A 257,289-nucleotide genomic window follows, 5' to 3' on the forward strand; every position below is an offset into this window, starting at 1 on the left:
GAGAGAATTAGAGAGTGCATACTTAAATTCACACAGGACACCGGATAAGACAGGATAAATACTTCAGATATAACAGACTGACCCTAGCCCCGACACATAAACTATTGCAGCATAAATACTGGAGGCTGAGACAGGAGGGGTCGGGAGACACTGTGGCCCCATCTGACGATACCCCTGGACAGGGCCAAACAGGCAGTATATAACCCCACCCACTTTGCCAAAGCACAGCCCCCACAACACTAGAGGGATATCTTCAACCACCAACTTACCATCCTGAGACAAGGCTGAGTATAGCCCACAAAGATCTCCGCCACGGCACAACCCAAGGGGGGGCGCCAACCCAGACAGGAAGATCATGTCAGTGACTCAACCCACTCAAGTGACGCACCCCTCCTAGGGACGGCATGGAAGAACACCAGTAAGCCAGTGACTCAGCCCCTGTAATAGGGTTAGAGGCAGAGAATTCCAGTGGCGAGAGGGGAACCGGCCAGGCAGAGAAAACAAGGGTGGTTCGTTGCTCCAGTGCCTTTTCGTTCACCTTCACACTCCTGGGCAAGACTACACTCAATCATAGGATCTACTGAAGAGATGAGTCTTCAATAAAGACTTAAATGTTGAGACCAAGTCTACGTCTCTCACATGGGTAGGCAGACCATTCCATAAAAATGGAGCTCTGTAGGAGAAAGCCCTGCCTCCAGCTGTTTGCTTAGAAATTCTAGGGACAGTAAGGAGGCCTGCGTCTTGTGACCGTAGCGTACGTGTTGGTATGTACAGCAGGACCAAATTGGAAAGATAGGTAGGAGCAAGCCCATGTAATGCTTTGTAGGTTATCAGTAAAACCTTGAAATCAGCCCTTGCCTTAACAGGAAGCCAGTGTAGGGAGGCTAGCACTGGAGTAATATGATCAAATTTTTGGTTCTAGTCAAGATTCTAGCAGCCGTGTTTAGCACTAACTGAAGTTTATTTAGTCCTTTATCCCGGTAGCCGGAAAGTAGAGCATTGCAGTTGTCTAACCTAGAAGTGACAAAAGCATGGATTCATTTTAATAACCCTATCCCAAACCTTAACCCTTACCTGAACCATTCATAACCCTATCCCAAACCTTAACCCTTATCTTAACTGTTCATAACCCTATCCCAAACCTTAACCCTTATCTTAACTGTTCATAACCCTATCCCAAACCTTAACAATTACCTTAACTGTTCATAACCCCATCCCAAACCTTCACCCTTACCTTAACCCTTTATAACCCTATCCCAAACCTTCACCCTTACCTGAACATTCATAAACCTATCCCAAACCTTTACACTTACCTTAAACCTTTATAACCCTATCCCAAACCTTAACCCTTACCTTAACCCTTTATAACCCTATCCCAAACCTTCACCCTTACCTGAACATTCATAAACCTATCCCAAACCTTCACCCTTACCTTAAACCTTTATAACCCTATCCCAAACCTTAACCCTTACCTGAACCATTCATAAACCTATCCCAAACCTTTACACTTACCTTAACCCTTTATAACCCTATCCCAAACCTTAACCCTTACCTGAACCATTCATAACCCTATCCCAAACCTTAACCCTTACCTTAACCATTCATAACCCTATCCCAAACTTTAACCCTTACCTGAACCATTCATAACCCTATCCCAAACTTTAACCCTTACCTTAACCGTTCATAACCCCATCCCAAACCTTCACCCTTACATTAACCATTCAGAGTTTAAAATGTTGAGTTAATCACTGAATTTTGTCCTAAATTGAAGAATTCAGAGTTAATGCCTAAAATTTACCTTAAACACTTCAACATCTGACATTTGGAACACTTTCAAAATGTGACGTTTGAGAAACATGGATGAACGTCTAATTCGGAGTTGAGACTGTGAGAGCTGGTAGGGGGCGGGAGACCTTTGGCCGTAATCATATGGGTAAGTAAGCCAGGGGTCCACACATACATACATACACACACACACACACACACACACACACACACACACACACACACACACACACACACACACACACACACACACACACACACACACACACACACACACACACACACACGGTCAATATTTATATTGGAGTCAATCTAAGATGAGACCTTGCTTCATTAAAAGTCCTCCTCTGGGAGAGCAACTCACTGAAATGCAAATACAAGTATATACACACGCAAGCACACACAGACACAAGCACACACACACACACACAAACACAGACACACCCACACATGCTACATATATGTAATTCTACCATAATACACAAAATCCTGCATATTCAGTAGGCAGAGACAACATTCTTCGACTGGAAGGTGGAATCATCTTTCCTGTCAATATTTTTAGCATTCAGTGCTTCACTAGCCATTGTGAGCTCAGTGATAGAGCAAGGACAATAGGCCACTTGTTAGTGTGTTGTGATGATGGTATAACAATGGAGTGGGCAGATGATGAGAAACCTGCTCCAGACACACCTGCTCCAGACACACCTGCTCCAGACACACCTGCTCCAGACACACCTGGTCCAGACACACCTGCTCCAGACACACCTGGTCCAGACACACCTGGTCCAGACACACCTGCTCCAGACACACCTGGTCCAGACACACCTGCTCCAGACAAACCTGCTCCAGACACACCTACTCCAGACAAACCTGCTCTAGACACACCTGGTCCAGACACACCTGCTCCAGACACACCTGCTCCAGACACACCTACTCCAGACACACCTGCTCCAGACACACCTGCTCCAGACACACCGACTCCAGACACACCTGCTCCAGACACACCTGCTCCAGACACACCTGGTCCAGACACACCTGCTCCAGACACACCTGCTCCAGACACACCTACTCCAGACACACCTGCTCCAGACACACCTGCTCCAGACACACCTGCTCCAGACATACCTGCTCCAGACACGCCTGCTCCAGACAAACCTGGTCCAGACACACCTGCTCAAGACACACCTGCTCCAGACACACCTGCTCCAGACACACCTGCTCCAGACACACCGGCTCCAGACAAACCTGGTCCAGACACACCTGCTCAAGACACACCTGGTCCAGACACACCTGCTCCAGACACACCTGCTCCAGACACACCTGGTCCAAACACACCTGGTCCAGACACACCTGGTCCAGACACACCTGCTCCAGACACACCTGCTCCAGACACACCTGCTCCAGACACACCTGGTCCAGACACACCTACTCCAGACACACCTGGTCCAGACACACCTGCTCCAGACACACCTGCTCCAGACACACCTGCTCCAGACACACCTGGTCCAGACACACCTGGTCCAGACACACCTGCTCCAGACACACCTGCTCCTAACACACCTGCTCCAGACACACCTGCTCCAGACACACCTGCTCCTGACACACCTGCTCCAGACAAACCTGCTCCTAATACACCTGCTCTAGACACACCTGGTCCAGACACACCTGCTCCAGACACACCTGCTCCAGACACACCTGGTCCAGACACACCTGGTCCAGACACACCTGCTCCATACAGACCTGCTCCTAACACACCTGCTCCAGACACACCTGCTCCAGACACACCTGCTCCAGACACACCTACTCCAGACACACCAACACCAGACACATTTGCTCCTAACTCACCTACTCCTAACACACCTGCTCCTAACACACCTGGTCCAGACACACCTGCTCCTGAGACACCTGCGCCAGACACACCTGCTCCTGACACACCTGCACCTGACACACCTGGTCCAGATACACCTGCTCCAGAAACACCTGCTCCAGACACACCTGCTCCTGACACACCTGCTCCAGACACACCTGCTCCAGACACACCTGCTCCAGACACACCTGGTGCAGACACACCTGCTCCAGACACACCTGCTCCAGACACACCTGCTCCTGACACACCTGCTCCAGACACACCTGCTCCAGACACACCTGCTCCATACACATCTGCTCCAGACACAACTGCTCCAGACACACCTGCTCCTGAGACACCTCCAGACACACCTGCTTCGAACAGACCTGCTCCAGACACACCTGCTCCTAACACACCTACTCCATACACACCTGCTCCAGACACACCTACTCCTGAGATACCTGCTCCAGACAAACCTGCTCCTGAGACACTTGCTCCAGACACACCTGCTCCTGAGACACAATGTCCAGACACACCAATTCCAGACACACCTGCTCCAGACACACCTGCTCCTGAGACACCTGCTCCAGACACACCTGCTCCATACACACCTGCTCCTGAGACACCTGCTCCAGACACACCTGGTCCTGAGACACCTGCTCCTAAGACACCTGCTCCAGACACACCTGGTCCTGAGACACCTGCTCCTAAGACACCTGCTCCAGACACACCTGCTCCAGATACACCTGCTCCAGACACACCTGGTCCTGAGACACCTGCTCCTAAGACACCTGCTCCAGACACACCTGGTCCTGAGACACCTGCTCCTAAGACACCTGCTCCAGACACACCTGCTCCAGACACACCTGCTCCTGCGACACCTGCTCCAGACACACCTGCTCCATACACACCTGCTCCTGAGACACCTGCTCCAGACACACCTGGTCCTGAGACACCTGCTCCTAAGACACCTGCTCCAGACACACCTGGTCCTGAGACACCTGCTCCTAAGACACCTGCTCCAGACACACCTGCTCCAGATACACCTGCTCCAGACACACCTGGTCCTGAGACACCTGCTCCTAAGACACCTGCTCCAGACACACCTGCTCCAGATACACCTGCTCCAGACACACCTGCTCCAGACACACTTACTCCAGTCACACCTGCTCCTAACACACCTGGTCCAGACACACCTGCTCCAGACACACCTGCTCCAGACACACCTATTCCAGACACACCTACACCAGACACACTTGCTCCTAACTCACCTGCTCCTAACACACCTGGTCCAGACACACCTGCTCCTGAGACACCTGCTCCTGAGACAAATGCTCCAGACACACCTGCTCCAGACACACCTGCTCCAGACACACCTGCTCCTGACACACCTGCTCCTGACACACCTGGTCCAACACACCTGCTCCAGACACACGTGCTCCTGACACACCTGCTCCTGACACACCTGGTCCAGACACACCTGCTCCAGACACACCTGCTCCAGACACACCTGGTGCAGACACACCTGCTCCTGAGACACCTACTCCTGAGACACCTACTCCAGACACACCTGGTCCAGACACACCTGCTACAGACACACCTGCTACAGACACACATGCTCCAGACACACCTGGTCCAGACACACCTGGTCCAGACACACCTGCTCCAGACACACCTGCTCCTGACACACCTGCTCCAGACACACCTACTCCAGACACACCTGCTCCATACACACCTGCTCCATACACACCTACTCCAGACACACCTACTCCAGACACACCTGCTCCATACACACCTGCTCCAGACTCACCTGCTCCAGACACACCTACTCCAGACACACCTGCTTCTAACAGACCTTCTCCAGACACACCTGCTCCAGACACACCTGCTCCAGAGACACCTGGTCCTGAGACACCTGCTCCTAAGACAACTGCTCCAGAAACACCTGCTCCAGATACACCTGCTCCAGACACACCTGCTCCAGACACACCTACTCCAGACACACCTGCTCCTAACACACCTGGTCCAGACACACCTGCTCCAGACACACCTGCTCCTGACACACCTGCTCCTGACACACCTGGTCCAACACACCTGCTCCAGACACACGTGCTCCTGACACACCTGCTCCTGACACACCTGGTCCAGACACACCTGCTCCAGACATACCTGCTCCAGACACACCTGGTGCAGACACACCTGCTCCTGAGACACCTACTCCTGAGACACCTACTCCAGACACACCTGGTCCAGACACACCTGCTACAGACACACCTGCTACAGACACACATGCTCCAGACACACCTGGTCCAGACACACCTGGTCCAGACACACCTGCTCCAGACACACCTGCTCCTAACACACCTGCTCCAGACACACCTACTCCAGACACACCTGCTCCATACACACCTGCTCCAGACACACCTACTCCAGACACACCTACTCCAGACACACCTGCTCCATACACACCTGCTCCAGACACACCTGCTCCAGACACACCTACTCCAGACACACCTGCTTCTAACAGACCTTCTCCAGACACACCTGCTCCAGACACACCTGCTCCAGAGACACCTGGTCCTGAGACACCTGCTCCTAAGACAACTGCTCCAGACACACCTGCTCCAGATACACCTGCTCCAGACACACCTGCTCCAGACACACCTACTCCAGACACACCTGCTCCTAACACACCTGGTCCAGACACACCTGCTCCAGACACACCTGCTCCTGACACACCTGCTCCTGACACACCTACACCAGACACACTTGCTCCTAACTCACCTGCTCCTAACACACCTGCTCCTAACACACCTGGTCCAGACACACCTGGTCCAGACACACCTGCTCCTGAGACACCTGCTCCAGACACACCTGCTCCAGACACACCTGCTCCTGACACACCTGGTCCAACACACCTGCTCCAGACACACCTGCTCCTGACAAACCTGCTCCTGACACACCTGGTCCAGACAAACCTCCTCCAGACACACCTGCTCCAGACACACCTGGTGCAGACACACCTGGTCCAGACACACCTGTTCCAGACACACCTGCTCCAGACACACCTGGTCCAGACACACCTGCTCCTGACACACCTGGTCCAGACACACCTGCTACAGACATACCTGCTCCAGACACACCTGGTCCAGACACACCTGCTCCATACACCACCTGCTCCAGACACACCTGCTCCTAACACACCTGCTCCTAACACACCTGCTCCAGACACACCTACTCCAGACACACCTGCTCCTGACACACCTGCTCCTGACACACCTGGTCCAACACACCTGCTCCAGACACACCTGCTCCTGACACACCTGCTCCTGACACACCTGGTCCAGACACACCTGCTCCAGACACACCTGCTCCAGACACACCTGGTGCAGACACATCTGCTCCAGGCACACCTGCTCCTGAGACACCTGCTCCTGAGACAAATGCTCCAGACACACCTGCTCCAGACACACCTGCTCCAGACACACCTGGTCCAGACACACCTGCTACAGACACACCTGCTACAGACACACATGCTCCAGACACACCTGGTCCAGACACACCTGGTCCAGACACACCTGCTCCTAACACACCTGCTCCAGACACACCTACTCCAGACACACCTGCTCCATACACACCTGCTCCAGACACACCTACTCCAGACACACCTACTCCAGACACACCTGCTCCATACACACCTGCTCCAGACACACCTGCTCCAGACACACCTACTCCAGACACACCTGCTTCTAACAGACCTGCTCCAGACACACCTGCTCCAGACACACCTGCTCCAGAGACACCTGGTCCTGAGACACCTGCTCCTAAGACAACTGCTCCAGACACACCTGCTCCAGATACACCTGCTCCAGACACACCTGCTCCAGACACACCTACTCCAGACACACCTGCTCCTAACACACCTGGTCCAGACACACCTGCTCCAGACACACCTGCTCCTGACACACCTACACCAGACACACTTGCTCCTAACTCACCTGCTCCTAACACACCTGCTCCTAACACACCTGGTCCAGACACACCTGGTCCAGACACACCTGCTCCTGAGACACCTGCTCCAGACACACCTGCTCCAGACACACCTGCTCCTGACACACCTGGTCCAACACACCTGCTCCAGACACACCTGCTCCTGACACACCTGCTCCTGACACACCTGGTCCAGACAAACCTCCTCCAGACACACCTGCTCCAGACACACCTGGTGCAGACACACCTGGTCCAGACACACCTGTTCCAGACACACCTGCTCCAGACACACCTGGTCCAGACACACCTTCTCCTGACACACCTGGTCCAGACACACCTGCTACAGACATACCTGCTCCAGACACACCTGGTCCAGACACACCTGCTCCATACACCACCTGCTCCAGACACACCTGCTCCTAACACACCTGCTCCTAACACACCTGCTCCAGACACACCTACTCCAGACACACCTGCTCCTGACACACCTGCTCCTGACACACCTGGTCCAACACACCTGCTCCAGACACACCTGCTCCTGACACACCTGCTCCTGACACACCTGGTCCAGACACACCTGCTCCAGACACACCTGCTCCAGACACACCTGGTGCAGACACACCTGCTCCAGACACACCTGCTCCTGAGACACCTACTCCTGAGACACCTACTCCAGACACACCTGGTCCAGACACACTTGCTACAGACACACCTGCTACAGACACACCTGCTCCAGACACACCTGGTCCAGACACACCTGCTCCAGACACACCTGGTCCAGACACACCTGCTCCTAACACACCTGCTCCAGACACACCTGCTCCAGACACACCTGCTCCAGACACACCTACTCCAGACACACCTACTCCAGACACACCTGCTCCATACACACCTGCTCCAGACTCACCTGCTCCAGACACACCTACTCCAGACACACCTGCTTCTAACAGACCTGCTCCAGACACACCTGCTCCAGACACACCTGCTCCAGACACACCTGGTCCTGAGACACCTGCTCCTAAGATAACTGCTCCAGACACACCTGCTCCAGATACACCTGCTCCAGTCACACCTGCTCCAGACACACCTACTCCAGACACACCTGCTCCTAACACACCTGGTCCAGACACACCTGCTCCAGACACACCTGCTCCTGACACACCTACACCAGACACACTTGCTCCTAACTCACCTGCTCCTAACACACCTGCTCCTAACACACCTGGTCCAGACACACCTGCTCCTGAGACACCTGCTCCAGACACACCTGCTCCAGACACACCTGCTCCTGACACACCTGGTCCAACACACCTGCTCCAGACACACCTGCTCCTTACACACCTGCTCCTGACACACCTGGTCCAGACACACCTTCTCCAGACACACCTGCTCCAGACACACCTGGTGCAGACACACCTGGTCCAGACACACCTGTTCCAGACACACCTGCTCCAGACACACCTGGTCCAGACACACCTGCTCCTGACACACCTGGTCCAGACACACCTGCTACAGACATACCTGCTCCAGACACACCTGGTCCAGACACACCTGCTCCATACACACCTGCTCCAGACACACCTGCTCCTAACACACCTGCTCCTAACACACCTGCTCCAGACACACCTACTCCAGACACACCTGCTCCTAACTCACCTGCTCCTAACACACCTTCTCCTAACACACCTGGTCCAGACACACCTGCTCCTGAGACACCTGCTCCTGAGCACCTGCTCCAGACACACCTGGTCCAGACACACCTGCTCCTGACACACCTGGTCCAGACACACCTGCTACAGACATACCTGCTCCAGACACACCTGGTCCAGACACACCTGCTCCAGACACACCTGCTCCAGACACACCTGCTCCTAACACACCTGCTCCTAACACACCTGCTCCAGACACTCCTGCTCCAGACACACCTGCTCCATACACACCTGCTCCAGACACACCTGCTCCTGACACACCTGGTCCAGACACACCTGCTCCTGAGACACCTGCTCCTAACAGACCTGCTCCAGACACACCTGGTCCAGACACACCTGCTCCTAACACACCTGCTCCAGACACACCTGCTCCAGACACACCTGCTCCAGACACACCTGGTGCAGACACACCTGGTCCAGACACACCTGGTCCAGACACACATGCTCCTAATACACCTGCTCCAGATAACCTGCTTCAGACACACCTGGTCCAGAATCATTATTATGGCTAGTGTATGTAGGGAGCGGCAGGTAGCATAGCAGTTAAGAGTGTTGGGTCAGTAATTGCAAAGTTGCTTGTTCGTATCCCCGAGCCAAGCAGGTGATACATCTGTCGATGTATCCTTGAGCAAGGCACTTAACCCTAATTGCTCCTGTAAGTCACTCTGGATAAGAGTGTAAAAAAATTTAGGGATGCATGCATGCTCGTGATGGGGGAAAAATCAATTCAGTTACATATCGGGATGGTCTTTTTGACAATATCTTCTTTTTAAATAGGGAGCCATTCTGTTTTCAGCACATTTATTTCCATGACTGATCAAAACTCGTTGTTTTCTCATGGCTCTGTCTGGTCCCTCTGCAGCAGACATATGGTGAGCAATGTGTTTGGAACATCGAATCGCAATAAAAATCACAGTATTGAATCACAATACATATAGAATACGGAGTATTGTGATAATCGTAAGTACCGACACACACACACACACAGCCAGGTCAAGGGGTCAGCAGAAAGCCCCATCCCACCACGATATGGGCTAGAGCGACCCCTCACCTTCCCCCTAATTCTCCCTCTCACCCCCTCATTCATCCATCCTCCCCTCCCTGCACTCCTCCTCTCAGCTGTCATCCCTCACTCCGTCTCTCTCTAAATGCCTATTGAGCGTGTTGACTCTTTTTCTGTCCCTCTCACAAATGTGCCTGTCAGTCATTCACCAATACTCTTTGTCTAGTATCTGACCCGGCTCTACCAGGCTCTCACCACATCTAATGCTGTTACACCACATGGACAGAAAGACCTATAGACCTATATATCTGTTAACCTCCTTATTATTAATCCAAGACCAATCCCATGTGTTCTCTTGTCTCATTGTTACTGATGTTCTAGACCATTCCATGTGTTCTCTTGTCTCATTGTTACTGATGTTCTAGACCATTCCGTGTGTTCTCTTGTCTCATTGTTACTGGTGTTCTAGACCATTCCGTGTGTTCTCTTGTCTCATTGTTACTGGTGTTCTAGACCATTCCGTGTGTTCTCTTGTCTCATTGTTACTGGTGTCATAGACCATTCCGTGTGTTCTCTTGTCTCATTGTTACTGGTGTTCTAGACCATTCCGTGTGTTCTCTTGTCTCATTGTTACTGGTGTTCTAGACCATTCCATGTGTTCTCTTGTCTCATTGTTACTGGTGCTCTAGACCATTCCATGTGTTCTCTTGTCTCATTGTTACTGGTGTTCTAGACCATTCCGTGTGTTCTCTTGTCTCATTGTTACTGGTGTTCTAGACCATTCCGTGTGTTCTCTTGTCTCATTGTTACTGGTGTTCTAGACCATTCTGTGTGTTCTCTTGTCTCATTGTTACTGGTGTTCTAGACCATTCCGTGTGTTCTCTTGTCTCATTGTTACTGGTGTTCTAGACCATTCCGTGTGTTCTCTTGTCTCATTGTTACTGGTGTTCTAGACCATTCCGTGTGTTCTCTTGTCTCATTGTTACTGGTGTTCTAGACCATTCCGTGTGTTCTCTTGTCTCATTGTTACTGGTGTTCTAGTCTTGCTTTGTCAAACTCATGGGACTATTTAACTGTGTGGTTAGAGATCTGGCTGAGTAAGAGACTTCTGATGTTCCATTCACTTGTCCAGTGATTTTTTTTGTCGACATTTAGAAAGTTTGCACAGAAAATAGATTTGAGAAAATGTCCTGCTATGGTGCGTTTCCAATTAATTGTCTTGTGTTGATAAAAACAGCTGGACGTAATGATGTCACACCTTTAACATTTTTTTTGTTTGTTGCAGAAACCTAGAATATCGAATAAGAATGTGGTTGAAGTGTTTATATTATCTTATTCGACAAATTGTGCATTAATAAATTGGCGACAGCCTGTATTCCCCTCCCACCTATCTGTTTTAATTGGTCGACAGCCTGTTTTCCCCTCCCACCTATCTGTTTTAATTGGTCGACAGCCTGTTTTCCCCTCCCACCTATCTGTTTTAATTGGTCGACAGCCTGTATTCCCCTCCCACCTATCTGTTTTAATTGGTCGACAGCCTGTTTTCCCCTCCCACCTATCTGTTTTAATTGGTCGACAGCCTGTTTTCCCCTCCCACCTATCTGTTTTAATTGGTCGACAGCTTGTATTCCCCTCCCACCTATCTGTTTTAATTGGTCGATAGCCTGTATTCCTCTCCCACCTATCTGTTTTAATTGGTCGACAGCCTGTATTCCACTCCCACCTATCTGTTTTAATTGGTCGTAGCCTGTATTCCCCTCCCATCTACCTGTTTTAATTGGTCGATAGCCTGTTTGCCCTACCACCTATCTGTTTTAATTGGCGACCGCCTGTATGCCCTCCCACCTATCTGTTTTAATTGGTCGATAGCCTGTATTCCCCTACCACCTATCTGTTTTAATTGGTCGACAGCCTGTTTGCCCTACCACCATCTGTTCCATGTCTCTGGTAGCCAGCGTAAGCCAGCACTGATAGAATTCAAGACTTGACTAATATTTGCCATATTCTAATCATTCTCATGTGCCTTCTTATTTCCATCCCACATGTCACAATGATAATTGTTTTCTGGCATGGCTTTTGTGGAATGAACCTGGATGAATGGGAACCTGCCTGGTGTTGCTGGACTTCTGACTGATTTGAACTCTGTTCACACCATAGAGATAGAGTTCAAACATACGTGGTATTTATTTTCAATAATCCCCCTTTCTGTGAGCTGTCTCTCCTACTCTTATCCCATTGCTTCTCTCCCTGTGTCCTTCTGGCTTCCCTTTTCGATTTTTCTCTCATAGTTATTCTCACAGCTCGTCCCCCTGAGGGAAGCTCCTGTATGCCTCTCGGCTCGGTAGACCTGAGTAGAGTAAAGATATTTCTCCCACTGTGACAATACATTGTTTTGTGTTTTTTATACCACTGTGAAAGTCGATTCTTGTTGTTTACTGAGTCTGTTACTGTGTCACAGAGCTAAAGTATTTGTGACTGTGTACCACAATGTACATTCCTCCGTATCACTAACCACACTAGATTTATGGACATTAGGGTTTATTTATGGTTTATTTGGTTGTTGATTCGGGTCGTAATTACGGTTTATCTCTCCCTGACCTACACCAGGACAAATACCCCTCTCTGTGATGTGAAGCAGAATGAGATGGCATAATAGCTTGTTAAATTGCCTGGTGGAATCAATGGTGAGGGATGAGGGGGTGAAAGGGTGGTATGTTCTGGCCTTGGCCTTTAATCTCTCTCTCTCTCTCTCTCTCTCTCTCTCTCTCTCTCTCATCATGACCATAAACCCACTGTTAGACCAGATGATGTACTCTCTTAGCCACCTCTGATTGGAATTACTGTCTAATTGCATGGAAAGTTTCTATACTGCCCCAAACAAATGGAGTTCTCTCTCCTCTTTATCCCTCTCTCTGGCCCCTTCTCTCTCTCCATCTTGCTCCCTTTCTCTCTCCCTCCACCTCATTACTCATGTGTAATTACACTGATAGATGATTGGCTGATCACAAAGCTGGAGCTGTGAGCTGCATCTGTGTATGGGCTCTGATTGGAATGTCTGGTGATTGGAATGTATCTCTTTATGGTGATTGGAATGTCTCTCTTTACGGTGATTGGAATGTCTCTCTTTATGGTGATTGGAATGTCTCTCTTTACGGTGATTGGAATGAGTCTTTAAGGTGATTGGAATGTCTCTCTTTACGGTGATTGGAATGTCTCTCTTTACGGTGATTGGAATGTCTCTCTTTACGGTGATTGGAATGTCTCTCTTTACGGTGATTGGAATGTCTCTCTTTAAGGTGATTGGAATGTCTCTCTTTATGGTGATTGGAATGTCTCTCTTTACGGTGATTGGAATGTCTCTCTTTACGGTGATTGGAATGTCTCTCTTTAAGGTGATTGGAATGTCTCTCTTTAAGGTGATTGGAATGAGTCTTTAAGGTGATTGGAATGCTCTCTTTACGGTGATTGGAATGTCTCTCTTTACGGTGATTGGAATGTATCTCTTTACGGTGATTGGAATGTCTCTCTTTATGGTGATTGGAATGTCTCTCTTTAAGGTGATTGGAATGTCTCTCTTTATGGTGATTGGAATGTCTCTCTTTAAGGTGATTGGAATGTCTCTCTTTAAGGTGATTGGAATGTCTATCTTTAAGGTGATTGGAATGTCTCTCTTTATGGTGATTGGAATGAGTCTTTAAGGTGATTGGAATGTCTCTCTTTATGGTGATTGGAATGTCGCTCTTTACGGTGATTGGAATGTCTCTCTTTATGGTGATTGGAATGACGCTCTTTAAGGTGATTGGAATGTCTCTCTTTATGGTGATTGGAATGTCTCTCTTTACGGTGATTGGAATGTCTCTCTTTATGGTGATTGGAATGTCTCTCTTTACGGTGATTGGAATGTCTCTCTTTAAGGTGATTGGAATGTCTCTCTTTGAGGAAAAGATCATGATCATTAGAAAGCAAATTAATGACTCCTCTTTAAATCTGCGTATTTCTCCAAAGCTCCGTTGTCCTGAGTCTTCACAACTCTGCCAGGACCTAGGATCAAGGGAGACACTAAAGTGTTTTAGTACTATATCGCTTGACACAATGATGAAAATAATCATGGCCTCTAAACCTTCAAGCTGCATACTGGACCCTATTCCAACTAAACTACTGAAAGAGCTGCTTCCTGTGCTTGGCCCTCCTATATTGAACATAATAAACAGCTCTCTATCCACCGGATGTGTACCAAACTCACTAAAAGTGGCAGTAATAAAGCCTCTCTTGAAAAAGCCAAATCTTGACCCAGAAAATATAAAAAACTATCGGCCTATATTGAATCTTCCATTCCTCTCAAAAATCTTAGAAAAAGCTGTTGCGCAGCAACTCACTGCCTTCCTAAAGACAAACAATGTATACGAAACGCTTCAGTCTGGTTTTAGACCCCATCATAGCACTGCGACTGCACTTGTGAAGGTGGTAAATTACCTTTTAATGGCATCAGACCGATGTCCTCGTGCTCCTAGATCTTAGTGCTGCTTTTGATACCATTGATCACCACATTCTTTTGGAGAGATTGGAAACCCAAATTCGTCTACACGGACAAGTTCTGGTCTGGTTTAGATCATAACTGTCGGAAAGATATCAGTTTGCCTCTGTGAATGGTTTATCCTCTGATAAATCAACTGTAAATGTCGGTGTTCCTCAAGGTTCCGTTTTAGGACCACTATTATTTTCACTATATATTTTACCTCTTGTGGATGTCATTCGAAAACATAATGTTAAATTGCACTGCTATGTGGATGACACACAGCTGTACATTTCAATGAAACATGGTGAAGCCCCAAAATTGCCAGTGCTAGAAGCCTGTGTTTCAGACATAAGGAAGTGGATGGCTGCAAACTTTCTACTTTTAAAATCGGACAAAACAGAGATGCTTGTTCTAGGTCCCAAGAAACAAAGAGATCTTCTGTTAAATCTGACAATTAATCTTGATGGTTGTACAGTAGTCTCAAATTAAACTGTGAAGGACCTCGGCGTTACTCTGGACCCTGATCTCTCTCTTGAAGAACATATCAAGACTGTTTCAAGGACAGCTTTTTTCCATCTACGTAACATTGCAAAAATCTGAAACTTTCTGTCAAAAAATGATGCAGAAAAATTAATCCATGCTTTTGTTACTTCTAGGTTGGACTACTGCAATGCTCTACTTTCCGGCTACCCGGATAAAGCACTAAATAAACTTCAGTTAGTGCTAAGTACGGCTGCTAGAATCCTGACTAGAACCAAAATATTTGATCATATTACTCCAGTGCTAGCCTCCCTACACTGGCTTCCTGTTAAGGCAAGGGCTGATTTCAAGGTTTTACTGCTAACCTACAAAGTATTACATGGGCTTGCTCCTACCTATCTTTCCAATTTGGTCCTGCCGTACATACCTACACGTATGCTACGGTCACAAGACACAGGCCTCCTAATTGTCCCTAGAATTTCTAAGCAAACAGCTGGAGGCAGGGCATTCTCCTATAGAGCTCCATTTTTATGGAATGGTCTGCCTACCCATGTGAGAGACGCAGACGCAGTCTCAACTTTTAAGTCTTTATTGAAGACTCATCTCTTCAGTAGGTCCTATGATTGAATGTAGTATTGCCCAGGAGTGTGAAGGTGAACGGAAAGGCTCTGGAGCAACGAACCGCCCTTGCTGTCTCTGCCTGGCTGGTTCCCCTCTCTCCACTGGGATTCTATGCCTCTAACCCTATTACAGGGGCTGAGTCACTGGCTTACTGGTGTTCTTCCATGCCGTCCCTAGGAGGGGTGCGTCACTTGAATGGGTTGAGTCACTGACATGGTCTTCCTGTCTGGGTTGGCGCCACCCCTTGGGTTGTGCCGTGGCGGAGATCTTTGTGGGCTATACTCAGCCTTGTCTCAGGATGGTAAGTTGGTGGTTGAAGTTATCCCTCTAGTGGTGTGGGGGCTGTGCTTGGCAAAGTGGGTGGGGTTATATCCTGCCTGTTTGGCCCTGTCCGGGGGTATCATCGGATGGGGCCACAGTGTCTCCTGACCCCTCCTGTCTCAGCCTCCAGTATTTATGCTGCAGTAGTTTATGTGTCGGGGGGCTAGGGTCAGTCTTATATCTGGAGTATTTCTCCTGTCTTATCCGGTGTCCTGTGTGAATTTAAGTATGCTCTCTCTAATTCTCTCTCTCTTTCTTTCTTTCTCTCTCTCGGAGGACCTGAGCCCTAGCACCATGCCATAGAACTACCTGGCATGATGACTCCTTGCTGTCCCCAGTCCACCTGGCCGTGCTGCTGCTCCAGTTTCAACTGTTCTGCCTGCGGCTATAGAACCCTGACCTGTTCACCGGACGTGCTACCTGTCCCAGACCTGCTGTTTTCAACTCTCTAGAGACAGCAGGAGTGGTAGAGATACTCTCAATGATTGGCTATGAAAAGCCAACTGACATTTACTCCTGAGGTGCTGACTTGTTGCACCCTCGACAACTACTGTGATTATTATTATTTGACCATGCTGGTCATTTATGAACATTTGAACATCTTGGCCATGTTATGTTCTGTTATAATCTCCACCCAGCACAGCCAGAAGAGGACTGGCCACCCCTCATAGCCTGGTTCCTCTCTAGGTTTCTTCCTTGGTTCTGGCCTTTCTAGCCACCGTGCTTCTACACCTGCATTACTTGCTGTTTGGGGTTTTAGGCTGGGTTTCTGTACAGCACTTTTAGATATCAGCTGATGTAAGAAGGGCTATATAAATACATTTGATTTGATATCTTTATGGTGACTGGAATGTCTCTCTTTATGGTGATTGGAATGTCTCTCTTTACGGTGATTGGAATGTCTCTCTTTACGGTGATTGGAATGTCTCTCTTTACGGTGATTGAATTGTCTCTCTTTATGTGATTGGAATGTATCATTATTGTTATTGGAATTTCTGGTGATTGGAATGTCTCTCTTTATGGTAATTAGAATGTATTAATGTTTTTGGAATGTCTGGTGATTGGAATGTCTCTCTTATTGGGGATTGGACTGTATCTTTATGGTGATTGGAATGTATCACTCCTCTCTATCCTCTAGTAGAGCTAGCCTAACTCCTCTCTATTCTCTAGTAGAGCTAGCCTAACTCCTCTCTATTCTCTAGTAGAGCTAGCCTAACTCCTCTCTATCCTCTAGTAGAGCTAGCCTAACTCCTCTCTATCCTCTAGTAGAGCTAGCCTAACTCCTCTCTATCCTCTAGTAGAGCTAGCCTAACTCCTCTCTATCCTCTAGTAGAGCTAGCCTAACTCCTCTCTATCCTCTAGTAGAGCTAGCCTAACTCCTCTCTATCCTCTAGTAGAGCTAGCCTAACTCCTCTCTATCCTCTAATAGAGCTAGCCTAACTCCTCTCTATCCTCTAGTAGAGCTAGCCTAACTCCTCTCTATCCTCTAGTAGAGCTAGCCTAACTCCTCTCTATTCTCTAGTAGAGCTAGCCTAACTCCTCTCTATCCTCTAGTAGAGCTAGCCTAACTCCTCTCTATCCTCTAGTAGAGCTAGCCTAACTCCTCTCTATCCTCTAGTAGAGCTAGCCTAACTCCTCTCTATCCTCTAGTAGAGCTAGCCTAACTCCTCTCTATCCTCTAGTAGAGCTAGCCTAACTCCTCTCTATCCTCTAGTAGAGCTAGCCTAACTCCTCTCTATCCTCTAGTAGAGCTAGCCTAACTCCTCTCTATCCTCTAATAGAGCTAGCCTAACTCCTCTCTATCCTCTAGTAGAGCTAGCCTAACTCCTCTCTATTCTCTAGTAGAGCTAGCCTAACTCCTCTCTATCCTCTAATAGAGCTAGCCTAACTCCTCTCTATCCTCTAGTAGAGCTAGCCTAACTCCTCTCTATTCTCTAGTAGAGCTAGCCTAACTCCTCTCTATTCTCTAGTAGAGGTAGCCTAACTCCTCTCTATCCTCTAGTAGAGCTAGCCTAACTCCTCTCTATCCTCTAGTAGAGCTAGCCTAACTCCTCTCTATCCTCTAGTAGAGCTAGCCTAACTCCTCTCTATCCTCTAATAGAGCTAGCCTAACTCCTCTCTATCCTCTAGTAGAGCTAGCCTAACTCCTCTCTATCCTCTAATAGAGCTAGCCTAACTCCTCTCTATCCTCTAGTAGAGCTAGCCTAACTCCTCTCTATTCTCTAGTAGAGCTAGCCTAACTCCTCTCTATCCTCTAGTAGAGCTAGCCTAACTCCTCTCTATTCTCTAGTAGAGATAGCCTACCTCCTCTCTATCCTCTAGTAGAGCTAGCCTACCTCCTCTCTATCCTCTAGTAGAGCTAGCCTACCTCCTCTCTATCCTCTAGTAGAGCTAGCCTAACTCCTCTCTATTCTCTAGTAGAGCTAGCCTAACTCCTCTCTATTCTCTAGTAGAGCTAGCCTAACTCCTCTCTATCCTCTAGTAGAGCTAGCCTAACTCCTCTCTATCCTCTAGTAGAGCTAGCCTAACTCCTCTCTATCCTCTAATAGAGCTAGCCTAACTCCTCTCTATCCTCTAGTAGAGCTAGCCTAACTCCTCTCTATTCTCTAGTAGAGCTAGCCTAACTCCTCTCTATCCTCTAATAGAGCTAGCCTAACTCCTCTCTATCCTCTAGTAGAGCTAGCCTAACTCCTCTCTATTCTCTAGTAGAGCTAGCCTAACTCCTCTCTATTCTCTAGTAGAGGTAGCCTAACTCCTCTCTATCCTCTAGTAGAGCTAGCCTAACTCCTCTCTATCCTCTAGTAGAGCTAGCCTAACTCCTCTCTATCCTCTAGTAGAGCTAGCCTAACTCCTCTCTATCCTCTAATAGAGCTAGCCTAACTCCTCTCTATCCTCTAGTAGAGCTAGCCTAACTCCTCTCTATCCTCTAATAGAGCTAGCCTAACTCCTCTCTATCCTCTAGTAGAGCTAGCCTAACTCCTCTCTATTCTCTAGTAGAGCTAGCCTAACTCCTCTCTATCCTCTAGTAGAGCTAGCCTAACTCCTCTCTATTCTCTAGTAGAGATAGCCTACCTCCTCTCTATCCTCTAGTAGAGCTAGCCTACCTCCTCTCTATCCTCTAGTAGAGCTAGCCTACCTCCTCTCTATCCTCTAGTAGAGCTAGCCTAACTCCTCTCTATTCTCTAGTAGAGCTAGCCTAACTCCTCTCTATTCTCTAGTAGAGCTAGCCTAACTCCTCTCTATTCTCTAGTAGAGCTAGCCTACCTCCTCTCTATCCTCTAGTAGAGCTAGCCTACCTCCTCTCTATCCTCTAGTAGAGCTAGCCTACCTCCTCTCTATCCTCTAGTAGAGCTAGCCTACCTCCTCTCTATCCTCTAGTAGAGCTAGCCTAACTCCTCTCCCTCCTCTAGTAGAGTTAGCCTACCTCCTCTCTATCCTCTAGTAGAGCTAGCCTAACTCCTCTCTATTCTCTAGTAGAGGTAGCCTACCTCCTCTCTATCCTCTAGTAGAGCTAGTCTAACTCCTCTCCCTCCTCTAGTAGAGCTAGCCTAACTCCTCTCTATTCTCTAGTAGAGCTAGCCTACCTCCTCTCTATTCTCTAGTAGAGCTAGCCTAACTCCTCTCTATTCTCTAGTAGAGCTAGCCTAACTCCTCTCTATCCTCTAGTAGAGATAGCCTAACTCCTCTCTATTCTCTAGTAGAGCTAGCCTACCTCCTCTCGCTCCTCTTGTGGACGGTGAACAGATCAGCAGCCTAACTCTTGCTAAGGACCCTGGGATGGAACACCTCCCTCTGCAACTTGATCCTGGACTTCCTGACGGGCCGCCCCGCAGGTGGTGAGGGTAGGCATCAACACATCTGCCACTTTGACCCTCAACACAGTGTCCCCTCAGGGTTGTGTGCTTTGTCCCCTCCTTTACTCCCTGTTCACCCACGACTGCATGGCCACTCAAGACTCTAACACCATCATTATACTGCTGTACCACTGAGAGCACCTTGACTGGCTGCATCACCTCTTCGTATGGCAACTGCTTGGCATCCGACCGCAAGACTCTACAGAGGGTAGTGCCTATGGCCCAGTACATCACTGGGGCCGAGCTCCCTGCCATCCAGGACCTCTATACCAGGCGGTGTCATCAGGAAGGCCCTAAAAATTAATCAACTGTTCTCTCTGCTACCGCACGGCAAGCAATACTGATGCACCAAGTCTGGAACCAACAGGACAATAAACAGCTTCTACCACCCAAGCCATGAGACTGATAAATAGTTAGTTAAATCGTTAACCAAATAGTTACCTGGACTGAATTTACCTTTTTTTGCAATAAAACTCAATCAAATGTATTTTTCTATTATTTGCATTGTTGGGAAGGGCCCTAAATTAGCATTTCACTGTTAGTCTACACCTGTTGTTTACCAAGCAGGTATAGATAGTATAGTGAGCAGCAGAACAGCCTGTCTGTGTTGGGGAATCATTAGCCGACGCTCCTTAACGACTTGCCTAATTAAACTATTTACTGGCTGTACTAATCTTTTCACAGTGACCTTGGTTCTCGTGTGTGTGTGTGTGTGTGTGTGTGTGTGTGTGTGTGTGTGTGTGTGTGTGTGTGTGTGTAATGTTTGTGGCAGGGCAGTGGAGTGTGTCTGTCTACCTATAACAGGAACAGAATGGAGTTTAGCCTCATGTTTGGCCATAAAATTCTGCAGTTCGTTAGTCTTGATTACCCTCTCTGGCTGTTGCACACTGATGAGATGAGACTGCAATGAGAGTAACACTACATTAGCCAATGAAGGTACAGAGAGAGAAAGAGAAATATACAGTGCCTTGCAAAAGTATTCATCCCCCTTGGCGTTTTTCCTATTTTGTTGCATTACAACCTTTCATTTAAATAGATTTTTATTTGGATTTCATGAAATGGACATACACAAAATAGTCCAATTTGGTGAAGTGAAATGAAAAAAATGATTTGTTTCAAAAAAGTCTAAAAAATTAAAAACTGAAAAGTGGTGCATGCATATGTATTCACCCCCTTTGCTATGAAGCCCCTAAATAAGATCTGGTGCAACCAATTACCTTCAGAGGTCACATAATTAGTTAAATAAAGTCCACCTGTGTGCAATCTAAGTGTCAAATGATCTCAGTATATATACACACCTGTTCTGAAAGGCCCCAGAGTCTGCAACACCACCAAGCAAGCGACACCATGAAGACCAAGGAGCTCTCCAAACAGGTCAGGGACAAAGTTGTGGAGAAGTACAGATCAGGGTTGGGTTATAAAAAATATTTGAAACTTTGAACATCCCACGGAGCACCATTAAATCCATTATTAAGAAATGGAAAGAATATGGCACCACAACAAACCTGCCAAGAGAGGGCCGCACACCAAAACTCACAGACCAGACAAGGATGGCATTAATCAGAGAGGCAACAAAGAGACCAAAGATAACCCTGAAGGAGCTGCAAAGCTCCACAGCGGAGATTGGAGTATCTGTGAATAGGACCACTTTAAGCCATACACTCCACAAAGCTGGGCTTTACGGAAGAGTGGTCAGAAAAAAAACATGCTTAAAGAAAAAAATAAGCGAACAGGTTGGGTGTTCGCCAAAAGGCATGTGGGAGACTCCCCAAACATATGGAAGAAGGTACTCTGGTCTGATGAGACTAAAATTGAGCTTTCTGGACATCAAGGAAAACGTTATGTCTGTCGCAAACCCAACACCTCTCATCCCCCCCGAGATCTCCATCCCCACAGTGAAGCATGGTGGTGGCAGCATCATGCTGTGGGGATGTTTTTCATTGGCAGGGACTGGGAAACTGGCCAGAATTGAAGGAATGATGGATGGCGCTAAATACAGGGAAATTCTTGAGGGAAACCTGTTTCGGTCTTCCAGAGATTTTAGACTGGGACGGAGGTTCACCTTCCAGCACAACAATGACCCTAAGTATAATGCTAAAGCAACACTCGAGTGGTTTAAGGGGAAATTTAAATAGCCCAGTCAAAGCCCACACCTCAATCCAATTGAGAATCTGTGATATGACTTAACTTAAAGATTGCTGTACACTAGCGGAACCCATTCAACTTGAAGGAGCTGGGCAAAAATCCCATTGGCTAGATGTGCCAAGCTTATAGAGACATACCCCAAGAGACATGCAGCTGTAATTGCTGAAAAGGTGGCTCTACAAAGTATTGACTTTGGGAGGATGAATAGTTATGCACGCTCAAGTTCTGTTTTTTGTCTTATTTCTTGTTTGTTTCACAATAAAAAAATATGTTGCATCTTCAAAGTGGTAGGCATGTTGTGTAAATCAAATTAAACAACCCCCCCAAAAATGTATTTTAAGTTCAGGTTGTAAGGCAAGAAAATAGGAAAAATGCCAAGGGGGTGAATATTTTCGCAAGCCACTGTATATAACATAGAGGATGAGAGGGAGGATGAGAGAGAGAGAGAGACAGACAGAGAGAGAGAGATATGAGAGCTGGAACCTCAACCCCTAATCTTTTCCTCTATCTCTCTCTCTCTCTCTCTCTCTCTCTCTCTCTCTCTCTCTCTCAATTCAATTAAATTCACTGTCTCTCCCTCTCCCTCCCTCTCTCTCTCTCTCTCTCTCTCTCTCTCGCTCTCTCTCTCAAATCAATTAAATTCTCTCTCCCTCCCTCTCTCTCTCTCTCCCTCCCTCTCTCTCTCTCTCTCTCTCACTCTCTCTCAATTCAATTACATTCTCTCTATTTCTCTCTCTCTCTCTCATCCTCCCTCTCTCTGTGTTCCAGGTCTCCTTATAGATCAGTCTAACCCCTGGCGGGTGGCAGCGGTGTGAGAGGTACTAAATCTGTGGCACTCATGCAGGACAAGTAGTGCAGGGCGGAGGAGAGGAGGGGAATTGACGGTGGAGGAGGGTGGGAGCGCTTGTTGGAGTGATGGATTAATCAGCCATGGCCTTGTGTGTGTCTGTGTGTGTGTGGGGAGGGGGGGGGGGGGGGGGGTGCATATCCTTCCTATATGCACTCCACTCCCCACCGCCCTTCCTTGCTATCTCGTAGCTCTTATCCCAGCTCCTTCAGTCTTCCTCTGAAGACGTCCTCACGCTTTCCATCCAACACAGTTCAGAACAGTTTGTGTATATATTATGATTATATTTTGTGACATTTTTGTTCGTTTTGGTCTTCGGCAAGGTTTTTTTCATCCGTTCGTGTTTACAGCATTTTTTCTTGAGGCAAGCCAAAGTCGGTAGCCAAAGATTTCACCTCTTCGTTGGTGATTGGTCAACAGTAGGAATTCTTCAATTGTGTGTTTGTTGTTATTCAATGAGAGACTAATCTTTTTCATGCAAATTTTTTCACATGAGAAATACTGAACTAAACATCTTAGTTAGATGTAAAATTGTGTGACAAAGATCTCCTCTGGAAAAATCGGCACATTTCTTGAATTATCTTTGATTTATTCTGATTATTTTGAGGAACTGTATACTGTCTATGGTGTCTCAAGATGGACAAACAGTACTATTGATGCTCTTTTCAAATTTTTCAAGCGAAGGTACACATATTTAGCAGATGTTATTGCGGGTGTAGCAAAATGCTTGTGTTCCTAGCTCCAAACAGTGCTGTAATTCACCTAGCCGAGTTTGGCTTATTATTATTATTATTAATATCATTATTATTATATTATCATTATTATTATGATGTCATTATTATTATTATGTTATAATTATTATATTATTATTATTGTTATATTATTATTATTATGTTATAGTTATTATATTATTATTATGTTATATCATTATTATTATTATTATTATGTTAGAATTATTATAATATTATTATTACTATATTATTATTATTATATTATCGGTATTATTATTATTATTATTAATATCATTGTTATTAAAGTATCATTATTATTATGATATCATTATTATTATTATTATATTATTATTATTGTTATATTATTATTATTAATAATATTATATTATTATTTCTATTATTGTATTATTATTATATTATTAATAGTATCATTATAATTATATTACTATTATGTTATCATTATTATTATATTATTATATTATATTATTATTTGTATTATTATATTATTATATCATTATTACTATTACTATTATGTTGTAATTGTTATTATATTATTATTATTATATTATTATAATATTGTTATATTATTATTATATTATTATTATTATATTATTAATATTATTATATTGTTATATTATTATTATATTATTATTATCATTATTATTATATTATTATTATATTTTTATTATTATTATTATTATTATATTATTATACTATTATATTTTTTATTATTATTATTATTATATTGCTATTATTATTGTTATTAATATTATTATATTATTGCCATAGATTTTCTGTTAATTATCAAAATCCCGGGAATATTCCGGTAACTTTAGGAAATTACCAGTAGCTTTGCAACCCTAGTCAAAGGCCAACCAGCATCTCAGCCGTGCATGTTTCACTGAACAGTGTGGTCTGAATCACCTCTATATGACTGCCATTTTCCGCTGACTGATATTATATAAATCTCAGGGTATTTATTAGCTAGAGAGACGAGCCAAGTCTTAGAGAACTGTTATCCTCTACGTTTCCTTCCTTCCTATTCAGGCCAAGGCAGAGCAGAGCAAAGCAGAGCTGGCAGCACACGGGTTCATTGAAGCCTCTGTATACAGAGAGTAAACCCAAGTCAACTACAAGGCTACTCCAGTGTCACTGTTACAACAACCCAACAGACACACTTCTACAACCAACTACTGCAGCTGAATCCTGACAAGGACAAAATTGCTTTCCAAACCCCTCAACTGGGGCTGAGGGGTTGGATCTGGGGCCCTGAACAACCTGAAGAAATTATACAACTATGAGAGTGAGATCGAGAGAGAGAGAGAGAGAGAGAGAGAGAGAGAGAAGAGAGAGAGAAGAGAGGGAGAAGAGAGAGAGCAAGAGAGAGAGCAAGAGAGAGAAGAGAGCCTAGAGGAACAGTGGGAGAGGGGTAGTGAAGCAGGCTGTGCATGGGTTTCTTCTGTTTTATGATCCAGACGCTGGGCAGCAGCATGGTTGGGGGAGCTGAGACGCTAGCAGGCAGCACAGCCTGGTGTGAGAGGAGACACACTGAATTATGAATCTGAGGAGGGTGGAGATGCTGGTGGGTGGCTGGTGGTGTTGAGGGGGGCTACTTTACACCCTCCATCTCTCCTCGACCCCTCCCTCTCCAACGCAACACCCCGTCCCCCTCCTCCCTCAATCAATGACAGATAGAGAAGGGGCACAGAGATGAAGTTTCACAGGAGGTCACCGCCACACCCACACACACACACCATACAGTCACCAGCTGTCAGGATTGATAGACGCTGTGGGGAGTGCCTCCTCTCTTCCCTGGTTTTTTTCGCACCATTTCACAGAATTGGGGGAAATGACGCTTGACACCCCTTCTCATCCGACAGGAGGGCGGGCGGGTAGGACAGGAGGGCGTGTGGGGGGTGCGGACGCAGAGCGTGTGGAGGGGGGCAGGATGGGTATGTCCAGGGCGTGAGCTCGTTGACACATTCATGACACATTTGGGACGGTGTAATTGGCTAGAGGTGGTGTGAGGCCCAATGCCTGCGTCCAAAATGACACCCTATTCCCTATATAGTGCACTACTTTAGACCAGAGCCCTATAGAACCCTATTCCCTATATAGTGCACTACTTTAGACCAGGGCTCTATAGAACCCTATTCCCTATATAGTGCACTACTTTAGACGAGTGCTCAAAAGAACCCAATCCCCTATATAGTGCACTATTTTTACCAGAGTCCTATAGAACCCTGTTCCCTATATATAGTTCACTACTTTTCACCAGAGTCCTATACAGGGAACAGGGTGCCATTTGGGACAAAGCCTATACTCTGCTCCATCCAGTCGATCGATCTCAGGGATGAGGACCATCTCCTACCTTACAGCCAATGAGCTCCAGGGTCATGGGGTCATGCTCTTAATGTCTTCATACCATCCCCCCCCCCAGAGAGGGAAGCCAAATGATGTTTGAATGAAGACAGAGGAGGGTAACCTTTGGGGGATATGGTTCTGAATGGTTAGAATAGCCTGCTTTTGTAATGTAAAGGTGTTGTATTTCACTCTGGTTCTTTTTTTCATTAGCTTGTACTGATTATGACCCTCCTCCTCCTCCCCCTCTCCTCCTCCCTCCTTCTCCTCATCACCCCCTCATTTCAACCTCCTGCTCTCTTATGATTATGGATGTTACCATCTTGTTGTTGTAATGTAGAGGTATGTCACTACTATCATCTCTCCTCCTCCTCCACCTCCCCCCTTCTCCTCATCCCCCTCTCTTATGATTATGGATGTTACCATCTTGTTGTTGTAATGTAGAGGTATGTCACTACTATCATCTCTCCTCCTCTCCCTTCTCCTTCTCCTCCTCCTCCTCCTCCTCCCCCTCCCTGTCTTCCTTCTCTGCCTCCCCCTCCCCCTCCCCCTCCTCCTCTTCCCCCCTCCTCCTCCTCCTCCTCATTGTATGGTTATGAATGTATATCCTTCTGTTGGTGTAGTAGCCTAGTGTATTTAACTATCTCTCTCTTTGTTTCAGTTTCATTAGTTCTGGCTAGCTGTTACTGTTTCCTCCTCCTCATTGTAACCTTGTGCTCCACCGTCTCTCAACAGCCTCTCTAGCAGGCTGTTAGTACTATTTCTGTCCAGTGCTGCAGGCCTGCAGGCTATACATTCTGCATATTGCAGCTGCAACACATGATATGAAGCAGACATATGAAACACGTGCTTGCTACTGGTAGGATACTGTGCAGCATCAATCCGCCATTTTAGATTTGGAGCTTCCACCATATTGCTTACATCTTACAGATCTGTAAACATTGAAGGGTTAAGGCCAAGGCGAAGGGGTGGGAAGTGAACCGGGACCGGCTTAAAGGCCTTGATGGATCCACCGGACTGTCATCCTATCCAAGGCCTTCCATATGATGATTCCTGGAGCATGAAGTAGTGGGCCCCTCCCTGTCCCTGCCTCTATCATTCTCCCTGTCCCCCCAACCCACCTCCCCTGTGATGGATGGCTAACAGAGGTAACCAGGCCAAGGCTGAGCAGAAATGCCTTTCACACAATATCCTCACCTAAACATGAAAACAGTACTTCAAGCTTCCAGTTGATCTTTATTTCTCTCGTTATTCTTACTCGCTGTAACCTGTGTGGTCTAGCTGTTAGTACCTCAGACCTGGACATACTAATGTCAGAGTCGGGTTGGAGTCTGACACAGTGCACTGTTGACTCGCACCTCTCTCCTTCATTTTATCAGTCTGTTCAATAAAACCAGAAAAAAGACAATCCTGCTCACCAGAACCTGTCATTTTCCCCTGTTCCCTACCATAGATGGATGGCTGCTTGTTTCCCCTGTTCCCTACTAAAGATGGATGGCTGCTTGTTTCCCCTGTCCCCTACTAAAGATGGATGGCTGCTTGTTTCCCCTGTCCCCTACTAAAGATGGATGGCTGCTTGTTTCCCATGTCCCCTACTACAGATGGATGGCTGCTTGTTTCCCCTGTCCCCTACTAAAGATGGATGGCTGCTTGTTTCCCCTGTCCCCTACTAAAGATGGATGGCTGCTTGTTTCCCCTGTCCCCTACTAAAGATGGATGGCTGCTTGTTTCCCCTGTCCCCTACTAAAGATGGATGGCTGCTTGTTTCCCCTGTCCCCTACTAAAGATGGATGGCTGCTTGTTTCCCCTGGCCCCTACTAAAGATGGATGGCTGCTTGTTTCCCCTGGCCCCTACTACAGATGGATGGCTGCTTGTTTCCCCTGTCCCCTACTAAAGATGGATGACTGCTTGTTTCCCCTGTCCCCTACTATAGATGGATGGCTGCTTGTTTCCCCTGTCCCCTACTACAGATGGATGGCTGCTTGTTTCCCCTATCCCCTACTAAAGATGGATGGCTGCTTGTTTCCCCTGTCCCCTACTAAAGATGGATGGCTGCTTGTTTCCCCTGTCCCCTACTACAGATGGATGGCTGCTTGTTTCCCCTGTCCCCTACAACAGATGGATGGCTGCGTGTTTCCCCTGGCCCCTACTACAGATGGATGGCTGCTTGTTTCCCCTGTCCCCTACTAAAGATGGATGGCTGCTTGTTTCCCCTGTCCCCTACTACAGATGGATGGCTGCTTGTTTCCCCTGTCCCCTACTAAAGATGGATGGCTGCTTGTTTCCCATGTCTCCTACTACAGATGGATGGCTGCTTGTTTCTCCTGTCCCCTACTAAAGATGGATGACTGCTTGTTTCCCCTGTCCCCTACTAAAGATGGATGGCTGCTTGTTTCCCCTGGACCCTACTACAGATGGATGCCTGCATGTTTCCCCTGTCCCCTACTAAAGATGGATGGCTGCTTGTTTCCCTTATCCCCTACAACAGATGGATGGCTGCTTGTTTCCCCTGTCCCCTACTATAGATGGATGGCTGCTTGTTTCCCCTGTCCCCTACTACAGATGGATGGCTGCTTGTTTCCCCTGTCCCCTACTATAGATGGATGGCTGCTTGTTTCCCCTGTCCCCTACTACAGATGGATGGCTGCTTGTTTCCCCTGTCCCCTACTACAGATGGATGGCTGCTTGTTTCCCCTGTCCCCTACTAAAGATGGATGGCTGCTTGTTTCCCCTGGCCCCTACTACAGATGGATGGCTGCTTGTTTCCCCTGTCCCCTACTATAGATGGATGGCTGCTTGTTTCCCCTGTCCCCTAGTAAAGATGGATGACTGCTTGTTTCCCCTGTCCCCTACTATAGATGGATGGCTGCTTGTTTCCCCTGGACCCTACTAAAGATGGATGACTGCTTGTTTCCCCTGGACCCTACTAAAGATGGATGGCTGCTTGTTTCCCCTGTCCCCTACTATAGATGGATGGCTGCTTGTTTCCCCTGGCCCCTACTAAAGATGGATGGCTGCATGTTTCCCCTGTCCCCTACTAAAGATGGATGGCTGCTTGTTTCCCCTTTCCCCTACAACAGATGGATGGCTGCTTGTTTCCCCTGGCCCCTACTAAAGATGGATGGCTGCTTGTTTCCCCTGGCCCCTACTACAGATGGATGCCTGCATGTTTCCCCTGTCCCCTACTACAGATGGATGGCTGCTTGTTTCCCCTGTCCCCTACTACAGATGGATGCCTGCATGTTTCCCCTGTCCCCTACTACAGATGGATGGCTGCTTGTTTCCCCTGTCCCCTACTATAGATGGATGGCTGCTTGTTTCCCCTGGACCCTACTATAGATGGATGGCTGCTTGTTTCCCCTGTCCCCTACTAAAGATGGATGGCTGCTTGTTTCCCCTGTCCCCTACTACAGATGGATGCCTGCATGTTTCCCCTGTCCCCTACTAAAGATGGATGGCTGCTTGTTTCTCCTGTCCCCTACTACAGATGGATGGCTGCTTGTTTCCCCTGTCCCCTACTACAGATGGATGCCTGCATGTTTCCCCTGTCCCCTACTATAGATGGATGGCTGCTTGTTTCCCCTGTCCCCTACTACAGATGGATGGCTGCTTGTTTCCCCTGGCCCCTACTACAGATGGATGCCTGCATGTTTCCCCTGTCCCCTACTACAGATGGATGGCTGCTTGTTTCCCCTGGCCCCTACTAGAGATGGATGCCTGCATGTTTCCCCTGTCCCCTACTAAAGATGGATGGCTGCTTGTTTCCCCTGGACCCTACTACAAATGGATGCCTGCATGTTTCCCCTGTCCCCTACTAAAGATGGATGGCTGCTTGTTTCCCTTATCCCCTACCATAGATAAATGGCTGCTTGAGTTATACAGGCCAAGGCTGACGAGGCTGAGAGAGCAAGGATGCTATAAAACAGAAAACGGCTCCACCGTTATAGTAGACAGCCTAATAATTACATTATAAAACTACGACAGGACCATATATTTTAAAACCTGGTCCTGAGTCAGTAAGAGCGTGCGACTAGAAACATCAAGGTTGTCTGTGATTTCAGAACATAAGACATATCAGACATGTACTTCCTTAGCCATTACAATATAACACCATGTATGTGGACGAGCTGATGTACCACACTACCCATTGGTTAATTTTATGATACTGTGGCAGACGGCAGGGAGACGTGAGGGGAGTGGTTATTGAGGGGAGATGTCTTGCAGCCCGCTGGCTCCACCCCCAAGCCTTATTTGGACTTCCTGCCCCAACAAGAACGGCTTGTGGACTGTGAGGTGATTGGTGAATTCACCCCTCTTCCCCAGTGTACCAAAATCCCTAATAAACTCCCCATCTGCATTCTATTTGTGCTACTGGTGCATGTTTTGTTATTGGACTTGGTGACGTGGAAACCCCACACCTTTGATCTTGCTACATATGGTGGAGAATGCGGGCAAACCAAACCAAGCTCAATAACTAAACAGACACAGAGCACAATGGAAGCATTGGTGAGACAGCTGGTGGAGGCGAAAATAGCCCAGCAGGCTATGCATCGATGATGGAGGAACAGCGTCAGCAGACTGCTGTCCTGCGAGCTGAACTCAGCCAGCTGACAGCCGCCCAGGCCGGCATAGCGGCAGGCGTAGCAGTCTCTCGTCCCAAACCTAGTAGGTTTATACTGAAGCTGACAGAGGCTGATGACATTGAGGCTTACCTACAAGCCTTCGAAAGGATGGCGGCTAGGGAGAAATGGCCCCATGAGCAATGGGCCAGCCGGCTAGCACCCTTCCTATCAGGTGTGGCACAGAAGACCAGTCAGAATCTAACGGCTGACCAGGCGACGCATTACAAGGTGCTGAAAAAGGAAATCCTGCGCCGGTATGACTACACCCTGATTAACAGGGCACAAAGATTCCATGATAGGGCGTATGATCTTACAGGATCCACCCGATCACAAACGCATGATCTAATTAGGCTGGCCAAAGAGCTGGCTAACTGCTGAACCCATGACGCTCACGACCATTGAGAAAGTGGTCATAGATACATTTACACGCTCTCTCCCGTTCGAAGCTAAAAAAGTTAGCCAGCCAAGTTAACCTGCAGAGTGCAGATCAGCTGGTGGAACTGGTGGAATGGACAACAGGTGGCTTTGGAGGTCATGCGCAGCGGACAACCACGAAAGGCGGAACCCTCCACTCGCCATAAAGAGCGAAAAAGGAAGGAGGACCACGCCGGGACCCCAGCCAAGGGTAGGGGGACACCAACATCCAGCTCCCTGAGATGACGCCCCTCCCTGAACCTGGACAACAGGAAGTGCTATGAGTGTGGGGGCCAGGACACATCGCCTGGAACTGTCCAGACCGCGATGTCCCGATGCCTTCGGCCTCAGCCAGTGAGGTAGCCACCGGCATCCCTGCGGCTTACAGATGGCATGATGAGCTGAGGAGAGTGGTACTTCCCCTGTCACCTCGGTAAGAGCCAACGGAAAGGACACCACGGCACTTTTGGACTCCGGGAGTATGAGGACCCTGATTCGACCTGACTTCGCCCAGTCCCAGAACCTGACTGACACCGTGGCCATCACGTGCATACACGGCGAAACCAAGGACTACCCTACCACACTCCTCCACCTACACATGGGAACAGTGGGAGTCATCCTAAACTTTCCTGTGCCGGTCCTTATCGGAAGGGATTTCCGATGTTCCGCCAACTGTGGACCAGTATGTCCAAAGATGTGGGAAAAGGTTAGGGAACCAGAAGGGAGGAGGTCGGAGAGGTGGGAGGGACACCAGAAGGAGGGATGCCTGGATGTGTGGATTCCAGAAAGTGGACCCCCAGGCATCAACCAATCCCCTCTCGGAGGGGGACTCTGAAGCCAGACCGGAAGGACAGGTGACGAGTCTAGAAGACTGGGTGTCCAGACTGGGGTTCTCAATGGACCATGAGGTGGCACCAGAGCCCGCCTCTCAACTGGAGGATTCCAACATGGCCAGCGCTCTCCAGCAGGTGACTGTAGTGGACGGAAAGCACGTGGAGGGGGTAAGTCAAATAACCTACCGCCATTTCAGTATAAAGAATAAGTTACTATATTAGGTCGTGAAGAAGAATGACAAATGTCTGGAGTTGTTGTTGGTGCCCGTCCCTTTTTACCATCTGTCCAGCAGTTGACGCACACCCACCTTCCTGGGGCTCAACCAGGGGTGGAAAAGACCTTAGACAGAATCAAGGCACGATTTTACTGGTCAGGGGTGAAGAAAGCAGTGGAAGAATACATCCGCAGTTGCCCGGAGTGGCAGCAGGTGGCTCCAAAACCCCATTTCTGCAGTCCTTTAATTCCCCCACCTATCATTTCAGTTCCTTTCAGCAGGATCGCAATGGACCTGGTACGACCTATACCCAAGAGCAACCGAGGGAACCAATACATTCTGGTGATTTTGGATTATGCCACCAGGTACCCGGAAGCCATTCCCCTGCGCACCATGGCCACCAAGGGAATCGCACGTGAGTTGGTTATGCTGTTCTCCTGAGTAGGCATTCCCGATGAGATATTGACCGACCAGGGCACCCCAATCATGTCACGAATCATGAAGGATCTATGCAAGCTAATGAGAATAACCCAGTTGTGCACCTCAGTGTATCATCCTCAGACTGATGGAATGGTGGAAAGATTCAATCAAATCCTGAAGCAGATCATAAAGAAGGTGATGGAGGCTAACGGAAAGAATTGGGACCAGCTACTACCCTACCTGATGTTCTCGAGCCGAGAAGTGCCCCAAGCTTCAACCGGATTCTCTCCCTTCGAACTCCTGTATGGGAGACGACCCCGAGGACTGCTGGACGTAGCTAAAGAAGCCTGGGAACAGCAACCGTCACCCCACCGAACCTTGGTGGAACACATGGGAGACATGAGAGATCAGATGGTAACCCTGTGGCCCCTGTTATGGGAACACATGCTGGAGGCCCAGAAGGCCCAAGCGAGGGTGTACAACAGAGGGGCACAACGAAGGGACTTTCAGCCTGGAGACAAAGTGTTGGTGTTGGTCCCCACCTCAGAATGTACGTTTTTGGCCCGATGGAATGGGTCATACGAAGTCATTGAGATGGTTGGTGAAGTTAGCTATAGAGTCAGACAGCCGGGACATAGGCATCTGACCCAGATTTACCATGTGAATCTGCTAAAGAAATGGAATGCACGTGATGTACTTTACTCTATTTTCCCGAAGAAGGCTACCACAGAGACCGAGCCGGCGGAGGTGACAATGGGGGAGCAGCTGAGCCAAGCCCAGAAGCAAGAGCTGAGGGAGTTGGTCGGCCAAACCCAGGATGTGTTCTCCAGTGAACCAGGACACACCTATTTGGTACATCACCGCATCATCACCAAACCCAGGAAAAAGCTGAAGTTGAGACCCTACCGCATACCGGAAGCAAGGAGAGAGGCTGTCAGGACCGAGGTAAAAATGATGTTGGAAGCTGATATAATTGAAGAGTCGAATAGTGAGTGGTGCAGCCCCATAGTGTTGGTGCCGAAACCAGATGGCACCATCCGATTCTGTAATGATTTTAGAAAAGTAAATGAAATCTCATAGTTCGAAGCCTAACCCATGCCCCGAATTGATGAATTAACCTCTATGGGACCGGCGGGTTGAATTCGTCCCACCTACGTAACAGCCAGTTGAATCCTGTGGCGCGATTTTCAAAACCTTTGAAATGCTATTACTTCAATTTCTCAAACATATGACTATTTTACAGCTATTTAAAGACAAGACTCTCGTTAATCTAACCACACTGTCCGATTTCAAAAAGGCTTTACAACGAAAGCAAAACATTAGATTATGTCAGCAGAGTACACAGCCAGAAATAATCAGACACCCATTTTTCAAGCTAGCATATAATGTCACAAAAACCCAGAAGACAGCTAAATGCAGCACTAACCTTTGATGATCTTCATCAGATGACACACCTAGGACATTATGTTATACAAAACATGCATTTTTTGTTCAATCAAGTTCATATTTATATAAAAAAACAGCTTTTTACATTAGCATGTGACGTTCAGAAAAAGCATACCCCCCGCAAACTTCCGGGGAATTTACTAACAATTTACTAAATTACTCACGATAAACGTTCACAAAAAGCATAACAATTATTTTAAGAATTATAGATACATTACTCCTCTATGCACTCGATATGTCCGATTTTAAAATAGCTTTTCGGATGAAGCACATTCTGCAATATTCTGAGTAGATAGCCCGGCATCACAGGGCTAGCTATTTAGACACCCGGCAAGTTTAGCCTTCACCAAAATCCCATTTACTATAACAAAAATGGTCTTACCTTTCCTGTTCTTCATCAGAATGCACTCCCAGGACTGCTACTTCAATAACAAATGTTGGTTTGGTCCAAAATAATCCATTGTTATATCCGAATAGCGGCGTTTTGTTCGTGCGTTCAAGACACTATCTGAAAGGGTAAATAAGGGTCGCGCGCATGGCGCAATTCGTGACAAAAAAAATCTAAATATTCCATTACCGTACTTCGAAGCATGTCAACCGCTGTTTAAAATCAATTTTTATGCCATTTTTCTCGTAAAAAAGCGATAATATTCCGACCGGGAATGTCCATTTAGCTAAACAGAGGAAAGTAAACAAAGCTTTCGGTCGACGCGGGCACGAGCCTGAGTCTCACAGTACTGTAACCAGCCACTACCCAAACGCGCTACTTTGTTTCAGCCAGAGCCTGCAAAGCCACGATTCAACTTTTTGCCGCCTTCTGAGACCCTATGGCAGCCGTAGGAAGTGTCACGGGACAGCTAAGATCCTCACTCCTCAATAAACAGAGACAAGAAGAACGAGACCTTGTCAGACAGGCCACTTCCTGCATGAAATCTTCTCAGGTTTTTGCCTGCCATATGAGTTCTGTTATACTCACAGACACCATTCAAACAGTTTTAGAAACTTTAGGGTGTTTTCTATCCAAAGCCAATAATTATATGCATATTCTAGTTACTGAGCAGGAGTAGTAACCAGATTAAATCGGGTACGTTTTTTATCCAGCCGTGTCAATACTGCCCCCTATCCCCAACAGGTTAATCGAACGGCTAGGGACCGCCCGATTTATCAGCACACTCGACCTGACAAAGAGTTATTGGCAGGAGCCCATAGCTACCGAAGCACGGGAGAAAACTGCTATTGCCACCCCGGACGGTCTGTTCCATTACAACAAGCTGCCCTTTGGACTGCACAGGGCCCCGGCTACCTTCCAGTGGTCGATGGACCGTGTTCTCCGACCCCTTCGGAAGTAAGCGGCGACATACATCGACGATATTGTGATCCATGGGAGTGAGTGGGAGACACATTTAACCAGGTGAGTGCGGTAGTGCAGGCCTTACGGGGAGGTGGGGCTAACAGAAAACCCAAAGAAATGTCGGCTCAGCCTGCGGGAGACTGAGTACCTGGGGTACAGAATCGGGAGGGGATGTGTCAAACCCCAGGTGAAGAAAGGGGAGGCGACTCGGGACTGGCTTCGCCCCCTCACCAAGAAGCAGGTTACCAAGTGCAGAAACATTTGTGGGGTTAACTAGCTACTACCAGAGATTTATTCCCCACTTTGCCTCCCTAGCCAGTCCCCTGACAAATCTGACCAGGATCTGTCTGCCCGCCCAGGTGACGTGGACCTCAGAGACGGAGAAAGCCTTCCAGGACCTAAAGGGAGCGCTATGTTCTGGACCCGTGCTGGTGACACCGGACTTCTCCAAACCACTGGTGGTACAGACCGTTGCGTCCAAAACAGGGGTGGATGCCGTCCTATCACAGCTACAAGGTGAGGAACACCCAGTCATGCACATTAGCCGGAAGCTGTTGCTGCGGGAAGAAAGATATTCCACGGTGGAGAAAGAATGTCTAGCGATCAAGTGGGCGCTGGAAACACTGAAGTATTACTTGGGTCGGCACTTTACCTTCGTAACGGACCATGCACCGCTGGTTTGGATGTCACGGAATAATGCCCGGGTCACCTGCTGGTTCCTATCCTTACAGTCCTTTGCTTTCTCTGTCGTCCACAGATCAGGTGCAGCCCATGGAAATGCCGATGCCCTCTCCAGGAGCTGGACCCTGGGGGGGGGGTATATGGCAGACGGCAGGGAGAGGTGAGGGGAGTGGTTATTGAGGGGAGGTATCTTGCAGTCTGCTGGCACCACCCCCAAGCCTTATATGGACTTCCTGCCCCAACAAGAACGGCTTGTGGACTGTGAGGTGATTGGTGAATTCCCCCCTTTTCCCCAGTGTACCAAAATCCCTAATAAACTCCCCATCTGCATTCTATTTGTGCTACTAGTGCATGTTTTGTTATTGGACTTGAAACCCCACACCCTTGAGCCTGCTACAATACGTATTGACTGGTAGTCCTCCTAACACATAGAAAAGTCTGAAAAAAATTAACTAACATATTGATACATTCATACATTAATTCATATTTCTTTCCCATTAGGGATCATGCTGTAGGTCGAAACGTAGGGTCTGCGGAGCACTTGACATTAAATCATAGCAGGTCAATCTGCAGATTCAAACAGCTAGGCCTCTAATGAAGGTGATGGATATATAATGAGGATAATCAGATGAGGGGAGTGGAGGGCTACCCAAAAAGGCTCATTTCAACTTTAGATTTCCCATAATATGATCTATTCATGTATTACCTACTACTATAATACCACAGAGGGGATATGAGCCTGGCTGCTCACATTTCAACAAACTATATTTCATTAAGCTTAATATGACAGTTGGAGAATACACTATATATACACAAAAGTATGTGGACACCCCTTCAAATGAGTGGATTCGACTATTTCAGCCACAAACATTGCTTACTGAAGAGCTCAGTGACTTTCAAAGTGACACCTTCATAGGATGCCACCTTCCCAATAAGTCAGCTAGAGCTGGCCCAGGTCAACTGTAAGTGCTGTTATTGTAAAGTGAAAACGTCTAGGAGCAACAACGACTCAGCCGCGAAGTTGTTGCCACACAAGCTCACAGAACGGGACCAACCGAAGCGCGTAGCCGGTTTAAAAAAATCAATAAAAAAAAAGCCTGCCTACCGAGTTCCAAACTGCTTCTGGAAGCAATGTCAGCAAAATAACTGTTCTTGGTTTGTCAGATGCCAGGATAACGCTACCTGCTCTAGTGCACACTTTAAAGTTCGGTGGACGAGGAATAATGGTCTGGGGCTGTTTTTCATGGTTCGGGCTAGGTCCCTTGTTCCAGTGAAGGGAAATCTTAAGTTTGGGGAAGACTTTTTCTTGTTTCAGCATGACAATGCCCCATGCACAAAGCGATCTCCATACAGAAATGGTTTGTCGAGATCGGTGCGGAAGAACTTGACTGGCCTACACAGAGCCCTGACCTCAACCCCATCGAACACCTTTGGGATGGATTGGAATGGAAACTAGGAGCCAGGCCTAAACGCCCAACATCAGTGCCTGACCTCACTAATGCTCTTGTGGCTGAATGGAAGCAAGTCCCCGCAGCAATGTTCCAACATCTAGTGGACAGCCGTCCCAGAAGAGTGGAGGCTGTTATAGCAGTAAAGGCGGGACCAACTCCATATGAATGCGCATGATTTTGGAATGAGACGTTCGACGAGCAGGTGTCCACATGTTCCACATATGCTACTATCCACTATACTGTACATACAATGTATTTGGGAAGTATCCAGAGCCCTTGACCTTTTCCACATTTTGTTACAGCCTTATTCTAAAATGGATTAAAATTGTTTTTTTTTCCTCATCAAACTCCACACAATACCCCATAATGACAAAGCAAAAACAGGTTTGTAGAAATGTTTGTAAATTTATTAAAACTAACAAACTGAAATATCACATTTACATAAGTATTCAGACACCTTTGGCAGCGATTACAGACTTGAGTCTTCTTGGCTATGACTACAAGCTTGACACACCTGTATTTGGGGAGTTTTTCCCATTCTTCTCTGCAGATCTTCTCAAACTCTGTCAGGTTAGATTCGGAGCATTGCTGCACAGCTATTTTCCGGTCTCTCCAGAGATGTTCGATCGGGTTCAAGTCCGGGCTTTGGCTCGGTCACTCAAAGACATTTTGAGACTTGTCCCGAAGCCACTCCTGCCTCGTCTTGGCTGTGTGCTTAGGGTCGTCCTGTTGGAAGGTGAACCTTCGCTCCCAGTCTAAGGTCCTGAGCACTCTGGAACAGATTTTCCTCAATGATCTCTCTGTACTTTGCTCCGTTAATCTTTCCCTCGATCCTGACTACTCTCCCTGCCACTGAAAATCATCCCCATAGCATGATGCTGCCACCTCCATGCTCCACCGTTTCCTCCAGACGTGACGCTTGGCATTCAGGCAAAAGAGTTCAATCTTGGTTTCATCAGACCAGAAAATCTTGTATCGCATGGTCTGTCATGTGCCTTTTACTGAGGAGTGACTTCCGTCTGACCACTCTACCATAAAGGCCTAATTGGTGGAGTGCTGCAGAGATGGTTGTCCTACTGGAAGGTTCTCACATCTCCACAGAGGACCTCTGGAGATCTGTCATAGTGACCATCAGGTTCTCAGTCACCTCCCTGACCAAGGCCCTTCTCCCCCGATAGCCCAGTTTCTAGGAAGAGTCTTGGTGGTTCCACATTTCTTCCATTTAAAGAATGATGGAGACCCCTGTGTTCTTGGGGACCTTCAACGCTGCAGAACGTTTTTGGTACCCTTCCCCAGATCTGTGACTTGACACAATCCTGTCTCGGAGTTCAATGGACAATTCCTTCAACGTCATGGCTTGGTTTTTGCTCTGACATGCACTGTCAACTGTGGGACCTTATATAGACCGCTATGTGCCTTTCCAAATCATGTCCAATCAATTTAATTTACCACAGGTGGACTCCAATCAAGTTGTAGAAACATCTCAAGGATGATCAATGGAAACAGGATGCACCTGAGCTCAATTTCGATTCTCATAGCAAAGGGTCTGAATACTTATGTAAATAAGGTATTTCTGTTTTTATTTTTAATACATTTGCAAAAAGTTCTAAAAACATGTTTTAATTTTGTCATTGTGGAGTATTGTAATGTCATTATGGAGTATTGTGATGTCATTATGGAGTATTGTGATGTCATTATGGAGTATTGTGATATCATTATGGGGTATTGTGATGTCATTATGGGGTATTGTGATGTCATTATGGGGTATTCTGGGTAGATTGATGAAGAAAACATTTTATTAGAATGTGAAATGTGTGAATAGAAATGTGGAAAAGGGGAAAGGGGACTGAACACTTTCCGAATGCATTGTATGTAACGTCTGTAAACAGACTTAACGACATTTCAATTATATGATATGAGGTTATCATAAATCTGTTGCGTAATTTTGAATCTTGTAAGGGAATAAATCAGTAGCTCTGACACATAGACACACACACACACACACACACACACACACACACACACACACACACACACACACACACACACACACACACACACACACACACACACACACACACACACACACACACCACCTGTTTGTCCTGTGCCGTGATTCAGTGTGCATAGCTCAGAGCAGGCCCTCATCATTATCCCCCAAGTATCCAGAGCTGTGTGAGAATCAGACAGAATACTGTATGTGGCAGGCAGATAGTAGCTAGCGTGTGTGTGTGTGTGTGTGTGTGTGTGTGTGTGTGTGTGTGTGTGTGTGTGTGTGTGTGTGTGTGTGTGTGTGTGTGTGTGTGTGTGTGTGTGTGTGTGTGTGTGTGTGTGTGTGTGTGTGTGCGTGTGTGTGTGTATTCCTGACAAGGCGAGGGTCGTCACCATTTCACACGACTGACCTTGTCCTTGACCTGACAGCTGTTTTTGAAGTTGCTGACAGGTTGTGGAACAGACACACACTGAGGGTGAGAAGGGGGAAGAGGAGGTACTGAGTTCTTACAGGTTCACCTGATGCATAGCAAACTAGTCAGGGGAGGAGACGATACACGTACGCCAGGAAAGTTCTGGAATTCAAATCATTCCAGGAGTTCAGTGAATATCATTAGCCACTTTCCTTCCCTGCTTCAGCAACAGATGAGACAGGCTGTGTCGTCTTCAATCCACATCTATGGATCAACCGGTCCTTCCTCGCTGTTCGCTCCCCGCTCCCTGCTCCCTCCCTGCTCACCCCCCCCCCCCCCCCCCATCCTCTCTCTCACTACCTTTTCTCTTTTCTTCAGTCACACTTTATTTCAAGGTGGTATACACCTAGGCATTCATAACATACAGCATGCATAAAACTTACCCTCATGCCTCTCCAGCCACACTTTCCTGCACCTCAACTTTCTCCCTCTCTTTCCCCCCCTTAACCCTTTCTCCTGCACCTCAACTCTCTCCCTCTCTCCCCCCTTAACCCTTTCTCCTGCACCTCAACTCTCTCCCTCTCCCCCCCCCCTTAACCCTTTCTCCTGCACCTCAACTCTCTCCCTCTCTCCCCCCCTTAACCCTTTCTCCTGCACCTCAACTCTCTCCCTCTCTCCCCCCTTAACCCTTTCTCCTGCACCTCAACTCTCTCCCTCTCTCCCTCTCTCCCCCCTCCAACCCTTTCTCGTGCACCTCAACTCTCTCCCTCTCTCCCCCCCCTTAACCCTTTCTCCTGCACCTCAACTCTCTCCCTCTCTCCCTCTCTCCCCCCCTCCAACCCTTTCTCGTGCACCTCAACTCTCTCCCTCTCTCCCCCCCCTTAACCCTTTCTCCTGCACCTCAACTCTCTCCCTCTCTCCCTCTCTCCCCCCTCCAACCCTTTCTCGTGCACCTCAACTCTCTCCCTCTCTCCCCCCCTCCAACCCTTTCTCCTGCACCTCAACTCTCTCCCTCTCTCCCCCCTCCAACCCTTTCTCCTGCACCTCAACTCTCTCCCTCTCTTCCCCCCCTTAACCCTTTCTCCTGCACCTCAACTCTCTCCCTCTCCCCCCCCCCTTAACCCTTTCTCCTGCACCTCAACTCTCTCCCTCTCTCCCTCTCTCCCCCCCTCCAACCCTTTCTCGTGCACCTCAACTCTCTCCCTCTCTCCCCCCCCTTAACCCTTTCTCCTGCACCTCAACTCTCTCCCTCTCTCCCTCTCTCCCCCCCTCCAACCCTTTCTCGTGCACCTCAACTCTCTCCCTCTCTCCCCCCCCTTAACCCTTTCTCCTGCACCTCAACTCTCTCCCTCTCTCCCTCTCTCCCCCCTCCAACCCTTTCTCCTGTACCTCAACTCTCTCCCTCTCTTCCCCCCTTAACCCTTTCTCCTGCACCTCAACTCTCTCCCTCTCTTCCCCCCCCCTTAACCTTTTCTCCTGCATGGGAGTTTTTCATCACTGATATTATGCTGCTCTACTTGTCACCTGTCTGTCCACTTCCACTCCACTCTCCTCTCTCTCCGTCTAATCTATCATCTTGTTCCTTTGTCTTCTATCTCTCCACCTCCCTTTCATCTCTGAGGTCAGGTTGTTTGGTTCTCTTTCTTCTTTCTCGTGACTCTTGAGTGTTGTACCCTTCGAAAGGTTTACCAGTTGGTTCAGCCACAGAATGACTGATGTTACATATTTGATGTGTGGTATTAAAAATTCAAACGATCTGTTCTCCTTCTTTATTGTCAAGGGGGGGGGAGAAGAAGTTTCAATAATGGATGAGAAAAAGATTTGCTAAGAAAAGACAGAAAAGAGAAGCCAGGGCGAGGAGATTGAGCTGAGGGAGAGAAGGAGGAGAGAAAAACAGAGAGGGTTGGGTTTTGAGGGATGGAGAGAGGAGAGCGGGAGAGACAGAGGTAGAGAGATGGATAAATGGAAAGAGAAGAGGGCAGGGAGAAAAAGGATAATGTATGGATGGACAAATTTAGAGAGAGAAGGGGCAGAGAGAGATATGTAGAGAGAGAAAGTTAGAGAGCATGGGAATAGAGAGAGAGAGAGGGGGGGGCAGAGAGAGATATGTAGAGAGAGAAAGTTAGAGAGCACGGGAATAGAGAGAGAGAGACAGAGCGAGAGAGAGAGAGAGAGGGGGGAAGAGAGAGATATGTAGAGAGAGAAAGTTAGAGAGCACGGGAATAGAGAGAGAGAGACAGAGCGAGAGAGAGAGAGAGAGGGGGGAAGAGAGAGATATGTAGAGAGAGAAAGTTAGAGAGCACGGGAATAGAGAGAGAGAGACAGAGCGAGAGAGAGAGAGAGAGGGGGGAAGAGAGAGATATGTAGAGAGAGAAAGTTAGAGAGTGAGGGAATAGAGAGAGGGAGACAGAGCGAGAGAGAGAGAGGCCTGTTTTGTCAGTCAGTGTGGTTCAGTGGGGTTGCTTGTTGGTGAAGGTGGTGGTGGTGGTGGAGGTGGTAGTGGTGGTAGTGGTGGTGAAGGTGGTGGTGGTGGGGGGGAGTGTGGGGGTGCTGGGTTTGACCTGGTGGTACAGTACAACTTGTCTTTGTCCCTGGGTAGAGGCTAGGTACACACAGCTGGCTGCTTATGATGCTCTGTTCTCATTCAGTCACGCACAGTAAGCTAACGCAGAGAATCAGCCTGGCCCATACAGTCGCAATGTCAGCCAACAACACACACACAACCATGACCACACTTCAACCTCTATCCAGCTTTGTGTCTGTGTATGTGTGTGTCTGTGTGAGTGTGTGTACTGATGTCACCAACTCACTTTAGCTCTGCACACACGCACACACACACACACACACACACACACACACACACACACACCACACACACACACACACACACACACACACACACACACACACACACACACACACACACACAACACCCTGTATCATTATCCCAATGACTGTTGAACCTTAAATAGTCTACATCAATCACTGTCATTTTACATTTGATAGGAAGGCTCTTCAACCATCTGTTTGGCTGGGTTTTGTCAATGGCAAGCCCAGCTTCACAATCACCGTCAGTGGAAAAAACAAGAGCACATTTACTCACTGTAGTGTAGTGTGGTGTAGTGTAGTGTAGTGTGGTGTGGTGTAGTGTGGTGTGGTGTGGTGTGGTGTGGTGTAATGTGGTGTGGTGTAGTGTGGTGTGGTGTGGTGTGGTGTAATGTGGTGTGGTGTAGTGTGGTGTAGTGTGGTGTGGTGTGGTGTGGTGTGGTGTGGTGTAGTGTGGTGTGGTGTGGTGTAGTGTGGTGTGGTGTGGTGTGGTGTAGTGTGGTGTAGTGTGGTGTAGTGTGGTGTGGTGTAGTGTGGTGTGATGTGGTGTGGTGTAGTGTGATGTGGTGTGGTGTAGTGTGGTGTAGTGTGGTGTGGTGTAGTGTGGTGTGGTGTGGTGTGGTGTAGTGTGGTGTTGTGTGGTGTGGTGTAGTGTGGTGTAGTGTGGTGTGGTGTGGTGTGGTGTGGTGTAGTGTGGTGTGGTGTAGTGTGGTGTGGTGTGGTGTAATGTGGTGTAGTGTGGTGTGGTGTGGTGTGGTGTAAGTGTGGTGTGGTGTGGTGTGGTGTAGTGTGTGGTGTAGTGTGGTGTGGTGTGGTGTAGTGTGGTGTGGTGTAGTGTGGTGTAGGTGTGGTGTGGTGTAGTGTGGTGTGGTGTAGTGTGGTGTGGTGTGGTGTAGTGTGGTGTGGTGTGGTGTGGTGTGGTGTGGAGTGGTGTGGTGTGGTGTAGTGTGATGCGGTGTGGTGTAGTATGGTGTAGTGTGGTGTGTTGTATTGTGGTGTAGTGTAGTGTGGTGTGATGTGGTGTGGTGTGGTGTGATGTGGTGTAGTGTGGTGTGGTGTGATGTGGTGTGGTGTGGTGTAGTGTGGTGTGGTGTAATGTGGTGTGGTGTAGTGTAATGAGGTGTGGTGTGGTGTAGTGTAATGTGGTGTGGTGTGGTGTGGTGTAGTGTAGTGTAGTGTAGTGTGGTGTGTTGTAGTGTGGTGTGGTGTGGTGTAATGTGGTGTGGTGTAGTGTGGTGTGTTGTAGTGTGGTGTGGTGTAGTGTAATGCGGTGTGGTGTAGTGTGGTGTAGTGTGGTGTGGTGTGGTGTGGTGTAGTGTAATGTAGTGTGATGTAGTGTGGTGTGGTGTGGTGTAGTGTAATGTGGTGTGGTGTTGTGTAATGTGGTGTGATGTAGTGTGGTGTGTTGTAGTGTGGTGTGGTGTAGTGTAATGTGGTGTGGTGTAGTGTGGTGTGGTGTGGTGTGGTGTAGTGTAATGTAGTGTGGTGTGGTGTGGTGTAGTGTAATGTGGTGTGGTGTGGTGTGGTGTGGTGTTGTGTGGTGTAGTGTAATGTGGTGTAGTGTAGTGTGGTGTGGTGTAGTGTAATGTGGTGTAATGTGGTGTAATGTGGTGTAGTGTAATGTGGTGTGATGTAGTGTGGTGTGGTGTGGTGTAGTGTGGTGTGGTGTAGTGTGGTGTGGTGTGGTGTGGTGTAGTGTGGTGTGGTGTAGTGTGGTGTGGTGTGGTGTAATGTGGTGTGGTGTGGTGTGGTGTGGTGTGGAGTGGTGTGGTGTGGTGTAGTGTGATGCGGTGTGGTGTAGTGTGGTGTAGTGTGGTGTGTTGTAGTGTGGTGTAGTGTAGTGTGGTGTGATGTGGTGTGGTGTGGTGTGATGTGGTGTAGTGTGGTGTGGTGTGATGTGGTGTGGTGTGGTGTAGTGTGGTGTGGTGTAATGTGGTGTGGTGTAGTGTAATGAGGTGTGGTGTGGTGTAGTGTAATGTGGTGTGGTGTGGTGTGGTGTAGTGTAGTGTAGTGTAGTGTGGTGTGTTGTAGTGTGGTGTGGTGTGGTGTAATGTGGTGTGGTGTAGTGTGGTGTGTTGTAGTGTGGTGTGGTGTAGTGTAATGCGGTGTGGTGTAGTGTGGTGTAGTGTGGTGTGGTGTGGTGTGGTGTAGTGTAATGTAGTGTGATGTAGTGTGGTGTGGTGTGGTGTAGTGTAATGTGGTGTGGTGTTGTGTAATGTGGTGTGATGTAGTGTGGTGTGTTGTAGTGTGGTGTGGTGTAGTGTAATGTGGTGTGGTGTAGTGTGGTGTGGTGTGGTGTGGTGTAGTGTAATGTAGTGTGGTGTGGTGTGGTGTAGTGTAGTGTGGTGTGGTGTGGTGTGGTGTGGTGTGGTGTGGTGTGGTGTAGTGTGGTGTGGTGTAGTGTGGTGTGGTGTAGTGTAGTGTGGTGTAGTGTGGTGTGGTGTGGTGTGGTGTGGTGTGGTGTGGTGTAGTGTGGTGTAGTGTGGTGTGGTGTGGTGTAGTGTGGTGTGGTGTAGTGTGGTGTGGTGTGGTGTGGTGTAGTGTGGTGTAGTGTGGTGTAGTGTGGTGTGGTGTGGTGTAGTGTGGTGTGTGTAGTGTGGTGTGGTGTGGTGTGGTGTAGTGTGGTGTGGTGTAGTGTGGTGTGGTGTAGTGTGGTGTGGTGTGGTGTGGTGTGGTGTGGTGTGGTGTGGTGTAGTGTGGTGTAGTGTGGTGTGGTGTGGTGTAGTGTGGTGTAGTGTGGTGTGGTGTGGTGTGGTGTGGTGTGGTGTGGTGTGGTGTGGTGTGGTGTAGTGTGGTGTGGTGTGGTGTGGTGTGGTGTAGTGTGGTGTGGTGTAGTGTGGTGTGGTGTGGTGTAGTGTGGTGTGGTGTGGTGTGGTGTGGTGTAGTGTGGTGTAGTGTGGTGTGGTGTAGTGTGGTGTGGTGTGGTGTGGTGTGGTGTGGTGTGGTGTGGTGTGGTGTGGTGTGGTGTGGTGTAGTGTGGTGTGGTGTAGTGTGGTGTAGTGTGGTGTGTGTAGTGTGGTGTGGTGTGGTGTGGTGTAGTGTGGTGTGGTGTGGTGTGGTGTGGTGTGGTGTGGTGTGGTGTGGTGTGGTGTGGTGTAGTGTGGTGTGGTGTAGTGTAGTGTGGTGTGGTGTGGTGTGGTGTAGTGTGGTGTGGTGTAGTGTGGTGTGGTGTAGTGTGGTGTGGTGTGGTGTGGTGTGGTGTGGTGTGGTGTGATGTGGTGTAGTGTGGTGTGGTGTGGTGTGGTGTAGTGTGGTGTAGTGTGGTGTGGTGTGGTGTGGTGTGGTAGTGTAATGTGGTGTGGTGTGGTGTGGTGTAATGTGGTGTGGTGTGGTGTGGTGTGGTGTGGTGTAGTGTGGTGTGGAGTGTGGTGTGGTGTGGTGTAGTGTGGTGTGGTGTAGTGTGGTGTGGTGTAGTGTGGTGTGGTGTAGTGTGGTGTGGTGTGGTGTAGTGTGGTGTAGTGTGGTGTGGTGTAGTGTGGTGTGGTGTGGTGTAGTGTGGTGTAGTGTAGTGTGGTGTGGTGTAGGTGTGGTGTGGTGTGATGTGGTGTGGTGTAGTGTGAGTGTGGTGTGGTGTGGTGTGGTGTAGTGTGATGTGGTGTGGTGTAGTGTGGTGTGGTGTGGTGTGGTGTAGTGTGGTGTGGTGTGGTGTGGTGTGGTGTAGTGTGGTGTTGTGTGGTGTGGTGTAGTGTGGTGTGGTGTAGTGTGGTGTGGTGTGGTGTGGTGTAATGTGGTGTAGTGTAGTGTGGTGTGGTGTGGTGTGGTGTGGTGTAATGTGGTGTAGTGTAGTGTGGTGTGGTGTGGTGTAGTGTGGTGTGGTGTGGTGTAGTGTGGTGTGGTGTGGTGTAATGTGGTGTGGTGTGGTGTGGTGTGGTGTAGTGGTGTAGTGTAGTGTAGTGTGGTGTGGTGTGGTGTGGTGTGGTGTGGTGTGGTGTGGATTGGTGTGGTGTGGTGTGGTGTTGTGTAGTGTAGTGTAGTGTGGTGTGGTGTGGTGTGGTGTGGTGTAATGTGGTGTGGTGTAGTGTGGTGTAGTGTGGTGTGGTGTGGTGTAGTGGTGTGGTGTAGTGTGGTGTAGTGTGGTGTGGTGTGGTGTGTGTAGTGTAGTGTGGTGTAGTGTGGTGTGGTGTGTGTGGTGTGTGTAGTGTGATGTGGTGTGGTGTAGTGTGGTGTAGTGTGGTGTGGTGTAGTGTGGTGTGGTGTGGTGTGGTGTGGTGTAGTGTGGTGTTGTGTGGTGTGGTGTGGTGTGGTGTGGTGTGGTGTAGTGTGGTGTGTGTAGTGTGGTGTAGTGGTGTGGTGTAGTGTGTGTGGTGTGGTGTAGTGTGGTGTAGTGTGGTGTGGTGTAGTGTGGTGTGGTGTGGTGTGGTGTGGTGTAGTGTGGTGTGTGTGGTGTGGTGTAGTGTGGTGTGGTGGTGTGGTGTGGTGTGGTGTAGTGTGGTGTGGTGTGGTGTGGTGTGGTGTATGTGGTGTAGTGTAGTGTGGTGTGGTGTGGTGTAGTGTGGTGTGGTGTAGTGTGGTGTGGTGTGGTGTAATGTGGTGTGGTGTGGTGTGGTGTGGTGTAATGTGGTGTAGTGTAGTGTAGTGTGGTGTGGTGTGGTGTGGTGTGGTGTGGTGTAATGTGGTGTAGTGTAGTGTAGTGTGGTGTGGTGTGGTGTGGTGTGGTGTGGTGTGGATTGGTGTGGTGTGGTGTGGTGTTGTGTAGTGTAGTGTAGTGTGGTGTGGTGTGGTGTGGTGTGGTGTAATGTGGTGTGGTGTAGTGTGGTGTAGTGTGGTGTGGTGTGGTGTAATGTGGTGTGGTGTAGTGTGGTGTAGTGTGGTGTGGTGTGGTGTAGTGTAGGGTAGTGTGGTGTAGTGTGGTGTGGTGTGATGTGGTGTGATGTAGTGTGATGTGGTGTGGTGTAGTGTGGTGTAGTGTGGTGTGGTGTAGTGTGGTGTGGTGTGGTGTGGTGTAGTGTGGTGTTGTGTGGTGTGGTGTAGTGTGGTGTGGTGTAGTGTGGTGTGGTGTGGTGTAATGTGGTGTAGTGTAGTGTGGTGTGGTGTGGTGTGGTGTGGTGTGGTGTAATGTGGTGTAGTGTAGAGTGGTGTGGTGTGGTGTGGTGTGGTGTAGTGTGGTGTGGTGTAGTGTGGTGTGGTGTGGTGTAATGTGGTGTGGTGTGGTGTGGTGTGGTGTAATGTGGTGTAGTGTAGTGTAGTGTAGTGTGGTGTGGTGTGGTGTGGTGTGGTGTGGTGTGGTGTGGAGTGGTGTGGTGTGGTGTAGTGTGATGCGGTGTGGTGTAGTGTGGTGTAGTGTGGTGTGTTGTAGTGTGTTGTAGTGTAGTGTGGTGTGATGTGGTGTGGTTTGGTGTGATGTGGTGTAGTGTGGTGTGGTGTGGTGTGGTGTGGTGTGGTGTAATGTGGTGTGGTGTAGTGTAATGAGGTGTGGTGTGGTGTAGTGTAATGTGGTGTGGTGTGGTGTGGTGTAGTGTAGTGTAGTGTAGTGTGGTGTGTTGTAGTGTAGTGTGGTGTGGTGTGGTGTAATGTGGTGTGGTGTAGTGTGGTGTGTTGTAGTGTGGTGTGGTGTAGTGTAATGTGGTGTGGTGTAGTGTGGTGTAGTGTGGTGTGGTGTGGTGTAGTGTAATGTAGTGTGATGTAGTGTGGTGTGGTGTGGTGTAGTGTAATGTGGTGGGGTGTGGTGTGGTGTAATGTGGTGTGATGTAGTGTGGTGTGTTGTAGTGTGGTGTGGTGTAGTGTAATGTGGTGTGGTGTAGTGTGGTGTAGTGTGGTGTGGTGTGGTGTGGTGTAGTGTAATGTAGTGTGGTGTGGTGTGGTGTAGTGTAATGTGGTGTGGTGTGGTGTTGTGTGGTGTAGTTTAATGTGGTGTAGTGTAGTGTGGTGTGGTGTGGTGTAGTGTGGTGTGGTGTGGTGTGGTGTGGTGTGGTGTGGTGTGGTGTAATGTGGTGTGGTGTAGTGTGGTGTAGTGTGGTGTGGTGTGGTGTAATGTGGTGTGGTGTAGTGTGTTGTAGTGTGGTGTGGTGTGGTCTAGTGTAGTGTAGTGTGGTGTAGTGTGGTGTGGTGTAGTGTGGTGTGAGTGTGGTGTGGTGTGGTGTAGTGTGATGTGGTGTGGTGTAGTGTGGTATAGTGTGGTGTGGTGTAGTGTGGTGTGGTGTGGTGTGGTGTAGTGTGGTGTTGTGTGGTGTGGTGTAGTGTGGTGTGGTGTAGTGTGGTGTGGTGTGGTGTGGTGTGGTGTAATGTGGTGTAGTGTAGTGTGGTGTGGTGTGGTGTGGTGTGGTGTAATGTGGTGTAGTGTAGAGTGGTGTGGTGTGGTGTGGTGTGGTGTAGTGTGGTGTGGTGTAGTGTGGTGTGGTGTGGTGTAATGTGGTGTGGTGTGGTGTGGTGTAATGTGGTGTAGTGTAGTGTAGTGTGGTGTGGTGTGGTGTGGTGTGGTGTGGTGTGGAGTGGTGTGGTGTGGTGTAGTTTGATGCGGTGTGGTGTAGTGTGGTGTAGTGTGGTGTGTTGTAGTGTGGTGTAGTGTAGTGTGGTGTGATGTGGTGTGGTGTGATGTGGTGTAGTGTGGTGTGGTGTGATGTGGTGTGGTGTGGTGTGGTGTGGTGTGGTGTAATGTGGTGTGGTGTAGTGTAATGAGGTGTGGTGTGGTGTAGTGTAATGTGGTGTGGTGTGGTGTGGTGTAGTGTAGTGTAGTGTAGTGTGGTGTGTTGTAGTGTGGTGTGGTGTGGTGTAATGTGGTGTGGTGTAGTGTGGTGTGTTGTAGTGTGGTGTGGTGTAGTGTATGTGGTGTGGTGTAGTGTGGTGTAGTGTGGTGTGGTGTGGTGTGGTGTAATGTGGTGTAGTGTAGTGTGGTGTGGTGTGGTGTGGTGTGGTGTAATGTGGTGTAGTGTAGTGTGGTGTGGTGTGGTGTAGTGTGGTGTGGTGTAGTGTGGTGTGGTGTGGTGTAATGTGGTGTGGTGTGGTGTGGTGTGGTGTAATGTGGTGTAGTGTAGTGTAGTGTGGTGTGGTGTGGTGTGGTGTGGTGTGGTGTAATGTGGTGTAGTGTAGTGTAGTGTGGTGTGGTGTGGTGTGGTGTGGTGTGGTGTGGTGTGGTTGGTGTGGTGTGGTGTGGTGTGTGTGTGTAGTGTAGTGTAGTGTGGTGTGGTGTGGTGTGGTGTGGTGTAATGTGGTGTGGTGTAGTGTGGTGTAGTGTGGTGTGGTGTGGTGTAATGTGGTGTGGTGTAGTGTGGTGTAGTGTGGTGTGGTGTGGTGTGGTGTAGTGTAGGGTAGTGTGGTGTAGTGTGGTGTGGTGTGATGTGGTGTGATGTAGTGTGATGTGGTGTGGTGTAGTGTGGTGTAGTGTGGTGTGGTGTAGTGTGGTGTGGTGTGGTGTGGTGTGGTGTAGTGTGGTGTTGTGTGGTGTGGTGTAGTGTGGTGTGGTGTAGTGTGGTGTGGTGTGGTGTAATGTGGTGTAGTGTAGTGTGGTGTGGTGTGGTGTGGTGTGGTGTGGTGTAATGTGGTGTAGTGTAGAGTGGTGTGGTGTGGTGTGGTGTGGTGTAGTGTGGTGTGGTGTAGTGTGGTGTGGTGTGGTGTAATGTGGTGTGGTGTGGTGTGGTGTGGTGTAATGTGGTGTAGTGTAGTGTAGTGTAGTGTGGTGTGGTGTGGTGTGGTGTGGTGTGGTGTGGTGTGGAGTGGTGTGGTGTGGTGTAGTGTGATGCGGTGTGGTGTAGTGTGGTGTAGTGTGGTGTGTTGTAGTGTGTTGTAGTGTAGTGTGGTGTGATGTGGTGTGGTTTGGTGTGATGTGGTGTAGTGTGGTGTGGTGTGGTGTGGTGTGGTGTAATGTGGTGTGGTGTAGTGTAATGAGGTGTGGTGTGGTGTAGTGTAATGTGGTGTGGTGTGGTGTGGTGTAGTGTAGTGTAGTGTAGTGTGGTGTGTTGTAGTGTAGTGTGGTGTGGTGTGGTGTAATGTGGTGTGGTGTAGTGTGGTGTGTTGTAGTGTGGTGTGGTGTAGTGTATTGTGGTGTGGTGTAGTGTGGTGTAGTGTGGTGTGGTGTGGTGTAGTGTAATGTAGTGTGATGTAGTGTGGTGTGGTGTGGTGTAGTGTAATGTGGTGGGGTGTGGTGTGGTGTAATGTGGTGTGATGTAGTGTGGTGTGGTGTAGTGTAATGTGGTGTGGTGTAGTGTGGTGTAGTGTGGTGTGGTGTGGTGTGGTGTAGTGTAATGTAGTGTGGTGTGGTGTGGTGTAGTGTAATGTGGTGTGGTGTGGTGTTGTGTGGTGTAGTTTAATGTGGTGTAGTGTAGTGTGGTGTGGTGTGGTGTAGTGTGGTGTGGTGTGGTGTGGTGTGGTGTGGTGTGGTGTAATGTGGTGTGGTGTAGTGTGGTGTAGTGTGGTGTGGTGTGGTGTAATGTGGTGTGGTGTAGTGTGTTGTAGTGTGGTGTGGTGTGGTCTAGTGTAGTGTAGTGTGGTGTAGTGTGGTGTGGTGTAGTGTGGTGTGATGTGGTGTGGTGTAGTGTGATGTGGTGTGGTGTAGTGTGGTATAGTGTGGTGTGGTGTAGTGTGGTGTGGTGTGGTGTGGTGTAGTGTGGTGTTATGTGGTGTGGTGTAGTGTGGTGTGGTGTAGTGTGGTGTGGTGTGGTGTGGTGTGGTGTAATGTGGTGTAGTGTAGTGTGGTGTGGTGTGGTGTGGTGTGGTGTAATGTGGTGTAGTGTAGAGTGGTGTGGTGTGGTGTGGTGTGGTGTAGTGTGGTGTGGTGTAGTGTGGTGTGGTGTGGTGTAATGTGGTGTGGTGTGGTGTGGTGTAATGTGGTGTAGTGTAGTGTAGTGTGGTGTGGTGTGGTGTGGTGTGGTGTGGTGTGGAGTGGTGTTGTGTGGTGTAGTTTGATGCGGTGTGGTGTAGTGTGGTGTAGTGTGGTGTGTTGTAGTGTGGTGTAGTGTAGTGTGGTGTGATGTGGTGTGGTGTGATGTGGTGTAGTGTGGTGTGGTGTGATGTGGTGTGGTGTGGTGTGGTGTGGTGTGGTGTAATGTGGTGTGGTGTAGTGTAATGAGGTGTGGTGTGGTGTAGTGTAATGTGGTGTGGTGTGGTGTGGTGTAGTGTAGTGTAGTGTAGTGTGGTGTGTTGTAGTGTGGTGTGGTGTGGTGTAATGTGGTGTGGTGTAGTGTGGTGTGTTGTAGTGTGGTGTGGTGTAGTGTAATGTGATGTGGTGTAGTGTGGTGTAGTGTGGTTTGGTGTGGTGTGGTGTGGTGTAGTGTAATGTAGTGTGATGTAGTGTGGTGTGGTGTGGTGTAGTGTAATGTGGTGTGGTGTGGTGTGGTGTAATGTGGTGTGATGTTATGTGGTGTGTTGTAGTTTGGTGTGGTGTAGTGTAATGTGGTGTAGTGTGGTGTAGTGTGGTGTGGTGTGGTGTAGTGTAATGTAGTGTGGTGTGGTGTGGTGTAGTGTAATGTGGTGTGTTGTGGTGTGGTGTGGTGTTGTGTGGTGTAGTGTAATGTGGTGTAGTGTAGTGTGGTTTTGTGTAATGTGGTGTAATGTGGTGTAGTGTAATGTGTTGTGATGTAGTGTGGTGTGGTGTGGTGTAGTGTGGTGTGGTGTGGTGTGGTGTAGTGTGGTGTGGTGTGGTGTGGTGTAATGTGGTGTGGTGTAGTGTGGTGTAGTGTGGTGTGGTGTAGTGTAATGTGTTGTAGTGTAATTTGGTGTAATGTGGTGTAGTGTAATGTAGTGTGGTGTAGTGTAGTGTGGTGTAGTGTGGTGTGGTGTAGTGTAGTGTGGTGTAATGTGGTGTGGTGTAATGTGGTGTAGTGTAGTGTGGTGTGGTGTAATGTGGTGTAGTGTAGTGTGGTGTGGTGTGGTGTAGTCTGTTGTGGTGTGGTGTAGTGTGGTGTGGTGTGTTGTGGTGTGGTGTAGTTTGGTGTAGTGTGGTGTGGTTTAATGTGGTGTAGTGTGGTGTAGTGTGATGTAGTGTGGTGTTGTGTGGTGTGGTGTAGTGTGGTGTGGTGTGGTGTAGTGTGGTGTAGTTTGGTGTAGTGTAGTGTGGTGTAGTGTGGTGTAGTTTGGTGTGGTTTAATGTGGTGTGGTGTGGTGTAGTGTGGTGTGGTGTAGTGTGGTGTGGTGTGGTGTAGTGTGGTGTGGTGTAGTGTTGTGTTGTGTAGTGTGGTGTGGTGTAGTGTGGTGTGCTGTAATGTGGTGTGGTGTAGTGTAATGTGGTGTGGTGTAGTGTGGTGTAGTGTAAGTGTGGTGTAGTGTGGCGTGGTGTAGTGTAATGTGGTGTGGTGTGGTGTAGTGTGTTGTAGTGTGGTGTGGTGTAGTGTAGTGTGGTGTGGTGTAGTGTGGTGTGGCGTGGTGTGGTGTAGTGTGGTGTAGTGTAATGTGGTGTAATGTGGTGTAGTGTGGTGTGGTGTAATGTGGTGTAGTGCAGTGTGGTGTGGTGTGGTGTAGTGTGGTGTGGTGTAATGTGGTGTAGTGTAGTGTGGTGTATTGTAGTGTAGTGTAGTGTAGTGTGGTGTAGTGTAGTGTGGTATAGTGTGGTGTAGTGTAGTGTGGTGTGGTGTGGTGTAGTGTGGTGTTGTGTGGTGTGGTGTAGTGTGGTGTAGTGTAGTGTGGTGTGGTGTGGTGTGGTGTAGTGTAGTGTGGTGTAGTGTGGTGTGGTGTGGTGTGGTGTAGTGTGGTGTAGTTTGGTGTAGTGTAATGTGGTGTAGTGTAGTGTGGTGTAGTTTGGTGTAGTGTCGTGTGGTTTAATGTGGTGTGGTGTGGTGTAGTGTGGTGTAGTGTGGTGTGGTGTGGTGTGGTGTGGTGTAGTGTAGTGTTGTGTGGTGTAGTGTGGTGTGGTGCAGTGTGGTGTGGTGCACTGTGGTGTAGTGTGGTGTAGTGTGGTGTGGTGTAGTGTGGTGTGGTGTAGTGTGGTGTGGTGTGGTGTGGTGTAATGTGGTGTAGTGTAGTGTGGTGTGGTGTGGTGTGGTGTGGTGTAATGTGGTGTAGTGTAGTGTGGTGTGGTGTGGTGTAGTGTGGTGTGGTGTAGTGTGGTGTGGTGTGGTGTAATGTGGTGTGGTGTGGTGTGGTGTGGTGTAATGTGGTGTAGTGTAGTGTAGTGTGGTGTGGTGTGGTGTGGTGTGGTGTGGTGTAATGTGGTGTAGTGTACTGTAGTGTGGTGTGGTGTGGTGTGGTGTTGTGTGGTGTGGATTGGTGTGGTGTGGTGTGGTGTTGTGTAGTGTAGTGTAGTGTGGTGTGGTGTGGTGTGGTGTGGTGTAATGTGGTGTGGTGTAGTGTGGTGTAGTGTGGTGTGGTGTGGTGTAATGTGGTGTGGTGTAGTGTGGTGTAGTGTGGTGTGGTGTGGTGTAGTGTAGTGTAGTGTGGTGTAGTGTGGTGTGGTGTGATGTGGTGTGATGTAGTGTGATGTGGTGTGGTGTAGTGTGGTGTAGTGTGGTGTGGTGTAGTGTGGTGTGGTGTGGTGTGGTGTGGTGTAGTGTGGTGTTGTGTGGTGTGAGTGTGGTGTGGTGTAGTGTGGTGTGGTGTGGTGTAATGTGGTGTAGTGTAGTGTGGTGTGGTGTGGTGTGGTGTGGTGTGGTGTAATGTGGTGTAGTGTAGAGTGGTGTGGTGTGGTGTGGTGTGGTGTAGTGTGGTGTGGTGTAGTGTGGTGTGGTGTGGTGTAATGTGGTGTGGTGTGGTGTGGTGTGGTGTAATGTGGTGTAGTGTAGTGTTGTGTAGTGTGGTGTGGTGTGGTGTGGTGTGGTGTGGTGTGGTGTGGAGTGGTGTGGTGTGGTGTAGTGTGATGCGGTGTGGTGTAGTGTGGTGTAGTGTGGTGTGTTGTAGTGTGTTGTAGTGTAGTGTGGTGTGATGTGGTGTGGTTTGGTGTGATGTGGTGTAGTGTGGTGTGGTGTGGTGTGGTGTGGTGTGGTGTAATGTGGTGTGGTGTAGTGTAATGAGGTGTGGTGTGGTGTAGTGTAATGTGGTGTGGTGTGGTGTGGTGTAGTGTAGTGTAGTGTAGTGTGGTGTGTTGTAGTGTAGTGTGGTGTGGTGTGGTGTAATGTGGTGTGGTGTAGTGTGGTGTGTTGTAGTGTGGTGTGGTGTAGTGTATTGTGGTGTGGTGTAGTGTGGTGTAGTGTGGTGTGGTGTGGTGTAGTGTAATGTAGTGTGATGTAGTGTGGTGTGGTGTGGTGTAGTGTAATGTGGTGGGGTGTGGTGTGGTGTAATGTGGTGTGATGTAGTGTGGTGTGGTGTAGTGTAATGTGGTGTGGTGTAGTGTGGTGTAGTGTGGTGTGGTGTGGTGTGGTGTAGTGTAATGTAGTGTGGTGTGGTGTGGTGTAGTGTAATGTGGTGTGGTGTGGTGTTGTGTGGTGTAGTTTAATGTGGTGTAGTGTAGTGTGGTGTGGTGTGGTGTAGTGTGGTGTGGTGTGGTGTGGTGTGGTGTGGTGTGGTGTAATGTGGTGTGGTGTAGTGTGGTGTAGTGTGGTGTGGTGTGGTGTAATGTGGTGTGGTGTAGTGTGTTGTAGTGTGGTGTGGTGTGGTCTAGTGTAGTGTAGTGTGGTGTAGTGTGGTGTGGTGTAGTGTGGTGTGATGTGGTGTGGTGTAGTGTGATGTGGTGTGGTGTAGTGTGGTATAGTGTGGTGTGGTGTAGTGTGGTGTGGTGTGGTGTGGTGTAGTGTGGTGTTATGTGGTGTGGTGTAGTGTGGTGTGGTGTAGTGTGGTGTGGTGTGGTGTGGTGTGGTGTAATGTGGTGTAGTGTAGTGTGGTGTGGTGTGGTGTGGTGTGGTGTAATGTGGTGTAGTGTAGAGTGGTGTGGTGTGGTGTGGTGTGGTGTAGTGTGGTGTGGTGTAGTGTGGTGTGGTGTGGTGTAATGTGGTGTGGTGTGGTGTGGTGTAATGTGGTGTAGTGTAGTGTAGTGTGGTGTGGTGTGGTGTGGTGTGGTGTGGTGTGGTGTGGAGTGGTGTTGTGTGGTGTAGTTTGATGCGGTGTGGTGTAGTGTGGTGTAGTGTGGTGTGTTGTAGTGTGGTGTAGTGTAGTGTGGTGTGATGTGGTGTGGTGTGATGTGGTGTAGTGTGGTGTGGTGTGATGTGGTGTGGTGTGGTGTGGTGTGGTGTGGTGTAATGTGGTGTGGTTTAGTGTAATGAGGTGTGGTGTGGTGTAGTGTAATGTGGTGTGGTGTGGTGTGGTGTAGTGTAGTGTAGTGTAGTGTGGTGTGTTGTAGTGTGGTGTGGTGTGGTGTAATGTGGTGTGGTGTAGTGTGGTGTGTTGTAGTGTGGTGTGGTGTAGTGTAATGTGGTGTGGTGTAGTGTGGTGTAGTGTGGTTTGGTGTGGTGTGGTGTGGTGTAGTGTAATGTAGTGTGATGTAGTGTGGTGTGGTGTGGTGTAGTGTAATGTGGTGTGGTGTGGTGTGGTGTAATGTGGTGTGATGTTATGTGGTGTGTTGTAGTTTGGTGTGGTGTAGTGTAATGTGGTGTAGTGTGGTGTAGTGTGGTGTGGTGTGGTGTAGTGTAATGTAGTGTGGTGTGGTGTGGTGTAGTGTAATGTGGTGTGTTGTGGTGTGGTGTGGTGTTGTGTGGTGTAGTGTAATGTGGTGTAGTGTAGTGTGGTGTGGTGTGGTGTGGTGTAGTGTGGTGTGGTGTGGTGTGGTGTAATGTGGTGTGGTGTAGTGTGGTGTAGTGTGGTGTGGTGTAGTGTAATGTGTTGTAGTGTAATGTGGTGTAATGTGGTGTAGTGTAGTGTAGTGTGGTGTGGTGTAGTGTGGTGTAGTGTGGTGTGGTGTAGTGTAGTGTGGTGTAATGTGGTGTGGTGTAATGTGGTGTAGTGTAGTGTGGTGTGGTGTAATGTGGTGTAGTGTAGTGTGGTGTGGTGTGGTGTAGTCTGTTGTGGTGTGGTGTAGTGTGGTGTGGTGTGTTGTGGTGTGGTGTAGTGTGGTGTAGTGTGGTGTGGTGTAGTGTGGTGTAGTGTGGTGTAGTGTGATGTAGTGTGGTGTTGTGTGGTGTGGTGTAGTGTGGTGTGGTGTGGTGTAGTGTGGTGTAGTTTGGTGTAGTGTAGTGTGGTGTAGTGTGGTGTAGTTTGGTGTGGTTTAATGTGGTGTGGTGTGGTGTAGTGTGGTGTGGTGTAGTGTGGTGTGGTGTGGTGTAGTGTGGTGTGGTGTAGTGTTGTGTTGTGTAGTGTGGTGTGGTGTAGTGTGGTGTGCTGTAATGTGGTGTGGTGTAGTGTAATGTGGTGTGGTGTAGTGTGGTGTAGTGTAATGTGGTGTAGTGTAGTGTGGCGTGGTGTAGTGTAATGTGGTGTGGTGTGGTGTAGTGTGTTGTAGTGTGGTGTGGTGTAGTGTAGTGTGGTGTGGTGTAGTGTGGTGTGGCGTGGTGTGGTGTAGTGTGGTGTAGTGTAATGTGGTGTAATGTGGTGTAGTGTGGTGTGGTGTAATGTGGTGTAGTGCAGTGTGGTGTGGTGTGGTGTAGTGTGGTGTGGTGTAATGTGGTGTAGTGTAGTGTGGTGTATTGTAGTGTAGTGTAGTGTAGTGTGGTGTAGTGTAGTGTGGTGTAGTGTGGTGTAGTGTAGTGTGGTGTGGTGTGGTGTAGTGTGGTGTTGTGTGGTGTGGTGTAGTGTGGTGTAGTGTAGTGTGGTGTGGTGTGGTGTGGTGTAGTGTAGTGTGGTGTAGTGTGGTGTGGTGTGGTGTGGTGTAGTGTGGTGTAGTTTGGTGTAGTGTAATGTGGTGTAGTGTAGTGTGGTGTAGTTTGGTGTAGTGTCGTGTGGTTTAATGTGGTGTGGTGTGGTGTAGTGTGGTGTAGTGTGGTGTGGTGTGGTGTGGTGTGGTGTAGTGTAGTGTTGTGTGGTGTAGTGTGGTGTGGTGCAGTGTGGTGTGGTGCACTGTGGTGTAGTGTGGTGTAGTGTGGTGTGGTGTAGTGTGGTGTAGTGTGGTGTGGTGTAGTGTGGTGTGGTGCACTGTGGTGTAGTGTGTTGTAGTGTGGTGAGGTGTGGTGGAGTGTACTGTATTGTGGTGTGGTGTAGTGTAGTGGTGTGGTGTGGTGTGGTGTGGTGTGGTGTGGTGTGGTGTAGTGTAGTGTATGTGTTGTAGTGTGGTGTAATGTGGTGTGGTGTGGTGTGGTGTGGTGTTGTGTGGTGTAGTGTAGTGTAGTGTAGTGTAATGTAGTGTGGTGTAGTGTATGTGGTGTATGTGTTGTAGTGTGGTGTAGTGTGGTGTAGTGTAGTGTGTTGTTGTGTAGTGTAGTGTGGTGCAATGTGGTGTAGTGTAGTGTAGTGTTGTGTAGTGTAGTGTTGTGTGGTGTAATGTGGTGTGGTGTAGTGTAGTGTAGTGTATGTGTTGTAGTGTGGTGTAATGTGGTGTGGTGTTGTGTGGTGTAGTGTAGTGTAGTGTAGTGTAATGTAGTGTGGTGTAGTGTATGTGGTGTATGTGTTGTGGTGTAGTGTGGTGTAGTGTGGTGTGGCGTGGTGTGGTGTAGTGTGGTGTAATGTGGTGTAGTGTAGTGTGGTGTGGTGTAGTGTTGTGTGGTGTAATGTGGTGTAGTGTAGTGTGGTGTATTGTAGTGTAGTGTAGTGTGGTGTAGTGTAGTGTAGTGTGGTGTAGTGTAGTGTGGTGTAGTGTGGTGTGGTTTAGTGTGGTGTGGTGTGGTGTGGTGTAGTGTGGTGTAGTGTAGTGTGGTGTGGTGTGGTGTGGTGTGGTGTGGTGTAGTGTGGTGTAGTGTGGTGTGGTGTGGTGTGGTGTGGTGTGGTGTAGTGTGGTGTAGTTTGGTACAGTGTGGTGTGGTTTAATGTGGTGTGGTGTGGTGTAGTGTGGTGTAGTGTGGTGTGGTGTGGTGTGGTGTAGTGTAGTGTTGTGTGGTGTAGTGTGGTGTAGTGTGGTGTGGTGTAGTGTGGTGTGGTGTACTGTGGTGTAGTCTGGTGTGGTGTGGTGTGGTGTAGTGTGGTGTGGTGTGGTGTGGTGTGGTGGAGTGTACTGTATGTGGTGTGGTGTGGTGTAATGTGGTGTGGTGTGGTGTAGTGTAGTGTATGTGTTGTAGTGTGGTGTAATGTGGTGTGGTGTGGTGTGGTGTGGTGTAGTGTAGTGTTGTGTGGTGTAATGTGGTGTAGTGTAGTGTGGTGTGGTGTGGTGTAGTGTAGTGTGGTGTAGTGTATGTGGTGTGGTGTAATGTGGTGTAGTGTAGTGTGGTGTAGTGTGGTGTATGTTGTGTGGTGTAATGTAGTGTGGTGTAGTGTATGTGGTGTGGTGTGGTGTAATGTGGTGTGGTGTGTTGTGGTGTGGTGTGGTGTGGTGTGGTGTAATGTGGTGTGGTGTAGTGTAGTGTGGTGTGGTGTAGTGTATGTGGTGTGGTGTAATGTGGTGTATGTGGTGTGGTGTAGTGTAATCTGGTGTGGTGTAATGTGGTGTGGTGTAATGTGGTGTGGTGTAGTGTGGTGTGGTGTGGTGTAGTGTATGTGGTGTGGTGTAGTGTATGTGGTGTAATGTGGTGTGGTGTAATGTATGTGGTGTGGTGTAGTGTTGTGGTGTGGTTTAGTGTAATGTGGTGTGGTGTAGTGTGGTGTGGTGTAATGTGGTGTGGTGTGGTGTAATGTGGTGTGGTGTAGTGTGGTGTAGTATGGTGTAGTGTAGTGTATGTGGTGTTGTGTAGTGTATGTGGTGTGGTGTAGTGTAGTGTGGTGTAGTTTGGTGTAGTGTAATGTGGTGTATTGTAGTGTGATGTGGTGTAATGTGGTATGGTGTAGTGTGGTGTAGTATGGTGTAGTGTGGTGTAGTGTAATGTGGTGTGGTGTAGTGTAGTGTATGTGGTGTGGTGTAGTGTGGTGTGGTGTAATGTGGTGTGGTGTAATGTGGTGTGGTGTAGTGTGGTGTAGTATGGTGTAGTGTAGTGTATGTGGTGTTGTGTAGTGTATGTGGTGTGGTGTAGTGTAGTGTGGTGTAGTTTGGTGTAGTGTAATGTGGTGTATTGTAGTGTGATGTGGTGTAATGTGGTGTGGTGTAGTGTGGTGTAGTATGGTGTAGTGTGGTGTAGTGTAATGTGGTGTGGTGTAGTGTAGTGTTGTGTAGTGTATGTGGTGTGGTGTAGTGTGGTGTGGTGTAATGTGGTGTAGTGTGGTGTAGTGTAGTGTAGTGTAATGTGGTGTATTGTGGTGTGATGTAGTGTGGTGTAATGTGGTGAAGTGTAGTGTGGTGTGGTGTAGTGTGGTGTGGTGTAGTGTAGTGTGGTGTAGTGTGGTGTAGTGTAATGTGGTGTATTGTAGTGTGATGTGGTGTTGTGTGGTGTAGTGTGGTGTAGTGGATGTGGTGTAGTGTATTGTTGTGTAAAGTGGTGTGGTGTGGTGAATTGTAATGTGGTGTAGTGGATGTGGTGTGGTGTGGTTTGGTGTAGTGTAATGTGGTGTAGTGTAGTGTGGTGTGGTGTAGTGTAATGTGGTGTGGTGTAGTGTGGTGTCGTGTGGTGTAGTGTGGTGTGGTTTGGTGTAGTGTAATGTGGTGTAGTGTAGTGTATTGTATTGTTGTGTGGTGTGGTGTATTGTAATGTTTTGTAGTGTAGTTTAGTGTGGTGTGGTGTAGTCTGGTGTGGTGTGGTGTAGTGTGGTGTAGTGTAATGTGATGTAGTTTAGTGTAGTGTGGTGTGGTGTTGTGTGGTGTAGTGTGGTGTGGTGTAGTGTGGTGTAGTGTGGTGTGGTGTGGTGTGGTGTAGTGTGGTGTAGTTTGGTGTAGTGTGGTGTGGTGTAGTTTGGTGTAGTGTGGTGTGGTTTAATGTGGTGTGGTGTGTTGTGTTGTAGTGTGGTGTGGTGTAGTGTGATGTAGTGTGGTGTGGTGTGGTGTAGTGTAGTGTAGTGTAATGTGGTGTAGTGTAGTGTGCTGTAGTGTGGTGTGGTGTAGTGTAGTTTGGTGTAGTGTGGTGTGGTGTGGTGTGGTGTAGTGTAGTGTTGTGTATTGTAGTGTGGTGTGGTGTAGTGTATGTGGTGTGGTGTGGTGTAATGTGGTGTGGTGTAATGTGGTGTGGTGTGGTGTAGTGTAGTGTAGTGTGGTGTAGTGTGGTGTGGTGTAGTGTGATGTGGTGTAGTGTTGTGTGGTGTGGTGTGGTGTAGTGTGGTGTGGTGTGGTGTGGTGTAGTGTTGTGTTGTGTAGTGTGGTGTGGTGTAGTGTGGTGTGCTGTAATGTGGTGTAGTGTAGTGTAATGTGGTGTGGTGTAGTGTGGTATAGTGTAATGTGGTGTAGTGTAGTGTGGAGTGGTGTAGTGTAATGTGGTGTGGTGTGGTGTAGTGTGTTGTAGTGTGGTGTGGTGTAGTGTAGTGTGGTTTGGTGTAGTGTGGTGTGGCGTGGTGTGGTGTAGTGTGGTGAGGTGTAATGTGGTGTAATGTGGTGTAGTGTGGTGTGGTGTAATGTGGTGTAGTGCAGTGTGGTGTGGTGTGGTGTAGTGTGGTGTGGTGTAATGTGGTGTAGTGTAGTGTGGTGTATTGTAGTGTAGTGTAGTGTGGTGTAGTGTAGTGTGGTGTAGTGTAGTGTAGTGTAGTGTGGTGTAGTGTAGTGTGGTGTAGTGTGGTGTGGTGTAGTGTGGTGTGGTGTAGTGTGGTATGGTGTAGTGTGGTGTTGTGTGGTGTGGTGTAGTGTGGTGTAGTGTAGTGTGGTGTGGTGTGGTGTGGTGTGGTGTGGTGTAGTGTAGTGTGGTGTAGTGTGGTGTGCTGTGGTGTGGTGTAGTGTGGTGTAGTTTGGTGTAGTGTAATGTGGTGTAGTGTAGTGTGGTGTAGTTTGGTGTAGTGAGGTGAAGTTTAATGTGGTGTGGTGTGGTGTAGTGTGGTGTAGTGTGGTGTGGTGTGGTGTAGTGTAGTGTTGTGTGGTGTAGTGTGGTGTAGTGTTGTGTGGTGCAGTGTGCTGTGGTGCACTGTGGTGTAGTGTGGTTTAGTGTGGTGTGGTGTAGTGTGGTGTGGTGCACTGTGGTGTAGTGTGGTGTAGTGTGCTGTGGTGTGGTGGAGTGTACTGTATTGTGGTGTGGTGTAGTGTATGTGGTGTATGTGTTGTAGTGTGGTGTAGTGTGGTGTAGTGTGGTGTGGCGTGGTGTGGTGTAGTGTGGTGTAATGTGGTGTATTTTGGTGTGGTGTAATGTGGTGTAGTGTAGTGTGGTGTAGTGTGGTGTGGTGTAATGTGGTGTAGTGTAGTGTGGTGTATTGTAGTGTAGTGTAGTGTGGTGTAGTGTAGTGTGGTGTAGTGTAGTGTGGTGTAGTGTGGTGTGGTGTAGTGTAGTGTGGTGTAGTGTGGTGTGGTGTAGTGTGGTGTAGTGTAGTGTGGTGTAGTGTGGTGTGGTGTAGTGTGGTGTGGTGTAGTGTGGTGTGGTTTAGTGTGGAGTTGTGTGGTGTGGTGTAGTGTGGTGTAGTGTAGTGTGGTGTGGTGTGGTGTAATGTGGTGTAGTGTAGTGTGGTGTATTGTAGTGTAGTGTAGTGTGGTGTAGTGTAGTGTGGTGTAGTGTAGTGTGGTGTAGTGTGGTGTGGTGTAGTGTGGTGTGGTGTAGTGTGGTGTGGTTTAGTGTGGTGTTGTGTGGTGTGGTGTAGTGTGGTGTAGTGTAGTGTGGTTTGTTGTGGTGTGGTGTAGTGTGGTGTAGTGTGGTGTGGTGTGGTGTGGTGTGGTGTGGTGTAGTGTGGTGTAGTTTGGTGTAGTGTAATGTGGTGTAGTATAGTGTGGTGTAGTTTGGTACAGTGTGGTGTGGTTTAATGTGGTGTGGTGTGGTGTAGTGTGGTGTGGTGTGGTGTGGTGTGGTGTGGTGTAGTGTAGTGTTGTGTGGTGTAGTGTTGTGTAGTGTGGTGTGGTGTAGTGTGGTGTGGTGTACTGTGGTGTAGTGGTGTGTAGTGTGGTGTGGTGTAGTGTGGTGTGGTGTGGTGGAGTGTACTGTATTTTGGTGTGGTGTAGTGTAATGTGGTGTGGTGTGGTGTGGTGTCGTGTACGGTGGTGTAGTGTAGTCTGGTGTAGTGTTATGTGGTGTGGTGTAGTGTGGTGTGGTGTAGTGTAGTGTGGTGTAATGTGGTGTGGTGTAGTGTAGTGTAGTGTGGTATAGTGTAGTGTTGTGTGGTGTAATGTGGTGTGGTGTAGTGTATGTGGTGTGGTGTGGTGTAGTGTATGTGGTGTGGTGTGGTGTGGTGTAATTTGGTGTGGTGTGGTGTAATGTGGTGTGGTGTGGTGTAGTGTAGTGTAGTGTATGTGTTGTAGTGTGGTGTAATGTGGTGTGGTGTGGTGTGGTGTGGTGTAGTGTAGTGTTGTGTGGTGTAATGTGGTGTAGTGTAGTGTGGTGTGGTGTGGTGTAGTGTAGTGTGGTGTAGTGTATGTGGTGTGGTGTAATGTGGTGTAGTGTGGTGTAGTGTGGTGTATGTGGTGTGGTGTAATGTAGTGTGGTGTAGTGTATGTGGTGTGGTGTGGTGTAATGTGGTGTGGTGTGTTGTGGTGTGGTGTGGTGTAATGTGGTGTGGTGTAGTGTAGTGTGGTGTGGTGTAGTGTATGTGGTGTGGTGTAATGTGGTGTATGTGGTGTGGTGTAGTGTAATCTGGTGTGGTGTAATGTGGTGTGGTGTAATGTGGTGTGGTGTAGTGTGGTGTGGTGTGGTGTAGTGTATGTGGTGTGGTGTAATGTGGTGTGGTGTAGTGTATGTGGTGTGGTGTAGTGTATGTGGTGTGGTGTAATGTGGTGTGGTGTAATGTATGTGGTGTGGTGTAGTGTATGTGGTGTGGTGTAGTGTAATGTGGTGTGGTGTAGTGTGGTGTGGTGTAATGTGGTGTGGTGTGGTGTAATGTGGTGTGGTGTGGTGTAATGTGGTGTGGTGTAGTGTGGTGTAGTATGGTGTTGTGTAGTGTATGTGGTGTTGTGTAGTGTATGTGGTGTGGTGTAGTGTAGTGTGGTGTAGTTTGGTGTAGTGTAATGTGGTGTATTGTAGTGTGATGTGGTGTAATGTGGTGTGGTGTAGTGTGGTGTAGTATGGTGTAGTGTGGTGTAGTGTAATGTGGTGTGGTGTAGTGTAGTGTTGTGTAGTGTATGTGGTGTGGTGTAGTGTGGTGTGGTGTAATGTGGTGTAGTGTGGTGTAGTGTAGTGTAGTGTAATGTGGTGTATTGTGGTGTGATGTAGTGTGGTGTAATGTGGTGAAGTGTAGTGTGGTGTGGTGTAGTGTGGTGTGGTATAGTGTAGTGTGGTGTAGTGTGGTGTAGTGTAATTTGGTGTATTGTAGTGTGATGTGGTGTGGTGTTGTGTGGTGTAGTGTGGTGTAGTGGATGTGGTGTAGTGTATTGTTGTGTAAAGTGGTGTGGTGTGGTGAATTGTAATGTGGTGTAGTGGATGTGGTGTGGTGTGGTTTGGTGTAGTGTAATGTGGTGTAGTGTAGTGTGGTGTGGTGTAGTGTAATGTGGTGTGGTGTAGTGTGGTGTCGTGTGGTGTAGTGTGGTGTGGTTTGGTGTAGTGTAATGTGGTGTAGTGTAGTGTATTGTATTGTTGTGTGGTGTGGTGTATTGTAATGTTTTGTAGTGTAGTTTAGTGTGGTGTGGTGTAGTCTGGTGTGGTGTGGTGTAGTGTGGTGTAGTGTAATGTGATGTAGTTTAGTGTAGTGTGGTGTGGTGTTGTGTGGTGTAGTGTGGTGTGGTGTAGTGTGGTGTAGTGTGGTGTGGTGTGGTGTGGTGTAGTGTGGTGTAGTTTGGTGTAGTGTGGTGTAGTTTGGTGTAGTGTGGTGTGGTTTAATGTGGTGTGGTGTGTTGTGTTGTAGTGTGGTGTGGTGTAGTGTGATGTAGTGTGGTGTGGTGTGGTGTAGTGTAGTGTAATGTGGTGTAGTGTAGTGTGGTGTAGTGTGGTGTGGTGTAGTGTAGTTTGGTGTAGTGTGGTGTGGTGTGGTGTGGTGTAGTGTAGTGTTGTGTATTGTAGTGTGGTGTGGTGTAGTGTATGTGGTGTGGTGTTGTGTAATGTGGTGTGGTGTGGTGTAGTGTAGTGTAGTGTGGTGTAGTCTGGTGTGGTGTAGTGTGGTGTAGTGTAGTGTGGTGTAGTTTGGTGTAGTGTAGTTTCGTGTAGTGTGGTGTGGTGTAGTGTAGTGTAGTGTAGTGTAGTGTAGTGTGGTCTGGTGTAGTGTATGTGGTGTGGTGTAATGTGGTGTGGTGTGGTGTGGTGTGGGGTAGTGTATGTGGTGTGGTGTAATGTGGTGTGGTGTGGTGTAGTGTAGTGTGGTGTGGTGTAGTGTATATGGTGTGGTGTGGTGTAGTGTATGTGGTGTGGTGTGGTGTAATGTTGTGTGGTGTGGTGTAGTGTTGTGTGGTGTGTAGTGTATGTGGTGTAGTGTAGTGTAGTGTAGTGTAGTGTGGTGTGGTGTAGTGTATGTGGTGTGGTGTGGTGTGGTGTGGTGTGGTGTAGTGTGGTGTGGTGTAATGTGGTGTGGTGTAGTGTGGTGTAGTATGGTGTAGTGTGGTGTAGTATGGTGTAGTGTAGTGTAGTGTAGTATAGTGTGGTGTGGTGTAGTGTATGTGGTGTAATGTGGTGTGGTGTAGTGTGGTGTGGTGTAGTGTAGTGTAATGTGGTGTAGTGTGGTGTAGTGTATGTGGTGTGGTGTGGTGTAATGTTGTGTGGTGTAGTGTGGTGTAGTGTGGTGTAGTGTAGTGTGTTGTAGTGTAGTGTATGTGGTGTGGTGTAGTGTATGTGGTGTGGTGTAGTTTAGTGTGGTGTAGTTTGGTGTAGTGTAATGTGGTGTAGTGTGGTGTAGTGTATGTGGTGTGGTGTGGTGTAATGTTGTGTGGTGTAGTGTGGTGTAGTGTGGTGTAGTGTAGTGTGTTGTAGTGTAGTGTATGTGGTGTGGTGTAGTGTATGTGGTGTGGTGTAGTTTAGTGTGGTGTAGTTTGGTGTAGTGTAATGTGGTGTATTGTAGTGTGATGTGGTGTAATGTGTTGTGGTGTAGTGTGGTGTAGTATGGTGTAGTGTGGTGTAGTGTAATGTGGTGTGGTGTAGTGTAGTGTTGTGTAGTGTATGTGGTGTAATGTGGTGTAGTGTAGTGTGGTGTGGTGTGGTGTAGTGTAGTGTGGTGTAGTGTATGTGGTGTGGTGTAATGTGGTTTAGTGTGGTGTAGTGTGGTGTATGTGGTGTGGTGTAATGTAGTGTGGTGTAGTGTATGTGGTGTGGTGTGGTGTATGTGGTGTGGTGTGTTGTGGTGTGGTGTGGTGTAATGTGGTGTGGTGTAGTGTAGTGTGGTGTGGTGTAGTGTATGTGGTGTGGTGTAATGTGGTGTATGTGGTGTGGTGTAGTGTAATCTGGTGTGGTGTAATGTGGTGTGGTGTAATGTGGTGTGGTGTAGTGTGGTGTGGTGTGGTGTAGTGTATGTGGTGTGGTGTAATGTGGTGTGGTGTAGTGTATGTGGTGTGGTGTAGTGTATGTGGTGTGGTGTAATGTGGTGTGGTGTAATGTATGTGGTGTGGTGTAGTGTATGTGGTGTGGTGTTGTGTAATGTGGTGTGGTGTAGTGTGGTGTGGTGTAATGTGGTGTGGTGTGGTGTAATGTGGTGTGGTGTAGTGTGGTGTAGTATGGTGTTGTGTAGTGTATGTGGTGTTGTGTAGTGTATGTGGTGTGGTGTAGTGTAGTGTGGTGTAGTTTGGTGTAGTGTAATGTGGTGTATTGTAGTGTGATGTGGTGTAATGTGGTGTGGTGTAGTGTGGTGTAGTATGGTGTAGTGTGGTGTAGTGTAATGTGGTGTGGTGTAGTGTAGTGTTGTGTAGTGTATGTGGTGTGGTGTAGTGTGGTGTGGTGTAATGTGGTGTAGTGTGGTGTAGTGTAGTGTAGTGTAATGTGGTGTATTGTGGTGTGATGTAGTGTGGTGTAATGTGGTGAAGTGTAGTGTGGTGTGGTGTAGTGTGGTGTGGTGTAGTGTAGTGTGGTGTAGTGTGGTGTAGTGTAATGTGGTGTATTGTAGTATGATGTGGTGTGGTGTTGTGTGGTGTAGTGTGGTGTAGTGGATGTGGTGTAGTGTATTGTTGTGTAAAGTGGTGTGGTGTGGTGAATTGTAATGTGGTGTAGTGGATGTGGTGTGGTGTGGTTTGGTGTAGTGTAATGTGGTGTAGTGTAGTGTGGTGTGGTGTAGTGTAATGTGGTGTGGTGTAGTGTGGTGTCGTGTGGTGTAGTGTGGTGTGGTTTGGTGTAGTGTAATGTGGTGTAGTGTAGTGTATTGTATTGTTGTGTGGTGTGGTGTATTGTAATGTTTTGTAGTGTAGTTTAGTGTGGTGTGGTGTAGTCTGGTGTGGTGTGGTGTAGTGTGGTGTAGTGTAATGTGATGTAGTTTAGTGTAGTGTGGTGTGGTGTTGTGTGGTGTAGTGTGGTGTGGTGTAGTGTGGTGTAGTGTGGTGTGGTGTGGTGTGGTGTAGTGTGGTGTAGTTTGGTGTAGTGTGGTGTAGTTTGGTGTAGTGTGGTGTGGTTTAATGTGGTGTGGTGTGTTGTGTTGTAGTGTGGTGTGGTGTAGTGTGATGTAGTGTGGTGTGGTGTGGTGTAGTGTAGTGTAATGTGGTGTAGTGTAGTGTGGTGTAGTGTGGTGTGGTGTAGTGTAGTTTGGTGTAGTGTGGTGTGGTGTGGTGTGGTGTAGTGTAGTGTTGTGTATTGTAGTGTGGTGTGGTGTAGTGTATGTGGTGTGGTGTTGTGTAATGTGGTGTGGTGTGGTGTGGTGTAGTGTAGTGTAGTGTGGTGTAGTGTGGTGTGGTGTAGTGTGGTGTAGTGTAGTGTGGTGTAGTTTGGTGTAGTGTAGTTTGGTGTAGTGTGGTGTGGTGTAGTGTAGTGTAGTGTAGTGTAGTGTAGTGTGGTCTGGTGTAGTGTATGTGGTGTGGTGTAATGTGGTGTGGTGTGGTGTGGTGTGGGGTAGTGTATGTGGTGTGGTGTAATGTGGTGTGGTGTGGTGTAGTGTAGTGTGGTGTGGTGTATTGTATATGGTGTGGTGTGGTGTGGTGTAGTGTATGTGGTGTGGTGTGGTGTAATGTTGTGTGGTGTGGTGTAGTGTTGTGTGGTGTGTAGTGTATGTGGTGTAGTGTAGTGTAGTGTAGTGTAGTGTGGTGTGGTGTAGTGTATGTGGTGTGGTGTGGTGTGGTGTGGTGTGGTGTAGTGTGGTGTGGTGTAATGTGGTGTGGTGTAGTGTGGTGTAGTATGGTGTAGTGTGGTGTAGTATGGTGTAGTGTAGTGTAGTGTAGTATAGTGTGGTGTGGTGTAGTGTATGTGGTGTAATGTGGTGTGGTGTAGTGTGGTGTAGTATGGTGTAGTGTGGTGTAGTGTGGTGTAGTGTGGTGTAGTGTATGTGGTGTGGTGTGGTGTAATGTTGTGTGGTGTAGTGTGGTGTAGTGTGGTGTAGTGTAGTGTGTTGTAGTGTAGTGTATGTGGTGTGGTGTAGTGTATGTGGTGTGGTGTAGTTTAGTGTGGTGTAGTTTGGTGTAGTGTAATGTGGTGTATTGTAGTGTGATGTGGTGTAATGTGTTGTGGTGTAGTGTGGTGTAGTATGGTGTAGTGTGGTGTAGTGTAATGTGGTGTGGTGTAGTGTAGTGTTGTGTAGTGTATGTGGTGTGGTGTAGTGTGGTGTGGTGTGGTGTGGTGTAGTATGGTGTAGTGTGGTGTAGTGTAATGTGGTGTAGTGTAGTGTAGTGTAGTGTAATGTGGTGTATTGTGGTGTGATGTAGTGTGGTGTAATGTGGTGAAGTGTATGTGGTGTGGTGTAGTGTGGTGTGGTGTAGTGTAGTGTAGTGTAATGTGGTGTGGTGTTGTGTGGTGTAGTGTATTGTTGTGTAATGTGGTGTTGTGTGGTGTAATGTGGTGTAGTGGATGTGGTGTGGTGTGGTTTGGTGTAGTGTAATGTGGTGTAGTGTAGTGTGGTGTGGTGTAGTGTAATGTGGTGTGGTGTAGTGTGGTGTCGTGTGGTGTAGTGTGGTGTGGTTTGGTGTAGTGTAATGTGGTGTAGTGTAGTGTAGTCTTTTGTTGTGTGGTGTGGTGTATTATAATGTGGTGTAGTGTAGTTTAGTGTGGTGTGGTGTAGTCTGGTGTGGTGTGGTGTGGTGTAGTGTAGTGTAGTGTAATGTGATGTAGTTTAGTGTAGTGTGGTGTGGTGTAGTGTGGTGTAGTGTGGTGTGGTGTAGTGTGGTGTTGTTTGGTGTGGTGTGGTGTAGTGTGGTGTAGTTTGGTGTAGTGTGGTGTAGTTTGGTGTAGTGTGGTGTGGTTTAATGTGTTGTGGTGTGGTGTAGTGTGGTGTGGTGTGGTGTAGTGTAGTGTTGTGTGGTGTAGTGTGGTGTGGTGTAGTGTGGTGTGGTGTAGTGTGGTGTGGTGTAGTGTGGTGTAGTGTAATGTGGTGTGGTGTAGTGTAGTGTGGTGTTATGTGGTGTGGTGTGGTGTGGTGTAATGTGGTGTATTGTATGTGGTGTGGTGTGGTGTGGTGTAGTGTGGTGTAATGTGCTGTGGTGTGGTGTAATTTGGTGTGGTGTTGTGTGGTGTGGTGTATTGTATGTGGTGTGGTGTGGTGTAGTGTGGTGTAATGTGGTGTGGTGTAATGTGGTGTGGTGTTGTGTGGTGTGGTGTGGTGTGGTGTAGTGTATGTGGTGTGGTGTGGTGTGGTGTAGTGTATGTGGTGTGGTGTGGTGTAATGTGGTGTGGTGTTCTGTGGTGTGGTGTGGTGTGGTGTGGTGTAGTGTATGTGGTGTGATGTGGTGTTGTGTGGTGTGGTGTAGTGTATGTGGTGTGGTGTTGTGTGTTGTTGTGTGGTGTGGTGTGGTGTAGTGTGGTGTAGTGTATGTGGTGTGGTGTAGTGTAGTGTGGTGTAGTGTGGTGTAGTGTATGTGGTGTGGTGTGGTGTAATGTGGTGTAGTGTGGTGTAGTGTGGTGTGGTGTAGTGTAGTGTGGTGTAGTGTATGTGGCGTGGTGTGATGTGGTGTGGTGTAGTGTGGTGTGGTGTAGTGTAGTGTGGTGTAGTGTGGTGTGGTGTGGTGGAGTGTGGTGTAGTGTAATGTGGTGTGGTGTAGCGTAGTGTGGTGTAGTGTGGTGTGGTGTAGTGTGGTGTGGTGTAGTGTAATGTGGTGTAGTGTAGTGTAGTGTATTGTTGTGTGGTGTGGTGTATTGTAATGTGGTGTAGTGTAGTTTAGTGTGGTGTAGTCTGGTGTGGTGTAGTGTGGTGTAGTGTAATGTGATGTAGTTTAGTGTAGTGTGGTGTGGTGTAGTGTGGTGTAGTGTAGTGTAGTGTAATGTGGTGTGGTGTGGTGTAGTGTGGTGTAGTGTAGTGTAATGTAATGTGGTGTGGTGTATTGTAATGTGGTGTAGTGTGGTGTAGTGTGGTGCGGTGCGGTATGGTGTGGTGTGGTGTAGTGTAGTGTGGTGTGGTGTAGTGTGGTGTAGTGTAGTGTGGTGTAGTGTGTTGTGGTGTAGTGTAGTGTGGTGTGGTGTAGTGTAGTGTAGTGTAGTGTAGTGTAGTGTAGTGTAGTGTGGTGTGGTGTAGTGTAGTGTGGTGTAGTGTGTTGTGGTGTAGTGTAGTGTGGTGTGGTGTAGTGTAGTGTGGTGTAGTGTGGTGTGGTGTAGTGTAGTGTGGTGTAGTGTGTTGTGGTGTAGTGTAGTGTAGTGTGGTGTAGTGTGGTGTAGTGTAGTGTGATGTGGTTTGGTGTAGTGTGATGTAGTGTGGTGTGGGTGTGGTGTAGTGTGGTGTGGTGTAGTGTGGTGTGGTGTAGTGTGATGTAGTGTGGTGTGGTGTGGTGTAGTGTGGTGGGGTGTGGTGGGGTGTAGTGTGATGTAGTGTGGTGTGGTGTGGTGTGATGTAGTGTAGTGTGGTGTGGTGTGGTGTAGTGTGGTGGGGTGTGGTGGGGTGTAGTGTGGTGTGGTGTAGTGTGGTGTAGTGTAGTGTAGTGTGGTGTGGTGTGGTGCGGTGTAGTGTAGTGTGGTGTGGTGTAGTGTGGTGTGGTGTGATGTAGTGTAGTGTGGTGTAGTGTGGTGTGGTGTGGTGTGGTGGGGTGTGGTGTAGTGTGGAGTAGTGTAGTGTAGTGTGGTGTGGTGTGGTGCGGTGTAGTGTGGTGTGGTGTAGTGTGATGTAGTGTGTTGTGGTGTGGTGTGGTGTGGTGGGGTGTGGTGTAGTGTGGTGTAGTGTAGTGTAGTGTGGTGTGGTGTGGTACGGTGTAGTGTGGTGTGGTGTAATGTAGAAACCAGAAATCAAGGCAAACCACCACATTACATATTCAGTCCATAATTCTCCCACTGAGCAATAAACAACAACGTTGAAGCAATGTTTTACAAATGTTGTATTTTCTCATTTTTCAATCTAACATTAGTACGGACAGCTTTGTGGTTCGTTTGGTTCGGTGGGATTATCAGTTTTTGTGCCTACATATATTTCATCATGAGACAGTAACACATGAATGTTTAATAGTACACATAATAATATAAACATGTAGATATTCTTCATACTTTCAGGAGCTTTTCCATTTTGACAGATAAGCACTGTCAGTGTCCGAACAAGAGTACTCTGCCATCTACTGGCACAAAATAAAACATTAACTCAATATTTATCTCAGGTTAACCCATCACTAAAGTCTTGCATAATTGTCCAGATGCTCGATTAAGTTCTGGGTCCATACATTATTACGAGATGAGATCAAGAGATGCCCGAACGAGGAGTGGAAACGGATCGAGGAGCTTCACCCTCTCTCCTTGGAAGTTACGAGCAAGTTTTATGGGCCAAGTGTCCCTTCTCCTTCCGAAATTCGAAAGATACTAACACCTGCAAAATGGTGATTTGTCCAGATAACCAGTAAAGGAAAAACCCAAGCAGTGGAACTATTTCTGCTCGTTATCAATCGGTACTCGTAGTATATTTACAGATCTACATTTGCATTTATGTTTACGTAGTCTGTCCACAAAGAGATGAAATCAGTACACATCGTACTCAATAGCTTTAAAACGCCAAAAATATCTCTTTTAAATGTATAAATATTTCCAAATGATATGAGGCGTTTATGATAATGGACTACATGGTTTTGTGAAGTTATAATACTGGAGAGAAAGAAGGAAAAAAAACAGCAAAAATATTGATGGGAAATAATATCAGGCCTCAAGCTAATATTGTCCTGGCTATTTCTTAGCTGGCAGAATAATCCCTCACTAACAACCTCCATAAAAGCCAAGGCATTAGGGGTAGAGACCATTGAGACTATGTCAGTGTGAGAGACAGGCAGGCGGGGGGGGGCGCTGAAACTAGAACAAGTCAGAAAGAGGTATGTCGAGTCCGCCGCTAATTCCAACCTCAGCCATTACATTCCCTGGTTTGCTCCAAGGCAAAACACATTGTACAGTGAGGGGGGAAAAGTATTTGATCCCCTGCTGATTTTGTACGTTTGCCCACTGACAAAGAAATTATCAGTCTATAATTTTAATGGTAGGTTTATTTGAACAGTGAGAGACAGAATAACAACAACAAAAATCCAGAAAAATGCATGTCAACAATGTTATAAAATGATTTGCATTTTAATGAGGGAAATAAGTATTTGACCCCCTCTCAATCAGAAAGATTTCTGGCTCCCAGGTGTCTTTTATACAGGTAACGAGCTGAGATTAGGAGCACACTCTTAAAGGGAGTGCTCCTAATCTCAGCTTGTTACCTGTATAAAAGACACCTGTCCACAGAAGCAATCAATCAATCAGATTCCAAACTCTCCACCATGGCCAAGACCAAAGAGCTCTCCAAGGATGTCAGGGACAAGATTGTACACCTACACAATGCTGGAATGGGCTACAAGACCATCGCCAAGCAGCTTGGTGAGAAGGTGACAGTTGGTGCGATTATTCGCAAATGAAAGAAACACAAAAGAACTGTCAATCTCCCTCGGCCTGGGGCTCCATGCAAGATCTCACCTCGTGGAGTTGCAATGATCATGAGAACGGTGAGGAATCAGCCCAGAACTACATGGGAGGATCTTGTCAATGATCTCAAGGCAGCTGGGACCATAGTCACCAAGAAAACAATTAGTAACACACTACGCCGTGAAGGACTGAAATCCTGCAGCGCCCGCAAGGTCCCCCTGCTCAAGTAAGCACATATACATGCCCGTCTGAAGTTTGCCAATGAACATCTGAATGATTCAGAGACAACTAGGTGAAAGTGTTGTGGTCAGATGAGACCAAAATGGAGCTCTTTGGCATCAACTCAACTCGCCGTGTTTGGAGGAGGAGGAATGCTGCCTATGACCCCAAGAATACCATCCCCACCGTCAAACATGGAGGTGGAAACATTATGCTTTGGGGGTGTTTTTCTGCTAAGGGGACAGGACAACTTCACCGCATCAAAGAGACGATGGACGGGGCCATGTACCGTCAAATCTTGGGTGAGAACCTCGTTCCCTCAGACAGGGCATTGAAAATGGGTCGTGGATGGGTATTCCAGCATGACGATGACCCAAAACACACGGCCAAGGCAACAAAGGAGTGGCTCAAGAAGAAGCACATTAAGGTCCTGGAGTGGCCTAGCCAGTCTCCAGACCTTAATCCCATAGAAATTCTGTGGAGGGAGCTGAAGGTTCGAGTTGACAAACATCAGCCTCGAAACCTTAATGACTTGGAGAACATCTGCAAAGAGGAGTGGGACAAAATCCCTCCTGAGATGTGTGCAAACCTGGTGGCCAACTACAAGAAACGTCTGACCTCTGTGATTGCCAACAAGGGTTTTGCCACCAAGTACTAAGTCATGTTTTGCGGAGGAGTCAAATACTTATTTCCCTCATTAAAATGCTAATCATTTTATAACATTTTTGACATGCGTTTTATTATTTATTCTGTCTCTCACTGTTCAAATAAACCTACCATTCAAATCTTAGACTGATCATTTCTTTGTAAGTGGGCAAATGTACAAAATCAGCAGGGGATCAAATACTTTTTTCCCTCACTGTACAAACAAAGAGTGAGACACACACACACACACACACACACAAACAAACATACACTATGCAAGACAACTAATTAGCACACCACTATGTATTCTCAGTCTAATGAGGGACATACAGTAGTAAACATAAGACAGTCTGAGATAACTAGAGAGGGTCAGAGGGTCTGGAGAGGAGACCGAGACAGTAACACTTCCCAACAGGGAAGAGACACAGGCCTGGAGAGAACAGACAGACAGACAGACAGACAGACAGGCCGAGACAGACAGACAGACAGACAGACAGACAGACAGACAGACAGACAGACAGACAGACAGACAGACAGACAGACAGACAGACAGACAGACAGACAGACAGACAGACAGACAGACAGACAGACAGACAGACAGACAGACAGACAGACAGACAGTAGGCTAGAAACAGGCCTGGAGAGAAACAGACAGACAGACAGGCCGAGAGAGAGCGAGAGAGAGACGAGAGAGAGCAGACAGACAGACAGACAGACAGACAGACAGACAGACAGACAGACAGACAGACAGACAGACAGACACTCTCTGGAACGCAATACTGTATCAGAGTTAGTGATGGGAACACGATACTGTATCAGGGTTAGTGATGGGAACACGATACTGTATCAGGGTTAGCGATGGGAACACGATACTGTATCAGGGTTAGTGATGGGAACACGATACTGTATCAGAGTTAGTGATGGGAACACGATACTGTATCAGGGTTAGCGATGGGAACACGATACTGTATCAGGGTTAGTGATGGGAACACGATACTGTATCAGAGTTAGTGATGGGAACACGATACTGTATCAGGGTTAGCGATGGGAACACGATACTGTATCAGAGTTAGTGGTGGGAACACGATACTGTATCAGGGTTAGCGATGGGAACACGATACTGTATCAGGGTTAGTGATGGGAACACGATACTGTATCAGAGTTAGTGATGGGAACACGATACTGTATCAGGGTTAGGGATGGGCCTTGACATGCTCCCTCCATAACTACTGTTGGCCATAACGAGGTTCCTCTTACATATCCAAATTACTGTAAGTTCTGTCATTTAAACATAGTGTCATTTGAGGTCTCAGTTGCAACATCATAAAGCTGACTTACAGTAAATGTATGACAGTGTATCAGATGGTTCTGATAGACCTTTGACATGCTAACTCCCTCCACAACTTACTAGGGGTGTCATGACGTGACTGGTACTTTACTTACCCAAAATCACTGTCAATTCTGTAATAGATTGGGCTTTTCAGTTGCAACTTCTAAAACTGACTTACCTTTAAACATTGACTATTTGACATCTCACAGCATCGTTTAACCAAACAAAGCAGATAGTTCCACGAGGGCAGGCCCAAACCCCCATATCCACGAAGGCAGGCCCAAACCCCCATATCCACGAAGGTAGGCCCAAACCCCCACAACCACAAAGGCAGGCCCAAACCCCCATAACCACGAAGGCAGGCCCAAACCCCCATAGCCACGAAGGTAGGCCCAAACCCCCACAACCACAAAGGCAGGCCCAAATCCCCATAACCACGAAGGCAGGCCCAAACCCCCACAACCACAAAGGCAGGCCCAAACCCCCATAACCACGAAGGCCCAAACCCCCATAACCACGAAGGCAGGCCCCAAACCCCCATAACCACGAAGGCAGGCCCCAAACCCCCATAACCACGAAGGCAGGCCCAAACCCCCACAACCACAAAGGCAGGCCCCAAACCCCCATAACCACGAAGGCAGGCCCAAACCCCCACAACCACAAAGGCAGGCCCGAAACCCCCATAACCACGAAGGCAGGCCCAAAGCTCGATAACTAGCCCACATAGTTCTTCACTAACGATGAGAAAGACTCAAGATTCACACACTCTAGTCCTTTAAGATAATCAAGAAGCACAGCAGCACACACACACACCACACACACACACACACACACACACACACTCCAACAGTCAGCACAGCATCCATCCTACAGACCTTTCATTGTGTTGACTTTACCCTTCTCCTGTTTCTATTTATCTTTTGTTTACTGCTGGGTTTATTCTCCTCGGCTCGGGAGTCGGGAGAGTATCGCAACCGCACACACACATCACACACACCACACACAAACACACACACACAAACACACGCACACCAAACTTTTGGCAGCCTCTCTGTATGATCTTCCAGTCACAGATGAAAGGAGCCGGTGGGGGGGATGCCAAAACGACAGGGTTTTAGGATATAATGAACACACTAGCTAGCCTAGCGCTAATTTCAATGAAAATACATAACGATGAGAGAGAATGACAGTTACAGTGAGGGAAAGTGCCAGAGCCAGTATTGTGATGATAAACAGGAGTGTGAGAGAGGGGTTCTGGGTAACAGTAGGGGTCACCTCTACTATAGAACAGAATGTTTTCATAAACAACGCACTAATACACACACACACACACACACACACACACACACACACACACACACACACACACACACACACACACACACACACACACACACACACACACACACACACACACTCTAGGGGTCCCCCTACAATAGACCAGTTTGTTTTCAACATCAAGGCTGGAAAGTCACTCTCGACAAACAAGAAAACTATCACTTGAAAAACCTTCTGCCTTCTAGGCTTCGTTCTCTGAGTCGTTGTTTTTATATCTAACAATTGAGAAGATCAACGTTACGAGTGATCCTCTTATACAGTGCATTTGGAAAATATTCAGACCCCTTGACTTTTTCCCAAAATAATTTACGTTACAGCCTTATTCTAAAATGCAATTAAATTACATTTTTTTTCCTCATCATTCTACACACAATACCCCATAATGACATCACAATACCCCATAATGACATCATAATACCCCATAATGACATCACAATACCCCATAATGACATCATAATATCCCATAATGACATCATAATACCCCATAATGACATCACAATACCCCATAATGACAAAGCAACAACAGGTTTTTAGACATTTTTGCACGTTTATTATAAAAAAAACTCAGAAAGAACAAGAACACAGTGGCCTACATCATTCTTAAATAGAAGAAGTTTGGAACCACCAAGATTCTTCCTAGTGCTGGCCACCCAGCCAAACTGAGTAATCAGGGGAGAAGGGCCTTGGTCAGGGAGGTGACCAAAAACCAGATGGTCACTCTGACAGAGCTCTAGAGTTCTCTGTGGAGATGGGAGAAACTTCCAGAAGGACAACCATCTCTGCAGCACTCCACCAATCAGGCCTTTATGGTAGAGTGGACAGACGGATGCCACTCCTCAGTAAAAGGCACATGACAGCCCGCTTGGAGTTTGCCAAAAGGCAGTAGAGCACAATAGGGTTTAGTTCAGTAGAGTGCAGTACAGTAAAGTTTATTTCAGTAGAGTACAGTACAGTAGAGTTTATATCAGTAGAGTTCAGTACAGTACAGTAGAGTTTAGTTCAGTGAGTACAGTACAGTAGAGTTTATTTCAGTACAGTAAAGTACAGTACAGTTTAGTTCGGTACAGTACAATAGAGTGTATTTCAGTAAAGTACAGTACAGTGCAGTAGAGTTTATTTCAGTAGAGTACATTAGAGTATGGTGTGGTGCAATTCAGCACATTATGCTACTGTGCTGTGCTGTGCTGTACTGTACTGTGCTGTGCTGTGCTGTGCTGTACTGTACTGTGCTGTGCTGTGCTGTGCTGTGCTGTGCTGTGCTGTACTGTACTGTGCTGTGCTGTGCTGTGCTGTGCTGTCCAAACTTGTGAAATATAGACGTCTATGTACATTTACATGTTAGTAATTTAGCAGACGACCTTATCCGGAGTGACTTAGTGCATTCATCTGTTTGGGCCAAAAGTAGGCGGGTCTGGACTGGACATCTGTGGATGTTGAAATCAAGGCCGATCTGGACCCGGACCAAATCTGACCAAAAATCTACGTCCGTGGACGCTGATATCAAGGCAGGTTCAGATTGCACCGAAATAAATGTTTTAAAAAAAGACGGCCGGTCCGGACAAGACCCAAAAATGTGCTTGGTGGGCAAAATGTTAATCAAATCAAATCAAATGTATTTGTCAAATACACATGGTTAGCAGGTGTTAATGCGAGTGTAGCGAAATGCTTGTGCTTCTAGTTCCGACCATGCAGTAATATCTAACAAGTAATCTACCAATTCCACAACAACTACCTTGTACACACAAGTGTAAAGGAATGAATACGAATATGTACATAAAAAATATATAAATGAGTGATGGCCGAACGACATAGGCAAGATGCAGTAGATGGTATAGGGTACAGTATATACATATGAGATGAGTAATGTAGGGTATGAAAACATTATGTGAAGTGGTATTGTTTAAAGTGGCTAGTGATACATTACATCAAGATGACAAGATGCAGTAGATGGTATAGAGTACAGTATATACATATGAGATGAGTAATGTAGGGTATGAAAACATATAAAGCGGCATTGTTTAAAGTGGCTAGTGATACATTACATCGGGGGACTGGGATATGTTCCGCATTGCGGCGAACAACAACATTGACGAATACGCGACGGTGGCGGTTTATTAACAAGTGCATCGGTGATGTCGTACCCACAGCGTCTATTAAAATATTCCCAACCCAGAAACCGTGGATTGATGGCAGCATTTGCGCAAAACCAAACGAGCGAACCACTGCTTTTAATCAGGGCAAGGTGACCGGAAACATGACCGAATACAAACAGTGTAGCTAATCCCTCCGCAAGGCAATCAAACAAGCTAAGCGTCAGTATAGAGACAAAGTAGAGTCACAATTCAACAGCTCAGACACGAGAGGTATGTGGCAGGGTCTACAGTCAATCACAGACTACAAAAGAAAAACCAGCCCCGTCGCGGACCACGATGTCTTGCTCCCAGACAGACTAAACAACTTCTTTGCTCGCTTTGAGGACAATACAGTGCCACTGACACGGCCCGCTACCAAAGACTGTGGGCTCTCCTTCACTGCAGCCAACGTGAGTAAAACATTTAAACGTGTTAACCCCGCAAGGCTGCAGGCCCAGACGGCATTCCCGGCTGCGTCCTCAGAGCATGCGCAGACCAGCTGGCTGGTGTGTTTACAAACATATTCAATCAATCCTTATCCCAGTCTGCTGTTCCCACATGCTTCAAGAGGGCCACCATTGTTCCTGTTCCCAAGAAAGCTAAGGTAACGGAGCTAAATGACTACCGCCCTGTAGCACTCACTTCCATCATCATGAAGTGCTTTGAGAGACTAATCAAGGACCACATCACCTCCACCCTACCTCATACCCTAGACCCACTCCAATTTGCTTACCGACCCAATAGGTCCACAGACAACGCAATCGCCATCACACTGCACACTGCCCTAACCCATCTGCAGCAGCACCTGGCCGTGCTGCTGCTCCAGTTTCAACTGTTCTGCCTGCGGCTATGGAACCCTGACCTGTTCACCGGACGTGCTTGTTGCACCCTCGACAACTACTATGATTATTATTATTTGACCATGCTGGTCATTTATGAACATTTTAACATTTTGACCATGTTCTGTTATAATATCCACCCTGCACAGCCAGAAGAGGACTGGCCACCCCTCATAGCCTGGTTCCTCTCTAGGTTTCTTCCTAGGTTTTTGGCCTTTCTAGGGAGTTTTTCCTAGGGAGTTTTTCCTAGCCACCGTGCTTCTTTCACATGCTTTGCTTGCTGTTTGGGGTTTTAGGCTGGGTTTCTGTACAGCACTTTGAGATATCAGCTGATGTACGAAGGGCTATATAAATACATTTGATTTGATTTTGATTTGATCTGGACAAGAGGAATACCTATGTAAGAATGCTGTTCATCAATTACAGCTCAGCATTTAACACCATAGTACTCTCCAAACTCGTCATTAAGCTCGAGACCCTGGGTCTCGACCCACCCTGTGCAACTGGGTCCTAGACTTCCTGACGGGCCGCCCCCAGGTGGTGAGGGTAGGTAACAACATCTCCACCCCGCTGATCCTCAACACTGGGTCCCCACAAGGGTGCGTTCTCAGCCCTCTCCTGTACTCCCTGTTCACCCACGACTGCGTGGCCATGCACGCCTCCAACTCAATCATCAAGTTTGCAGACGACACTACAATGGTAGGCTTGATTACCAACAACGACGAGACGGCCTACAGGGAGGAGGTGAGGGCCCTCGGAGTGTGGTGTCAGGAAAATAACCTCACACTCAATGTTAACAAAACAAAGGAGATGATGGTGGACTTCAGGAAACAGCAGAGGGAGCAGCCCCTTATCTACATTGACGGGACAGTAGTGGAGAGTTTTAAGTTCCTCGGCGTACACATCACGGACAAACTGAAATGGTCCACCCACACAGACAGCGTGGTGAAGAAGGCGCAGCAGCGCCTCTTCAACCTCAGGAGGCTGAAGAAATTCGGCTTGTCACCAAAAACACTCACAAACTTTTACAGATGCACAATCGAGAGCATCCTGTCGGGCTGTATCACCGCCTGGTATGGCAACTGCTCCGCCCATAACCGGAAGGCTCTCCAGAGGGTAGTGAGGTCTGCACAACGCATCACCTCGTGCAAACTACCTGCCCTCCAGGACACCTACACCACCCGATGTCACAGGAAGGCCAAAAAGATCATCAAGGACAACAACCACCCGAGCCACTGCCTGTTCACCCCGCTACCATCCAGAAGGCGAGGTCAGTACAGGTGCATCAAAGCTGGGGCCGAGAGACTGAAAAACAGCTTCTATCTCAAGGCCATCAGACTGTTAAACAGCCATCACTAACATTGAGTGACTGCTACCAACACACTGACTCAACTCCAGCCACTTTAATAATGGGAATATTTATGTAATCAATTTATCACTAGCCACTTTATATTATATAATGTTTATTTACCCTACATTACTCATCTCACATGTATATACTGTACGCTAAACCATCTACTGCATCTTGCCATCTTGATGTAATGTATCACTAGCCACTTTAAACAATGCCACTTTATATAATGTTTCCATACCCTACATTACTCATCTCATATGTATATACTGTACTCTATACCATCTACTGCATCTTGCCATCTTGATGTAATGTATCACTAATCAACAACTGACCAAACTAAGAAATGTACATTCTACCATCACTGAGCTCTAAGAAGAGAGGATTCTTAGAACAGTTCTTAGAACAGTATTTACAGGACAGAAGATTCTTAGAACAGTATTTACAGGACAGAGGATTCTTAGAACAGTTCTTAGAACAGTATTTACAGGACAAGGATTCTTAGAACAGTTCTTAGAACAGTATTTACAGGACAGAGGATTCTTAGAACAGTTCTTACGATGTCGGAAGAGTGATTAAAGTGTGCCAACACCATCACAAACATGCAAACAGGCACCAGACCCAGCGAACACAAGATAAGAGACGCTTTTAGCAACAACAAAAAAGTGGCATGCATCAGGAAAAAAAATAATCACAAGGTCCACTTTAAGAGAAGAAGAAACAGACATCTGGACGAGAGAGAGAAAGAGGGAGAGAGAAAGGGAGAGAGAAAGAGGGAGAGAGAGACAGAGGGAGAGACGAGAGAGATGGCGAGAGGGTGAGATGGAGAGAGTGAGAGACGCTTATCGAGAATGGCGCCATTGAGTTCTGACATTTCAAAGAGGACTGTGCGGTCCCAAATCACCAATCAGCAACCAGCCGTCCCACTTCAACCACACACATCAACACACACAAACACGCAAACACACACACACATAGAAAACAAAACAAACCTCCCCACGACCTCTCCCTTATCTCTCCACACCCAGGCATTCTGTCTCTGGCACTCTCTTGTACACACCAACACACACACACACACACCACACACACACACACACACACACACACACACACACACACACACACACACACACACACACACACACACACACACACACACACACACACACACATTATGCTCAGAAATACACTGCCACTGCTTTCCCAGCCAAATGTCGTCTATGGCTGTTTACTGGCTATCTTTCATAACCTAAATTTGTCGAGGCAGATGCCCCCAAATCTCTCTCATCCTCTCCCAGCCATTTCTCACTGACTCTCACAGTCCCCATCTCTGTCCTCTTATTCTCTCTAATTGCATCCCTCTTTTTTTCTCCTGTCGGTTCATTCCCTTCTCCCAGACCTGGTTCCAAATGGTATTTTATTTTGAGGTGTTTGCTTGACACTGGAATGATATATGAGCAGGGGTTGCCCTTATGGGACTATTCTATTAGTTCCATTTTGCCAGGCAAGATCAGGCTTAAGGTACTATTTGAATCTTTCAACCTTGTCGGTTGTCTCCGTCCATTGTCTCATTGCTGTGAACCCCATCTGTCTGTTATACCTGGGTTTCCGTCTGTTATAAATGGGTTTCTGTCTGTTATACCTGGGTTTCTGTCTGTTATACCTGGGTTTCCGTCTGTTATACCTGGGTTTCTGTCTGTTATACCTGGGTTTCTGTCTGTTTTACCTGGGTTTCTGTCTATTATACCTGGGTTTCTGTCTGTTATACCTGGGTTTCTGTCTGTTATACCTGGGTTTCTGTCTGTTATACCTGGGTTTCTGTCTTATACCTGGGTTTCTGTCTGTTATACCTGGGTTTCTGTCTGTTTTACCTGGGTTTCTGTCTGTTTTACCTGGGTTTCTGTCTGATATACCTGGGTTTCTGTCTGTTTTACCTGGGTTTCTGTCTGCTTTACATGGGTTTCTGTCTGATTAGACCACATTGCCTTAAACCTTGCTCCTATTCCTAGCAAGCTGTAATGGGACAATCCCAGAAGTTGAATTAAGCCTGTCTCTTCAAGCCAAAACAACAGCGTAAGTTACTGACACGGGGTCTCTCTCTCTCTCTCTCTCTCTCTCTCTCTCTCTCTCTCTCTCTCTCTCTCTCTCTCTCTCTCTCTCTCTCTCTCTCTCTCTCTCTCTCTCTCTCTCTCGCTCTCTCTCTCTGTCTCTCTCTGTCTCTCTCTCTCTCTCTTTCTCTCTCTCTCGGACCAGGGTTTCTTGCAACACACAGCATGGTTTAGACTACACAGCATGGTTTAGCCTGTTATGGCTAGGGGGCAGTATTTTCACGGCTGGATAAAAAACGTACCCGATTTAATCTGGTTACTACTCCTGCCCAGTAACTAGAATATGCATATAATTATTGGCTTTGGATAGAAAACACTCCAAAGTTTCTAAAACTGTTTGAATGGTGTCTGTGAGTATAACAGAACTCAAATGGCAGGTCAAAACCTGAGAGATTCCTTTACATGAAGTGGCCTGTCTGACCATTTCTTGAACTTCTTTGCCATCTCTATTTATTACAAAGGATCTCTGCTCTAACGTGACACTTCCCACGTCTTCCATAGGCTCTCAGAGCCCGGGAAAAACCTGAATGTCGTCATTCCAGCCCCAGGCTGAAACACATTATCGCCTTTCTCAAGTGGCCGATCAAGGGACTGTGGGCTTAGGCGCGTGCACTGACCGCCCCCGTGTTTGTGATTTTTCCTCTGTTTGCCGAAAAGGAGATTCCCGGTCGGAATATTATCGCTTTTTTACGAGATAAATTGCATAAAAATTGATTTTAAACAGCGGTTGACATGCTTCGAAGTACGGTAATGGAATATTTAGAATTTTTTTGTCACGAATTGCGCCATGCGTGCGACCCTGATTTACCATTTCGGATAGTTTCTGGAACGCACGAACAAAACGCCGCTATTCGGATATAACAATGGATTATTTTGGACCAAACCAACATTTGTTATTGAAGTAGCAGTCCTGGGAGTGCATTCTGACGAAGACAACAAAGGTAATAACATTTTTGTTATAGTAAATCTGATTTTGGTGAAGGCTAAACTTGCCGGGTGTCTAAATAGCTAGCCCGTGATGGCTGGGCTATGTACTTAGAATATATTGCAAAATGTGCTTTCACCAAAAAGCTATTTTAAAATCGGACATATCGAGTGCATAGAGGAGTTCTGTATCTATAATTCTTAAAATAATTGTTATGCTTTTTGTGAACGTTTATCGTGAGTAATTTAGTAAATTGTTAGTAAATTCCCCGGAAGTTTGTGGGGGGTATGCTAGTTCTGAACGTCACATGCTAATGTAAAAAGCTGTTTTTTGATATAAATATGAACTTGATTGAACAAAACATGCATGTATTGTATAACATAATGTCCTAGGTGTGTCATCTGATGAAGATCATCAAAGGTTAGTGCTGCATTTAGCTGTCTTCTGGGTTTTTGTGACATTATATGCTAGCTTGAAAAATGGGTGTCTGATTATTTCTGGCTGGGTACTCTGCTGACATAATCTAATGTTTTGCTTTCGCTGTAAAGCCTTTTTGAAATCGGACAGTGTGGTTAGATAAAGGAGAGTCTTGTCTTTAAAATGCTGTGAAATAGTCATATGTTTGAAAAATTGAAGTTTTTGTATTTTTGAGGAATTTGTAATTCGCGCCACGCCTATCATTGGATATTGGAGCAGGTGTTCCGCTAGCGGAATGTCTAGATGTAAGAGGTTAAACTACACAGCATGGTTTAAAATACCCAGCATGGTTTAGACTACACGGCATGGTTTAAAGTACACAGCATGGTTTAGACTACACCTTTTCTATCGGTTTAAACCATTAAATCTTGTAATGAATAATGTGGAAATTGAGCAGGTTGAGGAGACTAAACATCTCGGAGTAACCCTGGATTGTAAACTGTCATGGTCAAAACATGTTGCTAAGATGGGGAGGAAGTCTGTCCATAATAAATCCCTGCTCTGCCTTCTTAACAACACTGTCAACAAGGCAGGTCCTACAGGCCCTAGTTTTGTCGCACCTGGACTACTGTTCAGTATTGTGGGGTAAGGTGCCGCAAAGAGGGAATTGGCTCAGAACAGGGCAGCATAGCTGGCCCTTAAATGTACACAGAGAGACACCATTAATAATATGCATGTCAATCTCTCATGGCTCAAAGTGGAGCGGCGAGATTGACTTCATCACCACTTGTATTGGTGAGAGGTACTGTATTGACATGTTAAATCCCCCGAGCTGTCTGTTTTGAACTAGCAGGCACACAGCTCAGACACCATGCATACCCCCCACAAGACGTACCACCAGGCGTCTCTTCACAAGCCCCAAGTCCAGAACAAACTACGGGAGGCGCACAGTACTATATAGAGCCATGACTACACGGAACTCTATTCCACATCAGGTAACTGATGACAGCAGTAAAAATAGATGTCAAGAACAGATAAATATACACCTTATGGAACAGCGGGGACTGTGAAGAGACACACGTACAGGTACAGACACACACAGGTACAGACACACACAGGTACAGACACGCACAGGTACAGACACACACAGGTACAGACACACACAGGTACAGACACACACAGGTACAGATACGCACAGGTACAGACACACACAGGTACATACACGCACAGGTACAAACACACACAGGTACAAACACGCACAGGTACAGACACGCACAGGTACAGACACGCACAGGTACAGACACGCACAGGTACAGACACACACAGGTACAGACACACACAGGTACAGACACGCACAGGTACAGATACGCACAGGTACAGACACGCACAGGTACATACACGCACAGGTACAGACACACACAGGTACAAACACGCACAGGTACAGACACGCACAGATACAGACACACACAGGTACAAACACACACAGGTACAGACACGTACAGGTACAGACACGCACAGGTACAGACACACACAGGTACAAACACACACAGCAACAGACACACACAGGTACAGACACACACAGGTACAAACACACACAGGTACAGACACACACAGGTACAAACACACACAGGTACAGACACACACAGGTACAAACACACACAAGTACAGACACGCACAGGTACAGACACGCACAGGTACAGACACGCACAAGTACAGACACGCACAGGTACAGACACGCACAGGTACAGACACGCACAGGTACAAACACACACAGGTACAGACACACACAGGTACAAACACACACAAGTACAGACACGCACAGGTACAGACACGCACAGGTACAGACACGCACAAGTACAGACACGCACAGGTACAGACACGCACAGGTACAGACACACACAGGTACAAACACACACAGGTACAAACACACACAGGTACAAACACGCACAGGTACAGACACGCACAGGTACAGACACGCACAGGTACAGACACGCACAGGTACAGACACACACAGGTACAGACACACACAGGTACAGACACGCACAGGTACAGATACGCACAGGTACAGACACGCACAGGTACATACACGCACAGGTACAGACACACACAGGTACAAACACACAGGTACAGACACGCACAGGTACAGACACACACAGGTACAAACACACACAGGTACAGACACGTACAGGTACAGACACGCACAGGTACAGACACACACAGGTACAAACACACACAGCAACAGACACACACAGGTACAGACACACACAGGTACAAACACACACAGGTACAGACACACACAGGTACAAACACACACAGGTACAGACACACACAGGTACAAACACACACAAGTACAGACACGCACAGGTACAGACACGCACAGGTACAGACACGCACAAGTACAGACACGCACAGGTACAGACACGCACAGGTACAGACACGCACAGGTACAAACACACACAGGTACAGACACACACAGGTACAAACACACACAAGTACAGACACGCACAGGTACAGACACGCACAGGTACAGACACGCACAAGTACAGACACGCACAGGTACAGACACGCACAGGTACAGACACGCACAGGTACAGACACGCACAGGTACAGACATGCACAGGTACAGACACGCGGGTGTTAACACACACACATACATTGTAATATTGTTGTATGGTGTGGTATTATACATTTTGTATTGTAGATATGTAGTGTTGTGACAGTGTTATAAGATGTACTGTTTTTATCTTTTGTTGTATATGTAATGTAAGTGTCTTAAATGTGTTTGGACCCCAGGAATAGTAGCTGCTGCCTTGGCTAATGGAGATCCCTAATTAAAATACAGATACATTAATTCAGCCATGCCTACTGACTGCAACACCAAAGCTTTGTTACTTTGCCTAGTTGCTCTAAGGCTTCTATGCTCGTTCACCATGGATGAGAATCTGTCAGTGACCACATAATATTCTCATGATGACACTGTGTTCTTCTACCTGATGTTTCACATATTTATTTAATTGATGGATTGTCCCTGTTTGGAAATGTATAATTGTTGTATTACTGTTGTATAGAAAGTGTTGGTATCTATGTATCAGATCCAGACAGTGAAATAAGCATCTCCAGATAATATGTCCTTTACTGGTCCTTAATCCAGAACATTCTCCAAGGTGTAGCTTGGGCTCTCTCTCTCGTGTGAGTCTTATACTGCCCCTAACGGGCCAACTAGGAGTACTGCACCTTTGTTAATAGAGGCTTCATAACAGGAGCAATAGCGCCATCTAGAGAATAATTTGGGAGACTAGTTCCAGCACACAGTAACCCTTTGATATTTCTACTGTTCAGTATCGCTCAAAGAAACTGCCTCTCTATTGTAACATGGCTCAGTATAGAACCACACATCTCTGGGTAAGATTGTATGAGCAGAAGAGAGTGAGAGATAGATAGAGAGATAGATAGAGAAGAGAGAGAGAGAGAGAGAGAGAGAGAGAGAGAGAGAGAGAGAGAGAGAGTGTGAGAGAGAAAGACAAAGGAGACAGAGAGAGAGAGGGAGAGACTGAGGAGACAGAGAGAGAGGGAGAGAGAGGGAGAGAGAGAGAGAGAGAGAGAGAGAGAGAGAGAGAGGAGAGAGAGAGAGAGAGAGAGAGAGAGAAAGACAAGAAAAGAGTCCCCTCATCCAGCTGGTCCTGGGGCTGAGTTCACAAACCTGTTCTACTAACACACTGAAGCCTCAGGACCAGAACATCCAATCAGTCAGAATAAAACAAATTACAACACAATCAAAACAAAACTACATTTCTTATTGGGAAACACAAGCACAAGCACAAAGCAAAATGCAGTGCTATCTGGCCCTAAATCGACAGTACACTATGGCTAACTATTTGACCGTGGTTGCTAATCAAAACCTTAGAAAAACCTTGACAAAGTACAGGCTCAGTGAGCACAGCCTTGCCATTGAGAACAGTAGACACAGGAAAACCTGGCTCCCTGTAGAGGAAAGGCTGTGCAACCACTGCACAACAGCAGAACCTGAGACGGAGCTGCATTTCCTGACAGAATGTCAAAATATAAAACAATTAGAGAGTGTAATTTCCCCAAATTTGAAACCCTTATTCAAGGTTTCAAAGACCTCTCTGATGAGGATAGGCTACCCGTCCTGTTGGGGGAGGACGCAGAGAGCTGTGGGTGGGCAGCGCACTACATTGCTGCCTGCCATAAGTTGAGGGACAGTGTCTGACAGACCAATCAACCTGCACATGTACTCTATTGTATGCTTATTGTTCAATGTATGGTTGGTTATTGTTGTTACTGTTGTCCCGTTGACAATTTTGATTCTCATTTTTATTTATTTTTATATTGTAAATATCCAAAGTAAGCGTTTAGCAATATGTACATTGTTACGTCATACCAATAAAGCAAAGTGAATTGAATTGAATTGAATTGAGAGGGAGAGACTGAGGAGACAGACAGACAGAGACAGACACTGAGAGAGAGAGAGAGAGAGAGAGAGAGAGAGAGAGAGAGAGAGAGAGAGAGAGAGAGAGAGAGAGAGAGAGAGAGAGAGAGAGAGAGAGAGAGAGAGAGAGAGAGAGAGAGAGAGAGAGAGAGAGAGAGAGGAGACAGAGAGGAGACAGAGACGGGAGACAGAGAGAGATAGAGACAGAGACAGACAGACAGACACTGAAGAGAGAGAGAGAGAGACTGAGGAGACAGAGAGACTGAAGAGACAGAGAGACAGAGACAGAGAGAGAGAGAAAGACTGAGGAGACAGAGAGACAGAGACAGAGAGAGAGAGAGAGAGAGACTGAGGAGACAGAGAGAGAAAACGTACAACACACTGCTGCCCCCACTAGAGAATTAGATCAAATCAAAGTGTAGCATCATTCACTAAACACAGCGATCCAGTGTTTGTGTAGCATCATTCACTAAACACAGCGATCCAGTGTTTGCACAGAGATGAAAGCACATGATCAACGTCACTTTGAGAGGCAGTAGTATCCTACACACGTCACTGAGTCAGGAGGAGTACAGACTGTACTATCTTTCACCATACCATCACAATCACTCACAATATGTGCTGGGGTGCACTGTGCAGATAATGACACTTTTGTTTTAATACGTAGGTTCTATTTATTGTCATAATTCTTGCCCTGGAGGCAGAACAGAGTGATTGAGGTTTAAAATCAGATAGTGGAGCTAGTGACCAGAAATGCCTCCAGAACAAGATTCAACCACTAACCTTGAATACTGTCAGCTCTGTGTTCTTTCTCTGAACACGTTTGTGGTGTATGGTTTGGAAACAGACGCCGCTGTGAATGTGAAAACTCCATACTGACAGAAACATCACTGTTGTTGTTGAGGGTAAACATCTCCACACCTGTACCCCCAGGTGGATGGCCCCTGGTAAAAGATCAAATAAATTAGGTAACTGATTCTGCTTCATGCTCTGACATCATCATAACTAATTCGCACTTGGTAATATGGGGTCTAATATGGCTTTTCAAACTACTTACCACATAGAGAGGCATGGATGGTAAATTATAGATTTTTTTTTATATACATTTTAATCGATGTCATTACCATCAATCAAAATGGGGCCAGTGCCTTTGGCGTAGGCTAGTGAATTGTCGCCACCATTTGGTTCAGTTTGGTATAGCATGCCTTTCCAACAAGGACAAGGTTTCACAAACTCGGTTTGGGAAACTTAAGGCCTGTCCTAGTTAGGCCTGTCCTAGTTACTTAAGGCCTGTCCTAGTTACATCAAAAACACACAAAAATGGCACAGAAATTCTAAGACCGAGGACAGATTATAATGACCAAGATAAGCCTACTTACTCCGTTAGTCCATTTTGAAGTTCCACTTTCATCATCAATGTAAGCAAAAAGACATCAAACACAACATGCCTAACTAGCCAAATCTCACCTGGCATGAGAGGCAAGTTATTAATGGCAGAAAAGAAAAGAGGCCTCACAGCTAGCCAAAGATGTAATATCTCACAATATACAGTACCAGTCAAAAGTTTGGATACACCTACTCATTCAAGGTTTTTATTTTATTTGTACTATTTTCTACATTGTAGAATAATAGTGAAGCCATAAACACCATGAAATGACACATATGGAATCATGTAGTAACCAAAAAAGTGTTAAACTAATCAAAATATGTTTTATATTTGAGATTCTTCAAAGTAGCCACCCTTTGCCTTGATGACCACACTCTTGGCATTCTCTCAACCAGATTTCACCTGGAATGCTTTTCCAACAGTCTTGAAGGACTTCCCACATATTCTGAGCAGTGCCTACTCCTACTATTTCTAAGTAGACAACCTTCCGTCCCTGCTCTGGATGGAGTGGGGCATCTCCATCTGGCACCAGGAGCAAGTTATCCTGCCTCTACGAATCCTGTGAAACGTGGGAGTGGGCGAATTTCCTCGTCCTTCTCGCCAGCCGGGATTTTGGGCACAAAATGTGACCGTTCCTGGTACAAAAAAAACAATGTCCCGGATCTCGAGTAAATGACATTACTAAGCTGCTCCTGAATGTACTACGTCAGGACGTGGAAATCGATTCTATCCTAGTTCCATGTGGGTTTTAATGACGTTATGAAGGGCAGCTCTGAACAGTTGAAACTGGATTTTAAAGAGCTGATTGACTCTCTGCTAGACACTAATAAAAGACCCATTATATCTGGCCCTGTGCCCTCTCTGAATCGCAACATTGAACGCTTTATCATGATTCTTTCCCTTCACAACTGGCTACGTGATTATTGCAGCTCAATGGGTGTAACTTTTGTTGACAATTTCGATACCTTTTAAAAACAAAACAGGTTTTATAAGGAGGATGGGATCCACCCAAATAATTTGGGTTCCTGGATCCTTTCACAGCATTATAAGGCTGCGTTGAGACAATGACTTATCAATGACCCAAAGCCCAGCTCAGCTCATCCATTGTGTCGCTGAGTTGTCATAATGCTTCAGGAAATGTACATTATCCCAGGGGCGTTGGCAGACACAATGTAAGTAACCTAATTTATGTCCCTCTTACTGCCCTGAATGCCTCTGCTGATCCTACAGCTATTGTATACAGTAATCATGTGCCTATGAACCAGATTTATACTGTTAGCACTGAGGCGGTGTGCCCTCGTAGGAAGTCAACTGTGTGCAGCTCACCCTGCACTAACATAAATAACATGAGCATATTTACTTCTGCTAAAGTTCCCAGTAAAGCAATGAAAACAAATAAGCATCACATAAAAGTGCTCAAATTAGCCCAAGTTTAACACATATAGCTTAAGAAACAACATTCATGAAATCAATAATCTGCTAGTAACATATGACGTTCATATTCTGACTATCCCTGAAACTCACTTAGATAATAACTTTGATGATACAGTAGTAGCAATACAAGGTTTTAATATTAACAGAAACGACAGAAACGCCAATGGTGGAGATGTTGCTGTTTTATATTATGTTATATATATGTTATATGTTAGACTGTAAACTCTCCTTCCAGACTCACATCAAACATCTCCAATCCAAAATTAAATCTAGAATCGGCTTCCTATTTCACAACAAAGCATCCTTCACTCATGCTGCCAAACATACCCTCGTAAAACTGACCATCGTACCGATCCTCGACTTCGGCGATGTCATCTATAAAATAGCCTCCAACACTCTACTCAGCAAATTGGATGCGGTCTATCACAGTGCCATCCGTTTTGTCACCAAAGCCCCATATACAGTGGGGGAAAAAAACATTTGATCCCCTGCTGATTTTGTACGTTTGCCAAATGATAAAGAAAGGATCAATCTATAATTTTAATGGTAGGTTTCTTTGAACAGTGAGAGACAGAATAACAACAAAAATATCCAGAAAAACGCATGTCAAAAATGTTATAAATTGATTTGCATTTTAATGAGGGAAATAAGTATTTGACCCCTCTCAATCAGAAAGATTTCTGGCTCCCAGGTGTCTTTTATACAGGTAACGAGCTGAGATTAGGAGCACACTCTTAAAGGGAGTGCTCCTAATCTCAGCTTGTTACCTGTAAAAAAGACACCTGTCCACAGAAGCAATCAATCAATCAGATTCCAAACTCTCCACCATGGCCAAGACTAAAGAGCTCTCCAACAAGATTGTAGACCTATACAAGGCTGTAATGGGCTACAAGACCATCGCCAAGCAGCTTGGTGAGAAGTTGACAACATTTGGTGCGATTATTCGCAAATGGAAGAAACACAAAAAGAACTGTCCAAAATCCCTCTGCCTGGGGCAGGAATCAGCCCAGAACTACACGGGAGGATCTTGTCAATGATCTCAAGGCAGCTGGGACCATAGTCACCAAGAAAACAATTGGTAACACACTACGCCGTGAAGGACTGAAATCCTGCAGCGCCCGCAAGGTCCCCCTGCTCAAGAATACATATACATGCCCGTCTGAAGTTTGCCAATAAACATCTGAATGATTCAGAGGACAACTGGTGAAAGTGTTGTGGTCAGATGAGACCAAAATGGAGCTCTTTGGCATCAACTCAACTCGCCATGTTTGGAGGAGGAGGAATGCTGCCTATGACCCCAAGAATACCATCTCCACCGTCAAACATGGAGGTGGAAACATTATGCTTTGGGGGTGTTTTTCTGCTAAGGGGACAGGACAACTTCACCGCATCAAAGGGACGATGGACGGGGCCATGTACCGTCAAATCTTGGGTGAGAACATCCTTCCCTCAGCCAGGGCATTGAAAATGGGTCGTGGATGGGTATTCCAGCATGACAATGACCCAAAACACACGGCCAAGGCAACAAAGGAGTGGGTCAAGAAGAAGCACATTAAGGTCCTGGAGTGGCCTAGCCAGTCTCCAGACCTTAATCCCATAGAAAATCTGTGGAGGGAGCTGAAGGTTCGAGTTGCCAAACATCAGCCTCGAAACCTTAATGACTTGGAGAAGATCTGCAAAGAGGAGTGGGACAAAATCCCTCCTGAGATGTGTGCAAACCTGGTGGCCAACTACAAGAAACATCTGACCTCTGTGATTGCCAACAAGGGTTTTGCCACCAAGTACTAAGGCATGTTTTGCAGAGGGGTCAAATACTTATTTCCCTCATGAAATGCAAATCATTTAATAAAATTTTTGACATGCATTTTTCTGGATTTTTTTGTTGTTATTCTGTCTCTCACTGTTCAAATAAACCTACCATTATAATTATAGACTGATCATTTCTTTGTAAGTGGGCAAACGTACAAAATCAGCAGGGGATCAAATACTTTTTTCCCCCACTGTACCACCCACCACTGCGCCCTGTACACTCTCATTGGCTGGCCCTCGCGTCACTCTCGTCGTCAAACCCACTGGCTCCAGGTCATCTATAAGTCTCTGCTAGGTAAAGCCCTGCCTTATCTCAGCTCACTGGTCACCATAGCAACACCCACTCGTAACACGCGCTCCAGCAGGTATATCTCACTGGTCACCCCCAAAGCCAATTCATCCTTTGGCCGCCTTTCCTTCCAGTTCTCTGCTGCCAATGACTGGAACGAACTGCAAAAATCACTGAAGCTGGAGACTCACATCTCCCTCACTAGTTTTAAGCACCAGCTGTCAGAGCAGCTCACAGATCACTGCACCTGTACATAGCCCATCTGTAAATAGCCCATCCAACTACCTCATCCCCATACTGTATTTATTTATTTATCTTGCTCCTTTGCACCCCAGTATCTCTACTTGCACATTCATCTTCTGCCCACCTACCATTCCAGTGTTTAATTGCTATATTGTAATTACTTCGCCACCATGGCCTATTTATTGCCTTAACTCCCTTATACTACCTAATTTGCACTCACTGTATATAGACTTTTTGTTTTCCTTTTTTTTCTACTGTAATATTGACTGTATGTTTGTTTATTCCATGTGTAACTCTGTGTTGTTGTATGTGTCGAACTGCTATGCTTTATCTTGGCCAGGTCGCAGTTGCAAATGAGAACTTGTTCTCAACTGGCCTACCTGGTTAAAATGAAGATGAAATAAAAATAAAATAAATATTCAGAACCACATTCCTGTAAAGCTTAGAGAGTATCTCATGTTAAATACTGTTGAAGTAATATGGCTACAGGTTCATCTGCCTCACCTAAAGCCCATTCTGGTGGGAAGCTGCTATAGACCACCAAGTGTTAACAGTCAGTATCTGGATAACATGTGTGAAATGCTTGATAATGTCTGTGATATCAACAGAGAAGTATATTTTCTGGGTGATTTAAATATTGAATGGCTTTCATCAATCTGCCCACTCAAGAAAAAACTTCAAACTGTAACCAGTCACTGTATCAGTCTACCTACCAGGGTAGTTAAAAACAGCACAGGAATGAAATCATCAAATTGTATTGATCACATTTTTACTAATGCTGCAGAAATTAGCTTTAAAGCAGTATCCAGATCCATCGGATGTAGTGATCGCAATATAGTAGCCATATCTAAAGTTCCAAAGGCTGGGCCTAATACAGTGTATAAGAGGTCATACAATACGTTTTATAGTGATTCCTATGTTGTTGATGTAAAGAATATTTGCTGGTCTGTGGTGTGTAATGAGGAGCAACCAGATGCTGCACTTGACACATTTATTAAATAGCTTATTCCAGTTACTAATAAGCATGCACCCATTAACAAAATGACTGTAAAAACGGTTAAATCCCTGTGGATTGATGAGGAATTGAAAAATGGTATGGTTGAGAGGGATGAGGCAAAAGGGATGGCAAATAAGTCTGGCTGCACAACCGATTGGCAAACGTCCTGCAAATTGAGAAATCATGTGACTAAACTGAATAAAAAAAAGAAGAAACTACACTATGAAACAACGATAAATGACATAAAGAATGATAGTTAAATTTTGGAGCAACTTAAATTAAGTTTTTGGAAAAAAGGCAAACTCAGCTCCATCGTTCATTGAATCAGATATTCATCACAAAACCCTCTGATATTGCCAACTACTTTAATGATTTTTTCATTGGCAAGATAAGAAAACTTAGGCATGACATGCCAGCAACAAACGCTGACACTACACATCCTATTATATCTGACCAAATTATGAAAGACAAGCGTTGTAATTTTGAATTATGTAAAGTGAGTGTGGAAGAGGTGAAAAAATGATTGTTGTCTATCAACAATGACAAGCCAACGTTGGTCTGACAACTTGGATGGAAAATTACTGAGGATAATAGCAGACGATAGAGCCACTCCTATTTGAGATATTTTCAATTTAAGACAACTAGAAAGTGTGTGTTCCCAGTCCTGGAGGGAATCAAAAGTCATTTCGCTACCTAAGAATAGTAAAGCCCCCTTTACTGGCTCAAATAGTCAACCAATCAGCCTGTTACCAACCCTTAGTAAACTTTTGGAAAAAATAGTGTTTGACCAGATACAATGCTATTTTATAGTTAACAAATTGACAACAGACTTTCAGCACACTTATAGGGAAGGATATTCAACAAGTACAGCACTTACACAAATGACTGATGATCTACACCTGTTGTATTTGGCGCACATGACAAATAAACTTTGATTTGATTTGATTGTCTGAGAGAAATTGATGATCAAAATATTGTGGGGGCTGTTCTGCTGCTGGAAAAACGTATGTGTTATGGTTTGACAGCCACTGCTATATTGTGGATAAAGAGTAACCTGTCTAACAGAACACAAAGGGTGTTCTTTAATGGAAGCCTCTCAACCATTTTTTTTGTATATATTTCGTTAATATTTTTAATATTTTTTACTTCAATTTCAACATACTCTCCTGCAACCCGCCTCACACAATGTGTTATGCATCTACTATTTAGAACCGGAACCCCCAACAGAAGCTAGCCAGCTAACTAGCTACTAGCTAGTAGTCAGTTAGCCACTGCTCGCGGTCATCAGCCCGGTCAACTCCTGCCAGTCTGCACAGCGCGATTCAACCCAGAGCATATCGGACAGCTTTCCACATCTCCGGATTCCTACCGCAAGCTCTGAACCTTTTCACCTGGATCATCGCAGCTAGCTAGCTGCTATTCAAGTGGCTACTCCTGGCTAACGTCTCTGTCCCGAAGCAAGCACTAGTTAACCTGGAGCTAGCCCCGAGTTAGGCCCACCTCCCGGCTAGCTGAAGAGGTCCATCAGCCAATTTCTTAGGCTACAATACCTATTTTGCCAATTGGCCTGGACCATTAAACTGCCTACACAGAGCCCTGCCGATCCATCACGACTGGTTTGCCTACGTAACCGTCCGAGGGGGCTTCAGCAGACTATTCTATCGTGATGTGCCCCTAAGGCCCTTCTGCTAGCCTGCTAGCCCCGGCCCGCTAGCTGTCTGAATCGCCGTGTCTCCAGCTCACCTAGCTACTCACTGGACCCTATGATCACTCGGCTATGCATGCCTCTCCCTAATGTCAATATGCCTTGTCCATTGCTGTTTTGGTTAGTGATTATTGTCTTATTTCACTGTAGAGGCTCCAGCCCTGCTCAATATGCCTTTGCTTGCCCTTTTGTTCCACTTCCCACACATGCAGTTACCTCACCTGGTTTAAATGGTGTCTCTAGAGACAAAACCTCTCTCATCGTCACTCAATGCCCAGGTTTACCTCCAATGTATTCACATCCTACCATACCCTTGTTTGTACATTATGTCTTGAATCTATTCTTCCGTACCCAGAAACCTTCTCCTTTTACCCTCTGTTCCGAATGCACCAGACGACCAGTTCTTATAGCCTTTACCCGTACCCTTATCCTACTCCTCCTCTGTTCCTCTGGTGATGCAGAGGTTATTCTAGGCCCTGCAGAGCCTAGCTCCACTACCATTCCCCAGGCGCTCTCATTTGTTGACTTCTGTAAATGTAAAAGCCTTGGTTTCATGCATGTTAACATCATAAACCTCCTCCCTAAGTTTGTTTTATTCACTTCTTTAGCACACTCTGCCAACCCTGATGTCCTAGCTGTGTCTGAATCCTGGCTTAGGAAGGCCACCAAAAATCCTGACATTTCCATCCCTAACTATAACATTTTCTGACAAGATAGAACTGCCAAAGGGGGCGGAGTTGCAATCTACTGCAGAGAAAGCCTGCAGAGTTCTGTCATACTATGCAGGTCTGTGCCCAAACAATTCGAGCTTCTACTTTTAAAAATCCACCTTTCCAGAAACAAGTCTCTCACCGTTGCCGCATGTTATAGACCACCTTCAGCCCCGAGCTGTGCCCTGGACGCCATATGTGAATTGATTGCCCCCCATCTATCTTCAGAGCTCGTACTGTTAGGTGACTTAAACTGGGACATGCTTAACACCCTGGCAGTCCAACAATCTAAGCTAGATGCCCTCAATCTCACAAAAATGATCAATGAACCTACCAGGTACAACCCCAAATCTGTAAACACAGGCACCCTCATAGATATCATCCTGACCAACCTGCCCTCCAAATACACCTCTGCTGTCTTCAACCAGGATCTCAGCGATCACTGCCTCATTGCCTGCGTCCGTAATGGGTCTGCGGTCAAACGACCACCCCTCATCACTGGCAAATGCTCCATAAAACACTTCTGCGAGCAGGCCTTTCTAATAGACCTGGCCCGAGTATCCTGGAAGGATATTGACCTCATTCCGTCGGTAGAGGATGCCTGGTTAATCTTTAAAAGTGCTTTCCTCACCATCTTAAACAAGCATGCCCCATTCAGAAAATGTTTGAACCAGGAACAGATATAGCCCTTACATTTACATTTACGTCATTTAGCAGACACTCTTTTCCAGAGCGACTTACAAATTGGTGCATTCAACTTATGATATCCAGTGGAACAACCACTTTACAATAGTACATCTATATCTTTTTTGTTTTTTGGGGGGCGGGGGGGGGGTTAGAAGGATTACTTTATCCTATCCCAGGTATTCCTTAAAGAGGTGGGGTTTCAGGTGTCTCCGGAAGGTGGTGATTGACTCCACTGTCCTGGCGTCGTGAGGGAGCTTGTTCCACCATTGGGGTGCCAGAGCAGCGAACAGTTTTGACTGGGCTGAGCGGGAACTGTGCTTCCGCAGAGGTAGGGGGGCCAGCAGGCCAGAGGTGGATGAACGCAGTGCCCTTCTTTGGGTGTAGGGCCTGATCAGAGCCTGAAGGTACGGAGGTGCCGTTCCCCTCACAGCTCCGTAGGCAAGCACCATGGTCTTGTAGCAGATGCGAGCTTCAACTGGAAGCCAGTGGAGTGTGCGGAGGAGCGGGATGACGTGAGAGAACTTGGGAAGGTTGAACACCAGACGAGCTGCGGCGTTCTGGATGAGTTGTAGGGGTTTAATGGCACAGGCAGGGAGCCCCACCAACAGCGAGTTGCAGTAATCCAGACGGGAGATGACAAGTGCCTGGATTAGGACCTGCGCCGCTTCCTGTGTAAGGCAGGTCTGGAGTGAACCCTTGGTTCACTCCAGACCTGACTGCCCTTGACCAGCACAAAAACATCCTGTGGCGTACTGCATTAGCATCGAACAGCCCCCGCGATATGCAACGTTTCAGGGAAGTTAGGCATCAATATACACAGGCAGTTAGGAAAGCAAAGGCTAGCTTTTTCAAACAGAAATTTGCATCCTGTAGCACAAACTCCAAAAAGTTCTGTGACACTGTAAAGTCCATGGAGAATAAGAGCACCTCCTCCCAGCTGCCCACTGCACTGAGGCTAGGAAACACTGTAACCACTGATAAATCCCCGATAATTGAGAATTTCAATAAGCATTTTTCAATGGCTGGCCATGCTTTCCACCTGGCTACCCCTACCCCGGTCAACAGCTCTGCACCCCCCACAGCAACTTACATTTACATTTACATTTAAGTCATTTAGCAGACGCTCTTATCCAGAGCGACTTACAAATTGCAGAGCGACTTACAACTTGCGACTTACGACTTACAACAGAGCGACTTACAACTTTCCCAAACCTCCTCCATTTCTCCTTCACCCAAATCCAGATAGCTGATGTTCTGAAAGAGCTGCAAAATCTGGACCCCTACAAATCAGCTGGGCAAGACAATCTGGACCCTCTCTTTCTAAAATTATCCGCCGCAATTGTTGCAACCCCTATTACTAGCCTGTTCAACATCTCTTTCATATCGTCTGAGATCCCCAAAGATTGGACAGCTGCCGCGGTCATCCCCCTCTTCAAAAGGGGAGACTTTCTAGATCCAAACTGTTACAGACCTATATCTATCCTACCCTGCCTTTCTAAGGTCTTCGAAAGCCAAGTTAACAAACAGATCACTGACCATTTCGAATCCCACCATAGATTCCATGCAATCTGGATTCCGAGCTGTTCATGGGTGCACTTCAGCCACGCTCAAGGTCCTAAACGATATCAGAACCGCCATCGACAAAAGACTATGCAGCCGTATTCATCGACCTGGCCAAGGCTTTCGACTCTGTCAATCACCACATTCTTATCGGCAGACTCAACATCCTTGGTTTCTCAAATGACTGCCTCGTTTGGTTGACCAACTACTTCTCAGACAGAGTTCAGTGTGTCAAATCAGAGGGCCTGTTGTCCGGACCTCTGGCAGTCTCTATTGGGGTGCCACAGGGTTCAATTCTCGGGCCGACTCTTTTCTCTGTATACGTCAATGATGTCGCTCTTGCTGCTGGTGATTCTCTGATCCACTTCTATGCAGACGACACCATTCTGTATACTTCTGGCCCTTCTTTGGACACTGTGTTAACTAACCTCCAGACGAGCTTCAATGCCATACAACTCTCCTTCCGTGGCCTCCAACTGCTCTTAAATGCAAGTAAAACTAAATGCATGCTCTTCAACCGATCGCTGCCCGCACCTGCCCGCCCGTCCAGCATCACTACTCTAGATGGTTCTGACTTAGAATGTGTGGACAACTACAAATACCTAGGTGTCTGGTTAGACTGTAAACTCTCCTTCCAGACTCACAATAAGCAACTCCAATCCAAAATTAAATCTAGAATCGGCTTCCTATTTCACAAAAAAAGCGTTCTTCACTCATGCTGCCAAACATACCCTCGTAAAACTGACCATCCTACCGATCCTTGACTATGGCGATGTCAATTACAAAATAGCCTCCAACACTCTACTCAGCAAATTGGATGCAGTCTATCACAGTGCCATCCGTTTTGTCCTCCAAAGCCCCATATACTACCCACCACTGCGACCTGTATGCTCTCGTTGGCTGGCCATCGCTTCATATTCGTCGCCAAACCCACTGGCTCCAGGTCATCTATAAGTCTCTGCTAGGTAAAGCCCCGACATATCTCAGCTCACTGGTCACCATAGCAGCACCCACCCGCAGCACACGCTCCAGCAGGTATATTTCACTGGTCACCCCCAAAGCCAATTTGTTAAATTGTTATTACTTTGCCACTATGGCCTATTTATTGTCTTACTTCCCTAATCTTACCTCATTTGCACACACTGTATATAAATCAAATCAAATCAAATTTATTTGTCACATACACATGGTTAGCAGGTGTTAATGCAAGTGTAGTGAAATGCTTGTGCTTCTAGTTCCGACCATGCAGTAATATCTAACAAGTAATCTACCAATTCCACAAACAACTACTTTGTAAACACAAGTGTAAAGGAATGAATATGAATATGTACATAAAAATATATAAATGAGTGATTGCCGAACGGCGTAGGCAAGATGTAATAGATGGTATGGAGTACAGTATATACATATGAGATGAGTAATGTAGGTTATGAAAACATTATATAAAGTGGCATTGTTTAAAGTGGCTAGTGATGCATCTAATACATCAAGATGGCAAGATGCAGTAGATGGTTTAGCATACAGTATATACATATGAGATGAATAATGTAGGTTAAGTAAACATTATCTAATATAACTAATATAAAGTGGCAAGTGATAAATTGATTACTTCAGTTTTTCCATGATTAAAGTGGCTGGAGTTGAGTCAGTATGTTGGCAGCAGCCACTCAATGTTTAACAGTCTGATGGCCTTGAGATAGAAGCTGTTTTTCAGTCTCTCGGTTCCAGCTTTGATGCACCTGTACTGACCTCGCCTTCTGGATGTTAGCGGGGTGAACAGGCAGTGGCTCGGGTGGTTGTTGTCCTTGATGATCTTTTTGGCCTTCCTGTGACATCGGGTGGTGTAGGTATCCTGGAGGGCAGGTAGTTTGCACGAGGTGATGCGTTGTGCAGACCTCACTACCCTCTGGAGAGTCTTTCGGTTATGGCCGGAGCAGCTGCCGTACCAGGCGGTGATAGACCCCGACAGGATGCTCTCGATTACGCATCTGTAAAAGTTTGTGAGTGTTTTTGGTGACAAGCCGAATTTCTTCAGCCTCCTGAGGTTGAAGAGGCACTGCTGCGCCTTCTTCACCACGCTGTCTGTGTGGGTGGACCATTTCAGTTTGTCCGTGATGTGTACGCCGAGGAACTTAAACCTCTCCACCCTCTCCACTACTGTCCCGTCAATGTAGATAGGGGGCTGCTCCCTCTGCTGTTTCCTGAAGTCCACGATCTTCTCTTTTGTTTTGTTATCCTCTTACATTAAACATCACACCGTCAAGGGAAATATACAGTACCAGTCAAACGTTTGGACACCTACTCATTCCAGGGTTTATATATATATTTTTTCTTTTACTATTTTCTACATTGTAGAATTGAAGGGAAAGGGGGGATACCTAGTCAGTTGTACAACTGAATGTCTTCAACTGAAATGTGTCTTCCACATTTAACTCAACCCCTCTGAATCAGAGAGGTGCAGGGGGGCTGCCTTAATCGACATCCATGTCTTTGGCGGCCGGGAAAATGTGGGTAATAGTGAAGACATCAAAACTATGGAATCATGTAGTAACCAAAAAAGTGTTAACATTGAATGTGAGGTTATTTTCCTGACACCACACTCCAAGGGCCCTCACCTCCTCCCTGTAGGCCGTCTCGTTGTTGACTTTTCTATTGTTTTATTGACTGTACGTTTGATTATTCCATGTGTAACTCTGTGTTGTTGTTTGTGTCGCACTGCTTTTCTTTATCTTGACAAGGTCGCAGTTGTAAATGAGAACTTGTTCTCAACTGGCCTACCTGGTTAAATAAAGACAGTGGCATGTCGTTAGTAAAGATTCAGGAATTCCCCAATCTTTACTAACGACATGCCACTGTCTTTGAGTAAAGCCAGTGTGTCTATGCATGCGATTGACTCAACACTATACACCTCAACTACTACAGCAACTGAAATGACTGTAACACTTAGCAAAGAGCTGCAGTTTGTTTCAGAGTGGGTGGCAAGGAATAAATTAGTCCTAAATATTTCTAAAACCAAAGCAAATCATTCACTAAACCCTAAACTTCAACTAAATCTTGTAATAAATAATGTGGAAATGTAGCAAGTTGAGGTGACTAAACTGCTTGGAGAAACCCTGGATTGTAAACTGTCATGGCCAAAAATATTGATACAACAGTAGCTAAGATGGGGAGAAGTCTGTCCATAATAAGGCGCTGCTCTACCTTCTCAACAAGGTACAGTTGGTACAGTCGTAAGTTTACATACACCTTAGCCAAGTACATTTATACTCAGTTTTTCACAATTCCTGACATTTAATCATAGTAAAAATACCCTGTCTTAGGTCAGTTAGATTCACCACTTTATTTTAAGAATGTGAAATGTCAGAATAATAGTAGAGAGAATTATTTATTTCAGCTTTTATTTCTTTCATCACATTCCCAGTGGGTCAGAAGTTTACATACACTCAATTAGTATTTAGTAACATTGCCTTTAAATTGTTTAACTTGGGTCAAACGTTTCGGGTAGCCTTCCACCAGCTTCCCACAATAAGTTGGGCGAATTTTTGGCCCATTCCTCCTGACAGAGCTGGTGTAACTGAATCAGGTTTGTAGGCCTCCTTGCTCGCACACACTTTTTCAGTTCTACCCACACATTTTCTATAGGATTGAGGTCAGGGCTTTGTGATGGCCACTCCAATACCTTGACTTTGTTGTCCTTAAGCCATTTTGCCACAACTTTGGAAGTATGCTTGGGGTCATTGTCCATTTGGAAGACCCATTTGCGACCAAGCTTTAACTTCCTGACTGACGTCTTGAGATGTTGCTTTAATATATCCACATGATTTTCCTGCCTCATGATACCATATATTTTGTGAAGTGCACCAGTCCCTCCTGCAGCAAAGCACCCCCACAACATGATGCTGCCACCCCGTGCTTCACGGTTGGGATGGTGTTCTTCGGCTTGCAAGCCTCCCCCTTTTTCCTCCAAACATAACATTGGTCATTATGGCCAAACAGTTCTATTTTTGTTTCATCAGACCAGAGGACATTTCTCCAGAAAGTATGATCTTTGTCCCCATGTGCAGTTGCAAACCGTAGTCTGGATTTTTTATGCCGGTTTTGGAGCAGTGGCTTCTTCCTTGCTGAGCGGCATTTCAGGTTATGTCGCTATAGGACTCATTTTACTGTGGATATAGATACTTTTGTACCTGTTTCCTCCAGCATCTTCACAAGGTCCTTTGCTGTTGTTCTGGGATTAATTTGCACTTTGCACACCAAAGTACGTTCATCTCTAGGAGACAGAACGCGTCTCCTTCCTGAGCAGTATGACGGCTGTGTGGTCCCATGGTGTTTATATTTGTATACTATTGTTTGTACAGATGAACGTGGTACTTTCAGGCGTTTGGAAATTGCTCCCAAGGATGAACCAGACTTGTGGAGGTATACAATTCTTTTCTGAGGTCTTGGCTGATTTCTTTTGATTTTCCCATGATGTCAAGCAAAGAGGCACTGAGTTTGAAGGTAGGCCTTGAAATACATCCACAGGTACACCTACAATTGACTCAAATGATGTCAATTAGCCTATCAGAAGTTTCCAAAGCCATGACATCATTTTCTGGAATTTTCCAAGTTATTTAAAGGCACAGTCAACTTAGTGTATGTAAACTTCTGACCCACTGGAATTGTGATACAGTGAATTATAAGTGAAATAATCTGTCTGTAAACAATTGTTGGAAAAATTACTTGTGTCATGCACAGAGTAGATGATGTCCTAACCGACTTGCCAAAACTATAGTTTGTTAACAAGATATTTGTGGAGTGGTTGAAAAACGAGTTTTAAGGACTCCAACATAAGTTCATGTAAACTTCCGACTTCAACTGTAAGTCCTACAGGCCCTAGTTTTGTCAAACCTGGACTGCTGTTCAGTTGTGTGGTCAGGTGCCACAAAAAGGGACTTAGGAAATTTGCAATTGACTCAGAACAGGGCAGCACGGCTGGCACTTGGATGTACACAGAGCAGGGGCGAAAATCTGATATCAACTTTGGAGGGGACAATTACATTACATTTTCTCAAGAGCAATTCCTGAGGGGGACACCAAAAGTAGTGCTGTAACACATAGCCTACGTTTAATATGGTAAATGTATATTGAGGAACCAAAGAAATAAGGTGTTTGCCGTACTCCTAACTACCGGTACCCAAAACTACTCAACTAATCACAACAGCAATACCATTGCCTTTAACAAATCTTAGTTCAGTCACCAGTTTAAGTTGAGAGTGGGGGTGTCCATGGCATTTTCCAATTATGTTCCTATTTTACAAGTCAAAAAAATGGAGAACCTTTCATAATGTTGCCAAACAAAGACTCAACAAACTTACCTGAGACTCCCTGTCTCTGCCAGTCTGTCCCTGCATATCTGTCCCCAACTCTGCTGTCTGTGTGCCATCTGTTGCCTGCTCTGCCTAATGACATTATTGTGAAACATTTCCATTAGAATTTCATTTCTTTCTTATGAACATTTTATCAACTAGTCTTTGAGATATTAGGCTACTAGGGTTCTTACTTTGCGTTTTGGTGTACTGAAAAATACTCTGATGTCTGTCTTTTTTCTGCCATTTTTCTGCAATTTTTCTACCTGGTTGGCTACACACACACAGTATGTAGGTTATTTACAGTAGGAGATGGGCTTCTATCATCTTATCTTCTATCATTCTATATGGGCTTCGATCTAAAAGGCAGCTAGCAAATGTGAAACGGATTGCAGTGACAAGAGTTGACAGCTGTATGAGTTCACCATTTACACAACATATGCTGCAACCTTTTGTAATTTTAATCGTTTGTTTCATATTGGCTGGCTTCTAACAATAGCTGAATTTGCAAAGCTAGCGAGCACCAATTCAGTGGTGTTTGCTATAATCTTTGCTACCCGGGTTAAATAAAGGTGAAATAAAATATATAAATAAAATTTCCCTTGCGACAATTTAGCTTTTGCAACGAGACCATTAAATATATTTAAAACAATGGTAGAAGAGAGTGTAGTTCTGTTCAGTTTATTGCTAACCTTATCACAGGGACTTTGAAGCACTAACTTACATGCATGCTGATCTTGGAATAAATTGACGATAGCAAAGATTCCATCTTTGACGACGCCACATAAATGGAATAGGTACTAGCTAGCTTAATAGTTAATATTTGCGCGCTAGCTCTGCATATTCAGCTAGTGTGTGTGCGCGATTGACTGGATTAACCTCACGTCAGTTACGTGCATTGAGTGCCTTTCAGACAGTAGATACGACCTCTACGTTATCTCGCAAGCTAAGGAACTGGCAGTGGATCAAACCATTGTGAGGCAAAGGGTGGGGGGGTCGCAATCTTTTGAAACTTAAAAACGAGCTATTAAGTGTCTATAATCAGCACAATTGCTTTCATTGCGTATTATTAATATTATTTAAATTACATAGTTATGTTTCAGTGATATATTGGGGGGGACAAATCATATTTTTCCCAGGATGGGGGGGTCGTGTGTCCCCCGTCCCCCCCGGGATTTCCGCCCCTGATACAGAGAGATAACATGAATAATATGCATGTCAATCTCTCATGGCTCAAAGTGGAGGAGAGATTGACTTCATCACTACTTGTATTTATGAGAGGTATTGACATGTTGAATGCAACGAGCTGTGTGTTTGACCTGCTGGCACACAGCTCGGACACCCATGCATACCCCACAAGACATGCCACAAGAGGTCTCTTCACAGTCCCCAAGTCCAAGACTGACTATGGGAGATGCACAGTACTACATAGAGCCATGACTACATGGAACTCTATTCCACATCAAGTAACTGATGCAAGCAGTAAAATTAGATTTAAAAAACAGATACAAATACACCTTATGGAACAGTAGAGACTGTGAAGTAACACAAACATAGGCACAGACACATGCATACACATGCACTATACACATAAGTACACATGGATTTTATTGAGTAGATATGTGGTAGTGGTGGAGTAGGGGCCTGAGGGCTCACAGGTGTGAAATAATGTATGTGATATCAACAGAGAATGTATTGTAATGTTTTTAAAATTGTATAACTTCCTTAATTTTGCACGACCCCAGAAAGAGTAGCTGCTGCCTTGGCAGGAACTAATGGGGATCCCATAATAAATACAAATACAAATACAAATAGCCTCACTAGGCAGTAGTGGGCCTTTATGGAACTCACTAGGTAGTAGTGGGCCTTTATGGAACTCACTAGGTAGTAGTGTGCCTTTATGGAACTCACTAGGTAGTAGTGTGCCTTTATGGAACTCACTAGGTAGTAGTGGGCCTTTATGGAACTCACTAGGTAGTAGTTGGCCTTTATGGAACTCACTAGGTAGTAGTGGGCCTTTATGGAACTCACTAGGTAGTAGTGGGCCTTTATGGAACTCACTAGGCAGTAGTGGGCCTTTATGGAACTCACTAGGTAGTAGTGGGCCTTTATGGAACTCACTAGGTAGTAGTGGGCCTTTATGGAACTCACTAGGTAGTAGTGTGCCTTTATGGAACTCACTAGGTAGTAGTGGGCCTTTATGGAACTCACTAGGTAGTAGTGGGCCTTTATGGAACTCACTAGGTAGTAGTGGGCCTTTATGGAACTCACTAGGTAGTAGTGGGCCTTTATGGAACTCACTAGGCAGTAGTGGGCCTTTATGGAACTCACTAGGTAGTAGTGGGCCTTTATGGAACTCACTAGGCAGTAGTGGGCCTTTATGGAACTCACTAGGTAGTAGTGGGCCTTTATGGAACTCACTAGGTAGTAGTGGGCCTTTATGGAACTCACTAGGTAGTAGTGTGCCTTTATGGAACTCACTAGGCAGTAGTGGGCCTTTATGGAACTCACTAGGTAGTAGTGGGCCTTTATGGAACTCACTAGGCAGTAGTGGGCCTTTATGGAACTCACTAGGCAGTAGTGGGCCTTTATGGAACTCACTAGGTAGTAGTGGGCCTTTATGGAACTCACTAGGCAGTAGTGGGCCTTTATGGAACTCACTAGGCAGTAGTGGGCCTTTATGGAACTCACTAGGTAGTAGTGGGCCTTTATGGAACTCACTAGGCAGTAGTGGGCCTTTATGGAACTCACTAGGCAGTAGTGGGCCATTATGGAACTCACTAGGTAGTAGTGGGCCTTTATGGAACTCACTAGGTAGTAGTGGGCCTTTATGGAACTCACTAGGCAGTAGTGGGCCTTTATGGAACTCACTAGGTAGTAGTGGGCCTTTATGGAACTCACTAGGTAGTAGTGGGCCTTTATGGAACTCACTAGGCAGTAGTGGGCCTTTATGGAACTCACTAGGCAGTAGTGGGCCATTATGGAACTCACTAGGTAGTAGTGGGCCTTTATGGAACTCACTAGGTAGTAGTGGGCCTTTATGGAACTCACTAGGCAGTAGTGGGCCTTTATGGAACTCACTAGGTAGTAGTGGGCCTTTATGGAACTCACTAGGTAGTAGTGGGCCTTTATGGAACTCACTAGGCAGTAGTGGGCCTTAATGGATCTCACTAGGCAGCAGTGGGCCTTTATGGTTCTCAAATTAGGGGGACTCCACATTAGCCTCTACAGAGTACATCACACTGTAACAAGTTATCATGAGTAGGCCTTGGCTAGACTGTGGTAATGTGGTTCTCCCTCTCGTTTGGACTGTAGATATTTTGTGGACTGGCCATAATAATGGTCCAATGCAACAATGTGAAAAGTATCAGTTAATTCCAGCGGCTGGCATAAGTGTCATTTTTTAAATCTCTTGCTACACTACATGATCAAACGTATGTGGACACCAACTCATCGAACATCTCACTCCAAAAATCATGGGAATTCATATGGAGTTGGTCCACCCTTTTCTGCTATAACAGCCTCCACTCTTCTGGGAAGGCTTTCCACTAGATGTTGGAACATTGTTGCGGGGACTTCCTTCTATTCAAATCAAATCAAATGTATTTATATAGCCCTTCTTACATCAGCTGATATGTCAAAGTGCTGTACAGAAACCCAGCCTAAAACCCCAAACAGCAAGCAATGCAGGTGTAGAAGCACAGTGGCTAGGAAAAACTCCCTAGAAAGACAGGAACCTAGGAAGAAACCTAGAGAGGAACCAGGCTATGAGGGGTGGCCAGTCCTCTTCTGGCTGTGCCGGGTGGAGATTATAACAGCACATGGCCAAGATGTTCAAATGTTCATAAATGACCAGCATGGTCAAATAATAATAATCATAGTAGTTGTCGAGGGTGCAGCAAGTCAGTAACACAAGAGTAAGTGTCAGTTGGCTTTTTCATAGCCGATCTTTGAGAGTATCTCTACCGCTCCTGCTGTCTCTAGAGAGTTGAAAACAACAGGTCTGGGACAGGTAGCACGTCCGGTGAATAGGTCAGGGTTCCAGCAAGTCTGGGACAGCAGGTCTGGGACAGGTAGCACGTCCGGTGAACAGGTCAGGGTTCCATAGCTGCAGGCAGAACAGTTGGAACTGGAGCAGCAGCACGGCCAGGTGAACTGGGGACAGCAAGGAGTCATCAAGCCAGGTAGTCCTGAGGCATGGTCCTAGGGCTCAGGTCCTCCGAGAGAGAGAAAGAAAGAAAGAGAAAGAGAGAATTAGAAAGAGCATATTTAAATTCACACAGGACACCGGAAAAGACAAGAGAAATACTCCAGATGTGACAGACTGACCCTAGCCCCCCGACACATAAACTACTGCAGCATAAATACTGGAGGCTGAGACAGGAGGGGTCAGGAGACACTGTGGCCCCATCCGATGAAACCCCCGGACAGGGCCAAACAGGTAGGATATAACCCCACCCACTTTGCCAAAGCACAGCCTCCACACCACTGGAGGGATATCTCCAACCACCAACTTACCATCCCGGGACAAGGCCGAGTATAGCCCACAAAGATCTCCACCACGGCACAGCCCAAGGGGGGGCGCCAACCCAGACAGGAAGACCACGTCAGCCACAAGAGCATTAGTGAGGTTGGGCACTGATGTTAGGCGATTAGGCCTGGGTCGCAGTCGGTGCTCCAATTCATCCCATGGGTGTTTCGATGGGGTTGAGGTCGGGGCTCTGTGCATGCCAGTCAAGTTCTTCCACACTGATCTCAACAAACCATTTCTGTATGGACCTCGATTTCTGCACTGGGCCTTGTCATGCTGAAACAGGAAAGGGTCTTCCCCAAACTGTTGTCACAAAGTTGGAAGCACAGAATCATCTAGAATGTCATTGTATACTGTGGTGTTAAGATTTCCCTTCACTGGAACTAAGGGGTCGAGCCCGAACCATGAAAAACAGCCCCAGACCATTATTCCTCCTCCACCAAACTTTATAGTTGGCACTGTAGTGTTCTCCTGGCATTGACCAAACTCAGATGAATCCGTTGGACTGCCTGATGGTGAAGCGTGATTCATCACTCCAGACAACGCATTTCCACTGCTCCGGATTCCAATGTCGGCGAACTTTACACCACTCCAGCCGACGCTTGGCATTGCTTATGGTGATCATAGCCTTGTGTGTGGCTGCTCGGCCATGGAAACCCTTTACATGACGTTGCCGACGAACAGTTATTGTGCTGATGTTGCTTCCAGAGGCAGTTTGAAACTCGGCAGTGAGTGTTGCAACCGAGGACAGACGATTTTTACGCGTTACGCGCTTCAGCACTCAGCAGTTGTGTGGCCTATCACTTCGCGGCTGAGCCGTTGTTTTCCTTTAAATTTGTTTTATTTTTTATTTACTATTTATTGAATATTCGAAACATACAATATACTTTCAGTGAAGCCGCTCAATAACTACATCATACCAGTCATCTAACAGATTCCCATTCAGAGCGACACACAGAAGCATCCAGGGTCAATGCCCTGCTCAAGGGCACGTTGATCGATCTCCCACCAGGCCAAAAAACATGAACCCAAACCCTCCAAGATCCCCCCACAGTTCCCCAATAGCTGTCCCTCAACCATTCGAGACCCCTCCCACAGTCCCCCGCCAGGAAGAAAAATAAAATAAAAAATACAATTTATTCCATTCCCCACCCTCAAGAACCCCCCAATGCACCAACAACCAAGAGAATGAACTAAAGAGACAAAAATAAAAGACAGAAGAAAACAGCAAACAACAATACAAAAATAAATAAATAAATAATAATAATCCATTTAAAACAAAGGACATCAAGGACAACTGAAATCATAACAGCAATGCCAGCTGTATATGTTTGTGTGCATGTCTGGCACTATTACATGTATCTGTGTGTTCTTGTATGTGTTTACTTGAATGAGAGTGTGTGTATATGCATGTGTACAAACACCTGCACGGCATCAGCCTCAGGCAAACCGGCATTAGTTATAAAAACACTGCCACTTAGTGTCATTAATATGTACTTTTTATTAAGATTTATTTGACTTTTTATTACATTTTTTTACTTTTATCTTTGACCATCATTCTATCTCTCACACAGCAACTCCACTCCCACTTATCTCCAATTCCACATACCAACCCTCAGCTTCCCTCAGCCCATCCCATCTATCTCTGCTGGCCACCCACTTCGGGTTTCTACGCAACACATATCTTTCAACTATACTGTGATGTTTAATGTACAATTTCAATCTATCTAATCAAATAGAATCCACAGATAGCGAGTTGAAGATTAATAGTTTTACTAAGAGTATTAGTATATTAGTAATTGACTGACCCGGTCTCTCCAGATCTCCTAACAGTACTATTTCTAGGTTCAATTTTAGATCAATGCTATGCATTGAGCCATTGTTGCTCCTAGACGTTTCCACTTCACAATAACAGCACTTACAGTTGACCCGGGGTAGCTCTAGCAGAGCAGAAATTTGACTAACTGACTTGTTGGAAAGGTGGCATTCTATGACAGTGCCATGTTGAAAGTCACTGAACTCTTCAGTAAGGCCGAATCCACTCATTTGAAGGGGTGTCCACATACTTTAGTAAATACTGTGTATTTAAAGCAGGCAGATAGGCATCGAGAAATTCAGTTACTGTTCAATTGAACGTTAGAATGGGGAAAAAAACGAGTGATGTAATCGACGTCGAGCTTGGTATGATCATCGGTGCCAGGCGCTCCGGTTCCAGTCTCTCATAAACGGCCGGCCTCCTGGGATTTTCACGCACTACAGTTTCTAGGGTTTACCAAGAATTGTGCAACAAACTAAAAACATCCAGTCAAGAGAAAGTCCTGAGGGCTAAAACAGCTCGTTATTGAGAGGTCAAAGGATAATCGAAAGAATCATGCAAGCTAATAAGCGAGCCACAAACAGGCAAATAGCAGCGCAGTACAACAGCGGTTTGCAGAATGGCATCTCGGGAATGCACAACCCATCGGTCCTCGTCACGGATGGGTTATTGCAGCAGACGACCACACCGGGTTCCACTCCCATCAGCTAGAAAGAGCAGCTGTGTGTACGCGATCACCAACACTGGACATATGAGGAATTGAAAAACATTTCCTGGTCTAAGGAATCCCGGGTTCCTGTTGCGTCATGCTGATGTCAGAATCAGGATTTGGCGTAAGCAGTATGAGTCCATGGCTCCATCCTGCCTGGTGTTAACGGTACAGGCTGGTGGCGGTGATGTAATGGTGTGGGGAATGTTTTCCTGGCGCGCGTTAGGTCCCTTGATAACAATTGAGCAACGTTTGAATGCCTCACCTTGTAGAATCCATGCCCTGAAGAATTCAGGCTGTTCTGGAGACAAAAGGGGGGTCCAACCCGGTACTAGATCCTAATAAACTGGCCACTGAGTGTTTATTGTTTTCCTCCATTCTACCCAGCTGTTAAAGATTAAGCTTATATATTACCGTATTAGGTAGGCTCTACTTTACACCCTCAGTCTCGAGCGTAGAGCTGGCACAACCCGTCCTGGCTGGATGCTTTCTTTCGCCCGGCAAACGCGGGGCGCTAGCACAGGACGCACTGGGCTGTGAATACGCACTGGCGACACACGGGGAGATTGGAAGAGTCAGGGTGGAGACCTGAGCTAACTCCCCGTGCTTACTATGGGGAGCGAGTGACGATGCAAGCACCGTGTTATGCGGTGATGTGCACTGTGTCGCCAGTGTGCATTCACAGCCCGCTTTTGTGTCGCCGGAAGAACCAGACCGTGGATCATCGCCGGAAGCTCTGAACCGTGGATCGTCGTTGGATGAACCGGGCCGTAGATCATTGCCGGAGGTTCTGGACTGCAGACCGCCGCTGAAGACTCTGGACTGCAGACCGCCGCTGAAGACTCTGGACTGGGGAACGTCGCTGGAGGTTCCGGACTGGGGAACGTCGCTGGAGGTTCCGGACTGTGGGCCGTCTCAGGAGGTTCCGGACTGTGGGCCATTTCAGGAGGTTCTGGACTGTGGGCTGTCTCAGGAGGTTACAGACTGGGAACTGTCGCCGGAAGCTCCGGACTAGGAACTGTCGCCGGAAGCTCCGGACTGAGAACTGTCGCCGGAAGCTCCGGACTGGGAACTGTCGCCGGAAGCTCCGGACTGGGAACTGTCGCCGGAAGCTCCGGACTGGGAACTGTCGCCGGAAGCTCCGGACTGTGAACTGTCGCCGGAAGCTCCGGACTGGGAACTGTCGCCGGAAGCTCTGGACTGGGAATGCGCACTGGAGGCCTGATGCGTGGGGCTGGCACAGGTGGCGCCAGACTGGTGTCATGCACCTCAGGGCAAGTGCGAGGAGAAGGCACAGGGCGTACCAGACTGGATAGACTCACTGGAGGCCGGGTACGTGGGGCAGGTACAGGATATACTGGGCCGTGGAGGCGCACTGGAGGTCTCGAGCGTAGAGCTGGCACAACCCGTCCTGGCTGGATGCTTACTTTCGCCCGGCAAACGCGGGGCGCTGGCACAGGATGCACTGGGTTGTGAATACGCACTGGCGACACAGTGCGCAGAGCCGGCGCAGGATATCCTGGACCGAGAAGGCGAACTGGAGACCAGGAGCGCTGAGCTGGCACCACCCTTCCTGGCTGAATGCTCAACCTAGCTCGACAAATGCGGGGCGCGGGGACAGATCGCACCGGGCTGTGAATGCGCACTGGCGACACAGTGCGCATCACCGCATAACACGGTGCTTGCTTCGTCACTCGCTCCCCACAGCAAGCACGGGGAGTTGGCTCAGGTCTCCACCCTGACTCTGCCAATCTCCCCGTGTGCCACCCCCAAAAAAAACCTGCCTCAATCTCCTTTTACGGACGGCGATACTCCCCAGCCTGACTCCAGGGTCCTTTCCTGTTCAGAATTTCCTCCTAGGTCCATTCCTGTTTCTCCTGGGCACGCTGCTTGGTCCTTTGGTGGTGGGAGATTCTGTCACGGTTGTCGTAGGAAGGAGCGGTCCAAAGTGCAGCGTGTGTCGTTCCACATTTTATTTACACTGTGAAACTATGCAATACATATAAATAAACTGAATAACAAAAACAAGAAACCGTGACACAGAGTTAACATACACGTACTCAAAAACAATCTCCCACAAACCCAGGTGGAAAAAAAACCCTACTTAAGTATCATCTCCAATTAGAGACAACGAGGACCAGCTGCCTCTAATTGGAGATCATCCCAAACAAAACCCAACATAGAAATAGAAAACTAGAACCTGACAACATAGAAATAGAAAACATAGAATAGATCAAAGAACTACAAATCTCGAATGCCCACCCAAATCACACCCTGACCTAACCAAAATATAGAAACAAAACGTCTCTCTCAGGTCAGGGCGTGACAACCTTGTTTTTTCCCAGGTTCCCAGTTGTCTTGAAAGCACCATAAATCCAGAGAATGCCAGACTTTGATGACAAAGTTTATTGACTAAATTTGCCTACGAAGGATTTGCCTCACCACCTTCCTGTTCAAGTGAGCACAGCACAACAAGTTGAGTCCAAAAATGTATTGTATGCTGCTGCATAAATTATGTAATATGCCTACTAAACTGTTAGTAGCCTCACCTTAATAATTTGGTCCCTTTTCCACTCATTATTTAGCCTACTGTTCTGACTTGCTGGTGCACATGTAGCCTTTTGTCTGTTTTGGGTAAATGTTATCATTTAATATTTTAAGAGCTTTCATTGTCTGCTTATATGCCTGCATTATTTATCCTACGGTTCTGACTTGGTGTACAGGGAGAATACTGTAAGAACTGGCCATGTTCTGAATTCTGTCGCTGTACATTTCAAAAAGTGCTGAACAAATAGTTATATTGACTACGTCTGTCCTAGCTCGCTCATTAATGTCTTAATTGAAATGATGGATTTCCTCTTAACTGCTCGTGGTCCCCTTATGCCATAGTTTGTACATCTCAATTGTCATTACAAACCACATTTGTTTAAGCAAGTCAGCCATATCAGCTATGCTTTTTAAAAAGGAAATAAATGAGGCTGAAAAAACTGTTGCCAGACAAGGCTCCACTGATAGCCAGGCGTAGCAGTGGTAAGATGTTGGGACTGCTGTTGGGTCAGCTGATAACCAGGCGTAGCAGTGGTAAGGTGTTGAGACTCTGCTGTTGGGTCAGCTGATAGCCAGGTGCAGCAGTGGTAAGGTGTTGGGACTCTGCTGTTGGGACAGCTTTATGTAGGCCCTAACAGTTTGTGGGCACCGTTTGTCACCGTTATAGTGCAATTAATGTATTGTTTAGTATTGTGTTGTGTTGCTTTGTGTTGTGTAGTGGATTTGCTGGCATGCATCAACAACAACAAAAATAATGTGTTTACCCCACCAAGATCTACATGCTAAAATCGCCACGGGTCAGGATCAAAGGAAAGATGAACGGAGCAAAGTACAGAGAGATCCTCATGAAAACCTGCTCCAGAGCTCTCAGGATCTCAGACTGGCTGTAATTACTGCCAAAGGTGCTTCAACAAAAGTACTGAGTACAGAGTCTGAATACTTATGTAAATGTAATATTTCTGTTTTGAAGGATGATCAATGGATACAGGTAGTACCTGAGCTCAATTTCAAGTCACAATTCCTTCAACCTCATGACTTGGTTTTTGCTCTGACGTGCACTGTCAACTGTGAGACCTTATGTAGACAGGTGTGTGCCTTTCCAAATCATGTCCAATCAATTTAATTTACCACAGGGTCTCCAATCAAGTTGTAGAAACCTCTCAAGGATGATCAATGGAAACAGGATGCACCTGAGCTCAATTTCGAGTCACATAGCGAAGGGTCTGAATACTTATTTAAATAAGGTAAGTCTGTTTTTTTTCTAAAAAACAGTTTTTGCTTTGTCATTATGGGGTATTGTGATGTCATTATGGGGTATTGTGTGTAGATTGATGAGTGGGAAAAAAACTATTACATTTATTTTAGAATAAGAATGTAACGTAACAAAATGTGGAAAAAGTCAAGGGGTCTGAATACTTTCCGAATACCAGTGGTGGAAAAAGTACCCAATTGTCATACTTGAGTAAAAGTATAGATACCTTAATATAAAGTTACTCAAGTAAAAGTGAAAGTCACCCAGTAAAATACTACTTGAGTAAAAGTCTAAAAGTATTTGGTTTTAAATATACTTAAGTATCAAAAGTACGTGTAATTGCTCAAATATACTTAAGTTTCAAAAGTAGAAGTAAAAGTAGAAATCATTTCAAATTCCTTATATTAAGCAAAGCAGATGACACCATTTTCTTGTTTTAAAAATGTATGGATAGCCAGGGGCCACACCCCAACACTCAGACATTATTTACAAAAGATGCATTTGTGTTTAGTGAGACCACCAGATCAGAGGCAGTAGGGATGACCACGTGTTCTCTGTTTAGTGAGTCCTCCAGATCAGAGGCAGAAGGGATGACCAGGGATGTTCTGTTTAGTGAGTCCTCCAGATCAGAGGCAGTAGGGATGACCAGAGATGTTCTCTGATTAGTGAGTCCTCCAGATCAGAGGCAGTAGGGATGACCAGGGATGTTCTCTGTTTAGTGAGTCCTCCAGATCAGAGGCAGTAGGGATGACCAGGGATGTTCTCTGTTTAGTGAGACCACCAGATCAGAGGCAGTAGGGATGACCACGTGTTCTCTTGATAAGTGCGTCAATTTCACAATTTTCCTGTCCTGCTAAGCATTCAAAATTTAACGAGTACTTTGGGTTGTCAGGGGAAAATGTATAAAGTAAAAAGTACAATATTTTCTTTAGGAATGTAGTGAAGTAACAGTAAAAGTTGTCAAAAATATAAATATTAAAGTACAGACACCCAAAAAAACGACTTAAGTAGTACTTTAAGTATTTTTTCCTTAAGTACTTTAAACCACTGCCGAATACACTGTACATGGCTCTTTATTCAGCACCATGGATAGCGGCAATCCTGTGCCTTAAAAGACAGCATTAAACACCCAAATCCACCAAATATTGTGTATAAACATGTGTGATAATACCAGAGCAGCAGTTCTATATTAGCTACTCACGTTCCGTGGATTTGTCCCAAATGGCATCCTATTCTCTATATATAGTGCACTACGTTTGATCAGATCCCTACCAGCCCCAGGTCAAAAGTAGTGCACTATGTAGGTAATAATGTACCATTTGGGACACATTAGTGATCCAGCTAAACCCTGGGTGATGAGTCATAATGGTGATGATGTAACAAGGGCTAGTTTGTCAAAACCCTGTTTAATCCAGAAAGAAATGATCTTCTTCCTGTATTGTGGATGCCCCCCCCCTAAAAGCTTGTGGATGAAAGATTTTACAGTGACAATCACTGACCCAAATCTGTATGTTACCACATCACTGTGTGCAAAGCCAATATGGGTTTGTGTGGGCTACTGTACAAACGATAGAGTATTGTCTCTGTTGTATTCATACATGATGAAATGTAGGTATGTTTGTTACATTTGAAGGTACTTTATTTTTGAAGATTAAAGTTGCAGTCATCCAAACACAATATGGCCACACAGGTGAATAAGTAGCTCCAGTCTGTTTCATTCTAGTAAACATGGTATGTGTGAAGGTGCCTGTTTCCTCGTACACCAGCATACTTGAATGTCCTTCCTCATCTTATCTGACATCCTCCTGTGAGGCGTTCAGTCCTGCACGACAGGTAGTCTACCATCTTTAACTCAGTCATAGGAAGATCGAGTGACCGGGAGAGGCGCGAGGCGTGCACTAACCGGACCACTGAATCTGAGAGGCCATTTTCGCCCTGACCGAGCCACGTTCAGCATTTGAAAATTGTTTTGCGATTATTGTACAGCCTCCATTTCGACGCGCAAACTGTCAAGCGCAGATCATGTGATTGCGAGGATGTGGGCTTGTCTTGTCGTCCGGATCTGTCCGTAACCTACAGACGGTACCAAAGCCAGAACGCGAGGTTGGGATTGATGCAGCAGTGTTTGGATGGCTAGTCACGAATGTAGGGCTTACACGTCTCTTTGAAATATATTGCTTGGATAGAATGTAACAGGCTATATGTAAACACCTCATGGGACAGACAGATGCAATATTGTTATAGGTTGAGAGAACTGAACACCGTCAGCGTTGACACGCACATCACCATCCGCTTCATCTGGTGCTGTTATTGAATCGTGTCTCTCCTCTTTTCACTCCTACTCTCTTCTTCCTCTTCTTCTCTCCTTTCTTTCAGCATCACTGACAGAGGCTGCTGATGCTGCCGTAGCTCGTGAAAATATTCTCCGTAGCAAAGTACCGGGACAGTGCTGTGTGTAATTTATGCCGGGCTAGATGCTGTGAATCATCTCGCAGGATTGTGATTTGGGTTAAGGGAGGGAAGTCATCATAGACATTGTGTTTCGTTTGCTCCGGTTTGATCCTGTCGCTGTCGTCTACATTTCTTAGGAAATTGGAGGCATACCCTATTGCAGTCACTGCTGTTCTGTAAGCTATTGGTAGGCCCCAAAAAAATGTATATCGATTTTAAATGTGATAATTCGTGAAATGTCATGTGTAATATCCGAATGACAATCTGATATTTGCTGTGTTTTTTCAAGGAGGTATTCCGGGGACGTACGCAAGTGACACGTGCCAAGAGCGATGTGTCTGACAGACGGGCATTCGTAGCCTACGAGAGAGGTGGGAGGGAATTATTTCTCACATACACTAGTTCAGGAGTCGCCAAGTTCTCAGAGTTATCACTTAGTCGAAACGTAGGAGCGAGCTTGCAGATAAACGTTTTGACTATCCAGTTTATGCACCAGCATCGGGATGCGACGTCATGAGTTGAATATGCTGTCCAGATGTTGCCTTTGATGTGATTCGTTCAATCTAGGCTAGGCCTACTGTTGGGTGCTTTTTACAGCAGAAATAACTACTGTCTACCTAATTGAATAAGCTTATCTAGGCTACTTCATAATACCCGGACTGGGATACAACACAAACTGTGCTACAATGATACCCGGATCGGCCGCATCGATGCTCCCTTCCATGTCGTCCGATGACATTAAACTATACCAGCATAACTACGTCCGCAACTCCCGTGCCATCGGACTCCTGTGGGCCATTTTCACCATCCTGTTCGCCATCTTGAACGTGGTGATCTTCAGCCAGCCCTATTGGATCGGAGACGGCGTGGACACCCCTCAGGCCGGCTACTTCGGCCTCTTCCACTTCTGCACCGGCGACGGAATCCAAAGAGAGCTCGACTGCACAGGGACCTTCACAGAGTTCGCTCAGATCCCTTCCACCGCGTTCAAGGCCGCATCTTTCTTCGTCGGGATGTCGATGATGTTGGTCATGGCTTGCATCGCTTCCTTCACTCTCTTCTTCCTGTTCTCCACCACCACCGTCTATAAGATCTGCGGCTGGATGCAGGGGGCCTCGGGTAAGTGATGACTCCCACTAGGACCTAGGCAGCTTGTTTTGAGTAATGTCTTGGAATTAGGCCTAAACCTTCCCCCCTGCATGGTTGATGTATAGCCTTTTAGGTTAACTGTAGGACTACAAATGAACGGAATATGATGTATTACTTCTTATCTGGCCAGGTTAAGTGATCAAAAGTTAAAACATGTATTGTCATATTTCGTATTTGAGTTTTATTAGGGATCCCCATTAGCTGCTGCCAAGGTGTGCTGAAAGTCTGTTGTCAATTCATTTACTGTAAAATAGCATTGTATCTGGTCAAACAATTTTTTCCCCAGAAGTTTACCAAGGGTTGGTAACAGGCCGATTGGTCGGCTATTTGAGCCAGTAAAGGGGGCTTTACTATTCTTAGGTAGCGGAATGACTTTAGCTTTCCTCCAGGCCTGAGGGCACACACTTTCTAGTAGGCTTAAATTAAAGATATGGAGAATAGGAGTGGCTCTATCGTCCGCTATTATCCTCAGTCATTTTCCATCCAAGTTGTCAGACCAACGTTGGCTTGTCATTGTTGATAGACAACAATAATTTTTTCACCTCTTCCTCACTCTCTTTACATAATTCAAAATTACAACGCTTGTCTTTCATCGTTTGGTCAGATATACTTTGTTGTGTAGTGTCAATAATACGTTTATTTTAGGGATCCTGAGTGGCACAGCGGTCTAAGACACTGCATCGCAGAGCTAGAGGCGTCACTGCAGACCCGGGTTCGATCCCGGGCTGTATCACAACCGGCCGTGATCAGTAGTCCGATCGCTAGAGCGGTGCCCAATTGGCCCGAGCAGTCTGTGTTGGGGGAGGGTTTGGCCTGGGTAGACCGTCATTGTAAATAAGATGTATTTCTTAACTGACTTGTCTAGTTAAATAAATAAATCTAATAAAAAAATAGTGTTAGTGTTTTTTGCTGGCATGTCATGCCTAAGTTTGCTGAAATCATTAAAGTAGTTGGCAATATCAGAGGGTTTTGTGATGAATGAGCCATCTGATTCAATGAACGATGGAGCTGAGTTTGCCTTTTTTCCAAAAACTTAATTTAAGTTGCTCCAAAATTTTACTATCATTCTTTATGTCATTTATCGTTGTTTCATAGTGTAGTTTCTTATTTTTTTTAATTCAGTTTAGTCACATGATTTCTCAATTTGCAGGACGTTTGCCAATCGGTTGTGCAGCCAGACTTATTTGCCATCCCTTTTGCGTCATCCCTCTCAACCATACCATTTTTCAATTCCTCATCAATCCACTGGGATTTAACAGTTTTTACAGTCATTTTCTTAATGGGTTCATGCTTATTAGTAACTGGAATAAGCAATTTTCAGAAATGTGTCAAGTGCAGAATCTGGTTGCTCCTCATTACACACCATGGACCAGCAAATATTCTTTACATCATCAACATAGGAATCACTATAAAACGTATTGTATGACCTCTTATACACTGTATTAGGCCCAGCCTTTGGAACTTTGGTTTTCCTAGATATGGCTACTATATTGTGATCACTACATCCTATAAATTTGGATACTGCTTTAAAGCTAATTTCTGCAGCATTAGTAAAGATGTGATCAATACAATTTGATGATTTAATTCTTGTTCTGTTTGTAACTATCCTGGTAGGTACATTGACATTCTGATCCAGGTTGCAGGTGCTGGTTACAGTTTGAAGTTTTTTCCTGTAAGCCAGTCAATATTTAAATCACCCAGAAAATATACCTCTCTGTTGATATCACATACATTATCAAGCATTTCACACATGCTATAGTACTTGGTGGTCTATAGCAGCTTCCCACAAGAATGGAACCTGTAGCCATATTACTTCAACAGTATTTAACATGAGATACTCTCTAAGCTTTACAGGAATGTGGTTCTAAATATAGACAACAACACCGCCCCTATTGGCATTTCTGTCTTTTCAGTAGATGTTATAACCGTCTATTGCTACCACTGTATCATCAAAGGTATTATCTAAGTGAGTTTCAGAGATAGTCAGAATATGAATGTCATCTGTTACAAGCAAGTTATTTAAATCACCCAGAAAATATACCTACTTTTTAATATCAGTGTCTTAAATGCATGCTTCAAGTCAAGTGTTTTTTTTTTTTTGTTTTTTTCATGTTTCCTAGACTACTGCCCCTTGAAAGAAAGTGTAAGGAGTGCCAGCTCCGGTCATAATCGCCAATGCTGGTTAGGAGCTGTCTAGAGTAATGCCAGCTGTAAGGCGGCAGACAGGTAGCGCTGAATGGACGGCCATAAATAACACTTGACACTGTCCGCGGTGCTGAAATGACAGCTGTGTCACTTACCTCCTGTCAATGGTGTTGAATGCATGGCCGTGCAGTTTGGTGCCGTCCGTGGTGCTGAACCAATATGTTTGGGTTGCAAGTCTGTCGTCGTGTCAGTTGACGCTGTCCGTGGTGCTGAAGAGACAGACATATCGACTGGCGCTGTCCGTGGTGCTGAAGAGATAGACGTATCGACTGGCGCTGCCCGTGGTGCTGAAGAGATAGACGTATCGACTGGCGCTGTCCGTGGTGCTGAAGAGATAGACATATCGACTGACTGCGGTCATGTTGTTGTCACAGGTGCATAAAGGTAGTCCAGAATAAAACATGAAGATGTCTGGATATATCGCAGCATTATGAACATACAGTAGTAGGAGAGAAGAGATAGATAGCTAAAGAGTTCTCTATCTCAGGATCTGCTCTGTCTCTGACATTTTTATTTTCTTTTTCTTTTGAACAGTGCACTTTTTTTTCTCGGCTTTCTTCATTACGCAGCTATTTAGCCAGTACAAATGACTAATTGTGTTTGGCTCCACAGCGTGAACGCGATTACACAACCCCATGCCAGGCTTCCTTCCCTTCAATTGAACTCAATACTGGCAGGAGTCACCTGATTGAACATGAATACTAAATGGCTTACAGCCAGAACAGCCTTAGTACTTCCCACTGACACAACAGTATAGTATAGCTACTTAATATGTGTCCCAAATGACAACTGGTTCCCTATATAGTGCACTACTTCCTGGAATCGCGCGTACACACACACACACACACACACACACACACACACACACACACACACACACACACACACACACACACACACACACACACACACACACACACACACACACACACACACACACACACACACACACACAGTTAGTTTAGGTTGGGTTAGGTCAGGTTGGGTTAGGTTGGGTTTTGTTAGGTTGGGTTGGGTTAGATTAGGTCAGGTCAGGTTGGGTTAGATTAGGTCAGGTTGGGTTAGATTAGGTCAGGTCAGGTTGGGTTAGATTAGGTCAGGTTGGGTTGGGTTAGATTAGGTCAGGTCAGGTTAGGTTAGGTCAGGTTGGGTTGGGTTAGATTAGGTCAGGTCAGGTTAGGTTAGATTAGGTCAGGTCAGGTTGGGTTAGATTAGGTCAGGTTGGGTTAGGTTAGATTAGGTCAGGTTGGGTTGGGTTAGATTAGGTCAGGTTGGGTTGGGTTAGATTAGGTCAGGTTAGGTTAGATTAGGTCAGGTCAGGTTGGGTTAGTTTGGGTTAGGTTAGGTTGGGTTAGGTTGGGTTTTGTTAAGTCAGGTTGGGTTAGGTTGGGTTGGTTCAGGTCAGGTTGGGTTAGATTAGGTCAGGTTGGGTTGGGTTAGATTAGGTCAGGTCAGGTTAGGTTAGATTAGGTCAGGTCAGGTTGGGTTAGATTAGGTCAGGTTGGGTTAGGTTAGATTAGGTCAGGTTGGGTTAGGTTAGATTAGGTCAGGTTGGGTTGGGTTAGGTTGGGTTAGGTAAGGTTGGGTTAGGTTGGGTTTTGTTAGGTCAGGTTTGGTTGGGTTAGGTTGGGTTAGGTTGGGTTTGGTGTAGTTTGGTGGAAATCATCCATCCGTTATTATGTAGAACTGATGTTGAATAATAATAAACTACATTTCTCAATCTGACTCCATGATTACATGAAAAAATGCAGCAGGCCCTGTGTGTCTCTGGAGGATCTAATCTTACATCACCTCTCAGTATGACTGTAATGAACATGTATCTATCTTGCACCGTTATGCAGTTATTAAAGAGCCTAGTTACAAATAGCTAATCCTGGCGACCCAATGTTTTAGGATTAATTTATTGAGGCAAGCAGCTCGGGATGTCAAGTTCATTACCCAAGTATGTGCTATGTGTATAGTGGAATTAACAACTATCAATAGAGCTACTAAATTACAGGCATATAGTCAATCAAATAATTACTCTGTAAAACGAGGAATGCATTTACTCAGTTAAACTAACAGAATTTATTAGTCACAAAAGAATTGACACTCAAAAGAATTCCAGTGTACATGATATGCCTGATACATTCCAGAATAACACAGAGCGCATTACTATTACCAACAGGCTGATTTAACGGGGTTTACACGTGTCTTCAGAATAATGTCTAAGAGAAAACACAGGGGTGTGTGTGTGTGTCTTATACACACAGGAGCTTGGTAGCAAGTTCTCAAAGTATGAGCCAATTCAATGCCGTTTTAACCAAATTCAAGCGAACCCCCCTCCCCAAACCAAAAGGCGGGAACAACACACCCAGATTCTAATCAACTCAATGTGAATGTTCTGATCAGACAGCAGGAATGTGTTTTAGAAACCAGTCAACTCAACACAAACGTTTCAATCTGGACACTGTAAAAAATACATCAACCATAAAACATACAATGCAATAAAGACATATCAAAATGTGAAGCTCCTTATAAACTCTTGAAACAAAACAAACATGATCATTTCATTGTCAAACAGTAACACAAATCATTACAGGTCTATAGAAGATCAGTAATACAACCTTCTCAGATATGCCAAGAATATAGCAAGGTCATGCATGTTGGCTCCCCTCTGCTTGCTGCAAAGAATTCCTCAACGTGACTCACTCACCCTCTGATGAAAGGCAAATGGATGAGTCCTCATGGGATTACTAGAAATGTTTATGCTGTAGAAAGCTATACACATTATATTGACATCAGCCATATATATAGGGTTCCTACCTGGTCAGTGGATCAGTGTGTCTGTGTGTCTGTGTGTGGTTGTGTGTGTCTGTGTGTGGTTGTGTGTGTAGTGTGTGTAGTGTGTGTGTGTGTGTAGGTCTGGGCGATATGACCTAAAAATGATATTTACATTTTTTCAAACATATAGACAATTCATAATATATGCAGTGTCTTTGGAAAGTATTCAGATCCCTTGACTTTTTCCACATTTTGTTACGTTACAGCCTTATTCTAAAATGAATCAAGTTATTGGTTTTCCTCATTAATATACACACAAGTTTGCTAAAAGGAACCTAAAAGGTGCACTCCAATCAAGTTGTAGAAACATCTCAAGGATGATCAATGGAAACAGGATGCACCTGAGCTCAATTTCGAGTCTCATAGCAAAGGGTCTGAATAAGGTATTTCTGTTATTAATTTTTGAATACACTTGGAAACATTTCTAAAAACCTGTTTTCACTTTGTCATTATGGGGTATTGTGACGTCATTATGGGGTATTGTGACGTCATTATGGAGTATTGTGGCGTCATTATGGGGTATTGTGATGTCATTATGGGGTATTGTGACGTCATTATGGGGTATTGTGATGTCATTATGGGGTATTGTGACGTCATTATGGGGTATTGTGACGTCATTATGGGGTATTGTGACGTCATTATGGGGTATTGTGACGTCATTATGGGGTATTGTGATGTCATTATGGGGTATTGTGATATCATTTTGGGGTATTGTGTGTAGATTGATGAGGATTTGTATTTATTTAATCCATTTTAGAATAAGGCTGTAACGTAACAAAATGTGGGAAAAGTCAAGGGGTCTGAATACTTTCCAAAGGCACTGCATGTGAATATGTATCAGTTAACAGTGTGTGAGTATCTCACTGGATCTCAGAGGAACATTTCTCTCTCGGTTGAAAGGGCAGCAAAAAAGGCTGCCAGGAAAACCCAGGAAAAAAAGGCTGCGTCTTTAATCAGCGAGTAAAAAACACCAAGAGACATTATAGAAGGAGCTACTCAAAAATGTCTGCCATCCACAGGAGGTCGGTGGCACCTTAATTAGGGAGGATGGGCTGGTGGAATAGGTGAAAATATATTAAACACATGGTTTCCATGGCCTGCTATAGACCTGTACTGAATTGTGTTTCCATGGCCTGCTATAGCCCTGTACTGACTTGTGTTTGATGCCAGTCCATTTGCTCCATTCTTCCCAATATTATGAGCCACCCTCCCCTGAGCAGCCTTCACTGAGCAGCCTTCACTGCACAGCCTTCACTGAGCAGCCTTCACTGAGCAGCCTTCACTGCACAGCCTTCACTGAGCAGCCTTCACTGCGCAGCCTTCACTGAGCAGCCTTCACTGAGCAGCCTTCACTGAGCAGCCTTCACTGCGCAGCCTTCACTGCACAGCCTTCACTGAGCAGCCTTCACTGAGCAGCCTTCACTGCGCAGCCTTCACTGCACAGCCTTCACTGAGCAGCCTTCACTGAGCAGCCTTCACTGAGCAGCCTTCACTGCACACGTTTCTTGCAGAGGCGCTGAGGGCATACGCGCTCCTCTTCGGCAGTGTTGCATGATATACCGAAACTTCAGTACTGGGAGTCTGGGCTGTACCATGTTAGCTCCACTAACTCACTGCTAGCCTGGAAGTCTGGGCTGCATCATGTTAGCTCCACTAACTCACTGCTAGCCTGGGAGTCTGGACTGCATCATGTTAGCTCCACTAACTCACTGCTAGCCTGGGAGTCTGGGCTGCATCATGTTAGCTCCACTAACTCACTGCTAGCCTGGGAGTCTGGACTGCATCATGTTAGCTCCACTAACTCACTGCTAGCCTGGGAGTCTGGGCTGCATCATGTTAGCTCCACTAACTCACTGCTAGCCTGGGAGTCTGGGCTGCATCATGTTAGCTCCACTAACTCACTGCTAGCCTGGGAGTCTGGGCTGCATCATGTTAGCTCCACTAACTCACTGCTAGCCTGTACTGGGAGTCTGGGCTGCATCATGTTAGCTCCACTAACTCACTGCTAGCCTGTACTGGGAGTCTGGACTGTATCATGTTAGCTCCACTAACTCACTGCTAGCCTGTACTGGGAGTCTGGACTGCATCATGTTCTCCACTAACACACTGCTAGCCTGTACTGGGAGTCTGGGCTGCATCGTGTTAGCTCCACTAACTCACTGCTAGCCTGGACGGAGTCTGGGCTGCATCATGTTAGCTCCACTAACTCACTGCTAGCCTGGGAGTCTGGACTGCATCATGTTAGCTCCACTAACTCACTGCTAGCCTGGGAGTCTGGGCTGCATCATGTTAGCTCCACTAACTCACTGCTAGCCTGGGAGTCTGGGCTGCATCATGTTAGCTCCACTAACTCACTGCTAGCCTGTACTGGGAGTCTGGGCTGCATCATGTTAGCTCCACTAACTCACTGCTAGCCTGTACTGGGAGTCTGGACTGTATCATGTTAGCTCCACTAACTCACTGCTAGCCTGTACTGGGAGTCTGGGCTGCATCGTGTTAGCTCCACTAACTCACTGCTAGCCTGTACTGGGAGTCTGGGCTGCATCATGTTAGCTCCACTAACTCACTGCTAGCCTGTACTGGGAGTCTGGGCTGCATCATGTTAGCTCCACTAACTCACTGCTAGCCTGTACTGGGAGTCTGGACTGCATCATGTTAGCTCCACTAACTCACTGCTAGCCTGTACTGGGAGTCTGGGCTGCATCATGTTAGCTCCACTAACTCACTGCTAGCCTGTACTGGGAGTCTGGACTGCATCATGTTAGCTCCACTAACTCACTGCTAGCCTGTACTGGGAGTCTGGGCTGCATCGTGTTAGCTCCACTAACTCACTGCTAGCCTGGGAGTCTGGGCTGCATCATGTTAGCTCCACTAACTCACTGCTAGCCTGGGAGTCTGGACTGCATCATGTTAGCTCCACTAACTCACTGCTAGTCTGGGAGTCTGGACTGCATCATGTTAGCTCCACTAACTCACTGCTAGCCTGGGAGTCTGGGCTGCATCATGTTAGCTCCACTAACTCACTGCTAGCCTGGGAGTCTGGGCTGCATCATGTTAGCTCCACTAACTCACTGCTAGCCTGGGAGTCTGGGCTGCATCATGTTAGCTACACTAACTCACTGCTAGCCTGTACTGGGAGTCTGGGCTGCATCATGTTAGCTCCACTAACTCACTGCTAGCCTGGGAGTCTGGGCTGCATCATGTTAGCTCCACTAACTCAGCAGTAGAGAGAGAAAGAGAGTGGTAGAGAGAGAAAGAGAGTGGTAGAGGGGTAGAGAGAGAAAGAGAGTGGTAGGGGGTAGAGAGAGAAAGAGAGTGGTAGGGGGTAGAGAGAGAAAGAGAGTGGTAGAGGGGTAGAGAGAGAAAGAGAGGGGTAGAGAGAGAAAGAGAGTGGTAGAGAGAGAAAGAGAGTGGTAGAGGGGTAGAGAGAGAAAGAGTGGTAGAGGGGTAGAGAGAGAAAGAGAGTGGTAGAGGGGTAGAGAGAGAAAGAGAGGGGTAGAGAGAGAAAGAGAGTGGTAGAGGGGTAGAGAGAGAAAGAGAGGGGTAGAGAGAGAAAGAGAGTGGTAGAGGGGTAGAGAGAAAGAGAGTGGTAGAGGGGTAGAGAGAAAGAGAGTGGTAGAGGGGTAGAGAGAAAGAGAGTGGTAGAGGGGTAGAGAGAGAAAGAGAGGGGTAGAGAGAGAAAGAGAGTGGTAGAGGGGTAGAGAGAGAAAGAGAGTGGTAGAGGGGTAGAGAGAGAAAGAGAGGTGGTAGAGAGAGAAAGAGAGTGGTAGAGGGGTAGAGAGAGAAAGAGAGTGGTAGAGAGAGAAAGAGAGTGGTAGAGGGGTAGAGAGAGAAAGAGAGTGGTAGAGGGGTAGAGAGCGAAAGAGAGTGGTAGAGGGGTAGAGAGAGAAAGAGAGGGGTAGAGAGAGAAAGAGAGTGGTAGAGGGGTAGAGAGAAAGAGAGTGGTAGAGGGGTAGAGAGAGAAGAGAGTGGTAGAGGGGTAGAGAGAGAAAGAGAGTGGTAGAGGGGTAGAGAGAGAAAGAGAGTGGTGAGGGGAGAGAGGAAAGAGAGTGGTAGAGGGGTAGAGAGAGAAAGAGAGTGGTAGAGGGGTAGAGAGAGAAAGAGAGTGGTAGAGGGGTAGAGAGATGCTCCAGAGATCCATTTCTATTTCATCCGCCAGTTGATGCTGATGCGGCTATGAAGTTGGTAGGTGTGGTGTGTGTGTGTGTGTGTGTGTGTGTGTGTGTGTGTGTGTGTGTGTGTGTGTGTGTGTGTGTGTGTGTGTGTGTGTGTGTGTGTGTGTGTGTGTGTGTGTGCGTCTGTGTGGATGGCCATGCACATGCCTACGTGTGTTTGTGGATTAGCATGCAGAAAGCAGGGTTGTGACTCCAGTTGATTTGATTGAAACAGGTTGAAGGTCGGAACAGACAGTTTCAGGCAGTGAGGGAGGGGGGAGGAGGGGGAGAGACGGGGTGGGGGGAGACGAGGGGGATGGGGGGAGACGATTTAAGAAGTAACTCCTGCAGAGAATACAGATTGCTTTTGCAATTATCCCCAAACTTCTCCTCCTCTCCTCGTCTCCTCCTCTCCTCGTCTCCTCCTCTCCTCGTCTCCTCCTCCTCTCTCGTTTTACTGTAGTGACTAAGTTATCCTACTTGAGCAGGGGCATTGTGTGCTTCAGATTTGGGGTTCTTCTGTAGTCAGAGTGAGTCAGAGTCTCACTGATGCAGTGTCATGGTACTTAATAACTTCAACGTTTCTCCTTTACCATAGTGCCTGTGTCTCACTTCTGATTCACGGTCAAAATTATTCAAAACACAAAGCATGACACAAAGCATGTTATTCAACCAGTGAAAGGAAGATCTATGTTTTAATGGTATGTTATGTACAGTACAGTAGAGTAGACACCCATTAACTAAAACTTTCTACCTAATTCAGGTATCTCTCTTTCTCTCTCCTTGTAGCTCTCTCTATCTCATTCCCTCATCCTCTCTATAATGCTCTCTGTCTGAGTCTCTATAATGCTCTCTGTCTGAGTCTCTATAATGCTCTCTGTCTGAGTCTCTATAATGCTCTCTGTCTGAGTCTCTATAATGCTCTCTGTCTGAGTCTCTATAATGCTCTCTGTCTGAGTCTCTATAATGCTCTCTGTCAGAGTCTCTATAATGCTCTCTGTCTGAGTCTCTATAATGCTCTCTGTCTGAGTCTCTATAATGCTCTCTGTCTGAGTCTCTATAATGTTCTCTGTCTGAGTCTCTATAATGCTCTCTGTCTGAGTCTCTATAATGTTCTCTGTCTGAGTCTCTATAATAATCTCTCTCTGTCTGAGTCGCTATAGTGTTCTCTGTCTGAGTCTAATTCTGCTCTGCATGCATTATTTGGTGTTTTACATTATACACAGAGGATATTTTAGCAGAATTCTGCATACAGTCTCAATTTAGTGTTTGTCCCATTTTTTTGAATTCTTGGTTGGTTGACTGGACCCCAGACCTCACAACCATAAAGGGCAATGGGTTCTATAACTGATTCAAGTATATTTAGCCAGATCCTAATTGGTATGTCTAATTTTATGTTCCTTTTGATGGCATAGAAGGCCCTTCTTGCCTTGTCTCTCAGATCATACACAGCTTCGTTCACAGCTTTTATGCATACACACACATATATATATAGTACCAGTCAAAAAGTTTGGACACACCTACTCATTCAAAGGTTTTTCTTTATTTTTACTATTTTCTACATTGTAGAATAATAGTGAAGACATCAAAACTATGAAAAAAACACATATGGAATTATGTAGATTCTTCAAAGTAGCCACTCTTTGCCTTGATGACTGCTTCCACACTCTTGGCATTCTCTCAAACAGCTTCATGAGGAATGCTTTTCCAACGGTCTTGAAGGAGTTCCCACATATGCTGAGTACTTGTTGGCTGCTTTTCCTTCACTCGGTGGTCCAACTCATCCCGAACCATCTCAATTGGTTAGAGGTTGGGTGATTATGGAGACCAGGTCATCTGATGCAGCACTCCATCAGTCTCCTTGGTCAAATAGCCCTGACACAGCCTGGAGGTGTGTTGAGTCATTGTCCTGTTGAAAAACAAATGATAGTCCCACTAAATGCAAACCAGATGCGATGGCGTATCGCCACAGAATGCTTTTGTCACGATTTCCGCCGAAGTCGGTCCCTCTCCTTGTTCGGGCGGCGTTTGGCGGTCGACGTCACCGGCTTTCTAGCCGCCACCGATCCACTTTTCATTTTCCATTTGTTTTGTCTTATCACACCTGGCTTCACTCAACCAATTACTTGTTTATTATTTAACCCTCTGTTCCCCATGTTGTATTTGTGAGTGATTGTTTATTGTTACGTGGATATTTGTCAGGCGCTGCACTTTTGTTTTAGACTGTGTTTTTGGCACTAGTATGTGTTAGTTGCTGTCATTTGGTAACCGGTATTAAAGTGCGCCTGTTTATTATACTCCGCTCTCCTGCCCTTGACTTCACCTCCCATATACACGCCTTACAGCTGTGGTAGCCACATAAGTGTGCCTTGAATTCAAAATAAATCACAGACAGTGTCACCAGCAAAGCATCCCCACACCATCACACCTCCTCCTCCATGCTTCACGGTGGGAACCACACATGCGGAGATCATCTGTTCACCTACTCTGCGTCTCACAAAGACACGGCAGTTGGAACCAAAAATGTCAAATTTTGACTCATCAGACCAAAGGGCAGATTTCCACTGGTCTAATGTCCATTGCTCGTGTTTCTTGCCCAAGCAAGTCTCTTCTTATTATTGGTGTCCTTTTGCAGCAATTCAACCATGAAGGCCTGATTCACGCAGTCTCCTCTGAACAGTTGATGTTGCGATGTGTCTGTTACTTGAACTCTGTGAAGCATTATTTGGGCTGCAATCTGTGCAGAAGATCTAGGTACTGCTGTAGGCCCTCCTTGGTTGGGGACAGAAGCCCCAGATCATCAGCAAACTGTAGACATTTGACTTCAGATTCTAGTAGGGTGAGGCCGGGTCCTACAGACTGTTCTAGTGCCCTCGCCAATTCGTTGAAATATATGTTGAAGAGGTTGGGGCTTAAGCTGCATCCCTGTGCAGTTAACTCTAATGAACTTCTCCTCTGCGGCAGAGGTAACTCTGGGTCTTCCTTTCCTGTGGCGGTCCTCATGAGAGCCAGTTTCATCGTAGCGCTTCATGGTTTTTGCGACTGTCCTTTTTATTTATTTCACCTTTATTTACCCAGGTAGGCTACTTGAGAACAAGTTCTCATTTGCAACTGGAATGTTCTGCATTGACTGACCTTCATGTCTTAAAGTAATGATGGACTGTCGTGTCTCTGAGCTTATTTGAGCTGTTCTTGCTGTAATATGGACTTGATATTTTACCAAATCTTCTGTATACCACCCTACCTGGTCACAACACAACTGATTGACTCAAATGCATTAAGGAAAAAAATTGCACAAATTAACTTTTAACAAGACACACCTGTTAATTGAAATGCATTCCAGGTGACTACCTCATGAAGCTGGTTGAGAGAATACCAAGAGTGTGCAAAGCTGTCATCAAGGCAAAGGCTGGCTACTTCAAAGAATCTAAAATATAAAATATGTTTTGATTTCTTTGTCTAAAATGTAGAAAAAAATTTAAATAAAGAAAAAGCCTTGAATGAGTAGGTGTGTCCAAACTTTAGACTGGTACGGTAGATGTATATACACAGACACACCATGCTCTCTGACAACACAGAGGTATTGGAGGGCAGGGTGAAAATCATTTGGAGCCAAACACCTGAACACAAACATACAGAGAGAGAGAGAGAGAGACAGAGAGAGACAGAGAGAGAGACAGAGAGAGAGACAGAGAGAGAGACAGAGGGAGAGACAGAGGGAGAGACAGAGGGAGAGACAGAGAGAGAGAGAGAAAGACAGAGTGAGAGACTGAGAGAGAGACAGAGAGAGAGAGAGAGACAGAGAGAGAGACAGAGAGAGAGACTGAGAGAGAGACAGAGAGAGAGACTGAGGGAGAGACAGAGGGAGAGACAGAGAGAGAGACAGAGAGAGAGACTGAGAGAGAGACAGAGAGAGAGACTGAGAGAGAGACAGAGGGAGAGACAGAGGGAGAGACAGAGAGAGAGACTGAGAGAGAGACAGAGAGAGAGACTGAGAGAGAGACAGAGAGAGACAGAGAGAGAGACTGAGAGAGAGAGAGAGCGAGAGACAGAGGGAGAGACAGAGAGAGAGACAGAGAGAGAGAGACTGAGAGAGATTTCCTTTAACATACAAGGAAATCTTGTCAGGTAGGATTACACTATGTGCAGTTTGTTTGTGGAAGTCGAACCAAACAGAAGGTTATTCTGTGAAGCAGGTTCCAGGAGTTAGTGAGGTAACATTAGTCAAATCTGAGTTCAACTCAGGAATATCCGGTCATACGAAAGTGGCTCACCTTTTAGCCAGGTACATTTCTATAGCAACGAATCCGTCAGAACTAACTTGCTCCTGGAGAAGGCTAACTCAAAATACATGTTGTCTCATACCTGTGATACACCCAGTTTATAATGCGCCCCAGCACCGCTACTCTCCAGCTCCCCTACTCTCCATCTCCCCTACATCCCAGCCCCCCTGCTCCCCTACATCCCAGCCCCCTGCTCCCCTACATCCCAGCCCCCCTGCTCCCCTACATCCCAGCCCCCCAGCTCCCCTACATCCCAGCCCCCCTGCTCCCCAGCTCTCCTTACACCCAGCCCTCTGGTCCACACTCAATGTTTTCCCTCTCTGAGAAATCGAAGGGTTCTCCTTTGTTCCTCACTGCAGCACTGCAGCCCTGCTGCCTTAGACAATCGCCATACTCTATTGAAGGAGGCCTGGCCAATCCCCATCCTCTATGGATTGAGGTGGTATACCGGGTCAGGGCTGAAGACGCATCTGGACCAATGATATATATGAGAGAGAGAGAGAGCTCCCCCTAATCTCTCCTAGTCTCCAGTCCCCAGCCTCCCAGCTCCCCTACACCCCAGCACCCCTACTCTCCAGCTCCCCTACTCTCCAGCTCTCCTACTCTCCAGCTCCCCTACACCCCAGCACCCCTACTCTCCAGCTCCCTTACTCTCCAGCTCCCCTACTCTCCAGCTCCCCTACTCTCCAGCTCCCCGCCTCTCCAGCACCCCTACTCTCCAGCTCTCCTACTCTCCAGCTCCCCGCCTCTCCAGCACCCCTACTCTCCAGCTCCCCTACTCTCCAGCTCCCCTACTCTCCAGCTCCCCTACTCTCCAGCTCCCCGCCTCTCCAGCTCCCCTACTCTCCAGCTCCCCTACTCTCCAGCTCCCCTACTCTCCAGCTCCCCTACTCTCCAGCTCCGCTACATCTCAGCTCCCCTGTGACCCAGCTCCCCTACATCCCAGCTCCCCTACATCCCAGCACCCCTACATCCCAGCTCCCCTACCCCCCAGCTCCCCTACTCTCCAGCTCTCCTACCCCCCAGCTCCCCTACTCTCCAGCTCTCCTACCCCCCAGCTCCCCTGTGACCCAGCTGCCCTACTCTCCAGCTCCGCTACATCCCAGCTCCCCTACATCCCAGCCCCCCAGCTCTCCTTACACCCAGCCCTCTGGTCCACACTCAATGTTTTCCCTCTCTGAGAAATCGAAGGGTTCTCCTTTGTTCCTCACTGCAGCACTGCAGCCCTGCTGCCTTAGACAATCGCCATACTCTATTGAAGGAGGCCTGGCCAATCCCCATCCTCTATGGATTGAGGTGGTATACCGGGTCAGGGCTGAAGACGCATCTGGACCAGTTATATATATATATATATATATATATATATATATAGAGAGAGAGAGAGAGAGAGAGAGAGAGAGAGAGAGAGAGAGAGAGAGAGAGAGAGAGAGAGAGAATGCAGAAATACACTACGGAAAAAGAACAAACAGCACGTCAGAAATCAGCTCAATGTAATTGAAGAATCCATAGACTCTAACCACTTCTGGGAAAATTGGAAAACACTAAACAAACAGCAACACAAAGAATTATCTATCCAAAAACAGAGATGTCTGGGTAAACCACTTGTCCAATCTTTCTGGCTCTATAACAAAGAACAAACAGCAACAACAAAAAAGTCAGAAGTTTACATACACCTTCGCCAAATACATTTAAACGCAGTTTTTCACAACTGACATTTAATCCTTGTAAAAATGTCCTGTTTTAGGTCAGTGAGGATCACCACTTTATTTTAAGAATGTGAAATGTCAGAATAATAGCAGAGAGAATGATTTATTTCAGCTTTTATTTTTTTAATCAAATTCCCAGTGGGTCAGAAGTTTACATACACTCAAATATAAAATGGTAGCATTGCCTTTAAATTGTTTAACCTGGGTCAAACGTTTTGGGTAGCCTTCCACATGCTTCTCACAATAAATTGGGCAAATTTTGTCCCATTCCTCCTGACAGAGCTGGTGTAACTGAGTCAGGTTTGTAGGCCTCCTTGCTCGCACATGCCTTTTCGGTTCTGTCCACAGATTTTCTATAGGATTGAGGTCAGGGCTTTGTGATGGCCACTCCAATACCTTGACTCTGTTGTCCTTAAGCCGTTTTGCCACGACTATGGAAGTATGGTCATTGTCCATTTGGAAGACCCAAGCTTTAACTTCCTGACTGATGTCTTGAGATGTGGCTTCAATATATCCACATAATTTTCCTACCTCATGATGCCATCTATTTTGTGAAGTGCACCAGTCCCTCCTGCAGCAAAGCACCCCCACAACATGATGCTGCCACCCCCATGCTTCACGTTTGGGATGGTGTTCTTCAGCTTGAAAGCATCTCCCTTTTTCCTCCAAACATAACAATGATCAGGTTTAACAAAACGTGCACCTTTTTTTCAACGCTGATTTGAATGTCATTGAGAAAACAGAGAAATGTCAAAGATAGTTTTTTTTGTCGCAAACATCCTTTCTGAATTTATCAGTAATCCTCGAAGTAATCATCTCATTTTTTAAAAGTATCTGTAATCTAATTACAATATTTATGTCTGGTAACCTAACGGATTACAGTTACAGTTTTTTTTTTGTAAACCCTGATAGTGGGAATGAATACCGATGTATCATCATCATAGCGTCTTGTTTCTCCTCCTCTTTCCTATTAGCCAATGTCATTCACCTATTTACCTTATAGCCAATAATGCGCATTCCTCACGCTTGCTGTTTAATTTACTGTAGTGGGCTAAATCAGGGTCACACAGAGTGTTTCTGGGTAGTCTTAAACAAATCTACTTTGAAACAAAAGTCTACACCTCACACACATGGTTATGGGCTTAAAGAAACGAAGATACCTGTACCATGTCAGATATAGAGTTAAAATGTATTCCATTTTGAGTTTGCATCCCAATATTACACTTTATATAGATCACAGAAGACTGAGATATAACAAAACTGTTTGACGTAAAAAAAAATATATATATATATTTTTTGAAGTAATGTTTATTAATCATGAAATTGTGAAAAATATGAATAACATTCCACCCATGAGGCCATTTGGCCATTTGATTGCAGGAAGGGCTAACCTATGGGTTTACTCTTGCAATTATCACTTCCCTCTCTAACAAATCAATGGGGTGTAAATCTTGGGATGTATTTATATGTTAACTTACCCATGTTCTCTCACTTGCTGTTGTTCTGCAGCAGTTTGACAACCATCCACCTCCCTACCACCACCAGCAGCTATAATATCCTCGAGGCCCGTCATTGGAACTACTTTACCCCAACGGGGTTGTTTTGATGCCAGCATAGGGGCTTTGGAACTCATTTCCCATAGCAGGAGGGTTTTGATGCCAGCTGCCCAGCAAAGACTTCTGAAGTTTGTAATTTACACTTTGAAATTTCACACTTGATTTTCACAAATATACTGTGTCAACCCCTAGAAATATGTCCATTAATTATTATCCACACAAATAATTTACATTTCCTGTTGCTGCAGGATTATTTTCGTGCTGTAGCAGAACTGGTTTAGTTGCTAAAACCTAATCCTAACCATAATCCTAACCCCTAACCCTAGTTGCTAACCATAAACCTAACCCTAATCCTAACACTAGCCCTAACCCTAGTTGCTAACCCTAATCCTAACCCTAACTCTAACCCTAGTTGCTAACCCTAAACCTAACCCTAATCCTAACCCTAACCCCTAACCCTAACCCCTAACCCTAACCCCTAACCCTAGTTGCTAACCCTAACCCTAAACCTAACCGTAACCCTAATCCTAACCCTAACCCTAGTTGCTAACCCTAATCCTAACCCTAATCCTAACCCTAATCCTAACCCCTAACCCTAACCCCTAACCCTAGTTGCTAACCCTAATCCTAACCCCTAACCCTAACCCTAGTTGCTAACCCTAATCCTAACACTAGCCCTAACCCCAAGAGGCAAGAGTTTCCTTATAGCATCTCTGTTCTGTTGGATTTATCGCCAATAAACACTGATGTTGTTGCGCAGCTTCAACAATCCATACAAGTAAAACTGTATATCCATCCGGTGGTTATGATGATGATGATGATGATGATGATGGTGTTAGCTATTGGTGTTAGCTATTGATGCTAGCTATTGATGCTAGCTATTGGTGTTAGTTATTGGTGTTAGCTATTGATGCTAGCTATTGATGCTAGCTATTGGTGTTAGCTATTGATGCTAGCTATTGATGCTAGCTATTGGTGTTAGTTATTGGTGCTAGCTATTGATGCTAGCTATTGGTGTTAGTTATTGGTGCTAGCTATTGATGCTAGCTATTGGTGTTAGTTATTGGTGCTAGCTATTGATGCTAGCTATTGGTGTTAGTTATTGGTGCTAGCTATTGATGCTAGCTATTGGTGTTAACTATTAGTGCTAGCTATTGATGCTAGCTATTGGTGTTAACTATTGGTGCTAGCTATTGATGCTAGCTATTGGTGTTAGCTATTGGTGTTAGCTATTGATGCTAGCTATAGGTGCTAGCTATGGGGGTGCTAGCACTAAATGGGGATCAAAAACAGATGATGCTCTGACTGCGTGGCTCCCGAGTAGCGCAGCAGTCCAAGGCACTGCATCTCAGTGCTAGAGGCGTCACTACAGACTCTGGTTTGATCCCAGGCTGTATCACAACTGTGGTCGGGAGTCCCATAGGGCAGCGCACAATTGGCCCAGCGTCGTCCGGGTTAGGGGAGGATTTGTCCGGGATAGGCCGTCATTGTAAAATAAGAATTAGTTCTTAACTGACTTGCCTAGTTAAATCAATAAGATAAAATATTACCTTTCTCTGCAGCCTCAGACGTCACAATGTAAAGTGGTTGTTTGACAACAGTGACCGCACTAATATCCTGTTATTATTCGGGATACTCAAGTATTCTGTTTTTGAGTTGACACATATAAACATCATATCCTGTTTACAATAACCCGAAAAAGCTTGTATCCCGGTTATGTGAAACCAGGATATGATGCCTGGGATATGCTGATCTTAGACGGGATACTGTGGTATGTAAATATCTTTTCCCGTTTACTGTTGCAGTCTGTGCAGGCTCAGTTGCGCATGTCATGGGTGTTTTGCAGCCTATAGTGTTGTGGGATGATGTTTTCATCTGATTGTCAAACTTATCACTTCATTAAGTAGGTTCCCTTCGCAGCTCAGTAATAATAATTCCATAATCATTTATTTTGCTGATGCTCTGTACTGGACGGTATAGCCTACTGGCTACTTTCAACCCTAATTAGACAAGTTTCTACTTATAATTTCTGACATTTGGTAGGCCATATTATAATTTCTGACATTTGGTAGGCCATATTATAATTTCTGACATTTGGTAGGCCATATTATAATTTCTGACATTTTGTAGGCCATATTATAATTTTGGACATTTGGTAGGCAATATTATAATTCTGGACATTTGGTAGGCAATATTATAATCTTGGCCATGTTCTGTTATATTCTCCGAGACAGGGGAAGGGTACCAAAACATTTCTGCATCATTGAAGGTCCACAAGAACACGGTGGCTTCCATCATTATTGACTGGATGAAGTTTGGAGCCACCAAGACTCTTCCTAGAGATGGCAGTCTGGCCAAACTGAACAATCGTTGGAGAAGAGCCTTGGTCAGGGAAGTGACCAAGGACCCGATGGTCACTATTTCAGCTTTTTATTTTTAATACATTTGCAAAAAGAAGGGAAAAAAAAGGTTTTGATTTGGCATTATGGGGTATTAGGTGTAGATTGATGAGGGGAAATAACAATTTAATCCATTTTTAGAATTAGGCTGAAATGTAACAAAATGTGGAAAAAGTCAAGAGGTCTGAATACTTTCCCGAATGTACTGTATGCAGCTTCTCTTCTGTCATAACTTGTTGCCCCAGAAGATTAAATAAAGTAGTGCTCACCAGAATAATGTCTTACAGAGATAGAATGAATGCATTCATCTAGTTAACACCGGTAAAGTTGTCTGTTTCGTTTTAGGGACCGGGAGAAAATGCATTAACTCCTAAACCGTTAAAAAGATTGGTCCTGTGCAAAATGTCTAATGTCATCATTTTGACCGGTTTAAAGGAAATGAAAAGCTGAAAAAACGATGAAACACATTTCTGATAAGACTTCCGTTCATCTCGGGTGCATATTTTATGTGGTTGAAATACTGTCTTTGAAAAAGAAAAGGAGAGCCACTCATCCTAGGAGCCCAGATGCAATAATTGAATAACCTACGTTTTGACATAATACTGAATGATGAAAAAAATAAATCATATTTTATTACAGTATATGTGAGAGGTTATAGACCTACAGTTAATATTATATTACAGTATATGTGAGAGGATATAAAGTGGTTGATCCACTAAAAGTTTTGTGATTATGCTGCTGTACTTAGAGGTCATTTGTGGTTTAGTACAGTACCCTGCATCACCACTTCATTGCTTCAGACCACCACAAGGGGGAGTTAGAGCACTGATTATGCTTTTGGGTCGCTACTGTGTCTCTAACTGACAATGAATGGGCAACATTAACCTAAATAGAAACTGATAATTGTGCACTTCAGTATAACTTACTAAAACTGTTGTTACACTAAGGTTTTTATTGTTTTATTTTGTTAGGATTATTTTTGCTCTTACCGTCGTAGTGTAGTCCACTCCCGACCGATCATGTTGTGGTGCAACGGTCTAAGACACTGCATAGCAGTGCAAGCTGTGTTGATAATACCTGTACCGGCCTCGACTGGAAGACCCATGAGATAACTGTAGGTTTCTCTCCCTCTAAAAACATAAATAAATAATTCAAAATAACAAACTGGCTTTATTTACAAATTAGTAACAATGTCTCACCCCATGTTCAAGAATGGCCTTTTTCTCGCTCATTTTACATTACTTGAAAACAAAATCATCTCCAAAATATTGTTATTTTTAAACAAAGCGATTATTATTATTATTAATGTAGAATTATATAAAAGCCCGTTGGATTTTCTCACAGATATATTATTAACCCTGGTATTAGCAGGACAATATATATTGGTCATATTGGTCATGGCTCCCGAGTGGCGCACAATGGGATTACCTTGCAGTTCTCCAGCTGGTTCAAGGCACGAGGGCAGGGGGCCACGGGATGGGCCTCAGAGCCGCTCACAGAAGACGGACCCAGCCCATGGGGCAGGGAGGAGCACAGAGCAACACTTTAAGGGGCATTGCACTAATAATGGCGCTGACTAGGGAAACGTTCCCGCTGTTCTTAGTGCCAGTCTGCACGTTTAAACTAAAACAATGTAACTTATAATGGCATCTTTATGCTTTAATTTAAAAAAAATAATGATAAAAATACTCTTTCAATATGCAAATGTTCATTTAGTTATGGATCCATTGCGAATTACTATGTGAATAAATATCACTGAATTACAGAAATATCTTCCAATTCTCTATATGTAATTATTGGCGGAGAGTCACGTCATATTTTTCGCTGTACTGTACGCCTACCGTAGGCGACATGAGTCTCACTAGTGTTGAGTAATGTGCTGTTAAAAAGCGGTGTAGGTCTTATTTATTTAAAGAGCATATTGAAGTTAGAAGCAATAGGATTTGAAGCTGTAACTATTTCAGCATCGTTTCACGCTGCTCTGAGACAAGCATGGGGACAGGTCTTGATATATCAATGAGATTTTTATTTTCACTGAATCTCCGTTTGGGTATTGGTTAGACTACAGTTATGGTGTAGAAATGTTATGCTCTTGATGTAACTTTTATTTAACTAGGCAAGTGAGTTAAGAACAAATTCTTATTTTCAAAGACAGCCTACTACTTCCTTCCCATTGGGGAATTGATCCCCGGTCTCCCACGTCCTGTAGGCTACTGCTGACCGTCACGTTTTACAGCCCCATATTTTCCGTTCCATCCTAATGGAAACCCAGAAGGTTTTTTCGTTTTTCTTGGAATAGAAACACAATAATATTAATCAAATTTAATTAAGCAACATTTCTTAAAATCAGTCCCATATACTATGTTCTTACAAAAGAAAACAGGTTTTAAATTCTCTAGAACAGCCACTATTGAAGGCAAATCAAATGATTCTCAAAGATGCCCTCTGGTGGTCAAACTAGCACTAACTAGCATTATCGGTACCAGAGGTTGACACTTAAATAACGTGCCATAGAATTATGCGGCACCATGCAAGCTGCGCCGCTGTACGCTGCAACTTTGAAAGAGTTGAAAGAGGAATCACGGTAGGACTACAGTTAATATTATATTACACTATATGTAAGAGGATATAGACCTACAGTCAATGTCCAGATTTCAGTTACTATTCTATCCGGACTACTGTGCATATGTAAACGTGGTCACTGTTATATTGCCGTGACAACATTACATGCCTGTGACATTTTATCCTGACGTCACTGACCATAACCCTAGTATAACATCAGTTATAGAAACACCATGTCCCCAGTATAACATCAGTTATAGAAACACCATGTCCCCAGTATAACATCAGTTATAGAAACACCATGTCCCCAGTATAACATCAGCTATAGAAACACCATGTCCCCAGTATAACATCAGTTATAGAAACACCATGTCCCCAGTATAACATCAGCTATAGAAACACCATGTCCCCAGTATAACATCAGCTATAGAAACACCATGTCCCCAGTATAACATCAGTTATAGAAACACCATGTCCCCAGTATAACATCAGCTATAGAAACACCATGTCCCCAGTATAACATCAGCCCTAGTTATAGAAACACCATGTCCCCAGTATAACATCAGTTATAGAAACACCATGTCCCCAGTATAACATCAGCCCTAGTTATAGAAACACCATGTCCCCAGTATAACATCAGCCCTAGTTATAGAAACACCATGTCCCCAGTATAACATCAGCCCTAGTTATAGAAACACCATGTCCTCAGTATAACATCAGTTATAGAAACACCATGTCCCCAGTATAACATCAGTTATAGAAACACCATGTCCCCAGTATAACATCAGCTATAGAAACACCATGTCCCCAGTATAACATCAGTTATAGAAACACCATGTCCCCAGTATAACATCAATTATAGAAACACCATGTCCCCAGTATAACATCAGTTATAGAAACACCATGTCCCCAGTATAACATCAGTTATAGAAACACCATGTCCCCAGTATAACATCAGCCCTAGTTATAGAAACACCATGTCCCCAGTATAACATCAGTTATAGAAACACCATGTCCCCAGTATAACATCAGCCCTAGTTATGGAAACACCATGTCCCCAGTATAACATCAGTTATAGAAACACCATGTCCCCAGTATAACATCAGCTATAGAAACACCATGTCCCCAGTATAACATCAGCCCTAGTTATAGAAACACCATGTCCCCAGTATAACATCAGCTATAGAAACACCATGTCCTCAGTATAACATCAGTTATAGAAACACCATGTCCCCAGTATAACATCAGTTATAGAAACACCATGTCCCCAGTATAACATCAGTTATAGAAACACCATGTCCCCAGTATAACATCAGCCCTAGTTATAGAAACACCATGTCCCCAGTATAACATCAGTTATAGAAACACCATGTCCCCAGTATAACATCAGCCCTAGTTATAGAAACACCATGTCCCCAGTATAACATCAGCTATAGAAACACCATGTCCCTAGTATAACATCAGCTATAGAAACACCATGTCCCCAGTATAACATCAGCCCTAGTTATAGAAACACCATGTCCCCAGTATAACATCAGCTATAGAAACACCATGTCCCCAGTATAACATCAGTTATAGAAACACCATGTCCCTAGTATAACATCAGCTATAGAAACACCACGTCCCCAGTATAACATCAGCTATAGAAACACCATGTCCCCAGTATAACATCAGTTATAGAAACACCATGTCCCCAGTATAACATCAGCTATAGAAACACCATGTCCCCAGTATAACATCAGCCCTAGTTATAGAAACACCATGTCCTCAGTATAACATCAGTTATAGAAACACCATGTCCCCAGTATAACATCAGTTATAGAAACACCATGTTCCCAGTATAACATCAGCTATAGAAACACCATGTCCCCAGTATAACATCAGTTATAGAAACACCATGTCCCCAGTATAACATCAGTTATAGAAACACCATGTCCCCAGTATAACATCAGCTATAGAAACACCACGTCCCCAGTATAACATCAGCTATAGAAACACCATGTCCCCAGTATAACATCAGTTATAGAAACACCATGTCCCCAGTATAACATCAGCTATAGAAACACCATGTCCCCAGTATAACATCAGTTATAGAAACACCATGTCCCCAGTATAACATCAGCTATAGAAACACCATGTCCCCAGTATAACATCAGTTATAGAAACACCATGTCCCCAGTATAACATCAGCTATAGAAACACCATGTCCCCAGTATAACATCAGTTATAGAAACACCATGTCCCCAGTATAACATCAGCTATAGAAACACCATGTCCCCAGTATAACATCAGTTATAGAAACACCATGTCCCCAGTATAACATCAGTTATAGAAACACCATGTCCCTAGTATAACATCAGCCCTAGTTATAGAAACACCATGTCCCCAGTATAACATCAGTTATAGAAACACCATGTCCTCAGTATAACATCAGCTATAGAAACACCATGTCCCCAGTATAACATCAGCCCTAGTTATAGAAACACCATGTCCCCAGTATAACATCAGTTATAGAAACACCATGTCCCCAGTATAACATCAGCTATAGAAACACCATGTCCCCAGTATAACATCAGTTATAGAAACACCATGTCCCCAGTATAACATCAGCCCTAGTTATAGAAACACCATGTCCCCAGTATAACATCAGCCCTAGTTATAGAAACACCATGTCCCCAGTATAACATCAGTTATAGAAACACCATGTCCCCAGTATAACATCAGCTATAGAAACACCATGTCCCCAGTATAACATCAGCTATAGAAACACCATGTCCCCAGTATAACATCAGCCCTAGTTATAGAAACACCATGTCCCCAGTATAACATCAGCTATAGAAACACCATGTCCCCAGTATAACATCAGTTATAGAAACACCATGTCCCCAGTATAACATCAGCTATAGAAACACCATGTCCCCAGTATAACATCAGCCCTAGTTATAGAAACACCATGTCCCCAGTATAACATCAGCTATAGAAACACCATGTCCCCAGTATAACATCAGCTATAGAAACACCATGTCCCCAGTATAACATCAGCCTAGTTATAGAAACACCATGTCCCCAGTATAACATCAGCCCTAGTTATAGAAACACCATGTCCCCAGTATAACATCAGTTATAGAAACACCATGTCCCCAGTATAACATCAGCCCTAGTTATAGAAACACCATGTCCCCAGTATAACATCAGTTATAGAAACACCATGTCCCCAGTATAACATCAGTTATAGAAACACCATGTCCCCAGTATAACATCAGTTATAGAAACACCATGTCCCCAGTATAACATCAGTTATAGAAACACCATGTCCCCAGTATAACATCAGCTATAGAAACACCATGTCCCCAGTATAACATCAGCTAAGAACACCATGTCCCCAGTATAACATCAGTTATAGAAACACCATGTCCCCAGTATAACATCAGCCCTAGTTATAGAAACACCATGTCCCCAGTATAACATCAGTTATAGAAACACCATGTCCCCAGTATAACATCAGTTATAGAAACACCATGTCCCCAGTATAACATCAGTTATAGAAACACCATGTCCCCAGTATAACATCAGCTATAGAAACACCATGTCCCCAGTATAACATCAGTTATAGAAACACCATGTCCCCAGTATAACATCAGCTATAGAAACACCATGTCCCCAGTATAACATCAGTTATAGAAACACCATGTCCCCAGTATAACATCAGTTATAGAAACACCATGTCCCCAGTATAACATCAGTTATAGAAACACCATGTCCCCAGTATAACATCAGCTATAGAAACACCATGTCCCCAGTATAACATCAGCCCTAGTTATGGAAACACCATGTCCCCAGTATAACATCAGCTATAGAAACACCATGTCCCCAGTATAACATCAGCCCTAGTTATAGAAACACCATGTCCCCAGTATAACATCAGTTATAGAAACACCATGTCCTCAGTATAACATCAGCTATAGAAACACCATGTCCCCAGTATAACATCAGCTATAGAAACACCATGTCCCCAGTATAACATCAGCCCTAGTTATAGAAACACCATGTCCCCAGTATAACATCAGTTATAGAAACACCATGTCCTCAGTATAACATCAGTTATAGAAACACCATGTCCCCAGTATAACATCAGTTATAGAAACACCATGTCCCCAGTATAACATCAGCCCTAGTTATAGAAACACCATGTCCCCAGTATAACATCAGCTATAGAAACACCATGTCCCCAGTATAACATCAGCCCTAGTTATAGAAACACCATGTCCCCAGTATAACATCAGCTATAGAAACACCATGTCCCCAGTATAACATCAGCTATAGAAACACCATGTCCCCAGTATAACATCAGTTATAGAAACACCATGTCCCCAGTATAACATCAGTTATAGAAACACCATGTCCCCAGTATAACATCAGCCCTAGTTATAGAAACACCATGTCCCCAGTATAACATCAGTTATAGAAACACCATGTCCCCAGTATAACATCAGCCCTAGTTATGGAAACACCATGTCCCCAGTATAACATCAGCTATAGAAACACCATGTCCCCAGTATAACATCAGTTATAGAAACACCATGTCCCCAGTATAACATCAGTTATAGAAACACCATGTCCCCAGTATAACATCAGTTATAGAAACACCATGTCCCCAGTATAACATCAGTTATAGAAACACCATGTCCCCAGTATAACATCAGTTATAGAAACACCATGTCCCCAGTATAACATCAGTTATAGAAACACCACGTCCCCAGTATAACATCAGTTATAGAAACACCATGTCCCCAGTATAACATCAGCCCTAGTTATGGAAACACCATGTCCCCAGTATAACATCAGTTATAGAAACACCATGTCCCCAGTATAACATCAGCTATAGAAACACCATGTCCCCGGTATAACATCAGTTATAGAAACACCATGTCCCCAGTATAACATCAGCCCTAGTTATGGAAACACCATGTCCCCAGTATAACATCAGCTATAGAAACACCATGTCCCCAGTATAACATCAGTTATAGAAACACCATGTCCCCAGTATAACATCAGCTATAGAAACACCATGTCCTTAGTATAACATCAGTTATAGAAACACCATGTCCCCAGTATAACATCAGTTATAGAAACACCATGTCCCCAGCATAACATCAGTTATAGAAACACCATGTCCCCAGTATAACATCAGCTATAGAAACACCATGTCCCCAGTATAACATCAGTTATAGAAACACCATGTCCCCAGTATAACATCAGTTATAGAAACACCATGTCCCCAGTATAACATCAGTTATAGAAACACCATGTCCCCAGTATAACATCAGCTATAGAAACACCATGTCCCCAGTATAACATCAGTTATAGAAACACCATGTCCCCAGTATAACATCAGCTATAGAAACACCATGTCCCCAGTATAACATCAGCTATAGAAACACCATGTCCTCAGTATAACATCAGTTATAGAAACACCATGTCCCCAGTATAACATCAGCTATAGAAACACCATGTCCCCAGTATAACATCAGCCCTAGTTATAGAAACACCATGTCCCCAGTATAACATCAGTTATAGAAACACCATGTCCCCAGTATAACATCAGCCCTAGTTATAGAAACACCATGTCCCCAGTATAACATCAGTTATAGAAACACCATGTCCTCAGTATAACATCAGTTATAGAAACACCATGTCCCCAGTATAACATCAGTTATAGAAACACCATGTCCCCGGTATAACATCAGCTATAGAAACACCATGTCCCCAGTATAACATCAGCTATAGAAACACCATGTCCCCAGTATAACATCAGTTATAGAAACACCATGTCCCCGGTATAACATCAGTTATAGAAACACCATGTCCCCAGTATAACATCAGCCCTAGTTATGGAAACACCATGTCCCCAGTATAACATCAGCTATAGAAACACCATGTCCCCAGTATAACATCAGCCCTAGTTATAGAAACACCATGTCCCCAGTATAACATCAGTTATAGAAACACCATGTCCCCAGTATAACATCAGCTATAGAAACACCATGTCCCCAGTATAACATCAGTTATAGAAACACCATGTCCCCAGTATAACATCAGTTATAGAAACACCATGTCCCCAGTATAACATCAGCCCTAGTTATAGAAACACCATGTCCCCAGTATAACATCAGTTATAGAAACACCATGTCCCCAGTATAACATCAGCTATAGAAACACCATGTCCCCAGTATAACATCAATTATAGAAACACCATGTCCCCAGTATAACATCAGTTATAGAAACACCATGTCCCCAGTATAACATCATGGTGTATGCATTTGTGGAACTATGATGTTACAGTAAAAAAAAAACAGCTTTAGTTACCCCAAGGACATTGATAAAGTATTCGCAAGATTGCAAGATGGTGAAAAGTTTGTGAGTCTCTTTCACACATACACCGACACACACACACACACACACACACACACACCCTTTGCAACCACAAAGAGTCCATCAGAGATGATGTTGGGATGAAATAAGCTATTTCGTCGCTGAACCTAATCCCTGAATTGATGTGATGTGTCGAGTACAGTAGGCTTCTGCAGGCATTATGTTGCTGGCATTATGTTGCTGGCTGGTTCAGTAGGCTGCTAGGCTGCTGGAGGCATTATGTTGCTGGCTGGTTCAGTAGGCTGCTAGGCTGCTGCAGGCATTATGTTGCTGGCTGGTTCAGTAGGCTGCTGCAGGAATTATGTTGCTGGCTGGTTCAGTAGGCTGCTGGAGGCATTATGTTGCTGGCTTGTTCAGTAGGCTGCTGGGCTGCTGCAGGCATTATGTTGCTGGCTGGTTCAGTAGACTGCTGGAGGCATTATGTTGCTGGCTGGTTCAGTAGGCTGCTGGAAGCATTATGTTGCTGGCTGGTTCAATAGGCTGCTGGAGGTATTATGTTGCTTGCTGGTTCAGTAGGCTGCTGGAGGCATTATGTTGCTGGCTGGTTCAGTAGGCTGCAGGCATTATGTTGCTGGCTGGTTCAGTAGGCTGCTGGAGGCATTGTGTTGCTGGCTGGTTCAGTAGGCTGCTGGAGGCATTATGTTGCTTGCTGGTTCAGTAGGCTGCTGGGGACATTATGTTGCTGGCTGGTTCAGTAGGCTGCTGGGGGCATTATGTTCCTGGGTGGTTGAGTAGGCTGCTGGGGGCATTATGTTGCGGGCTGGTTCAGTAGGCTGCCGGGGGCATTATGTTGCTGGCTGGTTCAGTAGGCTGCTGGAGGCATTATGTTGCTTGCTGGTTCAGTAGGCTGCCGGGGGCATTATGTTGCTGGCTGGTTCAGTAGGCTGCTGGAGACATTATGTTGCTGGCTGGTTCAGTACGTTGCTTGGGGCATTATGTTGCTGGCTGGTTCAGTAGGCTGCTGGGCTGCTGCTGGAGGCATTATGTTGCTGGCTGGTTCAGTAGACTGCTGGAGGCATTATGTTGCTGGCTGGTTCAGTAGGCTGCTGGAGGCATTATGTTGCTTTCTGGTTCAGTAGGCTGCTGGGGGCATTATGTTGCTGGCTGGTTCAGTAGGCTGCTGGAGGCATTATGTTGCTTGCTGGTTCAGTAGGCTGCCGGGGGCATTATGTTGCTGGCTGGTTCAGTAGGCTGCTGGAGACATTATGTTGCTGGCTGGTTCAGTAGGCTGCTGGAGGCATTGTGTTGCTGGCTAGTTCAGTAGGCTGCTGGGGGCATTATGTTGCTGGCTGGTTCAGTAGGCTGCTGCAGACATTAAGTTGCTGGGTGGTTCAGTAGGCTGCAGGCATTATGTTGCTGGCTGGTTCAGTAGGCTGCTGGAGGCATTATGTTGCTGGCTGGTTCAATAGGCTGCTGGAGGAATTATGTTGCTGGGTGGTTCAGTAGGCTGGTGGGCTGCTGCAGGCATTATGTTGCTGGCTGGTTCAGTAGGCTGCAGGAGGCATTATGTTGCTGGCTGGTTCAATAGGCTGCTGGAGGCATTATGTTGCTGGCTGGTTCAGTAGGCTGCTGGAGGTATTATGTTGCTGGCTGGTTCAATAGGCTGCTGGAGGCATTATGTTGCTGGCTGGTTCAGTAGGCTGCTGGAGGCATTATGTTGCTGGCTGGTTCAATAGGCTGCTGGAGGCATTATGTTGCTGGCTGGTTCAGTAGGCTGCTGGAGGCATTATGTTGCTGGCTGGTTCAGTAGGCTGCTGGAGGCATTATGTTGCTGGCTGGTTCAGTAGGCTGCTGTTCTGCTGCAGGCATTTTGTTGCTGGCTGGGTGGTAAATACATAATGATATGGACAGTAAGGGGCTTCAGAAAAAGCCTTCTAACTCCTCTCTTCTCTCTCTCTCTCTCTCTCCCTCTCTCAGGCTTTCCCCTCTCTTTCTCTCTCTCCCTCTCTTTCTCTCTCTGTCCTCTGAGCTCTCTTTCTCTTTGTTTCTCTCCCAATCTCTCTTTCTTCTCTCTCTCCCTCTCCCTGGAAGACTGTGAAATTTTGCCAAAAACAACTGGGCAGAAATAGATTAGTGAAGACAAGAACCTTCTCAAGGAACTGCAGAGAAAAGTTTGAGGCGGCAGAGAGTTTCTCTTCGGAAAGAACATAACAGAACAGAATGACTTTATGTCAGTTCATGTCACTTTATGTCATTTTATGTCAGTTCATGTCACTTAATGTCAGTTCATGTCTCTTTATGTCACTTTATGTTAGTTTTATGTTAGTTTATGTCACTTTGTCACTTTATGTCACTTTATGTCAGTTCATGTTAGTTCATGTCAGTTCATGTCTCTTTATGTCACTGTGTCAGTTCATGTCACTTTATGTCAGTTCATGTCACTTTGTCACTTTATGTCAGTTCATGTCACTTTGTCACTTTGTCAGTTCATGTCAGTTCATATCACTTTATGTCAGTTCATGTCACCTTATGTCAATTTGTCAGTTCATGTCACTTTGTCACTTCATGTCACTTCATGTCACCTTATGTCACTTCATGTCACTTCATGTCACCTTATGTCACCTTATGTCACTTTATGTCACTTTATGTCACTTCATGTCACTTTATGTCACTTCATGTCACTTTGTCAGTTCATGTCACTTTTTTTACAATGTCTTTTCCAGCACTGTTCCATCAGTAATGGTGGATGCATCCTTAGTATATAATTAGTACAGTTGAAGTCGGAAGTTTACATACACTTAGGTTGGAGTCATTAACTCGTTTTTCAACCACTCGACAAATTTCTTGGTAACAAACTATAGTTTTGGCAAGTCGGTTAGGACATCTACTTTGTGCGTGACACAAGTAATTTTTCCAACAGTTGTTTACAGACAGATTATTTTACTTATAATTCACTGTATCACAACTCCAGTGGGTCAGAAGTTTACATACACTAAGTTGACTGTGCCTTTTAACAGCTTGGAAAATTCCAGAAAAGATGTCATGGCTTTAGAAGCTTCTGATAGGCTAATTGACCTCATTTGAAGTGTACCTGTGGATGTATTTCAAGGCCTACCTTCAAACTCAGTGCCTCTTTGCTTGACATCATGTGAAAATCAAAAGAAATCAGCCAAAACCTCAGAAAACAATTGGAGACCTCCACAAGTCTTGTTCATCTTTGGGAGCAATTTCCAAATGCCTGAAGGTACCTCGTTCATCTGTAGAAACAATAGTACGCAAGTATAAACACCATGAGACCACACAGCCGTTATACCGCTCAGGGAGGAGACGCGTTCTGTCTCCTAGAGATGAACGTACTTTGGTGCGAAAAGTGCAAATCAATCCCAGAACAACAGCAAAGGACCTTGTGAAGATACTGGAGGAAACAGGTACAAAAGTATCTATATCCACAGTGAAACGAGTCCTATCTCGACATAACCTGAAAGGCAGCTCAGCAAGGAAAAAGCCACTGCTCCAAAACTGCCATAAAAAAAGCCAGACTACGGTTTGCAACTGCACATGGGGACGAAGATTGTACTTTTTGGAGAAATGTCCTCTGGTCTGATGAAATAAAAATATAACTGTTTGGCCATAATGACCATCGTTATGTTTGGAGGAAAAAGGGGGAGGCTTGCAAACCGAAGAACACCATCACAACCGTGAAGCACGGGGGTGGCAGCATCATGTTGTGGGGGTGCTTTGCTGCAGGAGGGACTGGTGTACTTCACAAAATAGATGGCATCATGAGGACGGAAAATTATGTGGATGTATTGAAGCAACATCTCAAGACATCAGTCAGGAAGTTAAAGCTTGGTCGCAAATTGGTCTTCCAAATGGACAATGACCCCAAGCATACTTCCAAAATTGTGGCAAAATGGCTTAAGGACAACAAAGTCAAAGTATTGGAGTGGCCATCACAAAGCCCTGACCTCAATCCTATAGAACATTTGTGGGCAGAACTGAAAAAGTGTGTGCGAGCAAGGAGGCCTACAAACCTGACTCAGTTACACCAGCTCTGTCAGGAGGAATGGGCCAAAATTCACCCAACTTATTGTGGGAAGCTTGTGGAAGGCTACCCGAAACATTTGACCCAAGTTAGACAATTTAAAGGCAATGCTACCAAATACTATTTGAGTGTATGTAAACTTCTGACCCACTGGAAATGTGACGAAAGAAATAAAAGCTGAAATAAATCATTCTCTCTACTATTATTCTGTCACGTCCTGTCCATGGTAAGCTGTTATTTTCTATGGTAGAATAGGTCAGGGCGTGACAGGGGGGTTTATTCTATGTGTTCTATTTCTATGTTGTTAGGTTCTAGTTTTTGTATTTCTATGTTGGTTTGTTTGGGATGATCTCCAATTAGAGGCAGCTGGTCCTCGTTGTCTCAAATTGGAGATCATAATTAAGTAGGGGTTTTTCTTCCTGGGTTTTGTGGGTTATTATATTTTCAGTAGTGTTTGTTTCTCTCTGTGTCACGGTTTGTTGTTTTGTTTATTCAGTTTATTTATGTATTGCACAGTTGCACAGAGTAAATAAAATTTGTAACGATACACACGCTGCACTTTGGTCCTCTTCTCCTTATGACAACCGTGACATTTCACATTCTCAAAAATAAAGTGGTGATCCTAACTGACCTAAAACAGGGAATTTTTACTAGGATTAAATGTCAGGAATTATGAGAAACTGAGTTTAAATGTATTTGGATAAGGTGTATGTAAACTTCTGAATTCAACTGTATATGTTTGTGATCCCTGAGGGAATTGAACCCATGACCTTGGCGTCACTGATACATCCATGCTCTTACCAATAGAGTCACACAGCTCCCGCTACCCAGCTCCCACTCCCCCACAGTCTATGGATGGCACGATGGAGCCTCTGGGATGTTACTCATCCAGTCATCCTCTAGTACTTGCAGGTCCTAGACTGGCCATCCAATGCCAGACACCAGGGGGGACACAGGGACAAGGACAGCACATTTTTCAACTGTCTAGAGAGCAAAGCCCCTAGGTGATGGGCCATAGTTTCCATACCAGGGAGCAAACTCATACCTAATGAACCACACCAGGGAGAAAATACACCCATACATATGAATAGTAATGCAAATGTCCACCAGGGATCAACATTCAAATCATTCAAATCTGTGCCCCCCCCCCCCCCCCCCCCCCCAAAAAAAAATAATACAATTATTTTGTCATCCAGAGAAATGTTTAGTTTTTTACCTTAAATACCATCTTACGTTTACATTTACATTTACGTCATTTAGCAGACGCTCTTATCCAGAGCGACTTACAGTAGTGAATGCATACATTTCATACAATTTCATACATTTCATACATTTTTTTATCTGTGCTGGCCCCCCGTGGGAATCGAACCCACAACCCTGGTGTTGCAAACACCATGCTCTACCAACTGAGCTACAGGGAAGGCGATCTTGACAGCCTTCAGGTGTTTCATACACCAGTAAATAAGTTCCTAGGGACGCTGTCTTTTAAGTAAACATGCTAATTTATTTACCAGCACAAAGATGTTGTGTCACCACCAGACTAATTATGTTAAAAGCAACGGCGGGGGCTCCATTTTGGACCAAGAGGGGTGTGTGTCGTGTGTACGAGCATCGATGTAATGGCAGGCCATATGCAGTGAGAGATGTGTGTGCATGCGTGTGTCTGTACGTGCGTGCGTGTGTGTGTGCGCGTGTGTGTGTGTGCGCGTGTGTGTGTGTATGTGCGTGTGTGTGCGCCTGTGTGTGTGGGTTTGTCACAGCTCTTTAAACAGAGAGCGCTGCATAAAATGTGCTCCACAAAGGACAGTGGGATCTGTGCTATGATAATCCCATTTCATGGCTCCTTAGATGTGCTGTTGTAAATGATGCAGAGATGGAGAGAGCACAACTACTGAGAGAGAGAGAGAGAGAGAGAGAGAGAGAAAGACAGAGAGAGAGTCACTATTGTAAATATAACCCATATTTATGCTTATTTATTTTCCCTTTCGTATTTTAACCATTTGTACATTGTTACAACACTGTATATATACATAATATGACATTTGTAATGTCTTTATTCTTTTGGAACTTTTATGAGTGTAATGTTTACTGTTCATTTGTATTGTTTATTTCACTTTTGTATATTATCTACCTCATTTGCTTTGGCAATGTTAACATATGTTTCCCATGCCAATAAAGCCCCTTGAATTGAATTGAATTGAGAGAGAGAGACAGAGAGAGAGAGAGAAAGAGAGAGAGAGAGGAGACAGAGAAAGACAGAGAGAGAGACAGAGACAGAGAAAGAGACAGATAGACAGAGAGAGAGAGGCACAGAGAGAGAGAAAGAGACAGAGAGACACAGAGAGTTTTGAGTTTTAAATAATCTTTTTGGGGTCTGGGAACCCACAACACAATAAACACTCATGCAAAACCATAGTTATTAAAAACACAACACCAAATCCTCCTCCACAGTAACTAAACACAACATCCTCTGAACACCCCATATACTCATAAACAGATCAATATTGTTGACCAGTTTGTAATAGGCAAACTCAACCCTCAGTCTCGCTGCCAACATCCCCTCCAGCATTCCCACCACATCCACAGACCCCTGTCCCTGAATACTGTTCTTTTGGGTCTTCCATATTGCTAATTTAGCTGCCCCTAACACAAAATTAAGCAAAATAACTACACCCCTTCGACTAAACCTGTACTTTAACCCAAAGATAAACAGTTGTGAAGAGAAAACCTCTCCCAAAGCTGAGAACTAAGAAGTGATCAGGTCAATCATCCCGACCAACCTGGGACACTGTAAGATCAGATGTGCCAGAGTTTCAGACTCAGCACAGAATGGACACCCTTCCCCAGCAGGAGGATCCTGGTGTACCAGATTGTCACGTCCTGGCCAGTATAAGGTTCATTGTTTTTGTAGTTTGGTCAGGACGTGGCAGAGGGTATTTGTTTTATGTGGTTCGGGGTGGTGTGTTTGTGTAAAGGGTGTTTGATTTAGTATTTCCGGGTTTTTGGTTGATGGTCTATGTGTTTGTATTCTATGGTTAGTCTGGTGTGTGTGTTTCTATGTTTGGTTAATTGGGGTTGGGACTCTCAGTTGAAGGCAGGTGTTGTCTATCTGCCTTTGATTGAGAGTCCCATATATTAGGGTGTGTTTGTGTGTGTGATTTGTGGATGATTGGGACTTCCAATTGAAGGCAGGTGTGTATAGTTGCCTTTGATTGGAAGTCCTATATAGGTGTGTGTGTTTGTCTTTGGGGTTGTGGGGAATTGTTCTGTGCTTAGCCGTGTGCCTAGTCAGACTGTTATTGTCGTGTTATTGGTTTCCTGTGGATGCCTTACTGGAGTCTATTAAAGTATGAGTATTCACAGTCTCGCTGCGCCTTGGTCCTCTTCTCTCCAGTACGACATTTTCAAGGATGAGTACAACTTATTTTATGACACAGATGCATATTGGTGGCTATGGCTCCATGTATAATCCTCCATTGGAGGTCAGCTGTCCTCTTTTCAATAGGCAGTTTGTATGAAGACCACCAACAGCCTTTTGGGGATGCACCAGGACCAAACACACCCGCACACCTAGTCGATTTTACCCCTTCCAGGAAAGAGGCATGGGACACTTTTACACAGATTTTGTACATAGCCTTCTTTCCCACCTCCTTGAACTCCCCCAGCTCCGGGGTATCAAAGGAAAGCAGCATCCCCACGTCCTCCTCGAATGACCCCGCCGCAGCACTAACAATCAGTGCAGGGAACACATAATCCAGACCCTCCGTACACCGATCAGAATTGGAAGTGTCAGTCACATACTGCAGATGAAGTACTGGCAAGGAATCATAGACCTCAGCAACGACCTTCCTGAGTAGGCGAGATGATGAGATCCCCGCTCTTTCTCCCAGCTCCTCCAACGATCTGCTCCTGCTCTGCATCAGATGACCCAGCTTGGTTCACCCCACACCTAACAGGCATGAACGTAGGCTGGCTGAACCCAGAGCACGGGACTGGATGGCAGTGTTGTAATGAAGAGGCTCATCAAAAAGCCACATCCCTGGTGGCGTGCCGGCCTTACGGGACATGACAAGAACTCTCCAAGCCTGCATAACAGACTCATAAAATGGAGTCAGGCCAGACAGATCACCCCCCTCCAGCTTTAAGAGGAAAAGGTGCTTGTCTAAGCCCAAACAGCCCACTCTCCTCATCAATGTGTAGGCTGTCGACCCAGGTAGAACCGTCACTGTACAACAGTCTCTGGGCTGCTTGAAGCCGGAAAGCCATGATCTTGGAAGAAATGTCCACCAGGCCTTGTCCATCCTCGTGTAGTGGCAGGTACAGGGCTGCAGCTTTAATCCAGTGTTGTCCAGACCAGAAGAAATTGACAAGGTTCCTCTGAAGCTCTTGTATCAGACCCCCCAGTGGCTGTAAAATCATTAGTCTGAGCCACAGGGTAGAGGCAGCAAGATTATTATCTACCAGTACCCTTCCCCTATAAGACAGCTGGGGCAGCACCCATTTCCATCTTGACAGTCTGGCACACACTTTCTCCACTACACCCTCCCAGTTATTTTTCTGAAAGACATCAGAGCCTAGGGGAAAAAAGTATTCATCCCATCTCTGCCTCACTGAAGCCCCCCTGGTAACCGTGGAGAGGACCCCATCTGAATCCCCCCTGGTAATCGTGGAGTGGACCCCATCTGAATCCCCCCTGGTAACCAGGGAGTGGACCCTATCTGAAGCCCCCCTGGTAACCAGGGAGTGGACCCTATCTGAATCCCCCCTGGTAATCGTGGAGAGGACCCCATCTGAATCCCCCCTGGTAACCAGGGAGTGGACCCCATCTGAAGCCCCATGGTAACCGTGGAGTGGACCCCATCTGAATCCCCCCTGGTAACCAGGGAGTGGACCCTATCTGAAGCCCCATGGTAACCGTGGAGTGGACCCCATCTGAATCCCCCCTGGTAACCAGGGAGTGGACCCTATCTGAAGCCCCCCTGGTAACCGTGGAGTGGACCCTATCTGAAGCCCCCCTGGTAACCGTGGAGTGGACCCTATCTGAAGCCCCCCTGGTAATCGTGGAGAGGACCCCATCTGAATCCCCCCTGGTAACCAGGGAGTGGACCCTATCTGAAGCCCCCCTGGTAATCGTGGAGTGGACCCCATCTGAATCCCCCCTGGTAACCAGGGAGTGGACCCTATCTGAAGCCCCCCTGGTAATCGTGGAGTGGACCCTATCTGAAGCCCCATGGTAACCGTGGAGTGGACCCCATCTGAATCCTCCCTGGTAACCAGGGAGTGGACCCTATCTGAAGCCCCCCTGGTAATCGTGGAGTGGACCCTATCTGAAGCCCCATGGTAACCGTGGAGTGGACCCCATCTGAATCCCCCCTGGTAACCAGGGAGTGGACCCTATCTGAAGCCCCCCTGGTAATCGTGGAGTGGACTCTATCTGAAGCCCCATGGTAACCGTGGAGTGGACCCCATCTGAATCCCCCCTGGTAACCGTGGAGAGGACCCCATCTGAATCCCCCCTGGTAACCGTGGAGAGGACCCCATCTGAATCCCCCCTGGTAACCGTGGAGAGGACCCCATCTGAATCCCCCCTGGTAACCGTGGAGCAGACCCCATCTGCAGCCCCCCTGGTAACCGTGGAGCGGACCCCATCTGCAGCCCCCCTGGTAACCGTGGAGCGGACCCCATCTGAATCCCCCCTGGTAACCGTGGAGCAGACCCCATCTGCAGCCCCCCTGGTAACCGTGGAGCGGACCCCATCTGCAGCCCCCCTGGTAACCGTGCCTGATGCCCCTTTGGACAGGGATGGGGCAGCTCAAACCACCCCCCCCACCTTCATCATACATGAGGCCCCAGCATAGAGTAAACTCATCCAAGACAAGAAAACATCCCCAAACCTAAAGGCTTTCATTGTCTTGAACAAGTTCTGGTGGTCCACACGGTCAAAGGCCTTCTCCTGATCCAAAGAAAGTAAACCCACATTTACATCAGACAATTTACTAATGTGTAAAACATCTCTTATTAGAAACAAGTTATCAACAATAGAGCGGTCAGGTAAACAGGAAGACTGGTCCTTGTGGAACAACAGCCCCAGATACTCTTTCAACCTGTTTGAGAGACATTTAGATACAATTTTATATTCTGCCCACAGCAATGCAACAGGTCGCCAATTTTTTATAAGCGCCAAATCCCCCTTTTTTGGCAACAATGAAAGCACCGCACATTGACAGGATACAGGAAGAGAACCCTCATGAAAAGATTCACACACCACTTCATAAAAATCTTCCCCAATAGAACCCCAAAAGTGCTTATAAAACTCAGATGGTAAAATATCGATGCCAGGGTCCTGATGAGAGCTGTGTAACTGCAGTGGACAGCTCCTGCAGAGTAATGTCAGAGTCCAAAGAAACTCTCTGCTTAGGGCCCAATTGAGAAAGACCGTGTAACAACTATTCAGTACACAGAGAATCACAATCCTCCGCCTTATAGAAGGCAGAGTAACAATCCACCGCATGTTGGCGCATTTCACTGTCATCCGTGGTCACCTTCCCATCAGGGAGACGAAGGCAGACCATCTGTTTACGTTGCAATGTTGACTGTCCTAGTTTTTTTTTAAAGCGCTAGGAGCATCCATATCCTTGAGGGAAGCAAAACGAGACCTAATCAAGGCACCTTTCATTCTTTCGTGTAGAAACGACCTCAGTTCATGTCTCTTGTCCTGTAAGTTCATAACTATTCCAGGGTCATTCTGAGTGAGCAACTTCAATTCAATAGATTTGATGTCCTGTTCAAGAGCCCTGATAGTCTCTTTAACTTCAATACGAGACAGAGCAGTATACTGTTGACAAAACAATCGTATTTGGGCCTTCCCAACCTCCCACCATTGTCTCAAGGACTCAAAATTCCCTTTTGTAACCCTCCATTTTTCCCAAAACAACAAAAACCTTTCCCAAAACATGACATCATGTAACAACTTAACATTAAAATACCAGTAAGGTGACGACCTTCATGGACAAGTGAATATCAACAGTAACAATATGGTGATCAGAGAAACCCACAGAAGTAATATCACACCTTCCAACCCTACTACAGTAGAGATCAGATACCTGTCTAACCTTCCAACCCTACTACAGTAGAGATCAGATACCTGTCTAACCTTCCAACCCTACTACAGTAGAGATCAGATACCTGTCTAACCTTCCAACCCTACTACAGTAGAGATCAGATACATACCACCTGTCTAACCTTCCAACCCTACTACAGTGGTGATCAGATACATACCACCTGTCTAACCTTCCAACCCTACTACAGTGGTGATCAGATACATACAACCTGTCTAACCTTCCAACCCTACTACAGTGGTGATCAGATACATACCACCTGTCTAACCTTCCAACCCTACTACAGTGGTGATCAGATACATACAACCTGTCTAACCTTCCAACCCTACTACAGTAGAGATCAGATACATACCACCTGTCTAACCTTCCAACCCTACTACAGTAGTGATCAGATACCTGTCTAACCTTCCAACCCTACTACAGTAGAGATCAGATACCTGTCTAACCTTCCAACCCTACTACAGTAGAGATCAGATACATACAACCTGTCTAACCTTGCTGCACTGACACGACCTTCATTAACTTTTAGCCGTGTGTACTGCCTAACTGTTGCATTCCTTACTCTGCACACATCAGAAAGCTCAAACTCAGTTAATAGACCAGACAGACAAGTGGCTGACCACAGGTGAGGTTCTTCAGCAGTGTGATCAACAGTAAAATCCACTGTTCAGTTCCAGTCCCCCCCTAAAATCATGCACCCCTCTTGGTCACACTGTCTTCAGGTTTCCTTTATTTGATCAAATACAGCAATACGCTCTGTACCCTCATTAGGAGCAGAAACATTCAAAAAATATATATTAAAAAAATACGTAACATCCGGCCTTGACCAATAAAACCCGTCCCTTGACAATCTCTGTTGTAGACACCACAGTCACCGCTAAGCCTGAGGAAAACAAGATTGCCACCCCAGCACTGAAATGAGTACCATGACTGAGTATATGCTGCCCCTCCCACCACATACCCCAGTCAACCTCATTAGCCTCATCACTATGTGTCTCCTGTAGAAAAACTACATTAAGCCTTTTCTGTTTTATTACTTCTAATACCCACGCCCTCTTATTCCTGTCCCTTCCACCGTTAATACTGAGAGAACCTACCCTTAGTACCTCCATATAGAAAAGAGAAAGGAGAAGCTGAAGAAACCACAGAGAAACCAGAAAAGGAGAAAAAAAACACCCTATGAGGCATGATCATCATCATCATTGTTTTAATTTTCTCTTAACCTGACCACGTTTCCCACTACCACTACGTTTCCCAATACACATTTCCTCAAGCGAAAACGCTTCTTCTCACTCAGCTGGTCTAACCCCACCGTCTTCTGTAACATCACAGCTGACCTTACAAACTTATCAACATCAAAAAAATCTGCCATTTTCACAGATTTCTCAGAAGTCTGATCCAGGAACCCATTTACCTCCTCTAGATTGTAAATTGAGTCGTCACCAGCTGCTATCATATCAATAGAGACGTCCATATCCTTCTCCTGATCCTCCTCAACTGAGGCCACAGACCCCTGATAGACCTCTACCACATCCCTCTCAACACTCCCTACTTGCAGCCCATCACTCATACCAGGCATCTCCTCCACTACCTGGGAGACTAGCCCCACATGAACCCCCTCCTGTACCCCATTACTCATAGTGGGCATCTCCTCCACTACCTGGGAGACTAGCCCCACCTGAACCCCCTCCTGTACCCCATCACTCATACCAGGCATCTCCTCCACTACCTGGGAGACTAGCCCCACATGAACCCCCTCCTGTACCCCATTACTCATAGTGGGCATCTCCTCCACTACCTGGGAGACTAGCCCCACCTGAACCCCCTCCTGTACCCCATTACTCATAGTGGGCATCTCCTCCACTACCTGGGAGACTAGCCCCACCTGAACCCCCTCCTGTACCCCATTACTCATAGTGGGCATCTCCTCCACTACCTGGGAGACTAGCCCCACCTGAACCCCCTCCTGTACCCCATTACTCATAGTGGGCATCTCCTCCACTACCTGGGAGACTAGCCCCACCTGAACACTATTACTAGTAGTGGACATCTCCTCCACTACCTGGGAGACTAGCTCCACATGAACCCCATCCTGTACCCCATTACTCAAAGTGGGCATCTCCTCACCAGTCTGAGGAAATGTCTCTTCAGATCCATCCTTACCTTCTACAACAATATTTTTCTGCTGCATAACATTTCCTTCTGGTACAAGTTGCAACTCCGTGTCCTCAACACGGACAACTTGTTCCTCAGCAACAGGTGCTTGTGGCTGCTCTACCGCTGTCGGCCCACCTCTCCCTACATCAGTGGGTCCAGGCGTTACGAGGACCACCTCTCCCTACATCAGTGGTCCCAGGCGTTACGAGGACCACCTCTCCCTACATCAGTGGTCCCAGGCGTTACGAGGACCACCTCTCCCTACATCAGTGGGCCCAGGCGTTACAGGACCACCTCTCCCTACATCAGTGGGCCCAGGCGTTACGAGGACCACCTCTCCCTACATCAGTGGGCCCAGGCGTTACGAGGACCACCTCTCCCTACATCAGTGGTCCCAGGCGTTACGAGGACCACCTCTCCCTACATCAGTGGGCCCAGGCGTTACAGGACCACCTCTCCCTACATCAGTGGGCCCAGGCGTTACAGGACCACCTCTCCCTACATCAGTGGACCCAGGCGTTACGAGGACCACCTCTCCCTACATCAGTGGGCCCAGGCGTTACAGGACCACCTCTCCCTACATCAGTGGTCCCAGGCGTTACGAGGACCACCTCTCCCTACATCAGTGGACCCAGGCGTTACCAGGACCACCTCTCCCTACATCAGTGGGCCCAGGATTTACGAGGACCACCTCTCCCTACATCAGTGGGCCCAGGCGTTACGAGGACCACCTCTCCCTACATCAGTGGGCCCAGGATTTACGAGGACCACCTCTCCCTACATCAGTGGGCCCAGGCGTTACAGGACCACCTCTCCCTACATCAGTGGTCCCAGGCGTTACGAGGACCACCTCTCCCTACATCAGTGGACCCAGGCGTTACCAGGACCACCTCTCCCTACATCAGTGGGCCCAGGCTTTACAGGACCACCTCTCCCTACATCAGTGGGCCCAGGCGTTACGAGGACCACCTCTCCCTACATCAGTGGGCCCAGGATTTACGAGGACCACCTCTCCCTACATCAGTGGTCCCAGGCTTTACGAGGACCACCTGCGCCCCTCCCTCTGCCTTCTCCCTTTTCGGACAGCATGTCGCTTATGACCAACATCCCCACACTCAAAACACCGTTTACTACCCGTGCTATCATAAGCTATATACAGTCTGTTGTCATACTTGACTTTAAACGCTAACTCCAAAGTCTGTTCCGGTGAGTCCATAAACACCTGTCGCCGAAACAACATAACCTATTTCAAAGCCGGGTGTTTGCAACGACATAACCTGTTTCAAAGCCGGGTGTTTGCAACGACATAACCTGTTTCAAAGCCGGGTGTTTGCAACGACATAACCTGTTTCAACGCCGGGTGTTTGCAACCCAACGGGACAATCTTAATTGAACTTGCAAACTTCCCAAACCACAATAACTCGCGCTCCAATAGCTCACTGGGAATAAACGGCGGTACATTTGAAATCGTTACCCTTGTTGACGGAGAAAAAAGCAGCGTAACTTGAATAAACATTCCTTTAAGAAGTACACCATGCTCAACCATACGATCAACAAGACGCTCTTCTTTAAGAAGTACACCATACTCAACCATACGATCAACAAGACTCTCTTCTTTAAGAAGTACACCATGCTCAACCATACGATCAACAAGACTCTCTTCTTTAAGAAGTACACCATGCTCAACCATACGATCAACAAGACGCTCTTCTTTAAGAAGTACACCATGCTCAACCATACGATCAACAAGACTCTCTTCTTTAAGAAAAACCACCACCGCTTTATTCATCCGTGACGCATAAGCAACATTCTCATATCCTACCTTCTCTCCTACGGAGACCAGAAACTCCTCCACCGTGACAGAAGCTTCAGTAACACACCTAAAGCCGTGCCGAAGTGACAGGGACGGCGTACCCATGTGGGTCGGCATACTACACCCCCAAAACCAGGGTCATTTCGACACGAAAAACAATATACTTAATTCTACCACAACTAAATAAAAATAATGATAACCTTAGTCATGGATAGGAAGAAAAAAAGATAGCACCAAGAAAAGGAAACGTAAAAGAAAAACCAAGATATCTAACAACACAACACTCGCACTCACTCATACAATTCCCAGCATGCACCAAACACTCCCAGCATGCAGAGAGAGAGGAGACAGAGAGAGACAGAGACAGAGAGATGCTTACACACACAGATGCAGACCAGTGAGCAGGCATGAGCGCACACACACACGCAAACACATGCATGCGACAAGTCAAACAGACATACAAATGTGAGCGTGCAGGCACTCACGCACAAGCATGCACAGTGATTGCACACACAGACATACATGCACACACTCACGACTAACACACATGTACATAGGCACTCACCCTCTAAGGCATACTGCACCCTCAGGCATACTGCACACTCAGGCACACTGCTCCCTCAGGCATACTGCACACTCAGGCATTCTGCACCCTCAGGCATACTGCACACTCAGGCATACTACACCCTGAGACATACTGCACACTCAGGCATACTGCACCCTCAGGCATACTGCACCCTCAGGCATACTGCACACTCAGGCATACTGCACACTCAGGCATACTGCACCCTCAGGCATTCTGCACCCTCAGGCATACTGCACCCTCAGGCAAAATGCACACTCAGGCGTACTGCACCCTCAGCCATTCTGCACCCGCAGGCATACTGCACCCTCAGGCATACTGCACCCTCAGGCATTCTGCACCCTCAGGCATACTGCACCCTCAGGCATACTGCACACTCAGGCATTCTGCACCCTCAGGCATACTGCACCCTCTAGGCATTCTGCACACTCAGGCATACTGCACACTCAGGCATTCTGCACACTCAGGCATACTGCACACTCAGGCATTCTATACACTCAAGCATACTGCACCCTCAGGCATTCTGCACCCTCAGGCATACTGCACCCTCAGGCATTCTGCACCCTCAGGCATTCTGCACACTCAGGCATACTGCACCCTCAGGCATACTGCACACTCAGGCACACTGCACACTCAGGCATTCTGCACCCTCAGGCATACTGCACACTCAGGCATACTGCACCCTCAGGCATACTGCACACTCAGGCATACTACACCCTGAGACATACTGCACACTCAGGCATACTGCACACTCAGGCATACTGCACCCTCAGGCATACTGCACACTCAGGCATACTGCACCCTCAGGCAGGCATTCTGCACGCTCAGGCATACTGCACACTCAGGCATACTGCACCCTCAGGCATACTGCACCCTCAGCCATTCTGCACCCTCAGGCATACTGCACCCTCAGGCATTCTGCACACTCAGGCATACTGCACACTCAGGCATTCTATACACTCAAGCATACTGCACCCTCGGGCATTCTGCACCCTCAGGCATACTGCACCCTCAGGCATTCTGCCCACTCAGGCATACTGCACCCTCAGGCATACTGCACCCTCAGGCATACTGCACACTCAGGCATACTGCACCCTCAGGCATACTGCACACTCAGGCATACTACACCCTGAGACATACTGCACACTCAGGCATACTGAACCCTCAGGCATACTGCACCCTCAGGCATACTGCACACTCAGGCAGGCATTCTGCACCCTCAGGCATACTGCACCCTCAGGCATACAGCACACTCAGGCATTCTGCACCCTCAGGCATACTGCACCCTCAGGCATTCTGCACACTCAGGCGTACTGCACCCTTAGCATACTGCACCCTCAGCCATTCTGCACACTCAGGCATTCTATACACTCAAGCATACTGCACCCTCAGGCATTCTGCACCCTCAGGCATACTGCACCCTCAGGCATTCTGCACACTCAGGCATACTGCACCATCAGGCATACTGCACCCTCAGGCATTCTGCACACTCAGGCGTACTGCACCCTTGGCATACTGCACCCTCAGCCATTCTGCACACTCAGGCATTCTATACACTCAAGCATACTGCACCCTCAGGCATTCTGCACCCTCAGGTATACTGCACCCTCAGGCATACTGCACACTCAGGCATACTGCACACTCAGGCATACTGCACACTCAGGCATTCTGCACCCTCAGGCATACTGCACACTCAGGCATACTGCACCCTTAGGCATACTACACCTTGAGACATACTGCACACTCAGGCATACTGCACACTCAGGCATACTGCACCCTCAGGCATACTGCACACTCAGGCATACTGCACACTCAGGCAGGCATTCTGCACCCTCAGGCGTACTGCACACTCTGGCGTACTGCACCCTCAGGCATACTGCACCCTCAGCCATTCTACACCCTCAGGCATACTGCACCCTCAGGCATACTGCACCCTCAGGCATTCTGCACCCTCAGGCATACTGCACCCTCAGGCATACTGCACGCTCAGGCATACTGCACACTCAGGCATACTGCACCCTCAGGCATACTGCACCCTCAGCCATTCTGCACCCTCAGGCATACTGCACCCTCAGGCATTCTGCACACTCAGGCATACTGCACACTCAGGCATTCTATACACTCAAGCATACTGCACCCTCGGGCATTCTGCACCCTCAGGCATACTGCACCCTCAGGCATTCTGCACACTCAGGCATACTGCACCCTCAGGCATACTGCACACTCAGGCATTCTGCACCCTCAGGCATACTGCACACTCAGGCATACTGCACCCTCAGGCATACTGCACACTCAGGCATACTACACCCTGAGACATACTGCACACTCAGGCATACTGCACCCTCAGGCATACTGCACCCTCAGGCATACTGCACACTCAGGCAGGCATTCTGCACCCTCAGGCATACTGCACCCTCAGGCATACTGCACCCTCAGGCATTCTGCACCCTCAGGCATTCTATACACTCAAGCATACTGCACACTCAGGCATTCTGCACCCTCAGGCATACTGCACACTCAGGCATACTGCACCCTCAGGCATACTGCACACTCAGGCATACTACACCCTGAGATATACTGCACACTCAGGCATACTGCACCCTCAGGCATTCTGCACCCTCAGGCATACTGCACCCTCAGGCATTCTGCACACTCAGGCGTACTGCACCCTTAGCATACTGCACCCTCAGCCATTCTGCACACTCAGGCATTCTATACACTCAAGCATACTGCACCCTCAGGCATTCTGCACCCTCAGGCATACTGCACCCTCAGGCATTCTGCACACTCAGGCATACTGCACCATCAGGCATACTGCACCCTCAGGCATTCTGCACACTCAGGCGTACTGCACCCTTGGCATACTGCACCCTCAGCCATTCTGCACACTCAGGCATTCTATACACTCAAGCATACTGCACCCTCAGGCATTCTGCACCCTCAGGCATACTGCACCCTCAGGCATTCTGCACACTCAGGCATACTGCACACTCAGGCATACTGCACACTCAGGCATTCTGCACCCTCAGGCATACTGCACACTCAGGCATACTGCACCCTTAGGCATACTACACCTTGAGACATACTGCACACTCAGGCATACTGCACACTCAGGCATACTGCACCCTCAGGCATACTGCACACTCAGGCATACTGCACACTCTGGCGTACTGCACCCTCAGGCATACTGCACCCTCAGCCATTCTACACCCTCAGGCATACTGCACCCTCAGGCATACTGCACCCTCAGGCATTCTGCACCCTCAGGCATACTGCACCCTCAGGCATACTGCACGCTCAGGCATACTGCACACTCAGGCATACTGCACCCTCAGGCATACTGCACCCTCAGCCATTCTGCACCCTCAGGCATACTGCACCCTCAGGCATTCTGCACACTCAGGCATACTGCACACTCAGGCATTCTATACACTCAAGCATACTGCACCCTCGGGCATTCTGCACCCTCAGGCATACTGCACCCTCAGGCATTCTGCACACTCAGGCATACTGCACCCTCAGGCATACTGCACACTCAGGCATTCTGCACCCTCAGGCATACTGCACACTCAGGCATACTGCACCCTCAGGCATACTGCACACTCAGGCATTCTGCACACTCAGGCGTACTGCACCCTTGGCATACTGCACACTCAGCCATTCTGCACACTCAGGCATTCTATACACTCAAGCATACTGCACCCTCAGGCATTCTGCACCCTCAGGCATACTGCACCCTCAGGCATTCTGCACACTCAGGCATACTGCACACTCAGGCATACTGCACACTCAGGCATTCTGCACCCTCAGGCATACTGCACACTCAGGCATACTGCACCCTTAGGCATACTACACCTTGAGACATACTGCACACTCAGGCATACTGCACACTCAGGCATACTGCACCCTCAGGCATACTGCACACTCAGGCATACTGCACACTCAGGCAGGCATTCTGCACCCTCAGGCATACTGCACACTCTGGCGTACTGCACCCTCAGGCATACTGCACCCTCAGCCATTCTACACCCTCAGGCATACTGCACCCTCAGGCATACTGCACCCTCAGGCATTCAGCACCCTCAGGCATTCAGCGCCCTCAGGCATACTGCACACTCAGGCATTCTGCACCCTCAGGCATTCTGCACCCTCAGGCATACTGCACACTCAGGCATTCTGCACCCTCAGGCATACTGCACGCTCAGGCATACTGCACCCTTAGGCATTCTGCACCCTCAGGCATTCTGCACCCTCAGGCATTCTGCACCCTCAGGCATACTGCACGCTCAGGCATACTGCACGCTCAGGCATACTGCACCCTTAGGCATACTGCACCCTCAGGCATACTGCACACTCAGGCATTCTGCACCCTCAGGCATTCTGCACCCTCAGGCATACTGCCCCCTCAGGCATACTGCACACTCAGGCATACTGCACGCTCAGGCATACTGCACCCTCAGGCATTCTGCACCCTCAGGCATACTGCACACACCCCATCTCACCGAGACGTATAATATAATGATCCATGCTCTAATACTAAACAAACACACTTACACAGACATGCAACCACACCTCTATCAAAGCCATGGAACCTCTATCAAAGCCATGGAACCTCTATCAAAGCCATGGAACCTCTATCAAAGCCATGGAATCTCTATCAAAGCCATGGAACCTCTATCAACGCCATGGAATCTCTATCAAAGCCATGGAACCTCTATCAACGCCATGGAACCTCTATCAAAGCCATGGAACCTCTATCAACGCCATGGAATCTCTATCAAAGCCATGGAACCTCTATCAACGCCATGGAACGCCTGACTGATACAGAGTGGATTTGAAAACATAAGATTTACATTAACAAGATAAACCTCTGTTCACCATGTTGTGCTGCCTGCAATGTGACACGATGAACAATGGACTGATTTCTATCGATGTGTGTGGACCACTAAAGAATTCCATTAATACCTCTCTCTCTCTCTCCCCATCCCTCTCTCTCTCTCTCATCTCCATCCCTCTCTCTCTCTCCATCCCTCTCATCTCTCTCTCTCTCTCTCCCCATCCCTCTCTCTCTCCATCCCCATACCCTCATCTCTCTCCCCATCCCTCTCTCTCTCCACTACCCTCATCTCTCTCTCTCCATCCCTCTCTCTCTCCATCCCTCTCTCTCTCTCAATCCCTCTCTCTCTCTCCATCTGACTTCTCTCTCTCTCCATCCCTCTGTCTCTCTCCATCCCTCTCTCTCTCTCCATCCCTCTCTCTCTCAATCCCTCTCTCTCTCTCTCCATCCTTCTCTAGCTCCTCTCCATCCCTCGTCTCTCTCCATCCCGCTCTCTCTCTCCATCCCTCTCTCTCTCAATCTCTCTCTCTCTCTCTCCCATCCCTCTCTCATCTCTCTCTCTCCATCCCTCTCTCTCTCTCATCCCTCTCTCTCTCTCCATCCCTCGCCTCTCCAGCGCGCGCGCGAGACTCGCGCTCGCTCTCCATCCCTCTCTCTCTCTCTCCCTCTCCTCTCTCTCTCCATCCCTCTCTCTCTCTCCAGCCGGATCTCTCTCTCTCCATCTCTCTCTCTCCATCCGGCTCTCTCTCTCTCATCTCTCTCTCTCCATCCTCTCTCGTCTCTCCATCCTCTCTCTCGCTCTCCATCCGCGCGCGCTAGCCTCTCGCGCGCCATCCCGCCTCCTCTCATCCAGCTCTCTCTAGCCTCTCTCTCTCCCATCCCTCTCTCTCTCTCCATCCTCTCTCTCTCCATCCCTCTCTCTCTCCATCCCTCTCTCTCCTCTCTCTCTCTCCATCCTTCTCTCTCTCTCCATCCTCTCTCTCTCTCCATCCTTCTCTCTCTCTCCATCCTTCTCTCTCTTCATCCTCTCTCTCTCTCCATCCTCTCTCTCTCTCTCTTCATCCTTCTCTCTTTCTCCATCCCTCTCTCTCTCCATCCTTCTCTCTCTCCCCATCCTTCTCTCTCTCTCCATCCTTCTCTCTCTCTCTTCATCCCTCTCTCTCTCCATCCTTCTCTCTCTCCATCCCTCTCTCTATCCCTCTCTCTCTCCATCCCCCTCTCTCTCTCTCCATCCTTCTCTCTCATCCCTCTCTCTCTCTCCATCCTTCTCTCTCTCTCTTCATCCCTCTCTCTCTCTCTCCATCCCTCTCTCTTTCTCCATCCCTCTCTCTCTCTATCCCTCTCTCACTCTCCATCCCCCTCTCTCTCTCCCCATCCCTCTCTCTCTCCATCCCTCTCTCTCTCTGTCTCCATCCCTCTCTCTCTCCATCCCTCTCTCTCTCAATCCCTCTCTCTCTCCATCCTTCTCTCTCTCTCCATCCTTCTCTCTCTCTCCATCCCTCTCTCTCTCCATCCCCTCTCTCTCTCCCCATCCCTCTCTCTCTCCATCCCTCTCTCTCCCCCACCCCTCTCTCTCTCGTCCCTCTCTCTCTCTCCATCCCTCTCTCTCTCTCCATCCCTCTCTCTCTCTCAATCCCTCTCTCTCTCCATCCTTCTCTCTCTCTCTCCATCCTTCTCTCTCTCCATCCTTCTCTCTCTCTCTCCATCCTTCTCTCTCTCTCTCCATCCTTCTCTCTCTCCATCCTTCTCTCTCTCTCTCCATCCTTCTCTCTCTCCATCTTTCTCTCTCTTCATCCTTCTCTCTCTCCATCCCTCTCTCTCTCTCTCTCCATCCCTCTCTCTTTCTCCATCCCTCTCTTTCTCCATCCCTCTCTCTCTCTCCATCCATCTCTCTCTCCCCATCCTTCTCTTTCTCTCCATCCCTCTGTCTCTCTCCATCCCTCTCTCTCTCCATCCCTCTCTCTCTCTCCATCCATCTCTCTCTCCCCATCCTTCTCTCTCTCTCCATCCCTCTGTCTCTCTCCATCCCTCTCTCTCTCTCCCCATCCCTCTCTCTCTCTCCATCCCTCTCTCTCTCCCCATCCCTCTCTCTCTCAATCCCTCTCTCTCTCTCCATCCTTCTCTCTCTCTCCATCCTTCTCTCTCTCCATCCTTCTCTCTCTCTCCATCCTTCTCTCTCTTCATCCTTCTCTCTCTTCATCCTTCTCTCTCTCCATCCCTCTCTCTCTCTCTCTCTCTCCATCCCTCTCTCTTTCTCCATCCCTCTCTCTCTCCATCCTTCTCTCTCTCCCCATCCTTCTCTCTCTCTCCATCCTTCTCTCTCTCTCTTCATCCCTCTCTCTCTCCATCCTTCTCTCTCTCCATCCCTCCCTCTATCCCTCTCTCTCTCCATCCCCCTCTCTCTCTCCATCCTTCTCTCTCTCCATCCCTCTCTCTTTCTCCATCCCTCTCTCTCCATCCCTCTCTCTCTCCATCCTTCTCTCTCATCCCTCTCTCTCTCCATCCTTCTCTCTCTCTCTTCATCCCTCTCTCTCTCTCTCCATCCCTCTCTCTTTCTCCATCCCTCTCTCTCTCCATCCCTCTCTCTCTCCATCCCTCTCTCTCTCTCCATCCTTCTCTCTCTCCCCATCCTTCTCTCTCTCTCCATCCCTCTCTCTCTCTCCATCCTTCTCTCTCTCTCCATCCCTCTCTCTTTCTCCATCCCTCTCTCTCTCTCCATCCTTCTCTTTCTCTCCATCCCTCTCTCTCTCTATCCCTCTCTCTCTCCATCCTTCTCTCTCTACCTCCATCCGTCACTTTTCCCATCTGTCAGAGATCCCTACTATGGTCCTCCTCCCTTCTTCCCATTTGACACCACACTTATATAAGATCCTTTTAGCCAATGGAGTTTGGTTTCCAGTTTTCCGATGAATCCCAAGGGGTTGAGGCTGAGCCAATATGTTAGACAGAGTCATGATGACGTGTGTGTGTGTGTGTGTGTGTGTGTGTGTGTGTGTGTGTGTGTGTGTGTGTGTGTGTGTGTGTGTGTGTGTGTGTTGTGTGTGTGTGTGTGTGTGTCACGGCTGTCGAAAGGAGCAGACCAAAGTGCAGCGTGGTTGTAGTTCCACATTTTATTAAATCCGTGAAGCTTTGCAATACATAAATAACTGAAATGACAAAACAACAAACCGTGACGCAGAGAGAAACAAACACTACTCAAAATATAATATCCCACAAAACCCAGGAAGAAAAACCCCTACTTAAATATGATCTCCAATTAGAGACAACGAGGACCAGCTGCCTCCAATTGGAGATCAACCCCAAAAAAACAACATAGAAATAGAAAAACTAGAACTTAAACATAGAAATACAAAACATAGAAAAACACAAAACACCCCCTGTCACGCCCTGACCTACTCTACCATAGAAAATAATCTCTTACTATGGTCAGGATGTGACAGTGTGTGTGTGTGTGTGTGTGTGTGTGTGTGTGTGTGTGTGTGTGTGTGTGTGTGTGTGCGTGTGTGTGTGTGTGTATACACCAGAACTCTCTCCTTCCATCCATCTGATGCAGTAGATAGATACACCAGACCTCTCTTATTGACCTCTGAATCTGTGTGTAGATGTGTTTTGACTGGTTAGAGCCAGAGGGACTCTGGGAGGAGAAGAGAAGAGAGGATGAAGCTAGGAGAATCTCTCTTCTGTTCTTTTATTCTGTTTGGTATGCAGTTAGACTGTAGCTCTGCAGTAGCATATAGCTCTGCTCTCTATCTCTGTCTGTCGCTATCTTCTCTCTCTCTCTCTCTCCTCCTGATGTCTTTCAGGAATATTAAAGACCGCAACATTACTGTAACAAGCCACAGTGTGTGTGTGTGTGTGTGTGTGTGTATGTGTGTGTGTGTGTGTGTGTGTGTGTGTGCACACCCCCTGGGTAGCTCTGTAGCTCCTTTCCCTCTTCTGTAGAACCACAACCATTGTGAGAGGAAGGAGAGGATGAAGGAGAGGAGGGGAAAGAGAGGATGAAGGAGAGGATGGGAAGGAGAGGATGGGAAGGAGAGAACGAATGAGAGGAGGGGAAGGAGAGGGGGGAAGGAGAGCGAAGGAGAGGAGGGGAAGGAGAGGAGGGGAAGGAGAGGAGGGGAAGGAGAGGAGAGGAGGGGAAGGAGAGGATGGGAAGGAGAGGATGGGAAGGAGAGGAGGGGAAGGAGAGGACGAAGGAGAGGAGGGGAATGAGAGGAGGGGAAGGAGAGGAGGGGAAGGAGAGGACGAAGGAGCGGAGGGGAATGAGAGGAGGGGAAGGAGAGGATGGGAAGGAGAGGAGGGGAATGAGAGGAGGGGAAGGAGAGGAGGAAGGAGAGGAGGGGAAGGAGGGGAATGAGAGGAGGGGAAGGAGAGGAGGAAGGAGAGGAGAGGAGGGGAAGGAGAGGAGGGGAAGGAGAGGAGGGGAATGAGAGGAGGGGAAGGAGAGGAGAGGAGGGGAAGGAGAGGACGAAGGAGAGGAGGGGAATGAGAGGAGGGGAAGGAGAGGATGGGAAGGAGAGGATGGGAAGGAGAGGAGGGGAAGGAGAGGATGGGAAGGCGAGGAGGGGAAGGAGAGGCGGGGAATGAGAGGAGGAGAAGGAGAGGATGGGAAGGAGAGGAGGGGAATGAGAGGAGGAGAAGGAGAGGATGGGAAGGAGAGGAGGGGAAGGAGAGGAGGAGAAGGAGAGGAGGGGAAGGAGAGGAGGGGAAGGTGAGGAGGAGAAGGAGAGAAGACATTAATACACATCTCCATTCACACTGTATCATAAAGACATTTATAACAAACATCCCCATTCACACTGTATCATAAAGACATTAATAACACACATCCCCATTCACACTGTATCATAAAGACATTAATAACACACATCCCCATTCACACTGTATCATAAAGACATTAATAACATACATCCCCATTCACACTGTATCATAAAGACATTAATAACACATCCCCATTCACACTGTATCATAAAGACATTAATAACACATCCCCATTCACACTGTATCATAAAGACATTAATAACACACATCCCCATTCACACTGTATCATAAAGACATTAATAACACACATCCCCATTCACACTGTATCATAAAGACATTAATAACACACATCCCCATTCACACTGTATCATAAAGACATTATTAATAACACATCCCCATTCACACTGTATCATAAAGACATTAATATCACATCCCCATTCACACTGTATCATAAAGACATTAATAACACATCCCCATTCACACTGTATCATAAAGACATTAATAACACATCCCCATTCATACTGTATCACATCCCCATTCATACTGTATCATAAAGACATTAATATCACATCCCCATTCACACTGTATCATAAAGACATTAATAACACACATCCCCATTCACACTGTATCATAAAGACATTAATAACACACATCCCCATTCACACTGTATCATAAAGACATTAATAACACATCCCCATTCACACTGTATCATAAAGACATTATTAATAACACATCCCCATTCACACTGTATCATAAAGACATTAATAACACACATCCCCATTCACACTGTATCATAAAGACATTAATATCACATCCCCATTCACACTGTATCATAAAGACATTAATAACACACATCCCCATTCACACTGTATCATAAAGACATTAATAATCACACATCCCCATTCACACTGTATCATAAAGACATTAATAACACATCCCCATTCACACTGTATCATAAAGACATTATTAATAACACATCCCCATTCACACTGTATCATAAAGACATTAATAACACATCCCCATTCACACTGTATCATAAAGACATTATTAATAACACATCCCCATTCACACTGTATCATAAAGACATTAATAACACACATCCCCATTCACACTGTATCATAAAGACATTAATAACACACATCCCCATTCACACTGTATCATAAAGACATTAATAACACATCCCCATTCACACTGTATCATAAATACATTAATAACACACATCCCCATTCACACTGTATCATAAAGACATTATTAATAACACATCCCCATTCACACTGTATCATAAAGACATTAATAACACATCCCCATTCACACTGTATCATAAAGACATTAATAACACATCCCCATTCACACTGTATCATAAAGACATTATTAATAACACATCCCCATTCACACTGTATCATAAAGACATTAATAACACACATCCCCATTCACACTGTATCATAAAGACATTAATAACACACATCCCCATTCACACTGTATCATAAAGACATTAATAACACATCCCCATTCACACTGTATCATAAATACATTAATAACACACATCCCCATTCACACTGTATCATAAAGACATTATTAATAACACATCCCCATTCACACTGTATCATAAAGACATTAATAACACATCCCCATTCACACTGTATCATAAAGACATTAATAACACACATCCCCATTCACACTGTATCATAAAGACATTAATAACACACATCCCCATTCACACTGTATCATAAAGACATTATTAATAACACATCCCCATTCACACTGTATCATAAAGACATTAATAACACACATCCCCATTCACACTGTATCATAAAGACATTAATAACACACATCCCCATTCACACTGTATCATAAAGACATTAATAACACACATCCCCATTCACACTGTATCATAAAGACATTATTAATAACACATCCCCATTCACACTGTATCATAAAGACATTAATAACACATCCCCATTCACACTGTATCATAAAGACATTATTAATAACACATCCCCATTCATACTGTATCATAAAGACATTAATAACACATATCCCCATTCACACTGTATCATAAAGACATTAATAACACACATCCCCATTCACACTGTATCATAAAGACATTATTAATAACACATCCCCATTCACACTGTATCATAAAGACATTAATAACACACATCCCCATTCACACTGTATCATAAAGACATTAATAACACACATCCCCATTCACACTGTATCATAAAGACATTAATAACACACATCCCCATTCACACTGTATCATAAAGACATTAATAACACACATCCCCATTCACACTGTATCATAAAGACATTAATAACACACATCCCCATTCACACTGTATCATAAAGACATTAATAACACACATCCCCATTCACACTGTATCATAAAGACATTAATATCACATCCCCATTCACACTGTATCATAAAGACATTAATAACACATCCCCATTCACACTGTATCATAAAGACATTATTAATAACACATCCCCATTCACACTGTATCATAAAGACATTATTAACACACATCCCCATTCACACTGTATCATAAAGACATTAATAACACACATCCCCATTCACACTGTATCATAAAGACATTAATAACACACATCCCCATTCACACTGTATCATAAAGACATTAATAACACACATCCCCATTCACACTGTATCATAAAGACATTATTAATAACACATCCCCATTCACACTGTATCATAAAGACATTAATAACACACATCCCCATTCACACTGTATCATAAAGACATTATTAATAACACATCCCCATTCACACTGTATCATAAAGACATTAATACACACATCCCCATTCACACTGTATCATAAAGACATTAATAACACACATCCCCATTCACACTGTATCATAAAGACATTATTAATAACACATCCCCATTCACACTGTATCATAAAGACATTAATAACACACATCCCCATTCACACTGTATCATAAAGACATTATTAATAACACACATCCCCATTCACACTGTATCATAAAGACATTAATATCACATCCCCATTCACACTGTATCATAAAGACATTATTAATAACACATCCCCATTCACACTGTATCATAAAGACATTAATAACACACATCCCTATTCACACTGTATCATAAAGACATTATTAATAACACATCCCCATTCACACTGTATCATAAAGACATTAATAACACATCCCCATTCACACTGTATCATAAAGACATTAATAACACACATCCCCATTCACACTGTATCATAAAGACATTAATAACACACATCCCCATTCACACTGTATCATAAAGACATTAATAACACACATCCCCATTCACACTGTATCATAAAGACATTAATAACACATCCCCATTCACACTGTATCATAAAGACATTAATAACACACATCCCTATTCACACTGTATCATAAAGACATTAATAACACATCCCCATTCACACTGTATCATAAAGACATTAATAACACATCCCCATTCACACTGTATCATAAAGACATTAATAACACACATCCCCATTCACACTGTATCATAAAGACATTAATAACACACATCCCCATTCACACTGTATCATAAAGACATTAATAACACATCCCCATTCACACTGTATCATAAAGACATTATTAATAACACATCCCCATTCACACTGTATCATAAAGACATTAATAACACATCCCCATTCACACTGTATCATAAAGACATTATTAATAACACATCCCCATTCACTCTGTATCATAAAGACATTAATACGAACAGTGCCAGGGGACGTGAAAGAAGTTGTGACAAAAGTTTTGGGGGTGGAGGAACGTGTTCTATTATTCATGTAGAAATGCTTTCTGGGTAATTTCACCTCCTTATTCTACTGCCGCAGAGTCACCTCGCACACACACACACACACACACACACACACACATTACATACACACACACACACACACACACACACACACCCCTTGGAGAAGAACCTCATTCAAATTGAAGATGAGGAAAATTCTCCCCCTTAGGCAGAAACCAAACCGCGATCGAGAAGCAGCTACTAAATATTGAAGAGGGAGAGCAAAGGGGGCGACAGCCAAAGTCAAAGCTGTGCATGTGTGGATGGCGTGTGCGTGCGCACGTGTGTGCGGATTTGCATAGAGTAGGGGCTATGAATAAGAACTCATGTAGCAAAAACAAGACACTAACATGCTGGCTCAGTCCTAACTGTCAGTTCACTGTCCATCATAGGAGATAGAAGATAGACTGCAGGGCCTTGGAAGAATGATTTCCTACCATCAACCTCTTGTTACTCTTAGCTTCTGGCGTATCTTTTTAGCCTTGTTGTTTCTGCTGCCTCTGATGTTGTTTGTAGTTGTTTTCTCTGCTATTTCCTTGCAAGCTTGCTGTTACGTATACACCGGGAGTCAGGAAGCAGGTCCAGAAGGTCAGTTTCATAAAGATAAATGCAGATAAACAAAACATGAGAAGAGTATAGAACGTGAATCAAAAGCAATACTACCCAGTGACTGATGGCTACTAAAATAAGGGAGAGTAACCAAGGAATTAATGATGTCCAGGTGTGGGTAATGATGAGGACCAGGTGTGTAATGATGAGGACCAGGTGTGGGTAATGATGAGGACCAGGTGTGTGTAATGATGAGGACCAGGTGTGTAATGATGAGGACCAGGTGTGGGTAATGATGAGGAGCAGGTGTGGGTAATGATGAGGACCAGGTGTGGGTAATGATGAGGACCAGGTGTGTAATGATGAGGACCAGGTGTGTAATGATGAGGACCGGGTGTGTAATGATGAGGACCAGGTGTGTAATGATGAGGACCAGGTGCGTGTAATGATGAGGACCAGGTGTGGGTAATGATGAGGACCTGGTGTGTGTAATGATGAGGACCAGGTGTGTGTAATGATGAGGACCAGGTGTGTAATGATGAGGACCAGGTGTGGGTAATGATGAGGACCAGGTGTGGGTAATGATGAGGACCAGGTGTGTAATGATGAGGACCAGGTGTGTGTAATGATGAGGAGCAGGTGTGTAATGATGAGGACCAGGTGTGGGTAATGATGAGGACTAGGTGTGGGTAATGATGAGGACCAGGTGTGTGTAATGATGAGGAGCAGGTGTGTAATGATGAGGACCAGGTGTGGGTAATGATGAGGACTAGGTGTGTGTAATGATGAGGACCAGGTGTGGGTAATGATGAGGACCAGGTGTGTGTAATGATGAGGACCATGTGTGTAATGATGAGGACCAGGTGTGTAATGATGAAGACCAGGTGTGTAATAATGAGGACCAGGTGTGGGTAATGATGAGAACCAGGTGTGGGTAATGATGAGGAGCAGGTGTGTGTAATGATGAGGACCAGGTGTGTAATGATGAGGACCAGGTGTGGGTAATGATGAGGACCAGGTGTGTGTAATGATGAGGACCAGGTGTGTAATGATGAAGACCAGGTGTGTAATGATGAGGACCAGGTGTGGGTAATAATGAGGACCAGGTGTGGGTAATGATGAGGGCCAGGTGTGGGTAATGATGAGGACCAGGTGTGTGTAATGATGAGGACCAGGAGTGGGTAATGAGGAGGAGCAGGTGTGTGTAATGATGATGACCAGGTGTGGGTAATGATGAGGACCAGGTGTGGGTAATGATGAGGACCAGGTGTGTAATGATGAAGACCAGGTGTGTAATGATGAGGACCAGGTGTGGGTAATGATGAGGACCAGGTGTGGGTAATGATGAGGACCAGGTGTGTAATGATGAGGACCAGGTGTGGGTAATGATGAGGAGCAGGTGTGTGTAATGATGAGGACCAGGTGTGGGTAATGATGAGGAGCAGGTGTGTAATGATGAGGACCAGGTGTGGGTGATGATGAGGGCCAGGTGTGGGTAATGATGAGGACCAGGTGTGTAATGATGAGGACCAGGTGTGGGTAATGATGAGGACCAGGTGTGGGTGATGATGAGGGCCAGGTGTGGGTAATGATGAGGACCAGGTGTGTAATGATGAGGAGCAGGTGTGGGTAATGATGAGGAGCAGGTGTGTGTAATGATGAGGAGCAGGTGTGTGTAATGATGAGGAGCAGGTGTGTGTAATGATGAGGAGCAGGTGTGTGTAATGATGAGGAGCAGGTGTGGGTAATGATGAGGAGCAGGTGTGGGTAATGATGAGGAGCAGGTGTGTGTAATGATGAGGACCAGGTGTGTAATGATGAGGACCAGGTGTGTGTAATGATGAGGAGCAGGTGTGGGTAATGATCAGGAGCAGGTGTGTGTAATGATGAGGAGCAGGTGTGTGTAATGATGAGGAGCAGGTGTGTGTAATGATGAGGAGCAGGTGTGTGTAATGATGAGGAGCAGGTGTGTAATGATGAGGAGCAGGTGTGTGTAATGATGAGGAGCAGGTGTGTGTAATGATGAGGAGCAGGTGTGTGTAATGATGAGGACCAGGTGTGTAATGATGAGGACCAGGTGTGTGTAATGATGAGGAGCAGGTGTGGGTAATGATCAGAAGCAGGGGTTAGTAAACTGGCGATGCCAAGAGAGAGCGAGAGAGAGAGACAGAGAGAGACAGACAGACAGACAGACAGAGAGGGAGAGACAGACAGACAGACAGACAGACAGACAGACAGACAGACAGACAGACAGACAGACAGACAGACAGACAGACAGACAGACAGACAGAGAAAGAAAGAAAGAAAGAAAGAAAGAAAGAAAGAAAGAAAGAAAGAAAGAAAGAAAGAAAGAAAGAAAGAAATCAGCTCAATGTAATTGAAGAATCCATAGAATCTAACCACTTCTGGGAAAATTGGAAAACACTAAACAAACAACAACGCAAAGAATTATCTATCCAAAATGGAGATATCTGGGTAAACCACTTCTCCAATCTTTTTGGCTCTATAACAAAGAACAAACAGCAAAAACATGATCAAATACAAACATTAGAATCAACTATTAAAGACAACCAGAACCCACTGGATTCTCCAATTACATTGAATGAACTACAGGACAAAATACAAACCCTTCAACCCAAAAAGGCCTGTGGGGTTGATGGTATCCTAAATATACAGACCACGAATTCCAATTGGCTATACTTAACCTCTTTAACATCATCCTCAGCTCTGGCATCTTCCCCAATATTTGGAACCAAGGACTGATCACCCTAATCCACAAAAGTGGATATTATCTGGGATATGCGTCAACAGCAACCTTGGGAAAATCCTCTGCATTATCATTAACAGCAGACTCGTACATTTCCTCAGTGAACACAATGTTCACAGAGAGAGAGAGACAGACAGACAGACAGACAGACAGACAGACAGACAGACAGACAGACAGACAGACAGACAGACAGACAGACAGACAGACAGACAGACAGAGAGGGATAGAGGGAGAGAGAGAGAGAGAGAGAGAGAGAGAGAGACAGACAGACAGACAGACAGACAGACAGACAGACAGACAGACAGACAGACAGACAGACAGACAGACAGACAGACAGACAGACAGACAGACAGACAGACAGACAGACAGACAGACAGAGAAACACAAACAGACCCCACAGATCCCCAGGACAGCAACACAATTAGACCCAATCAAATCATGAGAAAACAAAAAGATAATTACTTGACACATTGGAAAGAATTCACACAAAAAACAGAGCAAACTAGAATGCTATTTGGCCCTAAACAGAGAGTACACAGTGGCAAAATACCTGACCACTGTGACTGACCCAAACTTAAGGAAAGCTTTGACTATGTACAGGTTCAGTGAGCATAGCCTTGCTATTGAGAAAGGCCGCCAAAGGCAGACCTGGCTCTCAAGAGAAGACAGGCTATGTGCACACTTCCCACAAAATGAGGTGGAAACTGAGCTGCACTTCCTAACCTCCTGCCCAATGTATGACCATATTAGAGACACATATTTCCCTCAGATTACACAGACCCACAAAGAATTTGAAAACAAACCCGATTTTGATAAACTCCCATATCTACTGGGTGAAATACCACAGTGTGCCATCACAGCAGCAAGATGTGTGACCTGTTGCCACAAGAAAAGGTCAACCAGTGAAGAACAAACACCATTGTAAATACAACCCATATTTATGTTTATTTATTTTCCTTTTTGTACTTTAACCATTTGTACATCGTTACAACACTGTATATGTACTGTGCATAATATGACATTTGTAATGTCTTTATTCTTTTGAAACTTCTGTGAGTGTAATGTTTACTGTTGATTTTAATTTTTATTTCACTTTTGCATATTATCTACCTCATTTGCTTTGGCAATGTTAACATATGTTTCCCATGCCAATAAAGCCCCTTGAATCGAAATGAATTGAGAGATAGAGAGGGGGAGAGATAGAAAGAGAGAGAGAGAAAGAGAGAGAGAGAGAGGGAGAGAGAGAGAGAGACAGAGAGAAAGAAAGAAAGAGGAGAGAGAGAGAGAAAGAGGAGAGAGAGACAGAGAGAGAGAGACAAAGAGAGAGAGAGGGGGGGGGTAAAGTAGATTGATAGTTGAGTGCATTAAGAGCCGGAGAAGACTATAGGAGACTATAGGAGGTGATTGAAGACTATAGAAGACTATAGGAGGTGATGGAAGACTATAGCAGACTATAGGAGACTATAGGAGGTGATAGAAGACTATAGGAGGTGATGGAAGACTATAGAACACTATAGGAGACTATAGGAGGTGATGGAAGACTATAGAAGACTATAGGAGGTGATTGAAGACTATAGAAGACTATAGTAGACTATAGGAGGTGATAGAAGACCATAGAAGACTATGAGAGACCCAAGGAGGTGATGGAAGACTATAGAAGACTATAGGAGACTATAGGAGGTGATGGAAGATTATAGGAGACTATAGGAGGTGATGGAAGACTATAGAAGACTATAGGAGGTGATGGAAGACTATAGGAGACTATAGGAGGTGATGGAAGACTATAGGAGACTATAGGAGGTGATGGAAGACTATAGGAGACTATAGGAGGTGATTGAAGACTATAGGAGGTGATGGAAGACTATAGGAGACTATAGGAGGTGATGGAAGACTATAGGAGACTATAGGAGGTGATTGAAGACTATAGAAGACTATAGGAGGCGATGGAAGACTATAGAAGACTATAGGAGACTATAGGAGGTGATTGAAGACTATAGAAGACTATAGGAGGCGATGGAAGACTATAGAAGACTATAGGAGACTATAGGAGGTGATTGAAGACTATAGAAGACTATAGGAGACTATAGGAGGTGATTAAAGACTATAGAAGACTATAGGAGATTGTAGGAGGTGATGAAAGACTATAGAAGACTATAGGAGACTATAGAAGGTGATGGAAGACTATAGAAGACTATAGGAGGTGATGGAAGACAATAGGAGGTGATGGAAGACTATAGAAGGTGATGGAAGACTATAGAAGACTATAGGAGGTGATGGAAGACTATATGAGACTATAGAAGGTGATGGAACACTATAGGAGACTATAGGAGGTGATGGAAGACTATAGGAGGTGATGTTAGACTATAGGAGACTATAGAAGGTGATGGAAGACTATAGGAGACTATAGAAGGTGATGGAAGACTATAGGAGACTATAGGAGGTGATGGAAGACTATAAAAGACTATAGGAGGTGATGGTCGACTATAGGAGACTATAGGAGGTGATGGAAGACTATAGGAGGTGATGGAAGACTATAGGAGGTGATGGAAGACTATAGCAGGTGATGGAAGACAATAGGAGGTGATAGGAGACTATAGGAGGTGATGGAAGACTATAGGAGGTGATGGAAGACTATAGGAGACTATAGAAGGTGATGGAAGACTATAGGAGACTATAGGAGGTGATGGAAGAATATAGGAGACTATAGGAGGTGATGTTAGACTATAGGAGACTATAGGAGGTGATGGAAGACTATAGGAGGTGATGTTAGACTATAGAAGACTATAGGAGGTGATGGAAGACAATAGGAGGTGATGGAAGACTATAGAAGGTGATGGAAGACTATAGAAGACTATAGGAGGTGATGGAAGACTATATGAGACTATAGAAGGTGATGGAAGACTATAGGAGACTATAGGAGGTGATGGAAGACTATAGGAGGTGATGTTAGACTATAGAAGACTATAGGAGGTGATGTTAGACTATAGGAGACTATAGAAGGTGATGGAAGACTATAGGAGACTATAGGAGGTGATGGAAGACTATAAAAGACTATAGGAGGTGATGGAAGACTATAGGAGACTATAGGAGGTGATGGAAGACTATAAAAGACTATAGGAGGTGATGGAAGACTATAGGAGACTATAGGAGGTGATGGAAGACTATAGGAGGTGATGGAAGACTATAGCAGGTGATGGAAGACAATAGGAGGTGATAGGAGACTATAGGAGGTGATGGAAGACTATAGGAGGTGATGGAAGACTATAGGAGACTATAGAAGGTGATGGAAGACTATAGGAGACTATAGAAGGTGATGGAAGACTATAGGAGACTATAGGAGGTGATGGAAGAATATAGGAGACTATAGGAGGTGATGGAAGAATATAGGAGACTATAGGAGGCTATAGGAGACTATAGGAGGTGATGGAAGAATATAGGAGACTATAGGAGGTGATGTTAGACTATAGGAGACTATAGGAGGTAATGTTAGACTATAGGAGACTATAGGAGGTGATGGAAGACTATAGGAGACTATAGAAGGTGATGGAAGACTATAGGAGACTATAGGAGGTGATGGAAGAATATAGGAGACTATAGGAGGTGATGTTAGACTATAGGAGGTGATGGAAGACTATAGAAGACTATAGGAGACTATAGGAGGTGATGGAAGACTATAGAAGACTATAGGAGACTATAGGAGGTGATGGAAGACCATAGAAGACTATAGGAGACTATAGGAGGTGATGGAAGAATATAGGAGACTATAGGAGACTATAGGAGGTGATGGAAGACTATAGGAGGCTATAGGAGACTATAGGAGGTGATGGAAGACTATAGGAGACTATAGGATACTATAGGAGGTGATGGAAGACTATAGAAGACTATAGAAGGTGATGGAAGACTATAGAAGACTATAGAAGGTGATGGAAGACTATAGAAGACTATAGGAGACTATAGGAGGTGATGGGAGACTATAGGAGGTGATGGAAGACTATAGGAGACTATAGAAGGTGATGGAAGACTATAGGAGACTATAGGAGGTGATGGAAGACTATATGAGACTATAGAAGACTATAGGAGGTGATGGAAGACTATAGGAGACTATAGGAGGTGATGGAAGACTATAGAAGTCTATAGGAGGTGATGGAAGACTATAGGAGGCTATAGGAGACTATAGGAGGTGATGGAAGACTATAGGAGACTATAGGAGGTGATGGAAGACTATAGAAGACTATAGGAGGTGATGGAAGACTATAGAAGACTATAGGAGGTGATGGAAGACTATAGGAGGCTATAGGAGACTATAGGAGGTGATGGAAGACTATAGGAGACTATAGGAGGTGATGGAAGACTATAGAAGACTATAGGAGACTATAGGAGGTGATGGAAGACTATAGAAGACTATAGGAGGTGATGGAAGACTATAGAAGACTATAGGAGACTATAGGAGGTGATGGGAGACTGTAGGAGGTGATGGAAGACTATATAAGACTATAGAAGACTATAGGAGGCTATAGGAGACTATAGGAGGTGATGGGAGACTGTAGAAGACTATAGAAGGTGACGGAAGACTATAGAAGACTATAGGAAGTGATGGAAGACAATAGGAGTTGATGACTATAGAAGACTATAGGAGACTATAGGAGGTGATTGAAGACTATAGAAGACTATAGGAGATTGTAGGAGGTGATGAAAGACTATAGAAGACTATAGGAGACTATAGGAGGTGATGGAAGACTATAGGAGACTATAGGAGGTGATGGAAGACAATAGGAGGTGATGGAAGACTATAGAAGGTGATGGAAGACTATAGAAGACTATAGGAGGTGATGGAAGACTATATGAGACTATAGAAGGTGATGGAAGACTATAGGAGACTATAGGAGGTGATGGAAGACTATAAAAGACTATAGGAGGTGATGGTCGACTATAGGAGACTATAGGAGGTGATGGAAGACTATAGGAGGTGATGGAAGACTATAGCAGGTGATGGAAGACAATAGGAGGTGATAGGAGACTATAGGAGGTGATGGAAGACTATAGGAGGTGATGGAAGACTATAGGAGACTATAGAAGGTGATGGAAGACTATAGGAGACTATAGGAGGTGATGTTAGACTATAGGAGGCTATAGGAGACTATAGGAGGTGATGGAAGACTATAGGAGACTATAGGAGGTGATGTTAGACTATAGGAGACTATAGGAGGTGATGGAAGACTATAGGAGACTATAGAAGGTGATGGAAGACTATAGGAGACTATAGGAGGTGATGGAAGAATATAGGAGACTATAGGAGGTGATGGAAGACTATAGAAGACTATAGGAGGTGATGGAAGAATATAGGAGACTATAGGAGACTATAGGAGGTGATGGGAGAATATAGGAGACTATAGGAGGTGATGTTAGACTATAGGAGACTATAGGAGGTGATGGAAGAATATAGGAGACTATAGGAGGTGATGTTAGACTATAGGAGACTATAGGAGGTGATGGAAGAATATAGGAGACTATAGGAGGTGATGTTAGACTATAGAAGACTATAGGAGACTATAGGAGGTGATGGAAGACCATAGAAGACTATAGGAGACTATAGGAGGTGATGGAAGACTATAGAAGACTATAGGAGGTGATGGAAGACCATAGAAGACTATAGGAGACTATAGGAGGTGATGGAAGAATATAGGAGACTATAGGAGACTATAGGAGGTGATGGAAGACTATAGGAGGCTATAGGAGACTATAGGAGGTGATGGAAGACTATAGGAGACTATAGGATACTATAGGAGGTGATGGAAGACTATAGAAGACTATAGAAGGTGATGGAAGACTATAGAAGACTATAGAAGGTGATGGAAGACTATAGAAGACTATAGGAGACTATAGGAGGTGATGGGAGACTATAGGAGGTGATGGAAGACTATAGGAGACTATAGAAGGTGATGGAAGACTATAGGAGACTATAGGAGGTGATGGGAGACTATAGGAGGTGATGGAAGACTATAGGAGACTATAGAAGGTGATGGAAGACTATAGAAGACTATAGGAGACTATAGGAGGTGATGGAAGACTATAGGAGACTATAGGAGGTGATGGAAGACTATAGGAGGTGATGGAAGACTATAGAAGACTATAGGAGGTGATGGAAGACTATAGGAGACTATAGGATACTATAGGAGGTGATGGAAGACTATAGAAGACTATAGAAGGTGATGGAAGACTATAGAAGACTATAGGAGACTATAGGAGGTGATGGGAGACTATAGGAGGTGATGGAAGACTATAGGAGACTATAGAAGGTGATGGAAGACTATAGGAGACTATAGGAGGTGATGGAAGACTATAGGAGACTATAGAAGACTATAGGAGGTGATGGAAGACTATAGGAGACTATAGGAGGTGATGGAAGACTATAGGAGGTGATGGAAGACTATAGAAGACTATAGGAGGTGATGGAAGACTATAGGAGACTATAGGAGACTATAGGAGGTGATGGAAGACTATAGAAGACTATAGGAGGTGATGGAAGACTATAGGAGGCTATAGGAGACTATAGGAGGTGATGGAAGACTATAGGAGACTATAGGAGGTGATGGAAGACTATAGGAGGTGATGGAAGACTATAGCAGGTGATGGAAGACAATAGGAGGTGATAGGAGACTATAGGAGGTGATGGAAGACTATAGGAGGTGATGGAAGACTATAGGAGACTATAGAAGGTGATGGAAGACTATAGGAGACTATAGGAGGTGATGGAAGAATATAGGAGACTATAGGAGGAGATGTTAGACTATAGGAGACTATAGGAGGTGATGGAAGACTATAGGAGACTATAGAAGGTGATGGAAGACTATAGGAGACTATAGGAGGTGATGGAAGAATATAGGAGACTATAGGAGGTGATGTTAGACTATAGGAGACTATAGGAGGTGATGGAAGACTATAGAAGACTATAGGAGGTGATGGAAGACTATAGAAGACTATAGGAGACTATAGGAGGTGATGGAAGAATATAGAAGACTATAGGAGACTATAGGAGGTGATGGAAGAATATAGGAGACTATAGGAGGTGATGTTAGACTATAGGAGACTATAGGAGGTGATGGAAGACCATAGAAGACTATAGGAGACTATAGGAGGTGATGGAAGAATATAGGAGACTATAGGAGACTATAGGAGGTGATGGAAGACTATAGGAGGCTATAGGAGACTATAGGAGGTGATGGAAGACTATAGGAGACTATAGGATACTATAGGAGGTGATGGAAGACTATAGAAGACTATAGAAGGTGATGGAAGACTATAGAAGACTATAGAATTTGATGGAAGACTATAGGAGACTATAGAAGACTATAGGAGACTATAGGAGGTGATGGGAGACTATAGGAGGTGATGGAAGACTATAGGAGACTATAGAAGGTGATGGAAGACTATAGGAGACTATAGGAGGTGATGGAAGACTATAGGAGACTATAGAAGGTGATGGAAGACTATAGGAGGCTATAGGAGACTATAGGAGGTGATGGAAGACTATAGGAGACTATAGAAGGTGATGGAAGACTATAGGAGGCTATAGGAGACTATAGGAGGTGATGGAAGACTATAGGAGACTATAGGAGGTGATGGAAGACTATAGAAGACTATAGGAGGTGATGGAAGACTATAGAAGACTATAGGAGGTGATGGAAGACTATAGAAGACTATAGGAGACTATAGGAGGTGATGGGAGACTGTAGGAGGTGATGGAAGACTATAGAAGACTATAGAAGACTATAGGAGGCTATAGGAGACTATAGGAGGTGATGGGAGACTATAGAAGACTATAGAAGGTGACGGAAGACTATAGAAGACTATAGGAAGTGATGGAAGACTATAGGAGGCTATAGGAGGTGATGGAAGACTATAGAAGACTATAGGAGACTATAGGAGGTGATGGGAGACTATAGGAGGTGATGGGAGACTATAGAAGGTGATGGAAGACTAATTGAGGCTATAGGAGACTATAGGAGGTGATGGGAGACTGTAGGAGGTGATGGAAGACTATAGGAGGTTATAGGAGGTGATGGAAGACTATAGGAGGTGATGGAAGGCTATAGAAGACTATAGGAGGCTATAGGAGACTATAGGAGGTGATGGAAGACTATAGGAGAATATAGGAGGTGATGGAAGACTATAGAAGACTATAGGAGACTGTAGGAGGTGATGGGAGACTGTAGGAGGTGATGGAAGACTATAGGAGGTTATAGGAGACTATAGGAGGTGATGGGAAACTATAGAAAACTATAGGAGGTAACGGAAGACTGTAGGAGGTGATGGAAGACTATAGAAGACTATAGGAGACTATAGGAGGTGATGGGAGACTATAGGAGGTGATGGGAGACTATAGAAGGTGATGGAAGACTAATTGAGGCTATAGGAGACTATAGGAGGTGATGGGAGACTGTAGGAGGTGATGGAAGACTATAGGAGGTTATAGGAGGTGATGGAAGACTATAGGAGGTGATGGAAGGCTATAGAAGACTATAGGAGGCTATAGGAGACTATAGGAGGTGATGGAAGACTATAGGAGAATATAGGAGGTGATGGAAGACTATAGAAGACTATAGGAGACTGTAGGAGGTGATGGGAGACTGTAGGAGGTGATGGAAGACTATAGGAGGTTATAGGAGACTATAGGAGGTGATGGGAAACTATAGAAAACTATAGGAGGTAACGGAAGACTGTAGGAGGTGATGGAAGACTATAGAAGACTATAGGAGACTATAGGAGGTGATGGGAGACTATAGGAGGTGATGGGAGACTATAGAAGGTGATGGAAGACTAATTGAGGCTATAGGAGACTATAGGAGGTGATGGGAGACTGTAGGAGGTGATGGAAGACTATAGGAGGTTATAGGAGGTGATGGAAGACTATAGGAGGTGATGGAAGGCTATAGAAGACTATAGGAGGCTATAGGAGACTATAGGAGGTGATGGAAGACTATAGGAGAATATAGGAGGTGATGGAAGACTATAGAAGACTATAGGAGACTGTAGGAGGTGATGGGAGACTGTAGGAGGTGATGGAAGACTATAGGAGGTTATAGGAGACTATAGGAGGTGATGGGAAACTATAGAAAACTATAGGAGGTAACGGAAGACTGTAGGAGGTGATGGAAGACTATAGAAGACTATAGGAGGTGATGGAAGTTCAATGAGTTAGAAAGCTTGAAATAACATCTTTCTCTCTATTCTTTCCCCTCTTTATCCCACTACTTTCCCTCGCTACCCCTACTCTTCCTCCTCTCCTCTCCCTCCTCCTCCTCTCCTCCCTCCAGGTGTATGTCTGGTGATGGGCTGTATAATATACCCTGACGGCTGGGACAGTGACGAGGTGCGGAGGATGTGTGGGGAGCAGACGGACAAGTACAGCCTGGGAGCGTGTTCCATGCGCTGGGCTTACATCCTGGCTATCATGGGGGTTCTTAATGCCCTCATGCTCTCCTTCCTGGCTTTTGTACTGGGCAACAGGCAGGACGGACTCATGACCGAGGAGCTACTGGCCGAGAGCAAGGGTGAGACTGGAGAGCATTCCATTAGGACACATTAGGACCTGTATACACTATTGCTCTACCCTATATATCTCTTGCTCTCACTCTCCATCTCTCGCTCTCTCTCTCGCTCACTCTCTCACTCTCCATCTCTCACTCTCCATCTCTTGCTCTCTCTCTCACTCGCTCTCTCACTCGCTCTCTCTCTCTAGCTCTCTCTCTCTCTCTCTCTCTCTCGCTCTCTCTCTCTCGCACAGAGCGCACGCACACAGAGCGCACACACAGAGCGCACACATAGAGCGCACGCAGAGAGCGCACACACACAGAGCGCACGCACAGAGCGCACGCACAGAGCGCACGCACACAGAGCGCACGCACAGAGCGCACGCACACAGAGCGCACACATAGAGCGCACGCAGAGAGCGCACACACACAGAGCGCACGCACAGAGCGCACGCACACAGAACGCACACATAGAGCGCACGCACAGAGCGCACGCACAGAGCGCACGCGCACAGAGCGCACGCGCACAGAGCGCACACATAGAGCGCACACACACAGAGCGCACACATAGAGCGCACGCACAGAGCGCACGCACAGAGCGCACGCACACAGAGCGCACACATAGAGCGCACGCACAGAGCGCACGCGCACAGAGCGCACGCGCACAGAGCGCACGCACACAGAGCGCACGCATAGAGCGCACGCACAGAGCGCACGCACAGAGCGCACGCACACAGAGAGCGAGACAGACAGACAGACAGACAGACAGACAGACAGACAGACAGACAGACAGACAGACAGACAGACAGACAGACAGACAGACAGACAGACAGACAGACAGACAGACAGACAGACAGACAGAGCGAGAGAGAGAGACAGAGATAGAGCGAGAGAGAGAGAGAGAGAGAGATAAACAGACTGATGTTGCAGCAGATGCGTAACTTGCAGCCAGGGGGCTTTTGAATGGAGTGATGGAGAAAAATGGAGGGATGGATGACAAATGGATGACTGCTCAGTTCACTGTTTCCTGTCTCAATGAAAACCATACACCTCTCAAACACACACTACCATGAATACCAGAGGACTGCAGTGGTCCAGACTGACACGCCTGCTGGTTGTCATTGGTACTACACACATAGAACATCAAATCCCATAATATACAATAGGTTGTTACACATTTTGTGACTTTGATGATTCAAAACAAATCCAGGAATATTAACTAATAACTATGAACCTATCTCCTCCCTCCCCTCTCCCTCTCTCTCTCTCCCCACCCCCATCTCCCCTCTCTCTCTCCCCACCCCCATCTCCCCCCTCTCTCTCCCCACCCCCATCTCCCCTCTCCCTCTCTCTCTCCCCACCCCCATCTCCCCTCTCTCTCTCCCCACCCCCATCTCCCCTCTCTCTCTCCCCACCCCCATCTCCTCTCTACCTCTCTCTCTGCCCACCCCCATCTCCCCCATCTCCCCTCTCTCTCTCCCCACCCCCTCTCTCTCTCCCCACCCCCTCTCTCTCTCCCCACCCCCATCTCCCCTCTCTCTCTCCCCACCCCATCTCCTCTCTACCTCTCTCTCTCCCCACCCCCATCTCCCCCATCTCCCCTCTCTCTCTCCCCACCCCCATCTCCCCACCCCCTCTCTCTCTCCCCACCCCCATCTCCCCTCTCTCTCTCCCCACCCCCATCTCCCCTCTCTCTCTCCCCACCCCCATCTCCCCCCTCTCTCTCCCCACCCCCATCTCCCCTCTCCCTCTCTCTCTCCCCACCCCCATCTCCCCTCTCTCTCTCCCCACCCCCATCTCCCCTCTCTCTCTCCCCACCCCCATCTCCTCTCTACCTCTCTCTCTGCCCACCCCCATCTCCCCCATCTCCCCTCTCTCTCTCCCCACCCCCTCTCTCTCTCCCCACCCCCTCTCTCTCTCCCCACCCCCATCTCCCCTCTCTCTCTCCCCACCCCATCTCCTCTCTACCTCTCTCTCTCCCCACCCCCATCTCCCCCATCTCCCCTCTCTCTCTCCCCACCCCCATCTCCCCACCCCCTCTCTCTCTCCCCACCCCCATCTCCCCTCTCTCTCTCCCCACCCCCATCTCCTCTCTACCTCTCTCTCTCCCCACCCCCATCTCCCCTCTCTCTCTCCCCACCCCCATCTTCCCACCCCCTTTCTCTCTGCCCACCCCCATCTCCCCTCTCCCTCTCTCTCTGCCCACCCCATCTCCCCTCTCCCTCTCTCTCTGCCCACCCCCATCTCCCCTCTCTCTCTCTCTCTCTCTCTCTCTCTACCACCCCCATCTCCCCTCTCCCTCTCTCTCTCCCCACCCCATCTCCTCTCTACCTCTCTCTCTGCCCACCCCCATCTCCCCCATCTCCCCTCTCGCTCTGCCCACCCCCATCTCCCCCATCTCCCCTCTCTCTCTGCCCACCCCCATCTCCCCCCTCCCTCTCTCTGCCCACCTCATCTCCCCCCCTCTCTCTCTGCCCACCCCCATCTCCCCACACCCTCTCTCTCTCTGCCCACCTCATCTCCCCCCTCTCTCTCTCTGCCCACCCCCATCTCCCCCCTCTCTCTCTCTGCCCACCTCATCTCTCCCCTCCCTCTCTCTCCCCATCCCCATCTCCCCACCCCCCTTTCTCTCTCCTTCTCACATAGAAGCTGGGAATGCCTAAAACAACCCATAGGTGAGTGATGAGAAATACAGTCAAACTGCCTTCCTTGACAAAACAGGCCGATTCAAACAAAACTCTTGTGCCTGAAACATGTGTCTGTGATATGAATTATTCAGTGTGGGTCTCTTTGGTATGTGTAAAATGGTCATGTCCTATTTAATGTCATATCAGGATTGGCCAGGAAATGTAGTATGTGTCCTCACTGTGCTATTATGGTAATACAGAGGACATGGGTCGTACATTTTCATCGTCAGAGCATATGTCCCTTTTTCCCCCCTCTCTCCCTCTCTCTCTCTCTCTCTCCTGTCTCTCTCTCTCTCTCTCCCTCTCTCTCTCTCTCTCTCTCTCTCCTGTCTCTCTCTCTCTCTCTCCTGTCTCTGTCTCTCTCTCTCCTGTCTCTGTCTCTCTCTCTCTCCTGTCTCTGTCTCTCTCTCTCTCCTGTCTCTCTCTCTCTCTCTCCTGTCTCTGTCTCACTCTCTCTGTCACCCTCTCTCTCTCTTTCTATCTCTTTTTATCCAATCTCTATATCTCTCTCTCTCTCTCAGGTGTCTGCGTTTCCTTGTGTGTATGTGTAACTTTCATCATCACGCTCCAGAGTTTTACCCATCACCCCCAGAAGAGGATGACACTGGCACACCATGGCTGTGAGAGAGAGTAGAGAGAGATCGAGAGGAGAAGAGAGTAAAAGAGAAAGAGAGGTGGACAATGAGTGAGCGAAACAGACAGGAGAGAGAAAAAAGCTATGAAGCCAGATGCCTCCCATTCATTCACACTGTGTTCTAGTTCTCACCTTCTAGTCTATAGTGGATCTGCTCACAGTCCTACAGTCTCTCCACACTATTCCACTATCACTGAACCCCTAGGAACCCCAGCAGAGACAAGACAATCTTCACACAGCCAATCATCGACCAAGACAGGGACAGAGACTTTGACTGACCAACAGAAGACGTATGGATTATCTGCAAGAATATGGATGAAAAACTGGGTTGAAGTATTGTTCTTGTTATCACATATTGTAGTGAGAAAAAAACAGTCACACTCAGACACACACACACTCAGACACGCACACACTCAGACACACACACACACACACACACACAGACACACTCACAGACACACACACACACACAGACACACACACACTATCACACTCATGTAGACAGTCACATTTGAACACCTACAGTGCATTGGGAAAGTATTCAGACCCCCTCCCTTCCCACATTTTGTTACGTTACAGCCTTATGCTAAAATTGATTCAATTGTTTTTTTTCCCTCATCAATCTACACACAATACCCCATAATGACATCACAATACCCCATAATGACAAAGCAAACGTTTTTTTTTTATGTTTATGCACATTTATAAAAAATTCTAAACAGAAATACCTTATTTACATAAGTATTCAGACCCTTTGCTCGAAATTGAGCTCAGGTGCATCCTGTTTCCATTGATCATCCTTGAGATGTTTCTACAACTTGATTGGAGTCCACCTGTGGTAAATTCAATGGATTGGACATGATTTGGAAAGGCTCACACCTGTCTATATAAGGTCCCACAGTTGACAGGGCATGTCAGAGCAAACATCAAGCCATGAGGTAGAAGGAATTGTCCATAGAGCTCCGAGACAGGATTGTGTTGAGGCACAGATCTGGGGAAGGGGACCAAAACCTTTCTGCAGCGTTGAAGGTCCCCAAGAACACAGTGGCCTCCATCGTTCTGAAATGGAAGAAGTTTGGTATGTCCTTGACTGGCCCAGCCAGAGCCCAGACTTGAACCCAATCGAACATCTCTAGAGAGACTTGAAAATAGCTGTGCAGCGACACTCCCCATCCAACCTGACAGAGCCTGAGAGGATCTGCAGAGAAGAATGGGAGAAACTCCCCAAATACAGGTGTTTCAAGCTTGTAGCGTCATACCCAAGAAGACCCAAGGCTGTAATCGCTGCCAAAGGTGCTTTAACAAAGTACTGAGGAAAGGGTCTGAATACTTATGTAAATGTCATATTTCATTTTTTTTTATAAATTTGCTAAATATTCCAACAACCTGTTTTGGCTTTGTCATTATGGGGCATTGTGATGTCATTATGGGGCATTGTGATGTCATTATGGGGCATTGTGATGTCATTATGGGGTATTGTGTGTTGATTTATGAGGGACAAAAAAATGATTTAATCAATTTTAAAATAAGGCTGTAACGTAACAAAATGTGTAAAAAGTCAAGGGATCTGAATACTTCCTGAATGCACTGTAGAACATTGCATCCTTAGACAATGACCTTGTAATAAATCCCTAATGCTAACACATTAAGCAACAGTAGATACTGTATATTCGTGTGCCATGTAATTTCCTGAATATATGTTTATGTTTTACTTGTGAAAAGAAGGAAATCACCTATTCTCATGTGATATTGGTTGTCTTAACATAATGGGTGAACTCTTACAAACAAAACATCTCCTCATCCTCCTTGTCCTCCTCATCTTCCCCCCTCTTCCTCAATAACCCTCTTTACCAGAGCACTGTTGTCTAACGTGAGTTGCTACGGTTACTGTATATAGATATTCACTGGAGAGAAAAAAAATTGATGTTTTACAAAGTTGGGTTTGAAACATGTATGTTCTAAAATATCAAAGAAGCACTAATGTAGGAATTCATTTTGTAACTCCATTGCAAGCGTATGCTCAGCTCGATTTACACATTACTTCATGAACTTGTGTCTCAATATTTTGTAATTTGTGGTGTGGTATATTCTTCTTCACTGTGATGGGGTGAATGAATGAATGAATGAATGAATGAATGAATGACTGTATGAATGAATGAATGACTGTATGAATGAATGAATGAATGAATGAATGACTGTATGAATGAATGAATGAATGAATGAATGAATGAATGAATGAATGAATGAATGAATGAATGTATGTCTCCTTCGTATCTTGTAGCTGAGGGGTGAATGTGTGTGTATGAATGAGTGTGTGTATTCGATATGCGTGTGTGTGTGTGTGTGTGTGTGTGTGTGTGTGTGTGTGTGTGTGTGTGTGTGTGTGTGTGTGTGTTTAATGCACTTTTTTAGTGTACCAACACACCGGCCTCGTCTCATACTGAGTCTTCTGTACATATAGTACATATCTCTTTATTTATGTTTCCCCTCTCTCTCTCAATCTCTCTCTCTCTCTCTTTCTCTCTCTCAATCTCTCGATCTCTCTCTCTCTCTCTCTCTCCCTCTCTCTCTAGATCTCTCTCTCTCGATCTCTCTGTCTCTCTTTCTCGATCTCTCTCGATCTCTCTCTCTCTCTCTCTCTCTCTCTCTCAATCTCTCTCAAGCTCTCTCTCTCTCCCTCTCTCCCTCTCACTCTCTCTCTCTAGATCTCTCTCAATCTCTCTCTCTTTCTCGATCTCCCTCGATCTCCTTCTCTCTCTCTCCCTCTCTTCCTCTCTCTCTCTAAGTGTGTGTTTATCATTCATTATGGGGACATACAGCGTACTAAGTGTGTAGAGGGTCATATATAATAATCTATTGATTGATGAACTGATTGGTTGATTGATTGATAAGGCCTGATGAGGTTATTCTAGTCCTATACCTCCATCATGAGTTAGGAGGAGGAAGAGGAGGAGGAGGAGGAAGAGGAGGAGGTGTGGTGAGCTTTAGTGTTAATACTGGAGAAAGGCCTGTCCCAGTCTCCGCTGTATATGTACCACCAATGTAAATATAAATATCAAAACCGATACCAAACATTAAGAAACTATAAGGAAGAGAAGGGTAACTGCAAAATGAAATAAATAAAGTCAATATAGAAGAATATATGAATAGGATTAATAAAGGTTTTCACATTAGAACAATGTGTTTTTATCTGGTTGATTTCGGTGGTCCCTCTGTTATAGGCCGGGATTCAATCCCAGCACTCTTTGTCAACAATGCAGCTTTTAAAGGCAATGTTCGTGCTTTTAAAGGCAATGTTCACGGTAAACTCTGCGTATGTCATCTCAATCAGAGATTACCTTTTTTTTTTTCAATTTCACATTGCCACCAAAGTGCGATCGGTTTGACTCCTGGCCATAGACTGTGAAATAAAAGTTGTCCAGTATTGGCTATGTTTTGGGCCCTTGCCACCCGCTGCTATCTAGTTAGAGAAACTGCAGAACTAGATTGACATGAGAAAGACATGCAAGTGTAGGTTTTTTTTTACCCTGTTTGCATATGCATCAAGGCCCCGATTCCGACCCTAGTTAAGCGTAAATAAATTGTAATGTTATTTCTTTCGATGCACTTTTCTCTCTATTTGTATTCTGACCTTGAACTTAAGCATGAGAATAGCATGCTATTCACCCACTATTGGCTCGGGGTGGAGGTGGAATACATGAAAGTGTGGCCCGAGGTGTGTCTACAGATAAACCATGACTGACCTTGATTTCATTCCCTAAACTTTCCACCACCTTTAAGCAAACCTGAATAAGGTAGAGCAAACCTGAATAAGGTAGAGCGAACCTGAATAAGGTAGAGCGAACCTGAATAAGGTAGAACAAACCTGAATAAGGTCGAGCAAACCTGAATAAGGTAGAACAAACCTGAATAAGGTCGAGCGAACCTGAATAAGGTAGAACATACCTGAATAAGGTAGAACGAACCTGAATAAGGTAGAACGAACCTGAATAGGGTCGAGCAAACCTGAATAAGGTAGAACGAACCTGAATAAGGTAGAACGAACCTGAATAAGGTCGAGCAAACCTGAATAAGGTAGAACGAACCTGAATAAGGTCGAGCAAACCTGAATAAGGTCGAGGAAACCTGAATAAGGTCGAGGAAACCTGAATAAGGTCGAGCAAACCTGAATAAGGTAGAACAAACCTGAATAAGGTCGAGCGAACCTGAATAAGGTAGAACATACCTGAATAAGGTAGAACGAACCTGAATAAGGTAGAACGAACCTGAATAGGGTCGAGCAAACCTGAATAAGGTAGAACGAACCTGAATAAGGTAGAACGAACCTGAATAAGGTCGAGCAAACCTGAATAAGGTAGAACAAACCTGAATAAGGTCGAGCAAACCTGAATAAGGTCGAGGAAACTTGTAAATTGTCATTAACGGCATCTATGTAATGTTGGGATTTGGCCTCTTATCCATTTTGTATCTTGTCTGGTTTCTACAGGCATTTTTGTAGATTTGTCCTTCTGAATTTTGTCACGTAGCGATGCCTTTTCTATACGAGATCTAAGATCTCGGAAGTGATCTATTTCCCTGACCGCTGTTTGATTCAAATTTGTTTCATCGGAGTCCGAGAGTCGAGTGCAGACAAACAGATTTTTAACTAGGCAACTCGGTTTAAGAACAAATTCTTATTTACAATGACAGCCTACCCCAGCGATGCTGGGCCAATTGTGCACCGACCTATGGGACTCCCAATCACAGCTGGATGTGATACAGCCTGGATTTGAACCAGGAACTGGAGTGATGCCTCTAGCACTGATATGCAGCGCCTTAGACCGCTGCGCCACTCGGGAGCCTGAGATACCAAGCTTGATTAACATCATCACAGTTTAGTACATGAGACCAATCCAAACTTCCAAGTACTTCGTTCCATTGAGTGTTGTTTCATAGACCTTCATGTAGTTATTACCTGTCTCTAGTAGTATTTTGGATGTCTTACGGGTACAGTAGGTTACCGTATGATCACTGAAACCAATATTTAAGACTCCTGACTGACAGACGTTCTCTTGGTCTGATTTACTGTCAATACACATCCGGGGTTGGCTCAACAATCAGTTGTTTTTAGTCCAAATAACTGATTAAAGTTATACAGGGCATTTACTAGTGTACTGTTCGTGGGTGATAACAGTCCATTTGTATTGAAATCGCCAAGCATAAGACATTCCCTATCAGTAAATACATTGTGATCACAGCAAATCAATTCAAAGCAAATCATAGAAATGATTCTGCTTTCGGAGGCCGATAGCAAAAACACCAACAAACATAGGACGACATTTAGGAAAGAGTACCCATGCAACCTTAAGACAATCCATTCTTAGATCTGAACGAGGGTTAAAATAACACATTATTCCTAGTAAAAATACACATGCTGCCACTGTTTCGCTCAATTCTATGAACGCTGTAACCCGTTAACTCCTCATTGTCCTCAATTGACCCATTGAGCCCATTGTCTCAGTCACAGCAACTACTGCCGCCCAGGTGTTAGAAGCCAGTGGTTTTAATTCCTCTAATTTCGGCATCAGGCTCCGTCCGTTAACATGGATAAAGTGAAGTTCTTTCCGATTGAAACAGTCACTTTCTGGGCCCACTGCTGGTACATCGACTATCTCATCTAGATTGTACTCATCATCCCTGCTTGTGTCCAGTATCCCAATGTTTGGCACCGCCATTTACCCAGCATACATTGCAAACAAACGAAATGTGACTTTGATACTTTACAGCTTCATCATATGACAAGGGTTTGATAGCTCCACACTTTATGTGAACAAACAAATCACAAATGTCGCAAGCCACCACTTTTTAGTTATTCCTTACGGTTGTACCACAGTTTGGGCATAGTTGTTTAGCTTGTTTTGTGGTGTTTGGGCCAGGATAGGGTGTGTACAGGCTGAAGGTAACACACAGCATGTTAGGGTAAACACCGGTCTCAGCGCCGCTGCGGCGTTTCCTGTGTACCTTCCCCTGAGCGGCTCAGCTGTTCCCGTAGGAAAGGTGATATCAGGTGTTGGTAAAGTTGTTCATGGACAAAGTTCACACTATGAAAGGGAAGATTTCCATCCACGTCTCTCGGTGCAGGTGGAACGGCAGTTTGGGATAATCTCCATGTTTGAATTGTAGAATAAATCAGAAACGCCAAAGCAAAACTTCTGGCTAGAGACATAATAGTAGCGAACGCATACTCTCTCGTTCACCGACACAGCTGATATAACCTAGAGGATTTAGGGAGAAGGGGAGAGGAGGGGAGAGAGGGATAAAGTGAAGGAGAGAGACTGTTATTGAGAAAATAAGGTAGTTAAATAGACAGTGTTCAACAGGAATCTGTGTGTGGCCTCACCTGGTGTCCACACTAAGTGGCTGCAGAGTACTATAGACTGAAAAACATGCACAGACACATGAGGACAAACAATATAGCGTAGTTATAGAAATAATGAAGTGTCATACTATTCTCCATGGTTGGCCCTCTTGCCTATTCTTTGAAGGTGGAAGGAGCCACAGTTATACACCTGAACCTGCTTACTGCACAACACAATCCACCAATCAGATTCATACATGAGTGTGTAGGTGTGGGTTATAGTGTGAATAACTGTTCTACATTTCTTTCAATATGGGTGACTTAAAATAACCTGTTTTGATTTTGTACAGACGTCACACCCTTATCTAAACAGCACCCTCACCTGAGAAATAGAAATCAAATCGAAATAAACTTGGAATTGAATAACTGCAGTTGACATAGCTCAGTAAATGGAAGAATACTCTTATTGCAATGTGAATGGCTCTTAATTAAAATAGCCTTTGGTTGTGCATAGTGAAGTCTACTGTGTTGCCAGGGAACAGCACCCTCTTAGAAGAAGTAGGAGGGGAAGATCTCCCGCACATAGATTGCCTCTCTTGCTGCGTTGTTGGACCCCATCCTTGAAACATCCTGCAGAGCAACAGACTCCTCCTCTGGCACACGGCGGCGAGCTGCAGATCCCCTCCTGGTCCTCGTGTCCATCCTCATGAAGTTACGCAGGACACAGGTAGCCTTCACACACCTGAATTCCCCCAGGAGGATGTCCCAGATGACCCTGGTCACCCAACCTTGCAGTGCCCTACATGTTATCTGTAGGCAATCGTTTTGAAGGAATCTCCAGTTACAAGGTATCTGTAGGAATATGGAAGATAATGTCATTATTAGACTTTTACATCACCAGGTCATTGCAGATTACTAAAGTATAATATCACTGATAACATTGGATTGATAGATGCATGTGCACACACATGTGCATGTGTAGCACGTGACAACAGCAGGATCACATCAAGGATAGCATCACATATGTGCAGCCCTTTGAGTCCCCAGGACCAGGACTGAGAACCAGTGCTCTTCACTGGGACCTCTTCCTCTGCAGACAGGCTCTCTGTATCTGAGGACAGAAAACCTCACAAGAAAATGACTTCATTGTGGTCAAATTAGACAACACTGAATATTATGTTATTATTATCTCCGTCCTCACTTCTAGGGACTGGAACTACACAAAAGTACCTGCCCTATCCAGAATAGCCTCCTCTCTCACTTTAACAGTTGGGGCTGCTCTCCTTTCACCCTCCTCCATGGCTGTTAGCTAGCTACCTACAAATGCATTTGGAGTTTGTTTTTTTACAGTGATAAATACATCAAGATAGCCAGCTAATATGAAGTTAGTTAGCTTGAGATATTTAATTCACTTAGCTAGCTATCTATACCGTATGTAAAAGTTAGCTAGATAGCTAGCTAGCTACATTAGCAGCTCATTTGAGTTAGCCTGCACTGTAGCTAGTTAGCTAATAATACCTGTTTTTTTTACATTTTCAAAATGTATTTACTTACTTGAATAGGTTCTACTAGACATGTGGATGATTGGAAACAGGTCAGCAAACTGTGTTTGTCTCCTGAGCGTTTTAGAACATATTACTATTTACCTGTGAATAAATTCATGAAATGGAGAATGGATTAAACTATTTACCCATTTAATAACCAGACCTTCATACAAACTTGCTGTGCTGAATTCTTGACGCACAATCGAACATGCTGCTATATGCTGCCATATGCTGCCAGCACGCCCACAAGTGAATCACAATGGGCGGCCTAAGCGTAAGAAATTACTAATTGCCTCTTATCCGCTCGTCATCCCCTTATGCCATAGTTTGTACATCCCAATTGTCATTACAAACCACATTTGTTTATGTAAGTCAGCCATATCAGCAATGTTTTTTTAAAGGCAGTAAATGAGGCTGAATTAACTGTTTCGCTGCCAGACAAGACTCCGCTGATAACCCGGTGTATCAGTGGTAAGGTGTTGGGACAACTTTATGTAGACCCTAACAGTTTGTGGGCACCGTTTGTCACAGATAATGTGCAATTAATGTATTGTTTAGTGTTGCTATCACGTTTCAGGAGATGACCCAGATGCAGACAGTGTCGAAGAAACAAAAGTGTATTACTAGAACAGGGGGGCAGGCAAAACGACAGGTCAAAGGGGCAGGCAGAGGTCAGTAATCCAGATCAGAGTCCATAAGGTGCAGAACGGCTGGCAGTGTCAGGGTCAGGGCAGGCAGAATGGTCAAAACTGGGAACGCTAGAAAACAGGAACTAGAAACAGACAGGAGCAAGGGGAAAACTGCTGGTAGGCTTGACGAACAAAACAAACTGGCAACTGACAGAGAACACAGGTATAAATACACTGGGGATAATGGGGGAGATGGGTGACACCTGGAGAGGGGTGGAGACAAGCACAAAGAAAAGTGAAACATCAGGGTGTGACAGTACCCCCCCCTTCCCCTTCCCAGTCAACCAGGAAACAGGAGACAAAGGGCTGTGAGATTGATCCTAGACACATGAAAAGTGGGATGTATACGGAGGATAAAGGGCAACAGAAGATGAACAGCATGATCTTGGAGATTGGGAAAGGACCAATAAACCTGGGGGAAAGTTTACGGTTTCAATGCAGTATTTTTATGCGTATTATATTGTTTTAAAGTGTACAAATCATTATGTAAAACCATGAGCTATTTTAAGAAACTCTGTGGCAATAACCATTTTTCCAAAATAAAATAAAAATCTGTTCTTATCAGTTCAATATCTGATATGTCCCTATCTGGGGACAATATATGAAATAGATTTTTCCACAGTGAAATAGGTTATACATAGCTGTGCCATTATTCAGAATTCGTCATTCGCGTGTATGAAATTTGAAGCCCCAAGCGGCTAAACCTGCCACGCTGAAAACATGCGCTTTATAATGTTTTGATTATATGACCAGGCTTTTATTTTACAATTTGTATCAGCAACGATCTGGAGCCATCCGTCAGTAATACCCACATACATGTATTTTAGCGATCATTTTGTACATGTAGCCTGTTGTAATCATTATGGAACTGTAGCAGGTTAAACGTGGAGCCTGGCGCACGGTTCACCATGACTGGACCGCTGTCATACAGTTCCACGATTAGTGACAATTAAAGTAGATTTATAGGACTGTAGTTCAACCGCTATTGGACACTTATTTTACACATTCCGATATTTCATGGATTGAATTTGAATATGACAACTTTCAGGATGAATCAAACCAGTGTACGTTTTATTCATCAATATACAGTATTTCGTGAGTAGATAGATGCTCTCCAACACAATAGGCCTATTGGTATTTTATGTGCATGATATGATGTTTGTTGTAGTGACTGAGTAAGCTTCATTGTAAAAGTGTGCCTCAAAAGTGTCATGTTTGCAAAAGTTTATTATGCTGAGCACACATTTAGGCAGCCGGGACCACAGGCCGGGACCACAGGCCGGGACCACAGGCCGGGACCACAGGGGACCACAGGCCAGGACCTCTCCGTAGGCTGGGACCGCAGGCCGGGACCGCAGGCCGGGACCTCTCCGTAGGCCGGGACCACAGGCCGGGACCGCTCCGTAGGCCGGGACCGCTCCGTAGGCCGGGACCACAGGCCGGGACCACTCCGTAGGCCGCCCTGTCGGTCTAGCTCTCACTGCAGTCCAGTGCCATGGACATCTTTGTAGTTTGGCCTCTAGTAATTTAGGAGGGCAACTTTATAAAGGCCTCCTCACAATGGCCTTATCATACAAGGCTCTATAGACAGATTTAAAAATAGATAGGCTATTTTTATTTCATACATTATTTGCGTTGATGATGTATGTAATGAAGTCGAGCGGTTCAACATTGAAATGCGTTTTAATTGAACACTGCTTCAGCTGCTGTTGGAAATGAAGAGGGGATGATTAGTATTGTCCTTTATTCAGCTGCTGTTGGAAGAGGGGATGATTAGTATTGTCCTTTATTCAGCTGCTGTTGGAAATGAAGAGGGGATGATTAGTATTGTCCTTTATTCAGCTGCTGTTGGAAGAGGGGATGATTAGTATTGTCCTTTATTCAGCTGTTGTTGGAAATGAAGAGGGGATGATTAGTATTGTCCTGTATTCAGCTGCTGTTGGAAATGAAGAGGGGATGATTAGTATTGTCCTTTATTCAGCTGCTGTTGGAAATGAAGAGGGGATGATTAGTATTGTCCTTTATTCAGCTGCTGTTGGAAATGAAGAGGGGATGATTAGTATTGTCCTTTATTCAGCTGCTGTTGGAAGAGGGGATGATTAGTATTGTCCTTTATTCAGCTGCTGTTGGAAGAGGGGATGATTAGTATTGTCCTTTATTCAGCTGCTGTTGGAAATGAAGAGGGATGATTAGTATTGTCCTTTATTCAGCTGCTGTTGGAAATGAAGAGGGGATGATTAGTATTGTCCTTTATTCAGCTGCTGTTGGAAATTAAGAGGGATGATTAGTATTGTCCTTTATTCAGCTGCTGTTGGAAATGAAGAGGGGATGATTAGTATTGTCCTTTATTCAGCTGCTGTTGGAAATGAAGAGGGGATGATTAGTATTGTCCTTTATTCAGCTGCTGTTGGAAGAGGGGATGATTAGTATTGTCCTTTATTCAGCTGCTGTTGGAAGAGGGGATGATTAGTATTGTCCTTTATTCAGCTGCTGTTGGAAATGAAGAGGGGATGATTAGTATTGTCCTTTATTCAGCTGCTGTTGGAAATGAAGAGGGGATGATTAGTATTGTCCTTTATTCAGCTGCTGTTGGAAATGAAGAGGGGATGATTAGTATTGTCCTTTATTCAGCTGCTGTTGGAAATGAAGAGGGGATGATTAGTATTGTCCTTTATTCAGCTGCTGTTGGAAATGAAGAGGGGATGATTAGTATTGTCCTTTATTCAGCTGCTGTTGGAAATGAAGAGGGGATGATTAGTATTGTCCTTTATTCAGCTGCTGTTGGAAGAGGGGATGATTAGTATTGTCCTTTATTCAGCTGCTGTTGGAAATGAAGAGGGGATGATTAGTATTGTCCTTTATTCAGCTGCTGTTGGAAATGAAGAGGGGATGATTAGTATTGTCCTTTATTCAGCTGCTGTTGGAAATGAAGAGGGGATGATTAGTATTGTCCTGTATTCAGCTGCTGTTGGAAATGAAGAGGGGATGATTAGTATTGTCTTATGACAGTAACTCATTTGATCCTCATTTCCATTAGGGCACGCAACTCCAGGTAGTACCTCACTGTTCCAATCTGTTTTCTTCCGTTTGATGCCAAATGAACATGACCCGGACAAGACTGAATAGCGGTGGAAGTAGACCATCTATACTGGTGATAAACGTCTCTACTTGTCTGTCATTTGAAAAAGAAAACACTAACCTTTTCCTGTTTCTGTTTCTCACTTAGTAAGACTGTGAGGGAGTTGCTGACTCTTTTCAAGTCTTCCACCTCCACTGGAACATAAGAGGTGCACAGTTAAAACATTATTTCATATAATACAGGGACACTGACTTCTCTAAATGTGTATTATTAAATGAATACTTACATGAGAGACAGAGGTCTCGAAACAAGGACTCTAGGAAGCCGAAATAGTGTTTTGAACTCTGGAAAGGTGATATCTTGTCTTTTAACAACTTTTCAAACTCTGTGAAGTCATCTTTAGAAGACGGGCTTATAGCATCAATTCCTTTTACGTTGTTGACGACACCTGATTTGAGAAGGAAAAATGATTTGAGCAGCAGGATATGAAGCTTTTCAACAGGAAACTGTTGTTGACAATGTCTAAAACTCTTGATACTTTTAACAAAATGTCTGGTTTATCCTAGATTCTCTGTAAAGCTTTCTATTAATCTGTAATATGTGTAGACTGTCAGCCTTGAATATTTATCATTCAACATACACTACATGACCAAAAGTATGTGGACACCTGCTCGTTGAACATCTCATTACAAAATCATGGGCATTAATATGGAGTTGGTCCCCCCCTTTTGCTGCTATAACAGCCTCCACCCTTCTGGGAAGGCTTTCCACTAGATGTTGGAACATTACTGCAGGGGGACTTGCTTCCATTCAGACACAAGAGCGTTAGTGAGGTCGTGCGCTGATGTTGGGTGATTAGTAGTGTGTCTAATGCAGTGGGCATCATTGACCCTGGTCATGGACCCCCTTCTTCTACGCTGCTGCTACTCTCTGTTTATGATTTATGCACAGTCACTTTAACTCTACCTACATGTATACATATTACCTCGACTAACCGGTGCCCCCGGCACATTGACTCTGTACCGGTACCCCCCATATATAGCCTCGCTATGCTGCTGTTTAATTAGGCTGGGTTGTAGCAACCTCATGATGGGTATAGTGAAAAGTTGAGTATCATGTAGTAGCCTAAACCTCACTTTCAGGATGAATCAAACCAGTATCGTTTTTATTCATCAATATACAGTATTTTGTGCGTAATGGTATTTTATGTGCATGATATGAAGTTTGTTGTAGTGACTGAGTAAGCTTCATTGTAAAAGTATGCCTCAAAAGTGTCATGTTTGCAAAAGTTTATAATGCGAAGCACACATTTAGGCAGCCGGGACCACAGGCCGGGACCTCTCCTTAGGCCGAGACCTCTCCTTAGGCCGGGACCTCTCCTTAGGCCGGGACCACAGGCCGGGACCCCAGGCCGGGACCCCAGGCCGGGACCACTCCGTAGGCCGGGACCACAGGCCGGGACCCCAGGCCGGGACCACTCTGTAGGCCGGGACCTCTCCGTAGGCCGCACCGTCGGTCTAGCTCTCACTGCAGTCCAGTGCCATGGACATCTTTGAAGTTTGGCCTCTATAAGGTTTCCCTCCTAAATTACTAAAGGCCTCCTCACAATGGCCTTATCAAACAAGGCTCTATAGACAGATTTAAAAATATATAGGCTATTTTTATTTCATACATTATTTGCGTTGATGATGTATGTAATGAAGTCGAGTGGTTCAACATTCAAATGCGTTTTAATTGAACACACAGTGACAGCTTCGACAAGGAGACGGTCGGTGGAAGTCTGGCGCCACCAAGTGGACAATTATTTTAGTTCCCTTGTGGCAGCAGTGGTGCTTCCAGAGATATTTTATAAAAGATAAAATGTTACGTCAGTTTTATTATCTGCAAATTGTTTCTCCCACCCGTATTTGATAGATTATTATTCCAATTTATCTGTAAATCTGGTTTTAACTCAAAAAGGATTTGTCTCGTTTCCGATTGGAGGAGGCTGGATGACCACGTGATTTCGGATCCTACCAAAGTGTTACATTGTAACAGTGAAAAGTGTATTTTCCCGACGTTGATCAAATCCCAATCTATGCAGCATGTTTTACCAGCATCATCTTTGATATCTGGTGTGAAGTTTACAGAGCTCATTTTGGGGTACCCGTTATCGGATTTGACGTGTCGGAGAACCGCACCTTCCTCCCGAAAGCATTGCGGTATCGCTTCTCGGCCTTTTGGCTAAGATCAAGTGTAGTATCTGTTCTTATCAGTTTAATATCTGATACGTCCCCTATCTGGGGACCATATATTAAATTGATTTTTGGAATAGGGAGATGGAATAGGGGCTTGCTCCGTCCACTCCACGCATCGACCTGGTATTGCAGTACCTCCAGGAACGGTGCACCCCCTGCCGTTGTGAATATAAACCAGATCAAGTTGACAGGATCGGTCTTGGATTAGCCTCATGTTGGTGACTCTGTTCGAGCTCGCCGGAGCAATGCCTAGAGAAGTGGATGTTATGTTGCACCTCAATAATTGAAAACAGCTTCAGTTTGTCTTTTGGAAGGTTTGTTGCATCGTAGTTCCCGTGTAGCTCAGTTGATGTACGAGCATAGGATGTTTGCAACGTCCAGGCAGTTAGTAGGCGCTCTGATTCCCACGGGCGACCAGTACAGAAGAAAATGCATGAAATGTCATGCATTCACTACTGTAAATCGTCCTCCGTGGGAATCGAACCGAGCGATCCTGGCGTAAATGCAATACAACATGCTCTACAACTGATCCACACTTTTGACTACATCACGCTGTTTATACACATAGGAACACGGCATCAAAAGCGTCAAAAACAAATTGAGTCTGTTTTGATTTATTGAGGTGACCGACCACCACTTCCTAAGCATCTGACAGACTAGCTCGGACAGCAGAGTAACCAACATGATTCTAATCCAAGAACGATCCTATCAACTTGATCTGGTTTATTTAGATTCACAACGGCAGGGGGTGCACCGTTCCTGGAGGTACTGCAATACCAGGTCGATGCGTGGAGTGGACGGAGCAAGCCCCTATTCCATCTCCCTATTCCAAAAATCAATTTAATATATGGTCCCCAGATAGGGGACGTATCAGATATTAAACTGATAAGAACAGATACTACACTTGATCTTAGCCAAAAGGCCGAGAAGCGATACCGCAATGCTTTCGGGAGGAAGGTGCCGTTCTCCGACACGTCAAATCCGTTAACGGGTACACCAAAATGAGCTCTGTAAACTTCACACCAGATATCAAAGATGATGCTGGTAAAACATGCTGCATAGATTGGGATTTGATCAACGTCGGGAAAATACACTTTTCACTGTTACAATGTAACACTTTGGTAGGATCCGAAATCACGTGGTCATCCAGCCTCCTCCAATCGGAAACGAGACAAATCCTTTTTGAGTTAAAACCAGATATACAGATAAATTGGAATAATAATCTATCAAATACGGGTGGGAGAAACAATTTGCAGATAATAATATTGACGTAACATTTTATATTTTATAAAATATCTCTGGAAGCAACACTGCTGCCACAAGGGAACTAAAATAATTGTCCACTTGGTGGCGCCAGACTTCCACCGACCGTCTCCTTGTCCAAACTGTCCTGTGTGTTCAATTAAAACGCATTTGAATGTTGAACCACTCGACTTCATTACATACATCATCAACGCAAATAATGTATGAAATAAAAATAGCCTATATATTTTTAAATCTGTCTATAGAGCCTTGTTTGATAAGGCCATTGTGAGGAGGCCTTTAGTAATTTAGGAGGGAAACCTTATAGAGGCCAAACTTCAAAGATGTCCATGGCACTGGACTGCAGTGAGAGCTAGACCGACGGTGCGGCCTACGGAGAGGTCCCGGCCTACAGAGTGGTCCCGGCCTGGGGTCCCGGCCTGTGGTCCCGGCCTACGGAGTGGTCCCGGCCTGGGGTCCCGGCCTGGGGTCCCGGCCTGTGGTCCCGGCCTAAGGAGAGGTCCCGGCCTAAGGAGAGGTCTCGGCCTAAGGAGAGGTCCCGGCCTGTGGTCCCGGCTGCCTAAATGTGTGCTTCGCATTATAAACTTTTGCAAACATGACACTTTTGAGGCATACTTTTACAATGAAGCTTACTCAGTCACTACAACAAACTTCATATCATGCACATAAAATACCATTACGCACAAAATACTGTATATTGATGAATAAAAACGATACTGGTTTGATTCATCCTGAAAGTGAGGTTTAGGCTACTACATGATACTCAACTTTTCACTATACCCATCATGAGGTTGCTACAACCCAGCCTAATTAAACAGCAGCATAGCGAGGCTATATATGGGGGGTACCGGTACAGAGTCAATGTGCCGGGGGCACCGGTTAGTCGAGGTAATATGTATACATGTAGGTAGAGTTAAAGTGACTGTGCATAAATCATAAACAGAGAGTAGCAGCAGCGTAGAAGAAGGGGGTCCATGACCAGGGTCAATGATGCCCACTGCATTAGACACACTACTAATCACCCAACATCAGCGCACGACCTCACTAACGCTCTTGTGTCTGAATGGAAGCAAGTCCCCCTGCAGTAATGTTCCAACATCTAGTGGAAAGCCTTCCCAGAAGGGTGGAGGCTGTTATAGCAGCAAAAGGGGGGGACCAACTCCATATTAATGCCCATGATTTTGTAATGAGATGTTCAACGAGCAGGTGTCCACATACTTTTGGTCATGTAGTGTATGTTGAATGATAAATATTCAAGGCTGACAGTCTACACATATTACAGATTAATAGAAAGCTTTACAGAGAATCTAGGATAAACCAGACATTTTGCTAAAAGTATCAAGAGTTTTAGACATTGTCAACAACAGTTTCCTGTTGAAAAGCTTCATATCCTGCTGCTCAAATCATTTTTCCTTCTCAAATCAGGTGTCGTCAACAACGTAAAAGGAATTGATGCTATAAGCCCGTCTTCTAAAGATGACTTCACAGAGTTTGAAAAGTTGTTAAAAGACAAGATATCACCTTTCCAGAGTTCAAAACACTATTTCGGCTTCCTAGAGTCCTTGTTTCGAGACCTCTGTCTCTCATGTAAGTATTCATTTAATAATACACATTTAGAGAAGTCAGTGTCCCTGTATTATATGAAATAATGTTTTAACTGTGCACCTCTTATGTTCCAGTGGAGGTGGAGGACTTGAAAAGAGTCAGCAACTCCCTCACAGTCTTACTAAGTGAGAAACAGAAACAGGAAAAGGTTAGTGTTTTCTTTTTCAAATGACAGACAAGTAGAGACGTTTATCACCAGTATAGATGGTCTACTTCCACCGCTATTCAGTCTTGTCCGGGTCATGTTCATTTGGCATCAAACGGAAGAAAACAGACTGGAACAGTGAGGTACTACCTGGAGTTGCGTGCCCTAATGGAAATGAGGATCAAATGAGTTACTGTCATAAGACAATACTAATCATCCCCTCTTCATTTCCAACAGCAGCTGAATACAGGACAATACTAATCATCCCCTCTTCATTTCCAACAGCAGCTGAATAAAGGACAATACTAATCATCCCCTCTTCATTTCCAACAGCAGCTGAATAAAGGACAATACTAATCATCCCCTCTTCATTTCCAACAGCAGCTGAATACAGGACAATACTAATCATCCCCTCTTCATTTCCAACAGCAGCTGAATAAAGGACAATACTAATCATCCCCTCTTCATTTCCAACAGCAGCTGAATAAAGGACAATACTAATCATCCCCTCTTCATTTCCAACAGCAGCTGAATAAAGGACAATACTAATCATCCCCTCTTCATTTCCAACAGCAGCTGAATAAAGGACAATACTAATCATCCCCTCTTCATTTCCAACAGCAGCTGAATAAAGGACAATACTAATCATCCCCTCTTCATTTCCAACAGCAGCTGAATAAAGGACAATACTAATCATCCCTCTTCCAACAGCAGCTGAATAAAGGACAATACTAATCATCCCTCTTCCAACAGCAGCTGAATAAAGGACAATACTAATCATCCCTCTTCCAACAGCAGCTGAATAAAGGACAATACTAATCATCCCCTCTTCATTTCCAACAGCAACTGAATAAAGGACAATACTAATCATCCCTCTTCATTTCCAACAGCAGCTGAATAAAGGACAATACTAATCATCCCCTCTTCATTTCCAACAGCAGCTGAATAAAGGACAATACTAATCATCCCCTCTTTATTTCCAACAGCAGCTGAATAAAGGACAATACTAATCATCCCCTCTTCATTTCCAACAGCAGCTGAATAAAGGACAATACTAATCATCCCCTCTTCATTTCCAACAGCAGCTGAATAAAGGACAATACTAATCATCCCCTCTTCATTTCCAACAGCAGCTGAATAAAGGACAATACTAATCATCCCCTCTTCATTTCCAACAGCAGCTGAATAAAGGACAATACTAATCATCCCCTCTTCATTTCCAACAGCAGCTGAATAAAGGACAATACTAATCATCCCCTCTTCATTTCCAACAGCAGCTGAATAAAGGACAATACTAATCATCCCCTCTTCATTTCCAACAGCAGCTGAATAAAGGACAATACTAATCATCCCTCTTCCAACAGCAGCTGAATAAAGGACAATACTAATCATCCCTCTTCCAACAGCAGCTGAATAAAGGACAATACTAATCATCCCTCTTCCAACAGCAGCTGAATAAAGGACAATACTAATCATCCCCTCTTCATTTCCAACAGCAACTGAATAAAGGACAATACTAATCATCCCTCTTCATTTCCAACAGCAGCTGAATAAAGGACAATACTAATCATCCCCTCTTCATTTCCAACAGCAGCTGAATAAAGGACAATACTAATCATCCCCTCTTTATTTCCAACAGCAGCTGAATAAAGGACAATACTAATCATCCCCTCTTCATTTCCAACAGCAGCTGAATAAAGGACAATACTAATCATCCCCTCTTCCAACAGCAGCTGAATAAAGGACAATACTAATCATCCCCTCTTCCAACAGCAGCTGAATAAAGGACAATACTAATCATCCCCTCTTCATTTCCAACAGCAGCTGAATAAAGGACAATACTAATCATCCCCTCTTCCAACAGCAGCTGAATAAAGGACAATACTAATCATCCCCTCTTCCAACAGCAGCTGAATAAAGGACAATACTAATCATCCCCTCTTCCAACAGCAGCTGAATAAAGGACAATACTAATCATCCCCTCTTCCAACAGCAGCTGAATAAAGGACAATACTAATCATCCCCTCTTCCAACAGCAGCTGAATAAAGGACAATACTAATCATCCCCTCTTCCAACAGCAGCTGAATAAAGGACAATACTAATCATCCCCTCTTCCAACAGCAGCTGAATAAAGGACAATACTAATCATCCCCTCTTCCAACAGCAGCTGAATAAAGGAAAGAAGAAGAAGAAGGGCCTGGTTTCTGCCGGAGGGATGAAGTCCAAGATGAAGGATGACCTAGCGGACTACGGCGAGTTCGATGGAGGTTACGTACAAGACTACGAGGACTTCATGTGACGTGACACCAACCGAGTGCTGCGTCTCAAACGGCACCCTGTTCCCTATGTAGAACCCTTTTTATATAGGGGATAGGGTGGCATTTAGTAGGCTTCCACTGTCTGTCCCCCATTCCCCCTCCACTCTGCTCCACCCAACCCCCTCAGAGCATGACTAAAGATTGATTACTTCTAGTTGTAAGGAGGGTAATATTGCCCTGAACATCCTTCCCCCTGCAATATTTGAATTTTCCAGGAAAATAATACAAAATGTTACTTTAAAGTAATTTTAAGGCTAGGAAGTATTGAAGCCACACAAGTCAAGGTGAACATAGGCCCATATACTGCTGAAATGAACATGATGTAACCATAATCTTAACTGTCAGTGTATTTTAATGGAGAAATGATGGAGCTGAAAATAATCTGTTATGTAGCGTTTCAATAAATAGCCGTAGGGTACTACTCCGTGTCAGATAGAAAACACAGCGCTGAACATTTCATCCTGGGCCTGTGTTCACAAAGCGTCTGGGTAGATATGCTGATCTAGGATCAGGTGCCGCCCACTCTTATTCATTATGATCAGACAAGGCTAAACTGATCCTAGAACAGCACTGCTACGCTGAGAAACCCAGTACAATCACTTCCACTGAGTTGAAGCAACAATCATTCTAGGTCACCAAGGCATTTCTAGTCGATCGTCAAACATTTCTGTAAAAAACCCAATGATAAAGCTTCGTGTTCCTATTTGTTTCATTAGTCTCGGGCTGTTGGTGGGTAGGTGCAGCCAATTCAGCTGCCCTGCGCACCGGGTAGGCAAACTGTTGCCATTTCATGTGTCTGAAGGTACAAACTCTGCCTTCCAGGTGGGCCTGGAGAGGAAATCAAGTGCACTATGTCTACCGCTGGCCAATCAGAATGCTCAGTTTACCGAGTCTGCAGTAACGTAGCAGGCAATAAAAAAAGGATACGGCAAAATTGATACTGTGACATTTCAAAACGTTTAAAACCATGACTAGAGAAAGAGCAGCTGTTTTTATCGGTGAGTTCATGTTTAAGTTCTTACTCAGGACTGTCAACACTTTGTTTTCAAAACTTGTATAAACCATAAAATGCACGTTCTTCCTATTTCCACTCAGCGCTACAACAAGCCCTGCGGCAGTAATGAACGAGTAGGAAAGTGTATCTATAGGCGTTGTTGTTATTATTAGTGGCTTGGGTCTTTTTTAATATCAAGGAATATTTCACTTTCTCTGTTCATAGGAGTAACAACATTAATTTGTGCATGAGGCAGAAATAATGAGGTGCGACTCGAGTTGCCATCAGCTGGAAGACGGTGTCCCTTGTTGGTCAGAGTCAGTGGAGGAAAGGGAGAGAGGAGGGATGTTGAGAGACGGACCCTCAGTCTGCTGCTCTCTCCCTCTGCTGAGACTGACCCTCGGTCTGCAGCTCTCTCCCTCTGCTGAGACTGACCCTCAGTCTGCTGCTCTCTCCCTCCGCTGAGACTGACCCTCAGTCTGCTGCTCTCTCCCTCCGCTGAGACTGACCCTCAGTCTGCTGCTCTCTACCTCTGCTGAGACGGTCCCTCAGTCTGCTGCTCTCTCCCTCCGCTGAGACTGACCCTCAGTCTGCTGCTCTCTCCCTCCGCTGAGACGGACCCTCAGTCTGCTGCTCTCTCCCTCTGCTGAGACTGACCCTCAGTCTGCTGCTCTCTCCCTCTGCTGAGACTGACCCTCAGATGCAGGCACCATTAGCCCAGTAAAATAAAAAGCTAATTATTTAAATGCATGCTCACTCAGCTGTGCCTCACAAGTAATACAACAATGGATCTATTACCGGTGGGATCATGTCGCCTACCTCAAATATTGAAATATAATTTAAAAAAATGTCCAGAACAACAATGCATTGTCAGGTAAATTCAAGCAAAGCCAGTATGCGGTGATAATGTATTGGGCCAATAGCTTACTGCACAAACCTCATTGCTACAGAACTGTTTTTAATTGGTTAATGTTGAATAGGTTTACATTGTTTAAGTCACTACTTAGGGCTAGGCCCCTTTTTTTCTCAATTTCCGCCTGAATGACATGCCCAAAGTAAACTGCCTGTTGCTCAGGCCCTGAAGCCAGGATATGAATATAATTGGTACCATTGGAAGGAAAACACTTTGAAGTTTGTAGAAATGTTAAAATAATGTAGGAGACTATAACACAATAGATATGGTAGGAGAAAATCCAAAGAAAAACCAATTGTTTTTTGAGAGACCATGCTCTTACAATGGCAATTATAAGGGCATACTCAATTCTAGCTCCCAGGATGCAATTCCTATGACTTCCTCAGGGTGTCAGCAGTCTATGTTCAAGGTTTCAGGCTTATAACTTCCAAAACGAATAAGAAATATAAGTTTTAGTACAGGGACATAGTCTTGGAAATTTGTGTTTGCGTGCGCCATGAAGACAAGACGCACCTGCTAAAATCTGTTTCCTATTGAACATACTACTTTCCGGAAGAAATATTATAGTTTGGTTACATTTTAGGGTATCTGAGGAGTAAATAGAAACATATTTTGACTTGTTGAAACAAAGTTTAGGGGTAGATTTTCAGATTCCTTTCTCTGCATGTTGAAAGAGTGGATTACTCAAATCGATGGCGCCAACTAAACAGACTTTTTGGGATATAAAGAAGGATTTTATCTAACAAAACGACACTACATGTTATAGCTGGGACCCTTTGGATGACAAATCAGAGGAAGATTTAAAAAAATTGTAAGTGAATATTTAATCACTATTTGTGAATTTTTGAAACCTGTGCCGGTGGAAAAATATTGTGATTTGGGGCGCCGTCCTCAAACAATCGCATGGCATGCTTTCAATGTAATAGCTACTGTAAATCGGACAGTGCAGTTAGATTAAGAATAATTTAAGCTTTCAACCGATAAAATACACTTGTATGTACCTAAATGTTTATTAATATCCATAATTTTTATGATTATTTATTTGAATTGCGCGCCCTCCAGTTTCATCGGAAGTTGACCTGCTAGCGGAATGCCTATCCCTAATTAATAAAAAATCAGTGGTAGATCTCAGCTTGCATTTTGACTCAGAAAAGGTTGGTGACCACTGCTCGACACACCTATAATTCTACTGACTCTGCACACATACATTTATACTGACTCTACACACATGCTCACTCACAAGCTGCTGCTGCTGCTCTGTTTATCATATATCCTGATGCCTAGTCACATTACCCCTATACATACAGTGCATTCAGAAAGTATTCAGACTTCTTCCACATTTTATTACGTTACAGCCTTATTATAAAATGTATAAAATAAAAATCCTCATCAATCTACACACAATACTCTATAATGTCAAAGCAAAAACAGTTTTTGTAGAAATGTTTGCAAATGTATAACATTTTTAAAACATATGTATTCAGAACCTTTGCTTTGAGACTTTAAATTGAGCTCAAGTGCATCCCGTTTCCATTGATCATCCTTCAGATGTTCCTACAACTTGATTTGAGTCCACCTGTGGTAAATGGGGAAGGGTACCAAAACATTTCTGCAGCATGGAAGGTCCCCAATAACACAGTGTCCATCATTCTTAAATGGAAAACATTTGGAACCACCAAGACTCTTCCTAGAGCTGGTCGCCCAGCCAAACTGAGCAATCAGGGGAGAAGGGCCTTGGTCAGGGAGGTGGGGATGTTTTTTAGCAGCAGGGACTTGGAGACTAGTCAGGATCGAGGGTAAGATGAATGGCGCAAAGTACAGAGAGATCCTTCATGAAAACTCTCTCCAGAGCGATCAGGACCTCAGACTGGGGTGAAGGTTCACCTTCCAACAGGACAATGACCCTAAGCACACAGCCAAGACAATGCAGGAGTAGCTTCGGGACAAGTCTCTGAATGTCCTTGAGTGGCCCAGCCAGAGCCCGGACTTGAACCCGATCAAACATCTCTGGAGAGACCTGAAAATATCTGTGCAGCAACGCTTCCCATCCAAACTGACAGAGCTGGAGAGGATCTGTAGAGAAGAATGAGAGAAACTCCCCAAAGTTCTCTAGAGTTGGGGTCAATTACATTTTTAAATCAATCAGTCAGAATTGGAATGACAATTTCCTTCCTGAATTTAAATGAAATTATCCCCCTGACACCAACTCTACCTCTCAGTTCCCCCTCAAAAAATATTGTTCTTGTATGTTCTACCATTTTCCTGTACTTTAAAATCTCTATGAATGATCACTTCCGCTCTCCCTCCCTCCCTCCCTGCTGCAGGACAGTGTCCCTGGAGAAGCAGGGGTGCCGTGGTTCCTGCCAGCACACCTCCTGCTCCAGCTGTCTGTTCCGGAGAGCCCCGTCCTCAGCCTCCTGCCCCGCAGACCTGACCTGTCTACACCGCTTCGGGAGGTGTGTCCATAACCACCTGGCTGAGCACCACCATCACCACCCCGTCTGCCACCACAACCTACAGGCGAGTTAGCTACAGGTGTTCGACACAACCACCTCTCACTGTTTCTATCATATTTGTCATGTCATAACAGGCAACTTTAAAATGATTGAATAATAATACAAATATATATTTTTTTGTCGATAGTTTCAGACATTGACAGACTAAAATGTTTCTGGGCACCAGTTGAATCTTCTCTCTCTTTCCTCAACAGAGTAATACAGAGGGGTATTTTGTTGGTGCCTGGCTGTCCTAATGCGGTGAACTGATGCTTTGCCTCTCAAAACCCTTCTCCATACCTCCAGATACTGAATGGCAGCTGCTTTCAAATACACCATCTGAATAACTTGACAATAACTACATTTTTTTTTGTGTTATACACATCGCCTGTGTACACTGTGATATGAATCTTTAATTTTTTGTGAATAAACAAATGGTATTTTGTAGATTATAATGTGTCTTTACATATATTCCATATAGTGGATTAACCTCAAGCTAAATGGCAGGTACATGTGTAAAGTGAATGACACTGTAATTATATCTCTCAATTGCTATTATGCACAAACTAGTTTGTCCATGCAAATCACTTTCTAAAAGTTTGATCTTTTTTGTTGTAAGTCTAATGGTATACATCTGAATATCCAATCCATCTGAGCACTTGCTTCATTGTAATTGATTGACCAATAAGGCTGAGGGTAAGGTGGTGAACTGGTGAAGACAGAACAATCCTCAAATCCCCTCCAGATGAAGCAGTGTCCCTCTGAGACAGTCTGCTACACCTGGCAGTTCCTGAATAACAGTCTTTATGAACCCGCCATAACAGAACCAGCAGAAAGTGAGAATACAGCCTGGTCCAACCAATGTGCTGGTTGTTCTCTGAACATCCTTCTGATGCCTGGTTTATATTTGTAAAAAAAAAATAGTGAAGAAATAGTTCCTCAAGAAAGAAAAATGATTCACAAGCACTGGTGGTAATCTTAGTACAGTAAAACAACGTCTGTCTTCATTGAGTAGCCAAGCGATCGGTCAATCCACAGACATCTTGGATATCTCTGTTACAATCACATGCTTCTGAAACTTCACACAAGATACAACTAAGGTGATAAAAAATCAAGAGGATGTAGGCTGCTTCTCCATTCAATTAGAATTCTAAAAAGTTACTAGTAAGACAGAGAGATTCAATATCTCCCAGATAAAAGCATAGTTTTGCAGGCCACAGCCTGTCTGAAAGCACAACATCCATTATCCACCTTTATGTTTGAATGTTCAGGTCAAAATTCCAACTTTGCAGCTGTTCATTTCCAGATGGGGAAAACAAGAGAAATTATACTTAAAAAGGTTGAAAAGAGATTAAAAGAATGGAATCTAATTGGCAGATAACAACAATGCAAATCACTTTCTGGCAGCTATTAACGTTCTTCTGGTTCTAGAAGAACGTTAATAGCTGCCAGAAAGTGATTTGCATTGTTGTTATCTGCCAATTAGATTCCATTCTTTTAATCTCTTTTCAACCAATGCTAATGTTTTAATGCTAATGTTTTAATGCTAATGTTCTAATGCTAATGTTTTAATGCTAATGTTCTAATGCTAATGTTTTAATGCTAATGTTTTAATGCTAATGTTCTAATGCTAATGTTCTAATGCTAATGTTTTAATGCTAATGTTCTAATGCTAATGTTTTAATGCTAATGTTCTAATGCTAATGTTCTAATGCTAATGTTCTAATGCTAATGTTTTAATGCTAATGTTCTAATGCTAATGTTCTAATGCTAATGTTTTAATGCTAATGTTCTAATGCTAATGTTTTAATGCTAATGTTCTAATGCTAATGTTTTAATGCTAATGTTTTAATGAACCTGGTCCGAGAGGGATATTTCTTGATTAAAATATCTGTTAAGAATTGGAATTGTTTAACATCATAAAATGCTAAACTACAAATTGCATTTTGTAAACTGACCATTTGCTAATTGTTTTCAGTTTGTAAGTGAAATATTGATACAGGATTGCACTACAGATTTCCATATACTGTGACTCAAAAAAAACATGTCTATTTACATAATTCCATCCTTACTGACTAAACTAGTTTTTTTTCCCCCTTCAATACAATTCCTTGTATTTTCAAGAACATTGTCAGGGACAGAGCCCATCTTTTATCTGGACAGGGACTGACCAAGCAGTGGCTTATTTACATTGAGTAGTTTGTGTATTGCAGACGCCACTGTTCTCAAGCTCATCGGCTTCCTTTTGTTATTGACTGATAATAAAACACACAAAAAAATGGGTCGTTGGGGTATCAGGCGTCATAAAGCATTAATACAGACAAACAGACCATAATAAAGTTACAATCTGGAGGAAAAGAGGAGTAAAACAGACCAATAACACTACGGACTGGAAGTTATACCCCCTTATGGATTTATTTGGACAGTGAAGCTGAAACTTTTATTTTGACTCCAGCATTTTGGATTTGAAATCAAAATGTTTTATAGGAGGCGACAGTACAAAATGTCACCTTTTATTTGATGGTATTTTCATACATATCTCTTTTACCGTTTAAAAATGAAAGCCCTATTTATCTAGTCCCCCCCATTTGAAGGTTTCATAAGTATTTGGACAAATTGACTTATAGTGTATTAAAGTAGTCAAACGTTTGGTTTTGGTCCCATATTCCTAGAACACAATGACTACATCAAGCTTGTGACTCTACAGACCTGTTGGATTCATTTGCAGTTTATTTCGGTTATGTTTCTGATGATGTTGTGCCCAATAGCCATTTCTATTCTAAACAAGTTTCTGAACACTTCTACATTAAAAGTTGGATGCTACCATGATTACGGACAATCATGAACGAATCAGGAATATTGGTAACGGTGAGAGGTTAGCATGTTCTAGAGGCATGCTCTTTGTGCATCTGTAACTTTCTCACTCATTGATATATTTGGAGGATTCAGTGTACTTCCTGAATTGACAGGAATTGAGATGGCATTGACCCCAAACCTGTTTGTTAGTGACATTTTAATAGCCATTTGGTTGTAAGGACCGTGCTTGTCCACACAGGAAACAGAATGCTGTTTGTCTACAGGTTTGCCATTGCATGTCACAATTGTCGTACAACCACATTGCACAATTGTGCTTGAGAATAAATGGTGAACAGATATACTAAGTTCACTCAATGATAAATGTTTCCTTTCAATAACAGAAAATTAAAAAGCCTCAGGGTGTTATAACCATAGCAGTGGTAATTACCATGTGGAAACAGCCTTAGGGTGTTATAACCATAGCAGTGGTAATAACCATGTGGAAACAGCCTCAGGGTGTTATAACCATAGCAGTGGTAATTACCATGTGGAAACAGCCTCAGGGTGTTATAACCATAGCAGTGGTAATAACCATGTGGAAACAGCCTCAGGGTATTATAAACATAGCAGTGGTAATTACCATGTGGAAACAGCCTCAGGGTGTTATAAACATAGCGGTGGTAATAACCATGTGGAAACAGCCTCAGGGTGTTATAAACATAGCGGTGATAATAACCAGGTGGAAACAGCCTTAGGGTGTTATAACCATAGCGGTGATAATAACCATGTGGAAAAAGCCTTAGGGTGTTATAACCATAGCGGTGGTAATAACCATGTGGAAACAGCCTCAGGGTGTTATAACCATAGCAGTGGTAATAACCATGTGGAAACAGCCTCAGGGTGTTATAACCATAGCAGTGGTAATAACCATGTGGAAACAGCCTTAGGGTGTTATAACCATAGCAGTGGTAATAACCATGTGGAAACAGCCTTAGGGTGTTATAACCATAGCAGTGGTAATAACCATGTGGAAACAGCCTTAGGGTGTTATAAACATATGTAACTGATGTGAAATGGCTAGTTAGTTAGCGGTGGTGCGCGCTAATAGCGTTTCAATCGGTGACGTCACTCGCTCTGAGACTTGAAGTAGGGTTTCCCCTTGCGTTGCAAGGGCCGTGGCTTTTGTGGCGCGATGGGTAACGATGCTTCGTGGGGTGTCAGTTGTTGATGTGTGCAAGGGTCCCTGGTTCGAGCCCAGGTTGGGGTGAAGAGAGGGACGGAACCTACACTGTTACACATAGCGGTGGTAATAACCATGTGGAAACAGCCTCAGGGTGTTATAACCACAGTAGTGGTAATAACCATGTGGAAACAGCCTCAGGGTGTTATAACCACAGTAGTGGTAATAACCATGTGGAAACAGCCTCAGGGTGTTATAACCACAGTAGTGGTAATAACCATGTGGAAACAGCCTCAGGGTGTTATAACCACAGTAGTGGTAATAACCATGTGGAAACAGCCTCAGGGTGTTATAAACATAGCAGTGGTAATAACCATGTGGAAACAGCCTCAGGGTGTTATAAACATAGCAGTGGTAATAACCATGTGGAAACAGCCTCAGGGTGTTATAACCATAGCAGTGGTAATAACCATGTGGAAACAGCCTCAGGGTGTTATAACCACAGTAGTGGTAATAACCATGTGGAAACAGCCTCAGGGTGTTATAAACATAGCAGTGGTAATAACCATGTGGAAACAGCCTCAGGGTGTTATAACCACAGTAGTGGTAATAACCATGTGGAAACAGCCTCAGGGTGTTATAACCACAGTAGTGGTAATAACCATGTGGAAACAGCCTCAGGGTGTTATAACCACAGTAGTGGTAACAAGGCAAAAGTAAACACGTCATCCCAAACTAATGACACAGAGCTCCCCTTGGGCCAATCAGTGGCATTTTGTAAATGCCGGATCTCTATGGCAACACGTGTCATTAAGTTCCATCAAGTGGTGTCTGTGATATGGGGGTTTAGCTAGACATTGTGCCAGATTTTAATCACCCAGTCAAACAAATCAAGAGATATAAAAACAGCTGCCTGTTATAGCGCCACCTTGAGGTCGTTATGAATGTTCTCGCACCATGTTGAATCTTGACAGTGTTCGCAACACGTGTACCACATTGTGTTACAATACCAATATCCTTGACTGATTTATATCGATTTTAAATGTGCCAGACCACGCCCACCTGAATGTTTACTAGTCAATAGCGGCCATGTTGTTTTAGGTGCTGTACTGTACTAGTCCGGAAAAATACTGCGTTCAGAGACCTTTGTCCATAGATGCAACATATCCAGTCTTGTGCAGATCAGGCAGTCGGTGCCAGAAGAGTCGCGTTTGGGTTTTTCACAAAATTCTAAATGCAGTGAAATTCATCATTGTGGACGTAATGAACTCCCTCTCATTTATTCTGGCACTGAGCAAAATTTTAGGTCTGCTAAGCGCAAACTTCAACGTTGTGAAAATTCTGTGCAACTTCCTGAGCGAGTTGACTGTGAACACTGAGGCTGTACCCGCTTTAAGATACAGTTTGAAGTGGACAAGTAGGCTACTGTGGCTATTTGATCATAATGTAGGCCTACCAGAGTGGCCTACCATCAAAAACAATGGAGTAAATGCATGCCATAACATTTTAACATGGAAACAGCTGTTCTACCATTCAGCCGACAGTAGCAGCCAATGTGTGGTGTTCAACGTAGGCCTACATTCAATGAGACTAACGAAGAAGAAAAAAAACATGGAGGGCTTAAACATTACCCTGTTTATCAACTTGTCCTTCAGACAAGGTGGTGACTGAAAATGTTGTGTTTGATGGAATAAACCACTTTACAAAATAAAATTGATGATTATTATTCTCATACCATTATTACAGATAATCAGACAAATTAAGCTACCCTCTGCCTATTGGCTACTTAGCTTATTCAAGCCCGGCTCAAAATACAACACTGCCCCTTTAAGAAAAGAAAGAATAAGTTCTTTACCTTACTTGCTTTAAAAAAAAAAAAAAGATGTCTAGAAATGTACATGTTTTGTGCTCTTGTAAGAAGCAAATCACTCCCCTATTGCTGACTATAAATGATCTATAAGTGGGCTAATAACTCACTAACTAGCAAAGAATATGAACAAAATGTGCACATGTGCCTACATGCAGCTTTCGCTTTGATCTCATAACAAGCACAGGTACTCATCACCGCTCATGCTGTAAACACAGTCCAGTTCAAAGTAAATGGCACAGATCCATATACGGCAATGGTGTATTTGCATATAGGCCTACTCCAGCTCTTATTGGTTATGCCGCACCGGTCTGTGTAGAGTAAGGGCTGAGTCATGCGGCAGTCTCAGGGCTACTGCGCGCCTGCACGCAGATTAGAGGGAACATTGCTTAATGAGTCCCTGAGGCAAATGTGCTCCTTGTGAGGAGAGGGACCGAATTTCATGGCTTTAGGTCAAACAGGGTGAGGGGCATGACCTTTCAAAGTCAGCATTTTTATCTCGTTATAGCGCCACCATCTGGCCAATCAGTGTCATTTTGTAAAATTCCCGGATCTTTATGGCAAGATGTGTCATTCATCCAAGCTTCGTCAAAATCGTCCCAGTGCTGTCTGAGATATTGTGTGACTAACATAAGTAACGTACGGAGAGAGATCTGCAGTCCCCTCCCCGATTTCATCGTGGGGGTCAATAACCATGTGAAAACAGCCTTAGAGTGTTATAACCATAGCGGTGGTAATAACCATGTGGAAACAGCCTTAGGGTGTTATAACCATAGCAGTGATAATAACCAGGTGGAAACAGCCTTAGGGTGTTATAACCATAGCGGTGGTAATAACCATGTGGAAACAGCCTTAGGGTGTTATAACCATAGCAGTGATAATAACCAGGTGGAAACAGCCTTAGGGTGTTATAACCATAGCGGTGGTAATAACCATGTGGAAACAGCCTTAGGGTGTTATAACCATAGCAGTGTTAATAACCAGGTGGAAACAGCCTTAGGGTGTTATAACCATAGCAGTGTTAATAACCAGGTGGAAACAGCCTTAGGGTGTTATAACCATAGCGGTGGTAATAACCATGTGGAAACAGCCTTAGGGTGTTATAACCAGTGGTGGTAATAACCATGTGGAAACAGCCTTAGGGTGTTATAACCAGTGGTGGTAATAACCATGTGGAAACAGCCTTAGGGTGTTATAACCAGTGGTGGTAATAACCATGTGGAAACAGCCTTAGGGTGTTATAACCAGTGGTGGTAATAACCATGTGGAAACAGCCTTAGGGTGTTATAACCAGTGGTGGTAATAACCATGTGGCAACAGCCTCAGGGTGTTATAACCAGTGGTGATAATAACCATGTGGAAACAGCCTCAGGGTGTTATAACCATAGCGGTGATCATAACCATGTGGAAACAGCCTCAGGGTGTTATAACCAGTGGTGGTAATAACCATGTGGAAACAGCCTTAGAGTGTTATAACCATAGCGGTGATAATAACCATGTGGAAACAGCCTTAGGGTGTTATAACCATAGCGGTGATCATAACCAAGTGGAAACAGCCTCAGGGTGTTATAACCAGTGGTGGTAATAACCATGTGGAAACAGCCTCAGGGTGTTATAACCATAGCGGTGATCATAACCATGTGGAAACAGCCTCAGGGTGTTATAACCAGTGGTGGTAATAACCATGTGGAAACAGCCTCAGGGTGTTATAACCAGTGGTGGTAATAACCATGTGGAAACAGCCTCAGGGTGTTATAACCAGTGGTGGTAATAACCATGTAGACTATACATACAAAGAGGTTGAAGACAGGAAAGAGATTAAAGGAAAGCAGTGTTAAGTGTATAATATGTATGTCCTATTTTCCCATCTGTCTGATTGTCTCTCTCTCTGTTATGGAAGGCACTATGAATGACAAGAATGGTCCATGTATATATGAACTATTCCTCCTCATAAGAAACGGTTTGAATATTCAGATGTTGAACTTGACACACTGCTCTTCCCAAGTCCTTAACGTCAGCCCTAGGGATGGAAAGGATGAACAATTTCCCCAGGAAACACCTGGGGTTTAAGCCTATAGAGAGCCTCAGGCGGGACCGACCGGCGCTGCAGTGGGAAAGCACCATGACTCGTGTGATATCAACGGAAGACCATGTCCTGTGATTGGTGAGGTCCGGTGATTTCATTGTGACGTCACCAGAAGAGTGTGGTCCTGTGATTGTGACGTCACCGGACGAGATCGTCCTGTGATTGTGACGTCACCGGAAAAGCCTGTTCCAGAAGGAGAGGAATGTGGTGGAGTTGAAGGCACCGATGACGATGAGTAGCAGCAGATAGAGACTCATCATGATGGCAAAGTGATGTCTGACCAACCACGACCTGCCCCGGGAATGTCTGGAAACACATCAGAAAAATCACATTACAATCACGTCACACAAGTTATATCCAAAAAGGTCTAAAATCACAACAGAAGTCAAATGATCCTCTCTGAGAGACAATCTGACACAGTGACAGAACTGTCATCCTGTTGAAATGTTTATCAGTTCTACTAATGTACTGGCAACTCACCACAACACCAATAGAGGGCAGCGATGATAATACAACTATCACCATACTGTTTACAGCAGACACTTTCACAGGTCCGTTCCCAAATGGACCTGGGGCTTTCCCATCCAGATCCCATATGCATTACATTAAATTTTTTTGACCCTGCTGGTCATCTATGAACTTTTTAACATCTTGGCCATGTACTGTTATAACCTCCACCCGGCACAGCCAGAAGAGGACTGGTCACCCCTCATAGCCTGGTTCCTCTCTAGGTTTCTTCCTAGGTTCTGGCCTTTCTAGGGAGTTTTTCCTGGCCACCGTGCTTCTACAGCTGCATTGCTTTCTGTTTGGGGTTTTAGGCTGGGTTTCTGTACAGCACTTTGTGACATCTGCTTGATTGACTGATTGATTTTTTAAATATAAAAACCCGTTCCAAATGGACCCAAGGACCTACTTGGATCCATACCCGGTCCGATCCAAGTGAGGGAAGCTGCAGCTGTCTTCTCTGAGAGTCCACTAGCAGGTACTAACCTGGACAGGTGTCTTCTCTGAGAGTCCACTAGCAGGTACTAACCTGGACAGGTGTCTTCTCTGAGAGTATACTAGCAGGTACTTGACTCGGAGAAGCTGATTGTTGGTGACCACAAAGTACTTCTGAGGGACCTCTCCTCCTTCACTGTTTCTGGCTCTGGAGCGCTGACGGTCAATGGTCTCCGAGTCTGAAACAGGTTTCGGGAAATTATTACTGATATTTACTGGACATTGAGAGGTAGCCATCGTTGACATGATATTGTTTCATGGTCCACTCATTTGTTATGAAGTCGATGTTGTGCAAGAGGCAAACACCAAGAGAACTGACATGGGTAGGAGGGGCTAGAGGAGACTCAGGGTGCCTAAGTAAATAAAGAGTGTTGTGTAAACGTTCTGGACAAAGCTCTGACCTTTCCTCTTCACCTGGCACTTAACGTCTGGGTGGTCGATGACCTCACACACGGCGACGCAGCTTAGCAACGGTCCCAGGAGACTGTCGCGCCAACCGTTGCCATGGGGACTGTAGAGGACCGCCATGCTGAGGTCACTGGTGAGGTAGGTGCCCTCTCCGAACAATGACGTCTGTCGAGAAATACCCCCCAAAACAAACAAGTCTGTCAGAAATGCAACTTCATCAATGCAAGTCCATTCCTTTTGTGTAGCTAATACTGGCTTTTGCCTAAACATAACAACTATCTGTGAAAATATTCATCAACCAAACCAAAAAAAATCATCAATCTGAAATTATATATTCAAGCAGGGCTACTGGGAACCCAAATAAATATAAGGACGATCACAGGACTGGTGAAGCTGCCATCTTACTGTCACATCCCTGACCTTGTTGAGGTGGCAGTGTAGTCCGTTGTGGATGATAGAATGGAAGTTCTCCAGTCGGCTACCGTGGAATGCATAGAAGCGGTCGCGTCCCGCCCGTGTCTTCTCAAACTTAGCGTTCATCTGGTCGCAGTACTCCAGCTCAAACAGGAAGTCTGGAACAGGCGTGGAGATTCCCTCACTCTCAGTCAGGTTACACAGCTTGGCATACTATTGGAGGGCAGAGGAGAGGACAGTGGAGAGGACAGCGGAGAGGGCAGCGGAGAGGACAGCGGAGAGGGCAGCGGAGAGGGCAGCGGAGAGGGCAGCGGAGAGGGCAGCGGAGGGGGCAGCGGAGAGGGCAGCGGAGAGGGCAGCGGAGGGGGCAGCGGAGGGGGCAGCGGAGGGGGCGTCTATCAAGTGCAGTGTGTATCCTTCTTTTGAGATATTATTGCCTTTACCTCGTCTTTCTGTAGTGTTTTCACAGCGAAGCTCTTGGAGGAAAGAACCCAGTGTGTGAGAGCCAGATGGTGGTCAGCTTCACCAGGTCTCAGTCTCACCAGCTCCCTCACACCAGGCAAACTGCTGACATCTGACAGCTGGAAGGAACACAAGAGCAGTGTCATGTTCATTAGGCACCAAACGGAAGAAAACTGACTGAAACATAGAGGCACTAACTGGACTTAAGAAATAAGAAATGCTAAATTTAATTTTCCACTGCAAAAGGTTCTAAAACATTTTCTGTTGTGTGCCCTAATGAACACAACCCAGACTATAACCAGTAGACTCAGCTATAACACAGAACAGGTGTAGGACAGGACAGGTGCACAGTGATGGTGAATAATATGCTTGACTTTTAGGCAGAGAGCCTGTATCTGAAGGTTTGAATTATAAGTCAAGCATTCTCTTTGATATGGAAAATATCAAGTGTTTTCTGTCCAGTCCGATTCCTCACCAGCTCATCAAACTCCTTGGTGTCTCTGTCTCTGATGTATCTGGGAGGATAAGGTCTGAGCACCGAGTCCCTTTTGTAGTTCTGAGCAGCTGCCACAAACAGGCTGCATCTCAGATCAGCGGCTACTGGGTCCCTGTGAAGACAGGAACACACCAGCTCTCTGACTGCATCCGGTGGGAGTGGTGGCTGCATTCCCAACACTGTAGACACAGGACATAAGAGACATGTGTTTCAGGTCTTAGGCGTGGGACATAACATCATAGACAGATAATAATATACCTGAATAAACGTGTTATTGATTGTGAGAACAGTGCTACTTACTGTGTGAAACCATTCAACATGTGTCTGTATCCTTCTAATCAGAATTGATTCAGAAAATAATTATTGACCTAGTTGTCTTGTTAACTTAATATAATATAGTCTTTGGTGTTAAAGGTTGAATGCAAATAGCATTATAACTTGCTCGCCAGCCACAGGCTATAGTTAGTTAGTTAGTGATGTTTACTTAGTTGTGCCCACATATGTCAACAAAAACTATTAGTTCATTACGACAATGTTAAACAATCAATACGCTTCGTTTGAAGAGACAACATTTTACTTTACAAACGTAGCTTAGGCTTTACCTTAAAAACCCTTGGGTCAGTCAAAAACTCAATAGCAAAGAGTGAAGATGAAAGAGTTAGCTAGCTAGCTAACTAAATGAAGCTAGCTAGCTAACTAGATGAAACTGGGAAGCTAACTAGATGAAGCTGGGCAGCTAGCTGGATAGCTAACGTTAGCTTAGCATAAGTTAATTAGCACATCCGACGGATAGCAACAACAAAAAATCTGTCTCACAAACAATACCAAACCATATGTATATACTTGTCAACTGGTAATAACTATAGTTTCCAGGAAATATAAAACACATAGTACTAGAAAAACATACCTGACTGTGAGACACAAGAAGCCAAGCTATCTAGGTTGTGACTAGACGTCACATAGATACTTCTGAGGAGATGGGAAACGCCATTGGAACCGTATTAACGCCCACTGTACGTAACGCCACTGTATGTTACGCCACTGTACGTTGTCAATGTGTCACGCGGTGGATTCTGGGTAACCTCCGACAAGAAATTCTCTCCTTCAAGGAGTCAATGGGAGTCAATTGGGAGCTAGCACAAAAAAATATATATATATATTAGCACGAATTACGTGAACGAGAAGCTAAACATTACAACAACAACAAAAAATAAAACATTTAAGATAAGTAACTTGTCCTCTGTAATATCTTTTGACTTTGAAATCGTCACACAGCGTACTTCCGAATAAAATAGGCAGGTTTCTCGACTCATACCGTGACTTTTAGAATGGATCGCGTGACGACAAGCTTAGCAACCGCCTGACGCAACATGACAACGTGAACGCGATTGATCGACAGCCTGCTGGGCTGAGCGTTATATGTTTTTACATTCAATTTCCGCTGGAATTCGTATCTCCTGCTTTTCTATTATCTCTGGCTGTAGTCCCTCTAGTCAGAACCAGTGGCAGTAGCTAACCGATTTTCAATAGTGTGCAACTGCAGCCCACAATTCGGTGCGTTTCTGCACTCTTTTGAATGTGGTTCAAAATAGAAATAAAAGTATTATCTGAGTTTTTTTTCACTCCCACCCTCACAGTCGTTAACATACCTGCGGGAAAACAGTGCACGACGGACGACGGGGGGGGGGGGGGATAAGGACGCTGTCTTCCGGTTGCCCCCGCCTCCCGCAAGCACAGCAGACCGGATGCTGGGGCGACACCATGTGATAACTACCTAGCTAACGACACCGCCTGTTTGACCGTGTCTCCCCCGCCTCCTACCTGTTATGTACCGGAGAAAAACGTGCCCGACAGAAGAGTGCCAAGGACCCTTTGTATAGACCCTTTATTTATGTATCCTCCCAGAATGCTAAGAACCTTGGCGTGATCCTGGACAACACCCTGTCGTTCTCCACTAACATCAAGGCTGTGACCCGATCCTGTAGGTTCATGCTCTACAACATTCGCAGAGTACGACCCTGCCTCACACAGGAAGCGGCGCAGGTCCTAATCCAGGCACTTGTCATCTCCCGTCTGGATTACTGCAACTCGCTGTTGGCTGGGCTCCCTGCCTGTGCCATTAAACCCCTACAACTCATCCAGAACGCCGCAGCCCGTCTGGTGTTCAACCTTCCCAAGTTCTCTCACATCACCCCGCTCCTCCGCTCTCTCCACTGGCTTCCAGTTGAAGCTCGCATCCGCTACAAGACCATGGTGATTGCCTACGGAGCTGTGAAGGGAACGGCACCTCCATACCTTCAGGCTCTGATCAGGCCCTACACCCAAACAAGGGCACTGCGTTCATCCACCTCTGGCCTGCTGGCCCCCCTACCTCTGAGGAAGCACAGTTCCCGCTCAGCCCAGTCAAAACTGTTCGCTGCTCTGGCACCCCAATGGTGGAACAAGCTCCCTCACGACGCCAGGACAGCGGAGTCAATCACCACCTTCCGGAGACACCTGAAACCCCACCTCTTTAAGGAATACCTGGGACAGGATAAAGTAATCCTTCTAACCCCCCCCCCCCCCTTAAAAGATTTAGATGCACTATTGTAAAGTGGTTGTTCCACTGGATATCATAAGGTGAATGCACCAATTTGTAAGTCGCTCTGGATAAGAGCGTCTGCTAAATGACTTAAATGTAAATGTAAATGTATGTATTTTCTTAAAACGGCATTGTTGGTTAAGGGCTTGTAAGTAAGCATTTTACTGTAAGGTCTACAACTGTTGTATTCGGCGCATTTGACAAAACATTTGATTTGATTTGATGGTGTCTCACGGAGTTTAAATAAATCCAACTAGTTGTATTTTATGAAGAAAAAAATAATAATTAGGAGTTTGTTCCTTTACATGGTGTGATGACTGATACACTTGGTCTATCAAAATATATATTTCACTTTTTGTTAAGACACATTTTTGGGGGGGAAAAGTTGATTGCCCCATCTTTGAAGAATCCCTGAGCTTGAAAACAGTAATATTTTCTTTCAGTCTCATGGCAAAATTTGTAAAATAGCATGAAATTAGCTATTAAACTACAATTTTCTCTCTCTGCCCCATGGCAAAAAAAGCACACAAAAAAATAATGTCTTTTTATTTTGGGTTGGGGGAGTGTAAATACCAATGGAAAAGTCCCCTAAAACAAAGTGCAAGGCACCATAGGATCTAAGCTCTGAGGATAGCCCCTTTACTGGAAAGGCCCTTACTGTTGAGTCTGAGGAAAAGTGCCTAGCTATAGACTAGCTCAGTGGTAATGCAGAGTGGCGTGTATGTATGTATATGTATGCATGCGTATATGTATGTATATGGATATATTTATATATATATACCCCCAAAATATATGGGGGATTGGAAATTATGCAATTACATTGATGGAAGCAACATTCTTTCCGTAATATTAAGCTGATCCACCCCTAAGAAAAACATGTATTTAAAAAAAATGCAGAGTGGCATCTATCACAGATCTGTAGGGGTTAATGACAAGGAATTACTGGACTGCAAATGGGTTGGCAGGCTCGAGTTGTGGGGTTAATCATGCAGAGGTGGTATTTTAGCTTTGACACTTGGAACAGTCCCACGGGAAATGTGCCTCTGTTTTTGCAGAGAGAGATTGTTGATATTGATATATATGATTGTTGATATTATCCATATCCATAACGAAATCTTTCCATTTCCAAAGTATATATTGGCAATATGTACATTGTTACGTCATGACAATAAAGTAATTGAAATATAATTGAGAGAGAGAGCGAGGGAGGGAGAGAGAGAGAATATATAGTGGATGTGAGCTTATTGTGTCATCTGCTCAGAGGTCCAGATCTTCATGGTGGAATTGAGGCCCACAATTCTGGGCATTCCTGCATCTGCAGGAACCCCTCTTTATATTTATATTGGTCGATTTTTAAGCTAGGACTCCGGGTACACAGGCGAGAAGCGGGGGCGCTCCAGTACAGCAGATGGTGGTAATGCACCATAACACGTTGGATGCCAACCGCCGACATGAAGCAACACAGGTAGCTAGCTAGCTACAGCGTTGCCAACTTAGCGACTTTGTCGCTATATTTAGCGAGTATTCAGACCCCTCTAGCGACACATTTTCAAAAAAAACAACTAGCGACAAATCTAGCGACTTTTTCTGGTGTTATTGGAGGCTTTTGGAGACTCTGACGTGAAAGCACTGTATCGTTCTTACTCTTCTCAACGAGCAGTGGGTGCTGCCGTGGGTCCCACCCCGTCCCAAAGCACTCCCAGGCGGCCCAGTCCTCGCGCAGCAGTCCCTCCCAGCTGCAGTCAGAGCAGGAGATGTTCACCCCTCCGTGTCCAGACTGCAAATGAATCGCGCATGCGGGAAGCCGCCGCTTGCTGATCCCGCCCTGGCTTACATTCAGGGCGGGATGTAAATGTAAAAAACTGAACAAAAAAAAATAAAAATAAAACAAAAAACTAAGTAACTCCACCAGAGTGTCTGTTTTTGGTCACTTTTGCCGGTCCCAAGCCCGGATAAAGGAGGAGGGCTGGAATTGTGACATAAAAAAAAACAAGAATCGACAGAAGAAAGTTCATTTGTAGTTCTAAACTTATTTAGGGTGTTTTTTTACTCACTTTTTGTCTCTCCCACGAAGTTATTCCTCTCTCCTACAGCGTCCATCACAATTACATGCACATGGCCAATTATGCAAATTATGTGATGACGTCATTTAGCGACTTCTAGCGACTTTTAGGACAGCCAATAGCTACTTTCCTTACTGAGGAGTTGGGAACACTGGCTAGCTAGGACATCAGTAGACAGTGGCTGCGTTTAAAACTCATCAAAGACACTCCCTCGTCCACTTACCCTCGCCTTATGCCCTTGGGGGGAATCCTGGCGGCCATATTTGTCGTCGGTCCAAATGATTAGCCAAGCAAGAGAAGTTTGCAACGTAAGCCCCTCAGCCCTCGTTTTTAATGGAGTTTGCGAGTGTACAATTATGTTCACTTCAGGGCCTGAAACACCCCATAATTCAATTCGCGATGATTGTACATCCGCTAAGAAAAGTCAGCCAAAACGTAAAACCTCAACTTCAATATGGAGTCAACATACAAGTGTAAGTAAAAACAAATGTAAATAAGTTAGAAATTGTGCTACTCATGTACAAACACGTCTCGTAAAAGTAATGATGTTTTTGTTTGGTTAGCTTTTGGAAATTGTAGAAATAAAAAATGTTCCTTCTTCAGAAGTTCCAACTAGGCAGGCTAAAGTTAGTTAGCTAATTAAATTTCTAGCTAAAATACAGTAGGTGTATATTAATAATTATATAGTTAATATAAGTAGACATGCAATAATAATTCACTGTAGCGCATATAAAGCACCCACAAGCTACCGGTGGCTGAAAACACAATCGTCGCGGGACGAACGAGTGACGAATTTCTGGGCAAGGGCAGTCCATTTAAAATTAATTCCTTCCTCCCTCGCCCGTTGCCCTGCAAGTGTATACTCGTCAGACGTCATGGTACATCATCAGAAGTGTCCATTTAATTTGAGGGGAGAGGGGGTGTCTGTTAAAACCTGTTATGGCTAGGCATTCTGCTAGCGGTACACCTTGACAACATCCGGTGAAATTGCAGAGCGCCAAATTCAAAAAACAGAAATACTCATAATAAACATTCATAAAATATACAAGTGTTATACATCGTCTTAAAGATTAATTTGTTAATCCAGCCGCTTTGTCAGATTTCAAAAAGTCTTTAAGGCGAAAGCATACCATGCGATTATCTGAGGACAGCGCTCCGCTTACAAAAACATTACAAACATTTTCCAGCCAAGTAGAGGAGTAACGAAAGTCAGAAATAGCGATAAAATTAATCACTTACCTTTGATGATCTTCATCTGGTTGCACTCACAAGAGTCCATGTTACACAATAAATGTTTGTTTTGTTCGATAAAGTCTATCTTTATCGTTTTGTTCAGTAACAGGCAGACGAATACATCCTAATAGTACCGGTAAAGTTCGTCGAAACATGTCAAACGATGTTTATAATTAATCCTCAGGTTGTCTACTGTCTAAATAATCGATAATATTTCATCCGGACAATAGCGTATTCAATAGAAAGGAAAAACAACGAACGGTGCGCAAACCAGCTCTGGTCCATTCTACAGTCCGCTTACAAAATGGTCTTATTCTTCCTCATTTTTCAGAAAACAAGCCTGAAACAATGTCTAAAGACTGCTGACATCTAGTGGAAGCCAGAGGAACTGCAATCTGGGTCCTAACCCATCACATACTGTATAGGTATTCAATAGAAAACTATACACATAAAAATATCCCACTTCCTGGATGGATTTTCCTCAGGTTTTCACCTGCCATATCAGTTCTGTTATACTCACAGACATTATTTTAACAGTTTTGGAAACTTTTGAGTGTTTTCTATACAAATCTATGCGTATACTAGCTTCTGGGCCTGAGTAACAGGCATTTTACTTTGGGCACCTTAGTCATCCAAACTTCCGAATACTGCCCCCATTCCAAAAAAAATAAATGTTTGGAATGCCAGAGTCAGAGTCTTTCGCGCCCCAGCCTGACGAACACTGCTTAACCCCGCAGTTCATAATGTCATGGCATGGGGGGAGGTCTGTGTATTTACTATATCACTTCCTCACAGCTTTGATAAAGAGAGGCTGGTATACCTGTTACATCTGCAGATTACACATACATTTTAAGCTAAAACATTGCACATGAATTACCCTGCAATGTAAGGGAAAGGGCAGTTGGTGTTGGGGGTTAATTGCCTTGCTCAAGGGCAGAACTGCAGATTGCCAGCTTGGGGATTCGAACCAGCGACTTTTCGGTGATGGTATAACCTACAGTGCCTTCAGAAAGTATTCACACCCCTTGACTTTTTCCATATTTTGTTGTATTACAAAGTTGGATTAAAATGGGTTTAATTGTATTTTATTTTTTTTTTAAATCAAGGATCTACATAAAATACTCTAATTTCAAAGTGGAAGAAAATGTATTTACAAATGTTAGAATTTATGAAAAATAAAACACTAATTTATCTTGATTAGATAAGTATTCAACAGAGTCGATACATGTTAGAATCACCTGGCAGCGATTACAGCTGTGAGTCTTTCTGGGTATGTCTTTAAGAGCTTTGCACACCTGTATTGTATAATATTTGCACATTATTCTTTTAAAAATTCTTCAAGCTCGGGGAGGGGGCGTTCCTGCGAATTTACTTTTTCCACACTTGCTACTTAACTACATTTAAAACCATATACTTTTAGACTTTCACTCAAGTAGTATTTTACTGGGTACTTACACTTTTATTGGAGTCATATATATATATATATAAAACATTTTACAGTAGGCTACAGTGTGGTTTAGAAAGAAACTCTGTACTTGCTAGTAAGCGGTTGATCGGTTCTGGCCAGCAACAAATCCGTTTCCTCAAACCATTCCGAGTACAACCGGTACGTGCGTTAAAGAGAGAGAGAGAGAGAGAAAGAGAGAGAAGGAGAAATAGAGAGAAGGAGAAATAGAGAGAGAGAGAGAAATAGAGAGAGGAGAAACGTGACGTCACGTGATTGCGTTCCACTCCCAAGCTGTCGGTGGGTGAAGACATTTCTGATTTTAGTCGAATATACAATTTCGGTCTCTCGATTAATTTCACAAGCTCGTATTATTGTGTTTCATGAAGAATATCGCCATAGAATGCAATTGACAGACGTTGTATTGTAACGGCATTGCTGGTTTGTGGAGGAAACAAAAAGAAGGTAAGAAATAAAACCATTCTAACGAATCCATACAATTCATTAATTCTGTTTCAGTTACACGATTGAGCAAACAAACAGATTTACAGAATGATCTGTATATAAATAGAATGTAAATGCGGCAAGAAAGGTACAAACGTTTGACTTGTTTTATTGAGTCCAGCTGAAAAAGACCTTATCATGTCGTAGGCTAGCTAGGCTCTACTCCTCTGAAGGGCGCTGCTTCTCCATTGACAATAGTGCTTATCACGATGCAATTGTAGCATACAAACGGAGGCATTCTGCATCCTACCCATCCTTTAACATGAATAACAAATCTGAATTGGAAGAAGAAAAAAAAACATATGATATTGCGTAGATTCGTGGTTTGAAAACATCGTTTATTATCAGTATGGTGGTATTATTTGGTGCAAAAAAATATATGCTGGGAAAATGCACTTCATCCATACAGACTCAACCTCTGTGATGGACATGACACATTTTGAATGGGACAAAATGTTATTATTTCAGTCGTCAATATGATTGAGATAGCTGCAAATATTAATCACACTGTCGAGCTTTATTAAAACTTTTTTTTAATTATCTTATGTAGGCTACAATCTACAGTGCATTCGGAAATTATTCAGACCCCTTTACTCTTCCCACATTTTGTTATGTTTCTGACTTATTCTAAAATGGATTAAATAAATAGTTTTCCTCATCAATCTACACACTACCCAATAATGACAAAGCGAAAACAGGTTTTTGTTAATATCTTATTTGCATAAGTATTCACACCTTTTGCTATGAGACTTGAGCTCCGGTGCATCCTGTTTCCATGAATCATCCTTGAGATGTTTCTACAACTTGGAGTCCACCTGTGGTATATTCAATTGATTGGACATGATTTGGAAAGGTACACACCTGTCTATAGAAGGTCTCACATGTCAGTGCAAAAACCAAGCCATGAAGTCGACGGAATTGTCCGTAGAGCTCCGAGACAGGATTGTGTCGAGGCACAGATCTGGAGAAGGGCATCAAAACATTTTTGCAGCATTGAAGGTCCCCAAGAACACAGCCTCCATCATTCTTACATGGAAAAAGTTTGGAACCACCAAGACTCTTCCTAGAGCTGGCCGCCCAGCCAAACAGCAATCGGGGGAGAATGGCCTTGGTCAGGGAGGTGACCAAGAACCCGATGGTCACTCTGACAGAGCTCTAGCGTTCCTCTGTGGAGATGGGAGAACCTTCCAGAAAGACAAGCATCTCTGCAGCACTCCACCAATCAGGCCTTTATGGTAGAGTGGCCAGACATAAGCCACTCCTCAGTAAAAGGCACATGACAGCCCGCTTGGAGTTTGCCAAAACACACCTAAATGACTCTCAGACCATGAGAAACAAGGTTCTCTGGTCTGATGAAACCAAGATTGAACTCTTTGGCCTGAATGTCAAGCGTCACGTCTGGAGGAAACCTGGCACCATCCCTACGGTGAAGCATGATGGTGGCAACATTATGTTGTGGGGATGTTTTTCAGCGGCAGGTACTGGGAGACTAGTCAGGATCGAGGGAAAGATAAACGGAGCAAAGTACAGCGAGATCCTTGATGAAAACCTGCTCCAGAGCGCTCAGGACCTCAGACTGGGGCGAAGGTTCACCTTCCAACAGGACAACAACCCTAAGCACACAGCCAAAACAATGCAGGAGTAGCTTCGAGACAAGTCTCTGATTGTTCTTGAGTGGCCCAGCCAGAGCCTGGACTTGAACCCGATCGAACATCTCTGGAGAGACCTAAAAATAGCTGTGCAGCGATGCTCCTCATCCAACCTGACAGAGCTTGAGCGGATCTGCAGAGAAGAATGGGAGAAACTCCTGAAATAAAGGTGTGCCAAGCTTGTAGCGTCATACCCAAGAAGTCTCGAGGCTGTAATCTCTGCCAAAGGTGCTTCATCAAAGTACTGAGTAAAGGGTCTGAATACTAATGTAAATGTGATATTTTGGGGGTTTTTAAAACCTGTTTTCGCTTTATCATTATGGGGTAATGTGGGTAGAGTTTTTTTTCCCTCATCAATGTAATCCATTTTAGAATAAGGCTGTAACGTAACAAAATGTGGGAAAAGTCAAGGGATCTGAATACTTTCCGAATGCACTGTATCTCTCTATTAAAGTATGGGTCATATTTTAAAAAAGGCTTGTCTTATGCATCATTGCAACATGTCACTACATGAAAATGCACATTTACGGGTCGAACAGTCCAGTGCACAATCCGTAAAAACATACCGTTTCTGCAAAATAGCGGGCACGTGTCCAACATTGTTTGGTCCCGTAAATCTCCTATAACACTATACAGTATGTCCGTAAATCTCCTATAACACTATACAGTATGTCCGTAAACGCTTCAGTAAATCTCAAGAATCGGTCCAGACACATCCACCCACCTACCAGGACACATCTTGAAATTCCAGTGCAAGCCTTTGATGTCAGTTGCAATACATATCTGTCCACGTACGCCCACGTTTCTCCCACAAATGTCAGTAAATGGCCAAGGTTGCGCATGCTTATTCGCCCCCCCCCCCCCCCCACCGAATGCTAATGCTAGTCATTGGTAGCTTGCCTTAGAAGCTGTCACTGGTATATTAAAAAATAAACTATTCATTTATTAAAAGTGAGTGAATTAGGACTGAATTAATTAATGAAATTACTTTTCATAATTTTTATTATCACACATCAGGGTTCCGACACCTTTTCAGAATTAAAATTCAAGCACCACTATCAGGGTTTTTCCAGCGCCTCATGACATCGCTATACTAAAACAAGTCTTAGTTCCTTGAATAAAACACACAAATGCACTTCTTGAAGGATGACAATTAGTTTCAGTTGAGCAGGAGAAAGCGGGTAATAGCATCTGCATAGGCTAAACAGGGCCCGAAACTAAAGTAAACTCCATGGAGACTAGCCCTAGGCTAAGCTGGATGACTCCTGCCAGTACTCTGCTCGATTCTTTTGAAAACACTTTTAATTCATTTTTGAATGAGGTACTTACCTGCTTACATGGGTTAAAGGGGGTATACCTCATATAGAGGAATATGAACGAGCCTATTAAAAATTCAAAGATCAACAAAAGTGTTTATAAACACACTACTGCCAGGAGTCATCCATCTTGGTCCAGGGTGAGCCTCCATTGGGGTAGCTATATAGTGTTGATATCTGAGAGGTCCGGGGGATATAGGTTGCCCTGTTGGAAAAACTCCCCAGACATGATCCGTGCGGTGTGGCTCGCCAAGTAGCTCTGTTCCCTCTCCAAGTAGCTCTGTTCCCTCTCCAAGTAGCTCTGTTCCCTCTCCAAGGGGCTCTGTTCCCTCTCCAAGTAGCTCTGTTCCCTCTCCAAGGGGCTCTGTTCCCTCTCCAAGGGGCTCTGTTCCCTCTCCAAGGGGCTCTGTTCCCTCTCCAAGGGGCTCTGTTCCCTCTCCAAGTAGCTCTGTTCCCTCTCCAAGGGGGCTCTGTTCCCTCTCCAAGTAGCTCTGTTCCCTCTCCAAGGGGGCTCTGTTCCCTCTCCAAGGGGCTCTGTTCCCTCTCCAAGGGGCTCTGTTCCCTCTCCAAGGGGCTCTGTTCCCTCTCCAAGGGGCTCTGTTCCCTCTCCAAGGGGGCTCTGTTCCCTCTCCAAGGGGCTCTGTTCCCTCTCCAAGTAGCTCTGTTCCCTCTCCAAGTAGCTCTGTTCCCTCTCCAAGTAGCTCTGTTCCCTCTCCAAGTAGCTCTGTTCCCTCTCCAAGTAGCTCTGTTCCCTCTCCAAGGGGCTCTGTTCCCTCTCCAAGGGGCTCTGTTCCCTCTCCAAGTAGCTCTGTTCCCTCTCCAAGGGGCTCTGTTCCCTCTCCAAGGGGCTCTGTTCCCTCTCCAAGGGGCTCTGTTCCCTCTCCAAGGGGGCTCTGTTCCCTCTCCAAGGGGGCTCTGTTCCCTCTCCAAGGGGCTCTGTTCCCTCTCCAAGGGGCTCTGTTCCCTCTCCAAGGGGCTCTGTTCCCTCTCCAAGTAGCTCTGTTCCCTCTCCAAGGGGCTCTGTTCCCTCTCCAAGGGGCTCTGTTCCCTCTCCAAGGGGGCTCTGTTCCCTCTCCAAGGGGGCTCTGTTCCCTCTCCAAGGGGGCTCTGTTCCCTCTCCAAGTAGCTCTGTTCCCTCTCCAAGTAGCTCTGTTCCCTCTCCAAGGGGCTCTGTTCCCTCTCCAAGGGGCTCTGTTCCCTCTCCAAGGGGCTCTGTTCCCTCTCCAAGGGGCTCTGTTCCCTCTCCAAGTAGCTCTGTTCCCTCTCCAAGGGGCTCTGTTCCCTCTCCAAGGGGGCTCTGTTCCCTCTCCAAGGGGGCTCTGTTCCCTCTCCAAGGGGGCTCTGTTCCCTCTCCAAGGGGGCTCTGTTCCCTCTCCAAGGGGCTCTGTTCCCTCTCCAAGGGGCTCTGTTCCCTCTCCAAGGGGCTCTGTTCCCTCTCCAAGGGGCTCTGTTCCCTCTCCAAGGGGCTCTGTTCCCTCTCCAAGTAGCTCTGTTCCCTCTCCAAGTAGCTCTGTTCCCTCTCCAAGGGGCTCTGTTCCCTCTCCAAGGGGGCTCTGTTGTTCTTCACTAAGTTCAATGAGCACCCTACTCCGGAAGTAAGGGGGCTTGACGAACCACACTGGTTTGCCGTTTTGCAGGCCATCCTCCTCATCGCTCATCCGGTTCACATTATCTTCTCTCCAAATGTGTCTCTCATCCTCTGTAAGCTCTCTCCACCGTGCGTCTCTACACCCAATAGAACACAGTAAACAAATGCATAAATCTCAAGTCATGCATATTCATATTCCCACTCTTCAGAGAGAATGCAAAAGTATTATCTTTGTTGAATTGAGTTGTAACATTTACACAATCTCTAGACAAATCTACTTTACTAGCTAATTGCCTTTGCAAAAATATGTCTTACTAGGTGTGTATGTATGATGCATCAGGGTTTGAACCGAGCTAGTTACCTAGCTAGTGTTAGCTAATTTATCAATAAAGATGGTGCTGTGCAAAACCACTAAATATACACCCATGCATTGTATGGGCAACAACAGTTTGTACAACAGTACAAGCAAATTATAGGCCATTGTATTAAATGTAACAAAAACCCACAAACAGCTAGCCACTGCACATGTACATAGCCCATCTATAATTTAGCCTAAACAACTACCACTTCCCCTACTGTATTTATTTTGCTCCTTTGCACCCCATTATTTCTACTTTGCACTTTCTTCTACTACAAATCTACCATTCCAGTGTTTTACTTGCTATATTGTATTTACTTTGCCACCATGGCCTTTTTTTGCCTTTTACCTCCCTTATCTCACCTAATTTGCTCACATTGTATATAGACTTATTTTTCTACTGTATTATTGACTGTACGCTTGTTTATTCCATGTGTAACTCTGTGTTGTTGTATGTGTCGAACTGCTTTGCTTTATCTTGGCCAGGTTGCAATTGTAAATGAGAATTTGTTCTCAACTTGCCAACCTGGTTAAATAAAGGTGAAAAAAAAAAACTACAATATAAGCTAAAAGCCTAGCGCTGAGCTAGCTAATGTAGCACTTAGCAATTAGCATGCAACGGTTAGATACAAATGTCATAAAAAGTCAACTTAAAAAATATCATTAGTGTTGTTTATATATTAATACATTTATAACAGAAATTAAAAAATAATCTGACAGAAATTAAAAAATAATCTGAGACGCCATCTTGTTCTCATTAATTTACTTACAAAGTTAATCAGTTTAGTTTGGCTACACTCTTATGAATGAGAATCTCACTTGTTTTTCACTCGGTCAAAACACTTATTATACATCAAAAATTACTAGAAAACTCATCACAGGTTAGATAAACAATGGATACATGGAGAGTTGGCTTCTCTTCCAACACAGGAGTTTGAGAGGTACACTCCTGTGGTAGTTGAGAATTTACTTTACGTACACGGTCCGGATATTTCCAGAAACGTATTAATGCATAATTGGGAATTGACAATCACAGAAATGACCATATCACGGATGTGCGGAAGTCTACAGGAGTCCACAATCAAATTGGGAAATTCCCACCCACGACCGGGCACCTCATATTTCACAGGAATATAGCAGATCCGATTTCACTCAGAAATGTTGCTTTTTCATGCAGTGCTGCACATTACATTGTAATCTCATATTGTAGGAGTGGGGCTGGTGGGCTAGCTATATATGAGCGCAAAGCACACTGGGAGGGACACTGGGACAGCTGGTTTTGGTGTCATTTCACAGGTACCTCCACATGCATTGGCCACTCAATGTTTTTCATAGTCATATCAGTATTTCATATTACTTAGCCAGTAGCCAATTTGTTGCTGGATTGAATTATGAAGGTAATTATAGCTTTTATGATAGATAGCCAAACACATGATATTATACATTGATTAATCAAACTTCATATTCTTTTCAGATTTAAATTTCCAAGGCAATTGGGTTTGGATCATATTTCTTTTCAACTGGAGGGACATATCCGATTGTAATGGCAGGTAGGTCATAACTGAATTTAATTATCTCATTCATACAAGGATATCGTCGTAGAGATATTTTGTTAGTGTGACTTCTGTGTGTATTGACACTTATTTATTATGATTTATTTTTTAAAGGTATAGTTATTAGTTATAAGCATGTTATTATCATATAATTGTAGTATGAGTGCACATTGCTTAACAGTATTATTTTATTAATCAAGTGCAAATGTTGTCTTGATCAGGTTCAATGACTTGTACTTCAACCCAGAATATATATTGTTTTCATTCAAGATGTGACTATTAAAGGGAATTACCAGTAACATCAACGTGATAGCTTTGTCCTTTTTAATTTTTTTAAAATGTTTTATTTCCGCAGAAAACAATTTCCCTCCCCTGCCTCGCTTCATCCCTCTGAAGCCATGTTTCTATCAGGACTTTAACGAGATCCCAGATGTACACCGTTCCATGTGCAAGAAGCTGTACTACCTATGGATCTGTGAGTGTGGCTGATCTCAATGTGCACTACTTTTAATCAGGGCACATAGGGTTTCTGGTCCAAACTAAGTAGTAGTGTACATATATAGGGAACAGGGTGACATTTGGAAGACACTTCTGTGATTTAGAGACTGAGGCATCTGGGCTGGTTTCTCAGACATAGATATAGCAAAACTAGTTCTTTATATGCCATTTTCCATTGAGAATGCTTTTAGGTCCGGTCCTGAACTTGGCTAAATTTGGGTGTGGGGAAACCAGCTTCAAATGTTCAAAAAGGTACTTTTTTTAAATATTTAAAATACCATCATGCATCACAGCTAATATTCTGAAAGAGATGCCGGTACTCCGTACAGGGCGCCACTGGCTCACTCTTAACCAACACATTTACATACTGTATTTAATGTGTAGATCGTTTAAGTGGACGACATACCGGTAAACTGTTAAGTGGCTCATCTGCTACTGTTTGGTCTTCCTTTTAACATCACCTGTGTGTGTTTTGTTTTACCCAAAATAATATGGGGAAACAGGGGTATACAGTAGCAGGAAGGCTGGTATAGCTGGTTTGTGACATTTAGGCATCCATCCAATAATAACGTTTTGGCTTTTTTCATCACAATCATCTTTCACTAGTTTAAAGCCTCCCATCTCTATACCATTGACCTGACAACAATAACTGAACATGAAGCTAATAGTTCAATCGTAAGCTTTATATATGGATGATTGTATACCTTTTCATTTGTAATTTTCATTTCATTTTCATTATCACTCAGGCCGGGGGGAATATAAAAGTAAGTCTAAATGCAGAAATAGGTAATCATTAGTTTGTGCCTCTTAGCCTACTAGTCCGTGTATTATGTGTTGAATGGATAGATGATTGCTTTAGTTTTAGAAAGTCCCAAATGGTACCCCCTATAGTGTTATTTTTTTATTTATTGACTTGCCTAGTTAAATAAAGGTTAAATAAATAAAAAAATGTAATTAACATTTTAAGAAGCAGACCATAACTTCGTCATAGAGATCTTTCCTTTATATCTCAGATTCTAAACCATAAAGCTACCCTTACTGTCTCTGTAGACTCCCGTACATAAAGCTACTGTCTCTGTAGACTCCCGTACATAAAGCTACTGTCTCTGTAGACTCCCGTACATAAAGCTACTGTCTCTGGAGACTCCCATACATAAAGCTGCCCTTACTGTCTCTGTAGACTCCCGTACATAAAGCTACCCTTACTGTCTCTGTAGACTCCCGTACATAAAGCTACTGTCTCTGTAGACTCTCGCACATAAAGCTACTGTCTCTGTAGACTCTCGTACATAAAGCTACTGTCTCTGTAGACTCCCGCACATAAAGCTACTGTCTCTGTAGACTCCCGTACATAAAGCTGCCCTTACTGTCTCTGTAGACTCCCGTACATAAAGCTGCCCTTACTGTCTCTGTAGACTCCCACACATAAAGCTACGGTTACTGTCTCTGTAGACTCCCGTACATAAAGCTGCCCTTACTGTCTCTGTAGACTCCCGTACATAAAGCTGCCCTTACTGTCTCTGTAGACTCCCGCACATAAAGCTACGGTTACTGTCTCTGTAGACTCCCGTACATAAAGCTGCCCTACTGTCTCTGTAGACTCCCACACATAAAGCTACGGTTACTGTCTCTGTAGACTCCCGTACATGAAGCTACTGTCTCTGTAGACTCCCGTACATGAAGCTACTGTCTCTGTAGACTCCCGTACATGAAGCTACTGTCTCTGTAGACTCCCGTACATGAAGCTACTGTCTCTGTAGACTCCCGTACATGAAGCTACTGTCTCTGTAGACTCCCGTACATGAAGCTACCCTTACTGTCTCTGGAGACTCCCATACATAAAGCTACCCTTACTGTCTCTGTAGACTCCCATACATAAAGCTACCCTTACTGTCTCTGGAGACTCCTATACAAATCTGAAGTAACCAATTAAACTCTACTTTGCTAGATTAATCATCCAATAACAGACGGTGTTGTTTGTTTTCTATTTCCATTGCATGCCCTAATGAACATGACCAATGCTGCAGCAGTTCAAATAATCCAAGGTCGACCATTTTAATATAGTTATTTAACCTTCCCCCACCGGTTATTGTTACAGTTAACAGTGCCACCTTGGCGGTCAATCTGATTGGCTGCCTGGCGTGGATGTGCGGCGGGGGCGGGGCCACTAACTTTGGCATGGCCATTCTGTGGCTCATCCTGTTCACCCCCTGTTCCTACGTGTGCTGGTTCAGACCCATCTACAAGGCCTTCAAGTAAGTACATCCTTCTTTCTGACACCTGGGTTGCGTTCAGTTCGGTTCAACATTTTGCCAAAGTTTGGTCATTCAGTAACGGTGCCGATTCCATTTAACTAAATGTTGAATGTCTTACTCAGCGTACGTAACGCGAGTTACGTTATACTGTCATGGATGAGGGAGGGAGAGAGAAGTGAGTCAAGTTAACGTACATGTTTCTGTGGCTCAGTAGGTAGAGCATGGTGTTTGCAACACCAGGGTTGTGGGTTCGATTCCCACGGGGGGCCAGTACAAAAAAAAAAAAAAAAAAAAATGCATGAAATGAAAATGAAATGTATGTATTCACTACTGTAAGCAAAATGACTAAAATGTAAAATGAGAAGGTGATGGGGCAACAAGCATAGCTCATACATCTGGATTCCACTTCTGACACTGTGTGTTACGTTATCATGAGGCAGAGATGACGTCAGTCAAGTTACAGTAAACCATTTCCAAAGTAGGTTAAATCCTGGATTTCTGACTAGATTCTCTTCTTCTCCCCCTTTAGGACTGACAGCTCGTTCAACTTCATGGCGTTCTTCTTCGTGTTCATGGCCCAGGTGGTGATCAGCATCATTCAGTGTATAGGCATCCCAGGCTGGGGCATCTGGTAAGGATGGAGCCTGGCTCAGTCTGATGAAGGCCACCGACGTAGGGCTGGGCGATACGGCCAGAATATCATATCATATATATGGTATTTTTTTTTTACATTTTGACGGTAATTTATGTTTTTGATTAATAAAAGTTCTAAATTTGCTTTATGAATATGCCACTGTAGGGTCACGACTATTCATAAAGCAAATTTAGAACTTTTATTAATCAAATATTGTAAATTATTTCAATCTATCTCTCTCCATTCTGATTGTTTTATACTGTTCAATTCAACTTCAACCTAAAATAATTTCCTGCAACCAAATGTTGCAATTGGGATTTAGATCAAAACACTTGGGTGAACTTTTGGAATCATGGAAATAGAATGTTTATTATAGTTCTATAGTTAGAATATAAATAATAGTGGGCACTTTGAATACGGTGTTGTTTGACATGACAACGAATAAAAATGCCACGGACGAGTTATTAGGACATGGTAGGAACCAAAGTGATGTTCCGTGTTTCCTAGGGAACCTTATAATTTTTGTCTACATTAAATCTTTATTCATATAGCCAACATATTCATGCTTCACCTATTCCTCTTTGATTTAGAAGATACTGTTGCACAAACACCATGCTGATTTAGGCCTGCACCAGCACTGGTATCAGGCTGTATTAGCTAGCTACGTTTGCTCTGACTCAGTACTTTTACTAGCTAGTTAGCTAGCCAGCTAACTAGTGATTAGCATTAGTGGCTAACACGATTTAGCTTAACTTGCTAAGAAAAATACAAACTAGCTGTTTGCAGATGTAAGAAACACAAACTAATATTACAATTATAGAACGATTGTGGATTTATATTAAGATCAAATTGGTAACAACATTGTTGTCGTCAACATTGTTGCATGTGCTGCACTGACCGTGCAGACTGAACGAAAGTGTCTCGTTCTCCTTGAGTGACTGGGTCTGCGTGGAGAGAGCGGAGAGGGATGACTCAAGTAGCCGAGTAAACTATACAAATGGACGTTACACACGGCGTATCACATATAACAAACCAAACATTCAAATACCGTTATAGAAGTTAAAGTAAAACCCAAACCGGTCCATGCATCAATACCGGTGTGTGTGTGTATATAGTAAAATACAGTATACCGCCTAGCCCTATACTGATGGCCAAAACGTCAGTTAAAAAAAGAAAAACTTGAAATCGCCTATTAAAACACAAACATTCTAAATTCTTGGCGAAAGTCGTGCCTATTGGCTGTAAAAGGAATGGCCTCTGAGTCTGGTCCCTCTTAAGGAACTTTTCCTTGCCAATGTCGGTGCTCTTTAATGGCGTCTAGGCCGGGTTACTGTTAACCATTTTGTGACAACAGTTGATGTAAAAAGGGCTAAACTATTTGATTGTCGGTCATTGGCCTACAGTTTAATAGTATTGTTAGCATTAGGGAACCCTGCCTTTAGAACAGTCCTTCACTTGTTTCTTCTTCTCCTTCCTTCCTCCAGTGGCTGGCTGGCTACCATCACCTTCTTTAGCACCAATATAGGCTCTGCTGTTGTCATGCTGATCCCCACCATCATGTTCACTGCCATGGCTGTCCTCTCCTTCACCGGGCTCACCAAGGTACAATATACACTTTACACTTCAGCACAGCCGAGCACTTTTCTCACTCTGACTACAGTATAATGCAACTCTAGTAACTATGTGAAATGTGTGGTTCATGTTACTGTATGTCAGGGTTCCCCAACTGGCGGCCTTGCGGGACAAATTTTGCCTGCGGGTGATTTTATTGGTCCCCCAAGTTTTCTGAGCAAAAAAATAAAATAAAATATATATTTTTTTTTTTTGGTCGTTGGACATAAGACTAAAAACACCAGCAAATCAGCTCCAAGTGATTTAAAAATGTTGTAAATCTGTAACAAAGTATTCCCACACATAATAGAGATATACTGTATTTGATTGTATACACATGTAAGTATTGATTATGTTTTAGTCAAATATTATATCTGTTTGGGCTTCTTGTGGTCAATTTGCAGTCTACTAATTATTTGCAATTATGTTCCGGGCCCTCTGACCATGCGCTCTAGAAAAGAATCTGCAAGTCGTATGATCTGTGGAGGACAACAACCTGATGGGCTGCTATAGTAACAGGAGATCAGATCTTATTTAGAGCAAAGACGGTATTTATTTCTTGCGACCTTAGTTTGACTTGGCTGTAATATGACTCACAAAATCTCAGGGACTGGCGGTTAAAAATAATCCCATTTGCGAACTCGGGCACATTTAACCCCTCATTGATGTTTGAACACTGAAATGTTTAGTTAATTCCCCAGTTTAATATATATACATTTTTTTTAAATCCATAAATGTCTCTGACTCGTGCAGGTCCACACCAGAGTCGATGTTGGAGATTTTTTATTTTATTTTGGCCTGGTCTGACTTTTTACCTTTTTGTTTGACAAGCAGTAATATGATTCTCTAACATCATCTCAATCTCTCCCTGACTCTCTCCTGGTCCACAACGTGTACTGTGACACCGGGGCCAGTATTATATACAGTCTGGTCCAAAAGTATTGGCATTTATATGGTCAAATGATATGAAAATAGAGGTCTTTTTTCACATACATCTACTGTAAAATATGGTAATACATCTTTGATTATTATGGGGCTATTTTGTTTCCGTCCTGGGGCTCTTGTTAAGGTCGACGACATCATGACATCACAGTACCATGACATCACAGTACCATGACATCACAGTACCAGGACATTTTAAAAACCCTGGTTGCCTCTGCTAGAAGGTTGAAACTTGGCCACAAGTGGATCTTCCAGTAAGACAATAACCCCAAGCACACATCAAAATCCACAAAGAAATGGTTAATTGACCACAAAAATCTAAATTTTGCAATAACCATCTCAGTCTCCTAATTTTTTTAATTTTTTAACTTGTTAAACAAAATCTATTTCTCTGAGCAATTGTATAAAATATGAGTTTCCCAATTTTTTTTTGCATACAATGTAGCTCAGTATTTTAATTATTTATTTTATAGTTTTTTTGCTCATCTTTATCAAGGGTGCCAATAATTTTGGACCTGACTGTATGTCTCTCACACTATCTCAATCTTTCTCTCTCTCCACGTGCAAAACATGTACCGTTGCACCGAGGGACAGTACTCTTTCTCTCTGTTTGACTGTCGCTCGCTCGTTCGCTCTCTCAATTCAGTTCAATTGAAAGGGCTTTATTGGCATGGGAAACGTGTTTACATTGCCAAAGCAAGTGAAATAAACAAAAGTGAGAAGACACAAAACATCAACAAAAAAATGTTTTTCTCTAGGAGAGAAAATACCTCTGTATGACTTGCAGTAATATAACTCACACACCATGTCTCCCTGACAACATGTACCGTGGCACCGGGCCAGTATTCTGTACGTCTCTCTCACACACTAGCTACAGTAATATAACACACTCTAATACCATCTCTCTGACTCTCTCCAGGTGCACAACATGTACCGTGGCACTGGGGGCAGTATGAGTAAAGCCCAGGAGGAGTGGACCACCGGGGCCTGGAAGAACCCTCACGTCCAGCAGGCAGCGCAGCAGGCCGCTGTGGGGGTGGCGCAGGGAGCCATGCAGCAGCAACAACCCCAGTACTCACAGGCACCCACCTACAACTACGACGACCCGGGCATGTAGGGCAGGGTGGAGGAGAGTGTCAGGGTGGGAGATGGGGGAGTGTGAGAGGGGGGTGAGATATAGCCAGGGAGGAGGGGAGGGTGAGATATAGCCAGGGTGGAGGGGAGGGTGAGAGGGAGGTGAGATATAGCCAGGGTGGAGGGGAGGGTGAGATATAGCCAGGGTGGAGGGGAGGGTGGGAGATGGGGGCCGGGGGGGGGAGGGGGGGGGTGAGATATAGCCAGGGTGGAGGAGAGGGTGAGAGGGAGGTGAGATATAGCCAGGGTGGAGGGGGAGGGTGAGAGGGAGGTGAGATATAGCCAGGGTGGAGGGGAGGGTGAGATATAGCCAGGGTGGAGGGGAGGGTGGGAGATGGGGTGGTGAGATATAGCCGGGGTGGAGGGGAGGGTGGGAGATGGGGGTGGGTGAGATATAGCCAGGGTGGAGGGGAGGGTGAGGAGATATAGCCAGGGTGGAGGGGGAGGGTGGGAGATGGGGGGGGGGGGGGCCGGGGGGGGGGGGGCCGGGGGGGGGGGGTGAGATATAGCCAGGGTGGAGGAGAGGGTGGGGGGGTGAGATATAGCCAGGGAGGAGGGGAGGGTGAGAGGGAGGTGAGATATAGCCAGGGTGGAGGGGAGGGTGAGATATAGCCAGGGTGGAGGGGAGGGTGGGAGATGGGGGGGGGGTGAGATATAGCCAGGGTGGAGGAGAGGGTGGTGAGATATAGCCAGGGAGGAGGGGAGGGTGGGAGAGGGAGGGTGAGATATAGCCAGGGTGGGGGAGGGGGGGGGGGGGGGAGGGGGGGTGAGATATAGCCAGGGTGGAGGAGAAGGGGGTGAGATATAGCCAGGGTGGAGGGGAGGGTGGGAGATGGGATGGTGAGATATAGCCAGGGTGGGGGGAGGGGGGGATGGGGGGGAGATATAGCCAGGGTGGAGGGGAGGGTGGGAGATGGGGTGGTGAGATATAGCCAGAGTGGAGGGGAGGGTGGGAGATGGGGAGGTGAGATATAGCCAGGGTGGAGGGGAGGGTGGGAGATGGGGTGGTGAGATATAGCCAGGGTGGGGGGAGGGGAGGGTGGGAGATGGGGAGGTGAGATATAGCCAGGGTGGAGGGGAGGGTGGGAGATGGGGAGGTGAGATATAGCCAGGGTGCCAGTCTGTTTTCTCGTCAACTCCTTATGGAATTGTCAGTTGGCATGAGAGATAAAACGGAACCACGCAGGGTAGGTGAGGGAGGGACAGACTGAGAGATGAAAAGGGATGATCATCAAATGAGAACAAAATTCACACTTTAGGGTGCAATTCAGAATATGATGTAATGTTTTCATTTTGTTTCAAAAGGTTCCCCCTAAGCGTAGGAATATTATGTTTGACTGAACTCCCACATCTATCCGCTAGCACGGACCAACACTTTAACCATGCACATAGTTACTATTACACATAGTTAACCACGCAAGCTGAATTTCTCTGCTTCCATGTGCCAGACAGACACTTGCGCTGCCCCGTAATTCTGATTCGCTTTGAATAGAAGAATATAATAACAGTCTTACTAGAGCCAATGACATGTTTCAGAAAATATTACGGGTTTTAGTGAGTGATCTCTCATTGCTTTTGGAAGGATGTTTTTATTTTATGGAAGGAGCTTAGCAGAAACTAGTAGGATTGTGATGTTTTTTTGAGAAACAGTTTATACTTGTTTTTGCAGTGCTGTATTATTATAAAGGATACAGTTTGGTCACGTGGACATGACAAAAAAAATGCAGGAAAATCTTATTTTAATCGTATTTAAAAAAGGATTAGCGCAATTTTGTCCATGTTGAATTTTATTTAGATTCTCAGGAAAGGTGTGATATCCATCTACCTTGTTTTAGACATAGAAATGGATAGAAATACAATAGAAGTCTATTTCTAGTCTGTGTGTTTAGATCTTACCTAGTTGATGGATAGCTAATAGCTACATGTCAATGTAGTGGAAATACCAGACTGCTGTTGGCTTCTTCATCTCCCGTCACAAGTCATAACAAAGCCATGTTAGAAATGTCTACTAGTTCCTTACCATTTTACGTTTCAGGTTATGGGGATTTTTATTTTTTTAACAGTCATTATGCTATTGACTATCAGTGAAACAAAGAATAGGTGTTTTAATAATAACAAGTCATTTAAAACACACACTTACAGTGTTCAGGTTCGCATAGGATGGAACATTCCAAGTAAGTATGGCAACTGTAACCCAGTTAAGAATTAAGTTGTAAATGTAGTCTTCATTCCCCATTTGAAGATATTGTATTTGCTGTTAGTAGATGTTATGAATGTTTATTCCCATTGGTCAATCCTCTCACTAATCCTAAAGTGAACCCCTGTGAAGCGAATGCAGCAACAACAACAAAAAAATGACCATATTACCCAGGGGGGGGGGGGGACAAAGCTGGTTGTAATGGTGTCATTGGTGACGTCACAACAATCAGTTTTACTCTGGGTAATGGTGGATTTTAACCTTGACGAGTGAAAACATAAATGTGGTTGTCAACGTTAGTACATGAGTGTGGTTATGACTAGCGGGAGTACGGCTACGACCGGAAGTGACATTTTCGTTGCAGGTTAGGAGAGCTTTTTAGCTAACCCTTTTCCTAACCATAACCTCAGTCTCCTAACCTGCTGTGTAAATTAACCTAACCTGCTACCGGCTCGTAGGTGTACTCCCTCTAGTCAGAACCCATGAGTATAGATGTGAAATGGTATATATATATTAAAAAAAATTTGTTAACACAAATATCTCATTTTATGAACTGAAACTGGAAGAAAATAACTATCTAGCCTTTGTCTTTAGTCTCAAAATAACTCTTAAATGAAGAATTATTTAATGAATAGATAGATATTACAAAAATGTGTATACAGTATTAGACTTGAAACAAATGTGAATGTGTACATGAACGACAGTTTTTTTCAAAATCCTGTGAATTGTCTTGTCTGATTGTGTGATGATATTCAACATGATTTTCTTTACATTTTTCTCCATTTTTTTTTTTTTTGGGGGGGGGGGGGGTTGTACAGACCTGCCTTTCCCCTGTATATTTTCTATGATGTGTGTGTGTGAATGCAGCTCAGTTCTTTGTCTCTCTGGTTGTTGGTATTATATGTTTGTAAAGGCTTTTAATGTGTTTTATTCGAGGCACAGAGAACTATTCACTAAAACTGGAATTTCAACCTCAGTGCTTGCTGTATTCACTTTCACATGCAACGTAAATGTGAATTTACAGATCAACTTGTAATCATAAAATGATGAGCATCAGTGGACCTAATGTTTGTAAATTGATATATATATATATATATATATATATATATATATATATATATATATATATATATAGGCACCACCCAGATGATAGGGTGTGTTGTAATGAATTAATATTGCACCAGAAAAATCACATTAGTATAACCTATCCGGTAGACTATAATCCTTTTAGCCTGGCATCTGAACCGGATGTCATTACGTTTCACCAGTGTTAGTGGTGAGTGTCTGGTTTAACCAGGCTACAATCTTTAACCCCATGTCCATCTGTAGTAACATGCTCTGTTAGGTGGACAGAAGCCTTGGTTCTTTACTGTGTATTCTAGTACGTGCAACAGAACAAAACAACGTTTCTCTGTGTGTAGTAAGTCAATAGGTGTGGTTTTGGTGAATTCGTGAGTCAAGATCAGACCGTGTGCAATGTTGTGTACATAAAGTCACATAACAGTATGTGTGGTAATTAATGTTAAATACAAATGTGTCCAAGTTTACCATTTTACAATGCTCTGTAGATTTGTTATCTCTCAAATGGCACCTATTCCCTATGTAGTGCACTTCTTTTTTAACCAAAGCCCATTCCCGATAGTGAACTACTTCTCATGCACTATATATAGGGTGCCATTTTAAATGCAGACCTGGTCTGAAGTAAGGCACTATATAGACAATAGGGTTCCATTTCAGGGACACACCCAGTGACCAGAACTGCAGTCCTTTTTGACAGTCAGCCATATTGTTGTTGGGTCATGTATGTTGTTCCACAGCCATTTCCTCATTGACCATGATCTACCCTGGTTCCCTTCTGTATGTGTTTTAATATGTATCCTGTACTATAATAACATAAGTATAGATATAGCAATGACTTGAATTGAGGTAAATATTAACATTGCCATGGATAAATAACACAGGTATACAGTGCATTTGTATGGATTTACAAAGAAAAAAATCTCATGTACTCACAATAGCCTGTAATGACAAAGCAAAAAAATAAAAAAACAGGTTATTAGGAATGTTTGCATATTTATTAAAATAAACTGAAATATCACATTTCCATAATTATTCACACCCTTTACTCTGTACTTTGTTAAAGCACCTTTGGCAGCGATTACAGCATCGAGCCTTCTTGGGTATGACGCTACAAGCTTGGCACACGTGTATTTGGGGAGTTTCTCCCATTCTTCTCTGCAGATCCTCTCAAGCTCTGTCAGATTGGATGGGGAGCGTCGCTGCACAGATATTTCCAGGTATCTCCAGAGATGTTAGATCGGGTTCAAGTCCGGGCTCTGGCTTGTCCACTCGGCATTCAGAGACTTGTCCCGAAGCCACTCCTGCGTTCTTGTCTATGTGCTTAGGGTCGTTGTCTCCCAGTCCCTGCTGCTGAAAAACATCCCCACAGCATGATGCTGCCACCACCATGCTTCACCGTAGGGATGGTGCCAGGTTTCCTACAGATGTGATGCTTGGCATTCAGGCCAAAGAGTTCAATCTTGGTTTCATAAGACCAGAGAATATTGTTTCATGGTCTGAGGGTCCTTTTGGCAAACTCCAAGAGGGCTGGCATGTGCCTTTTACTGAGGAGTGGCTTTCGTCTGGCCACTCTACCATAAAGGCCTGATTAGTGGAGTGCTGCAGAGATGCTTGTCTTTCTGGAAGGTTCTCCATCTCCACAGAAGAACTCTGGCGCTCTGTCAGAGTGACCATCGGGTTCTTGGTCACTTCCCTGACCAAGGCCCTTCTCCCCCGATTGCTGAGTTTGGCCTAGGTGGCCAGCTCTAGGAAGAGTCTTGGTGGTTCCAAACTTCTTCCATTTGTGAATGATGGAGGCCATTGTGTTCTTGGGGACCTTCAATGCTGCAGAAATGTTTTTGTATCCTTCCCCAGATCTGTGCCTTGACATAATTCTATCTCGGCACTCTACAGACAATTCCTTTCACCTCATGGTTTGTTTTTGCTCTGATGCACTGTCAGCTGTGGGACCTTATATAGACAGGTGTGTGCTTTTCCAAATCATGTCCAATCAATTGAATTTACCACAGGTGGACTCCAATCAAGTTGTAGAAACATCTCAAGGATGATCATTAGAAACAGGATGCACCTGAGCTCAATTTCGAGTCTCATAGCAAAGGATCTGAATTCTTATGTGAATGTATTTCAGCTTTTTTTTTAAAATTAAAATAAATATATATTTGCAAGCATTTTTAAAAACCTGTTTTCACTTTGTCATTATGGCGAATTGTGTGTAGATTGAGGATTTGTATTTATTTAATCCATTTTAGAATAAGGCTGTAACGTGACAAAATATGGAAAAAGTCAAAGGGTCTAAATACTTTCCAAAGGCACTGCATACAGTCTATATGTACATGCTATGAGCAGATGGATAGTAATGTTATATGATCGTTCAGGAAACTGTGTCTCCATGATAAGTAATGAGTTTTAGGGATTTTTTTTTTGTTTTATATTATTTTTTATCTTTCACTGATGGATAAACAGTTTTTGTTGCATCTTGTGTCTGAGTGTTTTTTATATATACCCCATTTTTTTTTTTTTACTTTTCTGACTGATGGATTAACGTATTTATTGAGTGTATCGGTCATAACTACTTTCTCTTGTGTGCTAACAGTATTTGCATTTCAGTCAGGGCTTTATATTATAACTATTAGAGCTACCAACTGTTGATGTAGACTTCATGAGACAACGTGACGTAGTTTTCCGTCACAGACGGAAATTCAGAGTATCAAGGAGTGAGTGGGAGAGTCCGGGAAAAGTTACAGACCTGTATTTAAACTACATATGACTCTGACTCCTAGTTGGTCTCAAGGATGTCTGATAAACAGTCCATTTTTTTTCCTTTCTTGAGTGAATGAGCTTTTGAGTTGAACCTTTTAGCACTGACAGGAAACAAATTAAGTAAAGGTAGTAGTGTAGCGGAGGAATCGCTTAAGTTGTTCATTAGCTGTTATTTGAAGAACGTCCAACTGTTTATTACATTGGAGTCATTTAGCAAACGCTGTTACCCATAGTGACTTACAGGAGCAGTTAGGGTTCAGTGCCTTGCTCAAGGGCGAGAGAGAGGGAGATTGCAATCGCATTGGCTGTCCTGCCTTGAACTTCTTGAACCTTTTTCTGCTGAGGGCGTGGGCAGTAATGTCAATGATTGGATAACAGAGAGAGAGAGAGGCACGCAGTCTCCAATGATTACACCTTGGCTTATTATACTGAACAGAAATATAAATGCAGCATGTCAAGTGTTTCATGAGCTGAAATAAAAGATCCCTGAATTTTTCTATAAAACACAAAAAAAGCATATTTATCTAAAATGTTTTGCACACATTTGTTTACATCCCTGTTAGTGGCATATCCTTTGCCAAGATATGCCACACCTGTCAGGTGGATGGAGTGTCAAGAAGCTGATGAATAAACAGTCAGATCATTACACAGGGGCACCTGATGCTGAGATAATAAAAGCCACTCTAAAATGTGCAGTTTTGTCACACAACACAATATCACAGATGTCTCAAGTTTTGAGGGAACGTGCAATTGGCATGCTGACTGCAGGAATGTCCACCAGAGCTGTTGGCCGAGAATTTAATCAATTTAGAGAATTTTGCAGTACGTCCAACCGGCCTCACAACTGCAGACCACGTGTAACCACGCCAGCCCAGGACCTCCACATCCAGCTTCTTCACCTGCTAGATCGTCTGAGACCAGCCATCTGGACATCTGATGAAACTGAGGAGTATTTCTGTCTGTAATAAAGCCCTTTTGTGGGGGGAAACTAATTCTGATTGGCTGGACCTGGTTCCCCAGTGCATGGGTATATGCCCTTCCAGACCCACCCATGGCGGCTCTCCTGCCCAGTCATGTAAAATCCATAGATTAAGGCCTAATTAATTTATTTCAATTGACTGAATCGTATATGCACCGTAACTCAATAGAAAAATTGAAATTGTTGCATGTTGCGTTTATATTTTTGTTCCATGTATAGGAACAATAAAGGGGTTTACTAACATCTGTTGACAAGACTGAAAAGCTGCATTGAATGATGACAGCTTTCTTTTGATATAGGACTGTTAATTATAGAGTGGAATACCAGATAAAATGACTGTCACCTAATGATATTTCAGCTCTAAGGATTTTCTTTTGTTTTTTTTAAAGATTATCCTGGTTTTTGATGTCAATAATTTTTTTAGACATTAAATGCACTATGCATTCAGAATAAAACAATTCATTAAAGTCCCATGATGGTAGTGACTGTCCATTACTGCTTATCACTTATTCACTTAATTTTAATTAAATATTTAAGTTGTGTATATTACATTTGTTTTAGGCTTATTCGATAAATATGATTTAATTCCAAGTCATCATCTCATGACAAAATCTATATTTTAGTAGTTCTTCAAGGTAAATAAGGCACACTTTTATGAATGCTGAATACCACTATCAATCTTAGGTCATGTATTCTCAGGTAAAGACCCTCTTGATTGTATGTTCTTCAGTCTCTTCTCTCTGTCTCAGACTGGACAAGTAGGCACGCAATGGATTATGGTCATTGTAGTTAATTACCACGTTTTCTGTGCTAAACTTTGTCGAATATTGGCCTGTTAGAAACTACAAATCTCTACTACATCACACAGTTTGGGCTTGATCTAAAGAAATGCAATTAAAATAATTGAATGGACCTTGGTCAATTAGTTGTTTAAAAACAAAAAAATAACCGGCAGGTCGGTTAATCAGCCCAAATTCTCACTGTATAGTTGAGGGGGTGTGAAGAGGCCTGATTTCTACCTATTCATTTGATCATTAAGGTCGGTTGCTATGATTGTCAAACCCACCACACTAGTGAAAGAACATGTTGAGAGACTGGTTGGAAGGAAATTGTTTAATTGAATATAACCAATGTTATTGGTCGCATACACATGTTTAGCAGATGCTATTGCAAGTGTAGCGAAATGCTTGTAAATGCTTGTGCCATTCAGAGGGTTGATCTTAGGGGAGGGTGTTCTTAGTGTTTTGTCCACTCAGTGTACAGTAGGTCTAGACTGACACCCTTTAGAATGGACGCAAAGTGTTCACTTGCATGCTTGTTCATAGCATAGAATTAATTATAATTTGTTCTATTGCTATGTTTCAGGTGTTTGGAAGACAAAGGTTAAATAAAGAGAAATATAAATTAACATTTTTATTGTTCATTAAAATAATGACAACAATCCTCCATCATGAGAATTACTGTAGGCCTATAATAATAATTCTACACTGAACAAAAATATAAACGCAACATGCAACAATTTCAAAGATTTTACTGAGTTACAGTTCATATAAGGAAATCATTCAATTTTAATAAATTCATTAGGCCCTAATCTATTGATTTCACATAACTGGGAATACAGATATGCATCTGTTGGTCACATACCTTTAATAAAAAGTTGGGGCTTGGATCAGAAAACCAGTCAGTATCTGGTGTGATCACCATTTGCCTCATGCACATTTCCTTCGCATAGAGTTGATCAGGCTGTTGATTGTGGCCTGTGTATGCAGGCCATGGAACAAGTTGGACATTTTCAGCTTCCAGGAATTGTTTACACATTCTTGTGATATGGGGCCGTGCATTATCATGCTGAAACATGAGGTGATGGCAACGGATGAAAGGCACGACAATGGGACTCAAGATGTCATCACAGTATCTCTGTGCATTCAAATTGCCATCAATAAAATGCAATTGTGTTCGTTGTCCATAGCTTATGCCTGCCCATACCATAACCCCACCTCCACCACGGGGCACTCTGTTCACAACGTTGACATCAGCAAACCGCTCACCCACATGACTCCCTACACGCTGTCTGCCATCTGCCGGGTACAGTAGAAACCGGGATTCATCCGTGAAGAGCACACTTCTCCAGCGTACCAGTGGCCATCAAAGGTGTGCATTTTCCCACTGAAGTCGGTTACGACGCCAAACTGCAGTCAGGTCAAGACCCTGGTGAGGACGACGAGCACGCAGTTGAACTTCCCTGAGACAGTTTCTGAAAG

At 45.1% G+C, this 257,289-nt stretch overlaps 4 protein-coding genes, 1 long non-coding RNA gene and 3 other non-coding genes across 12 annotated transcripts; 5 read left to right on the forward strand and 3 right to left on the reverse strand.

Annotated features, from left to right (window-relative positions):
• Positions 1 to 117,102: 117,102 nt before the first annotated feature.
• On the forward strand, positions 117,103 to 195,927 carry LOC106561734 (LHFPL tetraspan subfamily member 3 protein). Of its 3 annotated transcripts, XM_014125955.3 has the most exons (5): positions 117,103 to 117,989; positions 118,092 to 118,921; positions 188,785 to 189,021; positions 191,647 to 191,675; positions 192,209 to 195,927. In XM_014125955.3, exons 2-4 carry the CDS (start codon positions 118,489 to 118,491, stop codon positions 191,661 to 191,663), a joined length of 687 nt encoding a protein of 228 aa, XP_013981430.1. In that variant the 5' UTR covers positions 117,103 to 117,989; positions 118,092 to 118,488; the 3' UTR covers positions 191,664 to 191,675; positions 192,209 to 195,927. The 3 variants fall into 3 exon arrangements, with proteins under 3 accessions (XP_013981430.1, XP_045544522.1, XP_013981434.1); XM_045688566.2 differs by having other exon boundaries at positions 117,103 to 118,921; XM_014125959.3 differs by having other exon boundaries at positions 117,108 to 118,921; positions 191,650 to 191,675.
• Positions 195,928 to 201,416: 5,489 nt separating this feature from the next.
• LOC123724771 (U2 spliceosomal RNA) lies at positions 201,417 to 201,599 on the forward strand. Its single transcript, XR_006757251.2, has one exon. It is a non-coding gene; the product is annotated as a U2 spliceosomal RNA (small nuclear RNA).
• A 2,193-nt stretch (positions 201,600 to 203,792) lies between these two features.
• Positions 203,793 to 204,944, reverse strand: LOC123724593 (uncharacterized). Its single transcript, XR_014378952.1, has 3 exons — positions 204,257 to 204,944; positions 204,091 to 204,164; positions 203,793 to 203,808 (listed from the first exon to the last, which is right to left on the reverse strand). It is a non-coding gene; the product is annotated as an uncharacterized LOC123724593 (long non-coding RNA).
• Positions 204,945 to 206,173: 1,229 nt separating this feature from the next.
• Positions 206,174 to 206,364, forward strand: LOC123724682 (U2 spliceosomal RNA). Its single transcript, XR_006757223.1, has one exon. It is a non-coding gene; the product is annotated as a U2 spliceosomal RNA (small nuclear RNA).
• A 586-nt stretch (positions 206,365 to 206,950) lies between these two features.
• Positions 206,951 to 207,141, reverse strand: LOC123724671 (U2 spliceosomal RNA). Its single transcript, XR_006757212.1, has one exon. It is a non-coding gene; the product is annotated as a U2 spliceosomal RNA (small nuclear RNA).
• A 652-nt stretch (positions 207,142 to 207,793) lies between these two features.
• Positions 207,794 to 212,021, forward strand: LOC123724525 (eukaryotic translation initiation factor 3 subunit J-A-like). Its single transcript, XM_082956638.1, has 4 exons — positions 207,794 to 207,815; positions 208,896 to 209,057; positions 209,150 to 209,223; positions 211,386 to 212,021. The coding sequence occupies exons 1-4, from the start codon at positions 207,794 to 207,796 to the stop codon at positions 211,518 to 211,520; spliced, it is 393 nt and encodes a 130-aa protein (XP_082812764.1). The 3' UTR covers positions 211,521 to 212,021.
• Positions 212,022 to 218,224: 6,203 nt separating this feature from the next.
• On the reverse strand, positions 218,225 to 227,864 carry LOC123724523 (protein mono-ADP-ribosyltransferase PARP16). 3 transcript variants are annotated; one of them, XM_045688559.2, is made up of 7 exons: positions 227,557 to 227,864; positions 226,629 to 226,828; positions 226,135 to 226,272; positions 225,698 to 225,904; positions 225,271 to 225,442; positions 224,904 to 225,048; positions 218,225 to 224,176 (listed from the first exon to the last, which is right to left on the reverse strand). In XM_045688559.2, exons 2-7 carry the CDS (start codon positions 226,818 to 226,820, stop codon positions 224,041 to 224,043), a joined length of 990 nt encoding a protein of 329 aa, XP_045544515.2. In that variant the 5' UTR covers positions 226,821 to 226,828; positions 227,557 to 227,864; the 3' UTR covers positions 218,225 to 224,040. The 3 variants fall into 3 exon arrangements, with proteins under 3 accessions (XP_045544515.2, XP_045544516.2, XP_045544514.2); XM_045688560.2 differs by having other exon boundaries at positions 225,284 to 225,442; positions 225,683 to 225,904; XM_045688558.2 differs by having other exon boundaries at positions 225,683 to 225,904.
• Positions 227,865 to 234,083: 6,219 nt separating this feature from the next.
• LOC123724524 (secretory carrier-associated membrane protein 5) lies at positions 234,084 to 248,082 on the forward strand. Its single transcript, XM_045688565.2, has 7 exons — positions 234,084 to 234,435; positions 240,860 to 240,935; positions 241,294 to 241,413; positions 243,535 to 243,691; positions 244,221 to 244,322; positions 245,810 to 245,927; positions 247,798 to 248,082. The coding sequence occupies exons 2-7, from the start codon at positions 240,929 to 240,931 to the stop codon at positions 247,993 to 247,995; spliced, it is 702 nt and encodes a 233-aa protein (XP_045544521.1). The 5' UTR covers positions 234,084 to 234,435; positions 240,860 to 240,928; the 3' UTR covers positions 247,996 to 248,082.
• Positions 248,083 to 257,289: the final 9,207 nt, after the last annotated feature.

Source organism: Salmo salar, chromosome 10, assembly GCF_965601325.2.
Source record: "Salmo salar chromosome 10, fSalSal1, whole genome shotgun sequence".
NCBI lineage: Eukaryota > Metazoa > Chordata > Actinopteri > Salmoniformes > Salmonidae > Salmo > Salmo salar.

Bases quoted from the DNA above. Each gene is read 5' to 3' on its own strand.
- LOC106561734 (XM_045688566.2), top strand. From the start codon at position 118,489: ATGATACCCGGATCGGCCGCATCGATGCTCCCTTCCATGTCGTCCGAT. The intron at 118,922-188,784 runs GTAAGTGATGAC...TCCTCCCTCCAG, and splicing joins CTGGATGCAGGGGGCCTCGG to GTGTATGTCTGGTGATGGGC.
- LOC123724525 (XM_082956638.1), top strand. From the start codon at position 207,794: ATGTCCATGGCACTGGACTGCA. The intron at 207,816-208,895 runs GTGAGAGCTAGA...TTCTCAAATCAG, and splicing joins GTCCATGGCACTGGACTGCA to GTGTCGTCAACAACGTAAAA. The intron at 209,058-209,149 runs GTAAGTATTCAT...CTTATGTTCCAG, and splicing joins TCGAGACCTCTGTCTCTCAT to TGGAGGTGGAGGACTTGAAA.
- LOC123724523 (XM_045688558.2), bottom strand. From the start codon at position 226,820: ATGCAGCCACCACTCCCACCGGATGCAGTCAGAGAGCTGGTGTGTTCC. The intron at 226,273-226,628 runs GTGAGGAATCGG...TGTTCCTTCCAG, and splicing joins CCAAGGAGTTTGATGAGCTG to CTGTCAGATGTCAGCAGTTT. The intron at 224,177-224,903 runs GTTAGTACCTGC...ATGTGTTTCCAG, and splicing joins CAGAGAAGACACCTGTCCAG to ACATTCCCGGGGCAGGTCGT.
- LOC123724524 (XM_045688565.2), top strand. The intron at 243,692-244,220 runs GTAAGTACATCC...CTCCCCCTTTAG, and splicing joins CCCATCTACAAGGCCTTCAA to GACTGACAGCTCGTTCAACT. The intron at 244,323-245,809 runs GTAAGGATGGAG...TCCTTCCTCCAG, and splicing joins ATCCCAGGCTGGGGCATCTG to TGGCTGGCTGGCTACCATCA.